Genomic DNA, 225,688 nt, shown 5'->3' with positions numbered 1-225,688 from the left:
GATGCAGGAATTGAAATTCTGTTGAATGCCACTAGGACTCGGTAAAGTGACCACAAACATCGGTCTTCAAAATGGTTTATTCAAGACATATATTGAAAATGGGGAAAAAATATATTAGAACCCTTGTAATTTTTTAAAGATTTTTTTTATCTGAAAACTAAGAGAGACATATCTAGCTTTACTCAGAACTCTGGCTCTCACAATGAATCCTAGAGAGTCACGAGTCACCTGCTGCTGGAGGGAAGGTAGGCCTTTAATGGGGGTGGGCGGCACCGATAGCAATACTCCGTCTGGTTCGTGTATCATCACAACACAGAGCAGTTCATTGGGACTCATTTAGGTGGACTTATGGATTTTTCCCCCTGGTTTTCACTGACCTAAGCCTTCAGAAAATGAACTCGTGGCTTAAAAAGAATTGCAATTGATTGAAGACATTACAAACTAATGCAACCACAAGTAAGCCACCTGAAATGGCACAACTCACACATTTCCTGCTCTTATGGCAAGCTGTTTCCTAACCTAATTAAGAAGAATAATCTAAGATCCAAGAAGTTGATCAATGAAAAGAAAATAACTCTTCTGAAAGAAATGCAGGCTGTGGACAGAGCATATGGGAAATAAACATTTCCATCAGTATATAAGGTCATTGCTAAAAATTTGCACACTTAAAAACATGGAACTGGAATGTTCTACTCTGATTCAAAATCTTCAAAAAGGAGGAGCTCCTGGCTGGCTCAATCAGTAGAACATGTGACTCTTGATCTTGAGGTTGTAAGTTCAAGCCCCACATTAGGTATAGAGATTACTTTTAAAAAAAGAGCTTACTTTTAAAAAAATCTTCAAAAGGATTTCAGTAGGTTTTGAACCATGGTTTAAAGATATAATTAACAAGACAAAAGAAAGCTGTAATTAACACTTGATTAGTTTACAAGGAAAACTGGTAGAATTGGGGGAAGATTAGAATTTGCTTGAATTTCAACAGAAATCTTTAGTGGACAGCATAGAGTAGGATGATTTGGCAAGCAAAATCGAAAAACAGACATGGTTTTTCCACTTGGATCTGCATCTTTCTTTTTTTGTCAGCTAAGATGGACATCTAAACCCAAATATTTAAGTAAACTGAAGTTAAACCCAGACCTTCAAATTTCTGCTTTATAAAGTGTTAGACCAGAATGTTTTTATAAATACTGAGGCATGTTAAATATTAATGCTATCCCCTGTAAAATAATGTACATTTATTTTTAGCAAAAAAACGGTTTTGTTCCTTTTCAAATTAAAATAGCTCTTAAGGGATCCCTGGGTGGTGCAGCAGTTTAGCGCCTGCCTTTGGCCCAGGGCGCGATCCTGGAGACCCGGGATCTAATCCCACGTTGGGCTCCCGGTGCATGGAGCCTGCTTCTCCCTCTGCCTGTGTCTCTGCCTCTCTGTCTGTGTGTGACAATCATAAATAAATAAAAATTTAAAAAAATAGCTCTTAATATAATGTTTACATTATCCTCAGTTCATTTTTTTAAATTCTATTCTTCCCTTATAATGATTTATTTATTTATTTATTTATTTATTTATTTATTTGAGAGAGAGAGAGAGATTGGACGAGAGGAGGAAGGGAGAGAGGGCAAAGGTGACAAGCAGACTCCCCACTGAGCGGGAACCAGACGTGGGGCTCAATCCCAGGACCCTGAGATCATGACCTGAGCAGAAATCAAGAGCCGGACGCTTAATCAGCTGAGCCGGTAACTGACACTTATCATCCCTTTTGTGAGTAAATAGTGTCTAGAGACAGAAAAGGTTATGGCATTATAGTTGAGAGCATGTTAATCAGAATCTTGAAGTGGAAAGTCACAGAAATAAATATTTTAGCTAACCCCTATTAACCATATCTGGGGAATCAGTGAAAGATTCACCGATTTAAAAAAATATAATTTGCTTTCTTCTATCATACGCTGTATAGACTTGGAGGAACATACAGTAGAAGTACTTTTTAAATGGCCACAAAAAAATATAAAACAATGCTCCCCTCTCAGGGAATGTGCAATCTAGTTGGAAACATAAGACAAAATTTTATGTATGCATTTTTATACTTTTTTTTTAAAGATTTTATTTATTTATTCATGAGAGACACAGAGAGAGAGAGAGAGAGAGAGAGAGAGAGAGAGGCAGAGACACAGGCAGAGGGAGAAGCAGCCTCCATGCAGGGAGCCCAATATGGGATTCAATCCGAGGACTCCAGGATCACGCCCTGGGCAGAATGCAGGCACTAAACCACTGAGCCACCCAGGGATCCCTGCATTTTTATACTTGATGGGAAAGAATATCTTTCTAGATCTTTGATAGTTTCCTCTCCAGAGGGTGATGCTTAGTGTGTGTGTGTGTGTGTGTGTGTGTGTGTGTGTGTGTAGTGGGGGGACTTCTCACCACTGCAAACAGACAACTAGCCCTGGTGGTGAAGAAATGCTTGTTGAGAGTGTATGTCATAATTAGCAGAATGGAACTTCAGCACCTCCTTTGTATGGGCTTATTAGTTTTTCATTGCTATGTAACAAATTGCCACAGATTTAGCAGCTTAAAACAATATCCATTTATTATCTCAGGTTTTGCAGGTCCCAAGCTCATTACTCTATTCTCTGTGCGGGGCCTGCAGGGCTGCAATCAAGGAGTCAGCCGGGGCCAGAGTCTTATCTGAGCCTCACAAATGGAATCTCCTCTTTCAAGCTTCTGTGGGTTTTGATAGAATTCATTTCCTTGCAGGTGTAGAACTCAGGGTGGCTCATTTTTTATGACCAGCAGGAAGACGGCTCAGACTTCACACACACCCTCTTTTCCCCCCTAGATTTATTTATTTGAGAGAGAGAGAGAGAGAGAGAGAGGGGAAAAAAAGCACACCGGTGCAGGAGGGTCAGAGGGAGAAGGAGAGAGACTCTCAAGCAGACACCACGCTAAGCACAGAGCCCAATGTGGGGCTTGATCTCAAGATCCTGAGATCATAACCTGCGCCGAAACCAAGAGCCGAGTACTTACTAGACTGCCACACCCAGGAGCCTCAGACTTCACCTGCTTTTAAAGGCCTCCCCTTGAGGGGCACGCAGGTGGCTCAGCGGTTGAGCATCTGCCTTTGGCTCAGTGGTTGAGCATCTGCCTTTGGCTCACCTACATCAAGCTTCCCACAAGGAGCCTGCTTCTCCCTCTGCCTGTGGCTCTGCCTCTCTCTCTGTGTCTCTCATGAATAAATAAATAAAGAGTCTTAAAAAAATAAATAAAGGCCTCCCCTTGATTAGATCAGATCCAGACATGATAATATTCATTTGTAGTAACTCCGTGTCAACGGATCAGTGCCCTAGTTGCTGGAGGGCTATCCCATCATATTCATCAGTCCTGCGCACACTTAATGGGAGGGGACTGTTTTGGGTGTGCAACCAGGAGACAGTAATAGTGGAGAGCATCTTAGAGTTTTGCCTGCCACACACTCTTTGAGTCATACTCAGTATTATTCCTTCATCTCTGCACTGCATTCAAGGGATTGTTTCTTGTTTATAGCCAACAATTTGGTTTAAAGTAACCTTGGTGTGTAAGAGTTTCAGTTAGTTTTCAATTTAAAAAAATTGTATACTTCTTGGCAGAGAAGCTTTAATGGAAATTGAGTCATAGAACTGATATTTTCGAAAGGCCTGAGGAAGACTTACCCGTGGCTGTCTGGTGGAATGGGCTAACGTCTAACATGAACCTCAGAGGGTCAGGGAGGTACAACGTACACCCTTGGAGTTCTAGCCCCTCTCTCCACCCTCAGCAGCTGGTGACCACTGCTCTGCTGTCATTATAATTTTGCCTTTTAGAGAATTTTCTATAAATAAAGCCATATAGTAGATAGTGCTTCTGTCTCTGGCCTCCTTTACTTAGCATAATGATGGTGACATCCAGCCATATCGTTGGCCCCTTAGTGGTCTATTCTTTTATTGCTGAGTAACTGTTCATGCCAAGGGGGTGTGTGTGTCCATTCACCATCATGGAAATTTGAGTTGTTTTCCCTCTTGGGCTGTCAAGAGAAAAGCTTCAACAAATGTTCACAGATAATGTTCGAAAATATGGAATGGAATCTGGGTTATATGGTAAGTGTCTATTTAACCTCATAAGAAATTCCTACACTGCTTCCAAAGTGGCTGTACCATCTTGCATACCCAGACGCAACAGTGCATGAGGACGCCTCGTTGTCCTCACCAACACTTGGTGTTGTCAGTCTTTCTAATCATTCTAGGTTTAAATCTACTATCTGCTACTATTGTTTTGTTTGTTTGTTTGTTTGTTCAGTGTATTTTCTTTTATTCCTCATTTTCTTCCTTCTTTCAGGTTGAATATTTTTATAATTCTGTTTTATCTCCATTATTGGCTTCATAGTAATATCTTATTATTTTATATTTAAAAGGTGCTAGGCACCTGGGTGGCTCAGGAGGGTTGAGCATCTACCTTTGGATCAGGGCATGATCCCGGATCCACGGGATCAAGTTCCCCATTGGGCTCCCCACAGGGAGTCTGCCTCTCCCTCTGCCTGTGTCTCTGCCTCTCTCTGTGTGTCTCTCATGAATAAAGAAATAAAAATCTTAAAAAAAAAAGATTTTAGGGATAAATTATACTTCTTGGATGATGTATGTTCTATAAGTAATATTATACCATTTTATATTTAGCACAAAAATGTTAGTATATATCCATTTCTCTGTGCCATTTTTATAAAATATTTTAGTTCTATCTATGCTTATACCTTTCAGTATATTATTATTTCATTAAACAATTATCTTTTAGAGAACTTAAAAATGAGAAAATACATTTTTTAAAAGATTTTATTTATTTACCCATGAGAGGCACAGAGAGAGGCAGAGACACAGGCAGAGGCTCCATGCAGGGACCGGATGGGGGACTCGATCTCCAGCCCCAGGATCACACCCTGAGCCAAAGACAGATGTTCAACCACTGAGACACACCCAGGTGTTCTGAGAAAATACATTTTTATATTTACTCAGATAGTCACCATTTCTGGTGCTCCCCTTTTTTGTGTGAGGCTTTATATTTCTCTCTGACATACTTTTCTTCCTGCTTAACTAACTTCCCTCAATGATTTCTTGTAATGAAGGTTTACTGGGGACAAATTCTCTAAGCATCTGTGTATCTAAGTTTATATTTCATCCTTATTTTTCGAAAAGTTTTGCTGAATACACCATTCTAGAACAAAATATTTTCCCTTCTTTTTTTTTTTAAGTATTTAAAGATCTTGTTCTATTGTGCTTCCAACCAGTCTGCTATTTTGTTGTTGTTGTTGTTGTTGTTGTTGTTGTTGTTGTTGTTTTGTGGTCCTTGGTATTGTTTGCCTTTTTTCTCTGGCTATTTTTCAAGATTATCTTCTTATGACTTGATTTTCAACAATTTGATTAGGTTATGCCTTCTACAGTTTACTTTTACTCTGCTTGGGGTTATTAAGCTTCTTTGAACTATTAATTTATAAATTCATTAAACTTGGAAATTTTCAGCCATTATCTCCGTAAGTAGTTTTTCCGTTCCTCCCACTTTCCTTCCAGGACAAAAATTACACATAAATATGGCCAATTGGTGTTGTCCTACAGGTCACTGCACTGATTCTCTGTTTACCCCCTTTTTTTTTTTTTTTTTTTGTCAATCTCTGTTCTCTTCACCTGTGATCAGAGCTCCAGGCAGCCACTCCTTGGCACCATGTAAACATTATTAGCTTTGACTTGGCTGCTTTTGCCAACCATGTTGACAGAGTGGCGGATAAAACTTCTCTGGGGGAAAAATAATAAGACCTGTTCACAGAGAGAAATAAGATTGAGGGACGGAGAAAGCATGCTCTCTGAACTCTTGTTTTTATTCACGTCCTGGATCCAGTTCTGTCTGAGGCTTTATGAATTCTTGTCTTTGGAGGAACAGGCTCGATTCTTGCCCACATTTTTGTTCTTGGTTTCTGAGAAATGCCCAACTTCTTTATAATCATCTTTATTTTCCTTAAGCTAGCTAAATTTAGTTTTTAACAATAGTTCTAAGACAATTTTTCCCCGTTTGTTTCAGTGTAGGAAACTTTATTCGAAATGAATTTTATGTGAAACCCCAAGATGTAAAGAAACAAAAATGGGAGTGCTCCAGTTTTATAGGTGTTGAAGGGCTCTGTGAAGATCCAAAAACTTGCATCCCTTCCCCTCTACCGTGGCACCTAATTCACTCCACACAACTCTAGGACTTCCCAGAACACAGTTTGACAACCACTGTCCTACAAGATTATTTTTGCTATTCACACTTTCTGTACATAATTCTTGTTTTCTCATATCTGCGTTTTAGCCCATTCTGTTCCTTGGTTCTGGAATGTTCTTTTCCTTAACCTTTTCCTTATACTTTGGCTATTCCTCAGGGTCTATGTGGCTTACATGGCAAATTATTCTGAAAGCTTTCCTTAATTATTCTTATAAGGAGAGAAGTGAGGGCAAGCTGAGATTTGATGCTGCTTAAATATATTGCTCCTTCTTTAATTTCTTTTAAAAAGTTTGAAAAACACTTAATTCTTCAGACAGAAATGAATCAAAATAAGCCAAGATAGATGAAACCTAATGTTTACCATCCTTTCTGAACAAAAGGAAAAAAATCACATGTTTATTTAAGTACTGGGAGAGAAAACTTAACAGAGAACAATGTTAATTTTGTGTATTTACAAAGACCATACAGCTGTTGTTCAAAGATACTGTCTGACTTTTTGCTCAGAAAACTTTGCCTGAAGTCCTTACTCCATCACATTGATAAGGGAAGAAGGATGGAACTAATATTGAGCAAACACTATATACCAGCCAATTCATTAGATTTAATTTTCCAAACTCTCTGTGATGCTCAGCTTTTCAAATTGGCTCAGTTGCTACATTGTGAAGTCAGGATTCAATTGATTTTACTTATTAAATGAGACACCATGAGTAAGAATAATCCAGCACACTAGAGTGTTTACGTTAATTTTTCTTGGAATTCAAAGATTTTTTATATTGACTAAATCTGTTATTTTTAAACAACAAAGGTGCCTCATGCTGGGATTTACTAAAAGAAGGAATGAAACAAAGTCTTGATTTATAGTAAGAACTGCTTCTTCCTAGAGGATGTTTAATAAATCACACACATCTAATATAAATCATTTCTATCAATACAGCTCTTCAAGTAAGAGTATCTTGTATGTGATGACAACTCTGTGGCTGTTAGGTCACATGTACCTGTTTTTATTGCAGCCACTTCCTCTCAATCAGCTCTCAGAAATGCTGACATGGGCGGCACAGAATCCTGCACAACAATGGTTAGAGAGGTGGTCTCTGCAATCATGTAGAAATGTGCACAAATAAGATAAAATATGCACGGACTTAGCATAATTAAGCATAACTGCCAAATGGTAAGCTCTGTATTCAAATAGTAGTAACTGAATTAATATGAATGTCCCATTGTTTAAAAAATATATTTAATTATGACCTTTGTGTTGTGCTGCATATCAACTTTCCAACATAGATGCAACTTTCAGATACACTTGTCAAATATTAAGGATTAGGAGTACAGTAGTAGTAGTAGTAGTAGTAGTAGTAGTACCAGGTATGGAATTATGCTTTGCACTGGGAGAGAAGTACAACAGGCATCGTCTTTTCCCTGAGAATTTGCCACATAAAACATTCAACTTGAGGAGGAAAAAATAACAAAAGTGCTGAGATCCAAGACAATTTCACCATTACACTAACACAATATAGTAGTTATTCAAAAGCTCAGTTTTTAAACATAAATTGTTTAGTTTTTATCATGTTAAGTACTTAGGAAAAAGAAATCTAAAAATGGGCTTTAGGAAACCTATAAATAACTTGAGATTGCTTGCAAAATATTTTGGGGGAGAGGTGTAGAGTGTACATTTTGCTGGAGAGAAGGTATATGGCTTTCATCCGATTCTCTACTGGTCTATAATCTCCAAAAATTGTAGAGCTATTAACAGAAAAGTTCAGTTTGATTATTATTTTGTGGTTAATGGGAATTATGCTGGTTTTGTATAATGTGGACATAACAAACTCTGCTGAAATCAAAAGTAATGATACGGATTTATATGCAGCTCTCTGTGTAGTATCATATTATTCAGAATTTGGCAGACATCTCACAGTTATCGTCACCAATCTGATTAAAATCAAGTGACACTTGCCCAACTGTCTTCAGGGGCCAGAAAGTTATTAAAAATATGTCAAATAAATGATATAAACGTGGAAGACACTAGAGAGTAGTAGGAATGATGTAAAACCAGAGTGTTTGTGTCTCCTACAGGTATTCACATTCACTGTGTTTCTTTTTAGTATCACGGGGTTGAAGAAAACACTAGTTTATGACCCCTGAATGGTTAAAGAATCGATAAATGTAAATGCACCATTGATGTCTGCAACATTATTACACTTCATATGGCTTTACTGATTATGCAGAGTGAATTCATCTCCTATTTGCCAAATTTTTATAGAATAAATAGGTGCATAATGTTTAAATCATACTAATTCTGGTCTGGGTATGTCCACCACTTTAATACTAACTTAGATTGCTTCAGCAAGCCAAAAAACTTTACCCTGTTATGATTTGTGTTTGAAGGCCTCTAATTAAGCTGACAAATGACAGATTAGCAAGAAAAAAAAACAGATTTAATTATATATGTACTTGGGAGTTCACAAAGAAAGGTGAGTCAGCGAGATGGTTGAATTTGGGGCTTATATCCCATCTTAACTGGGGATGGGTAAGGGCAGGGGGACACTTGAAGGAACAACAAAAATGACTTGTTGGGCGAGGGAGAAAGAGACACTTATGGAAAAACAAGTGACTTTTGAAATGGGTCTTTAGGAACATAGATGTAAAATATGAGTTTTGTGGCAGTGTCTGCGTGGGTGCGTGGGTGGAGACTTCTGGTCTCCAAGAAGAGATGATTGGAGTTGCCCTTGGGTGGGGGCGGGGAGGGGATTTATGACAGTTGGGTTCTCTTGGGAGGCTTTGCTTTTAGGCAGATAAGGGATTTCAGGAATTCAAATGTCTTTGGCTCAAAATACTTTTTATGCACAGTGACTTATTCTGGACCTGTTCAATATGAAGCAACATGCTATGAATACATGAAAAAGAAAAAAAAAAGACTATTTCCGTTGTGAAAAGTCAGCATTCTGAGGCTTCTTAGATCATTTGTACTAGACTCTTATTGAAGGTCATATTTTTGCTAAGAGTAGTGAGTCAGAACCGCAAAGTCACCAGCTGAAGAAGCATCGGAAAAAAACACCTTTAAAAAACAAAACAAAACAAAACACTTCTGAGTTGCTAAATCACAGACCACAAACAATGAGCTGAAATCAGACAATTTTGGTAAATCGATGGTTTATCCTTTTACTCTTTAAAGATAGAGGCTTTAATGTTTTTCTGAACTCACAGGACTTTATCACCAACAGCAATTTAGTAGTTTCATTTTAATTAATACTATTGCTTAAAAGCTGAATCTGAGCAAAGTAATCTGGATTCTAATAGGTTAAGCAACTTTTTTCAAGAGCATGCACTTAAAAAATAAGATTTGTCCTACTTTTCACTCACAATACAACACACTTCCAGATGTTCCAGAACCAACCACTCACACCTTCTATATGCATCTTCCCACTGGGATTTATATTTTCACATCCTTCCCAGGACCCCTATCCTCTTAACTATCCTTTTTTGTTTTCTTTTTCCAGGGATTGTTTTCCTTTTGAGGAATATCTCTGTTACCCAGTGGCAGAAGTTTAGAGTTACGAAGCCCTCACAGATCAGAGGAGACATGGGAGCAGCTGCTCGGAAGACCTCCCAAAATGAGAGAGACCGATGGATGTGATTTTTAAGAAGTGAGACCACTGCTTTTCAATCTTAATGAACGAGTTTACAAATCTCTTGGAGACTTTGTAAAAATGTCTATTTTGGGGGTGAGACCTGAGGTTTTTGCATTTCTGACAAGCCCTCAGTGATGCTAATGTTGCTGGTCCGTGGACCACACTTTGCTTGGTGGCAAGGATTCGGACCGTTCACTCTATGAAAGCACTCTTCCTCAAAGGTTCTGAAAAAAACTCAAGAATTAAACTGCTTTTCATGATTTTTTTCCTTGCTACTTTATGATTCTTTGCCAGGAGTGACTGATTCATTCATTCATTTGTAGGCTTCTTGCCAGTGTGGAGCCTAATGTGAGGTTTGAACTCATGACCCTGAGATCAAAACCTGAGCTGAGATCGAGGCGGATGCTTAACTGACTGAGCCACCCAGGCGCCCCAAGGTTGCCAGGATTTACACAGCATTTGTGAAACCTACAGTTACCCTTGGGTGATAATGTTGTACCAGGACCTGTATCCTATACAGACCTGTGTCTGTATGATAATCAGAAGATAAAACAGCTTTGTCTGATTTTGGAAACAGTATAACAATATTGCATTAAAAAAAAAAAAAAACAAACCCATGATCCCAAAGACCATTTGTTAAACATCCACTCTGTTCCAAACACTCTACCAGGTCCTGGGGATTCAAAGTTGAAAATTACGTCACCCCTACTGGCAAAGATCTGAATTCCATGGAGTTGGGTGCTATGGTAGGGTATGCATAAATGACAGGGGAAACAGATGGAAAACCAACCTGCATATGGGGAAGAGTAAAAGGCCACTGAGAAGAGTTAAGCCTTGAATGATAGGTAAAGCTGACCTGTCAGGAAAGGGGGAGAGAACATTCTCTGCAGTAAAACTGGCAGGTGCCAAGATGTGGAGGCAGTTGCCTTTGCAGCAGACTTCTGATGGTGGGTGTTTTGCTCTTTACCTGACAAATTCACTACCAACCAAATAAAATTAGCATTGTACTGAGAAATAGTATTATGTTATTTACAGTGACAAATAATTGAAATGAGAAACAGGTATTTCTTCTAAGAAAATACTTGAAAAAGCAAGTGGATATTAAATTTTCTATAATTACTGTCTGCACTGTCTTTTAAATGAAGCTTTGTAAAAGAAATAAAAAGAAAAGAATGTGTTTTGCATCAGGGCCCAGTTCCCTGACGAGGAAGCTACGAGAACATGCATCAGAAGCAGCCCCTACTGCTTTCAGGCACAAGACTAGTTTCCCTGTGAAATTAGAGACAGTCGCTTTTGACTGTGATTTTTAGGATATCTCTACATACAGGGTCAGCCTTTCAAGAAACCAGCTCTATATGGTCTGTCTTCTTGTTTTGTTTCTTCCCATCACCCAAACTAACTGATAGACTTTTTTTTTTTTTTTTTTTACTGATAGACATTTTTAAGGGCTACGCTGTACGGCACAAGCTTCAACTATAGCTAATGTTAAATTCATTTGTTTGCTATACACCTATTCATTTTTCAGTATTTTATGCTGAGCACTGTCCTAGGCTTTGAAAGTAAAATGACAAAGCAGACAGGGGGGAATCCCTAACCCCAAGAAGCTTACATTCTACTGGAAGCACCACCAAGCAATATGGAACTCGATTTCATAAGCGGTTCTCAAAGTGTGGTCCATGGAACTTCAGGGCTCCCCAAGACCCTTGTTGTAGGCCCATGGGGTCATAAAACTTTTCCTAATAACACTAAGATGTTTGCTCCCTCTCCCTGCTTGTGACAATTGCACAGATGGTGCAGAAACAATGACGGGTCGAACTGCAGGTGCCTTCGCACAGGTGTCGGCAGCAGCACCGACTCTCCTGCATCGCTAGTCACTGTATTCGGACGGTACACACTGGCAGCAGAAGAGTGGAAAAAGCCAGTTTCGCTTCAGAATGCATGTAAGGGAGCAGTGAAAATCAATTTTAGTAAATCTCGATCCTCGAGTAAACATCTTTTGACTATTAAAAGTAGGACTTCAGCCAGATGGCAGAGCTTTCTTTCACCCTCCCATTTAAAAGAAAAAAAAAAAAAAGGAAAAGAAAAAGAAAATTCAGTTAGCTACACATGAAGGAAAATAGCCCTAGACGGGATCAAGATTTAAATTAACCTGTGGAAATCCAGTGGAGCAAAAACAAGGAGAGCAACCACTCAGGACTCCTGGGTGATGGTGGGGCGAGGGCAGCCCTAGAAGGGTGGACACGAAGAGCAGGAGCTTTGGGCTCTAGGGTCAGGGTCAGGACAGGCCATTGCCTCCCCGGGAAGGAGCTACAGTTGTGTCACCCTGGGACCAGGGCCACCAGGCCCCGCACCCCCGATCTCCCCTAGGCCTGGACCCCAGAGCTCCAGCCACTGAGCACGTACGTGCCTGCGCTCCAGACCTCCGCTTCCCCGAGGCTCCACACACCCCCGTGGTCCGGCCCGAGCCCTGCAGCTGCTCCTCGAGCCCGTGCAAACTGCCTCGAGGCTCCGCAACCCCCGTGGTCCACCTGGAGCCCTGCAGCTGCCCCTCGAGCCTGTGCAAGCTGCCCCGAGGCTCCACACACCCCCGTGGTCCACCTGGAGCCCTGCAGCTGCCCCTCGAGCCCGTGCAAGCTGCCCCGAGGCTCCGCAACCCCCGTGGTCCACCTGGAGCCCTGTAGCTGCCCCTCGAGCCTGTGCAAGCTGCCCCGAGGCTCCACACACCCCCGTGGTCCGGGCCCGAGGCCTGCAGCTGCTCCTCGAGCCCGTGCAAGCTGCCCCGAGGCTCCGCAATCCCCGTGGTCCACCTGGAGCCCTGCAGCTGCCCCTCGAGCCTGTGCAAGCTGCCCTGAGGCTGCACACACCCCCTTGGTCCACCTGGAGCCCTGCAGCTGCCCCTCGAGCCCGTGCAAGCTGCCCCGAGGTTCCACACGCCCCCGTGGCCCGGGCCCGAGCCCTGCAGCTGCCCCTCGAGCCGGTGCAAGCGTCCTTCGCACAGAGCCCCTGCCCGGGGGAGCCGCGCCCGACGCCCGCGCTGCTGCTCCCTGTGCCCCCTCCCTGGCTGCTCCTCAGCTCCCAGCTTGTCCGGCTCCAGCTACCGTGACCGCGGGGCCCCGCAAGCCAGACCCGGTGCTCCCAGGCCGCTGTCGGCCAGTGTCCCCGTGGGGGAGAGGAGGTCGGGAGGTCCCCGGCAGCCTCCGCCATCAGAGGACCCCACAGCTCTCGCCTCCCTGCAGACCAGACGTCCTGGGCCCTTGAGAACCCCTGAACCTTCCCCGACCCCGCTCCCCGGGGGGGCCACAGGGAAACCACACTGCTGGGCCTTTCCCGGAGCCGGAGCTGCCACCTCCACGCAGCGGTAACCTCTTGACCCGCAGGTAAATCTCTTGCCCAAACAAAACCAGTCGGTGAAGTCTGGGACAGGTGAGCGCTCCGTCAAATGTGCAGGTATCAATGGGAGATTACAAGAAAGAGTACAAGACACCAACCGTTAGTGAGCGGAATTCTTAGATATTGTATCAGTAATCAAAAATATCAGTAATCAAAAATTTCCCCCAAAAGAAAAGCCCAGGACCAGAAGGCTTCACTGGTGAATTCTACTAAACATTTAAAGGACCAGTACCAACTGGCTTCTCAAACTCTCCCAAAAATTGACGAGAGGAAACACTTCCAAACTCATTTTAGGAGGCCAGGGTGTTCCCGATACCAGATATGGACACTATCAGAAAACAAAACTACAGACCAGTATCCCTGATGAACACAGATAGAGTCCTCAAGGGCACATGGGCAAGCCAAATTCAACAGCCCATTAAAAGGACCACATACTACTATCAAGGGGGGTCTATCCCTGGGATTCAAGGATTCTCAACACGCACGAAGCAATAAAGATGATAAACCACATTGGCATGTGAAGGATAAATATATGATCACCTCAATAGGGGCAGGAAAAAACGTTTCACACAATTCAACATTCTTTCATGACAGAAATTCTCAACAAATGAAGAAATGCACGTCAACATAATAAGGGCCGTATTGACAAGCCCCCAGCTAAGATCGTACTCAACAATGAAAACCTGAAAGTGTTTCCCTCTGAGATCAAGAACCAGACAAAGGCAGCCCAGGTGGCTCAGCGGTTTAGCGCCGCCTTCAGCCCAGGGCCTGATCCTGGAGACCTGGGATCGAGTCCCGCGTCAGGCTCCCTGCATGGAGCCTGCTTCTCCCTCTGCCTGTGTCTCTGCTGCGTTCTCTCTCCCCCTCTCTCTCTGTGTGTGTCTCATTAATCAATAAATAAAATCTTAAAAAAAAAAAAAAAGAACAAGACAAGTACGTCCACTCCCACCACTCTTATTCAACATAGTGCTGGAAGTCCTAGCCAGAGAATTAGGTGAGAGAAAGAATTAAAAGGCATCCAAATCGGAAAGGAAGAAGTAAAAATGTCCCCATTTCCAGAAGACATGATCTCATATATAGACAACCCTAGCGATGCCACAGACACACACACACACACACACAAAACTGTTGGATCTAATAAAAATGGTCTGTAAGTTAGCAGGATACAAAATCAATATACAAAAATCAGCTTTTTTTTTTTTTAAAGATTTTATTTGTTTATTCATGAGAGGAACAGAGAGAGAGAGAGAGGCAGAGACCCAGGCAGAGGGAGAAGCAGGCTCCACGCAGGGAGCCCGAAGCAGGACTCAATCCCAGGTCTCCAGGATCACACCCTGGGCTGAAGGCGGCGCTAAACCACTGAGCCACCTGGGCTGCCCCAGTTATGTTCTTATACACTAGCAATGAACTACCTACAAGGGAAATTAAGAAAGTAATCCCCTTTATAATAACATCAAAAACAGTAAAATACTTGGGAATGAATTTAGTTAAAGAGGTTGTAGGTCTGTATACTTCAAACTATAAGACATCGGTAGAGAAATTGAAGAAGATACAAAGAAATGGAAAACCATCACGTGTTCTTGGACTGGAATAATTCATAATGTTAAAATATCCTTACGACCCAAAACAATCTCCAGGTTCGATGAGATCTCTACTAAAATTGCAATGGCATTTTCCACAGAAACATTGTTTATGTTAAAATTTGTATGGAGCCACCGAAGTCTCCGAGCCGCCAGAGCAATCTTGAGGAAGACGACCAAAGCTGGGGGCCCTACACTTAGTGATTTCAAACTATATTACAAACCTGTAATAATTGAAACCATGTGGTGGCATAAACGCAGATGCAGGAAGCCCAGGCCTGGAAGGGTGAGCAACATCTCTTTAGTTTAGTGGTACTCTGACGTTAAGGTGCCTCAGAACCACTGGGTGGGCTTGTTAAACTACAGCTTGCTGGGCTCCACTTTCTGCTCTTGGACTTAGTAGATCTAAGGTGAACCAGGATATTTGCATTTCTAACAAGTTCCCAGGAAATGCTGATACTACACGTTGCAGGGACCACACTTTGAGTCAATATTTGACTTCACAGGTCTGACTGCCTATTTAGCTCCATCCCTTGATGCTAGAGATCTGGTTTTGGTCTCTGCTCGTTTCCATTTTGTTTCCTGACTCAGTATGTTTTTCCTCTAGGATTCCAGATGTCTGGCTCCTCCCTGAAATATTTTTTTTGTGTCTTAACTATATGTTACCGCCCGCAATTCCGTCATAGACAGCTGCTTATCCATGAGGCCGTGCTGGGACCAGAAACCACCAGCCCTTTAGCCTTGCAGCATGTTGCTGGGATGCTTGCCCTTTTTTTTTTTTTTTTTTAAGATTTTATTTATTTATTCATGAGAGAGACACAGAGAGAGGCAGAGACACAGGCAGAGGGAGAAGCAGGCTCCATGCCGGGAGCCTGATGTGGGACTCGATCCCGGGACTCCAGGATCATGCCGTGGGCCGAAGGCAGGCGCTAAATCACTGAGCCACCCAGGGATCCCCAGATGCTTGCCTTTTTCTCGTGTGAGTGCCCTTTCCACTCCAATCCTGCTCTCGGCTCTCGGTTACATGGTGGGACTTCTGTCCTGGCACCCTGCTTGGCTGTGGCACAGTTCATTGTGTAGGATGGGCACACTGAGTCCGCCACAATACCCCCACACCTACTACTTCTGCAGAAGTAATTGACTGTTATAAATGACTTACCCCTTTCCAAAAAACATGGATCATTGTGATTCTGGTACACAATTAAAAAAAAATTGTATCTGGTCTGGCTAACAAGAGATTCTCAATATGGTTAAATGTTAGGTGCTAAGTGAGAGATGTGAACAAGTGAAAGGACCTCTGACCTCGTAAAGCTAACAGTCAGCTGGATAGGTTATAACTTTTTTGAATATAACCACTTCTAGTTTTTAAACATGTTCCTAATTATATATATAGATCTCCTTATAATTACAAATTTATTAATGTTACAGCATATTGTACGTGTTATAAAATATATGTAAACTAGAAAATCAGGAGGTTATATTACATAATATTTTTATGGACTTCTTGGTAATGTTTAATGTCTTTGGCCAACTTCTTACTGGATACAATTTCCTTATGAGATACATTTTTCATTGCTCTTACCGGATTGCGTGGCTGAAGGAGAGGTCTAACTACTAATGGTAAGAGTGTCATTTTCTGGTTGTTATGCACATTTCACAGTTCCTTACAGGGATCTTTTTTAAGCTATTTAGGCAAAGAATCCAGAATATTTTTCTCATTTTAGCTTAAAAACTTAAAGAGATTGGCCCCCAACCTACGGTAAGTAAGTTCTATTTTCTTAATTCCTTTATGTACGCAAGTAAGTACCTATCTCAAGACAACCAGCCAGAGAGGGCTGGCATGATTCCTTCCAAGGCCGATGCGTACTTAGACCTCCCAGATGCCCTGTCTGGAACTGAAGTAGGAGACAGAGAACCCGCAGGCACAGACTGTATGAGAAGAAGCCGAGATGATATCCAGGACGTCACAGAGTGGCAAAGGCCACAAGGGCCACAGGTGAGGTGGAGACAGGCTGCACAAGAGGGAACGAGCTGGTTGGCGGCAAGCAGGAGCAGAGACACGTCTCCGCGTGGCCCTAGGATGCTGTGCTCAGTAATGAACCCAACGCAGTGCAGGTAAATCTACCTGACTGTGCTTCATTCCACTGGGCCTCAGCCTTCAGCTAGCCCTGAGTTCCCGTGGGCTTCTTGCTTCCCTTCTTGCCACAAATAATCCTTTTACTAAACTCGTGCAGCCTGGGGTAGTCTAAATGAGTTTCTGTTCCTGACCAACAGACAACAGCACCCCTGCCCCTACAGGTGCTGTGTCTCCTCCAGGTCACCCTTGCGGGAACCATGGTCCCTGCGATGTCCTCACAGAACCAGAGTCAGGTGAGAGTGAAGCGACGGAACGTCTGGGAAGCATCCGTACAGGGGACATACAGCACACCAGAGGAATCCTAAAGCACTCTTTCCTATATCAGCATTTCACAGACGTTAGAGAATTTTGATTTTAATTTACAATTTGCTCTTCCCTAGAACACAAACGGGTTCAGGGGACTCCACCCAGTGTACACTCGAGGAGAGCCACTGCGATGCAGGCAAAATCTCTTCTTCCCTTGGAGGCTTTACTGTTGGGTCTGAGGCTTTATTGCAGGGTCCAGTCAGTCCTACCAGCTGTCATTCCATAGCTGCCCTTGAGGAGCTGTCTCCCATTGCTTGCAGTTAGATTACAGGGGACGAGCTCAGTTAGTGTGCGGTCACGGCCAGGAGCACACGGCCTCCTGCGGAGAAACGGCTCCAATTCCAGGACTTGCACAAATAGACTTCTCTTGGGACTGCTGGCATCATGACATGTTGAAACATCTTGTACCCTTTTCACTGGCTGCCTGTAGGAATCGGATATTCTTCTCCCCTTGGTGTTATGTACCATTTAAATATTCTCAATTCCATAGCTTGTAACTTCTTGTGTTCAGGTTCTTATGTGGCTATATGTTTTAGACTTGACACACCACTTTTAAGAGAGAGTCTTCAAGAAGCATGCTGGGTTTAGGGCAGACAGGCCCAAATAAAGGAGCAGCTGGTTTACTGGTGATCCTCAGTCCCTAAGATATAAAACAAAGTGCTCGATCAAATATTTGTTGAATGAATCGGTGAATCCAAAAGCAAGGCCCTGATGTTACATTTTTTGAACCCTCCTTGTTCCCAACTACTCAGAACTTCAAACAGTTATAAAGACACTTGATGCAACATTTTTTTTTCCTCTACGATAGTTTATCCTGAAGGAGGATGTTGGCTGTTAACGTTGTTGGACATGGAAAAGCTTTAGAAGTGCTTTGACCTGTCTGGTGGATGGAGCCACTGAGTTAAGAAGCTGTTTGGATATAAAAGGGGGTTGAGTCAAGCGCATATATGCTGCATATCTCAGTGAGTAAGAGCTTGGGTCACACTGCACAGGCTCAAATACTGGCTCTACTATTCAGCTTTGTGATTTTAGGCAAGTTACACAGTGTCATTGGGTCTCAGGTCCTCCATTGGACGTTATACACACACACACACACACACACACACACACTTTGATGAGAGAAGTCAATGAGACAATTTATGTAAGTAACTGGGAAGAGTGTCTGATACATAGTGAGGCTTAATTAAGATTAGCAATAATAATTATAATAGTAAATATAACCAAAGTATTATATTATTATGGATAATAATAATGCTGTTATTGTTATTGCCATAATTCCTGCTAGGTAAGGGGCGCGTTTGGTTATGAAAGAAAAGCCTCAAGGAATATGGTAGAGAGATACCTCATAGGAAAATTTTCTGTGGGAGTTAACAAAGTGACTAGAAGTTATCAGGAAGACAAAAGAAGATGATAAACCAGTATTCAAGCTTCTTCCCCTTTCATGGTTAAAGACACTCTATATTTGTCTTCTCTAATATTTTATCTCTCACCAGCTTTGAGCCATTGCCCATCACAAATCAGCCTCTTTTTCTCTTTTACTCTGTTTTTAACCTACAGATATGTAGGGCCTACAGAATTTCCCCTGATCTTCTCAGTGGAATGTATATGCATTAGGGGATCATGTGGGCTCAAAATCCTGAACCACAGGAGGGCTGACTCACAGAGAGGCATAATGCTAGGTGGTCAAGGAGTGGACGGACACCTGATTGGTATTCTGGGAAATGAGACACCAGGAAGGCCCCTAAAGGGGCCATCAGACCTAGTGTTTAGGGAACAGTTTATTTCCCATCATGTTTTGCGTTACCTAATTGGAAGAGCTACCCTCACCTATTCACAGCAGGAAGTCAAGCTTCCTTCATGGAATTTGGCCTATTTACCCTTCCAGCTGCTGAGTGAGCATCTTTGGTATATCCAGATGGTTACCCAGTGGTGATAAGCTCTGACTCTGAAGTTTGGGCTCTTGTCCATTGATACGTGTAAATGTACATCCAGCTGCCTTTCGCATGGAGTTTGGCGTGAGGGATGATGACCACAGGAGATTTGAGTCAATCCTCTGTGCTGAGCTAAAGCATGGTCAGAAAAAGAGTTGTAGAGTGAGACTGGGCAAGAACCACAGGGAGTGCTGCTACCAGTGAGGGCAAAGAAGAAACTGAGGCAGACAGACCCATGGAGCCCATGGCAGTATGGCAGGTTGGGGAGGCATGCGCTTCTGTGATATTAGTAATTGCTATTCCAATGACTACTAGATACAGTAATAACTTCAAAATACCAATCTATAAAATTTTTAGTTTTTAATCATTCTCTGTAGGCCTATTTGAGCTTACTTTTTAAAAAAAATTTAAAAGATTTTATTTATTCATAAGAGACAGAGAGAGGTAGGCAGAGGGAGAAGCAGGTTCCTCACAAGGAGCCCGATGCGGGACTCGATCCCAGGACTCTGGGATCACATCCTGAGCCGAAGGCAGACGTTCAACTGCTGAGCCACCCAGGTGCCCCTGAACTTAGCATTTCTTAGCAAAGAAGAGTAAGAATCAGCAATATGTTATCAAATTGTATACTCTCTAAAACAGATGAGTTTCATCATACGGTATATTTTAAATACATGAATTTTATAAAATATTTTAAGCATATTGAAAAGCATAGTAAAAATATCCAAGAAAAAAAGAAGTAAAACCAACTTATATTTTTAAAAAGTTATAGAAATTTTAAAATAATGCTATTCATTAAGAGGTTTTATACATAATATCTTGTAACCCTTTGTTCTTCATGGTTCTCAGAGGTCTATGATTGTGAAAAATCAACATAAGATACAAACTTATACTTTATTAAATCTGTACATGTTCATTAATATTATATGTATCATGAAACAAACTAGAGTCAGACAATTTATAAACTTGGCTTATAAGTAGAAAACCTCTACCAAATGCTCAACAAGCGTGTTCAATGCTACAGTGTTCAATGCTTTCTTCGTGTCCTTTATGACATATCTGTCACTTTCTTTATGTTAAACTATTTTTAGTGAGAATTATAAAATTATATCCCTCTCCTCCCCTTGAAGCTCAGGAGCTATTGGTGTTGATACAAAAATATTTTCCAGAAAATGCATTTAATGGAGTTTAAACCTGCTGTAGAAGGGTTTGTAATGTGAGGATGGAGAGCAAAAACTATTATATGTTCTTAGAAGTTTGTTTAATAATTTTCATGCTTGAGAGAGAAAAATGTAGAAATAAGGTAATTCATCCAAAGATGTCTCATGTGACCTTCATTGGCCTCTGGCACATTTCAAAAGCCCACTGGTAGTCTTACTTAAGACATCTTATGTTGAAAGTAATATAATCTTCAAAGTAAATAAAAATAAATGAATAGAAAGGTGATGTATTGAAGACATTTCATAGAATGCAAAGAGATGATAAAAAAAAATCCTCAGAAAGAGAGTCTTCCTACCTCCACCATTAAAGAGTTCAACTTTCAAATGCCAATCTCCATGTCCTCAGTTCAAATTTGTAAAGAGAATGTGATCCAGCTGGATCTTCATCCTTCATCTACTGTCCCCAGAAAGGTAAGGCGGCAAGCTGGACGAATGCCTGGCAAATGCTCAGTCTATGGGGATATGGGGTACGGAGTGAGGGCAGTTCTTCTGGGGAAGACGGCTACAAAATCCAAATTGTCTTGAACCCTTCAGAAAGGTCATATACAGATTGTCATTCATTCAATTGCACAGCAATATTTAATAAACATTAAATATTTTTGTTTTTTTTTCTGTTATGCCTCTGCATACCTCCTGGTATTATTGTCTATATGGGGTGTGGATGGTAATACCCTGGCACTTTCCTTAATTTTGACACGAATGACTGATTAATCTCGAGCAACTGACATCAAAGACTTCCAAAGGTGCCAAGATGCATTAATGGTCTTTATGGTTAGTAACCATCCTGAAAGTAGCCCCCTGGATTCCTAGATATTCCTCTGCTTGTATAAAGACAAAACACGAGTACTGACCTGTAACAACATTCCACGACAAGTCATTATGTCATGGGATATCTAAATGATGACAGCTTTGTTTGGTGACAAGACTGCCTCAACATCCTGACCCCTTCTTTACTAGATCCAGATTCTTATCAATCTCAAGTCTGGCACAAAGCCTAGCCCTGCACTGGGCATGTGACAGGCCTTAAGTACACACTTACTCATTGATTGACTTGATTGCTTTACTCTTTCTAGCAATTAATTTAATCAGGACTTACAAATGGTCCTCAAGTAAGAGATTTTCAGTTTCAGATAATTGTTCCAAATGCCAGAAATCACTCCTGGGACTAACAAATTATTCAGGATCATGCAGACAGGATTGCAGGATTGTTACCTCTGCAAACTTCCTCCAATGTGTATTTTTCCAAGGTCTTTACTGCTGTCACAGAAACTCTTCAAGCTCAGCATTTTTTACTTAGTATTCTTTTACTTGTTACTTTTCTCTATTTCTTTATAGCTGAGGTTTAAGAGACCTTTTTTGTTTTTCTTTTGTTTTTTTTTGCTCCCTGAGGTTCTGATTTTTTAGGCCAAGTTTTGTAGACTAGCCACTACTTTTCATTAATGCCGTAGCCAATATCTGGATGTGAGATCATTTCAGTATCATCTGGAAATAGTCATGTGCAAGGCTAGGTGATATGAGAATGAATCGTTATGCATTTTAAAAAATAGGAAAAAAGTCAATAAATGTCCCCAGGGATTTCTTATGTACTGAGAAAGTTAGAAATCATGACTGGGTAAATTCTCCTATGAGAGAATAAGGTCTACTTGACCTTTCTTCGAGTTACTGGTAGAGATTTAATTACATTAAAAAATCAGTCTGTGTTATTTTAAAGTTTCCTCTGGACAGGGAAAAACAATTGGAAAAGTTAGGTCATTGTCTAATAGGGAAAGATAGTTTATTTGGAGTGCAAATGAATGAATATACCTGGATGAAGAGTGATGGATGCTTGTAATCGTTGCTTGTGTGATATATGCACCCACACAGAAATCAACCTTGTTTTTCTACAATGATAAGAGGGTTGCAGAAGAAGGTGTTTTCCTCCTGGCTTGTCCTCTGTGAGCAATATAACTTTTGTTAGGATAGTCAGGTTTCATTTAGTTCAGCTATCCCTGCATGTGGCAAACACATCTAGAGTGACCTCCTTTCCCTATGAGCTATGCCACCTAATATAATTCCCTTTATCTGAATGTGGGCAGAATCTGTGACTTGATTTTAACCATTGAAATATGGCAAAGGTAAAGGAATTTTGCATATGTAATAAAGTTACCCAACTGATTTAATTTTACTTTAAAACTTTATTTATTTATTTATTTATTTATTTATTTATTTATTTATTTATTTTTAGAGCAGTTTTAGGTTCACAGCAAAATTGAGAGGAAGGTACAGGGATTTTCCATATACCCCTTGCCCCTATGCATGCATCATCTCTCCTATTAACAGTATCCCCCACCAGAGTGGTACATTTATTACACCTGATGACTCTATATTGACACATCATAATCACCCAAGTCCATAATTCACATTACAGTTCACTCTTGGTGTTTAGCGTTCTATGGATTTGGACAAATATATAATGATATGAATCTGCCATTACAGTGAACTTAGAGACAACAAAGACTCCTGCTGGCCTTGAAAAAGCAAGCCACCATGGGTTCTCTAATAGTAAGGAAATGAAATCTACCAACAACCACATGAGCTTTGAAGAGGACCCCAGGCATCGAATGAGACCCCACTACTGGCCAGTACTTTGACTACAGTCTTGTGAGATCCTGAACAGAGGACCCAGGTAAACTGACCCAGACCCCTGACCCAGGAAGCTGTAAGATAACAAATATGTATTGTTTGAGTTACCATATTTGTGGTTGTTACTCAGCAATTGAAAAACAATGCACTAAACAAAACAAAACAATGCATTATAAGAATATATAAAGTGGTTCCATGGAGAGGACAAAAAGATAATTCATTTGTTGGGTTTTAGAATGACTGAATTGAAGCATCTTAGGAAAATCTATATATGCTTTATATATTGACAATAGATTAGGTTCTGGTATATTTCCTGATCTAAGTAAAGATTTATCATTATGCTCATGTTTCTGAAGTTTTAGATTCTTTTGCCAAGCCCCACATTGAGTTTTGTCCCAACGTGTCTATCCTGGAATGCCTGTTTCTCATTTCACATAGGACTTAGTAGCAAGACCATTCTGATTTTGCTCAGAATAAGGTCTTTATAGTCTTTATCAACTGATTCTTGAGGAAGGCTTTGCTTCCTGTTAGTATACCTTGGAAAATTCTGACTTTACAAATTAACCCAAGAATAGCTGTACAATGCTATGACTATGTGGTACTAATTTGAATGCTTTGGATCAGATTTACTTTGGTGACTATATTTCTTAGGGTAATTTTTCTCTACTACAGCTGGGATTTGTTGTTAGCAGTAACAGGAGGACAGTCTCTTTGTAGGAGAGTAACTTATGTGTGGGTTGAAGCTGAAAGTAAATATTTCACACATATGAAAGCATGACCCTTCCTGTGTGACTTTATTAAAACCCCTGGCCACAGTAGCTCAGGAAAATTATAATCTAATTCTTTTTTCCTGATACTACTTCAAAAATATAGCTTTATTAATGAACAAATGATGAGTTATTTTATAAATTAGAGAAAGAATTTAAGACATGAGCTGAGTTAGACAACTAGATTTTATTGTGCTCATGAAAATATGGATAAACACTTCAAGACCCTCTCAAGTACTTACAGTAATAATGAAAAGTTATTTGAGACTCTGTACTTGAACATTTTGTTCATTCAGTTTTATGTGAATCTCTGAAATGCTTTCCATTCACCATTTCTTTGGTTTCATAATTTATTTGTGTTGGTTTGGTTTTTCAACTATGAGGTCTTCAATGTTCAAGGAAAGTAATCTTTTCTTAATAAAGATGCTTCACAAACGGCTTTTTCCTGAAGAGATACATTCAAATGTAAAACACTGTTTTCCAGAAATGTTTCCAAAAGGTACAGTTGCTTCTTTTTTTTTTCACATCTAAAATAGATGCAAAATAAGAACAAGATGTATTTGCAAAGGTAACCCCTAGTCCGCCAAAGAAAATGCTAGTCATGTTTCTTAGTGGAAGTAGCGCCCCCTAGTGGGTAGCGTTGCAATAATATTAACTAATTTTTTTCATATAAATTTTCATCGAAGTGAAATTCACATAATTATATTAAAGTGTGCAATTCAATGGCATTTAGTGTCCTCACAATGTTGTGCAACCACCAGCTATCTCTAGTTTCAAGACCTTTACATCGTCTCAGAAAACATCTCATTACTAGTAAGTAATCAATCACTCCCTATTCTGCTTTCAGCATCCCCTAGTAATCTCTAACCTGCTTTGTGTCTCTGGATTTGCTTATTCTGGATATGTCTGATGAAGAAATTATGCAATACCTTTTATTCTGGCCTCTTACATTTAGCATGATGTTATTGAGGTCAATCCAAGTTATAATATGTATCAGTACTTCACTCCTTTTTATTGTTGAATAATATTTCATTGTATGTATACTCTACAGCTTGTTTATCTATTCATCCAATGACGGGCACTTGAGTTGTTTCCACCCTTTTGCTGTAATGAGTAATTCTAAGAATTTATGTACAAATTTCTGTGTATGCTTATTTTTTCACTTCTCTCGGTTGTATACCTTAAGAGTGGAATTGCTGGGTCATACGTTAGTTCTGTGTTTAACTTTTTGAGAAACTACCAAAAAAAGCCAACCAAGACACATCAGAATACGGCTTCCAAAAATATTGGCTGGTATTATAAGAGAATGGTTTTTAGTATTGGAAAAAAATGGCAATAGTTATAAACTCACTCAGTTCCTTCTAATAATGCAATCTTTTATAGGAAGCCTTTTGAGAACTTAGCATGGGGTGATTATTCCTCTTATCCCCTAAAGATTGGCTTCAATAACATACTATAAGATTTATCAATTAAAAATGTGTGATGTATATACGCAGAAAAAACAGACAAAATAAATCAATGAAGATGTATTTTGAATGACATGATCAATAAATTTGATCTATTAAACATATATAAAACATTATAATAACTTAATAATACATTTTATTTTCAACTACGTATGAAACTTAGGTTTGTGGAGCTGCTGAACTACAAAATAGTTCCCTCCCCTAAAATTAAAGGGTTAAAATTATGCAGAGTATATTAACTGAACAGAGGGAAAATAAATTAGAAGTGAAACAAAAATATCTAGAAAATTCCTTTAAAAAACCCCTCAAGGGCAGCCCCGGTGGCGCAGCGGTTTAGCGCCGCCTGCAGCCCAGGGTGTGATCCTGGAGACCCTGGATCAAGTCCTACCTCAGGCTCCCTGAATGGAGCCTGCTTCTCTCTCTGCCTGTGTCTCTGCCTCCCTCTCTCAATGTGTCTCTATGAATACATAAATAAAATCTTTAAAAAAAAACCCTCAAATGTTTGGGAATTAAGCAGTACTTTCCTAAATTTCTAATAAAATAAGAAGAAATAAATAGAAACCTGAAAACATTTTTTTAACTGAATGGTAACAAAATAAAAAATAACAAAATTTATGGAATGTTATTAAAGCCATGCTTAGAGAGAAATTTATAGCCTAGCCTAAGTGCATTTACTAAAGAAAGGGTAAAGGCTGAAACATTTTTATAATAATGTACAAAATAATTGTTAATTAGAACCAACGAAATAGAAGGAAAGAAATGATAAATATAGAAGCAACCAAAATTAATAATGAAATAGGGAAGGACATACTATAGAGAAGATTAAAAAAGCCAATAGTTGGTTCTTAATATATAATAATTAATATAATATATTATTAATATAATTACTATCAGGGAAAATGGTCTTAACTACAGCCCTTTTAAAAATAATATAAAGCAATAACTTTAAAAAATAATATAAAGTTATAAGTAACTTCATGTGAATAATATATAATATATATTTTTAAATAATGTAATATAAATATATTATAAAGTTATAAGTAACTTTATGTGAATAAAATAATATAAAGTCATAAGTAACTTTATGTGAATATATAATATAAATAAAGATATATATTTTATGTGAATAAACTTGAAATCTTATGTGAAATGTTAAATCATTAGAAAAAATAGATTTATGGCAAGTGAAATGAGAAGAAACAGCAAAGCGAACAGTCCTCTACTTATTAAGGATAAATGATAAAAAATTGAAACAAAAAGCAAACCAGACTCAGAAGTCTTCATAAGTCATCTAAATAATTAAGGACAAATTAACAGCAGTCTTATTTAATCTCTAACAGAACAAAATAAAAGAAAACAGAGACCCTTTCCCAACTTGTTTTAAGAGCATACCATAACCTTATGATCCAAATCTAGCAGGCACATTAAAAGAAAGGAATATTGTGAGCCAAGCTGTTTCACAGATGTAGATGTGAGAACATGAAACAAAATATTGGAGAATTAAATATTGCAATATAATGAAATTGCTAGTGAAAATGACCGAATTGGATTCAATTCCAGGAGAATAATTAGGGTTGACATTCTAAAAGTAATCAATACTATTTACCGTAACACCAAAATAAAGAATCATAATGATATTATTATCTAAATAAGGCACAATAAAAATTTAATAAGTTCAGTGTGCATGAATGATTTTGAAAAAACTTAGATTAGGGATTGCCATAATTCTCTTTAAGATGATAATGAGTATCTATTTTAGAAACCTACACCAAACATCATTCTTTATCATAGTAGGATTGGAAAAGAAGAAATCAATGAATAGAAAACTGAAAAACTGTAGACAAAAATCAATAAACCAAAAGTTGGTGTTTTGAATACATTAACAAAATTGAAGAACCCCTAGATAAACTAATCAATAAAAAGATAAATTACAAATTTTCAATACCAGAAGGGAAAAACAGATATGAATAGAGATGCCACAGATATTGAAAGCATAATAATGGAATGACATGAACCATTTATGGTGTAAATTCAGTAATTTGGGTGAACAAATTCTCTAGACAAATGCAACTTACCAAAACAAAAAAAAAGGAAAAATCATAATAGCCCTATATCTATTAAAGGAACAAATCTCTTTAATTAAAAACTTCCCCACAAAGAAGAATCAAGTTCCTTACAGTTTTACTCATGAATTCTATAAATATATTGGGGAGAAAATAATTCCACTATTACAGAAATTCTTTCAGGAATAGACCATTTCTAACTTGTTTTATGAAGCCAGCATTATCCTGATACCAAAAGCTGACAAATTACCCAGGGGGAAAAAAAAACATTAAAAATAGAAAGAAACAGTAAAACACGAGAGAAAGATTCAGAAATTTCAACACATAACCCTCAGGAATTCTAGATGGAGAAAATAGAAGAATATAGGATGAGGAAATACTTGTTTGCTGAAAGCTGAGAGCTTTCTTGAAATTTTCTTAATTACAGATATTAATAAATATGTCAATCCTCCAATTACATTAGCATACATTCTGAGGCTGATTAATAAAAGCAATTTCATAACTAGTCTCAAAAAAATTGAAAAACACCAGAATAATTATAATCTAAAGTATTCCGTTAAAAATACAGCTGCAGGCACCTGGATGGTTCAGTAAATTAACGTTAGACTCAGATTTTGGCTCAGATCATGGTCTCAGGGTCATGATCATCAGGCTCTGCACTCAGTGGGGAATCTGCTTGGGATTCTCTCCCTCTGCCCCTCCCCCCCGTCTCTCTTCACTCTCTAAAATAAATAAATCTTTTTTTAAAAATATGGTTGAAATAAAGCCATCTTCAGAAAGAGAGGAGTAGAGTCAGTTTGCTAACCACAGACTTTCCTAATAGAATTCCTCATATATTTCAAGAAGGAAATAGGGAGCGCTTGGGTGCTGCAGTCCGTTAAGCGACCTACTCTTGGTTTCGGCTCAGTTCTGATCTCAGGGTGGTGAGACTAAGCCCCACATTGGCCTCTGCACTCAGGCTGGAGTCTGCTTTCAACTCTCTCTCTCTTCCTGTGCCCCACCCCCTCTTAAATAAATAAATCTTTTTTAAAAAGAAAAGGAAATAGAACACAAAATGAAGAAGTAGACAGAAGAAACATATTTTAGATTAATTAACACGTGAGTAGGTCTAAGCACTGACTATACAAATGCACAAGAATACTATTTTTAAATTCTACTCTGTCTGACATCCAATGAATTAAGTAATATTAGACAAAAATCACATAAAAGTGGGCAGTAATATGTGTCAAATCTAGGAACTTCATTGTTCCAGATAAGAGTACAACTGCTGATTTTATTTCACTAATTAAGTATGTATGTTAAAATTTAAAAGCAATCACTTATTGAAAAAAAGAGAAAAGGAAGGGAAGAAGGAGGAAGATGTGTAGCTTCTGAACCAGTACAGATGTGGAAGAGTAGAAAAAACATGACAAAATTAATTTGAAAGAGGACAAAAAAGGGAAGGAAGAAAAGAGAAAAACTTGACAAATAAAAAGCACAGAATAGATAATAAAAATAAAATCAAATATATCTCTGTATAAAATAAATACAAGTAGATTAGCATAGGCTATTAACAGAAAATTTAGATTGGTCTTTTTATCTATGCATATTCTTTTTAAAAATATATACCAAAAGATAAGAACACAGACATCTTTAAAAATAAAGAGATGGGGAAACAAGGTCTCTGTGAAATACCAGCAAAAAAAAAAAAAAAATCAGTGTAGTCCTCTTACTATTAAATTAAGTAGGGACAGATGTATCTAATTTCACTGCCATTCTACTGCTTAGGAGCAATCAATCATTCCTCATTGCCAACAGAATAAATCTCAGGCTGTTTAGCATGACATACAAGGTTCTCACCTCTGGCTATAACCTTCTTTTGGACAGCTAATTTCATCTTTGATGTCTCAGAGCCTATCACAAAGTTAATGTGTAGTAGACACTTAAATATTTATTTAGTTCAGATGACACGAAAAATAAAACCATTATCGATGCAATCATTGTAACATTTACTTGCATGATGTCCTCTTCACCTTTCTCATAGGTATTTTTTCTTAAAAAGAAAAGAAGAGAGGAGAAACATATCTAACATATTGACAACTAAGCAAAATTTCTTTTCTTATGCCTTTTCCTTCCCCCTCCCTTCACTCTTGCTGTAGATATTAACAGCAAGACCTTTTTTCAGAGGATGGTTTATAAAACATTCCATTTTTATACTCCCCTTGCTTCCTCTACTTCCTCCAGTTGTTCTTCCCTCGCTTTCCTTCCCCTTTGCCTTTTCATCCCCCCTCATAATCTCTCCCCACTGCTCTTTGTAAATTGATCTGTATTATACAGAACTCGGGAGAACATGTGATTATGAGAGATGCCCCAGAACAGAGAAGTAGAGAATGGAAGCCTCTCCGGTTTAGATTTGTGACTTGATCATGACAACTTGAATGTGTGTTTATGTGGAATATCATATTGGAAGCCTTACTTTATATGCGATGCATTATATAATGAAACTCTGAAACGGGAAAGGGTCATTCTCTCTTCTCTGTAGAATATTTTTTCCCATTGGGTGAAGAGACCCTAATGCAATGACTTTCAACCCTTAGTATGAATCAGCATCAACGGTAAGCCTTTAAAAAGAAATTATATGCTTAAGTCTCTAAGAGAGATGAGTTCAATTGGTCTGGTCTTGGTCCATGCACTGGCATTTTTAATAAAGCTTCTCAGGTAATTCTAAAATGCAATCAGAATTGAGAAACATTGCACAAACTACTCATAATTAAGTAGAAAAACCAGATCTTTCTCATTTGGGAATTTTGTTAATGTGGTACCAAGAGCTGAAATCTAAGCTCACTTAGAATTTTTGCCAAAGAAATTGTAGGAATGAATATAGTGATACTCTATGGATTTTTTTATAGTGATAGCAAATTATTAGGAGTTTAAGTGCACAGAGCCATTGTCTACAGAACGTAATTAACAAGAGATTGGGTGAACAGAAAAGAAACAAGAAAATTATCTTGAATGAAAAACAAGAGCCCAAGGAAGGAATGGAAAAATATATAGAAAAGTAGATCAAAGATACATAGGGAAGAAACTGAAGCGAAAAGAAGAACAAAACAGTAGGTAGACGAGAAGGAGAAAGGATGCACAACTTAAAATGTTAGTCAATTTTTTTATTAATTTTTGTAACTTTCCAGTACTCTACCCAATACCATATCTAGATTTTTGGCCAATATTAAAACTAGATATCCAATACACTCTTCTTGATTGATTTCCATTCCATGAAAAAATTTAAAGATGAATTATTATATTTAATGTGTATTCTTTACATTTATATTGTCTGATAGATCATTTTTACATGATAGAAATTTACCTTTAAGTGGCAATTCAAAGATAGAAACAAAGACAGAACAATAAATACAAAACAAAAGCAAAACCTTTATTCTTTTGGCTTGATTGTAATGTGGCTTACCGTTCTTTATGGTAATAGCATTTTCCTGCATGCATTTCACCAACACACTACAAGTCAATAGCTTTAGTATAAAGAATCTACATTTAATGTTGCTTGTGAAAGAAAAACAAAATGTTTTGCTGTAACTGGTAATATAATTTCACTACCTGGCTTTGTGAGAGAGAAAAAAAAAAACACAACCACTTGGGTCCCCTATCATAACTGATACAGTTCTAATGCCGTACGGGTCAGTAAGAGTAAGATCTATCTGGGTAAACAAACACTGGAAAAGACTGACGATTTACTGAATCAAAAGACTAGGTGGAAACATCTGATCCAAGCAATGCCAAGAATATCAACTGATCTTTCCTTAAGCCTCTCTCGATGATAAGGCATTACTATTTGAAAGCAAATAAACGCTGGACTCAGTCTGAGATTTGTTTTCACATTGAGATGTGTGCAAAGGTTACAGTACTAATAAAAAAGCAGAAACCTACACTGCATCTTAGTCTTTGTTTCTTATTTTGTGAAGTGCTGTAATTTAAAAGTGCTAGGAACAGAAACTAACAATAGTGACTGTGACATCAACCTGAAGATACTTTTTAATTTCTCATTTTATGTACAAAAGGCTGAAAAATAAAATAAAATGAACTTTTTACAGTATTTATATTTTCTTAGAAAACTCTAACCATATAGTTTCAACAGATTTAAGCAGCTTGCAACATGTTCGTACAGTCGGGCTTTTTACCACAGAGTGTTCAGTTAAGATTGGAAGAATAAAAAGCAAGAAGCTCTTCATTGTTTGCTGCAACCTATTGCTTAATGACACGAAGAATGAGGTCTTGGTCGAACAATTTGCTTCACTTTACCACTGACATATGGCTTCCCATATTTGACTTCTGAACAGTGGAAGGAATAAGGTACAGCAGCATAGGCAAGATAAACATGCAGCAGTGACAGCTTCAAACTATAATGGAACCAATTACATCATATTACCTGTTGAAAGCTTGCAAACTATACTTACTGTGGTACATATTTGATGCAATAAATACTGTGCTTAAGTCATCATTTTTGTTTGCTCAAACATGCACCACTGGGTAAAATTACTATTTACAAAGCAGACTTTTATTGTTTAAATTGACATATACTATGTCAACCTTACCAAGAGCAGAAGATGGCTAAACAATACTGCAGGAAAAAAGCAGAATCAACTTTATAAAGTGGTGGGGGGTGCTTTTTGGTCAATTCAGGTTCTTAAAAGGATCGATAGGATATTTTTAGTTTATGCCAAAGGACACTTATCAAAAATGGTATAGTCATGCTGCCAGGACTCGAGTGACTATGTGATGGTGTGTGTGTGTGTCTTTCTGTGTGTATACATATATATGTATATACACGCACATATACATATATACATATGTACATGTACATATAATGGATCATGTAAAAATAAAACAAGTCTTCAACGCTTGTGAATTCCATGGAACATTTACAGGCACATTAAAATTTTTCTGGATGAGATACCTTAAAAACATGAATAGCTATTTAAGCACCTCAAAAATCTAAAAACATCCTGAAACAAGAAGTAAACTCTTTCCTTTTGTGATGTGATTTTTTTTCACGTGTGAATGAGAAGTGCAGCATGCCTTCATTTAAAATATATCCAGTTATACAATAGAGAAATGTAGAATCCCCTACCTTTAATCCCTCTCCCCAAACATAAACCCATTTACAAAAATAGTCACATATAATAGTAAACAACCTGTGAATTAAAAAAAAAAAAAGGTGATAAATTCACAGCATACGTTTTGTAAAAATGTGGCAGGTGTGGCAGTTAAATCATAAACAGTGGTGACAATTACTATCATCAAGTGTCACGTGTTGAATTTACATAAAAATTTAACTTCCCTCCCCCCTTTAAAGTGGTTCCTATAGTCTGAGTAGCCATTACATCTCTGCTCTTCAGCAGTGTCAGCTGGTTGTGAACACAGAAACCTCCTGTCAATGCTGTTTTTCTGGTTTATAGGGTCCCAGTTGGCTGACCAGAGGTCTCTGTCTTGTTATAGGCACTGACCTTAAGTATACATTTGTAAAAGCAGTTTGGCATAGACCTCCTGTGGGAGTCCTGTTGACACCAATCCATCACCATCACAGGCTGTAAACAATTGATCACAAAATGGAATATTCTTTGTCCCTTTTTACTTTTTACTTTCCCTGATATCTTTCCCTTTGTCTTCCTTTTCTGATTTGTCTTTTTCAAATTTTTCTTTTTCTGGTTTGGTCACACTATCATACGAAGGTGGAGAAGTGGTGGAAGGTGTCACATCGGTTTTCTCTGGCGTCGAATTCTCATTCAGTTTGTCAATGAGGATATCTTCTTTGATAGGTGTTCCATCCCCTTCTTTGCCTTTGTCTTTCTTATAGATACATGAAACCTTTTTAACTTTCTGCTTCAAGAGGTAGCGTCTATAAGCCCTCTGGATAACGATAGCAGACACCTCCTCTTGTTTGCGTTTCAGAGTGGTTGTGATGGGTTCATAGGAGACTTTGGAGGGGTTCGATGCCATGAATCGCTCCTCCATCTGTATTCTAAGGGCATCCATCTCTCCACTCTCACCCAAAACACGCTTTGTAAAGGCAAATAAAATGTCGAGGCAGTGGATCCGGTCCCCACTGACCATGGGCAGGTCCATGGCAATGAGCTGGACTTTGTTTGGTTTCGCTATGAGAAGAGGAGGATCCAGGGCAGCTGCAAAATCAGAGAGCTTGGAGAACTCTATAAACTGGGTGGCATCAGGATCAAACTTCTCCCAGACTTCATAGAACATCTCAAAGTCATCCTCGCTCAGGGGCTCTGCACTCTCCTCAGTGGCAACACTGAAGTTCTCCAGGATGACAGCGATGTACATGTTCACCACAACCAGAAAGGAGATGATGATGTAACTGACAAAAAAGAAAATCCCCACAGATGGGTTCCCACAGTCTCCCTTAACTGAGCTTCCAGGGTGATCTTTTTCAGGATCACAGTCTGGAGGTCCACTATTAAGAATAGGTGCTAGCAATCCAGTCCCAGCCAGCCGAGGTGGTAATTTGGAACAAGCAGATCATGCTGTTGCCAAAGGTCTCAAAGTTGAACATGTCATCAATTCCAACTTCCCTCTTGACATAGGCAAAGTTGGACATTCCAAAGATGGCGTAGATGAACATGACCAGGAAGAGCAGGAGGCCGATGTTAAACAAGGCAGGGAGGGACATCATCAGAGCAAAGAGCAGTGTGCGGATCCCCTTCGCCCCTTTGATCAGACGCAAGATTCGACCGATCCTGGCGAGCCGGATCACTCGGAACAGGGTGGGGGACACAAAGTATTTTTCTATCAGCTCAGCCAGAAACATGCCTATGGAAAAGCAAGAAACAAAAACAAAAATAGTGTTATATGTAATAGCAGTGAATGAAAATTTGCATGGATTAGATGGTAATTAGTTTTACAAACTATGTACATAAGAATTAAGTACACACACACACACACACACAGTCTGCAGTATTCGTTTAGTAAAATGAAACTGGTATGTTTGGTGTTATAACATTAACCTCGCTACACTAACTGAAGATTTTAATGGTCATTTCTCCTAGTTCAAGACAACCATCCGTTGAAAGAAAGACTCAACCACTGAAGGCCTAAAGATGTCACAAAGTATATGGCAGCCAAGCAAAGGAGTGGATTTGTAGTTCCAAAATACTAGATCTAGTATTGGCATAAGAACAAATGGACAAGGTTTGTGATTTTGGATCAGAATATAAGAATTCTTATCCTGAGATGGTTGTGATCCATTTTATTTGGAAGGTGGCAAGACTGATGGACAGGAGAGAATCCAGGCTTTGGAGACAGACATACTTGGGACTGAATCCTCTCTCTTTTTTTCACATCCCAAAATGGTGATAGTAACTACATTTGTCGTTGTTTTTGTTAAACTTAGCACTTACTAAGCCTTTTCTTTGTTGTAGGCATGCTGCTAACTGCATCTACGTACATAATCTCATTTAATTCTTGCAGTAACACTTTACAGAAATATTCCCTGGAAAGCTAAGGATGGGAGAGGTAACTTGGCATAGGTCACAGAACTGGTAAGTAATGAAAATAGGAAATGTCTGTGTGACTCCCGAGTCTCACCTCTTAATCAGTTTATGGCCACCTCATAGCACTGTTGTGAGGCTCAGACAGAAAGGCTTATGGTCTTAGTGTTCTAGTCCACCAGAGAACGAGTATAAATAGTGGAATACTATTTTTCCCTCTGTGTATGTTCTCTTTTCTCAAATAGGCAGACCTTTGTCTTAAATCTCTTATATTTATTGCCGGCACCTACATCTAACCACTTAATATGTATTAATGATAATGGGTCTATTTTAGTTCTTTGAACAAAATGTCTACTCTTGGAAAAAGAACATTACAAACCATCTGAATCCAAAGGTAAGATGAAGCTTACATGTGTGTGAATATATGTAAACACACATATAAACTATTCCAACTATCAGTAGCTTACTTATGGACTATTTGATTACTTCTAATAATTTTTATGTATATGTGTATGTGAATTATTGATTCAAAGCAGTACTTGTCTACACCACAGGAGTGTAAGTGTAAGAGTATTATGCCAAACTGCAGTTACTGTCTTCTGAAATGAGACAAGATGATAAATGAAAGCTGAAAAGTATAAATTCTTTTTTACACAGCATTTCTTGCACAGCATGCAACAAGAAAAATGACAAACTGAAGAATGGACTATTAGACTTTTATCTGACAATTTGGGATGAAAGAGAAAGGTTAGTAAGAAACACTGGCCAAGTTTTAAACAAAGTTTTACTATCTTCCTTAACTGAGTAAAAGCACCTCTTCTTACCTACGATAGAGAGAATGACCACCACAAAATCAAAAATATTCCATCCAATGGTGAAATAGTAATAACGAAGGGAGATTAATTTCAGCACACATTCTCCAGTGAACAGAACAATAAACACCAGATTAATCCAGTACAGAATGTTTGTCATCTCCTGACTCTGGTCATCAGTTTCCACCATCATGGTGACCATGTTGAGGCAGATGAGGATCATGATACTGATATCAAAGACTTGTTTGGTTACAAAATCAAAGACCATTCCTTGGAATTTATTCTGGAACAAAGAATATGTAAAATTTACTTAGAAACATTAAAAAATAAAATTTGACTTATCTGGTTATAACATAGCAATATGAAAATGTAGCTTTTATAAAAACACACGTTTATTTTAATACTTGGAAGAACATTTTGCATACTGGCATATGCAACTTTTAAAAAATGAATTATGTATAAACTGTTCACGATATCAGATTTTATAACCTGGCTTTAAGAACCACTTATTGTGTTCCCAGTGCCAATAATATCAGCACATGTATGATGGACAGTCAGCCAATATTTGCCACTATCACAAATCTTTGTTATCCTATGAATTGGAGGTGGGTATCAAAGTAAACTTCGAAGAACTAATAAATACTTCTCCAGCTTTTTCTCTCATGTTTATTTTTTTCTGGTTTCTGCTTTTATAGTCTTTCCCCAAAAGCAGAGCACCTTAAGTTTCATCTGGGAAGATGTTTTTAAAAAAATGTAGTTCAAGGAAAAGGACATATGTGGAACACCTGATGAAATCCAATTTGGCCCTGTATTTTATTTAAATGCTCTTGTACCAAAGGTTAATTTCCTAGCTTTGATTACTGATCTATGGTGATGCCAGATTTTGAAATAAGGAAGTACTGGGTGAAATTATATGGGGTAACTCTTCTCTAAGAATATAATAATCTTTAAAAAAAGTTACAGTCCACAATCAGACTTTCAACCTTTGCCCTATTCAGTTTGGACCTTATTTCCAAGCATTAATAGGTTTAATGCATCATTTATGAAATTAAGTCCTCACCTTACCAGTTCTGCTCATTTGGACCCTGTTTTATATCGTTTTGCTTATACCTGCTTGGTATTTCAGGCTTTCTAGGGCTCAAGGCTTGACTTAACTTCCACTAGACTGTTCTCTACTGTCTTACTATGATCTGTTACCAATACACTTCATAGCCTGCTTTCCCAGATCCTGACATGTTTATCCATCTGGATTCTCTGTACTAATGTTCTGATCTCTGCCGGTTGAGAGACATCCATTACTTCCTATGGGAAATTCTTGGACATCAAACACCACTTGTTTATTTTATTTTTCTCTTTTCTCCGAGTAGGTATCTGGCTTGCTGAACTGGACTTCTATTGCTTCAGCTGAGTCTGTCCTTTCAGAGCCCTCTTCAACTTGATAAATGTGTCTAATTCCAGTTCCAAACCCTTCTTCCTTAGTTCTTATTTACTGTGGCTTACCTTTCCAAGTTTGGTTATATTTCTTCTTTTCCCACCCTTCTGATATTTCCTATCCCTCTTAATAAAGTTTGCAGATTCTACTATATCATCTTATCTTGTCTCCTTGTACTAAAACAGTGTGTTTAGTCACTCCTTCTCTGGTGACTTTGAATTCAATTTTAAGTTTTAAGCACTCTGTGTCCTCAGAAAACTTTATGCTTATATTTGTCATAAAATTGATGACACCATATTGCAAATGGTTTGCTCTTATTTATTTGATTTTAGTTTTTTTCTCCTAGTCATTTGGAGGCTCTTCAAGGACAGAGAAGTGTCATTTTTTCCCATAGATATAGCACCTAGAGTGTAGTAGTTTCAAAATTGCTTAAAATTAGAAGCTTTTAAAAAATATATTTTATTTATTTATTCATGAGAGACACACACACACACAGAGAGAGAGGCAGAGACAGGCAGAGGGAGCCCGTGGGGAGCCTGATCTAGGACTCCATCCCAGGACCCTGGGACCATGACCTGAGCAAAAGGCAGATGCTCAACCACTGAGCCACCCAGGCGACCCTAAAATCAGAAGCTTTTATCAATAAAAAGCTTTTTATATTTTCTGCCCATGTAGTTTTCCAGTGGGTCACTTTGATGTGTAACTCCAATCCCCAGTCACTAAGTGCTATCATCCAATTTAAATCCCAGGATGTAGTATATACTGGAGGAAGCTATAAAACCCTAGCAGCCTTGTTCACCAAAGATATTTATGTTCTCTCATTTAATCTTGGCCCTTGATGATGAGGAGGAATCCTTTATCCCTCCCTTACTCCAGGATAGTTTCAAACTTCTCAGATATATTATATCCTTTTCTCTCTATTCTCTTTTGAGAGCATCAAAATCAGTGTAAAGAAACTCTTCTACTTCCTTTTGCATTTCATATTATCTTGACTTTTCATACATATCCTTTTATATATTACTCCATCTTCATTAGAGGATTCAGTCCCTCTTACTTCTAAATCTAACCTAGACCATTCTATTCTTGAGCCACATCCTATGTGACTTTATTCTATAATTCCTTCTCTTCACATTCTTCTCCAGAACTCCAACTTTGCTTCACACCTGACCTCTCTTAATCTTAAGAAACTTAATTTTGCTACTTCTAAATATTCATTCTTCCCCTGTCTCCTTTTGATTGCCAGATTCTGCAACCTAGCATCTCCAATTTTTTTCTCCATGCATGTCCCTTCTTCATACCCTGCATGACACTAGTCATCCAGTGTGTGTATGGCAGAAACTCATAAGTTCTCTTTGTTGGTTCCTTCTTTGTTTCCCATATTCAATTAAGAGACAAACTTTAACTTCACTCCAGTAACAGCTCACAAACCCATACACTTTAATTCATCTCCACGCCACTCTGGTTCAGACTACCTCTCATCTCTGAAACAGCTCCAACACCAGTCTACAAAGCATACACATCGCCCCTATCAATACTGGTTGAGTGATTTTTACAAAACTGAAAATGACCAGGTCCCCTTCAATGGTTTCCCATTGCTCTAAGAATAAAGACAACTTTTGAACATGGTCTACAAAGCTGAGAAAAACCTGGCCCATCCTAACGTCTTCATTCTCAACACATCCCAATGAGTCCCCACTCTCTGTACTTCAGCCTCACTGGCCTTTCTACCTCAGGGCCTTCACATGTGCACTGCCCTTCTCCTAAAGGGTTCTACTCTTCCTGCCAACAATTCCCTGAAGCAACCAAGCAGCTATTGTCAAATATACAACTGAAATAGCCATAAAACTTCATGAAGAGAATGAGGTTATCAGATTTAGAAGCAAAATGTTAGGGGATAATAGGAAATATTTTTAAACCAGAAAAAAAAAAAAAACCTGTGACTTGTTTCATTAAAGATTCCACTTAGTCAGCAGAGCTGGATAGAAAATGGGGCATATCTGAGATGTACCGATTATTCCAACTGGTTCCCACTGCACTCTGTGAACATTCAATATTTCCATACAGTCTATATATGGGTATGTTTTCTTCTCTACATTATTAGAAGCTCCTCAATGACATCAATCCTATGTAATACTATTGACATATAAGTCTGAAATTTTTTATTTACATATATTTTATATGTTTATATATAATACCTTTAATATATATTTTGTGCATATTATATATATGTGACACATATACTTAGGCTAAGATAAAAATTCTGTTTTGTAGATTCATAAAAATACTAGTATCTGGCCATTTGGACTGTGCAAATGATAAATAACATAGATCTTTCTGGGAATTGAAAACAGGTTATTCTTACAGCAGGTCGAGGTATGGGTTTTTGTGGTTTCTTTGAACCCAGTTTTTTCATTGCATTGTAGTATTTCTTCTGCTCTTCTGTCATAAAAATGTCTTGACCTCCAAAGTAAAAAAATAAAAGCAAAACTTGTTAAAATTATGTTCTTTTCTAACTATAAAATCCACCTCAGTATTTGTGTGGAAATTGGCTTCCATGTGCTATTCTAATATTGTCAATATCTGTATTTACAGAAATAGATGGATATATTCAATCCATAAATTATTCTGTATTAATAAATCATATTTCTATACTAAAATATCCATACATGCTATCTGAACTAGCAATTGCTTAAAAATGTATAATAGATTAAATAAATCAGAATTCTCAAAATAATTCAGAATTTTATATTCCCTTTTTTTGCTGATTACATTTTGGAAACAAAAGAACCAGTGTGAGGTGCTTAGTTCACATTTTAGAATAAAGATAAAGTTTTAGTATACTTATCTTCTTTTTCTGTTGGTTGAAGTTATCTATGATGACACCAATGAAAAGATTCAGGGTAAAGAATGAACCAAAAATAATAAAGATGACAAAATAAAGGTACATGTACAGATTGTCTTCATACTTGGGTTGTAATTCTACCTATAAAATATTAAAGAATGATAACTATTAGAACTACTACTTGTTTTATAAAGAGGACATCAGATAATTTTCAATTCTCAAAGCATGTCTCAATTGCTGGGAATGAAAAAAAGATCAAGCATTAGACAGAGTTTATGAGACATCAAATCTAACATGCTCACTTTAGAGTACTGCAAGACAGTTCACTGACTAAGTGAAACAACTCATAGAAAAGTCTAGATAACGAATTAATTTCACCCCATAAATCTCCACATTATGAATGCACTTTCCCTTATAGGCAGTCTCCCAATCTGGCATGAAAGTGAAGATTTCCCCTTCTTGCCAAAGAGATGTTTGAGTTACACTATTTTGTGTTAAAATCTTTAAGATGTATTCTCTCTGATTCAGTTTTTTCATCTGTAAAACGGAAATAAGAGAACCTTAACCTCATAGGGTTGTTGAAAAGGTTAAATATATTGATATATGAGAAATGCTTAAAGAAACAATGCCTGACCCATCATAATTGAGTATAAATGTTTGATTTCTATTATACATTTTTTTCATAGGCTAGAATTCTCATTGTAGGTGTGGATATGGGTACATCTGTAGGATCATGCCTTTCTGAAAACGAATCCACAGATTCATCTTACTCAGGAGGCTTTAGGCACAGTTTCTACAACAATGATGCCCTGTCCTGTCCTGTCCAGCACACTTTTGGTCAAAAAAAAAAAAAAAAGAGTGACGGTGTGAGCTTTGGCCGTTATGTATAGCTTAGGTCTCACAGGATATTGTTCTAACCAACTCAGTTAACCAGTCACAGGAGATAATGGATACAGGTAATGACCCATTGTGTCATAAAATCGATTTAGAGAGTAATTGCCAACATGATATTTTTTTCTAATGAAACAGTAAAATGGAAAATATTACAAATATTGTAAAAGTACCTACTCTTTGATGAGATTTTTATTTCATTTATGTGTATGTATAGTGAACAGTGATATAAAATATTTTTAAACATTTTAAATTAAATACAATACATACAGAAAAGTGCATAATATGTAAGTGTAAAATGTATTCAACTGAAACATTCAATTATTTGTCCATTTCTACAACTTTTGAGTTGTTTCCAGTATTTTACTAGTTCAAAAAGTTACATTCATTCTTGTACATTAGATTCTGCTATGCATGTGCACAAGTTTTTATAGGATATATTGTTAAAAATGAAATTGTAGGGTAAAAGAATATCATGAATTTTATTGAATAATGTGATAATGCCCAACTTTTTAAAAGAAATATTTATCCATATTTTCCTGTCAGCATTGCATAAGAGTTCTTATTGCTTTTTATCCTTGACAATACTTAGTATTGTCATGCTTTTTAATATTGCCAAAGAGGCAAATGTATAGTTAATATCACATTTTGGTTTAAATTTGCACTTCTCTGATAATTACTGAGAGTAAGAGCAAGCATTACTTTTTGTAATTTTTAGTGTCTACTTGTATTTCATCATTTGTAAAGTGCTTGAACACTGGGGAGTCACATAACAGATACTGTCCACTAAGTTACTAAGGAGGATACTGAAAGAAAGTTGCATATCAGGTTGTTGCTAAGGAAAGTAGGAAGAATTCTAAATGAATTCATCAAGACAGGTAGGAAACCTGTAAAAACAGAAGAAAGTGGTTATGAGCCCATTGCTTGTGGTGAGTTCAAAAATGGGTACTACCACTTAACACATTGATCCTCTTTGCTTCAGTAGTGAAATGCAGTTAATATCAACTACACAATAACACTGTTATTTAAGGTTAAGTGGGATATAATAAAGCCCTTTGCAGAGTGATTAGTAATATGTAGAAAGTTATTATTATTGCTCAAAAAAGCATATAACTGGGATTCCTGATAGTACTCACAAGAGATACAGTGCAGGGCTTTTAGTTTTCATGCTCTCTCTCTATTTAACAAAGTAAAAACAACAACAACAACAACAACTCAGGAATTTTTTCTCAGTTACCACCCAGTTATTGGTGCTAGGAAAACAACAATTTAAATTTAATTACTATGCTCTGACAAATTACCAGAATCCAATCTCCTTTTTACCAAAATGTGATTTCCTCCCCCATTGTTAAATATTAGTGAAAATTGTACAAAATTTTCGAAAGTGCTGAGGTGTGTAAGGCAGACTGTGAAGGTCCCTTCCTTCTATCACAAAATCTCACTCCTCAGAGAGAAACACTGTAAAGTTTTTGTTTGCTTTCTGTTTGTTTTTCTGTCATTAGTCGGATTCTTACTATTAAAGGGAAGATAAAAAGATGGAAGAAATCTGTGACAGATGAAGAAAGTGCATGTTGAGGGCTTGTAACACACAAATGGCAAAAATTATCAGAGCCAAAAATAAAACGCTTCATTTTGCAAAATCAACAATTTTTAAGTGGCAGGTGCCATGCTAGATATCAGAAAAGTTGTGTTAGAAGATTTACAGTGAGTAGAGAAAAATACTCAAGTCAAATTTTGGAAGAAATAATGCAAGGTAGAGTATTTTATTTTGGTAATATGGATGTTTTCTATAAATTGGCCCATTGTTTTATTTATTAGTAAATTACAACACTGTGGAAATAGTCATTGGATCAAATCAATCTTCCCTCTAAACAACTTACATTTCGTGAATCAACAGCTGCATACATGATGTCCATCCATCCCTTAAATGTGGCCTGTAAAAAAGGCATACCATTTAATTTTCCCCCCACAAATTATAATCTTAGAAAAGACATTAAGTATCAGATGACCAATTCAATCATTCAAAAACACGTATATAAAAGTTTGGAGTTAGTATTTAAAGTCTGGGCAAAGTTTTTCAATGCATGGAAAATATTTCAATTTTATATTCTTCTATAAATCTATAATTAAATTATGATAGATTATAACAATAAGCTATGATAAAAACAGTTATCAACAATTTTTGACTGATATACCCATAGGAATATAACATGAAATTTGATAAAATAGCTCCATGTATATAGTACTAGCATCAGCCAAATTGAAAAATATGCTGCATTGTTTGATCTTAATGCTTTCCATTCTACTTATTCTTTTTAAATGGTATTATCACCAATCACTAATCATGATGATTTGTTCTTGAAAAATCTCCATATTGTTGATTATACTATTTTGAGGCAACTATTCCATAAGATGAAGTAGTTGCATAATCTGAAAACAAACATATTCAACTGCAACTTACTCTTAAATATTTGTGGTTTTTATGCAGACACAGCACACCTAAAAACAAGTTTTACACATTTGTTTTCAGTTCCTTAGGGCCACAGGATCTTTCCCCCCTATATCCATGCAGTATTGGGTATCATGTAGGTGGATCATCTCAGGGAGTGGTTAGTTGAGAAGTTGAATGGATTTTTATGAATTTTTAACAGACATAATAGACTTGATAGAAGATTTTTATTTCCAGGAGAGCAATCTCCCTATCTGAAGGGGTCAAGCAGTTGGCAGGAATGGCGGGAATCAGAATAAGTGTCTGTGCAACAGATGTAAAGGTGGGGAGTTTGGTTATGGTGGTGGTGAAAGTTGGGTGGATGAAGATTTGATGAGGGTTCGATGCTATCTGGTAGCTGAGGAGTGCAGAAATTGATTCCTCCTCCTACCCACACACTTCTCCAACCCCACCCTAGTGCCAGTGCCTCTATGTTGTTCAGAATAGGGATGGGGTAAGAGAGTGGGAACCTATACAGGAATCTCAGTAACAAAGGACTGGTGCTGGGGTAGCTAATGCATAGTGTGAAGAACCATGAACTTTGTAGACCTGTCCAGTTACCAGCATGATGCAGAAAAGGCAGTCCAGCAATGATGAGAAAGAGAGAAAGAGTCTAGGCAGGTGGACTTGAGGAAGTATGTACTTGAAAATACTAAGAGAGAAGATTTCAGATTCATGTTAATAATACATCACAGAGAATAATAAAGTGGTTACTTACTACTTGAAGCAGAGAAAGATATCCAAGTCCTACATTATCAAAGTTTACTTTCACATTTTTCCACCTGGCAGTTTGATTGCTCTCTATGAGGGCTTTACATTCGCTGTAGTTGTTGACCACACTTACATCAAACATTTCTCCAGTGGTGTAGTTAATACAATGGTAAAACTTGCCAGCGAAAAGATTTACTCCCATGATGCTGAATATTAGCCAAAAGATAAGACAAACCAGGAGCACATTCATTATGGATGGAATGGCTCCTAGAAGAGCATTGACAACAACCTGGCATAGAAGTGACAAGGGAAAAAGAACAATAGTCAAACAATAGAAATATATCTGTCCCTAAAGTTAAATATTGGGCAGAAGCTAGTATCCGGTAGCTCCAATAAAAAATTTTACAATTACAAGTTCAGAATGGTATAAAATATATTTTATATTGTAGAACACTTTCTCAAGAAGTAAGAACATACACAGCACATTTTCATCAAAGAATGGAACTAATTATAAATGCACGTCGTGACATGGCAATAGAAGCAGTGTCAGCATGTGAATATCACAGTTTCTAAGAATTTGCAAACCATTAAAATTTATTATGCAAAACCTGAAGGTAAAAGAGAATAATACTTCAGGGTCAATTTCCAGGGCAAAAGAGAACACTATTAATAATTATTCTGAGAAAGCAAGTATCAGCCAGGACCATCCTAAGCAGTGTGGTCTAGGGTCACCTTAAGCATGATAAGTCGGGAGCAGAGAGATCAGAGCATGGAATTTGAACATGTAACAAGGAGAGAATGGTTTGGAAGTCAGGAACTCCATGTTCCAGTTTCCATCACAAATTAGCTGTGCGCCTTTGGGCAAGTTATTTCATTCTTCTGATCCTCCTTTGGGGAATCCCTTTCAGAAGAATATTTTCATAAAGCATTGCAATTTGAGCCCAAGGTTTTGACTTAATGGATTTGTTACTTGCAGCTTTCTCAATTAACTAGGGCTTTCAGAAAACATTTTTCAGCACTTTTTAAAATTACCCCTCAAGGAAATATTTAGCTAAAAATCTTGTTCTGTGAAGTGCACCTAACCTACAATCAGAAATAAACTATTAATGAACAGGCATGTAAAATATAAGAAATACATGCATCAATCTTCCTCAAATCCTTTATGGGATAAAAAGTACATACAAACACATACGTACATACACACATATAAACATATGAGTAACGATATCTTACAACAACAATACCAAAGGGTACTAGGCAAAAGGTACAACTCATTTACAAATTGGCACCTGGAAGATAATATTTTTAAGTATTTTTAAATGAAAGTAACTTTTAAAGAACTTATTACACTGTTACTATGAGAACTTCAACTCTGATAATTCAGAGGTACTTGTAGACTTGAAAGTTTATTTTTAAGTTCCCTACAAAGAATGCTCTGCCAATGAGAGGAGATTCTGGTTAACAGAGTTAAAAACAAAAACAAAAACAAAAACTGGATAGCAAAGAATAAAACATGTGTTTTCTAAGATTGCGAGATGTATGGAAGGAATTCTAGGAATTTAGGTTCCTAGTCCTTATCTATGCAAATCTGATACAGAAAATATGAGAATTATTCTATTGTGAAAGTTTCATTGCCCTTTTAAAATTAAAACTACTACCGCAAAAACAGCTATTTAAATTGGCAAAGTGAAAAGAATTTAACCGCTAATGATCCCTTTCTTTGTAGCCATGAGCACACACACCTACACGCATCATTGATTTCTGGTTTCTGTTTGCACCATTCAGAGAAGGTCCTCAAGTAACTATTTTCCAATTATCAGAAAAAGCACAATTTTCTAAAAGTTTCTTTTAGAATAGCTAAATCCACAGAGACAGGATGTCATCATTTCCTCTGTGCTGAGGTTGTGTGGTTTTGTGCCCCAGGGGATGACAAACAGCAGCACAAATTCCTCCTGGTTCCTTTGCACCACCTTCTGAGTATTAGATTTCCACAGCTGACCTACTTTTTAGCCACCTCAGCCTGTGTTTGAAAGCTAAAGGGCCAGATTCCGGTTTAAAAGTCTCAAACACATCATATGGAGCAATGAAGAAATGATGAGGAGTTCTTCAGGGTTTTAAATTACAGTGGGTGGAATTTCCCGCACATTTACAAATGGAATGAACATAACTAATTTTGACTCACATCGGAAGTCTATGCAACATGATAGAGATTTCCCACAGAGTGAAAAATCTACTTAGAAGCAATCTAATTGTTTCTAATTAGAAGCAATCACTTAGGCACTCTATTCTGAGTGTCTCCAACCGTGTGTCACCTTTACGGATGTCTGACAAATATTGATTGATCGGTTATGTCAGTATGAATGTATAAGATATAAATTCTCCATGGATTTCGAATTTCTGAGGTACAAAATGTCAATCTGTTCTGTTCTAATTCCAGTAAATTCTAAGGCATGCAGTCTTACCCTCATTCCTTCAAACCGGGATAGGGCTCTCAATGGCCTCAGAGCTCTGAGTGTCCTGAGGGATTTGATGGCGCCAAGTTCTGAGTAACCCAAGGCGTTTGCAGTCAAGCTAACCAATGAGACCTATACAGAGAAAGCAACACAATTTTCTCATTTACAGACAAAAATGCTTACCCTGTTCAACCTCGCTCTGTGCAATAAACCAGTAGTTCTCAACCTTTAGTGAGTATCAAAATCACCTGGGGGGTTTGTTGAAAACCCAGATTACTGGCAGAGTCTGGTTCAGATTTGGAGCAGGGCCTGAGAATCTGCATTTTGTCAAGTTCCCAGGTAAGGCTAAAGGTACTGGTCTGTGAACCAATTTGAGAACCACTACCATAAACCTAGGAGGAGGAAGCTATACATGTTTTCTTTTCAAGATTCTTGACAAGAACAGGTTTGTTTGTTGTTGTTGTTGTTTTTATAAATTAAATGTAAAACAAGAAAAGGAATGCCATTGGAATGCAATCTTCATCTACAGATCTGTAAACCTTTATCGTCTCTCATATTATTTAGCAGACCTGAAAGGGAGATGATTAAAACTTAGTGCACAGGTGAACTAAGCAAACCACTGGCAAATCTGAACACAAACACATCTAGAAAGATCTAGGCCTCTGACTAGTGGCTTTGTCTTTCTGTCAGCTTTAGTATGAGGGCATCAAACCATGAACTAGGTCAAATAGGTCAAAACCTCCCACTCCCCCCCAAAAAAGAAAAATTGCGATTTTAGTATGACTAATTAGAAATTGCCAGAACAATGTTTTCAGTCATTTCTACAGAGGACTAATATAGTTAATAGAAGCTCTAAAACCTCAACTGTAAAGGAAAAGCACTGTCATAGGTAGCACAGTAATGTCTGATTTCCTCTGAAAATACATAGAAAACTCTTTAAAACTACATAATCTAAGAAAAAGTATTTTGTCCTTGAGGACATTTGAATTTCAAAAGCAATAAATAAAAGTAGATGTGTAACATAGCTTTTATGAGAATGGTGTTAATGGATATTGAAAAATATTTTTAAGAAAAATAAAGCACAGAAAATTTTTACAACAAAACTTATTCAAACTAATCTTGCACATGTAATGTGAAATAGAAAAAAAAAAACCCTAAATTTGGCAGAAAAAAAAAATGAGCTACAAAAATTTATCTTAAGTGGTTTATATTTTTTTCCTAAAATCTAAACTTTTAATTTTAGGCCTTGTGAGCTCTCTCTTCAATGACAATTGAAAAATAAAGTTCCTGGATTATCATTTGTTGTGAAGATTTTCTGTATATAAGATATGAGGACCTGGGCCCTTTATATTCCCTGAAGACAGAATCAAAAAGAAATAGGCATACATTAAAGGATGAAGGATACGAGTAGGACATAAGAAAAAAAAATTCTGAACAGGGGCAGTATTTATTGGCTAACTAAAAGAAGTAGCAAAACTCCCAATTTGATGTGACTTGAGTAGCTAAATGTGAGAAGGAGATACATTTATGCTTTCTCTTTTTCCTGCAGCCATCACCTAATTGGTCTTTGGTCTCTAAAAAAAAATCCCCTTTCTATTCCATCATTTACAACTGCACCAAATTTCTCTCCCTAAAAGAGTGAGCTTTTCTTGTCACTTTCCATAGATAATGCTTCAGTGGCTTCTTTAACCAGAATAGAGGCTTACCTCTTTTCGGATGGCATCATGGGTTCTTACAACTCTTCTCCAACTCATCTTTCTTAGCTTGTCATCCAATCAGAAAACACTTTCACTCGCCCGGTGACACTGTTCTTACCTTCTAGGATTATTTGTTTCTTGAACAGGCCCTGCTTGGCATGCATTGGTGTATTCATGCTTTGGTGTCCCTCCCCAGATGTGTACTTACTGACATTCTCATCTCTCAAACTCCAGCTCACACAGTGCTTCCTCACAAAGCCTTGCCTCCTTCCTTACCGAAGTGAGTGGCACTTCTAATACAGATGTCATCTCCTTATATACATATCTATCCTCACTAGTCTACTGTAAGCTCCCACTAGCCAGGAAAATGACATTCATATTTGTATCTTCCACAACAAAATAGATGATCAAGAATATGTTTGATATAAAGCAAAGTATTGATGAGTTTAATACTGTCATAATAATTTTCTTAAGTCTAAGAAAGTAAATATCAGGAGAGGCTCAGTAATATGAGCATCAGCTACAGGGCAACTAGATTTCTCCTAAGAATTTCTTTATATTCAGGTCATATTGATTTACTAGCCTTTAATTTTACACAGATACATTATACATCAGATATTTTTATTATAAATTTACCAATGTATTATAACCACATATAGAAAGTAAAGAAAATTATCATCCGTAATCCAATTATACAAATAAAAGAATGGGGGCAGCCTCGGTGGCTCAGTGGTTCAGCACCACCTTCGGCCCAGGGTGTGATCCTGGAGTCCCGGGATTGAGTCACACATCGGGCTCCCTGCATGTAGCCTGCTTCTCCCTTTGCCTGTGCCTCTGTCTCTCTCTCTGTGTCTCTCAAGAGCAAATAAATAAATCTTTTAAAAAATTATAAAAAATAAAATAAAAGAATGGTTATAGTCTTGGTATATTTTTCCATTGTGTAATATCCAATCACGTGCAGTCTTAAGTATTTATTTATTTATTGTCTTCTTTTATTGCCAGAAAACTTTTAATGTAATTCTGCATGTAGCCTTTATATATTATATTTAATAGTATATTTGCTATAGGCAGATTAGGAAAAAATATAACAAAGATATTATTCTCTCTTAAATTCAAAGAACTCCCTTTTCCTCATAATTTGTTTCTTTGGTTTGGTGATCAGAAAGTTCATATTGGATTAAAAGTTGATATTTTTTCATTTGAAACTGTAAAAAGTAACTTTCTCCATGAAAGAGTCCATTTTTTTTTATTTTGCTAGCATGATATGCAAATTTTACATATCAAAATATTTCAAGTTAAAAGTATGCAATTTCCAAGGAATTACAATCAACAGAATATTATCTTAAAATGCACTACTTAGCACATTGTGCTTTCTTGCAGATTCCAGCATCTTCCCCCTCCTTTGTTGGCTGTGAACATTATCCTGTCACCTCCCCCATGTGCCTGTCCCCTGTCCCCACTGGTTTACCTAGTCTTTTCTAGACACATCTTTAAGTTTCTTTTTATTCCATGTCAATGGAATACTAATTTAAAAGGTATTTAAGAAGTAAATCTCCAGAACTAAATGAAGTGATTTTTAATTTTTTTGTTAAGATTTTTTTTTAATTTATTTTTTATTGGTGTTCAATTTACTAACATACAGAATAACCCCCAGTGCCCGTCACCCATTCACTCCCACCCCCCGCCCTCCTCCCCTTCTACCACCCCTAGTTCGTTTCCCAGAGTTAGCAGTCTTTACGTTCTGTCTCCCTTTCTGATATTTCCCACACATTTCTTCCCCCTTCCCTTATATTCCCTTTCACTATTATTTATATTCCCCAAATGAATGAGAACATATAATGTTTGTCCTTCTCCGACTGTTAAGATTTTATATTTGTGAATAGTGCTCGCTTTGGCAGCACATATACTAAAATTGGAACAATACAGAGAAGATTAGCATGGCCCCTGCGCAAGGATGACACGCAAATTATATTTGTGAATAAAAGGTGAGATCTTTCTCAAAATTGTCCATCAGAAATCAGACAGAAATCTTGTATTCTATTTTTTAAAGATTTACATTCGGGTACTCTATCTTACTTTCTTTTCACCACCAGTACAGTTTAATAAAACCTTTAAATAACTGGCCCAGGACAATCTATTTCAGTCATAGAACCATCATACAATTAAGAAGTGTGTCTCCTGCTTTTTTGACTTTCAAGTTTCTTTTTAATTAGTAATCCATCTGTGGGACAAACACTTCTCAATAGGCTCTGGTGATGACAAAAATACTAACGTCAAAGATAACCGTAACGAATTTAAATATAGTTATTGTGTCAAAGGTAAGGATGAAAACAGTAAAACTTCTACATTAATATATTATTCTATATAATTTGGTATTTAAATATTAATTTGAAATGAAATCAGTAAGTACAGTAAGGCAGCACTTGGTTGTTTCACCTATTAAAGTATATGAATTTAAATCAGTAAAAACATTTTGGAGTATCTTAGGAAAATGGGAATCATCATTTATATTTACATGAAGCATTTACTGAGTGCCTACTATGTGCAAGGCACCATTGCTAGAACTATCATCAGATGCCAATGGAAGGAAACACAAAAGTGCAGAACACTCACGTCAACAATCAGGAAATCCAGCCAGCACCAGGCATTGGTGAAATACATTTGAAAACCATATGCGACCCACTTGAGAAGCATTTCCAGAATGAATATGTAAGTGAAAACTTTGTCGGCATATTCTAACATGGTCTTAATGGTTTTTCGCTGCTCAATATATATATCTTCAAAGGCCTGTAAGGGAGAAAATTCCATGGAATTTCATTGTTATAAACTATCTCTCATTGATGTCTTAATAGAGGAAACTCGCTGCAAGCCTCTCCTCAGGTGCCTGTGTCTGGAAGGCTTCGTGTTCCCATGGTGGCATCGTGTTTGTGGTTACCTGCATGCACACTTCAGTCAACTAACACATTCAAATAATGTTTAAATTAGGGTGTCAGGTTATCCCAAAGAGCTTAAAAATCTTGAGAGACTGTCAGGTGCTTCTCTCTACAGCAGGAGGCAGAAAGTCTTGCGTGAGTAGATCTGCTTTATTCATTATGCTAGAATGTTTTCTCTCAGTAATGCAGATGTAAGGCAAAGAGACAACACCCCACCCCTACTTCCCTAGTCTGAGAGGAAAGAGGAACAGAGGATTATCACTTTCTCCTCTTTATTTCTCCCACTCAACCTGGGCACGTGTGTGGTGCATGTCTGGAAGCTCCCTCTGCATCATTTTGCAGAGTTCTTGGGACAGTTTGGGGAATTCATTTTCAGGAGCCTCTGGGTGTTCTGGAATGAAAAGATCATTTCTCTAATTCAGTCCTCTTATAGACAAAAAATATTAGGATAACTTGGTGGTCTGGATTAAGAACAAAAGAAAAATTTCTTTTTTGGAGAAAAGGAGGATCTGGGCTTGTGATCAGGGCACAAGGGCCTCAAGTTTTTTTAGCTTAATTTATAGCTGAAGCTGAAGCTCCTCAGAAGCCAGGCACTGCACCAGCATGTTGATGCACTTTGGTGAGCTTTCACTGGGTAAAACTGAGAAGCAAGAGCTAAAACAGCAAAGGCATTAGTTACTGGTGGGACTGCAGAGTTCCCTCTCTTTTGGCATTAAAAACAAAGGGCTGCCTTCTTTGTTCAAGTATATGGCAAGATGCAGGATTCTTAGTCAATCAGAGACAGGTTTAGAGACCTTCAGATGCGAGGCTAGAATCCAAATGAAATCAAGTCACCAAACCCTGTAGTGACTAATTGAAAAACATAAAAGAAATACAGCCGTATTTGTATCACCAAATAGGAAAATGGGTCATATTACTTTCATATGTTAATTCATATTTTGACCAAACTGACCCTTCATTGAATGAAATTGGACATAAGTTTTAATGCTTTCACTTTGCTACTAGTCAGTAATTAAGTCAGTCTACTATTTGCCACTCACTGTGATTGGCATTAGTGAATCAGCATGAACAAGACAAGTGAATTCCCTGCAAAATGAAGCTTATGTTAAGCAGTTTGATATTTAGCTGATAATCTCATGTCTGCATAATGACTCTTAGAAGAACTCCTCTGATGACTCAAAGTCAGAAAAATCTTTCTTTCAATATTATAAGAAACCACACTTACCTGAGTTTGATTCACCTACTCCATAGCAACAATAATTGCTATTTACTGAGGCTCACCCTGTGCTAAGAATATCACATGTCTCTTACTTCACAAGCACCATATTAAAGAAACATTTAATGAGAGGTTAATTGAGGCAAAAGATAAAGAGTTTCAGTAAAGAAGCAGATCATACATCACCTACCAGTGCCCCACTGCTGAGAAGAATCATGAAGACAATGAAAGTTTCAAACCAGTTGTGCTCCACTATCTTATAGCAAGTTTTTCTCAAGTTCCACCAGAGCTTCCCTTTGCCTTCTTCTATGCTTATCTGACAACACTTGAACTTCCGTACACAGTCTACAATAAGTCAAAGTAAATGAAGAAAAAATAATTACTCTTTGATTATATACATTTGTATTGGTAGGGGACTCATCTACGTTATTATCTGATACATTGTAAATAACTTTTTAAAGATGCTTCCACTTACACAAATAGAAATCATCTGTAAGTTTTTTAAATCGTTCATTCAACAAATATTTTTTATGTATATGTGATTATTGTAATGGATTATATTACATCAGAAAAACACACAGAAAAACAAAAAGAAAAATAAAATCTCCAAAGGTTGATATTTTTATCAACCTTGTCCTATGATTCCATTTTTTTTTTTTTTTTTAATGATAGTCACAGAGAGAGAGAGAGGCAGAGACACAGGCAGAGGGAGAAGCAGGCCCCATGCACCGGGAGCCCGACGTGGGATTCGATCCCAGGGTCTCCAGGATCGCGCCCTGGGCCAAAGGCAGGCGCCAAACCACTGCGCCACCCAGGGATCCCCTATGATTCCATTTATATATGGACATTTGAATCTAAATAGCTCACTTAATAGTATAATATATACATTTCCCTTTTACTGTAAGTAAATTGAACTGTGAAAAGTTGCACAATATTTTCTAAATAAGATTACCAGACTTAACCAGAATTTATATAATTATTCCACTATTATTGAATATGTTGCTTTAATTCTGGCTTTTTTCAACAACAATATCATAAACACCTTTGTGTAATTTGTAGGATTACTAGCCCAAAGGCATATCAACAAATATCTATTGAATATCTGTTGCATTCAAGGAATTGTACTGGACAAATAATAATATTAGAATGAGTAAACATAATCTTTCTATTAAAAAGTGTGCATTTTAGGGGTGTTTGGTGGGGGGTTCCTGGGTGACTCAGTTGATTAAGCATCTGTCTTTGGTTCAGGTCGTGATCCCAAGGTTCTGGGATCAAGCCCTATGTTGGGCTCCCTGCTCAGAGGGGAGTCTGCTTCTCCCTCTGCCCTTCCCCCTGCTGGTACTCTCTTTCTCTTTCTCTCTCAAATAAATAAATAAAATCTTTTTAAAAAGAGGGGGGCGCCTGGGTGGCTCAGTCCGTCAAGCATCTGCCTTCAGCTTAGGTCATGATCCCAGGGCCCTGGGATGAGCCCCCTGTCAGGTTCCCTGCTCAGCGGGAGTTTGCTTCTCTCTCTCTCTCTCTCTCTCTCTCTCTCTCTGCCTCTTCCTCGTCCCCTTTTGCTCTCTGTAAATAAAATCTTTAAAAAAGGAGTGTGCATTTTAAGTAGGAGAATTTTGCTCACAAATTCTATAGTTATAGAAAGCAAAAAAAATCATAAATTAAACAAGGTGCTTGAAGAGTTGATTGGTATAGATTAATTTCTGATATTGAGCTTTATAGAAGAAATGAATTTAAGGTTAGGCAGTGAGGGATATGTAAGAACAGGTCTGGAGAAATAATGACATCAGTAAAACTTAATGATAGGTCTAGAAGTTGCATGAGGAGAGAATTAGCAGTCAAGATTAGAAAAAAACAGAGCCTATCTGAAAAAAGGACCTGAGTGAGTCAACTGGAAAATTTAGATTTTATATGCTGTCCGATGAGTAAAACACTGAAGGATTTATTTGAGAGTTGTGGAGATATACCTGATAAGAACACTGATTGAGAATGATTCCTGCCTATTCAAGGCACTGGATGGATAGAAAAAAAAGAAGTAGAAAAATAAGTTAAGGGTCCATGAGACTCAATCAATTGAACACTAAGAAAGTAAAAACAAGGGTAATAGAGGTGACAGTGGTCAGGAATCAGAAGATATTACAGCTGATAGGACCTGGCAGCACACAGAATAGGGGGAGGCTGGGAGGTGGGAAAGAGATGAGTCATGAGATAGGGTTTTAATCATGAAGAGGGCTCTGTTCAATGAATGGAAAAATAGAAAACTCATCTTGAAAAGAGTATAGTATTTTACTGTATAAATATTTATCAGGGCAGCCCGGGTGGCTCAGCGGTTTGGCGCCACCTTCAGCCCAGGGCCTGATCCTGGAGACCCGGGACTGAGTCCCATGTCAGGCTCCCTGCATGGAGCCTACTTCTCCCTCTGCCTGTGTCTCTGCCTCTCTCTCTCTGTGTCTCTCATGAGTAAATAAATGAAATCTTTAAAAAAAAATATTTATCAGATGCTACTTTATAATGCCACTCAGCCAGATCATATCCTTTGTTTCATGAAAATTAATGATGTGTTATAAAATGTTATTAGCTTCTCAACTAATAAATAAATAGTATTGTATTTGTTGTTTCTTTGAGGGCAAGATATTTTTTCATATTCCCAAGAGATCAAGACTTACATGCCCTGAAAATATTCATTGTATTAAATTAAATGGAATAAAATTCAGTTTTTTTTTTTCTCTAAAGAGGATATGAGATGAAAAGAACAGTTTAACAGGAAAAGATCAATTTTAGCAGGAATGATGAATGCCAAATTTGAGGCACTGGTTTATTTCTGAGAAGAAAGGAAGAAAATGAGATAAGGAAGGGGAACAAAATGGGCCTAATCTGTATTTGTTTTATTCTTAAATAAAAAATCTGAAGCAAATACGACAAAAGTATTCAAAGTGTTAAAGTTGGTTGGCAGACATCTATGTATTATTCATTATTATTTTTTACAATGTTATATTTTTCTATATCCTATATAGAATATATTCTATAGTATTTCATACTTAATTTTTTAAACTTTACAAATGACAAATGTTGATAATACCATAATTATTATTACATAATTACTTATTATTATAGTATATATGCATATATTATCACCCTAAAAATGAGCTGGTAAGAAATTGTCTGGTAAAAAGTAAAAGATAATACCACAAAGATTATTTTTGTGATATACCATTAGAATGTTCGTGAAGTCATTTATTCTTTTTTTTATTTTTATTTTTTATTATTATTTTTTTTATTTATGATAGTCACACACAGAGAGAGAGAGAGGCAGAAACATAGGCAGAGGGAGAAGCAGGCTCCATGCACCGGGAGCCCGATGTGGGATTCGATCCCGGGTCTTCAGGATCGTGCCCTGGGCCAAAGGCAGGCGCTAAACCACTGCGCCACCCAGGGATCCCAATTTATTTTCCCATAATCAAGTAACTGCATTGGAATGTATGCAGACTTTTTGAAGAAAATAGTAGAGTGACTTCCCTCATTAATTAAGCTGAACATATAGCTCTCCCTCTGAAATTATTTAAAAATTGACAATTAATATTTAGGTATTTATTTGCATTAAATGTATTAAAGTCCAAAATCAATAGGTATATGCAGCATCACCTTCTGTAACAACCTTGAAAGAATCCATTGACATCAACTGTGATCTCTAACATCTGTGCAATTATATATTCTAAAATTTGCTTAAAGTTTAAAACAGCTTTAGTGTTCTTAATGTAAACATGCATAACCCAAGTGAAACACTTCTAGAATTAGTTGTATTAAAATTGCATTATTAGTAACAATTTGAGGTGGTCACTATTTTTATTTTTATTTATTTATTTTAAGATTTATTTATTCATTTTGGAGGTGGGGAGGGGCAGAGGGAGACAGAGAATTCCAAGCAGACTCCATATTGAGTGCGGAGCCTGAAGCAGGGATTGATCTCACAACCCTGAGATCACGACCTGAACCAAAATCAAGAGTTGGACACCTAACTGACTGAGCCACCCAGGCGTCCCTGAAGCAGTCACTATTTGTAAAATAAACTTGTACTTAAGCAACTGCTATATGGTATTGAGTCTAAGACATGATATGCATTATTAAATAGCTGTTAACTAAAAAATGAATTAAATGTGAAGTGATATCCAGAGTTTTAGAGAAATGCTTCTATACCTACAACAGGGATTTATATAAGAAATGAAAAGAATTGCATATCTTGTGCTATTGTACTAAATTTTTCTGCCTCTTCAATCATTAATGGTACATTCCCACACAGTGTGGATTGGCCAAGTGACTTTGCTTTGGTGAACAGGACAGAAGCAACACTGACATAAGAAGAGACTTGGTGGTTAGGTTTCCTCTCTCGCTACTGTGCCTTCACCCCCAAGAACATGCCTGGCCACTGTGTGGAGGACAGGATAAGAGTGGAGTGGAGCTGAGTCAGCCCAACAGTCCTCAGGCTCGGAAGAGAGCCCATCCAAGATCAGCAAAACCATCTAACTGGCCATGGACTTGTAAGCAAAAATACATGGTTTTTTTTTGCTATATGCTAAGAAGTTTTGGGTTGTTGGATATACAGCATTATTGTTCAAGAGATAACTGATCCATATGTCAAATTACACAATTTTAGCTTTCTTTAGAAAATCCTCGATATTATTGCCCCAATGGCATGGTGTCCCATATTATAAAACAATATCATGTTCTGGCATTTCATTATCTATTATCTACTATCATTCAGAACTAGTAAAAATGTTAATTCTGACAGATACAAGTAACCATTACTCACGGACAGTTTTAAATGCACACTTAACCAATTACTCCCCATTGTAAACTGACAACACAGGAAACAACATATTACTTCTTTAACCTTAAATTTTTTTCTTTCTTTTTTTTTTTTTTAAGGCTAAAGATATGTTTGAGTCAGCATTCTCTGATTAGATATTCTAGAAGGCCACCAAAACCCCCATATAGTTAGCGGCATTTCTTAATTGAACAGGATGCACAAAAATAGGAATGTCTGATTATATAACTTAAATCCTATATTTTACAAGATAATAGATATAGATGATTAGAGGATGAGGAAAGAGGTAAGAGAGGTCCAGTGAGCTCGATGCATCCACTTACCTTCCGTGAAACAGGCTTCAGGTTCAAGAGATTCCTCGGGTTCTACCTCAGGTTGCTCTCCCTCAGCGGGAGCTCCTATATCAACTGTGCTGCCTTCAGATGAACTAGTTGCATTTAGCTTCTGAAAATCAATTCCACAGAAAAGCTTTTAAAATATTTTCTTTAATCGATAATATAAAAATTCAAAAGGCGTGCCCTCAAGTCTTCCGTACTCATTTCCTTGATCTGTAATTCAAGAATATCTTAAACATAATGCCAGTCCGCTTTAGTAGAGGTGGGGGTCACAAGATTAGATGTAGTGCCACAGCATATATCTTTTTTTCTTTAAAAATATGGTGCTAACAACTTAAATAATTTTTGGTTAAGCCCATGTATGGAGATTCTAAATAAAATCCTGAGGAGAGCTTATGTAAGCTGCCAGAGTCATATGGTCATCTGTAATCTTGCTTTTGTAAATTAGCTTACAAACGGTATGGTTTGTTTTATTCTAAAATTGTGACCCAACCAACGAAAGCTGCACAAGTGTATTTTCATGTCAAATGCAGAAAAGATTGATCCAATGCACATAAACAGCAACGATCTAAATTTATCCACTTTTCATTGACATGAAAACATATACCACTAGTTGTTATTAAATGTATTCTATAGTTTTCTAATTCAAAAAAGAGCAGCACATTGTTAGCTTTATAGCAAGAGCTGGTATTTTGCATTCTCTTTGGCCAATGCACTCCTGTGCTTCATTGTGCATTTGGAAACTACTTGTTACTCTGGCACTCTTACCTGTCCTGTTGATACAGGGAGAAATGAATCTTTGGCAGTCGTTTTGGTTTCCTTTAGGCTACATCAAATACCACCAAAAGAAAAATGTAATAGAAAGAAGTTGGTTTAAATCCTGACATGCAACAAACTTTAGCCAGGTCAGGGTGTTAAAGGGATCAGCTACTGATAAAGGGGTAACCAGTCTTTAGCCTGGTCTTATAATGCTGCAGGAATGACACAGGGCCAGGTATGAGTGCCACATGGAATCAGAGTAGTTTGGGCCACAGCATTCTCAGACCTGTTACAATGTTATTACCATTAGTGCATAACATCAGGAAATGGCTGAGCTGATAAGAGCTACGTTATAAAGGGGGATGAGGTAAGCACATGATAAAATGCACACTGAAGTATGTTGAACTACTACAAGATGGATATTGTAGTCAGTACTAGAGACACTCTACTCATATTTGAGCTAAGAATTATGTGGATCTGCTCCAGGAAGATAGTTCCCTTATTTTATGAAAATCATTTTCTTGAAATAAACTATATACGTATGATAAATATGAGCTTGAAAATGCTTTTGTCTTGTGTAATTTAACGTTATTGGTGATAGAAGCCTAAATATTAGATATGTCTATCTTCTTAGAACTAGTTTCAGGGCTATTTTTTAATTTTACTGAAAAACAGTTAAATCAAGGATCATACATTATAAAATACTTGAGGTTTGTTGAATTCTTTTTCTGCTCACCAGGTGTATCACAATACTAGACAGATAATTATGATATCTTTGTCCTTAAAATTTGCATAAATTTTGTTTTAAGATGAAATGTCAAAGTAGGAATATTTATTACCTATGTTTTAATTTTTTACACTTTTAATTTCCTATCCTTTGTCTTTTGGTTAGATCCTTTGATAATATAGCTGTGTTCACATACATGTAATTGATAAAGAAATGACCAAATTATCCTCAGTCCAATTCATCTGAAACACATAAAATTGTTACATATTCAGGACCTGAAGATACTGATCTTATCTGCAGGATGTTGAAACATGGTAATCGGAATAATTGAAGCTTAGTCATACCTAATCTAACCGCAAATAGTCCACAATAAGAAGTGAAAACATTCGTTTTAGGAAAAAGGATAGCACTGTAAATACAGATTGGGAGAAGACCTGGGTGTGAACCAAGGAAAAAAATGATGCTCCATATTCAGAGTACTTCATATGCTCAGGCTGGCATTAGTGAATGACTGTGTTACAGCATATCAGTGCTGGGCATGTCACAGTTACTCAATAAATATTATTTTAAAGATGAATAAATGAATAGACTTCTCCATAACAAAATGAAGGTTAGCTCTTTACAGTAATTGGAAGGTCATCAGATGACAAATTTCAGTGAATGTTGGTTTGATATGTTCCAGGAGGATCCCTGTAACGTCAACTATCATACCTTCCATTTAGTACAGTTCCACACTACTAATATAGAAATAATGTCTTTTTATTGAAGTCAAATATTTGTCTATTTAAAGGTCAGGTTACCAGAAACTATTTTGTCTCCAGAAGTCTTAACACCAGACTCAATTTTCTGAAGCAAAGATACTACTTTTGCCATTTCTGTGTGCCTGGTACCTATCACCAATGTTTGTGTTTAATAGATGTTTGTTGAGTAAATGAATAAATGACCAGTGCATGGACTCCTTTTTTTTCCTCCCAGTAACTACCTCTGACACCTCCTATTGGATACTTTCACATTCAAGGGAATACAAATAATATTTCCACTTAGGTGCAGAGTAACATAAATCCTTTAAGATTCTGAATTGTGTAAATAATGGCCAGTAACTTTTAGAATTAGGAGTGCTGTCTCGGATCCCTGGGTGGCGCAGCGGTTTGGCGCCTGCCTTTGGCCCAGGGCGCGATCCTGGAGACCCGGGATCGAATCCCACGTCAGGCTCCCGGGGCATGGAGCCTGCTTCTCCCTCTGCCTGTGTCTCTGCCTCTCTCTCTCTCTCTGTGACTATCATAAATAAATAAAAATTAAAAAAAAAAAAGGAGTGCTGTCTCAATACTCAATATCAGGCTCTCTCTCTCTCTCTTTTTTTTTCCCCCAACATCAGGCTCTCAATTATTCAGACCTAAAATGAGTCTACAAAGAAAACTGCAGTTTAACTCCGGAGTTAATAAACTCTGAATCACTCTGAATATATGAATATATATATATATATATATATATATATATATATATATATATATATACTGAATCATTCTGACAAGGTTTTCTTTCTTTTAACTCCTTAAAGGTGAATTTGTAGTTCCCTTGTTGAATGGAATCTTTTTAAGGAGAGGTAATCTTCTCCTTCTCCATCTTCCCTCTGATGTGGAACAGCAACCAATCCAGCGTCTATTTAGAGAAGGAAATGTGGCTTTAATTATCTTGTCATAAGTTATAGTGAGTCAGTAGCTGGACTCTAGATTTTCTGTACCCAATTTAGCAGAATTTCCTAGAGAATTTTTTGATGATTCATAAGTAAAACCAACCTTTATCAATATAAAATATTTAGTAGACGTGATATGTAGTTAAATTCTGTAGGTTCAAGATAGTGCTTGTGATATTATTGGTTCCCATGTTTGTGACCATGAACTTAGTATTAGTTAATTTATATTCATATTCTTATATGTATTAATGTAAAGTAGAACTAAATATTCATTGGAATAGTAAATGAACAAAGAGTTAACTTTAAACAATACTGAGATGTAGGTAAGAAGCTGACTTATAAAATCTTTCTTGAAAACATCAATTCAGTGGCTTTCTTAAAATTACATAAGAGGCAAATATTATGATATAAAATATGTAGGTTAAAAGTTATAATGTGTAAAGAATCCATAAAAACCAAAGGAATCAAATTAAAACTTTAAAACTCCAGCTTCAGATATGGTCATAATTACAATAAATTATAACTATGGTACAAATTCATCAAATAGAACTGCCAAATATACATCATTATGTGGAACTAGTAGAACTCATGTACTTGAAGAAGAATTTTCAAGTAACAGTTGCTTGCAAATGCTCTAAACCAGGCATCATCCACTGCAAAATGCCACATGAGTAGGAGACCAAAATATGAATTGGCTAGAAATAGAACCAGTTCTATACTTTCAAGTTTTACACTTGGCAAATTTTATATTTCCCTTTGGTAAAATTTAGATGTTTAGTTCTCTTTTTATTTTTTTGTGCTTATTTATCAGGAAATAAATGAGCTAAATGATATTGTTAGAATACCCTTGCCGCGTTAAATTTTAACAAAATATGATGTATTCTAATATTAGGATAGCAAATCAAACAGGAATACTCAATTGTTTCTTGGTATGAATAGCATTGGCAATAATTTACTTTCAAGTGGAAATATTTACATGAACATTTGTTTTTATGAAAACCACATATTACAGTGCTCTTCCAATGAAAATCTGCTGGATTCCTATAGGAGTTAAGCCAGACAGAATAATATTTTGCTAAATGATCTAATAAATAAATATCAAGGCACATAATATTTCATTTTGTATTTTTAAACATTCTATCTCTTTTACTTTCCATATCATTGATATATTACGATTAAACATCGACATGCCAAACTAATAGTCTTTCAAAAAGTAACAGAATTTTTTAAAATAATTAATCACAGCCGAAAAAGGGAGAGAAAACATCATTTGCTATTTTTTCATAGGCACACTTGTTTCTCATTATAAAATTGAGATATATTTTTAAGGAAATATAATAAGTAAAGATTTTATATAATTTAGAAAAAAAGAGGTATATTCTACTCTGATTCAATAAAAGGAATTGGGATTTTAAAGAACGAAATAGCTTCAAATATAGATTAGATCAAATATTTGTATATAAAGATTCTGACCCCCAAGAATGGCAATCCTTTGTTTCACATGGATTCTAATTCAAATTTATATTTAAGGAGTTCTGGGTTATTTTCTATGAAAAATCTTATCACTAGAACAATGAAAGTTATAATCTTGCTTGCTTTGGGATAAGCTTAAGGCCAAGGTGACACATTAATTGCAGAAAGGGATTGTTGGTGTTGCCATCTTAACAGGGAAGATGGCAAAATCAAAAGTATCATTAGTATTATGCTATATTAACCAGAAATCATTTTTCTCTTTATAATGGGTATATTACACAATTTTCTAAGCCATAAATTGGATTCAAAGTATCTTGGTGTGGCAAAAGTAACAGTTATACCATATCGGCCCATCCCGCAGCAGATAGTGCCACAAAGATACACGTGTTCAGCCCACTTAGTTCTTACATGAAGGGTAGTAAGAGCCTTTTTCTCCCTTGATCACTAACCTACTGGAAAAATTTCCCTTGAGGACTAATCATTCTCTGGGATAAAATCATAAGTGCATTCTTATTGAATCCATCCCACTAAACCTTCTCTCACATCTTTTTCCCTCTTCCTACCCCTTGTATTGCAATTTAGTATACTCTTTTAGGGAGCAGACAATGTTTCCTAAGCAACATATTCAAGGAAATTGAAAACTGTAATAATATGAGAGTTAAGAATAAATGAAGTCAATTTAAACCAGTTTCTGCTTAGTTTGTGTTTCATCACATGTACTCCAGGTAAATCTCCTAAATAAACTGGTAGATAAAATATCTGATTATCACTTTCCTTGTATACCTCTTTATACCAGAACTTGGAAAATGGGGTACTCAGAAAATAAGGAAACTAGCCTTCCCTTTATCAAGGAACCTGGGAAAAACAAGCCGTTATCCTAAGGAGTCAAATCCCAAACTTTACTGAAGAATTAATATATTATAGGAAAAAAATTCTTTCTAGTCCCTGTGTATATGCATATCTGTGTTTCGTTGTGAACAATTATATATCTAGGGTCTCACTTTATGTCATTCTTGAAAAATATAAAGCATTATCTTTCATGAGTCTAGAGTGCCAGAGACTGAATATTTTGTTCTAAAGTATTAAAAAATGCTATGAGAATGACACAATCATTGCTCCTTTCCAGAGAGACCAATATGCTTATGTTAGGGTTGTTTTATAGTTTTAATGGCAAGAAGAAAAGGAAACTGCACCTAAGTGACAAAGTATTTAATTAACATTCCTTAAGAAAATAATTAAATTGCATTGACCAATTTGGTTAACATATTTGAGTACAAAACTATGACTTCAACATTAGGAAATGCAAAAGTCCACCAAATGGATCCCAAAGAGGGTTACACTCATTGCCATGGTCACATGACAAGAGAAGTCCTTTCATTTAAAAACACTAAAGGAGCTCACAATGATTCTCTTCCTCCATAGGAGTTTGTAGTGCATGAAATATTTAAATAATATTTTTCAGGAGAAAGTTTCCCAGCGGGTCTGGATGAAACGAGGAAAAACAAAATCACAAAGGACAGAGGAGCAACAGAGTAAAGAAGGTAGATTCCAGATCTATTTTCAGAATGAACATACCATCTAAAAGACCATTCTCTCATTTTTTGGGGGTACAAAAGGCATTTTTTCCTTGCAGTTAGAGGTTTTAGGGGTAAATACCAACAGAATTCCTAAGGGAATCATGTTCTAAGTGTAAAATATTTTGGTCAATTGCTAAATGAAGCAATTCCATTTTCTCTATAATGAAGGAGATAAAAATTGTACCCATGCTACTAGCAGCCAAAACATAAACATTCCAATTCATTTACATTATTATCACATTAAAATACTCTTTAGGCAGTTTGAACATGAATAAGGAATTGCTTTGGTTTGCAGATTACCCTTCAGAAAAACTTAATATGACACTTAAAAAATTACCAACAAAGTACACCACTGGAGCTATATTAAAAAAATAAAACAAAACAGGGAAGTAAAAGCTTTTCTGCAAGTTTTTCAAAGAGCACCATTTCTCCTTTAAGCCCTTAACATGTTCAAAATTCTGTAGCATTAAATGGAAATTAAATAATCCATAAAGGCATGCACTTTTATTTTTCAGTGAATATAATTTCTATTAAAATCTATGTAAGAAGATTAGCAACTAAATCATTTTTTTAAAAAAGTTAGGGTTGTCAGACTTGCCTGACCATGCTTTATATGACTCAGCATAAGAGCAGCTGTGCATATTTTTATTTTACTGCCAATGGATGGGCAAGGAATGTAGCTGAGTAACATGCAGGCCAGTCAAAATTCATTTAGAAACTGATTATATTTATATATGTACAACTTGCTTGGGTAACCTGGGTAAAAGTGGTGGCACGAGCCTCTGGCTGGTTAAAAAACACCAGAGCGGCACTCTTGATGGCTCCAGCTTGATTTTACCCCTGTGAGAAGTAAGAATGGTAAGCAGTGAAGGTCACTATATTGCACTATAAATCTCACTTTGAAAAATAATCATTCAAGCATGGTTTCAACATTATTAAAACTCTAAAAGAGAAATTAATCATTCAAAATTGCAAACTATGAAAGGAATTACATTATATATGTCAAATAACGTTGAGTTAAAGCATACATGATTATAATATGTATACTCTAAAGAATCTACAGAAACACTCAACTTTATCAAAGACAAAGAGGATTTAGTTCAAACACCCAAACAACCTCTGAGTCCACTGGGTTAGTCTGTCCTTTTATAAAGGGATTTTTTTTTTTAAATTCCAAAGTTTTCCAAAGTGTCTCATTTTTCCCTTTAATTAAAAAAAATTATTTAGGTTGGAATATCAATAACCTTCATAGCATTTCTTACTACTCTACATGTGATATTTAATGGCATGACCCCATCCCATCAATTTAAAAAATGAACAAAATGACTAGAACAAAATAACAAAACTAACTAGAAGACAGAACACTATACAGATGCTTCAGGTAGGAATATTTGGAATTCTTGGATAATTCTCTCAAATCTCTTTGGTTTTCTAGTATAGAGCTATGAGGTAAAATATCAAAAGATTAAAACCTGCACATTTCTCTTAGACTATTTCTCCAATCTTTTATTAGTTTATGAGTATATATTTAGGGAGTCTGACATTAAGACATAATTTAAAATTTCTCTAAATTGTAAATTTTAACAACCGTAACAATCTCTATGGGGGGAAGGAATCAAAAGGACTCTACAGCTAAAGCAATAAGATAATTCTATTTCCAACTGGCAGATCAGTTCTCTGCCTCCAATTCCAAAGTACTGAGTTCACATCTATTATTTTAGAGTACTTAATTCAAATAGAAAACAAATGAAAAAGCTTAATAGTAATTGGAAAAAGAGTTGGATTTTCCTGTCCACTTGACTGGACATTCCTCCTGTGTCAAACACAATGGTTTGAGGTGAGGCAAAAATACGTGTAGTTTTGGAGAAGTGTGTCTGAGGCTTTAAGATTTCTGAAAATTAGGACTGGATGTCAAGTTGACTACACCTCAAAAGACACTCGAACTCAGCCAAAAGTTTAAATTGACTGATGGCTGTAACATTTAATTCTTCATAATTTATTCTTAGTTTATATAAGACATTCTAAAATTAAACATTAAAAAGAAAAATTGACTTCCCTTACAGTAAGGGAAACATTTACTATTTGGTATAATGTCAGGATAACAAGAGGGGAATATATAATAACATTTAATGACCCAGTTCTATTTTCTAAATGCTTGCTTCAATTCCTATGCACAATATGAGCAATTAGGCCCCACCCTTTCCTTGGCATAGCTCATCCAACTATGCTTATCCAAAATTTTATTGACCATATATTAAGATATTATTAAATCTTAAAATAATGGCCTTATTAGCAAACATTTTGAGTTCAACTAGTTACAGCTATTTGTTGCCTCAGGCTATAAAGTTTCATAATTTTCTCCTTGAATCGTATAACTTATTTTGTGAAACTAATAGCCATGACCTTGTCACTTCATGTTAATTCTAGTACTTCTATTTGAACTTTCTCTGGATTTCATGTTTAACAAATTAGCAATATCTATCTTAAGACAAGAAAGAATTAAATACAGCATACTCAGTAATTTTATGTAATCAATACAGGAATACTGACTGAAATCGCTAGGGTTTCCTTCATAGAAATATATTTTGTTCAATATTTTATTAACTAATGTCCAGTTTTTGTGACTCTTAGATTACTTAAATTGTATCCTTTAGTGCCTCAAGCTCCTCAGTCATCCATCTTTCTTAGAATGAAAATAGTGTTGGAGATTTTTCTCTTCTCTGTCAATCAATTCAAATGACAAGAAAGGATGAATCTTTGTTTTGGCTGTTATTATTTGTTTATGCAAGCTTTAATCACCGAGAATTCTGTTTTCATTTTTTTGTATGGCTAAACAATTAAACACTAAGGGTTTTAAATTCTTTCTTCTCTTATACCCAACTCTGTACTTATTAACCTAGAAATAAACCGAAAGCATACTCTGGTACTCATACTTTTCTGGTAAATCAAAAAATACTTTAAACTGTCAAGACCCAAAAAATAAATAAATAAAATAAACTGTCAAGACTCGTACTATAGTTGATAAACTCAGAATTTCACACTCTCTAATGTAACATGGATTGTTGTTTGTGTAGACAAACACATGCACACACTTGGCTCAGTAGGGATAAATATTTTCAGCTTGATTCATCACTACTTTCATTTCCTTAAATTATTTACCTCAGAAACATGAAACTATATGTAAATATCAAGCCAAGATCCCAATCAGACTTTCCATGAATAAAAATGCCTGTGCAAACTAAATAAGATCCCATTTTATGAAATATTTCATAAAAGCCAAGTGAGACTTGGAACTGCCCTCTCACCACGTATTTTTCTAGTACATATGCAAAAAAACCCCACCACTGCGGAGAATTACAGGGAATAAATTGCAAGGAATGAACTGAGGCATTTTCACAAATGTCAAATTATTTTTAAATAATGAGAGAAATTCATATCAATCTGAAGATTAATATTATCAAGAACTCAAAATGGTGAATATTTGAAAAAATGAAGTCAGCTTATAATTTGTCTGGCTACATTTTAATCTGTCATCAATTTATCTATCACCAATTTTGCCACAGAAAGTGTGTCAACAGATACTTCCTATTTTCTTAATGAGATAAAACGTAACTTCAACATAGTCTCATAGCTTAAAGTATATATTACGTCAAAATATCTTATTTTAAAATTCCTACCTCTTTGCTTTCCTCCATATCTGACTCGCTGCTAAATTCTTCAGTATTTAAATTTTCAAAGTCAGATTCCCCGACAGCAATTGGTACAGTCACAGTGAGGCTGGGATTGTTTATAAATGACATGTAATCACTTTCATCCACAACATATTTTTCCACACTGCTGCCTATGCCACTGGTAGTTCCATTTCCATCTTTGAGATAATTGAGATCTTTTCCTATTTCTATAGTTGTATGGTTGGAAATACAGCTGTCTTTTTTGTTATTTAGATCTTCAAGAGGTTTAATTTCATCTAAGGCTTTCTGCTTTCTAACAAAGGCTTTCTGAATAAATTCACGTAGTTTTCTTTTAACATAATCGATTCCTTTCTGCATCCTTCCCACAGCAATCTGGAGATTGTTCATTTCATTATCATCGTCAGTGGCTGCAAGGTTGTCAGAACTGAATGAACTCAAGAGCAAGGCCAGAAAGAGATTCAGAACCTAAACACAATAGGAAAATAGGTGATCAAAACATTGTGTTGTTTCATTGCTCTTAACTATAAATTTTTCAAAAGTGTTCTTATATTTAATTTTTTACTAATAGGTATTCCTTTTAGTTTATGATAAACTATCCTGAAAAAAAGTGAATGAAATAAATACCTGGCCAATATCAAGTAATACTATTAACACTATTTCCTTTTTAGTCATTGCAAAATTACTGAAACTATTAGTTGACATTTCTAAGTTAAGTTCAATTCCAAAAGATAAAACTTAGTTATCTAAGTTGTAACCATACAATGAATAAAGAAAAAAAAGTTTTATTTGGGATGCTAAGGATTTTCTCCATATAACCTGGATTTTCCAGGACACTGATAATTTATTATTATTTTATTCCTAAAACCAAGATAATTCTAATGCATTTAAATATAATTTTATTGTTATGTATTGTACCAATTTTTACACTAGATAACTTACCAAATTAGAAAAAAAAATACTTATTGCTAGATCAAAAGTCACAGTTTTTGTTTGAGAAAATCATGGCCACGAGATCTATACAGTGCCTAAAAATAAAGGGAACCATCTTACATTGTTGGTGGGAATGTGAACTGGTGCAGCCACTCTGGGAAACTGTGTGGAGGTTCCTCAAAGAGGTAAAAATAGACCTGCCCTACGACCCAGCAATTGCACTGTTGGGGATTTACCCCAAAGATACAGATGCAATGAAATGCCGGGACACCTGCACCTCGATGTTTATAGCAGCAATGGCCACAATAGCCAAACTGTGGAAGGAGCCTCAGTGTCCATCGAAAGACGAATGGATAAAGAAGATGTGGTTTATGTATACAATGGAATATTACTCAGCCATTAGAAATGACAAATACCCACCATTTGCTTCAATGTGGATGGAACTGGAGGGTATTATGCTGAGTGAAATAAGTCAATCGGAGAAGAACAAACATATGTTCTCATTCATTTGGGGAATATAAATAATAGTGAAAGGGAATAGAAGGGAAGGGAGAAGAAATGGGTAGGAAATATCAGAAAGGGAGACAGAACATAAAGACTCCTAACTCTGGGAAATGAACTAGGGGTGCTGGAAGGGGAGGAGGGCGGGGGGTGGGGGTGACTGGGTGACGGGCACTGAGGGGGGCACGTGATGGGATGAGCACTGGGTGTTATTCTGTATGTTGGCAAATTGAACACCAATAAAAATAAATTTATTATTAAAAAATGGTTATTATACAATAATAATGATGTTAATATTGAGTTAAAGATTGTGGAATCAAGACATTGCCATGGGCAAACATCTACTAATTAGCCTGTATCTTGAGTCTCCAAAAATAGGCCCCACAGATATGAGTGAGTGAAAATATTAGTGACTATAAACCCACTGTATATACTCAAAAAATGTAATTTACTAATGAATCGGGTACTCAGATGGGCACAAGACCAAGCTGTATAATTTTTTTTCAGGATTTGATTGATAATGTTTATGAGTCTCCAATTATTCAAGCATATAGAATAAGAGAAGGATATAGTAGTAAAGGGAGCCAAAGACAAAATGTAAATAATAAAGAAGAATCCTCAGAAAGACTTAGAGTAGAACTCTAATGAAAAGGATGCTGAAATCTTGCTACATTCCTATCTTTTCAATAAGTTAATAAGGCCTATAGCTCCTTTATTTAACCAATTACAAAATAGTATAACCAATCGTAATAAGAAATGTTAAAATGTATAAGATTAAGGACTTCACATAATCTGTGAGTCTATACTGACATTTCTCAACCGCTATACCATGGCTGCTGGGATTCATACTAAGGCCTGCTCCTTTACCAATAAATTCATATTTTATTATGATTTGCCTTTAAATTTATTATTTGGATGAAAAAATAGATGAAAGAAAAAATTAAATGCTACATTTTAGGTTTATCCATAATGCAACTGAGTTTTGGTGCCATAATGGTTTTCTAGATTTGATTTCTGAAGGTTTATTAATGAACTGTCTTTTTTTCTATCAGGAAATTTTCCTTGATATGTATCAATCGACCCTCCCAGAGTGAGAGCCAACTTCCATTTCCTCCTCAAAGCACTGAGGCAAGTACTCTGTTTGCAAGCATGTCGTACACTGTTAGAGCTGTATGGCTTGCTCCCTTTTCTTGTTAGATTTAAGCATGGGGCAGTTCGCAGGCCCCACCTGTCCCGCCTGTGGACCGCTCATGGCAGTGATTACTGACACTTCTTGTGTGGAGCACGATAAGAAGTTTATGTGAGTTCAAAGGAGGTTATGCCAGCTTGCCTTTGGAGGACCTTTCTCTCTTCGGTGAGGATGAAAAAGAAGAATTATAGGAGGCAGCGCATCAAGTTCATTCTGCCTTGTTTAAGCAAATGTAATATGAATACATTTCCTTACTGGTGGTAAATGTGAGAGACCTTAGCCACTCCAGAAATATATCTGGGTTATAACAAAAGGGGGAACTGTTCTTTATTTCTTTTTTTTTTAATTTTATTTAAGTTAAATCTGCCAACATATAGTATAACAGCCAGTGCTCATTCCATCAAATGCCCCCCTTAGTGGGAACTTTTCAACCTGATAGTCAACAAAGAAAGGAGAGCCTTTATTTTTTTTCCTTAAAGGTGCGGAATTTAAAAGAATGCATGTGGGACGCCTGGGTGGCTCAGTGGTTGAGCGTCTGTCTTCCACTCAGGGTGTGATCCCAGTTTAGGGATCGAGTCCCACATCAGGATCCTTGTGAGGAGCCTGTTTCTGCCTCTGCCTGTGTCTCTGCCTCTCTATGTCTCTCATGAATAAATAAATCATTTAAAAAAATAAAATAAATGTATGCATGTATATAGAAATGATTATTTTACAGACTATATCTCTCTCTTTTTTTAAGATTTTATTTATTTATTCATGAGAGACACAGAAAGAGAGGCAGAGACACAGGCAGATGGAGAAGCAGGCTCCATGCAGGGAGCCCGACGCAGGAACCATCCCGGGACTCCAGGATCACACCCTGGGGCAAAAGCAAGTGCCAAACAGCTGAGCTACCCAGGGTGTCCACAGACTATATCTCTTTGTTCATATATAGTAATCCAAAAATTTTTTAAAGATTTTATTCTATTTATTTATTTGAGGGAAAGAAAGAGAGCACTAGCAGGGGGAGGGGCGGAAATGGAAGGAGAAGCAGGCTCCCCACTGAGCAGGGAGCCTGAGGTGGGGCTCAAGCCAGGACCCTCGGATCATGACCTGAGCCAAAGACAGACACTTAACTGACTGAGCCACCCAGGCGCCCCTATGGTAATTCAAATTTATATTAAATGTCATCCATAGATATAGAGGCTTCTGAAATTCCATTTTCAATTTGAATCTTCTGTACAATTACATATTAGATTTGTCTTATTTCTGTAAATTAGTAGATAATATGGGATACGTTGAATTTCTTTCTCTTTAAATCCACTCTGCATTTTCCTGCTACATAAATTGTACCAAAATACCACTTGCTCATTGTTAGTTTCCTAATAAAAAAGCCATCTGTAGCTCTGAATTGCCTACAAAAAAAAAGTCCAATTTTGTTATGCACAATTGGCCTTTTCAGAAATTAAAAGTCTACACAGTCTAGCTCTACACTTACTTTCTACCACTCCTACTATGGATTCCCTGCTGTAGTCTGATCTGTTCATTCAGTGTTGCCATAAAGGATTCTGTTCTTTGCCTTTTCTTCTTTTCTTTTAATATATGCCAAATATATATAGGAAATCACACCAAATCTATGATATGATACAAGCCTATGACCTTTTGTTTCTGTTCTATGTAACCCCAGGACTATCGCTCCCTGTTCTACGCAATCCTGTACTTCTCTGGAAGTGAGCAAATTGTATTGGGAATTGCAGTGGTTATAAAATATATCTACAAATTATTTGCTACTCTTCCATTCAAAAGTTAAAGCCTAATTCCTTCTTAAGCGTGTTTTTCTTAGTGACTAGCTCTGATGAATACAACATTGCAGAAGGGACAGTATAGGATCTCAAGATCAGAATACAAAGAAAACCTTCTCCTTGCCTTCTCTCTCATGTCACTTGCTCTGGAGAAACCAGCTGCATGTCCTAGAGATAGTTAACAATTCTATCTATGGAGAGGTCCATGTGGAGAAGGACTGAGGCCTTGTGCCAACAGCCAACAGGTAACTGGGGCTTCCTGTCAAAAGCTACAAGAGGCTGGCTTCTTGGAAGCTGATCGTACAGCTTCAGTCAAGATAACTGGAGCTCTAGCCAACATCTTGACAACAACCTTATGATAGACCCTGAGCCGGAACTACCCAGTTAAGCTGCTCCTGAATTTATGAGCCACATAAACTAGAGATAATAAATATTTATTGTTTTAAGTCACCATTCATATTTCTAGATTGCACAGTGCTCATGTTTCTCGTTACTACAAGAATTGGTCTGAATTATCTAAGCTAATATTGAGGAGGCCGAAATCTGAAAATTAACAGTAATAAATGATAACCTTTTGCCTTTTTTCTCTTCCTTTGGGAAATTGGAGGTAACTTCTATGTGAAAGGAAAATAAGTCTATAAATTACATACTTTAAAATATGTAAGCATAAATACTTATCACCTTTTTTATGCCTCCAGGACTTAGTAATGTTGTATTGGGAATGGTTCATGATATGATATGACATGAAAATAAGTGATTCTTGAGTCAATGTTACTTGCTGATACTGTGGTTTCTAGGCACCAAATAACTCATGTGCTTTTAATGGTTTGAGATGATCATTATTTTTTTTTAACTCCAATTTGCAGGAAATCCAAATCTGAAACATCTTCAAGTGATACTATTGTTGATACTTAAAAATAAAATGAGTGACTATTCTTAGTGACACATCCATGCTTTAATACAAAAAGTAAAAGATAAAAGCCAGAAATAGCCCTCTGTATAAAAAATATAGTGATGAAGAACAACTTTGGTTCCAGAGGCATTCTTAAGAGTTTTTCTACACTATACATTATATGTTGTATGTCAATTATGCAAAACTGGAAAAAATGACAATAAATAATAAACAAATATTTAAAATTGAGTTGATATAGGTCTCAATAGACTAAACACCTGGCTCCTGCAATAATGAATAATTTAGCATTGATTTTAAAAAGCCAAAAACATATAAAACATTTCTCAGTTGAACATACTTTTGTTATGGTTACATTTCTTTTACCGAAAATAAGGAAAATGTTTTTACTACATACCACCAGGTTTCCAATCACCATGACCATCATGAAGACAGTAAGGCACATGGTTTGGCCAGCGACCTCCATACAGTCCCACATGGTTTCTATCCACTCTCCACACAGCACACGGAATACAATCAGGAAGGAGTGGAAGAAGTCATGCATGTGCCACCGTGGGAGCTCACAATCATTGGAGATCTTGCAGACACATTCTTTGTAGCTCTTACCAAAGAGCTGCATGCCAACCACGGCAAAAATGAAGACGATGATGGCCAACACCAAGGTGAGGTTGCCCAGAGCCCCCACTGAGTTGCCGATGATCTTTATCAGCATATTCAGGGTGGGCCAGGATTTTGCCAATTTGAAAACTCGGAGCTGGAAAAAAGAGTATGAAGGTCATTACTGCCCTGCCTTCTAAAGAATCTGTACATTTATTTACAGGGAAAAATCTCTAGCACAATTGTCTCAATTTTAGGGTGATGGATTATCTGCATGTCAAACTCTTATCTAGCAAATGTACCAGTTAATTTAATGCCATGAGTTATTTTTCATTCTAAAATAGTCTACTTTATAAATAAAACAATTACAGTGCCAGTTTTTATTGCCATTTTAATTAGATACATCAAAATTTCCAGAATCTTACATAAGCATATGTAAGATTTTTTGTTTTTGTTTTTCTATAGGGAACTGATATATCTAAGATTAATGGTGATTAATTAGCAGAGGCTGATTCACAGAAGTAGAGGCTCATTATTTAAAAGCCCAAAGAGAATATATTTTTAAGTGTACTTGGGATGCACAAGTACAGATAAAATTAACACAAATTATAGAAGGTACAATAAAAAAAACAACTAATTTCTTTAAATCTTTAGATTGCTTTATCTTGCTATATCTGTAGTTTGTTGTAATATCAAACTGTATCTTAAAAGTGATTTATTACCCTGTTGTCCTTCCGGCCTTATTTGCATTTTCACTTTCTGTGAACCATGGTCAACTGTGGTCTGAAAGCAGATGATCCTTCATCCTCCTTCTTAATAATGGCCTAATACTATGTCACAATACCTACATCATTTTCCTCACTTCATCTCATCACATAGGCATTTTATCATCTCAGAAGGATGAGTACAATACAATAACATATTTTGAAAAAGAGACCACATTCATATAACTTCTATTAAGAGTATATTGTTGTAATTGTTCTATATTATTATTGCTTGTTATTGTTAATCTCTTTCTGTGCTTAATTTATAAATTAAATTTATCACAGGTGCGTATGTATATGGAAAAACAGTATATATAGGGTTTGGTACTATCTAGTTTCAGGCATTCACCGGGAGTCTTGAAACATATCCCTGCAGATAAGGGGGCACTACTAGGACTACTGTATTCAAATAGGAAATACTTGGACTTAATATTGTCAATGCTTATGTCTTCAGTGACTTAATCAATCAATTCATTATAGTGTGTAAATGGCTTGTCATCACTGTACTTGATATGTTGGTTGCATTAGCTCATGGAGTCCTCTAAGGTGCCATTTACAGTTCAACTACAGCAGCATTTTATTTGATGCTTCAGTAAATGTCAGGCCAACAGTAGTGCATTATTTAATGGATATCTGACAGACCCAAAGGAATGAATATAAGCACCAAAATGTTTAATTTCTTCCCAGAGAATAATTAATGCAAAGGAGCCCACACACTAAGCAAAACACTAATGATAATTTGTTTCCTATTTCCCCAAGTTGCATCATATCATCACAAAGATTTACTAAACATTTTTTTTACAGATTTTATTTATTTATTTGTGTGTGAGAGAGAGTAGGAGCAAAGGGGAGAGAAAGAAGTAGGCTCCCCACTGAGCAGGGAGCCTAATGTGGGGATAAATCCCAGGACTTGGGAATCATGACCTGAGCTGAAGGCAGATGCTTAACCGACTGAGTCACCCAGGCACCCCTACTGAACACTTTTTTTTAAGTAGTTGTCCATATTATTTGTTATATAATCATTTCTAATTTTTCTCTATTTTTTTTTTTTTTTTGCATCTTCCTACCTTCAAATTAGATCCATAGCCATCCATGACAACTAGGGAAGGAAACCACAGCTCCAAGGATCTCACCTCTTTCATCTTTGGTGGTGGTAAGGAAAATTCTAAATAAACTTCATAGCAAAGTATTGAATCTAATCACCATTAATATGTTCCTGATAAGAAACTGTCTTTAGTAACTATATGCAACCTCTGTTTTTGAAAATAATTCACAAAAAGAGCAAACTCAAAGTAACAGCATGATAAAATATATCACACTTTAGATGAAAATGTTTCAGGTGATATTCTGTTTCTTAATTTTAAAAGATGCATGAGCTGATGAATATTAAAATCAAATAAAAGACTTTAAAATTGACAAAACGTAATTTAGACAACTCTTCTCAGAATTTGGGTCTGGTGACCTCCTGGCTGGCTAAAGGGGCAAATGTGTGGGGAGCTCCATCTTTTCCCCTTGTATACTCTACACAGTCTCAAGTCTTGACTTCTATGGGAGCAAAGTGGGCAACTCCATAATTCCTGAGCCTCTGAGAGAAAGTCGAGCGCATCCTAAGTCTCAACCAAGCCTCATGCACAGTTAAACAAACTTCATGTAACTGAAAGATGAATATTGTGTCAATTGTGATTTGGATTTATATATGAATCCTTTTTTCTCCCTCCCTATTAGCCCTGCCATTCACTTACTATAGACAGAACTATTGGTTGTTCATCTGAATAAACCTCATCTATCTTTTAAAATTATAATGAAGAATAAATTACCATTTGGTTGTAGAGGAATCTGATTTGTTTTTAAATGTACTCAAAAAATATTGTAACTATAGGAAACCTTATAATTCTTCCTAGGTAAGAGTTAATTATAAATTATAAATCATAAATTATGTAGAGGGGCAGCCAGGGTGACTCAGTGGTTTAGCATCACCTTCCGCCCAGGGGTGATCCTGCAGTCCTGAGATCGAGTCCCATGTCAGGCTCCCTGCATGGAGCCTGCTTCTCCCTCTGCCTGTGTCTCTGCCTCTCTCTCTCTCTCTCTGTGTCTCTCATGAATAAATAAAATCTTAAACAAACAAACAAAAAAACAACATTATGGGTACTCTCAGTTAATTTACCAGTCGAAATGATCGGAGAACTGACAATCCTTCAACGTTTGCCAAACCAAGTTCCATTAAACTAAGGCTTACGATTAAACCATCAAAAATATTCCAGCCCTCTTGAAAGTAATAATATGGATCCATGGCTATTATCTTGAGGAACATTTCTGCTGTGAAGATCCCAGTGAAGACCTAAATGAGAAACGTTATTACATAAGTGAATACTCTTGAAAACATAATGATTATTGAACAATTTAATTTACTCCCAACAAATCACAATTAAATTTCAAATTTTAAGAATTGGTTTAGGTCCAGAAAATCAGTAATCTCAAATGGTTTGTACTCAAACCAATATTTAATTGTTTACTATATTTAAGGTTTATTAAGTGATAAGGAATTTGTGAATTAAGATCATAAAATTAATATTGTAATTTTTATTTTCTTATATTAAAGGTTCAGTTAGATCTTTGTGGTCTACTGCTTGGCAGTCTCTAATCTCTCTAGACCTCCAAAATTGACCAAATGATTACATAATAGTTGGTCCCCTCCCATGGCCCTACAGGCAAGGTTGGTGCTAAGAACACTTTATATTAGCTGTAATAAACATAGTCACCACCAGCCCTACAGATGGTAAGAATGCTAAAAATAAAAATCATTTTCCTGGCCAAAAAGAAGCAGTATTCTCCATTCTCCATTTTGTTACTCTGCAACTATTTCAAACTTTTTCTCTCCTTCATATATCTAACCACTTTTCCTTATCTTTCACTCTCAGTACTTCTGTGTCTCAGAGGGAAAAGAAGTCAGTCAACCTCAACTTTCTCAGTGTTCTACCAACCTAACTACTTCCATCCAAACCCACACTTTGCTTTTTTTTCCTTCTTGTTAAAAATGAAAAAAAAAGTGTCCCTGCTTTGCTCTCATTTCTCTACCTGTGTCACGTGTCCTTTGGCCTTCTCAAAGAATTCACTTTCTCAATTAACCTGTAGTTTCAACCTCTACCTGCTACTGACTGCTTCCAATTTTATAGGGAGCAAGGGACATTCAGTCCTCCTCTACCTTAAAACCACCTTGAAACCACCAGCATCATCAAAGAAACTCTCCTTACATTCCACTTCCCATGTTAGCTACCCCCATCTATTGTCTCTTCACAGCCCAACTTCTTTAAGAGATTGGGTATTTGTCTCTACTCACTAGTTCCTTTACTTCAACTCACTTTGCAACCTATCAGTCAACACAAACTGCTTTAATCAATTTCATCAACATAGCCAATATCACCATTGCTAAACTCAATTGAAATTTTTGTAGTTATCTTGCTTACCTCTTTGGGAGTTTTTTCACATTGTTTTTTCTTCCTTGTTCCTGAAAATATTTTGTTTCTGGCTTCAGTGATCCACACCTCCCTGGATACTTCTCAGTTGCTTTCCTTCCTCTAACAAATTATTCGGTATTGGATTTCTTCAGAGGTCTCTCTGTCCTGGAACTTCTTACTCTAATTTTCCTTTTACAATAAGTTTACACTTTGAGATTTATTTTTCCATTCAAGCACATCTCTTGAGCTCCAGAACTACACACCTACCTGCCTATTCAACACTTCCATTGGATGGCTATCTCATAGGAATCTCAAATTCAACAAGTCCAAAATTCACCTAAACACTTTCTCTGTACAACCTTTCTTCTCTTTTTGATACTCACTAATTCAGTAAATGAAATCATTCTCAAACATGGTGGCCATCTCAGAAACCTGAGACTCTTACTGACTTTTCCAAATACCTCTCGAATACTCTAGGTTAAAATTCACTAGGTATTACTAGTTTAATCTCCCTTTATTGTTGAGTAGAAATCCATTGTTTGAGTATTATACAGATATTTAGATATTATATAACACTGTTTATTTTCTTTCCAACAAATCTTTGCCACTCGAATCACATGTGCTGATCTTTTAATATATTTTATGCTTACATATGCTATAAACTCTTGTTTTAAACAATAAGTTGTCTTTTAAAGAAATTAAGATAAGGAAAAAGACAGTCTTTTCTATTTACCCACATTTATTAATTTTGAATGACTGTCAGTCATTCCCAGCTTCACATATCATGCAATTTTTTATGTGATGTGATGTGTTGTAGAGAATTTTGATTCAGTTATTTTCTTCTGAAGAACACTAATTTTTGTTCTAGCAGGCAATTAGGTTATAGTTTGGCCACCTGGAACTTATGGTGGCTATGTTTTACACTTAATTAGGATAGAGCTATTTTGGTTTGTTCTTTGTTTTGGTTGAATTCTGGTTCTTTGACATACTCTTTACTCCCAAATTGTAGCCCATTTGCAGTTTTAAAGAAATGCTCAAGGTGTTGGTCCAATTTTTCTATCTTGGTTGGCTTCGAATTTTTAACCCTGTTGGGAAGTATCCCTTTCTAACCTATATTTTGGAACTTTTTGTAAAGGATTGGTGTTAATTCTTTAACTATTTGATAAAGTTCACCAGTGAAACTATATGGGCTAGGCTCTCCTTTGTGAGAATATTTTTTGATTACCAATCCAATTTTTACTATTTTTTTTTCAGATTTTCTATTAGTTCTTGACTCAGTGTATTTCAGTAGTTTGTTACTTCTAGGAATTTTTCCATTTCATCTAGCTTATCTAATTTGTTGGTGTACAATTATTGATAGCATTACTTATACTCTTCTATTTATGTATGATCTATAGTGATGTCCATTTTTCATTTTCATAATTTGAGTTGTCTCTATTTTTTTTAATGGTAAGTCTAGCTAAAGATTTGTCATTTCTGTTGATCTTTTTAAAGAATCATCTTTTGGGTTGATTTCTCTAACGTTTTCCTGTTCTCTATTTCATTTATTTCCACACAATGTTTTGTTATGTCCTTTCTTCTGCTAGCTAGGTGTTTAGCTTCCCCTTCTTTTGCTAGTTTCTTAAGGGAGAAGGTACTTGAGTTTTTTTGAAACTAAGGCATTTACAACATAAATTTAGCTCTAAGCACTTTGTAGCTGCTGCACTTCATAAGTGTCAATTTAGTGAGTTTTCATTTTCATTTATTTCAAAGTATTTTCTAATCTTTCTTGTAATTTTTTCTTTGATCCATTGTTATTTAGGAGTTTTTAAATTTTCACATATTTGTAAGCTTTCCAAGTTTATTTGTTATTGATTTCTAATTTCATTTCATTTCTGTCCATAAAGCACTTTGTATGATTTCAATCTTTTTAAGTTTATTGAGGCTTGTTTTAATAACCTGACATATAGCTTATCCTTGGAATATTTCATATGCACTTGAGAAGAATGTGCATCCTGTCTGTATATTTTCTACTATTCCATGATTCACTTCAAATGCAAATCTTCTCTTCCTTAACACATTAGACAGGTCTCACTTTCAATTACCTATTTGTTGTTTTTTTATTTCCAGCATCTATTCTCTCTTCTAGAAATGACAGACCTGATTTTTTTCTTTATAATTCCATTTATTTACTCTGTCTCCAGTGATAAGAAATGGTTCTGGTTTAGCCAAATAGGGCATTCTAACTTTAGAACCAGAGTAACTGACTGCCTTAGAAATGGTCCTATAACTCCGACCAGGCCAATAATCTTCAATTCTTAGAACTTTGTTAAAGTAACTAGTTAGGAAGCATAATCCTTTGGCTCAGGGAACTTACGTTGGTAAGATAAAAGTTGGTGGAATGTTGCCATCAATAGAATACCCAGCAAGAGACAAAGGAAAAATATTGGGAAGAAGTAGGGTCAGAAAATGACTCCCAGTGACAGTCCTTGAGAACCAGAATCTAGACAGGTTAAAACCTGGAGCTATGTCCAAATGGATGTTAACTACTTGAGGTAATGAATTCTCTTTACTTTTGCTTAGGCCATTTGAGTTGCTTCTTAATACCAGCCTCCATAAAGTTCTCTTTCGCCCCTTATTAACTTTTTTAGAGATAATGATGAAGAGGTTCCTATATAGGTGAAAATTTGGAATAGGTAATATTATTCTTTGCTACCCTACAGTTCTATGATTTCTGATCATAGTTTATAATAGTCTCTGCAAGAGTCTCTAATATAGTGTTCAGACTTTCCATTCCTCTGTCAATTTCTTATGGGCAGTTTCCCCAGTTGTAAAATACAATCATAGTATCTACTTTAGGACTCAATTTATGGCAACCTAGAGAGAGGGAACTCACATAAATTCCATTTCTCAAGTTGGGAGGTACATGAGAACTTAAGCCTCTTACATTGGTACCAATATATTTTTGTTGCCTGAATTTATTCATTTTGTTTCTCTGTATAAGATCACTTTCCTTTCTATCACTCTATCATATAACCAGTGAATGTCAATACAAATTTTTAAGTGAAAATGTATGCAAAAATTCATTATAAATTACTAAATTTACAGGAGAAAATGAAACAGAAATGATAATCTCTATGTGATGTTTCCTCCCCCAAAGAATCCATCTTCAATGTTTATAAATGATATTTCAAAATGATCAAAACTGGCATATTTTGATAAAATTGGCATATTTTATAATTTGACAAATGTGGTCATGTCATTAATAATCTATTCTAAACACCTGAGAAATACATCAGAGTCTTGGTACCTTAGACTAATGTCCTCTATAACTCATAATAATCTTTCTAATCAAATTTAATTCTAAATTAAATTATACATAAAATCTTTCACTCTTTTGCACTGCTTAACTGCAGCGATATATTTTTGTTATTAAAAAAAAGGGATGCTAAACTTTTGCTGTCCAGGTACACATGACCAATTAACTCATATTTAACTTGAAGGTGATATAAAATTCATTAAGGCAATGAGGAACTCTATCAAGGGGGAAGAGGAATCCTCAGTGTGTCTTACCAGGTTCCCAACTGACAGCACACTGCTGAACTGCTCTGTCATAGGATAGTGCTCCATGGCCATAAACAGTGTATTTAGGACAATGCAGATGGTGATGGCCAGGTCAACAAACGGGTCCATTACAACCAGGTTGACGAGATGTTTCACCTTTAACCATGGTTTACAGCAGTCCCAAATCAAACACATGTTAGCAAATTTATACCAACAGGGTGGGCATTTCTGTCTGGATTCTTCAAGTTCTGGAAGAAAAAGGTTAGAATATTCATGAAAACTGCTTACTTTCTATTAAGTAGCATTTGGTTTAAATTGAAAGTGATATTTTTTTTTTAGAAATCTAAAGTTGTCAAAAGGCATTATTGGGTTAATCTGATGGTAGAACAGGAAAACACCTATTATGGGTTAGCTTTCATGGGAAACATGGACACAGAAAGGCTAGTAAATTTCCCAAACCTATTTTGGCTAAATATAGTTTCCAAGATTCTATCTGCAATATTAAACTGTCTGAAAATTATCTTCAAGAATATCTGAAGCTAATGGGTAGAACTTGGGTTAAGCTCATCCGTGTTCCAGATAGACCAGATGCAAATAAATCATCAAAGAACCCCTTCCCAGGAGATGTCCTTAAACTTTTATCAGTCATGCTAAATCTGTTCTTTGATTAGATATGTGCTTTGAGTCTTTTAACAAGATAGCTGGTCAGTGTCACCAGTTTTAGTCAAAAAGTTTCCAATTAAGGTTTTTTAAATATAGGCTTGTATATTAAACTCAACAAGATTCCTTTCCTCTAAATTTCTTTATTTAGCTAGAGGGCAAAAAAGAAGAGAAAATATGCACCTTAAGAAACCAGGATACTCACTGTTAGCATAAATCTATGTTTCAATTGAGACTTATGTACTACTGGTAAAATATAAGAGGATTTTAGGTGGAGCATATGTAGAATTCATAAATTTTCATGGTAAGAATTTATTTTAATGCATTAAAATGTACATCTATAATACTGAAACTTTGATATAAAATTTCATATCATAATACATTTATTTAAGAAATAAATACAATGATTTCAAGAAGCATTTTAACTAAATAATAGGAGAAAGAAGACAATTGCATAGCTCTTTAAGGTGGTACTCAAAATCCTGAAACTTGGCAATACTAGCAAAAATTTTTTAAAAATTAGGAAGTGGGAAATTACTATCGTCTTTGGTAAGATGATCTTTTAATCAACTCTTGAGTGGGAAAAGAATGCAGAATTGTTTTCTGCCTATATCATTGTTTCACACCTGATTACCTGCCCTGCCAAGTATGAGAACATCACTTCTTAGCACTAGAATAAACAGAAAGATTCTTTTCTTATTCATAGTATATTGGACTCTAGTCAGTTACCTTAGTATTACTAACGTAGCAACTGAAATATCCTTCCAAATCTGGTACAGTTCCCTAGAAGCTAAACTTTGTGGGAGAGAAAACAGCATATGGAATGGATAAGCACAAGAATAACTAATGATTTTGTGTTTTGCTGGTAAACATTCACTATCAACTAATGCTGTGCGTTCACCACTTCCCTGAAAGAAATCCATTAGAGATAGATTCTTCAATTGTCTCTTTAGATATTAAAATTCTTCCAGTGCACAGTTTCTTTTTTCTTTTTTTTATCTCTTTTTCTTATTATGTAATTTTGTAAATAATAAAGAATAGTTGAAGAGTAAATCAGATGAAAAATATAATATCAATCAATAGTTTTACAGCTCCTAAATTATGTCATGTTTATACTGAAGATAAAAAGATATCACTTACAGTAAATAATGAAAGAGAAATGAAATAATAACTCTTGGTCTGTGTACAGTCAGAATGAGTATTTTTAAAATGTGACCTGTCATTCAGCAGATAAAGAGAAGCAAACAGGAATTTAATAGAAAAAAAAAGAAAGAAAAAACAAACAAAAGTTCAAAAGGGAAAATTCAGCCAGTGTTGCTCATCTTGACACCAGGAAAAAGTGGAGCAAAGTTGTTTTAGTTCTAAAATAAAATCATTAAATTATTCATGCCAGAGAGAAAGGAAAAAGAGTCTTACATTTTTAAAACAAAACAAAGCACTCAGGAAAGAACGACAGCCATCTCTCCATTATTCCTGTGTGGATTATCTGCACTGAGATTCACTTACATCGTAGTTTAGACATTTTGCTGGGTCTCCTCAATTCCTCAGGTGTTTGTAACTTACCCTCCCACTATCCTTCCCAAGGATGTGACCAGGAAACATTTCTATATGGTTTTGCATTTAAACTGGAAAAGCAAACAATTCATTTTTGCTCATCTCCTATAGTTTCATTAAGTAGGAGGTTATTCATTATCCTGGACAATGGAGACTTGACTGTAGTTCAAAAGAAGGAAAACAAAAGATGCCAGCCAGCTGGATCAACAAGCCTGGTTCAAAAAGAAAAAGGGAAGGTAAACTAAACCATGATTAGACTTAGAAGAAAGGATCCTCAAATAAACAAATTATGTCAACCTAAAATCTTTCCACTGTTAGCAGGAACAAAAAAGGGAAGGATTATATTAAAGACAGCTCTAATATGCAAGTGCATGTGAATGAAATATTGCTAACAACCAACCCAGATGCCACGTTCAAAATTTTTATATATAATTGAACAAAGAAAAGTAAGGTTTGCATTTCATACAACCAATAAAAAACAGGATGAAAATGTTGCCATTGTCTCTCACAAAAGTATAAAGTCAAAAAGCTCTTCAGGTATTAAAACAAACACTCAGCCTCCTGCTTCCTAAGTCATACATATTTCTAGGACATCCTAGGCAACTCCCTTGAGACACATTTCAATGGAGAGCCAGGTGGGTACACTCATTCTGAACTCCATATCTTAATTAGTGGACAAGTCCAATCTTGTGGTGGATTGATGTTTTACAAGTAATTTCTCATGTTAGCTCAAACTTAATGGTATCATAAGTGCAAAGTAGGACTGTTGATTTAGACTTACCCTGTCTCCTTCTCTACTTCTTGCTTTAGGGAGCAGACATGCTGCTGACATCGGTAGCAGAACCACTGGCAGCTTCCTCTCAGTGGTTTTGCTATGGCAAGGAGCAGAAGACCAGAGAATCTTCAAAAGATTTACCTGGAGGGACAGGGAGGAGCAAGCTACTGGCAGCTGGGGGAGAAGAGGGAGTGCAAGCTAACGCAGGCGAGGTTGGGGAAGAACGTACTGAGTTTAATATTCCATAGAAATCAGGGAAAAGATTTCTGATACTGCATTAGGATATTATGAAAATTGGGTCTTATAATATTGACATGGCTGCAATAAATATTCAGCCATCTCCACTGTGGGTTTTTTCTGGATGTGACTTTTAGGCTTTTGGTACTAGTATTAGTATCAAAGAATCTTTGCATTCAGACAGGAAAAGAATTGTTCCAAGAATCCATCCAATGCTAAGAGAAACTATAACAATAAGAAAGGCATGTGCCCAATGCCTTCTCTTTCATTTGCCATCTTTCTTTTTCCTTTGACACATCTACACACACACACACACAACATACACACACACACAATCTGGGAGGGGGCAGAAAGAGGGGGGTTATAAAAGAGAAAAGGAGAGAAGGAAGAAGGAGGGCAAGGGGGGGAGGATAGAATATATTTTATATGAAAGTATTTTCCAAGTAGTTGAAGTTGATAGTTTACATTTATATTCACTTACAGTGTGGAAAGACACAAATGTGAATTAACAAAAACAAAGTAAAATGATAATAATGATAATATTTACTAACTGCCTTCTATGTTCCAGATTCATAAGATGTTTTATATATGATGTCTCAATTCTTACAACAACCTGATGCCTAGACCTCATTAGCATGAAAAAACCTGAAGTTTAGAGTCATAAACTAACACATTTAACATGTAGCAGAACCAAGAATTAATCACAGATCAAGCTGTCTCCAAAGTCTTTATTTTGGCATTATAAGATCCAGACTGCTAACCAATATGTTAACTACTCAGATAATACAATCTGCAACTAAAGAAAAGGCTGATATATTGTAAAACTCTGGTCAAAGAGAGGCAAGAATAGTTCGACAAAATTTTGAAAAATTTGCTTCAAAGAGGTTAATATCAAACCCTAATCCACATTTCCATTTATATTTCTGGTTAAATCAAAGGACTTTATAACTTATGTCTCAGGTAGTTAATACAATTCAAATGGGTTAGCATCATCATGAAAATAAACATTTACCATTACACTCCTTTCACTGTCATGCACACAACAAGCTTCAATAGTTTAGAATTTAATCTGTAAAAGCAGTATTCCAAGTATATCTTGAATTTGCAGTAGCTTCCTGGAGCCTATATAAAAATCTGAATGAGACAGTAGAATCTATGTTTTGTACGTGGACTTTACCTTTATCTGGTAAAAGACATAGTGCTGATGTGATATAAAGTCAGGAAGAAGTTTTTTGGAATTTATGAAAGTATTTTTTTCATCATTACCAAAGCACCACCAAGTAGCTCTGCTGTAAGACTTTTGACGTACCTTCCATGGTGTTGGTCAAAATACTGGCTAGACTCATTGCTCTTTGCCTTGTGGTAGGATCTTCCAGCAAATCCATGGAAACATGGTAAGAACTGGACCGTCTCTTTCTTAGTTCTGTTTCAGTAGTTGTGCCCTGAAAATAAAATTTCAGATAAAATAACTATCATTCTTAAGGGTAGCCAACCCCAAAGTGTTCCTATAACAGGTATTACTTAACTAAATGTCCACCAGATGAGAATAGCTCATTAAGGTATTGCTGGAATCAGCATGGAAGTGTTTGAAAGCCCATCAGATTCTCAGCCTTCACTGATGCCTGGGTTTGCAGTTAGGATGGACTTCAATTCCTCCATGGTGGAGCTTTTGGCTGGAGGGATCATGTCTACCATTGCATGGATACTCTTTTAGCATTTCAACCAATCCTACCTAGGACCTCAGACTGAAACCCATCATTCCTTGATTTTCTCTCAGGTTGAGTTATTAGATTGTTATAGACACTTATTCATGGTTTCATGTATGGAAAGAATTTTTAAGGCTTCCCTAATATGCATTAGTTAACAGTTCTCCTAAAATGTGAATTCAACTTGTAAAACGCTTTTGTTCATTACATATAGGTCACATTTCCTAAAATCCTTAATAATAAAAGCAAATATTAGTACTAATTTAAACTGTCTTACATTTACAAACTGACTCCACAAAACATCGACAAAACAAAACATCCTTGGTGCTGAAACTCTAATTTAAGGCAATAACACCGATTTGGGGAACTTTGATTTTTAACCATGATAAAGTGATTTGATAGTTTTCTATTCCAAAATAAACTCACCAAGATTTCAACATGGGCAGAAATTTACTCCTACTTTAGGAGATCAAACAAAGAAATTAATTATCACAGGAAGAAAGGGCAAAACTCAAGCATTTCAAATGCAGATCTGAGTGCTAATAACAAAAAAGAAATCATTTTTAGTTCTATGAGGATTCTCCCTATTTCTAAAAAGCAATGAGTCCTGTTCATCTACACTGACTTTATTGTGGAATGTGTAATTGACATTATTTTATCAACCTGCATACTTCTAATGCAGACATATTCAAAAGCAAAGTTTCCACTCAGTTGATATGATTGCCATTAATGGTGATAAACATCCATATAAATGCTATTTTCTGAGATACTCCTTATATGTATGCAAAGAAGTTGTGGATTTGTTTTTGTTTGTTCAACTAACACTCATCAAGATCAGCGATGCTCATATTTCATCACGTGTAAGTTTCATCACGGGAGGAATTTCCCTGACTTTGTTCTCTTCAGTCTTTTGGTCTAAGTAAGTCTTGCTTGTACTAGAAATCTCTTTTTTTTTTAACCATTTTATTGAAGAATGACTGACATGTAAAAAGCTGTGTATACTTAATGTACAAAATTAGTGTACATTAAGTACACTAATTAAGGCCACAAATATCTCTATCACCTTCCAAAGTTTCCTCCCATCCCCTTTATTTTTGTTGCTGTTATGATTTGTGATGAGAACATTTAACATAAAATCTACCATCTTAGCAAATTTTAAGTATATAATGCAGTATTGTCAACTATAGGCACTATGCTATGCAAATCTCCAGAACCTATTTATCTTGCTTAACAGAAACTTTGTACTCTTTGGCCATCAAACTCACAGAAGCAGAGAGCAGAATGGTGGTCACTAAGGGTTGGGGAGAGGGAAAATTTTTTAAGAAGCATCTCAGGGAATTCTGATGTAAGTAGTCTGAGGGTGAAGTATACTTTGAGAAACACTGGGTTAAAATGAAAATGTTTGCTTCCTTATCCATTTCTTACTCTCCATTTAAGAAAGTTAAAAAAAAATTCAATGGAAGGCAATATTGCAGTATGCATAGAATGTAGGTTTAATACCCAGCATACTTGTGGTCAAATCTTAGTTCCACCATGCATGGGCCTCAGTTTCTTCCTCTGTAAAATAAGGATAATATCAGTAACTATGATAAAGGGTTGTAGTGAAGACTTACTGAACTAACACATGTAAAGTGTTCTGGGCAGGGTCTGGTACATAGTTAGCTATGGTTATTATAACAGAGAAGTTGACATCCCCTCACTACAAAATTATACTTTTTTTCACTATTTTATCTGACTCCAGGTACTTGGACTTTGGGAAAGTAGTGAAGAGAGGCCATGGGAAAAAAGTGATTAATGGTTATTTTTGTAACCTAGGAAAGAGGTAAGAAGCTCCTCTATTAGGTGAGAGAAAGCTGACTCTGTATGATTTTAATGTGGCTGAAAGAGCTTATCCAACTATAATAAATGGGATTGTATTTAAAAAATCATACAAAGAAGATTTCAATATGATTCGGCAGACTATAAAATACAACCAAATGGCACTGCTAGAATGTTTTTATGTTAGCCAATAAAATCTTATTTAATACCAAAGTTTAAAAGAACTTTATGTTTTACAAAGGAAAATGTCAAAATATATACCCCTGTAAGTATCTGCTATTTAGTTGAAACTCTTTCTTATATGCTTGATTTAGAGCCTGTTTACAAAAAGAAATCATGACTGTAATATGAAAACTGAAATCTGCTCTAAAAATTGCAATACATGACCCTACCAGGCACTTTGAGTGACTTCTTTACCACACAAACATATGATGGATGGGGTCGTTTGAGTGGGTGCTAAACATGTCACAACACTCTGACCGACAAAGAAAAAGAATGTGGCATCGAAGGATTTAGATGTCTTTAGTAATAGTATGTAACTTCAAGAGGAAGTATCAAATCCTCCTTTCAAAGAAACAGTGGTGATAAGATCCTTAACTTGTGTATTTAAATTTCTTGCATTTCATTTGGTTATCTTAATTAAACATTATGTTTGATAAATTGTTGCTGTGCTTTTGGACAAGTTTCATACCCTGAGGCCTTTAAGGATATTTTTTTCTTCTTCCTGTATAATGATTCTAATTAGATTCTATGAGAGCCAATCTAAATTTTTAAATAATTTGTAGAAGCATCTAAATAGAACAATTTGACAACGTAAGCTCCTGGACTGAGCCAACCCCAGCAAAAGATTTAGCCAACGTAAGCTCCTGGACTGAGCCAACCCCAGCAAAAGATTTAACCCCAGCAAAAGATTTAATTCCTGGATATGGAAATCAAAAAACACCACCTCCTGTGCCAGCCACAGGTCCCTTCCCAACAGTGACAGTTTTCAATGGCCTCACCTCCGGAAGGAGCTGTCCAGCTGGAGACGTGAGGGCAGAAGGGCCCCCAACCAGCGAGACGACCCCGTTGCAATCCACTGCACTGTGCATCTTTCCATTCACCGGCAGGATGGGGATCACCCTGGAGGCCCGGCTGGCCTGGCTGACATTGCTATGACGCCGCTCTCCATGTCTGTGTGGCACAAACAGAGAGTCTCTCCGGCTGTCATTGTCTTCAAAGGTGCTGTGCTCATCATCAGCAAAGTCGTTCTCAGAGCCAATATCCTTTGTTCGGCCTCTGAAACTGAAAAGGCTCGCCCTACTGTTGCGTCTTGGAGAGAAAAGGGAGCCACGGATGCTCAATAAAGACTGAATAATAAGAAAGCAAACAAAACACAGATGAACAGAATTAAGAGCAGTTATCTTCAAAAATATGAGACTTGACTCATTGTTTCAGATTTGTTGACTTACCTAAAGATAAGTCATGGGACAAGTTGGAACTTGGGGCAACTGCTGGCGGTATTCAGGCACTCTCTACCAGCTTCCCCTTTTCTGTTCTGCTTTCCCTTTTTCTCCCTTCCTTCATTTTTTTTTTTTGTAATTTTCTGTCCTTTTCTTACATTTTACACATGCTAGATAGTCACAAGCACCCTTCAACATTATTTTGTCCCAATGTTGGCACCTAGAACAGAATTTTTTGCTAGACACTATTCTAGAAGCTAATCTCATTTAAAGTGCCAATGGAAAGCATCTAAACACACACCTACATTTAGATCCTTTGAAGCCAAAAATATACCCAGTAAGAGCTCACTGGTGACCACACCCTAATGCAAATCTTAACACAGAGGACAATAAAATCAATCTTGCTAGTAGGCCTGTTTAATTATAGTACAAGGAGCAGCTTCTCCCCCTTCCCTTTGCATATTTTATAATGTCTTCATGAATAAATTAAATAAATCAAGCTGAGAGAACTGTATGATTCATTCCCTGATTTTCACTTTTTCAGATTTCTTTCAAGAAATCTGAAAAGCACCATATTCACAAAAGTCTGGTTTTCACTAAGTATTTGGTCACAATCATGACACAGATTTCTAAATGGCCACATTGTCACTGCCACCATGTAGTTTTCCTTGATTCTTAAGCACAGCAGCATTGAACACAGTGAATCACTTCCTGTTTATACTGATTTACTTTTCTATCTTCACTGTAGTAAACACTTTCTTGCTTGTCTGATACCCATTTCTCTTTCATCTTTCAACAGTAACCTGACTATCCTTTACAAATGATCCTCAGTCAAGACTATGACCCAGGCCTAGCCAGCAAGTGCATTCCATACCCTAGGCCGTAGAGAATCATTTAAAGATGGGCAGGGGACCCTGCTTGGTCCATTGGCAGCCACCGTTGTCTTTTACAATCGTTGAGAAAGAGGTGCATTTTTAATTGGCGTTGCTGAGAATATTGAATATAACTTTGAAGTTGCAGTGGCACCTTGCCACTCCTTTGGAGGAACCTGGGCTTGAAATATGGAGAAACACTTGGCCATAATAACATGTTTTGAGCCTTTAAATCCAACCATACCTAAAGCTACTCACAGAGGTTATTTATCTGACCTAATCAGTTCTCTCTCTCTCTTTTTTTTTTTTTACATAAGTTGGCTGGAGTTGGATTTCTATGATTATTAATAGAAAGAACAGTAATTTTATCACTTAAATGTTATTAGTTTGATCTTTTTCTTGCCAAAAGATTTAAAGCTAACTAAAATTATTTTGTACCTACATATGTTTTATATTTACTGAACAACAAGTATGCTTTCAATTTTCTTTTTGGCTAAAGAATATTTTTCCTCAATAATTCATATAAACATCTATAAAACATTTGTAAGCTTTAAACACTATCTTATGTTATGGGATCTTATTCATTATTTAAAGAAAGAGGGACATTTAAAGAGACTGATCTACTCTCCTAAGAGAAGTTCCTTCTTTTCCTGTTCCCATTTTTTTTTTATCTTATTACCAACTTCACTAGTAAGATTCCTTTTTTTCTTTTATTGTTTTCCATATAAGTAATTATTTTTATGTCTCTCTTAGACTACCCAATTTCTTTCATCTCATTGTTCTTCACATGGGACTTTGAATAAGCTATAAAACATAAGAGTTACAAGATTTGTGACTTACTGGCTATCATTAGCTCAAAAAGGCAGGCAATAAATGCTTGGTAATAAGAAATAAGGTAAGAAACTATATGTATGCACTACATATAGTGGATACATATAGTTAACTACAAGTACTCCACTTAATTAGAGCCAGTAGAAGGCTTGGAGGGAAATAAATTATAAAACTGCACACAAGGTTTCTCTAGTTCAAAGGTGAATTATGCCATACAAGAGCACAGTTTACATGAGACAACTGAATGAAAAATGATTGTGCCCCATCTGTTAACATCAACTTCTATTGCTTACATTAATTATATAAATCCATAACAATGAAATCCTGCACCATATATAAAAGATGGTCAATAAGAAAAATCTGCCACAACAAATGAATCTCTAAAAAGCAAAACTCCTGCTTTATTATAAATAGGGAGTGAACTAATAACTTAAGGAGCTTGACTTATAAAAGTTTCAAAATAAAATATCCAGGGACACCTAGATGACTCAGTTAGTTGAGTGTCCATCCTTGGTTTTGGCTCAAGTCATGATCTCAGGGTCATGGGATTGAGCCCTGCATCAGGCTCTGCACTCAGCATGGAGTCTGCTTGAGATTCTCTCTCCCTCTCCCTCTACCCCTCCCCGACCCCTCCCCCTGCTTGCATGTGCTCTTTCTCTCTATCTAAAGTAAATTTAAAAAATCTTCTTAAAAATAAAATATCCAGATTTTCTTGAGACTTGATTAGACTGTGCTCTTGACTTCCTTCTCTCCCATCTCCCACACTAAGAAGTCAAATTGAAGTCTAAGAAATATTTCATACAATCTACCTACTCTACTGAGAAAATTATAATTTTGCAATAAAACTTCCATTATATATATATATATTTTTTTTTAAATAGAAATGGTTACCAACACAATTAATTGCCTTTCCATCATGTCTCCACAAAACAATAGTTTTTAATACTTTGTGGTCTTGGACTTTAAAAAAACCTAACAATGAACCCTTTCATCGCTATACCTTAAAAACCTCTACCTTCCTTGATATTTTCCCTATAACTTCCAGGGACTTGGAAAGTGGAATTAGTATAAACTTAGGGTTCTCTCCCTCCCCTCTCCCTGCCTTTCTCTTTCTCTCCCTCTTCCTCTTTCTCTCTCCTTCTCCATCTTCTTAGCAATTTATCTATTTACCAGACAAAAGGAGAGTTTTTCGCTTCTTTAAAATACAGATACCACTTAAGAAACTAATATCAATCTGAGCCAGATGTTGCATGCTGTATAAGTCAGTAATCACTTATCAAGCCCCAGTAGCCAGCAAATAAAGTTGCAAAGATGACAGTACTGGGGAAATGTTATATCTGTGAGAAAATTTGCAGAAAGAAGTAGGTCAGAACTTAACCTTTTCAGGCTTCACTATTTCCTCTGGAATTAGTTCTATTGGATTTGAACTGAAGCAAATTGAAGAGACTCTTTGTGGCACCTGGTGATCTGCAGTTTCAAATTTAGGCCATTTTACCTTTAGTAACCTACCTTCCTTCTCCCCCCCCCCTTCCACCCCTCCTCCCTTCTTCCTTTCCTTCCTTTTCAACATGACCAATGCTGTAAAAAGGGGATTTGATTTTTAAGGAATTCACGTTTATTAAGATTAATGTCTCCACTAATTAAATCATAATGATTGTGACAAAAACGTGAATAAGTATAAAATGTGGAATTAAAAACAAAATTCTATTTTAAATATAAAATCAACCCCACTAATCCTTTAATGTATTGTATCTCATAATGTTATTTGGACTTTGAATGAATCGAATTTACCTATAAAAATTTGACACATATTAAATATAAGATTTTGTGAGATGGTATATACTACAAAATGTATGAAGAGCAAGTACAATCCTAAATATATGTATCTTTTTAGTGAAATTAAATTGTAAGTTGCTTTATCAGTTTTTAAAAATATTCTTTCTAGTTAGGCTGATAAAGAGGAGCTTCAGTGTCATTATCAATTTTGAATACCGCTTCAGCCCTTAATAACTATATGACAATAGGGCAGCCCGGGTGGCTTAGTGGGTTAGTGCCACCTTCAGCCCAGGGCCTGATCCTGGAGACCTGGGATCGAGTCCCACGTCAGGCTCCCTGCATGGAGCCTGCTTCTCTCTCTCTCTCTCTCTCTCTCTCTCTCTGTCTCTCTCTCTCTGTCTCTGTGTCTCTCATGAATAAATAAATAAAAATCTTAAAAAATCTACATGCCATTGGGCAATTAGGTAATTATTCAACCTCACTGGACCTAATAAATAGTGAAAATAATACTAATGTTAGCATTAATTATGACAGTGTAAAAAAGAATACCAAGGATAAAACAAGCACTTGATAAAGAATACAGCCCTCCCCTTCTCTTCACATCTGTAGACTGGGGACAACAATTATAGTACCTACTCAGGGCTGTAGTGAGGGGCTTAAATTGAGTTTAGATTGAAAGCTGCAATGTATTAGGTAAGTGTTAGCTATTATCACTGCTATCAATGTTGTTCTAATTGTTATGGTTACTAAATAATACTAAGGTTTCACTACTGGTGAAATTGTCTTTTTGAGAAACTCTGTATTTCTGGTAATTCTCTTGGTGATTTCAAAAATTAAGGATCCTAAATTTCAAAGTTTCAACAGCTCGTGTTGGTACAAAAGCCACAGGCACCCAGTGAACATTTACTGCAATATATAATCAGGGTTTTTAGTGCAAATCTTACATTAAACATGAGAGAGATAATCAAGTGCAATTGAACACCACTGTTTATTTAGTGTCATAAATATTCCTCAGCAACCCACCTAAGAATTTTGGCTACACTTCTAGAAAAATTTTGCTTCAGTTCTCCTTGAAACAAGAGTTTGAAGAATGATTCTTCCGATGAAGTTTTGTATGTGAATGGGAACAACTACACAGATGGTCTGAAAGAACACATGGTTCATTTCTAGGAACCTGCCACTCAGAAGACCCATAGTCACTGGGTCCAGGCACAGTAGTGTAGCTAAGAAGGGATGGGGACCATCTGCTGATAATTTCTCCTGTAGAAAATTGTCCCAAGATGTTTGAGTCTTCAGCAAAACCTCAAAACCATAAATTTCCCAAGCTCAGTGGGATATACACTCTAAAAATGCTTTCTTGGGATTTTAGAAAGTTGTAAAACTCACAAAGTCTCGGAGGTGACAAACACAACACTTGATCATTACAATTCTGAAAGTACCGCACCATCCAAGGAGAAGGTGGTTTTATTTCTACCAAACTCTGGCATATCTTAAAAAAAATGGTCTGTTACGAAAACACAATTTCTGCTAATATATCATTGGCTAATGATATATTTACCTGATGTGGAGAAGAGAACCTTTTTTCATATGTCAGCCTGCTTCCTTCTAAGGAAAAACGGAAACCTTTTCTTCTTATACTGTCTTCGGATTCGGATTTGCGAACCCCATCTTCCTTCTCTTCTTCTCCAGACTGCTCTTTCTGCTTCTTTTTCTTCCTTCTGTTTTTCAGCTCTTTTTCACTCTTGGAGCTCAACTTTGATGCTACTGAAGAACTCTCTGAGAAAACTCCTATCCCACCAGCACCACTGAACTCTCTTGATTCTGCAGATGCGGCTGCAGCTGCTGCCTGGAAGCACATATGTGAAATGGTAGTTGCATACAAACCTTAAAAACTTTATCCCCATTTACTGCTTAATCTGTCTTCAATATCATGAATACAATCTTGAAAGACAATTCTCCATTATGGTCCATATTTTGGAAAACCATGCATTGTCATTAGACCAATTAAAGAATTAAACTTTAAAGACACATGGAAGATGATACGTGTGACTTTGATGGAAACTTTAAAGATCTGGCCTCTTACTATGCTCTCTAATTATTCAATAATATTAGTAAGACATTCAAATATCATAACAATTTTTTATGACTTAACCACTCTATTAAGAAGGAAACAATTTAAGAACGATTTCCTGTTTTAACCTGATTTATCACACTTCCACTTGACAATAACTTTTAGCACCAGTCTAAATCATTGAACTTAATTCAGCCAACTATTTTAATAAATGTTTTGTCTGTCTTTCACATAAGTGGAGCATTTCACTAAGAAATGTACAAGAAAGGGATCCCTGGGTGGCCCAGCAGTTTAGCTAGTGCCTGCCTTTGGCCCAGGGCGTGATCTTGGGGTCCTGGGATCGAGTCCCACATCGGGCTCCCTGCATGGAGCCTACTTCTCCCTCTGCCTGTGTCTCTGACTGTCTCTGTCTGTGTCTCTCATGAATAAATAAATAAAATCTTTAAAAAAAGAAAAAGAAATGTACAAGAAAAACATATTACAGAATATATATATATATACATATATATATATATATATATATGAATCTCAGATCAATGGCTTCTGACTGAATTTCTAAATTATAATAGTACAGCTTTGGGAAAGACATAGTATTCTAGGTTGTTGCTGTTACCTCAGTATATTTTATCTACCTGACCTTTATTAAATATTTAGGATACTTAGTATTAAAGGAGAACTGTAGTCAAGATCCAAGGGAAGCCAAAAATAGGCATTGGAATAGTTAATGCCATTAAGTCAAAGAAATACAATTAGAGCAATCTTTGCCTCATTTCGAAGTCTTATCAAGCCCAAATTAAATTATTTTAACCGAATAGGAGGCAAAGAATGTAGTCATTTACTATATTTACATACCAGGGCTTTTTTCTTATGCAATCCATAAACTTGCGTTTAAACACCCTTCAGGGGCACTTGATGGGATGAGCACTGTGTGTTATTATATATGTTGGCAAATTGAACACCAATAAAAAATAAATTTATTTAAAAAATGCCAAAATAACAAAATAGATTAATAAGTTTTTCTGGGTAAAGTAAGTAAATAAAGAGAATTTGTTCATTTTTTCAAAAATAAATAAATAAACACCCTTCAAATAAAAAAATAAATATTATATATGTCTTTGTTTTTCCAGATTCTAGGAAATAATCTCGGTTTGACTCTGTTTTCTGACCTTTCCCCTCTCTACTGACACTAACAAAGAAGCAACTATAACAAATTCATCTTCCCCAGGAAATCAAGAAAATACTTCGATTGAGGGCATGTAGGCCTAAATATTTTGTGAGTCTGAGTAAATGAGGAGTCACAAGGGAGAAAAAAGTGTCATTAAAGCAATTATAGTTCTTGATGTTTTGATGCCATCAGCACTGACAGTAATCAACATAAAATAATAATCTCCTAAAAATCAAACAGGTTTCTAAAACCAAACAAACACATATGACATGTTTCAAATGCTACTTTTATCCATTGCTGATTTTGTGTAGTAAATGCTACTGACCTCATCAGTGTGGTCACGGGATTGAAATCAACAAACACAAAAGAGTTCTATGTTTGCTAACTATACCTGAGCTTCTTCTTGTTGTTTTTTTAGTTGTTCGAGCATCTGCTGAAATTCAGCTTCTTTCTGTTCAGCTTCCTCAAGAGTTGCCTGATTCTGTTCCTCGTAGGCCATAGCCACCACAGCCAGGATTAAATTTATAAGGTAGAATGAGCCCAAGAAAATGACCAGCACAAAAAATATCATATATGTTTTCCCAGCAGCACGTAGCGTCTGCAAAAATGTAAGAGATGTTTTATTAAATTTTATATAGATATTACAAGTTCACACTCCCAAGTAATAAAGTATTTTGTAGCAGTTCCCTTGATCTCAGTATTTCATGCTTCCCAGAGGAATCATTTTATCTGTTCTCACCAGTTGGTAAAGGTTTTCCCAGAAGTCTTGAGTCATGAGACGAAATAATGACAAGAAGGCCCAACTAAAGGTATCAAAGCTTGTATAGCCATAGTTGGGGTTTCTACCAGCCTTCACACAGATATATCCTTCCGGACACTGGCTGTAATTAGATTAAAAGAAAGAGAAAGTCAGTACTGCAAGTCTGCTGGGTGACTTCCCTGTTTTTATAGATGCCATAGTCTATTTTATACGACAGTAGGGAAAACAGATTTCTCTCACCTTACCCAGCACTTAACTCAGCACTATGTGGACTGATTTACATAATAACAGAATGTATTAAGTCTATTTGTGTGTTCCTCTGTGATTCATAATTGTCATTATATTTATCATGTCTCCATATAAAAGCAATCATATCATGATGAGTATCTTCTGGGACTTGTAGACATGAACAGAAGAATAGTCTACCCAGAAAAAAAACAATTTTCACTGAAGGTATCTAGAGGCAAAGTGTGCGTGTGAGTGTGGCAGTAGGGAAGTGGGATGAAGGAACAATGGATGGGGACACATGGAGATGAGGGAGTGACTCTGCACACTGACAGTTTCCTAGTTATGACCGTAATGATCAAGCCAAACCTGGCCTCAATATTGTGCCTGACATTTCTGGGCTACATGATCTTGGGTAAGTCTCCCAACTTTCCTAATCTTCAAGTACCTCATATGTAAGAAAGGGCTAATGACAGAACTAATGTCCACAATATCATCTTCCATTGAAGAACATCAGACTTATTCTATGGTTCTAAATTCTTACCAAACAGGGAAAGGTAATTGTTTCTCTGAATTTTCCTAGGCTTTAGCTCCAGGTGCAATACTTCTTAATAACAAAGTTCAGATGTCAATCATAATAATCAAAAGCACTTATTGAATGCTGTAATAGCTACATACTCACTAATCCATTTAATCCTCACAGCAACTCTCTTATTTTTTTTTTTTTTTTTTTTTTTTTTTTTTTTTTTTTTTTTTTTTTTTAAGAGAGAGAGAGAGAGGCAGAGACACAGGCAGAGGGAGAAGCAGGCTCCATGCAGGGAGCCCGACGTGGGACTCGATCCCGGGTCTCCAGGGTCATGCCCTGGGCTGAAGGCAGCGCCAAACCGCTGAGCCACCCGGGCTGCCCCAACTCTCTTATTATACCCATTTATCACATGAGGAAACTAAGGCCAGGGCAGGGGGTATTATTTGTTAGAGTCAGGCTTGAATCTATGCAAACTTTCCAGCCTGCGCTCTTAACCACTTTGCTAAAATATGCTCGACACACACTCACCATGACTCAGATACTGACATTATCTTCAGAGATCTTACATTTGAAGCCATGGAGACCACATTAGCATATATAAAATATCACACTTACAAAAGTACATGCTTATGAATTCCATTAACTTAATCTTCTAATACATATGTACTGCTTTTCTGTTTTCCAATGAACTAATTTGGAAGATTAGCTGTGACCTAGTATGGAAAAATAATTGCCGCATATAAGTGTGTGAAGGAGGTGAGAATCCACACTTATTTCAGCTATTTTGAGAATCAGTGTGAAGTGGAATTTATGGAGGGCTCTGAATGAGGAGCCAGCGAGGGCTGGGTGGGTGGGAGGTGGCAATGGACTTGGGCCGATGGAGCAGTGTGGACTGTAATTCAATACGAAACATCACTTACCCTGCATCTGAGCTGTTGCCACAAAGCAGAGCATCATTTTGCCCTTCCAAAAAATAAAAGTGACCTATTTAAAGAGTAAGGAACAGAAAGAATCATTTAAAAAAAAAGCCCTCAAAACACTTGAGCCATTGTGTTTAGGTAATACACTTCACAAATTTTTTCAACCAATATGAAATGGACAAAATAAAAAGATGTACATGGCTAAGTGAAAATATTTTAATAATAACTGAATACTAAACAAATACCAAAATATAAAATTTTTAATTAAACAAATGTTTGGAAAATCTTTTTTAAAAAAGAATTTTTAAAAGGAAGGAATAACTATTATAGCATTCTCATGTCAGCATTTATTGCAAATGTAAACTCAAATTGCTGGGGATAGTTAAAAAAAAAAGAATTGCCAAATTAAGTCTGTTTGGCACAAAAAGTGAGAGAAAGGGAAGCCTTGTTGCTTCAAATTGCTTCCATGCAAGTAAAATTTTACTTTATAAGTACTTTTTTGCCTGGACTCAAAATAGATTCAGACATTTTTTTCCTACCAGTTTTAACTTAATTTCCTGTGAAAAGTGGGGTTCAGTTTTTTTTTCTTTCTATGATGCTCTAAATAAGTATTGTGTTTGGGAGTTTGGCTTGATTACTGTCTTTTAAAGGAACAGGATAAACTTGTTTTTTTGAAGATATATAATTTTCTAAGTATATCTAATTTCTATTCTTAGGAAATACCTTATATATAACTTTAATAAGTTGCAAAGATGGTCTCAAAAAACATACACGTACATAAATGTACAAATTCACATACAAAAACACATAAACACTAAAACACATACATATACTCCACAAAAAATTATTATAATTGTTTTTAGGACTACTTAAAGCCTATATCGAAGGAACACCCTAATGTACTATGCAGGGAAATATGGGCCATAGGTTTGCAAAAAGTTTTAGATCCTTACCTCACAATATATACCAAAACATATTTCTAGATTATTAAAAATTGGAGATTTAAAAACAAATCTATTAATATAATACAAAGAATATGTGTTTTCTGTATAGAAGCATTTTCTAAACTTAGAGAAAAATGAAAACAAATTTGATGACTGTGTTGCCTAAAAAATAAAATCACTTAAGCATCACAAACAAGCAGTAAGATGAAAAACAAGCTAAATATATTTGCCCAAAAAAGACAAAATGTTAACATGCTTTATAAATTAAAGAATTCATATGAATTTCTCCAAAATTTACTATCACTTGATGAAGTAATGGGTAAAAAAATCAACAGATAATTCACATTTTATGAAATATAAAACTTGCTAATGATACTAATAAACATAGTTTAACAGTTCTACTGCAATAATTCTTAAGGAACAAGAGGAGCACTTTTCTTTCTACCAAAAGATTTTAAAATACAGTAATAGTCAATATTAGGGAGAGTTCAGTAAGATGATCAGTGACGTAGGGAGTATATAGTGGTATGATCTCTCTTTAGAGCAATCTGACACTCTATCTCCATAGCTTTAATCTTGTTATATCCTTTGATACCCACTCCCATCAACCAAACTCTATCAATAGAAATTTATCTGAAGGAAATAATCAGAAATAGAGAAAAGATTAATGTGCAAATATTGTTACTGTGCTGCTATTTTAACATTGATAATTAAGAAACCTCATAAATAATGAAATTTTAAAAAACTATCCAATGAATCTTAATCTCTGCTATAGAAATCTTTATAAGAATACTAACTCTTAAAACAATTTGAAACGGGATGAAACTTCAGATGGTTCTAAAAACTAGGAAGGATGCCTTAGAATCAGTATCCCAGTGGAATACTGATAATCAGCAGACCAATGGGAGTTTGTTAGCTAATTGCACATGGAGAAGGAGGGACTTAGACATCCAAATGACAGAGAGGCTGGCTTCAACGATAAGAAATCATACTGATGTATATGGCCTCATAAGTCTATGTCCATTCCTAAATAAAACCAAACTATACTGATAAACGACTCTAATACAATGATTGACATTGAAAAGATAAATTACAATAACAGTTTGAGTTCACACTTTCCCATCATCAATAAGTGAATGGATAATTTGGGACTGCTTAACTTTCTGATAAGTACACAAATGCCTATTTCCATCTTGGTGAATGATTTCTCTATTTCCAGTGCATTTCATATGCACTCAATACATATAGTGAGTCAACCAAATAAGGCCAAGTTATTTTTCTCCAGTGTTCCTAACCATGCATTTCAGCGTAATACACCATTCAAACTGCTGATTTATTTACTAATGACTGAGAATTCCTTCCTGACCAATGCTTACCAAGTTTTTTTTGTTTGTTTATACAGCATAAAATGGTATTGCTTTCAATGCTGGTTTAGGAAAAAGATAACGCATTTCCAAATGATAACTTCTATCATACGACTGATAGGTAAGGAAAAAGGAGCAAAATATCATTATCATAAGGATCATTTGATTTCCATATCACATGTATTATCTTAAATTGGTTAAGTCATTTAGTTCACATTAAAATTGAGACAACTTCCTGCTATATGTATTTGTCTAATTAAAGGACTAAACAACTTAATGGTTAAAAAAGTATATCTTACTTTTATCCTCAATATATTCATCCCAGTTAAACATGCTCACTGTCCTATTGAACATGGTACCGTTCCCATCCAATGAATTATTAAAGAAGGAAGTGATGTTTATTTCAAAGGAAGAATTATCTGGGGGCCATTGCAAGCATTTATTCCGCAGGTTGCCCATAAACAGCTGCAGTCCTATGAGTGCAAACACACTCAGACAGAACACAGTCAGAATCATTACATCAGAGAGCTTCTTCACCGACTGGATCAGGGCCCCCACAATGGTCTTCAGGCCTATGAATAAAATCAGAGGGAGGAATGTCAATATACTATTCAACAGCTACTTTGTTGACAAAAACATCATGAGCTTGTCCTGGAAAATAAAGATGTCATGCAGAATGCCAACAATATTAGTTTAATGTTTGTGACTAAATAACATTTTCATGAAAAGCCTGTAGCTGGTGAAAATGAATGAAAGCAGAACTTGTATGTTCGTTAGAAAACCGTGAATGGAAATGAACCGAAAGTGTTCCAAATACCCCTCAGAGCAAAAGAAATGATTTTGTTATTCATGCTTAAACATCAACCTTGTGTAAATATTTTGCTTGTATTTGCAGATGTCTTACTCCCTAACCTCTTATTGATTTTAGAAAAATCTATATGAATAAAGCAGTAAGAAATCTTGAAGTCAATGGATTATGAAGTTAAATACTTGTGAATTCTGCAAGTTTGAATATGGGTTAAAAAAGGAAGACATCTGAAAACTGAGCCCCATGCAGCACTCATGCTATCTCTTGCTCTTTCATTTATCTGCAGATAAGAAAATCACCAGTTTTCAACCTAGATGGTCAAATTTGCATCATTCTGAACGCCTCACAGTTTAGCTTCTATGCGGAAAGCTTGATGTAACAGGATGCAAACCATGTAGCCTGTTGCTGCAAATGCCTCATGCAAAACTCGTTAAACTCAAAGGCTGATTTAGAACAGTTTTAAAGAAAGCAAGAAGTAAAAGCAAAGAATCAAATCCATCCAAAATATGATGTCCTGATTCTTGCTTTTTTTTTTTTTTTTTTTACATATTTCTTTGCAACGTGTGACAAGCAAAAAGCTTATGCACAAAAAGCTGAGATTGTAGCACCAATGCAGTAAAGTCAGCCTCGGTGTTTAACCTAGCTCTCACCTGGAATGACTGAAATTGTTTTCAGTGCTCGGAGAACTCTGAATGTTCTCAGCGCTGAGACATTGCCCAGATCCACAAACTCTGTCACGTATCTGTAATAGGGAGTTCACACACAACACAATAACAAAACACAAGAAACAGTTGGAGATATAAGGGGCCTACCACCTTATACCAGTTTCTTCTTACCTGGAATTACAGAAATAGTTTTCAAAGCTCTCAAGACTCTGAAAGTTCGAAGAGCTGAAACATTGCCTAGGTTTACAAATTCTGTTACATACCTGTAGAATTAAATCAGAGTTATTCAGAATTTCGGGAAATCTAAGTCTACGTTGGTCTTTCATCAAGACCTTTTCAACTTCAATGAGTGTTGCCATGAGATTTCCCAATTAAGAGAAAAATGGAATTGTCTTTAATCATTATCTATGTTACTTGGGTACTTTATTTTACAACTTTACAGTCCTAATTGAATCCAAAGTTATACAATTTACTACTAGATTCTTAATTTCTCCAAAGTGCATCATTTGATTAGATGAAAAATATTCTAAGTTCCCATGAAAACTAAGAAAAATGCTTGATCTGTCAAGGGAAGCCACCAAGGAGAAATATAGTGTAGGCCCCCACCAATGATCTATTATTCCAGGATGGAAAATGTATGAAGATACTTACGCAAAAGTAATGACTGTGAAATCCAACCAATTCCATGGATCCCGGAGAAATGTGAAATCTTCTAAACAAAAGCCCCTTGCAAGTATTTTTATAAGTGATTCAAATGTATAAATTCCTGTAAAGGTGTACCTGAGAGGAAATAGCCAAGCCCACATTAAAGATCTAGTAGGCAATTGACATGTACATGTGTTAAAGGAAATCTAACAAGCAAAAATTAGAAGCTTCCATATGGGTATGTACTATCTTCCTATGATGTAAGCTTAGATAGAGTTTAAGGCAAAAGAAACATCATATTCTAAAAGACATTCTCATTGAGTATGAGTAAACAAGTATTGTATTTGCTACATTAACTAATTTGAAATATACATAGCTTATAATATCTATATGATGATATTACCTGAAATACACTGGCTATTGGTCTGATTTAAGCAAATAGGTATTAACCTCTAAATTAATGAAGCATTGTGTTTAATAAAATATGTATCATTAAGTGCCATGAAATATATACTAATAAAAGATAGGTGATAGCTGAGACGCTTGGGTGGCTCAGTTGGTTAAAAGTTGCTCTCTTGATTTCAGCTCAGGGTATGATCTCAAGGTTGTGGGATCAAGCCCCTCATCAGGCTCTGCACCCAGTGGGAAGTTTGCTTGAGGATTCTCTTTCTCTCTGCCCCTCTCCTTGGAGGTGCTCTCTTTCTCTCTCTCTTTCTCTATCTCCCTCTCTCTAAAATAAATAAATCATAAAAAAAGAATAGAAAAGAAAAGAAAAAAGAAAGAAAGAAAGAAAGAAAGAAAGAAAGAAAGAAAGAAAGAAAGAAAGAAAGGTGATAGCCATGAGAAAAGAACAGATAAACTAAGCATAACTTTTATCATTGGATATTAGTAATCACTGAAGATATTCAAAAGAATATGAGACTCACAAAGAAGATAAAGGGCTACAAACATTGGCAAACAAGTACAGTAGTTTGAGCTAATGAATGAGCCACTGCAAGCTTTGTCCTATGGAAAATTAGTGGTTGAAATGATCTTGAATCATTGTTTAAACTTGTCTGGTGTAGAGGACCTAGTATGATTTGCTAAAGAAAGTGATGGAGTTTCAAGATAGTAAATTTGAAAAATAAGGGATTACAGTATTGAAAAATATTTTTTTATTTTCTACTTACTCCACATTCTTTGTCCAGTCTGGAGGGTTACTCATGGTCATAAATACACAGTTGGTGAGAATAGTGCACATAATGAGCACATTGAATAAAGTAGAAGAGTATTGTCAAGGAAGACAAAATTCAATGGAAAAATCTTACTTTTTACCCCACCATGCCTTTTACATCATGAAGCTTAGAACTTTTATGCCCTTATTATTTTATTCTTGAGTCCAACTTTTCCATTTCTGTAATTCAACAACCACATATTTAGGCAATGTCAGGCCAAGCCCTCAACTATTTTGAGGCCATTTTTTAGGGGTTTCTTAGTAATTAAAGAGATGGGTTCATTGATAAATAATTTATCAATTTAAGTTTTTTAAATGACAGATTCTACTTAACTACTGAGCTGCAAGTTTAGTGTGTCTGTAAATCATGACAAAAATTCAACAAAAGAATTTAAGTGATCACTTAAATTCATTATAATTCCATTATAAGGATCATTCTGGTAGGATGTATTTAATATGATCCTTTTTAAGTTGAGTGTATAATACATGGTAATTGCTGATAAAATTTGAAATAGTAAGAAAAGATGGCTGATATTAGTGATGGCATGTCTTGGTTTTGTAACTGTGGCCAAATTACTTGTAATGTACCTAAAACTCGGTTCAATTCACTATAAAAGTGAGAAAAAATTCCCATTTCACAGAATTGCTATGAGGATCAAATGAGTTAAAATACACAAAAACTCCTATGCTTAAGGTGCCTGGTAAAGAAAAGATGCTCAATAAATTGCTTTCCTAACTTCCTGAATCATAAAGAACATAACTTTTAACAAACATCTGGTTTGTGTCACTGTACCCACTTTGCCTTTGCAGACAGAGCTGATGTCCTTCCCTTTCCTTTATACCGAAAAACAATGAAAACTCAGAGAAAATATATTCAGCTGTAAGATAATTAAAATAACTTTCAGGGTTAAGAAAAAGCATAAGAAAGATTCTGTTGCAATTATGTAAAACCACAACCTTTATCAATGTAAATTCAGACGCAATAATAAAAATCCCAGAAATTGAATAGATGCTATTTATAATCCTTCTTACTCTTAATTTTTATTATAAATTTTCACATTACTGGCACATAACAAAATAGTAACATGATTTTAAGTGCAGTAAAATAGGACAGTGAGTAGCCAATGCTGCATTAATCTACAATGGAAATTTCTTTGCATCTACAACTGCCTTTAGTCAAAGTAACTCATTTTTCATTTTTACTAACAGTGACAGAAGGTACTTGCTTACTTCTCAGCTTGTTCCAATGCGTCTACATAAAAACAGTCCTAACTGAATGATGTGGATCAGCCACGTGAGGGCACTAGAACCTAGAGAACACTTTAGAAAAAAAAAAAACAAAACACCATTTGGAAGAAGAAACATCTACTTTTTCTTAATTGCTAGAAATAAAAGTAAAAAAAATCAAGATGATTTGCTATTAGTATATAAAACTAGAAGATCTTCTCCGTCTGCTGGCCTGCTAGGTCCTACGGGAGAAAACAACTCCCTTTGGCAGTTGGCACCATCCTAAAAATACATGGTTCTGAACCCCCACAGTCCTCTACACAGTCCTGTATTTCTCCACTTAGCTCCATCTCCTACCCTCTGCAAACACAATTCCAATTTTCTAATCCTCTCTGATCTCCAACCCTTCCCCCAACCCCACCTTTCCACCTGAAGCTGATGTCCTTATTTCCTACTCACTGAAAGAAAAGATAGCATCAGACTGCCAGGTCTCTATTTCCCATCCCCAAGCTAATAAACTTCTCTGGAAGCTTCAGGACCTATTCTTTATTCCCACCTGTTTCAATGGGGAAAGTTTTCAATGCCTCCACTCATACTCTGGACACCTTCTTCCTTTCCAGAATACTTCAGAAATCTCATCACTTTTTTTCTCTTAGGTTCAGTATCTCCCACACTATTGGGAACTTCCTATCAATATAAGCTTGCTTAAGCCTCTCTTATCTTATCCCTCTTATTGGGAGGGCAGACTTTCTCCCAACATTGAATCTTCTGTAAGTACTTATAGCCCTAATTTTCCTCCTTTTCACAGCCAAACTTCTTGAAAGAGCCATTTATCTTTTCTTGCCCTCATGTACCCAGTACATCTTCAGCCTACTAGCTTTTCTATCTAAAGATGGTAGAGTCTTTATATTTTTTCACTAAAGGAAAGGTCAATTTTGAGTTCTTATTTGACTTGCTCTCTCAGCAGTATTCAGCAAGGAAGATTCTTCCCTTTTTCATTATGTTTTCTTCCCTTCCCTTTATTGAAGTCCTAATTCCCTGGTTTCCTCATGCCTCGTGGGCAACAATTTCTTTGCATCCTTTGAAATGTTGCAATTCCCTTTAAAAAAGGAGATATGATATCTCAGCCATTTCCCCCCTCTCCTGCTATATTCATCCTAGCAGAGTTCATCAACAGAGTCAAGTACCATTTATGTAGCCACCATCTCAACAACTTCTCTCAAGGTTAGACCTCTCTGCTCAACTCTCCACAATCAAGTGTTCAAAAGGCATCTGTACTATATATCTCATTGATACTTTAATCATTTAGAAGAATTTGAGTTCTAAAACTAAGGTAAAAATCTTTTCATCTCATCCTTCCCCCCGACCCTCCATACTGCTCTTTGAATTCCTGTATCTTATAAAATATTCCATGATCCAGCCAGGAACCTAGAAGAAATCCCAGATTTTTCTCTCTCCCTAAACCTCTGCATCCAATTTAGCACCAAAATCTGTCAATTCTATCTGTTATCACTGGATTCAGTGCACTTTTGCATCCTCCTATCACTAAAAAATCCAGTGCCACCAAGTATAACTTAGATTATTGCAGTTTCCTCCAAACTGGTCTTTCTGAATCCATGTTTAGTTCTTTTTGATCCATTCTGCATCTTGTGCCAAAATGACCCGTGTAAATGCAATTTGGATGATTTCAATAGCTTTCCACTATTCTGAGGATGATGATCTAACACAGTCTAGACTGTAGAAGGTGTGACCCCTGTCTACTCCTCTAGTTTTGTATTTTTTACTTGTTTTTTTTTTGTATTCTTTACTCTTAATTGCATTCTTCTATGTTACTGTAATTGTTTTACAGCATCTAATGAAATACTCACTTTCTCAAATAAGAGTCTTTGCAAATGCCACCTCCTCTCCCTACAAATGCTCTCTACTGCACTATAGCCAACTTATACTTATTTTTTAGTACTCATTTTGAAAAATATTTCTCATAGAAAGTTATTCACCACAATACCTCACCTTTTTAGGTCTACCAGTTATACATCCCCATAGCATCTTATACTATTCTTCCAATGACTAATTTTAATGCTGATCTTTTCTTCTACTAGACAGCTTTGTGGGCAGACACCATGTCTATAGTATTCCCCCACTAAATCCTTGCCATTTTGCACAGTTGACTACTGAATGAAATAAAATTTGCAACTCATTTACTACTAAATGGAATGACATTTTTCCTTTTTAATGATTTTTGAGGATTGATTGATATGGGATAAAAATACAGCATGAAATTTGTCTTCATGTATATTGAATACTCAAGTTTCTGCACTTCATTTTTTGAAAGAGAACAGAAGGCAAACATAGGTGGAAATTAATAACCTCATGGGATTTATGTCATATAATGATCTGAGTCATGGTTTTATGACCCTTAAAAAAGATTTACTCTTTATATTGGTAGAATTTAATAATATATAATGAAGTTAATATATAAATTTCAATATTATTAAGCAATAGAGTGATTATTGTCCTGTAAGTCACAATTAATGAAGTATTTATGCTCAAATAGGAATTTTCCATATTGCATGACTATCCTTTTAATAATAAAAATATACTTAAGTTAAAGATCCTGACAGACATTCAGGAAAGGAAAGCAAATAAAACTATTTTGTTTTTAAAAGAAAATAAGTGACAACTACAGTTATCTTTTTTTATAAATAGCTTTTTATTTAATAGGTATCTCTAAATAGGTTGTGTATTAGAATTCATCAACTTTTGAAAATCACTGTGGATTAATTTTATCAGTTACATACTTTTAAAATTCCTGGAATTTGGTTAATGACTTTTTGTAGACTTTTGTAGGGTTTTAGATAATCATAATGAATATACAGGTACCAAAAAGATGTGGGTATGGATTTTGTATTGGTGATACCACAGGTTGAAAAAGCACAGAAACCCCACATCAAGACAGATTTCAAGAGGCAAGAACTAGTAATAAAATATGTAAATCCTACATTATTTTCTAAATATATAGGCCAAGACATTAACAAAGTATATATATATAGAGAGAGAATATATGTATATATAGTATTATATAATATACATATTTTATATGTATAAAATAAAATATATTTTATACATATAAAATTTTTATTTTATTTATTTATGAGAGACACAGATTGAGAAGCAGAGACATAGGCAGAGGGAGAAGCAGTCTCTACGCAGGAAGCCTGATGCAGGACTCCATCCCGGGAATTCCGGGATCACGCCCTGAGTCAAAGGCAGATGCTCAACCGCTGAGCAACCCAGGTGTCGCAACAAAGTCTATTTTTTCAAAATAATGTATCCCCGAACAATATTTCCTGAAGAGCTTGGGAATATAAAATAAAATAGAGGAAGACTAACCTTAAATAATTTCAGGAAAAAAGGCTCTTTTAATCTATTAATTTATTTATGCCAGGTATTAATAAAAATGTGTTAACCTTTGATCGGTACTGTCATTTGGCAAATATAAAATATTTTCTGCATGTATATGATGAAAAAAACTTCCAGTTCATACCAAATATGGTTTATGTAACCTTTGACATGAAACCCAATATTTAAAATATTTTAAAGCACTGAAGGAGGGCACCTGGGTGGCTCAGTCAGTTAAGCGTCTCCTTCCTCTCAGGTCATGATCCCAGCATCCTGGACTGAGGGGGGAGCCTGCTTCTCCCTCTCCTGGCTCATGTTCTCTCTCACTATTTCTGTCTCTCTGTCTCAAATAAATAAATAAAATCTTAAAAAAACAATAAAGCACTTGAAGGACAGGCCAGATGCATCTTTTACCAACTATTTTAGCAAGTTGCTTAATTCTAGGATGTTCAGTTTTCTTATGTAAATATAGGACTAATGCTTCCCTTAGAGGATACAGTTCTTTTTATTATCATTAATCATTTGTTTATTGAATATAACATGGAGGGCATTTCTTTATTATTCTTAAAGAAGGGTCAGTCATTGTTTGGGAGTCTGTCCAGGGACTTTGTAATGTTTTATAATATCCTGAGGATGTTGCTGAGGTATTCTTTAAACTAAAGGGAGAAAGCAATTTAACATTAGAGTTTTGTTTTTGTCAACATAAAAATGGAAAATTCAAAGCAGAGTAGGCTAGACCTGTTTCCACCTATCAGTACATATTTCCAAGCTAGCAGAAATATTAAATAAATGTTATATACATCCTTTTAACTCTTGAGCTGTTTAATTCTATGCCTAACCATCTTCCTAACTGTGTGATATCACATGAGGACTTTTGAGCATTAAGAGCAGGGGAAATGGATATTGTAGGTTGTTCCCTCTCCTCTCCTACAAGCCTACACAGTTCTTTGTAGGGAAAACCAGAACTTTTTTTATTTCTACATGGACACCATATCATTTTGGAATGACTAAAAAGCCTACTTCTTATTTAATGAATTAGTAAGTTGAAGCCACTGAAAATAACCTTTGGAATGCATACGGACAGCAATAGTGGCAATGCACCTAGGACATTATACCTGAGAGTTTTCTTCTGTTGGGTGGAAAATGCAAAGAGCACTGGGCTGAGGATGAGAAGACTTGGTCTGAAGTATCAGCTCTGCCACTGACATAAAATGTAGCCTTAGAAAGGGAGTAAACAGGCCTGGGACTCAGTTAAATTGTCTGCGAAATGAGAAGGTTGTACAATCACATTGTGTTTTGGTCACTGACAGCTCCAAACCCTGGTGTCATATAAACATTTTTAAAGTAGTGAAAGTAGTGATTTATACAGAATTCTTTGTGGAATTCCTTGGCAATGTGAGAGTTTTCCTTTACAAATCTTACAGCAGTTGCTGTTAAAATTGTCTACTACAACAAACAACAGCTATCATAGCAACAATTTATCAAGTACCTACTAGGTGCTAGTCATGATGCCAGGTACTTATCATACATTTTATTATTATTAATGTATAAATTTTAATCCAAATTTTATAGATGGATAAACTGAGATTCAAAACAGTTGTAATACCCTGGTCCGAGGTCATGGAGCAACGGGTAAATCTCAGAGGTGGAGTCTGTATCCAGGTTTTCTGACAACAAAAGCTGTTTTTCATTTTCCTATTCTGTGTGAATGACAGGCAGTCTGCACTAGTTGTGTGATTTGGAGTGTCACAGATCTTTGTTATGACTTTAAATGCCATCTAAATACTGATGTCTCCCAAAGTTTTATCTCCAGCCCAACCCTTTCCTGAACTCCAGACTTGCATTTCTGTCGAAGTACTCAGCCCTCCCACTGAATATCTAACAGCCATCTCAAAAACACATTCAAATCTAATCCTATTGCTCAGAAAATCTCGTCAGCTCTTCTGCAAAACACATCTAAGTTCCATGCCATTTTGCCATCCTCATTGTTTCTACCATAGTCCAAGCCACCAGCATCCCTCCCCTTCATAATGTCAGAAGGTCCCCAATCAATCTTCTTGCTCCTAACCTTTCCCTCCGTGCAGTCTGTTCTCCTTGCAGCAGCCAGAGCAATATTTATAAAATGTGAGTCGGGTCATGATATCCTTCTGCTGGAAATCCTTCAACCATCACTCTGCATCTCATTCAGAGTGACTTTGTTGTCCCCATCACGGTCTACACCTGCAGCCCCTGCCCTCCACTCTCACTGACCTCAGATCCTACTATACCCTGCCTTTCCCACTTCACCCCAGGCACTCTGAACTCCTTGCTAAACATACCAGTTGTACTTCTATCTTTATATTTTGCTTTCACATTTGCTATTCTCTTTACACTTACCTTTTCCCTAGACTTCCATGTCTCACTCTCTCCCAACCTTTAGCTCTCTACTCAGATGGCATCTTTCTAGAGAGGACTTCTCTGATCTAAAATAATACCTTGCACCTTCTTCTCTTTTTACAAAGTTTTATTTTTCTTAATAGCTCTTATCACTAGCTGACATATGACTTTATTTTTCTCATCTTTCTACTCTCTCACACACACAATATACATGAATGTAACTATATGAAAGCAGAAACTTTATTTCGTTCTGTGCTGTATCCCAGTGCTTAGAAGAACACCTACCATATGTTAGGTACTTAATAAATCTTTGCAAATGAACAAATGAGTAACAAATGCAAAATAAAGGGGAATATGCATGTTAAGCTAAAATAACAAAAATGACATGAAACACATTTAAAACTCTGGTAAGGAATGTGGATAATTTTTAAATTGTTTACTATCTAGAAAATATAGCCATATTTTATTTAACTAGCAAAACAAGATATTAGGCATATCAAAAGCATTTTCAGTTTTCAAAACACACCCTGGCACAAATATAGTAAGCATAAGTATAACTTCTCATTCTGCCAAAGTCATGAAACAAAGCTAATTTGATATTCAACAGCTCCTAATGAAGATAACAGCTCTTTAAGAAACAAAACAGGATTTTCTTTGGAAATAGAGACATTAATCTAAGCCTAAAATACAAATTTACTTATTGCAAATAGGAATTTTCTGGTTTATAAATTAATGGTAATAAATGTACAATGACCTCTTAACTGTGGCCAAGCCTGCCATCACCATCTCCAAACATTTTTACCTTACAGCAAAAGGCATGTGCTTGAAGTCAGAAAACCAGGATTTGAGCATAGGGCTTGTGTTGGGAAGAATAAAAGACAAAATCACTAGCAGAATCACTTGCAAACCTACAATATTGAACACATCAAAGTTAACTAGACTTTCCCATTAGGTATGCCACTATCGCCAAAAGTTTGAAGAATTTATCTTAGACTTTTAGTCCGTGTGCTTTTTCTTTTCTATATCTTTACTCCAAGATGAAATACCTGAAATATAATATTTTAATTAAGGAAATTAGAGATTTTTAAACATCTGCTTTTTCTACATTGGAAGAAATTTTGTGGCTTATCAGCCGTTTGTTAAGTGTCGTATGGTTCACTTTAGCAAATCTTAATAGGTCTGCAACTCACATCACTACAGGCCTCCAAACAACTCTGCCCCATGAAGATTTTCTTTCTTCTGGGAAGCAAGTACAAACCCTCAAATTCAAGTTGTGTCTCGATTCTCAGAGAGCCCCACATCATAAACTATGTATGTCCTTAATGCCCAGATCCTCTGATCAAAACTTGTAAAGCTGCCTCTTCCACCAGGAGTCTCTTTTTTTTTAAAGGGTATTGAGTTAGGACTCCTGGGTTCCCTAACTCCCTAGGATTTTTTGGAGTGAGATGATGGCTTTCATGACATTTTTAAAAAATACATGATCTCCACATAGAAGGTTTAAAACAAAAATTCTTTAATATTAGGCTGTCTTAATTCTATCCCATCACTCAGACTCAGGACAAAATAGTTTTTTTCTGATCTATTCAAACCTCTTTTATTAATTGTTTTGCATCTAATTTTCTAACTTCTGACTCATAAGTCACTTATTTATTCAATACATACTCTCCCAGTATCTACTCTGAACAGAGAATTGCACATATGTTTGAGTTTTCACATAATTCATATAAAAATAATGTTTACACAAAGGGTATACAGTTATCTAAAAATAGAATAAATAATTCATGGAAAGATTTATTTAGTGCAAAGATTACAAATACTCAAAACATAATAACAGACCATAATTTATAATTCAGGAGACTCAAATCTAAATCTCAACTTTATTATTCATTCTAATGTTAACTTAAAGACTTTTACGCCTCATACAATTGGGTTCTCTTTCTTAAAAAAGAGAAGTAAGGAAATATTATTGTTTTAGATAATTCACAAAAAAATTAATAAATGTTAAAGCATAAAGCAAATAATCCAATTAAAATATGTTGATGTCTATGTAAAGGACATAGGGTAGGAAGGGGAATGAACTAGAATATTAAAGGGAGACTGAATTCTAGAATGCCATGCTTCTGAAAATGTCATTTACCATACTGCCTGGCAAGTCTGGGAACATGATTTACAGCCCCTCCACCCACAACTGAAATGAGATCCCTGTACCAAGCTTATCCCACATCTTGAATTCTTCACTTTATTTAATTCAAACATTTTCTTGAACTTTTGGAGGAAGTGGGCTTTTACACCAAAAGTCTTACCATGTCATGGAATCCCTGGCCTGATCATGTCTCAGAATTCCAGACAATGACTCTTTCTAAAGATGAAACAATGTTAAAAGTTGCTCTGAGACTCTGCTTAGATTTGTTTCCCCTTCAAGAACCTTACCTCTGGTTCCTGATGCATATCAATCCTCATCCCAAGATTTAAGCATTCTTCCTGTAAATGCCCCGGCCTAGCATATCCCCAGTCTTCTAAATCTTTGCTTCCTTGGTTTTCCCAGGCCTGGCTGTCAGTCAAACTACTGCCCTTCACACCAAAATAAAACCTCTCATTCACAACTACTCTATTTAACTTTTAGGAGTAAATAAAATTACCATCTTCCACTAACACGTCATCAACCTCATTTCTAGGAAGTGGCTACTTCAATAAGGAGAATGAAGAATAAAACAAGGATGTATATGGTTTGACAGACAATAAGCCTTTGGAGAGAGACAGTTGTAGCAGAACCTGTGACTTGAATAAAATGCAGGAACAAGTGAGAAAGAAAGAGAGAGAGAAGGAGAAAGGGAGGGAGGAAAGAAGGAAAAGGAAAGGCAAGAAAAGAAAAGAAAGAAAAAGAAAATAGAAAATCAGTGGGATGCTGTTGGGGAAAAAATTTGGAGAAATATCTGAAAGGCTAGTATGTATACAATCACAACTGTAAGCATTTACTAATTCAAAGCTTTCAAATTCTGAAATAAAAAGCAGAAATTAGTACAACTCTGATCAAAAAGATATAAAATTGTGCAATTCAGATCATGTACATATTTTCCAAATGTTAAAGCAGTAAGGAAAATTAGCTCATGGATTTCACCCATTGCAAAACATTGTAAAATATGAAGACTTGTAAAAGGAGACCCTGGTAACATGATTAACATGAATGAAGAAGTCTTAGATGTAGCAAGCAATTCAGAAGGAAGCAGAAGAGGACAGAAAAACGATGCAGTAAGTCAGGAAAAGGAGATTTACTAGAAGATGAGGAAAAGAGGTTCACTTACCTATGATCCCATTTGCAATATGCTAACTGTTGAGTAAGAGGAAAGAAAAAAAAAAGAGCACATAACATTGCCAACCACACATACACATATTTTATATATATATTATATATATTTAAATTCCCAGCTCAATAATTCAGTCAAAGAACAAAATCATAATGAATAACTATTTGAAAAAAGGATATGAATGTACCAAAATCTTAATAGCTAATTTTCTAATAGGGTTGAAGGGAGTTAAAATGTACAGGGCAGGGGTGGCACTGAATCGAGAGATTGCTTTCCCTTTATTCAATACTATAAATGTCTGAAAAAGAAAACACAACACATAAAACAGAATTTAGGATCTTAATATTAAAATTAAGAACATTTTAAGAAAAGGTGGAGATCATCATTTAAAATTTTGCCTTATAAAATACTATAGAAATACACTAATTACCAACATACAACATGATGATAGGTGCTTTTTCTCCCTGTGTGCTATTAACTTTCCTAAATTTGGTAAGTGATGTGAGGATTTAAAGGAGAAAAAAAAACTTGTAGTCAATAACATATGAATTCATAGCACCTTTTATCAAGTTTTGATATCAGTATTTAAAACTATATTTATAATTCACAAAAAGCTTTAAAAGTGAGGTTTTGATTACTTTTTCATTTTGATTAAAATTTTTCATGAGAACTTCAGAGTTTTCCAGGTGTACTTTGGGATGAGCTTCTTTGGGGTTACTTAAGTCACCTGCTATTATTTTCTTCTGCAGAGAGCTGTGGAAAAGGCAAAGTCTATGGTATAAACACATAATCCTGCTGCCAATCAAAGTAACTTATATAGTGCTTGAGATCATAAAAAGGAATTTAAATACAACTCCTGGAAAGAGACTATAACTCTTGTTTTACTTTTTGCTTCATCACACTGTAACGTAAATAGACTGTTGCCCTTACTCCGTTCCTCAACTGCATGATGCCTCTTCAGTTCTTTTTGTCCTGGGAATGTAGGTTCAAATGAGTGCTTCCAAAAGACTTGTAGGATAATGGGTCCATTACATCCTCAAGCCCACCCAGCATCCTAGTGATGCTTCAGACAAATGGGAGGAGGCACATCATTCTTCACCAGACATCCGTGGGTCTAACCCAGAACCAATTAGGAAGTAGGGGAAGAAAAGACACTTGACTAAAAACTCACTTTCTTATTGATATAGTACGGGTCCAGGTCCTCCAAGGGCTCTGACACCATCTCTGGAGGAATGTCTCCATAAATAAATGGAAGAGATTTCCCTGCTTCCAAGTCACTGTTTGGCTTTGGGCCATTTTCATCATCCTCATCCTTACGCTCCTGTTTGGGTCTCTTAGCTTTCTCTTCTGCAATGCGTTGTTCAATAGCAGCAAGGGATTCCCTGGTAAAGAAGCGGAAGCTGTCAGGTCCTGGTGGTACCAGCACTGACTGTGCCATCTTTTCATCCTGCTCCTTTAATCACTGTTTAGCTCCTTGCATAAGAAAGTGCTATGGAAACAAGAGAAAGAGAGAGGGAGAGAGGGAGAGAGAGAAAGAGAGAAGCAACAGTCATTAGGATAAAAGGTTAGCTGTGGTAATTACATGATATTGAGATAAAACATATAAACCAAGCTGTCTGCAATATTTTACTAAGGAAGCTGTATTTAGGGAATTCTCATGCATGCATTCATCTGCTTGCATGGAGATCTGTCTTTCACATTCAGTAGATGCCTATGAGGTAATCTGGTCTCCCACTCCCAAAATGTTTTAAGTGAAAATATCCAATTCAGAGCTCGGAAATGGAGGATACTGGTTTGTGCTTGCTGTTTCACTTGTGTGACTATTTTGGCAGCCATCTTTTTCAGCATCCCTTCTGAAAAAATATCAGAGATCCAAAACAAGAGATGAATAATCACCCAAAATTATAGAACCTGGGCTATGCAAGGATCTTGCATGTACTTCTCCATTTTTTTTCCATTCTTTTTGGCCTACTTTTATACCTTTAATAGCTTATTCAAAATCAACGCACCTGGGGAAAGAGCTCTGGAAATCCTGAAATGCCAGGCTCTGGAAACATAGGTAGATACTGCTTGAAAGCAAAGGAGCAGGAAGGAGTGGGGGATGCCCGATTACATTTGGAACTGCTCGGAAGCTGCACAGGGAGGGATCCAGCTCCTGCCAAACTGGGCAGGAAGTCATCCACGTCAGAGGTCTGGATCTTGGACCCCCCTGGCTTAGCAACCTGCTGCTACCTAGTATAATTGCTTCTTAAATTAACAAATTTGCAGTACTTAGGAAATACTGTAGAAATAGTTCATTTTCTCGAATAGTGCCCATTTCGTAAAAATCTAAATAGCATATTTAGACTTGAAAAAATACCAAGTTTAAGACAGTTTATCTTTTAAACAAACTCTTATTTTGTTGGTCTTTGTCATAATATAAATGGAGGTTCACTGTATTCTAATCATATCTCACTGGACTAGCATATATAACTTAACAGAGCACACCAATCATTCCAAATGTTATCTCTGAACCAGTGGCAAGAGTTTCTATGATTTTTGAAATCATACAACCAAAACCTTAACTCCTGAATGTCATCTGTATTCAATCACTTATCTATTTTCCCTTCTTTTTAAAATATCAATCCACTGTAAGCCCCATCCTACAGGAATGAGAATTTCCATTTAATTATATGAAGTGCCTTTTTGAAGAGTAAATGCATTAATATCCGGATCATTTCTGTAGCATATGCTAGATCAAACAGGGAAATTTAAAATAACATAAGGTACTCTACCGTTTCTACATTTTTTTTTAAGTAGACTAGGACCTTTCAGCCACTAGCTAGCAGACTGCCCTCTCAGTACCACACTGCCTCCAACACATCCCTCATTTACCTCACCCATCCCTAGAGACCCTCATGCCTTGACAGACGTAGGCACGAAGAAGGTCTATGCATACTCCAGGGAGGAAACTGCCATGCCTGGATGCTTTAATAGAAGAGACATGCTAAAACATGCAGCCAGCAGCTCCAAAATGAAAGTGGTCCTCTGCAGATTCCCCCAAGGATTCTACTGTAAAGGTAGAGAAGCATCACAGAGAATAAGCATAATAAGAATATTAAAACATTACCCCTGCAGGATCTTTTATACCCAGAGTTTGGGATTGATAAGCTGGCACCAAGAAGACTGCAGCTAAAATTCCATCATTCTTTTTTTCATTTTTTCTTTTTTTTTTTTAAATTCTCCTTCAAAGACCACACCTAACTTCCTGTAAAAGGATTCTGGTAACTGAAGTAAGAACAGGCATTTCCTGTTTGGGGACTACAAAATGGCATTATTATAACTACCACTAGAGGGCGGGGGACTGTGAAGAGAAACCCTCACAGTGTGTGTACGCAGAGCCCTGTGCTTCAGGCAGCCCAAGGCTTTCACTGATGGAACTCTGATTTCTCACAGGCTTTTCTCAGAACAAAATGCTAAGACTGCTGATTTCAATCATTAACTTTGCTAACAGGTTAAGCTTCTGTTCATGCTCTTTATTTGCTAAACCAGCAATCATTCAATCAATACAGATAATTCAAATTAAAAGTAGAAAAAGGAGAGTAAATACTGAAAGTTAAAAATTAAAATTCATAAAAAAGCAATTATATTAATGAAAGTCTTACATACAGGGGAATTTAAGATTAGCCTCAGCCCCAGAGTGTCTGAAATCCAATAAGTGCTTTGCTAATTCAACAAAGAGATGGTCTTTGTGCCACACAAATAAACTTTCTCTAGAAATAAAATTACCCTGATGGGATATCAGTATTTTAACTTAGTGGCTGACAAGGCAACCAGAAGAAAACTGAAAAGCCAGTGAAATCCTGAGTGCCAGTCTTTCGATTAATGACATAGTGATGATCTGAGGACTTACTATGTGCCAGTCACTGACTGAGCTAACATGTCTGTATGCATCATATCGTTTCATCCTCGCCACAGTCCTATCAAATAAACACTTTCACGATCCTGATTTGAAAACTGAAGAAAGGAAATACACAAGCGATAGAGTCGCCTAAGATCATACACACAGGATTCAAACTGAAAGTCTGACACCAAAAATCTGTGAAATGAAAATTAAATAAAAATCAGGCAGTGGTACCAATTATAACCAGAAAAAATCCTAAGTATTAAATCATTATATTTTGCATATTTTCTAGTTTCATAATTTTCAATAGACAATGTATTTGTTAGCATTGAGCATAGAGAAGATAGAGCCAAAAATGATTTTTTAATCACTCTTGCAGGTCTCTTTTTTGTTTTTTGTTTTTAAAGATTTTATTTATTTATCCATGAGAGACACAGAGAGAGAGGCAGAGACACAGGCAGAGAGGGAAGCAGTCTCCATGCAGGGAGCCTGATGTAGGACTCAATCCTGGGACTCCAGGATCACACCCTGAGCCAAAGGCAGACACTTAACCCTTGAGCCACCCAGGCGTCCCATAGCAGGTCTCTTTTGGTTATAAGAGACAAAAGAATGACTCACACTGGCTTGAGAAAGAAAAAAGAAAGAAAGAGAGAGAGAAAGGGAAGAGGGGAGGGAGGGAGGAAGGGAGAGAGGAAAGGATGGAAGGAAAAGGAAATTCATTAGTTGAAGGTTTATTGTCTAGAGGTAGCTTTGGGTATGGAATGATTCTGGTGCACAGCTGACATTACCAGCACTTAGTTATGCTGTATCCTTTGGCTTTGACTTTCATGGTGATAGCTTTTCTAGATATTCATCCCTTATTATAGTAAGGTGCTATAGCAGCTCCAGCCTACCAACCTCCCAGACTTAAGTCCCATAGGAATAAAGACCCAGAAAAACTCTCATTGCACCTCACTGGCTCCAGCTGGGTCACACACCCATCCCTGAAGTAATCACTCAGTCCAAGGTAATGTTGTGCTTTATGCTTTGATTGGTCTACCCCAAAGCAAATGCCTTACCCTAGGAACTGTGGTAGAGGTGTAAGATTGTGGTAGTGGTATAAGAATATTTCTCAAAAGTGGAGTTGGAATACTATCACAGGATATGGGGTAGATGGATGCTTATCAACAAAAACAAGTAAGTGTGTACTATAGTCACATACTGGTCATATCAGCAGTGCTTCAATACTTGGTAATATTATAAATGTCAGAAGATATATATATCGTTATTTCTAATGATAATGGTAAAGTTAGCAAATATGCTATATATTTACATACTATATATATATACATACAAGATATTTTCTAGCATATATATAGCATATTTGCTAACTTTACCTTTTTCATTAGGAAAAATATATGTTCTGCGTACACCACCTTAAAGACTTAGAAGCCAGGCAAGAAAGTTAGAAGATTCTTTCCCCAAAATAAGTTGTCCTACTGTAATCATATAGTCCACAAATCTCTGTAATGAGCATTAGCTACCTTTATCAAATGAATACATGAGTATTCTGGTCTCACTTTACAAATGTGCTTAATAATAGGCTTTTGTGTAACAAGATTCTAATTTAAAAAAATAAATTAAGGGGCAAAACACTTAGCAGTGATTTGCCAAATGTATTTTTTGGGGGAGATTAACCATAATAATAACACATACTGCACTATTTTTGTCAGGCACTATCTTAAGAACTATAAAACCATTTAATTCTTATAACAACCTAATGAAATAGATGCTATGATTATCCCTATTTAAAACATGGGGAAACTGATGTATCAAGAGGATAAATAATTCACAGCATGCATAAGTTCTCACAGTTGAAAGTAGTAGTGGCAGAATTTGAACTCATGCTCTGTGGTCACAGAATCCATGTGCCTAACCATTATGCAATGCTTCTCCAGCCTCTTCCAGGAGCTTGCTATCAGGAACACCAAGGTAATGTGCAGTTTATTTGATATTGTGTTACTTGTAGGGTCACTCATTCCTGTCTCATTGATCCTAGCTAGTGAATGTGTCTTAGGATATTTAAAAGGGGGAACACAGGATGTTCTACCAAAATATCCAAGATATATGATGAGCAACACCTGAAAAGTTTTTCAATTTCAAAAGTACTTCTATGCAATATAGATTTGAAATAAAAATCATCGTCTCTTTTTTCTGATTTCCCAGGATTAAGTTTTCAGAGAGCTTTCACATTAGTTTTTCTTCCATTTGTTCTTGTTAATACCAAACTGACATTTTATGAGAATGCTAAATGGCATGTTATATGAAGTTTTTGAACTTCACTCAGTTGTATTACTTTGCAAGCAGGTGATTTTATATTACAACTTTTAAGGCCAGACATTATATTTAGAAGACCCATAAGTAATTGGAAAGGCAAACAATATTATTTTAAGTAGTTAAAATGGAACGGATATTAAGAATTAGATTTCTAAATTCTGATTACATTTGTTTGCCTTTCAATGCCTTCTTTTAAAAATTTTTCTCACTTATAAAAGAGGAACATTAATTTTCTAAAATAAAATATAAAAGAAGACATGTTATTATGCATGTTGACGCTTACAAGAATAAGAGAGTTATATGAAAGATAGAGTAATAATAAAACAAAGACATGTAGTAAAAATAACATATGACTCTAATTTCTTTCCACTAAGAATCACTTTATAATAATAAGTACTCTCAGGTTCAACTTATACTGAAAAAAAAATTGGATTACTTAATCTCACAGACAAGAAAATAATTATATAATAATTTATATTATAATTAATGATTGTGGATAAGTGCTCAAAAACTTTAGAGGATTTTTACCCAAGAAAGCTGAGAAAGACTAAAAAATGTCTTTCTGAAAGTTATCTTTTAATCCAATTTTACAACTAAGTTCTGGTCTTCTTCAGTACATTAGAATAATGCTGGAAACATAAACTAAGAAAAGATTTGCTGACTGTTATCTAAAGATTTATTTTTGGACTTTCTAGTTTCCTTGATCCGTAGATTTCAATCTATTTTTTCAGGAACTTTTTGATGGTCACTTACTGCGTTTTTACATATATTTCTCTCTTTAACCTCAATCCACTCACTCATTTCTGTAACTAACAATTTCCATAAAAGGGAAAAAGTTCTGAATAACCAGACTTATGTGTTTTCCACTGTAGATTAGGAACAGAACATAATAGAAAGTGAAAGATCTAGGCTCAGTATGTACTATTCAGATAAACCGTCATTTTTCTTTCAATGCCAGGGTTAGTTCCAATATGAAAAAACTTATTTGCAGTGTTTTATATTCATATATTCATTCACTTTATAAAAGTATAGGCATTCCTTTAAATGACTGTTATATTTTTAAATATTATTTTTTTTCCTTAACAGATATGCACACCAATATTATCATGATCATGATAATCCCTGGGAAATAATATTCAGTGTAGAAAATAATCACTTTACATCCAGTTTTCCTGGGAAAAAAATTATATATAACGAGATATGCCTATATTTTTATGCAAGTATTTTTATTCTATTGCAGATAGCCTGGCAACTCATTTCTACATCCTTTTTAGATCTTTATATATGTTAAATGCATGTTAGTAGACATCTATGAACTACCTCAACACTTCCTAAATGATTTGTTAGCTGGAAAGCCACCTCTATGCTGATTACATATTTGTTTATTTTTGATGACTAGATAATACTAGAATCACAGAATTCAGTTCTGGATTTAATACGTAAGGAAGAAAATTTCCCAAGGTATGGTCCTCCTCATAATAATGAGACATTTCCATTTGTTCCAAATGCCTGAATATTTCCAGCTTCAGTTTTCATCAAGGACTTCTACCTTATAATTTTCCCCCTCAGCCCTCATCCTCTTCAATGAGGGAGAAAAAAAGCAGCCTCTAAACCCCCAGTGGGGTAGTGGATGTGAATGTCCAGGCATCCTCCCCAGGAGACAACAAGCGGGCAGAGCCAGGAACAGAAGGTCTTTGAAATGAAAAACAATGCTCAAAAAATAGCTACATTCCAAAATGTCCTAGATATAAAATGTGTACATTCATGTGTGTATGTACATGTGTGTGCCTCAGACAGACAGAGAGAGAACTCACTGTGAGAGAATGAGACCATACGAGACTATGGATTTGTGTCTTCATGTCATGTTGACATGATCTAAATTCTGGCACTCTACTTGGTTCTTGATATTGTTATCTCATTTAATCCTTGTGCTATTTTGTAAAGGAAGTAGTGTTGTTGACACTTTTCTAATGTGGTGGTGATCTGGGCTTACAGAGGCTGTAAGTAGGCATTGCCACACAGAGCCAGCATTTAAACTCACATGTAAAAAAAAAAAAAAAAAAAAAAAAAACATAAACTCACATGTGTCTGACTGCAAATTCTAAATACGCTTCATCATCCCATTTTCTGAGAAATGTACCATTGATTCACCAATTGAGAAGGATAACATGAAATATGTCTGATTTTATAAGTCACTGGATCTCTATCTACACCTGAGAATACCATAAGCCCACTGCTATTAAACAAACTGGTGACCCACAAGGAATAACTTAGTTTCCCCTTATAATCATGTTATTGTGGGGTTAGCTTGACTTCTGCTGGAATAAGACTTAAACTCTCTGAACTTTGGTTTTCTCATCAGTAGAAATGTAAGCTCAGTAAGTTTTATGAAATAAATTTATAAGAAAAAAAGTAAGTACTATGCCTAGGACATAGTAGATGCTAAATAAATGCTTGTCAGAGACACCTTAGTGATGTTCATCAGTAGAACTTTTTATTAAAGTTATCCATGTAAAGCCTTTATTTCCTATTATCTCATCTTTCTTATCTTCATCCATCTTTCTTTGTGGCTTTTCTGCAATGCTCAGGCTAGTACGTCACCTGAGATAAACTGTACAGTAAATCATTAATGAGTTAACAGCTGTAGCCCTATATTATTCAGAAGCTTTCTTGTTCTTTTCACTCAGTACACTTTCTTTTCTCACCAGTTTATAATTTATGGGTCAAGACACCAGCCTAATTCCAGATTTGGGGTTTGTTTCTCTCTTTCAGTTTTACAGGACAGTGTAAGTGACCCTATACATTCACGGCCCCTCCACTGTTAGAGCTTACTTTACCTTTCTTAAAGTCAGACTACTTAACAAAAGTCAGACAATTCTCTCTGTTGCCTCCCCTCTCCACTACACAAACACACCTTATGTGCATAAACATGCATACGCTTGTTTCTGCCTTTGTAGCTTGTTTCAGCAGCCCAGAAAGTTCTTTGCCTTTCCCATATTTCACTTGTTCAGGTGCAATTGCTCTCACAAACTTTAAGAAACATCTCCTTCTGGGCACCTGGGTGGCTCAGTGGGTTCAGTGGCTACCTCCATCTCAGGTCCTAATCTCAAGAGTCCTAGGATGGAGCCCCGCTGCCCCTAGGCTCCTTGCTCAGAGGGGAGCCTGCTTCTCCCTCTGCCTCTCCCCACTGCTCATGCTCTCTCAAGCACACTCTCTCTCAAATAAATAAATAAATAAATAAATAAATAAATAAATAAATAAATAAAATATTTAAAAAAAACAAAATCTCTTCTTCTGAATTATTTCCATTTTATGTGGTATAGTAGAGACACAGTGCCATTTTTCTTAATGCATCCCTATACATACATTTTTTTTTGTTTCAATTCACTCCCCAAACTACTGCTAAGTCAACTTAATGAAAGTATAACTTTATATTTGTCACCTTCATGCAAAAATCTTCAACCATTCTCTATTAACCATTCCTATAAATTCCTATAAATTTCTACAAATTCCACTCCCTGACTTTTAAAGAACACTCTAAATTTCCTTTCCAGTCTTATTACCTGTCACCTCTTACTAGCACTTTATGGTAAAGAAGAAATAATTTGCTCAAATTTTCCTAAACTTGCACCCTGATCTCTGTGTTTTTACTTCCAAGTTATTGCTTATGTTGCTTTCACAACCTGAAATTCACTACAATTCAACCTGACAAGACAATAGCAGTTTTAAATCTCAAATGTTACATTTCCCATGAATATTTCTACATCCTTTCAGCTAGGTATGGCCTTTCACAAAGTGTTCAATAGCACTTGTTTTTCATACACTATTTGTCGTATTTATGTAAATGCCTTGAGGTAAGGCTATAATATACTCCGTTTGTGACTCTTAAACTACATAAAGCAATACCCTGCACAAAATAGATACTCATAAAAAGAACGGGATACCAGACAATTTCAAAGAGACATGGTTTTAAGCAAACTGTCATGTTGAACAGGGCCTAGATGTGCGAAAGGCTCTTATGACAGATCAACAATGAATATGAGTGCTATAGGAAAAATTTGGTTTGATTTAATATAAATAACAATGTTTGAATTCTTACACTTGCCTTAAACAAAACGACTATTCCTTAATAAGAAATAATTCTCAATTATCTGAGATACTCAAGCAGACACAGTAGAAAGGATGCGTGTCTGGGCTAATAACTGAAACGTATAATAGCAACAGTGGGGGATCCCTGGGTGGCTCAGTGGTTTAGCGCCTGCCTTTGGTCCAGGGTGCGATCCTGGAGTCCCGGGATCGAGTCCCACGTTAGGCTTCCAGCATGGAGCCTGCTTCTCCCTCCTCCTGTGTCTCTGCCTCTCTCTCTATCTCTATCTATCATAAATAAATAAATATATCTTTTTAAAAAAATAGCAACAGTATTTCCAGCCTCTCCCAGGGCATCAGATTATCTTTTACCAAGAGAAGAAAAACAAAGACAGAATTAAATTAATTATTAAGGTTTTTTAAAATAAATTCTGGAATAGAGATAACTCCACATCCAGAAGATGTTCACAGAACATGTTATTTCCCTGATGAGTGGCTTGGCTCTGGGCCCCATGAGGGCAGGGAGCTTGTCTGGGCTTGCTGACCACCTCCCAGCCTCCAGTGCTCATTGCATCATTGGGTTTTTCCATACATACATGGTACTGAATTAAAAATGAGAGCTAACTTGTATCTCTATCACTAGATCAAAAGAGGCCAAAGAGAAGACACATTAAAAAGGGATCATACCGATAAAATCTGGCTTGTTTAAAAAATACAGTTAATTATGGTTTCCTGGACTGCAGGAAAAAAAGACACTGAAGAGCAGTTCTTCTTGCCTTTTTAAAATCAAGAAGGAATCTTTGTTAGTTTCACATTGTATGCAATATATGTTCATAAAATATGTCAAAATATGTGTCCAGAAACATGTTTTCCTTTTTTTTTTAAATATTGTATTTATTTATTCATGAGAAACAGAGAGAAAGAGAGAAGGAAAGAGGCAGAGACACAGGAAGAGGGAGAAGCAGGCTCCATGCAGAGAGCCCGATGTGGGACTCCATTCTGGGATCCCAGGATCACACTCTGAGCCGAAGGCAGACGCTTAACCGCTGAGCCACCCAGGCGTCCCTTTTTTTTTTTTTTTTTTAAAGATTTTATTTCATGTTTTCCTTTTTAAGTTTGTTACCTCAGAGGTCTAGGCACTTAAGCCAAGAGTGCTGTTGCTTTCAGTGGTTTTGGATTTCTTTTTTTGGGGCATTGTCACGTATCTTTTTAGGGAGCTAATTTACAGTTCTTTTTTTTTTTTAACCAATCAGTTTTGGCACTCAGTTTGTAGTTACACCTGATTAATGCAACATCATCAATTTTGAGGGGCTCTTGTTGACTCACTATTATTTGGTGGGCTTCTGAAGAAAAGACAGTAACTGAGGCCAGACGAAACTAGTGTGCATACTTACTCTGCTACTTTCTCCTTGTCTTTCATTAGGCAAAGGGTTTGGTTACAGTGAGAATTAAACAAAGTAAGTAAAATACCCAGTACACATAGCAGATGCTACTTATTCAATTTTTCCCATATCCTTAAAGCTCTTACACATAGCACTGTACTGAGCTGAATGAATAAGATCAAATATAAAGCTAGAAGCCTGCTGTTTCAAAATTCGCAATGCAATTTATCATTTAACAACAAAAAAGACAACTTTTTTAAAGTGCTAAGAGCCAGCATTCTTCCATATGCTTAGAATACAAAGTAACCAAACAGATCTGCCTTCATGAAGTTTATATTTTATATATCCTAATGATACAGATTATGTGCATGTATGTTTAACATGGAATAGAGCAGGTGGTGCTAATTGCTATGGAAAAAGATAATGCAGGACAGGGAAGGAAAAAATATCAGGGTAGGGGGTGGGGAAGAAGAGTGCGTTGTAAATTTAAATAGGGTGCTTAAGAAAGTCTTGCTGAGGAAGTGACACGTAAGCAAAAGCCCCCCAAGTACCCAAGGTAGGCAGCCAAGTCATGAGTCTTCCTGGAAAATGGGGCTCCAAGCAGAGAAAATGCATGAAAAGAACTACAGAAAGGAATTCATATTTGGTGAGGCCTGTAGAAAGGGAAATAGCATTGAACAAATGAAACGACAACGGAAGACAATAACACATCAACAGGAAGAATAAAGTAGAGCAAGTAGCAGGGACAATGAGCACAACAGCAGATGCTGCCAACCTCACTTAGGCCTGCCATCTGGTTTCCCAGCAGTTTCACCGGTGACACCTGTGACAAATGTCAAGATCAGAGCCCAAGCCAGACCCTGAGAAGCCACAGTAATACCAGAAATAAAGGAAAGCTCACTTCCACCCAATGCCCTGAGCCTGAGCACAGAAGAGAATGGGGGTGTTGAGAGTGGGATGGCCATTCCCGGCTACTCGGAAAAGTCTAAACCTGGATGGCTATTTGCAGGGTGGACCCAGGAACAGCCTTACAGATAAGAAAAGTACAGCCGCCAAATTTAGCATCTAGAAACAGCTCGATATCAGAGAAGCAGATGAGGCAAAATGTCGCTTATCCTTAATGCCTAGAAATATTTGTTGAAATTTTAAAAGATTAGAAAAGATAATCTCACTGACCATGGCACAGTTTTTAAAGTAGACCAATACAAATATAGCACTGATTAAGACATATAGCTACAAAACAAATATTGTTACAAAACTTTTTGTTTGCTTTCATCTGTGGAAAGCATTTTGGTAATGCATCTGTCTATTCAACATGTTGGCAGTTACCTTCACTGGCAAGTTCCCTTACTTCGATTCACTCCTACATTTTAGCAAGAAAAAATAGAAAATTAGCCATTCTGTTCATCAGCTCACTTAATCTCTTGACCTGTAGGGCTTTTCCTCTCTTTTTTTTCCTTCTTGTTTCCTCTCTTTAACCTGGTGAAATCCATAATATTGCTGCTGGAGCGAATTCAAATCATTTGAGATAAAATATTTTTTGAACAGCAAAGCATTATGACATTGCTCATTTGTTTTCTTCTTTTTAAGAATATTATTAATATACCAATTTTTGCCTGCAAGAATGAATGAAAAAAGAGTATTTAAAATGAAATTATCTCTTTCATTCTATATTTGAAAGTTGCTCTATAAAACTTCATGTATGTGAATTATAAAAGTATGCTTAGAACTCAGATGGTTAGATTCTGAATTGTCTCTATCCATGCACATAGATGGATAAACCACATATCTCAGATGTTGTGAATGCCACCCCACCACATTGCTGTACCACTTTCATCTGTAAATGGAAACAGGAGAAATTGTAGGCTTGAGAAAGGGAAAGGGCAAAAAGCTCAGGAAAACATACTGTGTCCCCCAAATAAAGTAATCACTTGCCTTCTACATATTCATTTGCAAACTCATACTCACGAATGACATTTCTCATTTATTTTTCTCACTCCCAACCAAACAAAATATACTGAAATCATTAAAAGCAGGGACTGATCTGCAAAAGTAGCTTTGCCACTTGGAAATTATCAAAGGGCAAGACATGACTCACACATTTTTTGAAAAGCTCAATTCATGATTACAAGTTTCAAACTAAATATTCTTTGATTTCTCATAAAAGACACACAGTGAGAGAGAGCAAGAGGGGAAGCAAGAAGAAAGAAGGAGAAGAAGGAGGAGGAAGAGGAATGCTTGGAGTTCTATAAAGAAAATATTCTTCCAAATAAAAGAATTTGTAAATTAGAAGATATGACTGAGATTTAGAATTAAACCCCTACTCTTCTTTATGGCAATGAGCAAATTTTCCCCCTGTGCTGGCACCATAACCAACACTAATTAAAATCATAGGTTTTGTGTTTGGAAGGGGGCCTCCCAGTAGATCATTTAGTCAGACTGGTTATATTCATTAAGGACTGAACTAAAATTAGAGACAGATGGTTTTGTCTCAGATCTCAGAACAAAGATTTCACAACCTTTCTTGGTTATATATTCAACTTTTTAGTCACTGATTAACTTATTCTTTAGCTATAATCTTTGTCAATATTAACACTATCCAGACTACTTCTGCTACTGTTCCATTGGATGAAAGGAAGCTTCATACATGCCCCTATGTGGGACTCATCAGGGAAAAATAGCCAAAATATTGATTTAGCATTCTGTTTATTGACACTGAAGGGATATGTGCCTATTAGTTTAACCAATATCCAGTGACTTCATTATAATCACAGAATAAAAACAGTGGCTGATGGTAGGCATGATCCTTATGATTTTCAACCTTCAGTCTGTTCCTCTGCCTATTCCCTTTCGTGTTATATTGATTGTTAATGTTGATTTGATTAATCAGTTTCTGAGACAAAACAATGATTAAAAGGCACAAACACACAGATTTTCAACATGTTATATATTCTATTATCATTCAATATAGAACATTTTCTAAGTTTCTTTAGGATTTCTTCTTTGACCCATGGATTGACTAGAAATGTGTTGAGTCATTTCCAAAATAATTGACTTTTTATCAATACCTATAGTTATTGGCTTCTAATTTAATTCTACTGTACTCAAAAACTCTGAAATAAATTCAGGCTTATTTCATGCCCTTGCATTTGGTCTTTGATGAATGTTTCATGTATACTTGAAAAGAATCTATATTCTGCAGTTGCATGTATTATCCCACAAATGTCAATTAGGTCTTCATGTTTGATAATTGATACTATTATCCAAAGTCTACTATTTTTTTTATTTGTTTTATCAACTACTCAGAGAAGATTTTAAAAATCTCTATCATAATTGTGATTTCTCACTTTATTTCTGTCCATTTTTTCTTCTTTTATTTTGGAACTCTATGATTTTTGTAACACACATTTAAGATTGTTGTGTCCTGTTACAAATCAGCCCTTTTATTCCTATGAAATGACATTTTTTAAGAGTAGGCTCCATGCCCAATGTGGGGTTTGAACTCACAAGCCTGAGATCAAGGGTCGCATGCTTTATGAGTCAACCAGGTACCCCAGAAATGACCATTTTAAAAAATCTATGTTAATATCCCTTGCCTTGAAGTCTACCTTATATGCTATTAATATAGTCATGTCAGCTTTTTTTTTTTTTTGCTTAGTGCTTGCAACTATATCTTTTGCTCTTCTTTTATTTTCAACCTATCTGTATTACTATACTTAAAATATGTCTCTTGAAAACAGCATATCTTTGGATCTTGCTTTATTCCAATCTGTTGACAATCTCAAGAGTAGTGAAAATATGTACCCACAAAAGACCTATGCCAGAATGTTCATAGAAACCTTTTTCATAATTGCTAAAACCCAGAAACAACTCGAATGACCATCAATAGGTGAATGAATAATACATTTATATATATCCATCCAATGAACTATTTCTCAACAACAAAATGTTATGATCTACTTATGCATGCAACAAAATGCTTGAATCCCAAAACGGGTGTTGGGTGAAAGAAGCTAAAAAAAATGGTGCATATTTTATGGTTTCATTTATGTGAAGTTTTTGAGCAAAACTAAGCTATAGTGATAGAAATCAGGAAAGTGGTTGTCTCTGGGAGCAGGAGAGATTGACTGGGAAAAGGCACTGTGGGGGTAGAGATGTTCTCCATCTTGACTAGGGTGGTGGGTAACAGTGGAAGAATACATTTGTCAAAACTCAAATGAATATGCATTTTATTTTATGCAAATTGTACTTCAACTAAAAAAGATGGCATAAGCCCAAGCTATACTGCCTTTCTTTGACTGCTTATTTCCCAGAATGTCTAGTGACGACAACAAGTCAGATCTGGGTAAGCTGAAACAAATCAACAATCTTTGTTCCCACCCTTTATTCAACTCTTTCAGTTGAAGAGTATTCCTGCCAGGTATCTTCAATTCACTGTCTGCAGGTGGCTAGGATGAGAATATAAGCTTCTCTGGTATGAATTTATACTTTAATAGGAGATGCAAGCTCAGTAATGCCTCTAAGATAATTAGTTCTAAGATAATTGGGAGTTTGGATCTTTGATCTTAATAGCATCAATATTCCCTGTCCCCAAAGAATTAAAAACCTAATTAGGTAGTCAAATGTGTAGAAATTTAAATAACTGTACTAAGCCTAGTAACAGCATAAGAGAATAATGTACAAAAACAATACAAGGCAACTAACAAGGCAGTATATGATTTGCTTGTGATAACAATGACAAACTTGAATAGATATTTTAAAGATTTTACAAAATGTTTTTACATACATTATTTTATTTTTAATATTTTTAAATTGAAGTATAATTGAAAATGCCCTAAGCAGGACCTGGCTCTGACTCACAAGAGAAAATAAGGCAGTTCGGGGCAACAGTAAGTGAAGAGATCAGTTGGACTGGATTAGATCATGTTGTAGATCTAATCAGGACTAAGTGATACAAGCCAAAATGGAGAAGATGTCAGAATAGAAACTCAAAGGTCAATGGCAACTTGCTGAAGCTTTTAATAAGAAAAGTGAACTATCAAGAAGAAAAGTGTATATTACAAAGTATCTTAAGTATTATAAAATGTTAATATGAAAATAATACATACATACTTAAGATTACAGTTTTATATACTATTGCAAATAGATATGCAATAAGTGAGTTATCAAGAAATAAAGGAATTAGGAGCACACACTTATTTAAGAAATATTAAGTATGGTGAAAAGTCAGAGTAAATGGGTGAAAATACTTAAATTAAGGTTAACAGAAAGACCAAATTCACCTAATCACCTCAATCTTTTGAGCAAACACTGTGCCAGATATTGCCCCAAAAAAGTTAGGAAACAGTGGAAAGAATAAGACCATTTGAATCATCACTGATTAGAAATGGATTCTGTTGGTTATTTACTGAAAATGGGATATTATAATAATAAAAATTTAGACATTGTAAAGATTATTTTTAAAAAATATAAATTTGGGTAATGATTCATACATATATAGGATTTCTATGTGAGGTCAACTTTGTCTTAAACTTAGAAAAAATTTTCTATCGGGATATTCCATAAATGTAACACAATAGAGCATCATAATAACTAACATTTTGGTATTGTTAGTCAACAAAAGCTAGTGTTTGTTGAAATCTTACTAAGGCCAAGTACTGTTCTAAATGTTTTACATATACATTGTATTATTTAATTTAATTTCTGGGGTAGCAACAATTATTAACCTTATTTTATACAAGGAGGACCAAAGAGGTATTTTCTTGCCCAAGGACAGATTAGTAAGTAGAAAGCCGAAATGTGGACTTGGGCAACTTGATGTCTGAGTCCATGTTCTTGATAGTGACTAAAATCACCTATGTAAATTATAAAATGTTTGTCATGGCTCTACTTCCTGTTCAGTGTTAAGATTTCAAATTTTATATTAGATCTCCTATTACCAGGTCAGATTGTGATTAATGGCATCTCTCTAGGCTTTATATTCAGTAGAACCTCATATGGAGTATGAAGCCCATGGGTGAGTTGCCTCATGTACAAGTTAAATAATCTGGATATTATACTAAGGACATGGGGAACACTGGGGAACACTGTTCAGAAAAACAATACAATCAGATATATTTCTTAAATATTACTCTGATAGTCTAGAAGAGGTCTGGAATGTAAAACTCTTTTGGGCCGAAGGTAAGCTGCCTAAAATTAAAAAGCTATTGTAAAAGCCCAGACAAGAGGCAATGTATACCAAAATAAGGCAGAGCAATGGGATGAAAAGGAAATGAAAAGTAAAAAATAACCATCTTCCTTTATTTAAATTGTGTTAGTCTGGCTGAACAGGAAAATAGTATTAAGAAAAAAATCTTAATATTTTAAACCGCCAATGAATATAAAAAGTTAATCGAATTTTTGTTCAAAGGAAAGCTGAATTATAGCTTCACTAAAGAGGCCAGCAATATTTAAAGATTCAACAAAAGGCAGCTTCATTGGTAAGTAATAGGGTGGAAGAGCATGTTAAAAAGTCCCAGTCATTGATAGGGACAGGCATGAAATACACAAACACAATAGATCAAAATGTCCAGACCTTGGTATTTTATGAACTATAGTCTGTATCTTTCCACCATTTCCAGGCAGGACAGACATCTGGATAAAGTACTGGTTGGCTTTAAGGCTTTGTATTGCAACTTTGTTTTCCATTAATTATTTTTTCTTTTCTTTTCTTTTCTTTTTTTTTTTTAAGAGTCCATTCCATTGGAGAGATAACCAAAACACTCAAAAGCTGCTTTTCAATGTATGGATTAAGAAATACCTAGAGAGGGATGCCTTGGTGGCTCAGCCGTTGAGCGCCTGCCTTCGGCCCAGGGCATGATCCTGGAGTCCCGGGATCGAGTCCCACAGCGGGCTCCCTGCACGGAGCCTGCTTCTTTCTCTGCCTGTGTCTCTGCCCCTCTCTCTGTGTGTCTCATGAATAAATAAATAAAATCTTAAAAAAAAAAACAACGGAAAAACAGTAACAGTAACGGTAAATTACCATTTATTACAAATCAACACTTAAATAAGACTGAAAGAAAATACCTTTTCTCTTTTTCAAATATCAAAACCACATTCAGCATCATATGCAGGGATACATCATGACTAGCGTGGTCGAAATGCTCAGGCAAGGTGTATGGAAAGGTAACAGAACTGGAGCAATACTCTCTGCGAGAGACCATCTACTGCAGAAAAGATCCCTATGGTGCATTTCCCAAATCACCCTCACAAGTGCAGCTTTCACTTGAGGTAATACATTTTATTTCTGTAAATAATATATGGTAAAAAGGACAGAGAAAGTTAATGGGGTAAAGCCAAAAATAACCCATTGAATAGCACACCGGTTAGCTGGTCTATAATTTCTCTGTTTTACTAGTAGCCTAGAACCAGTGTGCTGAGTCACCTCTTGTCTTTTAAACAAGGAATTAACTTAATCTCTTCTTGTTGATCTACTCTATATAAATTTTAAGTGTGAATTCAGCCTAACAATGGTTCCACTAACGTGGACTTGAAGAATTATAGACTGAAGGCACTTCAGAGAAAATGTAGTCTATTACTTTCATTTTAAGGGTGATAAAATTGAAGTTTATGGAATTTCAGAGTATAGATAGTTAGCATTGGATCTGGGACCAGAGCTCTGTTTTTCTGGCTCTTAGTTCAGTTCTCTTTTCACTGGTAATAATTTTTGTTATCTCTAAAGAAAAGGAAAAGCAAGGAGTTTTTTTTTTTTAAAGAAAGATAACATAGAAAACAATTTTTGAGAATTATTTGAGAATTGTTTTCTATTAAGTAAATTAAAATATTTATTAGAGTCAGTGAATATTTCTGTTATATCTCTTTACTCATAAATAATCTTAGGATTTGAAGGCATTTAGTTTTGGGTAAGAGTCTGTCAAACACAGACATCTAATCACTTTCCTTCCAACTCACCATCCTCTCATTTGCCAGATACAAGCAAAAAGAGCATTGCACCCTCTGAAATGAGTTGAGGAAGGAAAACATGGGTCACTGCTGGAAACCAGAAAGAAAGTGTCTTTTTCTAGAATGGTCCACAAGAGCTGACTGAAGGAAAAACAAATATATTCAGGATTGTGGGCATAAGGAAGATCAGTTTAATTAAAAAATAAATGAAAAATGTGTCCATACAGCATTGTGATCACAACTGGCTCCCACTGCAAGGGCTGGAGCAAGAGTAAATTTTGCAGCAGCAGTAGGGCATTGAGAATATCACCAATACTTCTGAGTTGTTTGCCAGATGGCAAAGTGTATGCCCAGCTTACAACAGGTGCAGACAGCAATGCCAGACAAAGAACAGGAATACTGCTCCCCATGAAGGCAACTGAATTCAGGAAATAATGCATCATTTCCCAAGACTAGTCCTGGTTGCCAAATCTACACAGTCCCTGCTATGATTAGTTCCTATTTTCCTTAGGCCCCTGGACCTTTGAACTGGCAAAGTTAAAACAACTAGGAATTTAAAGCTTTCTCTTTTGCCTGAAAGATTTTTAGATGTTTATAGAAAACCAATACTTGATAGAACCATCTCAAATCCCAGTGTTATATAGCATAGAATATCATCTGTAAGGATGAGTAAATAGAAAAAAATAAGATATGTAAAAGGAAGTCATTTTCAAAATAATGGGCATAATCTTAATAATCTTGCAGATAACTCCTTGTGAAACAGAATTGCTACAAAAAGGAGAAGAGGAAATTTTAATATTGAAATATACTCTGATTAAGATTAAGAGGACACTTTATTTTTTTATTCATTCATTCATTCATTCATTCACTCATTTATTTTTAGGCAGGAGGTGCTGATGGAAAGGCAGAGAGAGAATCTCAGGCAGGCTCCATGCCCAGTACATAAGCCCAGATCGGAGCTCCATCTCATGACCCTGAGATCACGATCTGAGCCAAAACCAAAAGTTGGATGCTTAACTGACTGAGCCATCCAGGTGCCCCAAGAGGACATTTAAATATGAATGTAAATCTAACAGTTAGCAATAGATTGGACTGCATGGGTAAATTCATAGTACAATATAAACAGTAAACAGCAGATTTGAAATTGTAGAAAATTAAATCAGTTAAATAGAGGAGAAACTCAAGCAGCTTCCACAGATTTAAGAGGGAAAATATAAGAATGACTAATATATATACACACACATATATATATTATATATAGCAAGAGACCAGAAGATGCTAAAATTAAAGATAGCAATTTCAGAAGGAGAAACTAAAGCCAACATAGTTGCAAAAATGTCTAATCTCAAGAAAGAATACAGTCTTTATATCAAGAGTCTGTAAGTCAAAAAGGGCCATTGAATACAAGAAAATTAATGAAAATAACTCCAAATCTAGAAATATCCTACTAAGACAAGAAGGTTAAAAGATAAATAAAAATTCAAATCCTTCAAGTTTCAGGTAAGGAAAAATGGTTATTTTCCAAGGAAGGGGAAAAAAAAAAAAAAAAACAAGTAAAACTGGCTATATATTATCTTCCACCTGAAATTGCCATTCCTATATAATGGCACTTGAGAAACATTCTTATACAGCAAGAGGTTAAGAAATATATCATCAATATATCCTTTATAAAAAGATGATTTTAAAGTATACTTCAGCTACCAGAAGATAATGGAAAAAATGGGGAAATTATAATATAAAACTCTTAGGACATGGAGTTAAACCATAGGGCTATATTTATTTATTTATTTATTTTATTTTTTATTTTTATTTTTATTTTTATTTTTAAGATCTTATTTATTTATCCATGAGAGACACACACACAGAGAGAGGCAAAGACACAGGCAGAGGGAGAAGCAGGCTCCATGCAGGGAGCCTGATGTGGGACTCGATCCTGGAACTCCAGGATCGCACCATCATACCATGGGCCGAAGGCAGATGCTTAACTGCTGAGCCACCCAGGGATCCCCCCGCCCCCACCTTTTTTTTCTTAAGATTTTATTTATTTATTTATTCATGAGAGAGAGAGAGAGATTGAGAGAGAGAGAGAGAGAGAGAGGCAGAGACACAGGCAGAGGGAGAAGCAGGCTCCATGCCGGGAGCCCGACGTGGACTGGATCCCGTATCTCCAGGATCACAACCTGGGCCAAAGGCGGAGTTAAGCCTCTGAGCCACCCGGGCTCCCCATAGGGCTAAATTTAAATCACTGTTGCAAGCATGGTAACTGAACAATACACTTATAAAAAATATTTTTTTAAGTATTATGACATACCAAATAATTTTTTTAAACTAGGAAATAGTTGGACAAGGAAGGAAAAATTAATATTTTTATCTTACATGGCAAGAGTTAATATAATAGTTTTTTTTTTATGCTGCTGACAACTTCTTTTAAAATAATGCAGTGAGGGGTGCCTGGGTCGCTCAGTTGGTTAAATGTCTGCTTTCGGCTCAGGTCATGATCCCAGAGTCCTGGGATCAGGCCCCAGGTTGGGCTCCCCGCTCAGCATGGAGCCTGCTTCTCCCTCTTGCTCTCCCTGCTGCTTCACTTGCTTGTGCTCTCTCTCTCTGTCAAATAAATAAATACAATCTTTTAAAAAATAAATAAATAAAAATAAAATAATGCAATAAAAAAACAACAAGGCTTTCCATATATTCCAAATAACTAGGGAAAAAGAAAGGGAAAAAAGGAAAAAAAATATAGTTTATGTAGTCCATAAGCAAATCAGGAAAAAGAAAAAAGGATAAAACTAGAAACCACAAAACAAGTTGTCAGAAGAAAGACCAAATATACCTAACATTTATGATAACAAATTGTGAATTGGCATTTTCACATTAAATAACAAAAAGAACCAAATTAGATCACAAAGCAAAAGTTGAACAGATGCTGTTTATTTAAAAGAAGCATAGAACAAATTGCCAAAATTAAAAATAAAAAATGGGCAAAAATATATCAGGCAAATACAAACAAAAATGTAGAGTTTGCAATGTTATTAGACACAAAATATATTTCAAGGCAAATATGACTTAAATGGATAAATAAGGTAACTGTATACTTACACAGATAAATCTTTCAATAAAGTACTGGTCATAAATTTATAAAACTAATAATAGTAAAATATTATATAAAACTGTTAGAAGCTCAACATAAATGGAGAAAACAAATTCATTTGTCTCAGTTTTTGAAAAATGAAGTATGAAAACAAAGTAAAGGCATAAAAGATTTTAATAAAATTATTATTACTGTAATTTTAATAATTATATGCCAGACTTTGTTCTGTACAAAGAAAATCTTCTTTTATAATTTATAAAACAAATAAATTGCATAGCAACAAAGCAAACAAGCAATTAAATTAAAAAAAGAAATCCTACCTCGCTAAGTCCTAGAAGATATAATTTATAGACCTAACCTACATTTTTTTGACCACAATACATTAAACTTATAAAACATATTTTGAAATTTATAAATCTTAACAATTCTCTGTGAAATGGTAAACATATGAAAATGAAATTGTCAAAATGGCATAAGAAGAAACTGACCAGTCAAATTATAAGAAAATAAATTGAAAAAATGTAAAACTACTTTATTCAAATGTTTTAAATTTTAATATTTTAAAACTACTTTAAAATAATAATGTGTTGTTTTATAGATGAGTTATTCATATCTTCTAGAAAAGAAATACTGACATTATCTAGAAATATTTCATTTCTGCATTTTAAAAACTGACTCCGCATATTGTACGGATTTGTCCAATTCCTATGTTGTACATCTGAAACTACATCAAATGTATTTCATTTATAATAAAAACTTCAAAAAGACTAATTCAAAGCATAGAAAAATAGAAAGTCATCCAAAGTTTTTTCAGAAAAAATATAAATTTGCTAGTAAAACTTTACCAAAAAGTAATCTACAACCAATGCAATTAATGAATACAAACATAAAAATCTTTCTTTTTTAAGATTTTTATTTATTTATAAATAATAGAGAGATACAGAGAGACGCAGAAACATAGGCAGAGGGAGAAGCAGACTCCCAGAGGGAGGGGGACTTGATCCTAGGACCCCAGGATCATGACCTGAGCCAAAGGCAGATGCTCAACTACTGAGCCATCCAGGTGCTTCAACATAAAAACCTTAAATAAAATTCATCAACTACTTATTAAAATAACACACCAAAAAAAAAAAAAAAACCCACAATAGGAATTGTAAAATGATGCAATATTAGAAAATATATTCATGAAATTGTTTATGCCAATGATCAATAAAGAATATGAACTATATCCAGATGTGAACAAGCATTTAATAAGTCTTATATTTATTTGCAAATTATTATAAATGCTCTTTCTAGAGAGAAATGAAAGAAACTTCCTCACATAAAAACTCTGTCTTAAATAAAATTTACTTTGATAAAATTATATCACTATGGGTATTGATTAAATATATTTTAATAATGAAACATTATAAACATTTATATTGAGGTTAGGAAAAGCTAGACATTTTTCCAAGAAAATCTGCCAAAGTAATTAGGAGAAAACTTTGATTAGAAATAGCTAATCAGGAAACCTGATTAACAGAAGTGTTGAAAAACAGGGGAGAGGAAGATGGTGGCATAGTAGAAAGATCCTAGTCTCACTTTGTCTCATGAAAACAACTAGATAAATATCCAATCATCCTAAATACTCCAGAAATCACCCTGAAGACTGACAGAACAAACTCCACAACTACAACTAGAAAAGAGGTCACATCGAAGAAGGTGGGAAGTGTGGAGACTCAGCTTGGGAGAGAAATGGATGGTGGCCGATGTAGTAGGAGGGAGCCCTGGCTCAGAAGGGCTAGACACAGACTAACACACAGGGGGGCGCATAGGGAAAATAAATCTCCAGAGCAGGGGACTTGGAAAGTGAGGGCCAGAACATTTAATTGAAGAGATAATAGCTGAAAACTTCCCTAATCTGGGAAAGGAAACAGATATCCAGATCCAGGAGGTGCAGAGAACCCCCAACAAAATCAAGAAAAGCAGATCCATACCAAAACATATTATAAGTAGCAAAATATAGTGATACAGAAAAAATTTTAAAGCAGCAAAATAAAAGAAGATAGTTACATACAAGGGCACCTACAGCCATAAAGCTATCAGGATTTTTCAGCAGAAAATTTCTAAGCCAGAAGGAAGTGCCATGATATATTCAAAGTGCTGAATAGGAAAAATCTGCAGCCAAGAATACTCTATCCAGTGAGGCTATCATTCAGAAAAAGAGAGATAAAAGAGTTTCCCAGACAAACAAAGACTAAAGGAGTTCATTACCGCTAAACCAGCCCTGCAAGAAATAAGAAGGGGACTCCTGGAGTGGAAAGGAAAGATCAAAAGTGAAGGTAGGGAACCTACCTATGAAAGGAAACAAATGCAGTAAAAATGAATATTTTTGTAAAGTATCAGTGAAGGAATTCACAAAATATGGTCATATGGTCTCTACTGCAGCTATACAACTCTGTCCTAGTAGCATGAAAACCGCCATGGACAGACAGTACATAAACAAATAAACATGAGTGCTTCAATAAAACTTTCTGGACACTAAGCTTCAAATTTCCTGTTATTTTTACATGTCACAAAATAGTTTTCCTTGTTTCCCAACTATTTTAAGCAAGAGAGACTACAAAAGCCCATAGGTTGCTGACCCTTGCTATATGCTCTAAGTGGCCTCTTAGTGATGTTATCACAAATCAATCTGCAAGGTATATTATGCAGATCAAAATGGCAGTGCCAAAGTCTATGTTATGTCAGGAAGAATTTCATAAACTTCAGGAAAGAAAGAGTTTTTACTACTATATAGGGGGGAAGAATATTTTTAATATAAAGGTTAGGAATGACAGTAGGAGACAATGAGGGGTTTAAAAAATTAGTTGTCATCTTCTCTTCTACTGTCCATAGAAAGAATAATAATAAATTCTGATGTCACTTTGTCATACTCCTGTGTGAGATCAGCAAAAATTTCTCAGTACATATTTTTTTCATCTTTTTGTTTTAATTACATGATGCTTTTTTTTAATTAAAAAAGCCAATTAAAAAAGACAATGTGAATTTTTCAGGAAGATAATAAGTGAAATGCATTTATTGATTTTACAGTAACAAATCCTTAGAAATTTACTATTTTTATTTTAATTTAATTTATCTGTTTCTGGTCACTGACAAATTATCATAAACAGCAAGTAGATTATCTATTTCAATTAACTTATATGACATATTTGTATTAATAAAAGGCTTCCTTTGTATCTGGAAAAAAATGCTGTCCCTCTAATTTCCATTTTCATAAGAATTATGATACTAAATAACATCCTGAAGCATTCAGATATGAAAAATGCATGTTATAGACCATTTCCAAATCCAGATCTTTGTCTTCTTATTTTAATTACCTATGACTAAATTTTCCTGACATGTTTTCATTTATTCTATTTTCTTCTGTACTTAAGTCTTGTCTATGAGATTTATATAGATACTAAAAATACGAGATTATCTTTAAAAGCATATTAATTGGGACGTTTGGGTGGCTCAGCAGTTAAGCGTCTGCCTTTCGCCGAGGGCATGATCCCAGGGTCCCGGGATTGAGTCCTGAATCGGGCTCCCTGCATGGAGCCTGCTTCTCCCTCTGCCTGTGTCTCTGCCTCTTTTTCTGTGTCTCTCATGAATAAATAAAATCTTTTTAAAAATCATATTAATGAATTTACTACCACATCTAAGATCAGCTCTGCAGTCAAACTCACTGGACTCCATTCTGGCTTAGACAGTTCTTAGCTATGTGACCATCAAGTTATTCAAACTTTATGTTTTTCAGTATTCTCATATTTTAAATTTGGTTAGAATAGTACCCAACTCACAGGGTCATTGTAAAAATCAAATAATCTGATGCATATCAATTGTTTCACTAGTATTAGAATGATTTTTTTTTTGGTGGAAAATAGATAACAAAAAAGAATTTAATTGAAGAGATGAAATCACACATGCAAAAATACTGTTCACAATGCCTGTTAGGGTTAAGGGAAACCAACAAGGTGGTAGTAAGGTTATACTACCTCAGGGCTAGCAGCAGTAAGAAGCAAGAGGAAGAAATGATTTTTGTAATCAGGAGGGAGTAGGGGTTGTTTGGTAGGAACCATGGCCTTCACATTCTACCATGGCAATCTGGAAGGGAGCAATGTGAGGAATAAATACACTAACTTCATTCCCTTCCAACTTTCCCGTCACTGCTGGTGCCTATCTTTGGCCATCTCAGCCAGAAGCTACAGGTTAAGGATGACTCTTGCTATGGATCCAGCAAGGAACATCCCAGGTCTCCGAGTATGGTATAGCAGAGGAGAACAAATTATATGTATCTAGCCCAGCTACAAAGCAACCATCGTTTCTCAAACCATCTTTTTAGTTTAAAAGTACAACTATAACCTTTCATTATATGCTACTATTTGCTACTATTTGGAGTCTATTTGCAACTCCAAACCACAAATTCCCCAAATATATTTCTTGATAATGATAGGAAATATGAGTTTAATATAATTCAACCTATGCTTCAGTTCACCAGGTAGATATTAATAAAGTTGAACATTAGTCTTCTCCATTTGACTATAAAGTTGACAACAAACTTCTCAAATTAGCTTTTAAAGAACAAATAACAGATGCTCATTGGTAATATTTGATGCAGTTCCTTCCTTTAAATCATCAACAATTGATTCACATAGAAAAAATACAGGTTATTGGCATTAAGGATTCTAATTTGCTGAATGCCCTAGTCATTTCATACTTAATAACCAATTATGCTAGTTTCCTATAGCTGCTATAACAAATCAACACAAATTTGGTGGCTTAAATAACAAATTTATTCCTTTACAGTTTTTGAGGTCAGAAGTCAGAAATGAGCTTTACTGGGCTGACACCGAAGTGTTAGGAGAGGCTCTAAAGTAAAATATATTTCCATTTTTTCCTAGCTCCTAGAGGTCAGTTACATTCTTTGGTCTGTGAATCCTCCCTTGCATTATTCCAATTGCTTCTGCTATCATGTCTTATGCTTGTTCTGTACTTAAATATCCCTCTACCTTCCTTAAAAGAGTTCTTGTAATTGTATTTAGTGCCCATCCAAATAATCCAGGATAATCTCCCTATCTCAAGATCCCTAACTTAATCACATTTGTAGCCTCTTTTGCCATACAGAGTAACATCTACAGGGTCCAGGGCATGAACATCTATGGGGCCATTATACAGCTTACTATAAAAGGCCATGAAAGTTCTTAGTTTACAAATTGAAAATTACCCTCAAAAATCCATATCTTTAAATTCCCTCCTTCCTTCCCTCCCTCCCTCCTTCTCTCTCTCTTTCTCTCTCTCTCTCTCTCTCTCTGTGTCTCTCTCTTTCCACATTTTTAATCTGTCCCTTTACTCCCAGGAACCACTAAATGTAAAGTTAATACATATTAATTTACATTATAATTCCAAAAAAAATGCAGTAAAAGTTCTTTCTATTCAATCTGACATACTTATCAGTGACTAGTCCAAAGGAATTAAGTCTTCTCTAATCAATTCTCATTTGCTAAACTATCACAGAGAACTTTATGCCATGCAGGTAAAGGAATCACTGGGCTAGAAGATACCTAACATATCAACATATGTAGCACTTTACATTAAATCCCTGAGATGAAAGTGTTATCATGCTTTCTTTGAAGGTTTAAATGTAAAAATATGCCACCCATTGATTTTTTTTCTTTTATTATTATTGTTGTAGCTTGTAGTGTTTGTCTTCTGACACCATCCTTTGGAATCACTAATGTTCTTATTACCATCTATATATTGGAACATCTGCATACATGTTCTTTCTGATACCATGTCTATGAGCTGCCCTATACCCCGATATCTGTTAAATGACCTTTTCCTTAGTCTGTTTCTGTTACTTGCTGTAAATAACATTAACTTATGAAATATCACTGCCCTTCATTTGCTAGAAACATTGTCGCAAAAACTAAAATATTATATACTGAAATATAGTTCAAATCAACTCACATTTTAGAATGTTTTGAATTATGGAATGTATTATATTGACTTATTAAATCATATTTTGTTTCATTCATAACTGTTTCTGGTCTTTAATAATGAGCAGAAGTTTTTTGAAGAGTTAGTCAAGGTCAGGAATCTGAGAGACCAGCAACCGAGGAGAAAATGATACTTTACATGGAATCACAGATTAAACATAACACCTGAGTAAGGTGTTATCTTAAATAATTCTGCAAGTAAGGATTTTAAATATCCTATAAAATACACATTCCCTGCCATCATAATGTCAGAAGAGTATTATAATCTATATTTCACTAACTTCTATAGAAGCTAGGTCATTTTATTTACTATGTTGCACATTTGAAGATAAATAATGATGACTGGAAGGAATAGACCGTGGGTATTTTTGTGTTGATGTGCACATGTGTATGTGACTAATTGGTTGATTAATTATCTTATTAGTTATAAAAATTAACTAGTCATGGAGTAATAGAATTCATTATGAATGAGATTTGGAGATTGAGATTGTGTGAGACACAGAGACTCCTTCCCACAATTATATTTATTATTTAAGTTTTCTCTGGAAATTTAATATGTGCTTAATCTATACCCTTTTACAAATCACTATGTAGTCTACAAACCACTAAATCTAAAAGCTATTTAAAGTAGTTATAATGAAGAAAATGCAGAAAGCTATTTTAAAAGTCACTTACAATAGAATATAGTTATGCTGTGAAAGTAAGAAATTTCAAGAAGTATCCCAATTGAAGCTTTAAATGACTAGAGCTTAGCAGACATATTGACCACCTCCTAATAGAAAGCAATATGTGTAGATACTGGGTAGCTCAGGAGAACTATAAGACACAATGTCTGTCTTTATACAGTGCACAATTTCATATGAGAGATGATCCAGGTATGTGTATATCTGACTAGTCCACATTATGACAAGTAAGAGACAGCTGCAGGATGCAATGGAAGCACAGAAGATGTGACATTGCATATGAAAATATCAGAGACAACATTACAAAAAAAAAGTGATATTTGAGTTAAATCTAATTAGGACAAAAGTTCACATATATTTAAAAAAATTTTTCACTGAAACCTTGGACTCTATTGAAGACAGAAAAATAATGTAGCTATTTTTAGTATATGATCAATTGGAAAGTGATACATTTTCTAATAACTAGCTGGCAGATTTATGTTAGAGGAAACTTTCTATAAATAAAGTAATGAAGACATCTAGGTGTTTAACAAAAACAAATATCTAAGACTTAGATATTAGTCTGAGACTAAGAAGAAGACATGCATGAATATTCTTTAGGACAGGTAAACTAAGTAATTTCAATTATATATCCTAATGGTTTAGTGAAGTGATGTCAATATCATAAGACATCCTTCATGTTTCCCTCTCCAACTTCCACAACGAAAATTTGGTATCAATCTTTGAACAAAAGTACTTCCTTGGGAGTTGTGGGATCTAGTACCATATGTTAAGGGACTCAGAGTCTTGCCAATGTGTGCATCAAGTAATAGGCAGAGAGACTTTAGTAGCACTTGTGGTCCCTGCAAGCTTGTGAACTGGTCCTGGTCACTCTGAGCCATACTCCAGGGTCCCTGAAGAACACAACATAGGCAGTCACCCATGGACAAGAAAACCCACGTGTGAAAGTCCAGATTTCCAGAAGAGAATTTCTAACACTCCAAAGGAGAAGGAAAAAAAAAATGGAATGTACTGGAGTAGATAAGAGGATTAGACTAAATTTGCCTGCACCACCCTTCCCCCAAGGTGGCACAGTTTAGGGCTGAGAAATTCTCAACTATTTCTCCCATGGGGAAAGGGGAGAACTGGTGAGTGTTTGTTTGACTTCCTCAACTGTGTGGGATACTGCCAGAGACTCCTTTCTGTCTTGAAGAATATAGACTACTGAATTTAAAGTTCCAGGACTGGGGGAGGGATGAGATTAGGAGTAGCAGACAAAATTGTCAGAGGTCTTTAAGGTATAGCTCCTGATGGTTACATTGTGGACTCTATCAGGAAGTCACTCATGAGTTGCTGCGAAAGCTTCACCTATGTATCTCTGCAACTGGCCTGAATGCCTTACACATATTCCCCTACCCCCTACTCTGCAAATGACTCCCTGTGTGAACTTCCAAGGGCACCAGTAAGAGAGAACTTCAGTATATGACCAGAGAGTATGTAAAAAAGAATCAAACAGAAATTCTGGAGCTGAAGAATTCAATGAAATAAAACGGAAAATGTAATAAAGGGCATTAACAGCCAACGAGGCCAAACAAAAGAATGAATGTATGAATTAGAAGATAGGAAACTTTAAATTACCCAGTTAGAGGAGAATAAAGAAAAGAGAATGAGAGAATAAAGAAAGCCTACATTATCTAGGAGATACCATAAAAAGAGACAACATGTGAATTATTGGAGTTCCAAAAGAAGAGAGGTTCTTAAGGGGACAGAAAGTTTATTTAACAGAATAATGGCTGAGAATTCCTCAACCTGGGGAGAGATTTGGACATCCAAGTCCACGAGTATAATACGTCACCTCATAATTTCAATCTAAAATGATCTCCAAGAAATATCATAATAAAACTATCAGAATCAGAGACAAGGACAAAATCCTAAAAGCAGAAAGAAAAAAATATATATATATAACTCATAAAAGAACCCCCATTACTCAACCAGCAGATTTTTTAGCAAAAAACTTTTGGCAAAAAAAGAGTGGAAAGATATATTCAAAGTGCTGAAAGAAAAAAAAATGTCAACCAAGAATATTCAGCAAAATTATACATTAGTAATGAAGGGGAAATAAAGATGTTCCCAGACAAATAAAAGTGAATAGTTCATTACCACCAGGCCTGCCTTACAGGAAATACTGAAAGGAGTTCTTTAATCTGAAAAGAAAGAATGCTTAATAGTAACATGAAAACATATGAAAATACACAAAACTTTGTAAAGGTAAATGTATAGTCGAATTTGGAATACTCTAATACTGTAATGTGGTGATGTGTTAACTACTTTACTATAATATAAAATTTAAAGGACAAGAGTATTAAAAATAATGATAGCTACTATAATTTGTTAATGAATACTCATTATAAAAAGAAATAGATTGTGACATTAAAATCATAAAAGGGGGGGGGGGCAGCCCAGGTGGCTCAGTGGTTTAGCACCGACTTCAGCCCAGGGTGTGATCCTAGAGACCCCAGATCCAGTCCCACGTCGGGCTCCTTGCATGGAGCCTGCTTTTCCCTCTGCCTGTGTCTGTTTCTCTCTCTGTCTCTCTCTCTCTTTCTCTCTGTCTCTCATTAATAAATAAATAAAATCTTTTTAAAAAAATCATAAAAGGGGGGAGGAAAAGGGTAGAGTTTTTGTATGCATTTGAAGTTAAATTGTTATCAGATCAAAATAGACTGTTACAAAGATTATATTTTAGGGAAGCCTCATGGTACCCAAAAAGCAAAAACCTATAGTAGATTCATAAAAGTTAAATGGAAGCACAGCATATCATAGGGATAATTACCAATTCACAAAGGAAGGCAGCAAGAGAGGAAGAAAGAAACAAGGGAACTACAGAAGAGTCAGGAAACAACTAATGGCATGAGTAGGTCCTACCTACCTATAATTTCTCTAAATCTAAATGGATTAAGTTCCCTAATCAAAAAATGTACAGTGGCTGGATGAATTAAAAAACAAAAATCAGGACCCAACAATATGCTGCCTTCAAGAGACTTACTAAGCTTTAAGGACACACATGGACTCAAAGTGAAGGGATGGAAAATGTTATGCCATGCAAGTAGAAATCAGAAGCAGAGCTAGCACTGAATTTACATCAGACAAAATAGACTTTAAGCCAAAATCAGTAACAAGAATCAAAGAAAGTCATTATATAATGATAAAGGGGTCAATTCATTGAGAAGATATAGCAATTATAATATATACACACCCAATATCAGAGCACTTGAACATATTAAACAAATTCTAACAGATCCAAAGGGAGAACTAGGCAATATAATAATTGTGGAAGATTTGAATACCAAACTTCAATGACAGATAGAGCACCCAGACAAAAATCAACAAGAAAATATTGCATTTGAACTATACTTTAGACCAAATGGACCTAACAGACATATAAAACATTCTCTCAAACAGCAATAGAATACACATTCCTCTTAAGTGTACACAAAACATTCTCTAGGATGGATTGTATATTAGGCCACAAAACATATCTTAGCAAATTTAAGATTATTGAAGTCATACCAAATATCTTTTTCACCCATATTGGTATGACACTAGAAATCAATAACAGGATAAAAGCTGGAAAATTTTCAAATATGTGGAAATTAAACAATAGACTTTTGAACTGATGAGTCAAAAAATATCTTGAAACAAATTAAAATGGAAACCAAAACTCAGGGAATACAGCAAAAGTAGTCCTAAGAAGGAAGCTTTTACTGATAAATACTGATATTTTTTAAAATCTTGAATAAACAACCTACTTCATACATCAAGAAATTAGATTTTTTAAAAAGTGTACACTAAGTCCAAAGGTAGCAGAAGGGAGGAAATAACAAAGATGAGAGCAGAAATAAATAAAATAGAAACCAAAAAAGGTAATAGAGAAGGTCAATGAAACTAAGAACTACTTTTTAGAAAAGATAAACAAAATTAGTAAGCCTTTTACTAAACTAAGGATAAGGAGGGAAGACTCAAAAAATAAAATAAAAGATGAAAGAAGAGACATCACAAATGATACTACAGAAATACATAAAATCATAAAAGACTACTATGAAGATGTCAACAAATTAGGTAACCTAGAATAAATTGATAAATTTCCAGAAACATATAACTACTGAGATTCAATCATGAAGAAATAGAAAATATGAACAAACTAATAACAAGTAAGGAGATTGAATCCATAATCAAAGATTTCCCAACAAAGAGAAGCCCAGGATCAGATGGTTAAAGATGAATTAATGACAATCTTTCTGAAACTTTTCCAAAAAATTGAAGAGGAGATAAAACTCTCAAATTCATTTGGCAAGGCTAGCATTATCCTGACACCAAAGCCAGAAAGACACTTCAAGAAAACCACAGACCAATATTATTGAAGAATATATATGCAAAAATTCTTAACAAAACATTAGCAAGCTGAATTCAGAAGTACACACACAAAAAAAGATCATATGTTATGATCAAGCAGGATTTATCTCTGGGAAGCAAGAATGGTTCAGGATATGCAAATCAGTAATGTGATATGCCACATTAATAGAATGAAAAGTGAAAAACATATGATCACCTCAATAGATGCAGAAAAAGCATTTGGCACAATACAACATTCTTTCATATTAAAATTCTCCACAAATTGGGTCTAGAAGGAACATACTTCAACATAACAAAGGTCATATACAACAAACCCACAGCCAACATCATAGTCAATGGTAACAGATTAAAAAGTTTTTCTTTCATCAGGAGTGAGACAAGGATGCCCACTCTTACCACTCCTATTCAATATAGCACTGGAAGTCCTAGCCAGAGCAATCAGGCAATATATAGAATTTAAAGGCATCTAAATCAAACAGAGAAAGTAACATTGTCTTTGTTCGCAAATTATATGATCTTATATAGAGAAAATCCTAAAGACAACCAAAAAATGTTGGAAGTAATCTGCAAATTCAGTAAGGTTGGAGAGTACAAAATCAACATACACAAATCAGCTACAATTCTATATTCAAACAATGAACTATCTGATGAGGAAAACAATCCCATTTACATTAGCATAGAAAACAATAAAATATATAGGAACAAGTTTAACCAAGGAGGTAAAAGATCTGTACACTAAAAACACAAGGCTTTAATGAAAGAAATTGAAGGAGACATAAACAAATGGAAAGATATTCCATGTTCATGGACTTGATGAATTAATACTTAAAATGTCCATACTACCTAAAGCCATCTACAGATTAAATGCAATTCCTACCAAAACTCCAATGGCATTTTTCACAGAAATAGAGTAAACAATTCTAAAATTTGTATGGAACCACAGAAAACCCCAAATATCCAAAGCAATCCTGAGAAGGAATAACAAAGCTCATGGAATCACATCTCTTGATTTCAAATTATACTATAAAGCTATAGTGATCAAGACAGTATGGCACAGGCATAAAAAGAGACACATAGATTACTAGAACAGAATTGAGAGCCTAGAAATAAGCCTGCATGTATATAGTCAATTAATATTTGATGAGGAAGCCAAGAATACTGAATAGGGGGGAAATAGTCTCTTCAATAAATAGTGTTGAAAAAACTGGATAATCACACACAGAAGAGTGAAATTAGACCCCTATCTACACCATACACAAAAATTAACTTGAAATGGATTAAAGATTTAAACATAAGACCTGAAATGGTAAAACTCCTAGAAGAAAACATAGGGGAGAATCTTCTTAACATTGGTTTTGGCAAGATATTTTTGGCTATGACACCAAAACCACAAACAAGAAAAGCAAAAATTATTAAATAGAACTACATCAACTGAAAAGCTTCTGTGCAGCAAATGAAGAAATCAACAAAATAAAAAGGGAATCTACAGAATGAGAGAAAATATTTGTAAATTATATATTGAATAAGGGGTTAACATCCAAAATATGGAAAGAACTTCTACAACTCAATAACAACATCAGAAAGCAATCTGATCTTAAAATGGGCAAAAACATGAATAGCAACTTTTCCAAAGAAGTCATCCAACTGGACAAGTATATGAAAAAGTGCTCAACCTCACTAATTATCAAAGGAATACAAAGCAAAACAACAATGAGATATGATCCCACATCTGTTAGAATGGCAATCGTTAAAAAGACAAAGCATAACAAACACAGGTGAAAATATGAAAAAAGATATTGGATACTAACCCTTTATCTGATATGTCATTTGCAAATATCTTCTCCCATGACATATCAGATAAAGGGCTAGTATCCAAGATCTATAAAGAATGTATTAAACTCAACAGCAAAGAAACACACAATCCAATCATGAAATGGGTAAAAGACATGAAGAGAAATCTCACAGAGGAAGACATAGACATGGCCAACAAGCACATGAGAAAATGCTCCGCATCACTGGCCATCAGGGAAATACAAATCAAAACCACAATGAGATCCCACCTCACACCAGTGAGAATGGCAAAAATTAACAAGACAGGAAACAACAACTGTTGGAGAGGATGTGGAAAAAGGGGAACCCTCTTGCACTGTTGGTGGGAATGTGAACTGGTGCAGCCACTCTGGAAAACTGTGTGGAGGTTCCTCAAAGAGTTAAAAATAGAACTACCCTACGACCCAGCAATTCCACTACTGGGGATTTACCCCAAAGATACAGATGCAGTGAAATGCTGGGACACCTGCACCCCAATGTTTATAGTAGCAATGTCTACAATAGCCAAACTGTGGAAGGAGCCTTGGTGTCCATCGAAAGATGAACGGATAAAGAAGCTGTGGTCTATATACAGTGAAATTCCACTATATACAGTGGAATATATGAGTGGAATATTACTCAGCCATCAGAAACGACAAATAACCACCATTTGCTTCAACGTGGATGGAATTGGAGGGTATTATTCTGAATGAAGTAAGTCAGTCGGAGAAGGACAAACATTATATGGTTTCATTCATTTGGGGAATACAAAAAATAGTGAAAGGGAATAAAGGGGAAAGGAGAAAAAATGAGTGGGAAATATCAAAGAGGGAGACAGAATATGAGAGACTCCTAACTCTGGGAAACGAACAAGGGGTGGTGGAAAGGGAGGTGGGTAGGGGGTTGGGGTGACTGGATGACGGGCACTGAGGGGGGCACTGATGGGATGAGCAATGGATGTTATGCTATTTGTTGGCAAATTGAACTCCAATAAAAATATACAAAATAAAATAAAGATAAAATAAATAAATTTTTTTAAAAAATAAAATACAGAAAAAGGTAGCCCTTGTGTGCTGTTGGTGGGAATGTGCATTAGTACAGATACTATGAAAAAACATTATGGAAGTTCCTCAAATAATTAAAAAAAATAGAACTATCATACAATCTAGCAATTCCACTTCTAGGCATTTAATCCAGAAGACATGAAAAAGAATATTGTAAAGGTGTTTATATTCCCTCGCTTATTGTAGCATTATTCACAATATCCAAGACATGGAAACAACCTATGTGTCCATCAATGGATGAATGGAAAAAGAAGACGTGGTATACACACACACACACACACACACAGGAATATTACTCAGTGAAATTATTCAGAGAAAGAAGGGAATCCTGCAATTTGCAACAACATGGATGGTTCAGGGATTATGATAAGTAAAATAAGTCAAACAAGGACAAACATTATATGACATAACTTACATGTAGAATCTAAAAGAGAAAACTCAAAAATGAAGACTAGACTGGTAGTTACTAGAGCCTGGGGGGTAGAGGAAATGTGGAGATTTTGGTCAAAAGATATGAACTTCCATTTAGAAAATGCATAAGATCTGGGTATCTAATATATAACATTGTGATTTTAATTAACAATAAAGTATTATATGGTTGGGAGTCATTAAGAGAATATATTTTCAATGTTCATACTACAAAAAAATAATGATAATTATGTGACATGATTGAGATGTTAGTTAATACTATAATAGCAATCATTCTGCAATGTATATCAGATCAATACATCATACATCTTAAACTTATACAGTATTATAGGTCAATTATATCTTAATAAAGCTGGACAAAAATCCTGGCAGTTTTTAAAAATTTAGTAAATGATATTTAACAGCTATGGAATTAAAAACACAAAATATAAGATCAATTTTCCCAACTTAACAGCAAAATAAACAGCACATAGTTCCATATTATTCACAAAGCTAAAGATTTGCGTCCAACTATAAACAAAAACAAAACATTCCTCCAGAAACTTGCATTGTAAACATTCCTTCTAGTCATATCTAAACAAGGAAGTGTATCTATGATATAATCACTACAGAGTAGACAGTAAGATACTGCAATGGTTGAAATAGAATGGAATCTTGGATCAAACACCAGCCTTATCACACTTGTGAAAATGAGACCTATACTTTCTTCAGGTTTGTTGTAAGAATTAAAGGAATCTACTTAGAGAAAGCTCAAAACACAGGGCATATGCTGGATCGATATTAAATTTTGTGTATTTTTATTCTATGATTAAACTAGAAACATAAAAACTACCAAAATTGAAATAGGAAGAAACAGAAAACTTGAACAGACTAATTATAAGCAAATAAATTTAATGGGTAATCAAAAAACTCCCAACAAACAAAAAGTCCAGAGCAGATGGCTTCACAGGTGAATTCTACCAAATGTTTAAAGAAGAGTTAATATCTAGTCTTATCAAACTATTCCAAAAAAAAAAAAGGCAAAACAAAACAGAAAAGGAAGGACCACATCCAAACTCATTCTATGAGGCCAGCATTGGACAATATCAAAACCAGGTAAAGCCTCCACTACAAAAGAGAACTATAGGTAAATTAGTACTTAAAAAAACAAAAAAACAAAAACAAAAACAAAAAAAAACCTTCTTATGTGCCAGCATTGGGGTAGATGCTTAAAAGAGAGATATGAAGATCAAGTTCCTGACTTTGAGGGGTTCCCAATCCAGAAAAATGACAAATAAGCAAACAAAGCCCCATGAGAAACATACTAAACTTTATATAAACTAAAAATAGGCCACTAACCAGTAATAATTATATGTTTACCCTACTGGAAGACCAGATTTTATAATATTAATACACATTTCACTGTTATTGGCAGAAATACTGAGTGAAAAATCAGGCAGACTTTTCTGGGCATTTATAAATGTGAATCAGCTCAATAATAGTGAAAAGAGAAAATATGGTACTTCTTAGCATGCTTAAAGGTATATCTTTAAGTTTCTAAGATTCATTCATTTATTAAACAAAGATTATCTTAGTCTTTTTATATGTCAAAAGACATTCTAAGCTCTTGTGATACAGCAGATACTAATTTCTGCCCATTTGTAGGTAACATTACTGACAGAGGAAATAGAAATTATATAGTATGCTATATAGAAGGTGCTGAGAGTTATAAGATGGGAGGGAGGGAAGGAAAGGAAATGAAAGAATGAAGAGTAAATAGGAAACAAAAAAGAAAAGAAAGTACAGCACAGTATAGAGGATCAGAAGAAAAAAATAGGAAAGGGGGGTGAGATTTTAAATAGGATAGTCAGAGTGGCATCATTTAGAAGTGACATTTGAGCACAGACTTGAAGCAGGTGAGGGAGTTAGTCATGCAAATATCTGAGGCAAAAGCCTTCCAGGAGGACGAACCATCTTTAAAGATGTAGCATTCTTGGAATATTCAAACAACAGTGAAAGTGAAAACGGGAAAGAGAAACTGGAGATGAGGTCAGGGAACTAATGAAATAGAGACCAGATTCAACAAGGAAATTATAAGATAGTCTTTGCTGTGATAAAATTTAACTTTGAGTATTTCACGCAGAGATCTGCTGTTGAGAATAGATTGAGAGAAGTAGAAGTCCACTTATGAAATTAAGCTAGAAATCCAGGAGACACTTGATGGCTGAGACCAGCCTAGCAACAATAGGGGTGGCAGAATATAATCTGATTCTGGATATATCCTGAAGATGAAATAAATAAGAATTCCTAAGGGGTAGGACATGGGGTATAAGAGAAAGAGAATACTCAAAGATGACCCTAGCAGTTTTTAGCCTGAGGAACAGGAAGACTGTTACTTCCCTAACAAGTAAGATGGGGGAAGGCTAGGGGTGGAGCAGGCTGGCCAGGGAGACGAAAAGTTCAGAAAATTAGATTAAGGCATGTTAAATTTGAGATGTCTACTAAATATCCAAATCAACAAGCTAAATAAGCAGTTGGACACACAATATTTAGCATAGCAGAAAACTTGAGGTAAACATATTTGGAAGTCATCATTATTTGTATGAGATTTAAAGCCTGGAGACTCACTGGGATCACAAAAAAGTGATAAAGACATAGGGACTAAATCAGGGATACCCCCAAATATCAATGTTTGAGAAGACAGAGTAAAAAGTAAAATGATTGTGAAGAAGTGAACAGTGAGACAAAAGAAGAATCAGGATCGTGGGCTGTCCTGGAATCCAAGCGAAAGGAGTCTATCAAGGGAATTCAGTGATGCGTTATGTCCAATACTGAAGAATGATCGAATAAGACAAAGACTGAGAATGGACCACTGAATTTTATAGTGTGGTGATCATTGGATTCCTACTAAGAACTGTCTTGGTAAGTGGTCGAAATGAAAACCTGACTAATGTGGATTTGAGATGGAATGGAGGAGTAGGGAGAACAAGGGAGAGAGAATACAGTGACCACTTATGGTAAGTATTTTTGCAAAGAGGAGGAAAGAAATCAGAAGTAGTTGATAAAGGAAAAAATTAGTGTAATATAGAAGTAATAATAAAATGCTTGCATGATGATACACTAAAGAGCTAAAATTGCTAAAGTAGGAGAGAGAGAAAACTGCTAAAGCAATGCCCCTGTGTAAGTAAGAAGAAATAGAGATCTGGTGCGCAGACACAAGGATTATTTTAGGTAGAAGCAGGGATAGTCGACTTAAGGTAATAGGTGGGAAGTCAGATTATGTGGGTGGAGAACTTGGTATGGAGGTACATATTGTGATAAAAATCTGAAGAGAAAAATCTCTTCTGATTGTTTCAATTTTCTTAGTGATGTAAGAAACAAAGTTGTCAACTGAGAGTGCAGATGAGGTAGGAGGTAATGGTGACTTGAAGAGAAAAGAGAGGGTGTGGAATCCAAGTCCAGGAAACTGGATTAATGAGATGTCTAGGGAACTGTGGTCTAATTCCTGGGCAGTATCAAAGGCCCACTTGAGGTTTGTGCTTGTGTCAGCTGCATGGATGCAGGCAGGCATGGAGTAGGGGAGAGCTCGATATGACTAGGATGGAGATTTTGCCAGATAATTTTTAAAAGGGGTGGGTAATTAAGTGTGCATGTGTATGTAAGGAGTGATTATTATGGATGGCCATGGAATTTAATCTATTTAATAAAGTAAAGGGAACAATAATAAAGTAAGTGAGGGACAATGAAAATATGGTAATGTCAATGCACAGGAGTTCTGATTGGGTTACAGGATTGTTTGAGTTGGGGTTCAAGATCAAATGAGCTAGAAAGATACATGGTGCAGAATGCATGAACTAGAGATCATGGTCCGGTCACAGTTACTGACAAAGAAGATGTCTAAGATACAACCATGGGAGTGAACACCTGAGGAAGGGTAAAGACTACAACCATTGGAGGAAAAGATTTTAAGAAACTTAGCTAAGTTGGTAATGTAGGTTTACATATAGACAGTATGTTGAAAGGCCATCTATATACAAACTGAAATTACCCAGATTTTGGGTAGAGGAAGTCAGGCTGGAGATTGTGAGTTTAAAGCCAACTTCCTATTTTCAAATAACCATATATTTGTGTAAATTCCTAAGAAAATGCATATCCAAATGCACAGATATTCTGAATCAATATTTTATCCTGGTTTTGCTTTTAGGTTTGAATAATTTTGATGATAAAAAAAAGAGAGAGAAAGAATAAAGCCCACACAAAATTAGATCCCTGCAGAAAAATTTCGTTTAGGCTAAATATTTTCCTTAATTTTATTTATTTATTCATGATAGACACAGACAGAGAGAGGCAAGACACAGGCAAAGGGAGAAGCAGGCTCCATGCAGGGAGCCCGACACAGGACTCGATCCTGGGTCTCCAGGATCATGCCCTGGGCTGAAGGCAGGCGCTAAACTACTGAGCCGCCCAGGCTGCCCAATTTAAGCTAAAATTATTAAACTATATACAAGCTGCATGGATCTACATTAAAAAAATACTTTGATATAAATTATAACATTTAAACTATAAAAAGAAAAATATTATCTGATGGTAAATAATAGATAACATCTTATTTGTATTTTTAGTGTACAGAAGATATGCATGATTACTATTAAAAATGTAAACTGAATAAAGGAAAATAAAGTAAAAATAAATTAAATATCCTACATACCAATCTCCCTATACAAATTCAGAGTTCCAAAATAACCCTTGTTAAAGACTCTGTATATTCCAAAATGTTTCTAAACATATGTAAATACATATCAATATATGTAACTATAACAGCTTTCCTTTCCTTTTTTTCCCCACAAATGAGATAACACCATATATAGTGGCATGAAACCTGCTTTTTTTCACTTCACAATGTTTCTTGATCATTTTTCCATATCAACATATACAGGCCTAAAATTATTTTTAACACCCATATAATATCTGTTATAAAGATGCATCACAATTGCTTAAACCTGTCCCCATTATTGGATATTTGAGTCATTCCCAGATGTTTTCTATTAACAATGTAATGAATGTCATGTGTGAGCATATTTATAAGACTAATTCCTAGAAATGAAATGTTGCATCAAAAGATAAGCATCTTTTAAATGTTGATAGATACCATCAAGTTGTCTTCCCAAAAAATGCATAACATGAACACTAAGAACTTTCTGTTTACTTTTCTCCAAAATTTTAGAATGGGTTTGCCTTCTGTAAAAGAAAGCAGATTACAAATATTATAATGTGGGTGGTGGAAATTTGGACGATTGACTAATCATTTGAACTACAGTCAAAAGAGTAAAACTGTCGGGGCATCTGAGTGGCTCAGTCAATTAAGCATCTGACTCTTGGGTTGTGAGTTCAAGCTCCACGTTGGAGCTCCACCCCCAGTGTGAAGCCTACTTAAAAAAAAAAAAAAAGAGTAATTTCTGGCCCTTCTGCTGCTGCTCTTTAGTTGCTCTCTGTTGTCTATGGGGCTCAACTGTTGATACATTCTTATCTTATACCATTGGCTTCCTTTACTGGATCCCAAGTAACATTTCCTAATTTATACATTTTTAAATAATATATATATTATATATACACATACAAGTTTTAATTATTTATATGTTTTAATTCTTTCTAAAGATTTTTTTTTTCTGAAAGACAGAGACAAGTTTCTTTGAAGTCCTGACTCAATAGATTACATTTTCTAATTCTCATTTCAGTGAGAGTACAACTTTTTGATGCTCTACTCAGGGGTTCTCAATTTCAATTCCTATGTTACAAGTCTAGACTTTCTCAGCCTTATACTTGCACAGACTTTAAAACCAAACCCTCTGGAAATTTGGACTTTTTCTAGCTATTATGTACCTTCTTCTACTCCACAGATTCATGGCTCAGCTTTCATGTTTATTACTTAGGTTTTTAGTTATCACTCTATTTCTGATTACTGAGGGCTTCTTCTTATTTATTTGGAGTTTACCCATGTATTTTAAGGGCATTTTTAAATCTTGTTTTATCTAGAGTTTCTGGATGTTGGCAAATGAGATCTATGTTCATTTAACCCACCGAGTTGCCAGAATTGAACATTCTCCTAGGTTTTATGCAAATTATTACTTTTATTTTAGTAGCTCTCATTTCACCTTGAAATTCCTGGGGATTGAGGCAGCTCTGATTCTGAAGATAAAGGACTTGTGCTGGAAGCCATCGATACAGATCTTTTCCTGAATGCCTGTGAATAAGCCATTTCAAGTGCAAAAGGGTTTCCTATACTCTGCTTCTTTCAGCTGAGTCTTGGTTGGTAATAACAGCATGTACTTCTAACACAGTTGTTCTTAAAACAGTTGACATTCTAGGAAGACAGGTTCATAAAATTCATAAATTATGAATTTCATGAATTTACAATTCATAAAATTATGTCATTCCTGGTGATACAACTAAGGATGCAATAAGAGTCATTAGAGATTTCAGTTGGTAGATTTAGCAAGGCCAATAACCGAGCAGCTCATCTTCATGCTCTTTTTTCTAAATTGATTGGTCATTTTACATTTTAACTTTCTGACACCTGAGCACCTAAATCATAGACCATTAATTTAGGTAGACTGATCAAATATAAAACATGGAATAGTACTTTCTTTTTTTACTTTCCTCTCTTTCAACTGTTAGAAAAGTGATGATCATATTTGTCTGATATAGTCTTGATATACACATGTTGTTCTGAAGAAATTATTAACAAACAACATCCTAGTTTAGATGACACACTATGGTCACCCTGTCTAAATAACCAGGCTCCCTAGTCTTCTGGGACTGTGACACAGGAAATAGCAAGTGTATGTCTGGGTACTTCTCTGGTATTATCCTAGCTGCCTGACAATTTCTGGGCCACAACAGTTCTCAAATCCAGCTGAGACACAAAAGGAGGAAAACATCCCGGCTCATAATGCTGGATTGACAGAGATACTATCCAACCGGCCTCTAGCTGGCTTGCTTCATGCCTTACCTATTTCACCTTTTAATATCAGTTATTCAGAGAAGGGAGATAGTGTCAGTCTTCTCTTACCATAATCTTGTCAGAAACTCTTTTTTTTATGATATTCCAAACAATTCACTATTCTTTTTACAAAGCCTAATAGGAACTTTCTTGTTTCATTGTCAGTCTCCATACAAATCAACCAACACAAGATGTAACAGGGCATAATTATGCAATCACATAATTGCATACTTATTTGCTAATACCACCAAGACATGCTCATGCTGAAAGTGAATTCTAATCCCAACTGATCCTAGATAACAAGATTTAATCATTACAAACTTTAATAATAATAAGCAATTCAAAGTACTTCTTGGGGATGGCTGCTTCCTAAGATCATTTTACTCCAGTAAAAAAATTATATTTTAGCAAGAACAAACAGAAAGTTAACTAAAATTATATTCTTACCCTCAAAAAATCTTTTAGCACATTCTAATAAATAAGAGATATTTAAATACCCTTGATTCTTAAACCAGTTCTCCAGAATTTTCACAAATAACAAAAGCTCCTCACATGTTAGAAAAGTTTTGTCATCATTGGTGTAGTTAGTAATGATATTTTCTTCCAAATAAAGGTCTTGACTTAGAAGTTTTATGGAATATTACTGGGAAAAATCTATATCTTTGATTTACAAAGTCCACTTTTACCTCTGCTTCAAACTACCTCCAATTTCTCTAAACCCAAATGTAATAAGGAAGAGACGACCTTACTATATGAATATTATAGGGAAACAAGTGAATAGCTTTTGAGATTCAGCATAATTTCATTTTATGTTCTTGATGCTGGTCATCTTTTCCTACATAGAAATAATATTTTAGTGGGCACTACTATATTACTAATGGTATTCATCATTATCATCAAAATATATATAAAATTTAAGTGCTCCTTAAAATCAATATAATATGAAACTACATTTTGATAATTAAAGATCTTATTTGCCTTCATTGGCATTATGGCATTTCTTTTTTGAGGCCTAAAGCAAGATCTTTCGCCAACATAAGCAAACCATATTTTTCACAAATCTTACTTTTATTATAAACAAAATTAGAAACAATCATATTAAACTTGTATTCTATAAGTAACACACATGTGAAGTACTGTTGGAAAAATCCAAACTCACATTATTTTAAAATGCGAAATCTGTATTAAATCTCTTGAATTTTTTTTCCAAATTGGTTTCCCCTTGATATAAACTTGTTTAGAACTATCATCAGTATTTAAAGAATACTGAATAAGATGCACTGAAAATTTATAAAGCAAAAAGTGATAAAATCAGGGAAAGTAGTGGGGATTTTTTTTTTTTTTTCTGTAACGGCAACATCTTATAGTGGTTTAGAGTTGATACTGAAAATATTTGGTGATCTTTGTTAGAAAAATTTTTCAGTAGAAATTTTAGAAGACCTTGATGTATACCTTCTATGATGTTTGCTTAGAGCAGAAATCTGAAAAATATTATTCCAAGACCTGCTTTATATTTTGTGTGATCTATTACAAAATTATAACACTATAAAATAAATAACTTTCAAAGGAAATAACATCAAATCCAAATATAGAATCTGTGGAAGTCGGGGTGGCCCCGGGTGGCTCAGTGGTTTAGTGCCACCTTCAGCACAGGGTGTGATCCTGGAGACCTGAGATGGAGTCCCATGTCTGGCTCCCTGCATGGGGCCTGCTTCTCCCTCAGCCTGTGTCTCTGCCTCTCTCTCTCTCTCTCTCTCTTTCTCTCTCTCTCTTTCTCTCTCTCTCATGAATAAATAAAGAAAATTTTAAAAGAAAGAAAGAGAAAGAAAGAAAGAAAGAAAGAAAGAAAGAAAGAAAGAAAGAAAGAAAGAAAGAAAAAGGAATCTGTGGAAGTAGTCTGAGTTGAGAAGTGATAACCTAGGTTTGCTGTTTGGTTAGCATTGCCCATGACAATCCTTGTGGGTGTACAACAGTTTTTAATGGAATTAAACTTTACTTAAGGTTTCTATTTCAAATCAGCAGCTATTCCATCCATACCCCAAAAAGTGTCTACACTGCTAGTGAAGAAAAGATGGAGAAAATAAATAGTAGGTTCTAAAATGGATAAGGATCAAGAGTTGTCAATAAAACCCCAATCTCTTAATGACGAGATAAAAATGAAGACAAAGCTAAATTCTCTTAATATTTTAATGCCTGGGAATTGAAGCCAGATAAAGATACAATCATTTATTAAGCTTAGAAGCTGAATGAGGTAGTTATGAGGATATCTAGAGATGATCTCCACAAAAGAAGGCTGGAAGGCAAAAAACCCTGGCAGGTGTTGGGGGGGAGACTGCCTTTACAATCTTGCCCAAAGTCAGCCCTGAAGGAAGAGAAGTCATCTATGTCTCCGTATTGCCACCTAAGCACCTGCTTCTGCTCTTCACACTGACCTGCCAGGCTCCCCATACAGTGGGATACAGTCAGGTCTAGAAACAAGAAGGTGATATTTCTGTCCCACCAATTCTAAAGTGAACTACATTAATCTGAACTGAGAAAGCAGCTATTTCAAAGGCTCCTATCTGTGTGAAAGATAGGATTTTTCATCATACCTGTGCCTTTTGTTGCCTTTCCATGGCATATAAGTGCAAGGGATTACCTAGAGGAGCTCTAGGAAAGATTCTGGAACTGTCCGTAGAAAGGGAGAAAGAACTTATGGTAGGAAGCTTCATAAAGGAGGTTAGTTTGTCTAAAGGAAGAAACTTTGTAATTAAACTGACTTTCTTTTCTTTCTCTTCACACGTATCCTTGTAAAAACACTAATGACACAGAGAAGAAAAGGTCCGAGCTTGAATAATTAATTAAGCTACTAGCAAACCAGCCCATAATAATCAAATTAGAAAAAAGAAGAAGTGAAGTTGGAATCAGAGGCCAGAGTGATTTGGTCAAGAGGAAAGTGGGCCACTTCTACAAGCTGGAAAAGGCACAGTTAAGTACAGCATGGAGAATATAGTCAGTGATATTATAATAACATTGTATAGTGACAGATGGTGGCTATACTTATCCTGATGAGCACTGAGTAATGCATAGAATTGTTGAATCAATATGTTGTATACCTGGAATGAATATTACATTGCATGTTAATTATACCTAAAAAAACCAAATTAGATACGTATAATAGATATGCATTGGTCTAATCCTATGAAAGTTTAAAATAGAAGCTGTTTTCAAAAAGGTTATTCTGTGAGAAATAGGTAACTGAAGTATGTACAATAAGCCTAATGTGAAAGAGTGTTATTAGTTTCCAATTCAAGGATTAATGAAACTAAAAAAATACTCTATTGGAAAGTGTTTTGCTGCTGAGAATTCATTATTTCTTCCAGAGAGTCCACATACCACAAAAACCTTTCTGAAGAACCAACTGATTTAAATAGAAGAGATATTTTATCTTACAGACAGGTTTTAATTTCCAAATACAGAGCACCTAAAGCGAGTTACATCAGCTTTCCTTTTTATCGCCTCCTACCCCTTCTTCCTATCTCAAAGAAAAAAACATTCTTGAATCTTCCCTCTCTCGTCTCCTGTAGGACTTCAATTTATTTTTTGTTTCTTCTTTCTTCGATTTCTGTCTACTGACTTCATTCATACCCTTATTTTATGAAAGGGCTGAGGTTTTTCTAATCCTGACCAAAATAAAATTTCACTCAACAGTACCTTCCCCTTCAAGATAAAAAAAAATATATCTATCTTTCTCTTCACTGGTAAATGTCTTAATATTTAAAATTACTCTTTGGCTTTCTCATTTCCCATTTAGTCCTCGGTCTGAGCCCCTTTCTCTGCAAATCTACTAAACTTCTCCTCTTAAAACCCATCCATGATCTAATAATAATGATGAAGTCTATCAGCTCCGACCCCATTCTCTTACTAATCAACCACTTTATGGGTTTACTATTGTTTCTGATCCCTATTTTAGTAGTCAGTTTACTTGCTTTGTTATTCCCTCATCCTTTGATTGTTATTCCCCCAATCTCTTCCATTACTTTCCCTCAATTAATATTCTTTCTAGGCTCTTTTCACTCTACCTAATCTTAAAGTTAAACTGAATTCACCTTTACGTCACTTTTATTCCCCACTGATGTTCATTTATGTATGATCTAACTTCAAGCACACCCATATATTCAGCTTTTCTTTCTAATCTAATAACTGGAAATAAAATTGTCACACTGTTAATAAAATTGTTTTCACCCTCTTACAGAACATCTTTATGTGAGAGTATGTGTTAGTATGTCAAATACATAACATCAAAAGCCAAATTCATCATCTCAACTTTTGCTGCCCTAGAAAAAAACAAAAAACAAACAAATGAAAAACAAACCACAACACTCTCAGGCTTCACTCAGATTGAATTATTTACCATTTTCTGTAATTTCCCTGTATAATGTCCTATAGTCTCCATTGTCTTGTATTTGTTTACCTCACCATTTTGTGCCTGGAATGAGAAACTCTATTTATTATTATAACTAACTCACCAATAAATATCTCATTTAACTATCCTATCCTCTTAAAATTGTTTTCTCTGGGTTCTGAGTTCCTCAAGGACAGAAAAATTGTGACTATTGGCTTATTTTGAATCTCAGGAGGTAACACAGTGCATCTGGTGCTGGTGCTCATATACCTGTTCCATTCACCTTCTCACCCTTCCTCATCCTTATTTTGATGTTCACAATATTTTGAGGTATAGTACTATTTGTACATACACATTTCCATGAGGATAACTCCGTGCCTTTGTTTATGTCTCATGGACAGTTCTTGACAGATGCGTGGTACTCCATAAATATTGTTTGTGTAAGTGACACATTTTATTTAATCTCTTTCCTTTCTCAAGATATAGCAGGAGTAGGGCACTCCCTGTGCCCAGTAAGTGAAAAAAAAGAAAGAAAGGCCAGAGCATGGGATGATGTTTTTGTATGGGCCGATAGACTAATCTATGTGTACAGTCTACCCTTATTAGGTAAGAGGAATAGAGATATGGGCTAGTATGTGACCATCCATATCATTTGTGGGTATAGAATAGAATAATGTACCTCATCAAATAGGAAAGGAGGGTACTTAGAAACAGTCTCCACAGTTGTTGTTTTCGTTTTCTTAGATGCTTTGTCAAGGGCCTTGAGAAAATTGAGCACTGCATACAATATGCCATTTAAGTAACATAACGTGTACCTTGAAAGAAATTCTATTTCATAGAATTATCAGAGACACGTGCACACACACATAGTCAATATCAGCACACCTGGTATATGCCATTTAGATATGTCCAAACTAGAGGTAAATTGTGTTACTGGTATGAAAGACATTGAAAACTGTCAATCAGGGTTCCAGCCTTGCCTCTGATTCTAATTTAGCATGTGGCTATGGGAAACTGAATCTCTCAGCCACAGTTTTTTTTTTTTTAAATGAAATAAATATATGCTAAAAATCTGTGGTTCTATATATAGAACTATGTGGAACCTAAAACTCCTTATAGGCCTCACATGTCAAAAGAATGAATGTTTTTTCTTTAGTAGTTCAAACCATTCTATAAAATAATTCCCCAGAACCTTCACAACCTCTGACACAGCACAACTACCTTTATAGAAAAATGATGAGTAAGATAGAAACATACTGATGCACCCCCATACCTGCCATCTCAACCAACACCATCACACACACACACTCAAACACACACACTGCTCTTCCCAAAGAGTCAGAAAATAGATATTTAAAAGCAATCTTACAAAAATAATTTTTAAATACTTTAAAATTTTAGTTTAAATTGATATAAGTAACAATTATGACTTTTAAATGCAGGATTTCTAGACTTCTTTCTTCCTATTAAGTTGATAACAATAAAGAGAGGATTTAGGGGGAAATCATGAGAAGCAGCAGAGAAAAGCAAGGCTGTTGCATGCAATTTCCAGCTCCTGAGTCATTCCATCTTTTAGCACAGCTAATGTTACATGACCAAAAATGATTCAAAATGTGAATACCTTATATGATATCAACTAGTTTAAATGGCCACAGTCCTATTATCACAAAATCAAAGAAAAACCCATTTTCTCAGCAATTAATCTGTTTTCAGTTTACTCCTTATATCCATACTAGAAGAGAGAGAGGGTCGGTACTATCATTCCAAGTCTATTAAACACATTACATAAATCTTTCATGGGAGAAATGATTTTCATGTTTTTTCTAAAATGGAAAAAAAAAACATAAATAATCCATACCATCACTGCAGGCAGGAACTGTTCAGAAGGCCTTTGGGCTCAGAACGTTGGTATATCTCTGAGGCATCTATCACAAGGCTCAGCCCTGGGCTTTGGCAAAGCCACTGCCATGTTAATCTGCTTCATTACATTTCTACAATTTGTTCACTGCATTAAGGAGCAGTATTTCCCTTGTGAGAGAAGACCTATCCTTCACTTTGAAAGCTTTACCTTCAAAAGGTACACAAATATAGTCACAGATGGGCACTAAAGGCCAGAAAGCCAAATAAATATTAAAATACAGCAAGTCAGAGTTGAATCTCATTTCAGTGCAGGGAGATTTAAAGATCTAGGGCAGCTAGAATTGGAGCTATTCAATCTTTTAGATCTAAATCCAAGCTTAAAAAGCACACACCTTATTTTAATTATCACTAACACAGATAAGAATTCAGGGATAGATGAAAGATAGAAGCATATTGCCTTACCTGAAATAAAGGGAATTGTAAATCATAGCACAGAATCCATGTATGTGGTGAATATAATAATCTCTGCAGTTCTTCAGAATATTGACTAAAAGCAGAACGATAAAATTTCACATGTGTTCCATCCTCACTAAAGAAGAAAAAACAAGAAAGGGCGACTGCAGCATCCTCTCTGCTTCTGCTTTAGCTTTCTGTTCTGACGCTCACTCGATGGTACCCACTGTCTGTTAGAAAGCAGCATGCTAAATTGAAAAATAAATAAATAAATAAATGTAAGGCTGCATCTTACATGACAGCTCCATCTCCTGGCCAAAACTGGAACTATTTTCATTCAAGATCCTTTAGCAACGCTGCTCTCAGCAGCAAATCTGATTAAATGGTGTAGAGCACATAATTCCACTGTATGTGAAATCAACTAACTTCATGACTTGTAAGTTAAACATTTAAGAAACATTAGAGTATAAATTTTTAAAATTTGTAATCCTACTTTTGGGTTTTTAATTTATTTATATTATATTTAAATTAAATGCAAGCTTTTCATAGCATTGCAAACTTAATGTTTATCTTCAGATTTACTTAACTTTATTTACTACTTGAAAAAGTAACATATATCTCCTATTAAAAAACTTCAGATGTCAAATTTATTTTTATTGCTATCTCTTCATGGAGAAGTTGTTTACATTTTGTTACTAGAGAAATGCTTTGTTATGTTATTATTTTTGTTATTTGGGGCAATTTTGACAGATTAAAATTAAAAAGGACAATGAAATTGCTAAGAGGCAAATGAAAATCTTTAGCCGACCCAAGTTTTTAAGATAGTTCAAAATACACAAATATAAAATTTCATGTTACATGAAATTTGATAATTGTAGTAAATGTGTAGTTACACCTTCTTAGTGGAATAAGAAAAAATTAAATTATTATAGAATGCATTTGGTAAATAACATCAGTTACACTGAGCATATTATGTGCTCAATATGTATCTGTTTAATTGATTTTTCTGTCAATTGTGAAGATCTGGTTCATTCTTAAATTTCTAAATAAAAAGACAGCCTTCTTTCCACTTTTTCACAATACCATTCAAGTCTCCAGACAGTTATCTGAACTAAAATTCTTCCTGCCAAGGTCTTTTGATATCCCTAAAGCTTTAGTCATTTGAGGCTGTTGCATTAACGCTGTCCGTGGTGCTGAAAAACAATTCCAGAACTCAGAAGATTCTAGGTCTTAAACTGGTCTGAAAGGTTGTCTTTGTAATATTTGATAAAAATTTTATTTTTGAAAGTCTTATATCATCCAGAATAAGTGCTAGTATCTAAGATACAAATATCTAGGTAATATTTTTATCCACAGAATATATAGTATGTATGTTGAGGAGAAGCCAAAATGCTGATGAATCTATTTAATATAACCATGATTATTAGTCACACATTTTTTATTCTTTATATATAATCTTTCATTTTATTCTTGCAGAGCTCATATTATGTAGACTGTGTCAGCACTAGTGTCAAATTGAATAGATGGAATAGACTAGGATACCCAAGCCCACTCTTTAGTAACTTGTCCAGAGTTAGCTAATAAGCAAGTCAGAAGAACAAATATGGTTCTCTAAATTTACTCTTATTTCTACAGTATCATTAAAATACATTTGTATTGTTTTTAAAACTGCCCTAGGCCTCAATTCATTATTAACATTTCACAAAAAAATAGTGACTTAGTAGATAACATTCTTTAAATATGTATACTCAACTATTTCATCTCATAAGTTTTCTGTGAAAACATAGGATACTGTTATAAATTCTCAGGGCACATAAGTCATGATCATTTTTCTCAGATTTTCCAGCAAAGCACTTCTAATGGCCAAGAAGCTTGAACTCATCATATCAGACCTGAGATGCCACAAACATGAAACATCACTGATGTTTCACTTTATCTTTAAAACCATAGGAGTTTTATAATAATTTATATAGCATTTAAATATTTTTCTTAAAATATGAATCATTTTACCATCCTTTATGGGTAAATTTTACCCTTTAGAAAGATGTGTCTAACTTATCCTGGTATCTTGGGTATCTCAGGCATGTCACCACATAGTCCTAGGGATACACTATCTCAATTTGAGGACCATGAAATTATATGATGTAGAATCAACTTATCTCAACAAACAGGTAATTATCTAAAATATTTTTTGTGTATACCTTTCCAGCATATCATTTCAGTTTTCATGAATCACAAAACATAGAGTTCAATATTAATAGGTTATGGTTTTTAAAAAATTATAAGGAGTCACCCTTGACTCTCAGGTCATGACACTCATCGGGTTCCTGCTCAATAGGGAGTCTACTTCTCCCTGCTTGTTCTCCCTCTCTCTCTTTCTCTCTCTCTCTATCTCTGTCTCTTTCTCTCTCTCTCTCTCTCTCTCCCTCCTTCTTCCCACCTCTCTCTGTCTCAAATAAATAAAATCTTTTATTAAAAAGTAAATTTTTTTAAAAATATAAAATATATTTTCATTCTTCATCTTTAGCATGCTCTTGTCAGTGTTACTGTGGTAAACTATAAACAATGCCACAAATATTTCCTTCACTATTCATGTTGTTTTCAATGTGACTACTATTTGGAGATGGAGACTATTTTTCCATCTTTTATCTGGGTTGACCTCATGATTTGGCAAAAGAATATAGTGGAAATGATACTCTTCCAGTTTCAAGTATAGGCTTCAAAATTTCTTAAACACCTTTTTTTAAGATTTCATTTATTTACTTATTTATTTATTTGTTTGTTTGTTTGTTTATTTATTTATTTGATCAAGAGGGAGAGAAAAAGAGTAGGGGGTGAGCAGAGGGAAAGGAACACACAGACTCTGCACTGAGCACAGAGCCTGACATGGGGTCTGATCCCATGACCCTGAGACCATGACCTGAGCCAAAATCGGGAGTCAGATGCTTAACCATCTGAGCCACCCAGGTGCCACTAGGCCTCAAAATTTCTTGCATGCTTCTGCTTATTTTCTTGGAACCCTCTCTGACTACTATATGAAAAAATCTGGGCTGCCTGAGAGAAGACATGAAAGTACATGGAGTAGAGACAGGTTTCCTTGGTGTAAACTTCCAAGAACAACTAGCCCCAAGCTGACCTGGCAGCTGATGCAGGTGAATGAAAAATTCCAGCTAAGATCAGTTAAGTCTAACCAGGATCAGCAAAACCAAAAAACCATGAACTAACTAAATGTTCACTTGGGAATGGTTTGTAATGTGCTAGAACCAATTTCTTCATGCTCAATTCAATGATATATTTTTCAATAATATTTTAAAGCATCTGAAAACTTTGCTTACTTCCTCTTTCTTGAAATGCCTCATTTGCCTTTGCTTGGCACCATTCTATAGTCTCCTTCTCCTTATGGCTGCTTCTTCTCAGTGCTCTTTGCTGGTTTTCCCCTCCATTTCCTACCTTAAACATTGATATGCCCCAGAAAACAGTCTTTGACAACTTCCAAATTATTGTTCTAGCCTGGTCCTCTCCTAAACTATAGACTTACAATCAAATGCCATTTAACATATTCACTCTCTATTAATTTAATATGTCTAAAACAAACTTCTGAATCTCTTGTAATATTCATCATGTTAGATAATAGCAATTCCATCTTTTAATGCTGTTGGGCCAAAACTTTAATGTCACCTTTGACTCTTCTCTTACTTTCAGACTCCAGTTTATGAATACTGTTAACTTCTCTTTTGAAGTGGATCCAGAATCAAACTCACAACTTTACTATCTTATTTTGTCATAAACCAGCATCATTTGTATTTTGTATCTTTGCAGTATCTTATTAACTAGTTTCTTTCCCTCTTTCTTTCCTTGCCTTTTTTACTAGCTATTCTTAACACAGAAACTGAAGTCATCTTATTAAACTACATCATATAATGTACTCTTCTTTTCAAACTTTCTAGTGTTTTTACATCTATCTCCCTCAGAATAAAGCCAAAGCCTGCACAAATGTTCACAATGTTGTGAGCAATCTGGGCCTCTTTACCTCTCTGATTTATTCTCTAATTACTCTTGACCTCACTCACTCTACTCCAACCATTCTAGTGTGTTTATTAGCTACTTAAACTAACAATGGCAGGAATGCTCCTTCTTTAGGAAGTTTCCATCTTTTGATCTCTTTGCCCGGAGCTCCTCTATAGGTTTCTCATGGCTCACTTCCTCTGTCATTCTAATCATTACTCAGAATGACCTCTTCAGTAAAGCTAGCCCTGATCCCTACCACTACACCCTACCTCCTCTGTTTTATTTTTTTTTTCTTGTATTACTTAGCTGCCATACTATATATTTTGTGTACCTCAACTAAGAGAAATGTAAGTTTCATGAAGGCAGAGATGTTTGTTTTGTTCATTGCTATAAACCTGGTTCATAAAACAGTACCTGTAACATCAAAGCTGCCCAAATAATGAATGAATGTGTTAGACATAGAACATGGATATCATTTTTATTACTACATCATGGAAATGTTATTTATTTATAAGTGTGGATTTCCATGTTTTCACTAACATCTCTGTCATAGATGTCATAGAATGTGAAATCAATGTGGTAAATAGCATGCCTTTGATTAAACTATCATCCAAGATTTAAACAGAAGGCTGGACTTACAGTGGGTATTCAATAAATAGGTTGGGTTAATTATAAAAATTTTGAAAGTAGACTACTATGTTCTACAATTATTTTCAATGGTGTTTAAAATAATTTTGGGGATCCCTGGGTGGCGCAGCGGTTTGGTGCCTGCCTTTGGCCCAGAGCACGATCCTGGAGACCCGGGATCGAATCCCACATCAGGCTCCCGGTGCATGGAGCCTGCTTCTCTCTCTGCCTCCCTCTCTCTCTCTCTCTGTGACTATCATAAATAAATAAAAATTTAAAAAAGAAAAATAAATAAAATAAAATAATGTTGGTAAAATATCATTGAACAACTCATTTCATGTTAGCATTTTTGTCACTTTGAAAGAGACTTTGAACAAATTCTGAGGAAATTATTAAAATTTACTTTTATTAAAAATGTTTATTCTAATCTAGAATACACATACATATGAGACAGAATATATATATTCATATATATGTATTCTGAAATCAACTTGACATTCTTTTGGCTAGTAACAATAAACCAATAAAACATAATTTCTTAATGATATCTCTCTGCCACTCTTTTAATCATAAAATCTACAGTTTTATTTTGGCAGCTTGATTTTCAAGATTACTTTAACTTTTAGGGATAAAAACCAGTGTAATCATTAATTTTATGTGTCGATTTTAACTGGTTAAGAGAGCCCAGAGTAAACATTACCTATGGGTGTATCCATCAGAGTATTTCTGGATGAGATGAGCATTTGAATTGGTGGACTCAGTAAAGCAGATTGCCCTCTCCAGTGTGGGTGGGCGTCATCCAATCTGTTGAGGGCCTAAATAGAACAAAAGGTAAAAGAAGAAAGAATTCATCCTTTTTTCTTCTGTGTTCCTGCTTGAGCTGAAACTTCTCTGTTCTTAGACTGGGATTTACATGATTGACTCCATTAGTTCTTAGGCTTTTGGACTCAGACTGAATTACTCCACCAGTTTTCCCGGGTCTCCAGCTGTGTGTGTGTGCATGTGTGTGTATTATAATATATAATATATTTTATATTTATATATTTAAACACACATAAAATTTTTATATATTATTTGTAATTTATATACAAATTTTTATACGTTTATATAATATAGTGCACTTATTATTATTCTATATTTTATGCATTATATATACTAATGATATGATTACAATTTATTTAATAAATTATTATTTATTAAATTATTAATATATTATTAAATTAATAATAATATAATATTGTATTACACATTTATATTATGTTTGATTAAAACTTGATTTTGTCCCATCTTACCACATCTCACTCAACTTTTTTTAACATCTGTACTATTCAAAAAATAGAGAAAGACAGTCTATTTTGTACCTAATATTTGTTTACATTTTTCCTGCATCAATTCTTCCCATATAAAATATCTATATTGAAGGAATACAACCAAGGAAACTGTCGAAAAAAATGATTTAATTTATACAGTTTTAGTCACTTTGAAATATGCCAATCTCTTTTAAATTATTGGTTGTCAACTCCAAGATAGTTTTAAAAAGTTGAACTCCTGTATTTTTCCTGTAGCATTATTATTAGGGCATCACAGACCTTCAAGTTAGAAGAGACAGATTTTTTTTACACCATGGTCAAAGACTTCCAATACTGATGGGAAAAAAAAGGTAGCTTATCACACTAGTTTCAATTAGTACAAATTGACATTTACTAGTATGTTATCAAATGATGGATCAAGAAATAAAGGGGAAGTACAAATTAGGTTGTCAAAAGCATATTATTTTCATAAACAAAATGCTACAAACAGAATATTTGCCATAATCTTGAAAACGTAGGTGTTACAAATAGTTTTAGCAGTAGGTAATGTTTGTTGAGTACTTTTTATGTGCCAACCTGTATGCTAGGCTCTTTGCATAGATTATCTCATTAAATTCCTACAATGGGTATATGAACTAGGTTTCTTTTTTTCTTTCCTCATAAAGATGAAGAAAATAAAGCTAAAAATCCTTCAGCTTACTAGTTGTCTAGTGTCTTGGGTCCTGAACTCCAACTTAGACCTCTATTCTCAATGTTCAGGTTCTATTTCAGTTCTATTTCAGACTCAGGAGATAAAAACACTGGAGAAAATATTTTAGTAAGCTTTGGAATTTATGTGCTTTTTGTTCTCAGCTCCAGGTCCTCACCAGTTATGTGAACCAAAAGGGGCAAGATGGAATAGAAGGCTGATCTCTGGACTGCAGCATTTTGGGGGAATGATGGGTTTGCAACTGATGGAAAGACTAATACAGGAAAACAGAAAGGAAGGCAGGAAGAGAAACAGAAGGAACCAGAGTGATTAAAGTAAATAAACTGTCAAGAGATCAATGGGTGGGAGATGAGGGCAGAGTGATGAAGAAGAGAAGCACAGGACCCCTGAAATTCTGTCAGAGACTCTTTTCTTCCCAGAAGATAGTTCTCTGAAAGACAGTGCAGCTTTCCAGGATCCCCTGAACGAGTTCTCATACATGGTAAAAGTCATATGTGATCCTGTTACTAGCACCAGAAATACATGATGAATGCTGACTGGTGGCTACCTGGTGAGCATAACAAAAGTACAATCAGGTCATCCTGACATCACTAATCAGGGTGCCTTTGTCCTGAAGCAAAAATTCAACCAATATGACGAGCTGCTTAGACACACTGACGCTCTCTGAACCCTATGACAAAGTATGGTCACTTGGTGTCTGCAAAAATCCTCCTAATTTTATGGATCATAAACTCCAAATCATTTTTTATGGTTCCATGGCAGCCATTTCATAAGGCCTCATTTTCCCAAGCTTATTGTTATTATTATTACCAGTAATGGTAATTCTCAGCTAAAAAATTTAGATTAAAAACTGCATTTGGTAAATTCCTAATTTTACTTTTTTACAAATTCATCTCTGTGAGGTAAATAGTAGAAAGTAAAGAACTACAACCACACTTTTTTTTTCTTTTTAGAGAAAGTGAGAGAGTGCACATGAGCAGTGGGGAGAGGGGCAGAGGGCAAAGAAGAGAGAGAATCTTAAGCAGGCTTCACACCCAGCACGAAGCCTAATGCAGGATGGAGAGGTAGAGATGGCTGCATGGGCAGTCATAAAGTATGAAGTATGAAGGCTGAACTAAGTAAGACAGCAAGAGAAGCCTGAAGCACTAGCAATAGCCCCTTCTCTCATTGGATTTATTGCACCATAGCACGTTATAGGGACCTAAGTCACATGAGAACATTATAGCATGGCAAATGAGAAAAATGAACTCAGAATAAAACCCTAGAATGATGGGGCTAGAAAGATGCTAATTGTTTTGTAAATGGAGTGGAGAAAGGAAGATAAAATCTAGAGAAATTTCTAAGCGCCTCCAGGTTCACCTTACAGTGAGGATAAGTACTCTCTGGTCAGTTTCTGAAGATAAGAGGTGGCACTGCACATCTTTTCCCCTAACCCATGCTCAAATCAACCTGCCAGTTACTTAGTTACCTCTATCATCACACTTAACTGGGAAGGTGCTTTCTTGAGCCAGGTAAACCACTAACTCGTGGATAAAAGATGTTAGGAATGGAGGGAACTTCTAGAAAAGAAATACCACAGAATTAATAATTTTGCCATCTGGGACTAAGTAGTGTTCCTCCAGGATTCACTATCATTGGATGATGCAAATAAACCCAGTAGAGAGTCAGCTTGTAGGTATCTCTTTATTCTAAAAATTAACTGGAAACGGAGTCCTCCGGATGGACAAACATAGTTTTAGGCATGTAGCCAGTCACTGAGATGTCAAAGCAGAGAGAAGGATTGAAATCAGAGTAGTAGTTTAAATGTTTCCTTTGAATGAATGATATACCACCAGCAGCATGGTATTATCCAAAATAAATAATGTAAGGACAGTGGTAGGGGAAGCAGAATAGAGGCCCTTGAATAGGCCTGCCAGGTCCTCAAGAGCTGTGTATGTACGTCATAACTGCTCTTGTGATCAGCTAGGGTCAGTTAGTGATACATTCTGAGTTCAAGAAGATAATCTCAAAAGAAAGTGCTCCGGCTTCAAAGGAGATTTCATTAGTTAGTTGATCTTACTATTTGAACAGGACCAGTTACCCAGAAAAACATAAATGGTATAGAGTTTTGCCAGGGAACTAATATCCTCCTGGCATGTTGGAGTCATAATTACTTTTAAGCTTGCAGAGAAGTCAACAGGATCACTGGGTGAGGAAGTATTCAATTCTACCCAAAGAATATATATGAAAATCTTTGCCTTCTTGAAATCAGTAAGTGTGGCAAACAGTGGGGATATTAACAGTGACCCATCGTTAGCAACTACAAAACCCTAGAAATGACAAGATACATTGACCAAACCAGGGTCTCCCAGGGTGAATGCCTCATTTAGCCTTGTCTATACACTTTGTGGTCATATACACAAGAGGGTCCTGTTATACTGCCAGAGGAAGCTTGAAATTTCCATTTTGATTTTTACCTTTCCACCAGTTGAGGTCCATAGAGGACCTGGGGGGAAATTTCTATATGTCTGGAGACATTTAACCTATCCCCTTCTTGGATAAAAGGAGAACAGGGACTGAGCAAGGAGAAGCTTCCACATGTGGCTCTGGAATAAGAAGGGGCAAAATTGTCAGATATAGCATAGTAAACTATGTAACATATGTTTACTATAAACATATAAACTATGTAACTAAATGTTTATATGTTACATAAACATATGTAACATATGTTTACTATTAACATAGTAAATTGTGTTAATAACAGAAATTACAAGAAATTACAAATTCACATTATCAAGAACAGCGTGAGCAGACAAGGATGTAGGTCAAGAATAAAAGATATGAATGTTGGGATACAGAATGAAGCCATACATAAGGATAAAGCTGCCAGAAGATATCAAGTATTTAGCAATGCCTTTTTACGTTCTCCAGGATTGGTGGGCGTACAGACCAAATTGTTGGAGGTACAGACCAAAAGAGGAACAGACACAGATGAGACGACGAAATGATAAGATAATAGTATTCTAGCAATTGCATAAAATTCTAGCGATTTTACGTTTTCTAAGAAGCTACTGTCCTCATTTATTTTTTTAAGATATGAATCAATAAAAATGCAGTCACTAGCAACTTCAGTAAATATACACCAGACTCACTCTCTGGGAAGACAACCCAACTGACAACCACAAAAATTTGTATAATAACAAAATTGAGGGAAAATACTGACATTTGGGCAGATTGAAGAAAGTTCAATCATAAATGAGGATATATCCTCAGACAGAAATATATACATACAAAAGACGCTTCCAGAAAATTAGTCTTTTTGCAAGTATAAAGTATCCTTCCATGTGTTTGCTTTCTTCCTTCAAAACCCCTTACACCCATCTATTCTCACCTATTCCTACCACCATCATCCTTCATTCCTCCTTGCCCAGATTAAAATCAAAGCCCCAACCAATCTCCCAGAAATCTACTCTATCTTATTCAAACCCTACTCTGATACTGAAGACATAATAATTGTTTAAAAAAGTAATACTAAAAAGCTTAACAGATCAGTCATATCCCTACCTAAAAACCTAGTAATGACATATAGTATTTGAATATTTATGAAGAAGATAGGTGGCATGATTCACTGAAGTAGCGCAAAGGACTTGTCAATAGATTCACAGGTAACTCAAGTGAAGAGAAGGCACTAATATCTTGAAGTTCCACCTGCTTTTATCATTATCCTTTGCTCAATAGAAGAAAGAACTTAATAATAGCTATATGACAATGGAAAGAGCTACCCTGCGGAAAGGAATTTCTCCGAGTTCCACCAGAGTTTGAACACCTGTCAGAAGCATTGTCAAATGGATTTTGTACTGAAGATTTCTCACTGATATAGTTAATAGCTGGCTCCTATGATTCACTTTGCCTGCTAAATAACAAGATCCTGGGACCAAAGCAAATATCTAAATATCTCTCTTGTTTTACAAATCAGGAAATTGATTTCATATCTCCTTGAATTTATACATCAGAAAAGGTAGGTGGCTTAAGAGAGATATCAGTTGAAGAGAGAGAACTGGAGGCCCTATCACCTTATCCTCCAACCAGTTTTTTTTCCAGTAAAGCAAACAATCCCTCTCATGGAAAGGAAGGATTTACAGTGTCTCATGGAAATTACAGAAAGAGTGGTTTCATTGCTTTGCTTGTTCTATGCAAAAGCATTTTATGTATTTCTGAAAGAGAATGCAATTAGAAAGTGTTGAATTAAGGAAGCCAGTCTCTGACATTTTTCAAACTCAAGGGTAGCAGAAACAATTCTCTGTGTTCACCAAACCATTACATTTTCCTCTTCAATACACAACTAAGTTACAAATTCTCAGTTCCCTGGCAGTTTATTGGACTATGTGACTAATAATCAAGACAATGCAAGCAAGAGTAATAGTCCTATCTTTCAGGATGGCTCTTCAATCTTTCATGTGATTCTTGATAATCTCTTTTATTCCTTATATTCTGGCCAGGTCCAGTGAAGGATTCTGAAGAGCCATTAGATAAGATGGAATTGGGTCTTGGGTCATCAATTATAGGAATGCCAACCAGGACATAGAAAATGGTAAGGAAAATCATGGAGCAAAGTCATGCTTCAAAGCATGTAATGCTGACTAACAAATCAGAATTAAAGAACCCTTTGACATGGTCCAGTATTGCCTAAAATGTGTTCCCTGAAAGTTAGTTTTTCAAGATGTTAATGGATAGTCTACACAAAGGGGGAAAGCAGTTTCTAAGATCAAAAATAGTTTAAAGAATGTTGAATATAATGAGGCATAAGCTGAGATATTATAACAAAGTTATATATTAGCTCAAAAAGGACAGAAAAATATCTCTCTCATAAGAGTCTAGAGCATAGAGGCAAGCTCAGACATAGGGCCCATTCTGCTGTTCTGCTGTCTCTTAGGGAATTGTCTTCATCCTCATGATTGAGGTTGGTTGACATTCATGTTCACAATCTGGCCCATGGGTAGAAGAAAGAGGTTGAAGAACAAGCAATTTCCTTCTAAGTAAATAATGCAGAAGTGGTACATTTACTCAGTTACAATTGATTGGTGAAAACACAATTGCACTGGCATGCCTAATTTCAAGGGAAGATATTGTGTGGCCATGTTCCCAGGTTAATCTCAATGACTATGGAAAAAGGAGAGAACACACTTTGGGGAAAAACTACCAGTCTACTACATTGGACTTAAAATATTAAACCAATTCTCTTTTTACTGAAGTTTCTTAAGATATTTAAGTCACTAATGCATGTGTTCTATAGAACATACCATCAGGGGATCCCTGGGTGGCTCGGCAGTCTAGTGCCTGCCTTTGGCCCAGGGTGTGATCCTGGAGTCCTGGGATTGAGTCCCACATCGGGATCCCTGCATGGAGCCTGCTTCTCCCTCTGCCTGTGTCTCTGCTTCTCTCTCCCACTCTCTCTCTCTCTCTCTCTCTGTCTCTCATGAATAAATAAATAAAATCTTTTTTTTAAAAGAACATACTATTAGAAACATTAGCCTATCAAGTTCCTCTAGTTATAAAAGTGGGAGCCCATCTACCTCACCTGCCACTGAAAAGATAAGAGTGGTCACTGGAGGAGACAACTACTCCAATCCCTCAGCCTCACTTCTAGAGTTCTACTGGAATAAACTAATGATGTAGAACCTAATATAACACTTTCTAACCATAGACTCCAAAAGGGAAACAACAAAAATAAAAATAACCATAGAGAACTTATCTCGCTGCTCCCAAATTTGTATATGTGCTTGGAAATAAACATAAAAAGCTTTTTTCAATTGAACTTTTTGAAGGAGAAAAACACTTTACCCACACATTAAAATATTATCCACAGATTACAGTCAGTATTTTTAACATTTGTTAGTTAGGAGTCATACAGCCTTGTAAGTTTAGAACAGAGTACCAGCACAGAAGGCTTAAAATATAAGAGTGGGAGTTTTGCTGTTGGGACAAATTTAATGGCAGTTGTGGTTACAGCAACAAAATTCAGGTTTTCTGCCGTGTGCCAATGATTCTAGGTCTCTCTCCTGGCTCTCTATCTCCCTCAGATTGCTCTTTTGTCTTTTTCCTTCTACTATTGTTTCTATATGATCAGATGCAGTATTTTAATTATAAAAAATACTATATTTAGTTTGTTAATGATAATAGGCTCAGAGATGCAAATGATTTTTTTAATTGAAGTATAGTTGACACAAAGTGTTACATTCGTTTCAGGTATACAACATATTGATTCCACAAGTCTCTATGTTATGCTGTGCTTACCACAAGCAGTACCTATCATCCATCACCATACAGCACTATTACAATACCATTGGCTATATTCTTTATGCTGTACCTTTTTAAATTATTAATTTTTAATATAATTTAAAGTGTATCTGAGATTATCCCTATAATACCATGAGTCCCACTCACTGTCATTCAGAGAGACTTTCTTTGGAAGGGAAGAAATTTATATTTTTCAGTTGGCAGGTTGGTGATAGCAGTCTTGGATAGAACTACGAAACTGGATCTCTAGTGTGAAGAGCATGTAATTTGCAGCAGAAAAATGTTACATATCTCTATTTCAATTATGAGCAATTGTGCTTTCTAAAAAACTTCTAGTATGCATAGAATTATGATTCCCTGCTAGAAAACCTTCAATGGCTCACTTGCGTCCAGGGCTGAAGTCTCAGTGCCTTAGGATGGCAAGCAAAATCTTTGTGATGTGACTCCTGCCTGCTTTCCCTTTGCAGGTTTATCTTCACTCCTCTAGCATGTGCAGGTAGCTTTCATATTACTGGATATTCCCAATCACAGCATATATTTTCATGTCTCTGTTACCTCCTTCATATTGTTTTCGCCAATGGGAATCTTCTTTCTTTTCCATCAGCTGCTTGGTAATCTACTAAATCTTATAAATCTCAGGATTTGTGCAGACCCCGCCAACTGTCAAAAGCAGATTTATCACTCCCTTCTCCCTTATCTTTGATGCAGTATTATAGCTCCCGCTATCACCCAAATTCACAGGTTGTTACAAGGATCAATCAAATAAAGTTGTGAAGCTATTTCTGAAACAACTGCTACAAAATCATTTTGAAATTATAAGTAGGCAGTGCTGGATAACAATCCCAAGAGAATCTATGAGCTTCTTTGTTTTTCTTTTTTGGTACTGACGTAAGATGCTGTCACACTGTAATATCATATTTACTTAATTTTTGTCATCGCGTCCCCTCCTTCTTTTAGCCTGTCTCTGGGAACACAAAGAGCAGACTGCTAATCAGAAGAGTCCCAGCTGGAATGAAATTGACAGTGTGGGTGCTGAACAGAGTGTTATTAACACTGTGGGCAGAAGCAAAGGATCAGAGAAATGCTTTCTTCCTAGAAATAGCTCCTGGGCTCTCCTCCACCTCATTTGCACCTCTAGGTGTTAGTCACATGGACTTAAAAAGATAGGACAAAAAAATTCAAGCCTGTCCTGTCTCTTTAAATAAAGGCAATCCCAAACGCCTGAGCATATCCAGACCATTGTGCAGGTCCAGTTAACGGGATAAATGTTTATCAGCAGATCCTGTGTTAGGTATTAGGACCCAAAGATAAACAAAGCAAAATCTCTTCAACAAGTAGTTTACCTTCTACTCGGTAAGGAGGAAAATGAAACCAAGATTAACACAGAGTGAGGTACATTTCATAATGCAGACAAGTATAACAGATGACAAAGCTAACTAATCTGAGGTTGGTAGCAAGGAGAAAATCAAGAAATGTTCCTCAGGTGAAAAAAAAAGTATATTAATAGTGTACTGATACAACATTCCACCTAAACCTATTTTGTTTTTTGGTCCAGCCCTTCAGAGCTTATGTTCTATGAATTTATCACTTGGTCAAATTCTTCTAAATTTGGGAAAATATTATAATCTACATTTGGAATTACCAGTTCAAGTACTTTCCTCTCTTACCTTCCATTCAGCCTGAATTTTAAATAAATTTGATGCTTATTTAAACATTACCTGAGGTTATATATAAGCTATTACTCTGAATATTTCTTTTCTGTTACCAATGAATTTTTTATAGTCAAATACTATAAATTTTATGGCATTAAATGTTACAATCGATTATTTACAAGTTAAATTTCATTTTAAGTTGATTTCAATTTTAAATAACTTCCTATGCCCTTTACTTTCATTTCTGCATTCCTAAAATTATTAACACTTTCTAGTCTTTTGAACAGACCAGAGACCCAGTTATAAACAAAGATGATCATATTAAGTCCCACTAACGTATTCAACAAGGCCATCCCAGAAAAATATTACAAGGTTAAAACCAGAACTAAACCAGTGTCAACTGAGTAAAAGGCTATTTTATGAACAATTTTGACTAGATTTTTAAGCTTCTTATACATTTCAAACAATTTTAAAGTACTCTTCTTCAGAACAGAGTCAATAAAAACAATTTATCTCCACTGAAACACCTTAGTAAATGCAATGGAAATAAACATGCTGCTTGTAAGAATTTTTAGAAAATTTGTACAGAATCCAAGTGGGTTGTACAGAACCCAAGTGGGAACTGAACCTCCCTGGAAAAATCCTCAGCAAGATATAAGATGACCCTTATATTGTTGCTTCCATTTAGGTAGTTGCCTTGTGCATATAAGCTTAGCTGACGACAAATTTTATGAGTAATTTCAATATAAAAACCCTGCTTTTGTTTAAGTCTGGTCATCAGTGAAACAAACAAAACCTCTTCTCTAGCAATGCACTGGCCCAGCTTCAACTAGTAGGAAGTATGAAAAAAAGCAGTAGTAAGGCACTGCTTTTAAAGACCAAAGCAATGAGGCTAAAAACAGAAAGAGAGCCAACAATCACAGTGTGTCTCCTAGGGTGAAGAGCTAATTTAATGCTGCTCTTTCACAAGTAAATAGTTTTCATTCATGCTTTAATTAATCAGATTAATGTAAGCACTATTTGGATGGAATAAATGTTTGTCTTTTCCATTCTTGTGTATTATGATTTGCTTATTGGTATCTCAGCTCCATTTCAGATAGCTTAGAGGAATAATTCTGTTTATTCAAGCATGCTGGCAGAGCTGGTTCCAACAAGAAATATCTCTGCATTCAGAGTATGGCTTAAAGGTATCTGCAGAAAAAAAATACCATTTCTATTCAATCAGGCAAGAACATTTGTCCCAGAGTGATGAATCAAAAAGGCAATCTCTTATAAGGCCCAGATGGCATGCTCTAAGAGACTATTTTCTTATACCATGATATTCTTTAGGATAGAACACCTCCACCATCTCTCTTTATTGCCTTGTAAGAGTTGGCTTGAGAGCCACCCTTTTCTGAACCTCTCCTGACTACCATGGCCCAAATTGGCTTTCTTCTCTAAACAATGCATTTTTTTTTTTGCATTGATTCTGACAGTAATAGGATGAGTATATGGTCAACATGTTGATATGTGCTTAGGCTAAAAAAGAATGCAGGCTTTAGAGCAAGATAATGCTTGAGTGAAATCTCAGTTCAAATATTTACTAGCTCTGTCACCCTGGACACTTTACTTAACCTTTCTAGTATCACTTAATTGCTCTGTGATACTCCTCTGTAAATATCTTATAAGGTTGTGAGTATTAAGTAAAAAAAAAAAAAATGTAGCATACCTAGAACACAACAGATACGACATAAATGCCGTTATAGTTTCTATACAAATGATGTCATAGACTATGATACAGGTTTATTCATGTTAATTATGTATATATGTTCTCACTTAAATTTCAGTTAGATAACATACATTGTAATATTAGTTCAGGTGTACAATATAGTGATTCAACACTTTGTCCATACAGCACCTCATCACAACAAGTGCACTCCTTAATCATCATCACTTATTTAATCCATTCTCTTACCCCATGTTAATTATATTCTTGATTAGAGAAATACATTTTTAGATATAATTCAAAAATCTATTCAACTCCCTAAGTCTTCCAGCAAGACTACCTTAAAATATTCCCAAATGGCCCTTCTAAAATATTAACAGATTCAGGATGCCTGGGTGGCTCAGCAGTTGAGTGTCTGCCTTTGGCCCAGGGCGTGATCCCAGTTGGGGGATTGAGTCCCACATCAAGCTCCCTGTGAGGAGCCCACTTCTCTCTCTGCCTAAGTCTCTGCCTCTCTCTGTGTCTCTCATGAATAAATAAATAAAATCTAATAAAATAAAATAAAATATTAACAGATTCATTTACATGTTCCTTGTTTAAAAGACTAATATTTGAGCCCTAAAACAAAATATAGGAAAATCACATTTTCCATATCCTTACTTTTCTTTGATCCATACAATTTCACTATCATATCCCAGCCTCTCTCTTTCCCTTCAATAGGAGCACTTTCCTCATACGGGCACTCAATCCTTTCCTCATCATTTACTTGCTTCCTATAAAAACAATCAAGAAGATGGTTTCGAAGAACTCAGTCTCACAGTTTGTGATAACTGAAGAACTGCTCTTCAGATGATTTTCTTTTTAAGCATTTAAATCTTTATAGCACAGTCTGTTTCATGAATAAGGAATTTAGACACCACACAAAAAACATGGTGATATTTATAGATGAGATTAAACATCCACATCCACACACACACACACACACACTATATATATAGATCTAAATGTATACCTTATTAGTTCTCATTGTGCCTTAGTCCTAATTAAGGCTGAGGCAACAGAAAGGAAAGAAGAATACAAAAGAGAGATATTAAAAATATATACTGTACATTATTTAAAAAAAAATAAAGACAAGGGTACCAAGAGAATTCACTGATTTTTTTTCAACAAATGGTGCTGGGTCTCTTGACTACCCACATACAAAAGAATGAAGTTGGGCCACTTCCTTACAGTGTGAAGAAAAATTAACTCAAAATATATCATAAACCTAAATTTAAGAACTAAATTATAAAACTCTTAGTAGAAAACACATAAGTAAATTTTCATTACCTTGGGTTAGGCAATGATTTCTTCACTACAACATAAAAGGAATATGTGAAAAAAGGAAAATAAAAATATTAGGCTTCATCAAAATTAAAAAGCTTTGTTTTTCAAAGAATTCATCAAGAAAATGAAAAGGAGGGATGCCTGGGTGGCTCAGCAGTAGAGCATCTGCCTTTGGCTCAGGGCGTGATCCGGGGGTCCCAGATCGAGTCCCACATCAGGTTCCCTGTGTGGAGCCTGCTTCTCCCTCTGCCTGTGTCTCTGCCTCCCCGCTCCTTGTCTCTCATGAATAAATAAATAAAATCTTTTAAAAAAAGAAAATGAAAAGAAAACCCACAGAATGGAAGAAAATGCTCCAAAATCATATATCTGATAAGGAAATTGTATCCATAATATATATGAAGAACTTTAACTTTTTCTTGATAATTAAAAGACAACAAAACAACAATAAAGAATACCTCCACTTCCACAATGGGCAATGGGCAGAGGACTTTTATAGGTATTTCTCCAATGAAAATATATAAATGGTCAATAAGTGCAGGAAAAGATGTTCAACATCATTGATTACTAGGGAAATGCAAATCAAAACCACAATGAAATACCACTCCCACTCATTAGGATAGCTACAATAACAAATTTAAAAAAGAACAAAAAAGACAAGTGTTGGTGAAGATATGGAGAAATTGAAGCCTTCTATGTGCTGATGGTACTGTCAAATGGTTTTGAAAAACAGTTTAGCAGTTCCTAAAAAAGTTCAACATAGAGGTACCATGTGATCCAGCCATTCCATTCCTAAATAACCAGAGAAAATTTTGTACCATTACAAAATCTTGTACATGAATGCTAATTGCAGAATTATTCATAATAGCCAAAAAGTGAAAACAACTTAAAAGTCTATGAACTGATGAAAGGATAGTTAAAATGTGGTATATCTCCATAATGGACTATTATATGACAAAGTGAATGAAATACTAGTACATGTTACACAACGAATGAATCTTGAAATCATTATGCCAAGGGAAAGAAGCCAGTCACAAAAGACTATTTAATGTGTGATTACATTTACATGAAACACCCAGAACAGGTTAATTGATAAAGACAGAAAGTAAGTTGGCTATTGCATAGGGCTGGAGAGCAGGGGTCGAGGATTAGGGAAAAAGGAAAGTGACTGTTTCTGAATACAGTTTCTCATTGGGGTGATAAAGGTGTTCTAAAATTGATTGTGATAGTTGTACACTTCTTTGAATATACTAAAAAACAATACATTGTACATTTTAAGTGAGAGAATTATATGGTATGCAAATTACTTCTCAATAAAGCTGTTTAAAAATAAATCAAATATGTTGGGAAAGGAATATATATGAAGAATATGTTTAAGCAGCCTCTATTTCTGGCTTGGATGACTATAGACCTGATACCAAAAACTACCAAGAAGGAGGAAAGTCATTAAGATAAATGTTTTTACCAAAGATAACAAGGAGTAGAATTATACGGAAAAAGAAGTCAAGAATGCAAAATAAGAGAAATATCAAGTAACATAGGAACAGGACTATGTCCTTACATTTGGTAATTATAAGACAATGGTGACTTCAAGGAAATTGGTTTCTGGGGAGTGGGAGGGCTGAAATCAAATTGTAGTAGTCAAGGATTAAACAAGAACTTGATCAGCTATTTTGTTATCTCTCCTAGACTGAGTCTCCTAGACTGAGACACAGGCTAAACAATGTCTAGATGACAATTTTCTTTCCTTCTCACTCAAACTGAATATCTTTGTTCCTCTTCCTCTGCCACATTGCACCCAGATGTCAAGAAATTAGAGGCCTTTATTTCTATGCCCTTTCCCAATCAATATGCATTCACAATCTTCAACTTAGAGCCAGACTGTAAATCCGGGCTCCAAGAATTCTAGGGAACATGCCACCCAAGTCTGGCTTTAGGGACATGTAGAAGCCCTGAGCAGAGAGGACTATGGCATAAGATGAACAAATCATTGAAGCTTTGTTTTAATCCAAATCATAGAAAATGAGGTGTTAGAGGGATAGGGAGAGGAGAACACAGAGATTATGAGTTTAATACATGATACACTAGACCTCAAAATATCTCAATATACTTGGAAAATAATTTAAACTTTACAAAAACAAAAGAAAACAGAATGGTTTATAGAGGTAAATATACAGTTTTGGTCTTGGATATAATATAGTATAACTTTAACTTCAGAATGAGATGGATCGGGTTTAATTGTATCTGAAAAAGAAAACTGTAGTGTTCTGGCTACCTAGAACAAATCTTCAAACTAAAACAGTATAGTGATCCTTCTCTTCGGCTCTCTGTATATCACTTTGGTATGTATACAAAGCAAATTTAATTTAGTGAATAAAATAAAAAAAAATAAAAATAAAGTAATTTAGTGAATAAAATGGAAAACTCCCAGGGGAATATTTCAGATGAAATGACAAATGCAGAAACACCCTAAGAATTGCAATTTCTACATACAAGTATGTTTTTACTGTTTTTAATCAGAGGTTTAGCAAGACATAGGAAGATATTGCCTAACTGTAATAGAGTTTGGCTAAAAATCTATCTGAATTTGGGCTAGGGAGAGGGACAGTCCACTTATTTGGGAGTTCACCTGCCACGAACATATTCCCTACAAGACAAACTTTCATAGAATTATTTCCATGAAATGTAATTTTAGTGGCTTTTAGATGTCACCACAGACACCCTATCTTTGCTTCACCATCCTCTTCTGAGACTGAACAACAGGAGAAAACTCTGTAAGGGAGACTTGCTGTACTTGACATTCTGCACATATCCCCTTGTCTGTATTCCAAGATTGCGAATCCGAGAAACCACCAAGGAGCCGACACCGATGCAAGTGCACGAGGTTTTATTTACAAGCTCCAGCTTAGGTCCAACTATACCCGACACAGCGGAGCAGGGACTTGGACCCTGAAGTGGGTTACAGCTGGGTTTTTTATAGGTTGGTCTAGGGGATTTTCAGAAGGGATGGAAGAATTTCCCAAGTTCTGTTTACATTTTGATATGGGGTTTTCAAGGGCATTGAGCTCTGTTCTCATTCTAAGATTGGACTTTCTACCACGTGTGTGGGCTCTGTTGTCTTCCTTTAAAAAAAAAATTTTTTTTATTTATTCACAAAAGACACACACAGAGAGAGAGGCAGAGACACAGGCAGAGGAAGAAGCAGGCTCCATGCAGGGGGCCCGATGTGGGACTCGATACTGGGACTCCAGGATCATGCCCTGGGCATGAAGGCAGGCTCTAAACCGCTGAGCCGCCCAGGGATCCCTTCTGTTGTCTTTCTATATGGGATTACCTGCGGAGGACATTGAGGACATTCTGCAGTTTTTCCCGTAAAGTTCAGCTCTTATTCACAGGGACCTAAGAAGGCTGTACTTGTGCTAATGCTAAACTTTAGGTGGGATGGCCTTAATTTTTCTCGGCCTCCACAGTATCCCAATTTTTCTGTGGAGATCTTCCTTTTTTTTCTTTTTTTTTTTTTTAAAGATTTTATTTATTCATGAGAGACAGAGAGAGAGGCAGAGACACAGGCAGAGGAGAAGCAGGCTCCATGCAGAGAGCCCAATGCAGGACTCGATCCCAGGTCTCCAGGATCAGGCCCTGGGCTGAAGGCGGCACTAAACCACTGAGCCACCCTGGCTGCCCTGTAGAGGTCTTTTTTGCCCAAACTTTTGGTACTGTAGTCCATGTAATACTGGCAGTCTTTGGCTTCTGGTATGGGTATTGTAATTTAGGGTTTGTCAAGATCCTGTATTCTTCTGGATACCAAACCTGGCTCAAGATTGGAAATGAATTTCACTCAGAGCCAGTGAACTGAAATATCAAAGTTTTGGAACTGTTTGAAGAGAGGGACACTTCCTTTTTAAGTGGACTAGAGTTATAAGAATGTAAACACAGAGCTCCCAAAGGCCATCTTGGCATAAAAGGGGAGACTATAATCTATTAATAAAGCCAATATTAGAGAAAGAAAGGGAGACAGCTGGAATAGAGATGGAGTCCCGGCAATTCCAGCTGACCCCCTTAAGTCATAGCACCTTTTGGACTTTCCAACTCTCTGAGCCATAGTTTTTTGTTTTTTTTTTTTTTTGCTTAAGCCAATTATGAGTGTTCTATCACTTGAAGTCAAATAATCCTGACTGACTTTTACCTCACTGCTGCTAAAATGGCTGCTTCTTGGCTAGCAAAAGAAAGCTGGACAGTCTTTTTAACAGCCAGCTAAGGACCCTATGTAAAAATAAAGCATAAATTGAAGCTGGCTTACCAAACATCTTTTATTTCCAAATGATATTGATTATTAATGTGATTGACTTACTGTGTAAAATACGTAAATGGAATAGTATAATATTAAAGAAACCTTTTTATTTGCAAGTGCTTAGGGAAAACATTATCAGATATGTGATAGCTCTCAGAAAGTAGTTTCAGTTCTAGCACTTGAAATTCTTGTACTCAATTACAAGTTTGGTTTATTAAATGGCAATCTCATTTTATTTGCTTTTACCAGGCACTGGGCTTTGCTTTTGCTAATGCTTAGGACACACCCTGTGAACTAAGATTTAAGGAAAATGTTCTCTATGCTTCTTTCAATCAACTTCCATATTCAAAATAGAATGAAGATTGTCCAATAGACAGAATGTGTTACCTAAATGCAATGCCTTCAACTTGTCAAAGAGACAGACCAGATAATCTTGCTTTATGATTTATAAAATGATTTATAAAATGAAGTCTTTTAATGCTTTCGTTATTAGCAGTTAGCTTGCTATTGTTTAGTAACACATAGGATTGTAGGGATCCCTGGGTGGCGCAGCGGTTTGGCGCCTGCCGTTGGCCCAGGGCGCGATCCTGGAGACCCGGGATTGAATCCCACATCGGGCTCCCGGTGCATGGAGCCTGCTTCTCCCTCTGCCTATGTCTCTGCCTCTCTCTCACTGTGTGCCTATCATAAATAAATTTAAAAAAAAATTAAAAAAAAACATAGGATTGTAGGACTAAAGTTTCTCAAAGTTATTTAATATTTCTCTCTAGTTAAAATTGTGTGTGTGTAATTGGAGCTTGTCTACAACTTGAATCATTGGTCTTTCTCCATGTCACCACCCCATCATAATCAGAATAGACGTTTTTTTTTCCTGGCAGATCTTTTCTATCTAGCTCATTAGGGGTGACCAAGAACTTAATTGATTTAACTGACCATGTGCTTTTAGTTCTGTCAAACTCTGAGGTTTGGAGGTGGTACTTTTGGAGATGAGAACTCTGCTTTATGATTTTGGCTATCTCCTGTTGGTGAGTTTGTCAACTTTTTGCCTAACACTCTTTACCACTCAATTACTAAAAACTATCAACTAGTTAAAGAAGTAAAATATACTTCCTTTTATTTATTTGTTTTTAAAAGTTATTACTAGAAGTTTGGGAATTTGTAGGACAAATTTCTAACTAATGAAGAAAAATTTCTTATGCTACTAAATCTTTTAAAAAATGAACTACATTATTGGCAGTTATCACTTATGTCATGCTACTTGTCGATAATATAAATAATGCTAGAAGAATTAATTGACAAGAACACTCTGCAAACAGAGGAACACAAGGACAGAATTACTGGAGTGCCTAATCAATTTTGCTAGTGAAAAGATTGATGGATTATGAAGATTCTGGAAAATAAGTGAAACAGTGAGACTTTATATAGATGCCAACAGCTCACTACAAAGGATTTGGATATGAAGTGAGTGTGGATTAAACAGAGTAGGTGAACCAAAATGCTTAAGTCAGAAATTAAAACTGAAGAAATAAATGCAATGATATATTCCAAAAAAGGTTCCAGACATCTATATCTGAATGAAGTCTTAGGACTCTTACAACCTCAAGGAACAAAATTTGGTCTGTGGAAATTACAGGGGATTTTTGAAGAAAATTATCTTTGAAACTCCTACTGATTAGTTATCGAAACACCCTCCGGCAAGAAAGAAGGAAGTAGTGCTATCTTCACCTCAAGCATAGTTATAGGCATTTCAACAGAACTAATCGAGGAGCTTGATACCAGTCCCCAGAACTTAATTAGGCATAATACACAGAAAAATCTAAAATGCTGCTTTGCAAACACTGCTTTTGCAAAGTGTGAGAAATGGTTTCTGCACTGGAATTGGAGCCTATATGCAGAAACTGTTAGGAAATAAATAAATAAATAAATAAATAAATAAATAAATAAATAAGAGTTTCTACATAGTAGAGACAGTTAATGGGGAATCAGTTTTAAACCTTTCAACTGCCCACCTGAAAAGGCAATGAGATATAGACAAATAATCTGCATGAGCTCCAAATAAGCAGGAGCTGAGGAAGCAGCATTTTCCAGGGGGGAAAGCATGCTTTGTCCTTGTGAAGGGAAGGGTAGTCAAATATTCTCAGATATTCCCTTTAAAGAATCACTCTTAAAAGAAGGAATCACCTTTAAACATTTGGTAATTCCTGAGATGATGAGATGTGAAATCACCTTACACCCTACCAGCCAAGAACTTTCCTTCCACTTTCTATCTCTCCCATCTTTATTACAACAGCGGCATGCTGGAGGAGGAGAGGTAGAATTGTAAGGAAAAAGAGGACTGTATTCTTATTTCCACCAGGGAAGGAGAAAATTTAAGTTTAAATCAAGTTCAAAGTTTTATTTTCTAAGTGGGTCTAGATACATATAGTTAGTGAATTGAGAATATGTTTATTACAAAATGAGACTACAAGATTTTAAATTACTTAAGAGTGACCAGAAAAATTATTGAGCATATCTGTTGTGCCCAAGTTTGCGAATCCGAGAAACCACCAAGGAGCCGACACTGATGCAAGCACAGGAGGGTTTATTTGCAAGCTCGAGCTTGGGTCCAGGTATACCCGACACAATGGAACAGGGACTTGGACCCCGAAGTGGGTTACAGCTGGGTTTTTTATGGGCTGGTCTAGGGGATTTTCAGAAGGGGTGGAGGAATTTTTTTTTTTTTTTCCATTCCAATATGGGGGAAAGGATGGGGGAGTTTCTTAAGATTTGATATGGGATTCTCTGCCGAGGGCAATTCTGAGCTCTGTTGTCTTTCTGATAGGGGATTCCCTGCCGAGGACATTCTGCAGTTTTTTCTGTAAAGTTCAGCTCTTATTCACAGGGGCCTAAGATGGCTGTACTTGTGCTAATGCTAAACTTGAGGTGGAATAGCCTTAATTTTTCTCGGCCTCCACAATATCCAAGATTTGAACCATGAACAGAAGACAAAATCCTTCCATTCTGTATCTTTGATGTTTAAACAAATCGATGTTAATTGTTTTAAATCTGAGAAAAATGCTTACCACTTAAAAATACATGGGTCTCTGATTATCTCAATAAAAAATAAAATGTTTAATTAAAAAGAAACCCATGGGGTTTTAGTAGTTGCTTTGCCCAGAAACCATTCTTACTTCTAGTAAGAGCTCCGCAATTTCCTACAGATAATTACCCTTCATCTGCTCTCAGTACACCTATTTAGGTGAGTTCACTTTATCCATTGCTCTAAGGTGGCATGTGATGCAGGTTCAGCAGTTTGGAGCAATCCATCCTCCTGGATCCCTGTAATTAGAGTTGGGCACTCATCAGGGCCAATCCTGAGATTTTTACCAGTGTACTCAGTAATGAAGTCTATTCATTCACACTATTTGTGAATCTGGTTGGTTGTAAGCTAGGGCCTGCAGGAGTATACCATGTGCAGACAGCCTGTCTAAGAAGGAAGGCAGTGTAGAAGAAAACAGACAAAGATGAAGGGAAAGATTCCAGATGCCATCATTTCAGGACATGGAGCCAGATGTGTACAAAGTACCCTTAATTCCTATAATTTTTAGTTCATGACCTTGTTATTGCCCCTTTTGTCTTGAGTTCTTTTAAATCCGGGTTATCTCACAATTCACTTAGCTCTAAAATGCACATGGTGGCAATATAGCCTCAGGACTTCCTTTGACTTGGTTTACTAGAACTGCCCATGAATACACTTCAGAGACCATTCTATGTAGGGTGATTACACTTCAGGACATTTTAAAGTCTGCTCTTCCATTTTTGAAGCCATTTCTATTTAACATAAAAAAAAGAAGGAATAATTTTTCTCTGAAGAGCAGTTTCAGTCAGATGTCCCCCCTCCATCTTCAGATATGTGTCATGTTAAAATTGCCATGCTGTCAGTCTCCCTCCCTTGTCTGCAAGCTCCTTGAGGTCAGGGCCGGGTTTTATTCTTACTTGTGTTCCATTATCAAGCAGAATGAGTGGCATTATCTTAGGCTTTCGATAAATGCTTGTTAAGTAAGCTTCAGTATTTTTAAAACATCAAAATTACTGTTGCAAATAATTCCTTAGCTTTGAAGGTGAGGCTCCCTATTTCAATGTACCCTTTAGCAATGATATTACATATTATATTCTTCACATAAAACACACTGAGCATGCCTCTGATCTATTATAATAATCACACAGCACAGATGAATGGGATTCTTATCTTGATGTTTCCATCCCTACGAGATGGAGATAATCAGTCTTATTTATGTTTATGAACCTACCCACATCAAATGACCCACAGCCTTGCTTTAAAATGCTGCTACTTCTGTTGTGTTCTTAAACCTGCGTAAGTAAGTAAGTAAATAAATAAATAAATAAATAGGCTAGATGGAGTAAATTAGTAGTATCTACCTGAAGGCTGGGAAACTGACACTCTTAAAACAGAATAAATCAACAACTAATATTTATCTAAGTGCTTACAATTGTCCAGCCGAGGCAGAGCACCTGCCTTGGTGTTAACCAGCATTTAACTACTGTGTGAGCGGCTGCCAAGCCCTACTTACTGCCAGGAATTATTTTAGAATCTAAAGCCTGTGTTTGCATTATCAGTCCTTCTATTTGGCTCCCTCCTGAGCCTCTCAGAGCCTGTGCCTGCCCACCCACTCAGCAAGACTGCCTGGCACAGGAGTAAAGCACTGTGCTAAGTCCATTTATGTCCCGCAGGACACCCCACCCTCATCCCACCTGCTTTCCTTGGGGCTGAACAATGGGGTCCAGGTGTGCAGTGACCCATAGCAACAGGGACCAAAGCCAGCACCACCTGTCTTGCTGGTTAACAGAAGGAAAGATTTTTCTAGAAGACTACACATTGCCAACTTGGGTAAAATTAATGTCTCCAGCTTGAGGAACACTTTGCAAGGGAAATAAAGGTACTATTATTTTCCAGATAGAAATAAAAAAAAAACAAAAACAAAAAACTAGTGTTGCTAGAGATAACCTATTGCAAGAATGTTAAATATGCAGTTGTCCTCCAAAAAATTTTAAAAGATACTTAGTGGTAGCTATCAAGGGGAGATGAGAATTGTTTGGATGTATCCATACAATTGAGTAGATCTGTGGTAAATTATAGTTTCTCTCCACAGAACCAAACTTTGTATGCTTAAAGTTACTTCTTTGTCTTTCTGTTCTTCAGGCTTAAACACTATTAACGCAAATAACAGTTCCCTACAGGATTTGTACAATTGTGTGATTGCTACCCTTTTCATTGTGGTCAATTTTGAGAAGCATTATACATAAATTCTGTATCCTCCATTTCTAAAATTACTTGTCTCCACACTTAGCAATTAAAAATTTCTGATATGAGCACTCCTGCTGTCTGTGGTTTTTAATTTTACCACTTTTTTCCCCAAGTTCCTTAATTAGGTCTCAGATGAGAAATGCTACAACATTACAAAATGCATTACCTATTTTGTTGTCAAAGAAGTAATAATTTCTTCAGAGATATCTGATTGTGATTTATTTTATGGTTTTATCCCACTCATTTCCATAATTGCTTAAAATATAAACTGTTGTGTACAGGGGATCGCATTAGAAAATTTAGAGATTACAAGGATAAGTTAGATATTTATGCCTACATGAAACTTACAATCTACTAGGTGATTTAGATATTTAACAATTATAATACATGATTACACATAATAAATGCAAATAAGAGAGTAAACCAGTTCTTCCAAATCCCTTACTGTAAAAATCAAAGCTACCTGGATGGCTCGGCAGGTTGTCTGACTCTTGATTTTGCCTGAGGTCATGACCTCAGGATAGTGAAATCCAGCCCTGCTTTGGGCTCTGAGCTGGGCATAAAGCAAAGCCTGCTTAGGATTCTCTCCTCTCCTCTTCTCCCTCTGCCCTTCCCCTCCCTGCTCATTCTTTATCTCTCCCTCTCTCTTTCTCGGAAAAAAAAATCAAAGTTCAGTAACTGCTGACCTTATCCCAAATTCACCAGCCGTGTAATCTCAGTCAAGTTATTTGATCTCCTGGAGCCTCAATTTCTACATCTTTAAAATTAAAATAAAGGTAACACCAATACTTACCACATAGAGTTATGAGGATTAAATGAAAATAATACATGTGAAGCACTTAACACAGTGCCAGTCACTGTGCCCACTAAAAATTAGCCATTTTACATTTATGGTCATATATTTTTATACCAAAAGTATCAGAGGTTAAAGTTCAGATAGACAAATCAATGAAAACCTAAGGAGCCAAACTGATTAAATAGAAGACTAATGACACTGGGTAAGACCTTGGAGACTTCACTTCTGTGTGATGAGGAAGGGAGACAATAAATCCCAAAAATAACAGTTTGAATTCCTTGTCACTGAAGTGGGATGGGGCACCAACATCAAAATAAAGTATGTTCGTAGGATGTAAGGATATGTGGTATTTCTCGCAGGCCCAGGTTGTGGATACTCAATGCAACTTACTACCTTTGGTCAAGGTTGGTGCCACAGAAAGCTGAGCATCAAGCTGGGTTGCATCATCTAGTCACTCAGCAGCAACTCAGGAAAGTAGGGTCTCCTAACTTGAATATTGTGGGGTTTGTTTCAAACCTGGTTTAGCTAGACATCAAGTAAGAGAAAGAAGGAGAGTTGCAACGGACTCTGAGAAAGTACACAAGGTTTACAGCAAATGCACCCCAAAACTTGTCACAACAACTGAAGCTGGAAAACTAAGTAGAAAATAAAAGCACAGTGTGAAGGAACAAGAAGGAGGCTAGAGTTTGAGGGAATGAAGACAAATTTAGAGAAGCAACTGAAAATGAGAGATTTCAACAGAGATCCCTTGAACTAATGTGTTGATTGAGAGCAGTCAGTATTTGAGAAACAGGAATTTGGGCCCTCTTCTCTAGTAGCAGCCTGGAGAGGGACCCACACTTTAAAGAGGAATGGCTGAATTTTATATCCAGATGTAACCAGGGTTACACCTAGATTTCCAGCTTTGTAAAATATTTTGACAAAATTTTCAGACACAAGACATTGCTTAAATGTTATCATCTTAATAAATCCTTCTATATGATCATCCAATTTAAAATTACAACCTGCTACCCCATGGATTATTCTAATTCCTTTCCCTAAATTTTTATTTTTATTTCTTTACTCAGTACTCATTATCTTCTAATATATTATAGAATTAATTTATTATGATTATTGTCTAAATCTTCTCCACTCCTAAAAACAAACTTTATGAAGGCTAAGATCTTTGTTTTGTTCACTGACAAGAACCAAAAGCAGTTCCCAGCAAACAGCAAACACCCAATAATATTTACTCAATAACTGAATTATTGCAAACTATACAAATATATGGCCAAAGATTGAACCCCTCACCTCCACCTTCATGCCTCAGTCCCACAAAAAACTCTGGAACTTTGCTATGATGAGTTGAAGTGCCAAGTGCCATGGTAATCATTGAAGTTGAAATTATCAGTATTATTTTTCACACACCTGAATATAGATTGAAATTCATATATACAATATAAACTTGGTAATATCGTTCAAATCCAAATTCTTTTGTCTATCTCCACTTTCATCAGCTTATGCATACCATTATCCTTTTCAGGTTTACAACAGTAACATCCTATGTTTCTCTCTGCCTTTCCTCTTGGCCTCCATTTATTAGATGGAGTGGCTTGTTTCTTTTCTAGCTTGTTCTGCATTAGCATCTCCCAATCTCACCACACATCCCCCATCTTCATACTTTTCGTAACAACCATTCTTCCTGCCCACAGCACATTGGAAAGTTGCACTGGTCTATTTACCTTTATAAACTTATAGTAATTTTCTGAAATATGAATATATAGTTTGAATTGTGATTAAACTGATTAAAAAATAATTTCTTTGGTTTCTTTTCTCCACTAATAAAGTGAACATACAAACTATGATGGATTTTTTTTTTTTGGCTCAATTCCTCTTTTAAAATTTATAATCTAAATAAAAATATATCTTCCATAAAATAAAGTTTTTCAAAAAGTTATACTCTCCAGACTTATTTTGTAAAGCATGGTTTCCCATTTTATTGTGGAACCATTAAAAATGTTAAACATTAAAATTTAATGTAAGGTCAAGTAAATATTTTCAAAAATAAAAGAGAGCACATTAAATTAAAATTTTAATTCTTCCTATATTGACTTAATCGTGTAAGATTTGGACATAGTTACTTGCATGCACCAAGTTTTAGAAGACAGAATGCAAGATTGTATAAGTGAATTTTGTAAATGCTTGCTTATAATTAGTACTAGATGCTAAGAGCTCATGGAAAAAGCAACACTGTATTTTTCCATTTAGCATAGCTGATCTGATAATCTGACAGTGTGACACTAACAAAGTTTGTAGGGGGAAAAAAAGCCTGTTGCTTAGTCACACACAAAGCCCGAGTGGAGAGTGTGTGTGCATATGGGTAATTATCCAGTGATCTTTCCTGAGAGAAGCAAAAAAGTATGGCTCCGATACCTGGCCTTATCAGCTTCGTATCTGTCTTTTCCTAATGAAACTCCATGGTAAACAACGGGCACTTGCAAGCATCGAAGAGTAGTTAGTCATTTGGGGATCCCTGGGTGGCGCAGCGGTTTGGCGCCTGCCTTTGGCCCAGGGCGCGATCCTGGAGACCCAGGATCGAATCCCACATCAGGCTCCCGGTGCATGGAGCCTGCTTCTCCCTCTGCCTATGTCTCTGCCTCTCTCTCTCTCTGTGACTATCATAAAAAAAAAAAAAAAAAAAAAACTTAAAAAAAATAAATTAAAATTAAGAGTAGTTAGTCATTTGAATGAATGACACATTGTCACTCCAATGGTTTGTATAATAGTATGAAAGGTAATACTGAAAAGTTATAGTTAAGTCAATAATTTGCACTTAAGTATAGGTTACCAGAGTTGTTACACTATTGGTAAGGTGGAATAAATTTGCCTACTTTTAAAAAGAGTAAAATAAGTAAAATCATATTCTAACTCTGATATTAGATGACGAGGCTTTCCTCATTACTGGCTCTCTGAAAGGAGAAGGCAATAAGTACACCAAGGTATGCACATTCACATAATACCATCCTATGCATAACAGATATTTATTGAGCACTTACTATGTGCCAGATTGTATTAATAAAAAAAAACGATATAAAAAGGTATAATACTTACTATGAAGGAACCCATAGTCTCGTATGAGTGTTGAAGTTGACTGGAAGCAGATAAGACATTTACAATGCAATATGAAAAATACTACTATACAATAACAAAATATAACCAAGGAATATAATCCTACCCATATATTCTAAGGAATGCAGATGAGGATGTGTAAATCATTTATGGAGAGAGCAGTAAAAGATATCAGGTTCATTATCTTAACTGAGTCTTTAAGAAAAAATAGAAGTTGGCCAAGTGCTGTAGTGAAATTGGGATGAGAAGGGCAAGGACAGAAATTTCAAATCTAAAGAATAGCAACTAAAAAGGCATAGTGACCAACATACCTTCTGAAAATTGCAATTATATAGTTGTGTAACAACAACATGGAAGGGAATTTATATTGGAAACCACTTGAAAATGGAATATTTTTTACTGTATTATTCTTTTAAAATAAGGATAAAAATATTTTAGTATTATTGAATCAAAGCATACCTTATAGGTAATATTTTGACAGTTATTGTATCTTAGATATTTGAGTCCTTGATATAAAATCACTTTGTCTGTTGAGTAGACTTTAAATTGATAATTACCTTGTTTTTTAGACTGATTTTTACCACCATGTAATTTTGCTTTTCTGAACCAATTTTTACCACCTTAAAAATGTAGAAAAATATCTATACTTCTCAACTTTTAGAGATGTTATAAAGGAAAAAAGATGTAATGAATGTAAAAGTATTGCATTATCTTTTATCAGAAGACCATTATTCCCTTTTTATAATTTACAACAATTTATATATGAAACACCAGGCAAATATGAGTTAGTATCAGTATTTATAAGCAAGAGATTAAGATCTAAAATGGGCTATAGAGGTGTAAAGGTACAGAGAACATAATATGAAGTGTGCTTACCTTTTTAAAAAATTATTCATGAAAAACACAGAGAGAGAAGCAGAGACAGGCAAAGGGAGAAGCAGGCTCCCTGCAGGAAGCCGGATGCAGGACTCTATCCCAGGGCCCCAGGATTATGACCTGAGCCAAAGGCAGATGCTGAACTGCTGAGCCACACAGGCTTCCCTAAACTGTGCTTACTTAAATTAATAACAATAAAAATAAATGCAAGCACAGCAGTAGGCAGCTTTGCTATGAAGGTGACTAAAGACTAAAGTCAGCATAGGAAGCTGACTATAGGCATGAATGAGGCCTTCTAGAAGAGGTTTCCAGGATCTCTTTAAACAGCAGATGGGATCCATTCTAGACTCAAAGGGGAACCACTGAGGGATAAATAAATGTAAATGGCATGAAAGTACATATTTAGTGTCTTTTTAATATCTTAAATGTTTTAAAATTACACAAGTAATGTGCACGTGTACAAGGTTCAAATGGAATAGAAATATACAGAACAAATCCTGAAATTTTCATACATTTCATTCTTCATTCCCTTCTTCCAATGAAAAGTTACAACTGTTAAATCCTTAATGTTCCTTCAAAAAAATTCAATATAACCCATATGCAAAAAAAGTGCCCCAAACATAAATGTTGGACTCAACTAATGATCATGAAGTGAATCCCTGTGTTACCTCCAAACATATGAAGAAATAAGATCATACCAGCTCCCAGATCAGCCCCAATTCAACCAATTCTTGCCAAAGACTACCTTAACTCAAGACAATTCACTATTTTAACTTCTAATATTAGAAGCCATTTTACCTGTTTTTAAATTTAATAAGAATAATCACAATGTCTTATTTATATGATTTTGCCTTCTTTCTGTTCAGTGCTATATTTGTGAAATTCAGCACGTTTCAGGGAATGATTTTACTTCCTTCATTTTCATCTGAGTACAATATTATGGCTCAAGAATATATAATAATTTTTTGGGGCAGGGCAAGATGGTGGAGGACTAGGGTCCCCAAGTCACCTGTCCCCACCAACTTACCTAGATAACTTTCAAATCATCCTGAAAACCTATGAATTTGACCTGAGATTTAAAGAGAGGACAGCTGGAACACTACAGAGAGAAGAGTTTGCGCTTCTAACAAGTACAACTCGTTTTTAGCCACTCTGCACTGAGCAAAATGACTACAAAGAAGAACTAACCACAAAAGAAAGAATAAAAAACAGTACTCTCTGCCACAGAGTTACAGAATTTGGATTACAATTCGATGTCAGAAAGCCAATTCAGAAGCACAATTATAAAGCTTCTGGTGGCTCTGGAAAAAAAACATAAAGGATTCAAGAGACTTCATGACTGCAGAATTTAGATCTAATCAGGCCAAAATTAAAAATCAATTAAATGAGATGGAATCCAAACTGGAGGTCCTAACGATGAGGATTAATGAGGCAGAAGAAAGAGTGAGTGACATAGAAGACAAGTTGATGGCAAGGAAGGAAGCAGAGGAAAAAAGATAAAAACAAAAGACCGTGAGGAAAGGTTAAGGGAAATAAATAACAGCTCCTGAAGGAAAAATCTACGAATAATACGGGTTCCAGAGGGCGCCGAGACGGACAGAGGCCAGAAAGCATATTTGAACAAATCATAGCTGAGAACTTCTATAATTTGGGGAGGGAAATGGGCATTCAGATCCAGGAGACAGAGAGTTACCCCCTCAATCAGTAAAAGCCATTCAACACCTCAACATTTAATAGCAAAACTTTCAAATTCCAAAGATAGAGAAAACCCTTAAGGCAGCGAGACAAAAGATCCCTAAATTATATGGGGAGAACTATTAGATTAACAGCAGACCTCTCCACAGAGACCTGACAGGCCAGAAAGGGCTGGCAGGATATATTCAGGGTCCTAAATGAGAAGAACAGGCAGCCAGGAATACTCTATCCAGCAAGGCTCTCATTCAAAATGGAAGGAGAGATAAAGAGCTTCCAAGACAGGCAGGAACTGAAAGAATATGTGACCTCCAAACCAGCTCTGCAAGAAATAATAAGGGGGACACTGTAAAAGAAAGAGGAAGCCCATAGAAATAATCCACAAAAACAGGGACTGAATAGATATTATGATGACACTAAATTCATATCTTTCAATACTTTGAACATGAAAGGGCTAAATGATCCCATCAAGAGACACAGGATTTCAGACTGGATAAAAAAGCAAGACCCATCTATTTGCTGTCTACAAAAGACTCATTTTAGACCTGAAAAGGAAAGTTTGGAGAAACATTTACCATACAAATGGTCCTCAAAATAAAGCAGGGGTAGCAATCCTCATATAAGATAAATTAAAGTTTATCCCAAAGACCATAGTAAGAGATGAAGACGGACACTATATCATACTTAAAGGATCTATCCAACAAGAGGACCCAACAATCATGAATGTTTATGCCCCTAATGTGGGAGCTGCCAAGTATATCAATCAATTAATAACCAAAGTTAAGACATACTTAGATAATAATACACTAATAGTGGGAGACTTCAATACGGCACTTTGCAAATGACAGATCTTCTAAGCACAACATCTCTAAAGGAACAAGAGCTTTAAATGATACATTGGAGCAGATGGATTTCATAGATATTTACAGAACTTTGCATCCAAACGCAACTGAATACACATTCTTCTCAAGTGCACATGGAACTTTCTTCGGAATAGACCACATACTGGGTCACAAATCAGGTCTTAACCGATACCAAAAGATTGGGATTGCCCCCTGCATATTTTCAGACCATAATGCTTTGAAAATTGAACTCAACCACAAGAAGAAATTTGGAAAAAAATCAAACATGTGGAGGTTAAAGAGTATCCTGCTAAAAGATGAAAGGGTCAACCAGGAAATTAGAAAAGAATTACAGAGATTCATGGAAACTAATGAAAATGAAGATACAACCGTTCAAAATCTTTGAGATACAAAAAAAGCAGTTCTAAGAGGGAAATACATCACAATACAAGCCTCCCTCAAAAAATGGGAAAAAACTCAAATACACAAGCTAACCTCACACCCAAAGGAACTGGAGAAAGAACAGCAAATAAAACCTACACCCAGCAGAAGAAGAGAGTTAATAAAGATTCGAGCAGAACTCAATGAAATAGAGACCAGAAGAACTGTGGAACAGATCAACAAAACCAGGAGCCGGTTCCTTAAAAGAATTAATAAGATAGATAAACCCTTGGCCAGCCTAATTAAAAAGAAAAAAGACTCAAATTAATAAAATCACAAATGAAAAAGGAGAGATCACAACCAATACCAAGAGAATATAAATGATTTTAAAAACATATTATGAGTGGCTATATGCTAATAAATTAGGCAATCTAGAAGAAACGGACACATTTCTGGAAAACCACAAAATACCAAAACTGGAACAGGAAGAAATAGAAAACCTGAAGAGGCTGAAAAACAGTGAGGAAATCGAAGCAGTCATTAAAAACCTCCCAAGATACAAAAGTCCAGGGCCAGATGGCTTCCCCGGAGAATTCTATCAAACGTTTAAAGAAGAAACAATACCTATTCTATTAAAGCTGTTCCAAAAGATACAAAGGGATGGAATACTTCCAAACTCGTTCTATGAGGCCAGCATCATCTTAATTCCAAAACCAAAGACTCCACCAAAAAGAAGAATTATAGACCAATATCTCTGATGAACACAGATGCAAAAATTCTCAACAAGTTACTAGCCAATAGGGTTCAATAGGACATTAAGAAGACTATTCACCATGACCAAGTGGGATTTATCCCTGGGATGCAAGGCTGGTTCAACACTCGTAAAGGAATCAACATGATAGATCATATCAACAAGACAAAAACCAAGAATGATATGATCCTCTCAATAGATGCAGAGAAAGCATTTGACAAAACACAGCATCCATTCCTGATCAAAACTCTTCAGAGTATAGGGATAGAGGGAACATTCCTCAGCATCCTAAAAGCCATCTACAAAAAGCTCACAGCAAATATCATTCTCAATGGGAAAACACTGGGAGCCTTTCCACTAAGATCTGGAATATGACAGTGCTCATCGGGTGAAGCGCCCTCCTCAGTGCCCGTCACCCAGTCACCCCCACCCCCTGCCCACCTCCCTTCCCCTTATCCCTTGTTCATTTCCCAGAATTAGGAGTCTCTCATGTTCTGTCTCCCTTTCTGATATTTCCCACTCATTTTCTCTCCTTTCCCCTTTATTCCCTTTCACTATTTTTTATATTCCCCAAATGAATGAGAATATACACTGTTTGTCTTTCACCAATTGACTTACTTCACTCAGCATAATACCCTCCAGTTCCATCCACGTCGAAGCAAATGGTGGATATTTGCTGTTTCTAATGGCTGAGTAATATTCCATTGTATACATAGACCACAGCTTCTTTATCCATTCATCTGTCGATGGACACCGAGGCTCCTTCCACAGTGTGGCTATTGTGGACATTGCTGCTATAAACATTGGGGTGCAGGTGTCCTGCCATTTCACTGCATCTGTATCCCCAGCAGTGCAATTGCTGGGTCATAGGGCAGATCTATTTTTAACTCTTTGAGGAACCTCCACACAGTTTTCCAGAGTGGCTGCACCAGTTCACATTCCCACCAACAGTGCAGAGGGTTCCCCTTTCTCCAAATCCTCTCCAACATTTGTGGTTTCCTATCTTGTTAATTTTCCTCATTCTCACTGGTGTGAAGTGGGATCTCATTGTGATCCCCATTTTTTGATTTGTATTTTCCTGATGGCAAGTGATGCGGAACATTTTCCCATGTGCTTCTTGGCCATGTCTGTCTTCTCAGTTCATGCCTTTTGCCCATTTCATGATTGGATTGTCTGTTTCTTTGCTGTTGAGTTTAATAAGTTCTTTATAGATCTTGGATACTAGCCCTTTATCTGATACGTCATTTGCAAATATCTTTTCCCATTCTGCAGGTTGTCTTTTAGTTTTGTTGACTGTATCTTTTGCTGTGCAAAAGCTTCTTATCTTGATGAAGTCTCAATAGTTCATTTTTGCTTTTGTTTCTCTTGCCTTCATGGATGTATCTTGCAAGAAGTTGCTGTGGCTAAGTTCAAAAAGGGTGTTGCCTGTGTTTTCCTCTAGGATTTTGATGGAATCTTGTCTCCCATTTAGATCTTTCATCCATTTTGTGCTTATCTTTGTGTCTGCTGTAAGAGAATGGTCTAGTTTCATTCTTCGGCATGTGGCTGCCCAATTTTCCCAGCACCATTTATTAAAGAGACTGTCCTTTTCCAGTGGATAGTCTTTCCTCCTTTATCGAATATTAGTTGACCATAAAGTTGAGGGTCCACTTCTGGATTCTCTATTCTGTTCCATTGATCTATGTGTCTGTTTTTGTGCCAGTACCACATTGTCTTGATGATCACAGCTTTGTAGTACAACCTGAAATCTGGCATTGTGATGCCCCCAGCTATGGTTTTCTTTTTTAATATTCTCCTGGCTATTTGTGGTCTTTTTTGATTCCACACAAATCTTAAGATGATTTGTTCCAACTCTCTGAAGAAAGTCCATGGTATTTTGATAGGGATTGCAATAAACGTGTAAATTGCACTGGGTAAACATTGACTTTTTCACAATATTAATTCTTCCAATCCATGAGCATGGAAAATTTTCCCATCTCTTTGTGTCTTCCTCAATTTCTTTCAGAAGTGTTCTGTAGGTTTTATGGTATAGAACCTTTACATCTTTGGTTAGGTTTATTCCTAGGTATCTTATGCTTTTGGGTGCAATCGTAAATGGGGTTGACTCCTTCATTTCTCTTTCTTCAGTCTCATTGTTAGTGGATGGGAATGCCACTGATTTTTGGGCATTGATTTTCTATCCTGCCACAATGACGAATTGCTGTATGAGTTCTAGCAATATTGGAGTGGAGTCTTTTGGATTTTCTATGTAGAGTATCATGTCATCAGTGAAGAGGGAAAGTTTGACTTCTTCTTTGCCAATTTGAATGCCTTTTATTTCTTTTTGTTGCCTGATTGCTGAGGCTAGGACTTCTAGTACTATGTTGAATAGCAGTGGTGAGAGTGGACATCCCTGTCTTGTTCCTGATCTTAGGGGAAAGGCTCCCAATGTTTCCCCATTGAGAATGATATTTGCTGTGGGCTTTTTGTAGATGGCTTTTGAGATGTTGAGGAATGTTCTCTCTATCCCTGCACTCTGAAGAGTTTTGATCAGGAATGGATGCTGTGTTTTGTCAAATGCTTTCTCTGCATCTATTGAGAGGATCATATGATTCTTGTTTTTTTGTTTTTTCTCTTGCTGATATGATGAATCACATTGATTGTTTTACGAGTGTTGAACTAGCCTTGCATCCCTGGGGATAAATCCTACTTGGTCATGGTGAATAATCTTCTTAATGTATTATTGTATCCTATTGGCTAGTATCTTGTTGAGAATTTTTGCATCCATGTTCATCAGTGATATTGGTCTATAATTCTCCTTTTTTGTGGGGGTCTTTGTTTTTGGAATTAAGGTGATGCTGGCCTCATAGAACGAGTTTGGAAGTATTCCATCTCTTTCTATCTTTCCAAACAGCTTTAGTAGAATAGGTATGGTTTCATCTTTAAACGTTTGATAGAATTCCCCAGGGAAGCCATCTGGCCTTGGACTCCTGTGTCTTGGGAGGTTTTTGATAACTGCTTCAATTTCCTCCCTGGTTATTGGCCTGTTCAGGTTTTCTATTTCTTCTAGTTCCAGTTTTGGTAGTTTGTGGTTTTCCAGAATTGCGTCCATTTCTTCTAGATTGCCTAATTTTTTGGCGTACAGCTGCTCATAATAGAAAGTGTAAATGTTGTCTATTCTCTGGTAAAATGTATTAATGATTCATTTAATGACCGTGTATGTAGCGCTTACGATGTTCCAAGCTCTGCTCTAAGCATTTTGCAAATAGCACATCATTTAATTCTGTGGGAGATTGCAAACGATAGCGACGATTGCTCCCGTCTATGTGTGCACACCTTTTTGTTATGTGACCTTGCCACATGTCCTAGGCCTCCTCTAAAATGTGTTGCCCTTGTGATTTGTTTTGACAGTAAAACGAGCACAAGTGACATTTTGTGAGCCGGGAGTTTGGGCTGAAAGGCGGCTTTCAGCTTCTGCTCTTGTTTTCCTGCTGCCCTTGGTGGCCAGCTAGAGGGATACACACCAGCCTCCTTGAGGGTCAGTGACCCACCCAATGGAATGACAGGATGGCCAATGACTACTCCCACCTACCACATACCTGTGTCAAGTTCTTTCATCAGATATCCTCGATGAAATCACCAGATGCCTGTACCTGCATGTATGACTCAAGCAAAAGCAGCAGGGAAGCCACCCAGTGGATTCCATCCAGCCACTAGATTTCACTTGTTTTGTAGCAAGGGCTAGCTCATACACACCGCATAATATTACTATGAACTGCATACAGTATTATTCTAATTTTACAAATGAAGAAGCTGAAGCAGGCTAAATAAATTGTTTAGGTTACACAGCCAATGCAAACCCAAGTTTTAAAGCAGAATCTGTGGTCTTAACCATCACACTAATCAGACTTCCTTGAATTCTTATTCCATTTTAGTCTCCAGTTAAAAAAACATTTATGAAGCTTTCTTGTCCTCATTAAAGCCCTCAGCCTCTAGTGACATTCCCATATGTGTTATTTTGTTTGAATCTTGCAGCTCTAAGGTAAGCAGGTCAAATCCAGGTGATAGGTCAGAGACAAAAAATCCTAGAGGTTAAACATTGTGCCCACAATTACACGGGTAGGAAGATGGTAGAGTCCAAAACATAGTCTCTCTTCTACACACATTGCCTAAGATGACAAGTTTCAAGTTTTACCTCGAGGTGCACACATTAAAATATCTTGCATGTAGTGAGTTTCATAAATAAAGGTAATTGGGCATATCATTTAATCTTTGCTTAATTTATCTCTCATTTTTTTTTTTTTGCAAATGAGGTCATTCATATTTCTTATTTATATTTCTTCATCGCAGATTTCACATGCCGCAGAATCTGACAAAGAAATGCCCTCATAGCCCTCAGGAGTGATGACAATAAACCAGTGGTACCCAGAGAGAAATGAATCTCTTCTTGATGTCTCCTTCATGTTTCAGTTCCATATCTAGGGACTTCAGGTGACAATCACCGTAAAATGTGACAACTTGTGCAAGGAGCAGAGAGGCTTGTAAAAGGCATATAGATAGAATGATAGGCTCAGGGACAACAGGTTTTTGGTATAAATATATGGCAGAAAAAGGAGGCTGTCTAGCGGGCAATCACTCTGTAAAATCAGATTTGACCTCTACAGAGCAAAGTTGTGAGTTCTTCATTACATTCCCATAAAAACATATATAAGACATATATATATATAGAGAGAGAGAGAGGAGACAGAGAAATATATATATATATACTGCTTCAATAGCACATATGGTAGCTATTTGATTTAATTGGAGAGAAAACTTTGCATTATACGTGCACCTCAAGAGCTGATAAAAGCCCAGGCACTTTTGATTTATAATTAAATGAATAAAAATTACAAATCTTTGGCATATTAAATATCAGGACTCCTGACCTATTCAGATGCTAATGTCTCATTGAAGTCCTCTGTCCTGTTCATTGCCTTGGGAAAATAGAGCTTATGGAAGAGTCATGAATGCCAGCCCCAGGAGGCTGAACTTTAAGAACCGATTCAAACACCCACCAGGAAGGCAAGATCTAGTTAAACAGAGAGGATGTACTGAATGGAAAATATAAACATGCTGCTCTTCCTTCCTCTTCCCTTTCCTCCCACAGTCGTGTCTTTTGGGAAGATTTTTATCCATATCATAATCTAATGGCTACAGACAGGGTCTACTGTTTAACGTTTTGTTTAGGTGTCATTACTTTTACCAAATCAACTTTTCCTAACCTCATTATGAATGTTACAATACTGTTGGCCCCACTTTTATTAATATAATTGACATAGAGCACTGTGCATGTTGAAGGTAAACAGCATAACGTTTTTACATTCCCATATTGTGACACAATTACCAGAATCGGTTTGGTTAAATACCATCATCTCTTATAGATACAAAAATAAATCAAAAGATTTTCATTGCGATGAGAACTCTCAATATTTACTCTCTTGCCACCTCTCAGATACACTATAAAGCAGTATCACTGGAGTCGTCATGTACTATAAATCGCTATTACTTCTTAACCTTAAAATTCAAAGTTTGTACCTTTTCACCTTTCTCTCACCACCGTTCTGGTTACTTCAATCTCATCTCTTTTTCTGAATTAGTTTTTTCTTCTTTCTTCTGTTTTAGATTCCACATATTAGGGAATATATATATATATATATATATATATATATGTATGTATTTGCCATTCTCTGTCTCACTCATTTCATTGGCGTATTGCCTTCAAAGTCCAGTACCGTTATCACATATAGCAGGATTTCCTTTCCTATGGCTGACTCCTATTCCATTCTACAGTTAACACTGCTTTATCCAGTCACCGTTGATGGGCATGGAAGTTCTCGTGTCTTGGTTGTTGAAAATAGTGCTTCTCAATCATGGAGGTGCAAGCATTTTCTAGACATATTTTGTTTTCTATGGATATGGTCCCAGAAGTGGAAATGCTCAATACTATGGTAGCTCTATTTTTAAATTTTGAGGAACCACCATATGTTTTGCATAGCAACTGTACCACTGTGCGATCCCAACAACAGTGCCCAAGGGTTCCCTTTTCTCCACATTCTCAGCAGCATCTCTTATCTCTTGTCTTTTCTATGATAGCCCTTGCAATGGATATGATGTGATGTCTCATTGTGTTCTTGGCTTACATTTTTCTGATGGTTAGTCATGTTGTCTACCTGTTTATTATGTGTTCACTTTCTCTAGGAAAATGCCAGAGTGTTGTGCACTGCGTCTGGGTTCCAGGAACAAGACCAGTCTCCATAGGACCTTCAAGATACTCATTTAGATAGGCATGGATGGGTGCAGGGTCACTCTTCTGGCTGAGGCACAGTCCCATATTTGTAAAGATGATACTAATGGAGAGGACAGGAAAGGGATGAAAGGGAGGTTTCTGAGGTCCTTTATTCTGTCCTTGGAGCACATAGGTCCTGCTCCTTTGCCCCTGTGATTCTGAAAAGACACTGCCTTGAGGACACCCAAATAAAACTGTTCTTTTCTTTGGTAGTGTACCTGCCTGGGTGTACACAATGCAGGAGGCCTCCTCTGCAATGGTACCTAGGGACTTCTGCTGGAGGAACTGCAGAGGAAAGACTCTTTGCAGAGGCCATTGTGGTCCTCCTCCTGCCCAGAGCCAACTTGAAACTCTTAGTGGCATTTCTCCCTGCAGTCGAGGTAGTTGAAAGGGGAGGTGGCTTCCAAGAATTTCTCATTGATTCATTCTGTAACTAGGCACTAAGCACTCAGGTACCTTGGTGGGCCCAGGGGTGGAGCTGAAAATTACCACGAGCTCCCTGCCTTTAGGAACTTACAGTCTGGAAATGGAAAAAAGCACAAAAACAAAAACACATGAAAGGAAAGAACAAGTGCTGTATGCTACACAAGACTGTATGCTGGGAAGCAAGGCTGGGGAGTCATGGGAGAGAAAGGTAAGAAAGGTCTCAGTGAGGGTGACATTGCTGAGAACAGAATAACAAAAGAGATTTAGATCTGCACATATCTGGGTGCAGCGTGTTGGGAAGAAAGGACCCCTGCTGAAGATACTAACAGAAGCTGGTTTGGCCAGAGGAGGTGAAAAAAGGCAGCCAGCATGGCTGAGGGGAAATGCAGAGAGATCTGAAGAGAGGGAAGAGGGCAGGGAGAGATGCTGAGGCCTGGTGGACTGTTAGTAATGTATTGTTCCTCTGCTACTCTATTGCCCCAGGACCTTGCATCTTACACATTGTATATTTAATTTCTCACCGGTTCTGTGGATGAGGAATCCAGGCACAAATTAGCTTGGTTCCTCCACCTCAAGGTACATCAGAGGCTGTGGCTGTGGCCTCATGGGAGGCTAGCCTGGCAGAGGATTTTCTGCCAAGTGGATTCAGTTCTCTGCCACGTGAGCCTACGTACATGGCAGCTCAAAACATCTCTGGTTGATTTTTGATTCAGGGATAGAGAATAAAATGGGAAAGGGAAAGGGTAAGAAGTGGAACATGAGTTAGTGGGATAGGAGGGGAAACAAATAGGAAGTGAGAGGCTATTTCCAATTGGAACTTAGATGTGACATGCCATCTTGTTGGCTGTACCGTATTGGTCAGAAGCCAGTCACTAAGCACCTTGGGGATACACAGAGATACTTATGCCACAGGACAGGATCCTGGGAGCCATTGTAAAGGCTGCAGCCCTGAGGCCAAAACGAGGCAACCAGGTCTCATTCTAAATATATCAGAAAATAATTGGACAGTTTGACTACAGAAGATGACCATGTCTGCCTCTTGGAGCATTTCCACCCCATCGTGGTGTCCCCATTGAAATGAGGCCAGAGGGAACGTGCTATTGTGGTATTACATCTCTGGAACCCAGGCCACTTTCAAGTGGTACTCCATTGGTTCATCCCACCCCTTCTGGTCAATCTTCCATCCATATATTTGTGCCTCAGATACACAGGATACCAGCCCACACGCATTATAAATATCATCCATAGACCCCTGGTGATGTGCCTAGGAAGTAGATTCTAGGCTGACCCCACAGTGCAGGTTGGGAAACTGTGGACTATTTGAGAGACCCAGTGGGTTAGGTAAGACACAGCACTGGGAAAACACAGAAATAAAGGTCTGAATTCAGCTCCATGTTCTCAAAGGTAGGCCCCACTTGCATGTTCAGAGAGTTGTGTCTATGGCATCTTTTGGCTCATGATGTACAGTTAAGGGGATGGCATGGGGTAAGCAGTCATCTGCCAAGAAGGGGCTCTGGATAGGGCTACCTGAAGGAAGGGGCCCAGGTCCCAGTAGCTTGAAAAAGTGATGTCACTTCCTTGGTGACAGGCCCACAACTGATTTAGAACTCTGGTAACCAGGCACCTGCATTCTACAACTGCTCACTTTACTGGAGATGGTCAAGAGAACAAGATGTCCTCTTGCTGTTGTCCTACTTTGAGGTGCTCTGGGCTCAGGAGAGTCCAGAGCAAGAGATGTTCATGTAGCTGTCGATGTCAGCTCGGCCCTCTTCTCCGAAGCTTCTGGTTATGTGGCGGGAGACCTCAACAGGTACCACAAGGCAACTTGGGGAGGCCACTGGATAGCAGGCACACTGTGATCTCAGCTGAGCGGGCTCACACCTCTTACACCTCATTGTGTGTGTGTGTGTGTGTGTGTTTATGAGTGTGTGAGTGTGTCTGGGTCTGTGTGTGTATGTGTGTGTGCATGTATAGAGGGGACAGAGGAGAGGATCATGCCCTTCCTGGGCACAGACCAGCTGCCAGGTGTTGGAAGCCTGACACATATTTAGTGTTCAGACCCCAGGTCATAGCAGGCAAGATGAGAAGGGGAGTGCTGAGGACCAAGCTCAACTTCCAATATGTTAGTCATGAGCCCAAGAGCCTCTTTCATCTGGCTTCCTCCTTGCCAGATGTCTCCACAGCTGCCCCTCTGGCCTGAACAGGAGAACACGATTTCTAATGGGGGTGTCCCCTTGGGGGTGATGTTGAGGGAGGACCCTAATGTCTCTTGGCCCTGTATATACGGGGCACTGTATTTGCAGAGCTGCACCCAGGAGATCTTGGAGGAGATGGTCTGTGGCTTCAACTACTCCAACTCCCTAGACAATGATCGGGTGCACCCGACAAACAGGGATCGGTGCTGTTCTGAGGTGAGAAAGGGAAGAGGGCTCACCACAGAAATATGGCCCCCACACAAACATGGAGAGAAACCTGGGGCCCTCCCACAGTGTTTCCACATGAGTGTCCCACAGACCCCACCGCAAAGAGATCTGAACCTCAATGCCTAGCCTCCAGCTAAGTATGAAGATGCTCTTCATCTGTGTTAGAATGGTGCAGAATATAGTTCATGTTTTTGAGGAGTTGGTGGGGGGTTGTTTTGTTTTGTTTTTCACAAAGCCATGAGTATCTTTGCGTTTTACTTCTGTTTTTATTATTTCAACTACTCGTCCCAGATATACTGTGTAGAAGCCAGTTCCACTGTCCCTGCAGACCTTCTCCGAGCCCTTCCAAATCATCACACTAAAGAGGGTGATTTAACACAAAAGGAAACGTGGGATGAAGCCATCCTATATGTTTTCATACAGAATGTTTATACAGTTTCTCTCTGTAGATTCTCTCTATATGTTTCTCTATAACATGTCGTCTCTCAGAACACATCAGATCATTGTAGGCCCAAAAGCTATGAGCTGTATCCCTATAGGTCTTCGTAGTCCTCCATCAATGAGGCCGTCTGCCACAGGGATTCAGACTTTCAAGGCCCTTGGCACTTGACCTGATGCCATTCTCTTGCCATCTCTGCAGTGCTGCAAGGAGCACCTTATGTGTCCCCACAGACTGTTTTGGTTGCTAGATCTGCCATAACCTGGAACCCCAGATTAGAAGGAAGGCCTCTGATGCTTCCTGGCACCAGTAGCTGGCTCTTTTTGTAATGATCCACCCAGGAAATCTGGGATGAGTTGCTCCAAGAGTTCAACTCCTCCATTTCCCCTAACAAGCACAGGGCCATCAGGCCACCAACTATATCCATTGAAGGCCTGCGGTGAGAACAGGTCCACATTCATGGTCAAACTCAAGACCCAGAGATGATCAGGGCAAGCCCAGAACCCAGACTAGAAACAACTGATGCCCTTGGGTCCTGCAGGAGAAGGGAGTTTTCCCCTGACCCTTCCTCCCTAGGTCAGGAACAGCCCAAGCCACATCAGCTTAAGGGAAACCCCATGCAGCCCATGCTCTGGTCTCTTCTCAGCCCCAGTGTATGTGATCTTGAGCAGCATTTGAGGGTCTAGGCCTCTGTGTTCTAGTGGTAGTGGGGATGTAACTGAAGACTCCGTGGCATCCTGGTCTTCATAAAAGCTATTAGTTGAGAGGAATGCTGTTGTTGCTCAGCTAACAGAATGTGTTGAAATTACCAATGGTTTACCATGTCTTCCCTAAAGCCAATGCCACTTTGAAGCCTCAAACCTTTTCTGTGTGGGCACTCAAGGCCCTTGTTCTGTACAACTTCCCGAGGGGATGGGAGTCTCTGGTCTGAGCGCCGACCCTGATCTTCCCAGTGGTTCATGGTTTGGAAGCTGACTACTATGCCCCTCCTTGTGTCTCTGGTGTGAAAAGGAATCAACCGTATCCCTGGGTGAGGCCAGGACCATGCTGACGCTCAGAGAAGGGAGAGTGGATGGTTTTCTACAGTCCTTCGTACCATCCTCCCAGAACAGAAGCCTCGCCAACAACCCAGTCATTTCTTGTCTCTACCAATTGTTCACCACAGCCCAACAGGTCCTGGGCCAGCAATTCTCCAGGTGAGTGGAGCTATACACTCCATACACAGCTAGGGGGCGGGGGGCTCGCCTCTACTACCAGTATGTTTTGGGAATGTCACTGCACCTCTCTGAGCTTCCTTTTGCTCCTCTGGAAAAGTGCTGGGGTAAGAGGATGAACCTCATGGGGCTACTGTGGGCAATCCTGGCAGAAAACATGGAACAGACTTCTCTGGTGCCTGGCTCTGTAGAAAGGGCTACTGGGCATCTTCCTGTATAGCAGTTGTCTCTCCCCAGCAGAGAAGCTCTCCTCATCAACCCTCATGGGCCTGTTGCACTTCTGGGTTTACAGAAGCACGTGCAAAGCAAGCAGTTTTCCTGTTTACAAAGGACTTCTGGGATTCCATCTAACTGGTCCTGATACTTGTCCTTTATGTGGCCAGAGTAGAGGTCACTGGGGGAAGGCCGAGCAGCTCAAGGTCCACTCAGTATATGGAAAGTGCTGGTTGGGATTCCTTCATCCCATAATACGTATTAAGCACCGAGTATTGCAGACACATTTCTAGTCACTGAGATAATTGAAGGAATAAAGAAGATATAGTGTCTGGGTCCCAAGACTAATCAGAGTGTCAGAGAGTCAATCACTCTGCATGTCGTAGGCACACATGTCCATAGTTTGTTATATGTGACATCTTCATGGCTGCCTCAAGGGATGAATGGATCCACCCATATCTGGACCATTATCATGGACGATAAGATCAAGTAAGGGCACTGGGTGGCTCGGTCAGGTAGGCCTCTGCCATCAGGTCAAGTCGTTATCCCAGGGTCCTGTGTTTGAGCCCTACATTGGACTCCCGGCTCAGTGGGGAGCCTGCTCACCATGCTTATTCTCTCTCTCTCTCTCTCTCTAATTAAAAAATATCTTTAAAAAATTTTTGGGAAAGATCAAGTAAAACTTTGATTGATCTCTGGATCCAGAAGGAGAACCTTAATTCCTCCACAGAGCACATTGGGAGACTAAGGGTTTTTGGCTGGGGAGTGACTCTCAGAGCCATGGATCCCATAGATCTCTTGATTTCCATTGGGAGGCCTTCATTTGGGGGCTTCCTGTGAAGAGGCAAATGAGTCAAAGAGAGCTGTAGATGGGGTTCCAAGCCCTCTGGGGAGCAGAGCACAGTCTGGGCCAATTCGGTGCCTCAAACATCCATCCCTATAACTGTCCCATCTTGCTCCTCCTGCACCGCTCTCCTACCACCTCTTCTGACCTCCACCACTGGGGCCAAGAACAGAAGCTTTGGTGAACAGACCACTCACCAATCTGCCAAACCTAAGCCCCGATACCAGTGTGCATGGAGGATGGAGTAGACGAGGCCCTGGGCCTTTGAGACAAGAGGATAAGTAGAAAAACCAGACTCATACACGTTTTCTGGATGACCAGGTTGTCCGCTGCAAGGACAGCACCCGAGGGGGTGGGGGGTTGGAAGTTATGCTGGGGACATTCTCGGGGACCCACACAGAAAGAATGGTGCTATGGGAGTACCATGTGGCATGAAAGGCCATGCTCTGATGCTGCTCCGCATATGACTCTCCCCAGCACCCTCTCTCCCATCTTGGGGACCTGGCCTGACCAGAACCTGCAGGACACCTGGCCGTCCCTGCACTGTGCCTGCTTTGAAGTACAGGAGTCCTGGGTGCAGGCAAATCTGTATGACCTGTATTGCCATGCCCCCATTATCGTGATGCCACGGGAACTTCTGCAGCTCACTGAGGCAGATGCAGAGTCAGAGGGTAAGGTGGATTGCAAGCTGGGCAGACTATCCAGGATGGGGTTCGGGGGCTGGGTGTTTCTCTATCGGCCATGGACTCTGCCCTGTTTTTGGAAGGACATGGGGCAAGTCAGTCCCATGGACAAACCTTTCTCTTTATCCTATCCCAGTTCCAGCTCCACGGCTCCTTCCAGCATCTCCTCCGTCAGCTGTTCCAGACCTGGGACAAGAGCTCGTGCCTTCTTCATGTGTGCCAGGTCATGAGCTGCAGTCAGTTCCACCACCAGCCTTCCTGGGGATTGTCGCTCCTTCCCTAAGCACAAAGACAGAGCCACCTCTAGCCCCAGAGGAGACTTGCCCCTGGTGCGGAACCCCTGAGCACCAACAGCATGAGGAGCAGCCCGGGCTCATGGCCTTCCCTCCCAAGCTGGTGGCAGAGCAGTTGACCTCCATAGACGCGGTGAGCGCTGGGCGCCCAGGCCGGGGTCGGGGCTGGGGCAGGCTTGCTTTCTGCCGTCATCTGCCCCAGACCTACCCTTCCCTGAGGTGGGCTTGTATAGTCAGGGTCCAGATCTCAGCTCCATCCCTTACCAACCACATCAACCTGTCCAGTTCCTCAAACCCTTGCTCTCATGGTCCAGCTGCAGACTGTGGAGCTAGACCCTGGGAAGGACTGACGCAGAGCTCCTGTGTCCATTAAATGAGCCAGAACCGATGGGCGAAGGGGCAGGCCCTGGTCCTTGGGGGGGGGCGGGGGGCAACTCACCGTGTGCGGCCGCACCCACGGTTCACCCACGCACCTGCCTTGGAGGCTGAGCACCCCACACATTTTAGGCATCTAATGTGTGCTGAAGTACAGTGAGGCAGACAAATCTGTGGCTGTCCCTCCCTCTGTGATAATGTGCTGCTGAGAGGGGAGGAAGACCAGTGTGAACAGTGGGAGGGGAACAGTGGGAGGGCTCCTCCTCCCCCCTGAGGAGCCCCCTTGAACTGCCACCTGTAACTTGAAGTTACTGGGGATGATCAGGGTACAAATGCCCTCCTCCCACCCTACGGGCAGTATCTGCACCTCGTTCATCCTGTACTGGGCTCCCTCAGGGAAAAGGAATGGAGTGCAGTCAGTCCAGGAACTCTAACTGGGTTCAGGTCACTTTCTGCACTTGCTGGGCCCCAGCTCTGACAGGGGACCCCTATGTAGGACATGAATCTTGCATGTGCAATGGCTGTGTGAGTGAGCATCCCCCTATTCTCTAGGATCTGTTCAAGAAGGTGCAGCCTCAACAGTGCCTGGGCTCCATCTGGTCCAAGAGAAATGAGCCTGGATATGAGCACCTGACATGCACAGTCAGTGCCACCATCAGCCAGTTCAACAACGTGGCCAACTGTGTCATCACCACCTGCCTCGGCAATGCACACATGACAGCCCGGGACAGGGCCGTGGTGGTGGAGCACTGGATCAAGGTGGCCAAGGTAAGCCTACGGGAGGCCCAGCTGACCTGCTCTCCTGAGCCTTGGGAACTGCTCTTCCCTTGATCAGTTCTCAAGCTTGAAGTCTCTGGTCTGAGTTCTTCTTTCTGGGGGCATGCTGACCTTTCCTTGCATGGCCCAATGTTGGGATGCTCAGTTCCCACATGACTCTTTCCTTGGAGGGAAGGAAAATGCCCCCTCTCCCCAGCAGGGCTCCTCGCAGGGTCTTCCACATGCCCTTCTGTAGGTCCCTGGACATCTGTCTCATCCAGGAGAGGAGACTAACACTGAAGCAGAGTGCAGCTCTCCAGGAAATAGGGCTCCTGCTGTCCACCTGACAGCTCATGCTCTTCCTCCCCAGGCCTGCCAAGCCTTACGGAACTACTCCTCCATGCATGCCATCCTCTCTGCTCTGCAGAGTGTCTCAATTCACCGCCTGAAGAACACATGGGCCAAAGTTTCCAGGTGAGGGGTCCTCTCTCCAGAAGGACCATGAAGCATGAGGGATGTCCCATATGCCTATTCTATCTGCCCCCCTCAGTCACCCTGGACTTCCTAGGAGGCAGCAAACCGTGACAACAGGATGTGGGCAGGCAGGCGGGCAGGTTATTTTCTCAGCCTGCCTGGGGAATAGGCCACCATGCCTCCAAATGTCCCCATTTGGGGAGACTGGGCTGAGCTGAATTAAAAGTTTTTGGATGTGAAATTACAGCAACTAGAGTCTCTTCCCAATTGAAACCAAAACTGACCAATGCAGAGCTGTTCAATTAATAGGTGATTGGATGCACCGGATGACCCACAAGAGAGCTCCCTCCCATGTCCTTCAATGACCTGAGTGCTCAGAGGAACCCAAAGAAAACCCTGATCCAGCAGTTGGACTCCTTTGAGGTCTCAGATCAAAGGGACTTGCACTCAACCCTACCATAGTGTTCCAACACCCGTCCTGCCTTCTTTCTCTCTACTCAGGAAGAAGATTCGAACATTTAAAAAACTGTGCAGCAAAGACAATCCCCAGAGCAGGAACCTGCTTCTCAAGGTAGTATGGAAGGTGTTGGGATAGAAAGAGAGGAGGCGTGGGAGCAACGGTGTCCTTCGTGAGTGAATTAGGGACTGGCCCGGAGCATTCCTTCAGCGAGTGAAGCCTTTGGCATGAACACGGATGCAGCCTGGGGTGAAAATCCACAAGGGGTGGAAAAGCAGTTGCTGCTCGACCAGAATCCCTAGGCTGGACACACGCGCTCCCTGTCACCAGCTGGTCCAGATGGGGGCCTCTCCCAAACTTGAACGCCCAGAGGACAGGCCTCTGCTCAGTGAGGGGTTTGCATGGGATGAGGGCCACAACAATGATGGTAGGAATAGGACCCTGGGTCCTCGGGAGACCAAGGGAGGGAGGTGGAATTCTCACCTTTCCCAGTGAGGAACCAGGCTCAGGGAGGCCAGGCTGCAAGCTCAAGGTCACACAGGGAGTGAATGTTGGAGCTGAGGTTGTTCTAGAATCACTCATGGCAGGCTTAAGGATAACGTAGCATTCAACCCTCTGCCTTGGATCAGATGTCCAGGGTCTGAAGTCAAAGATGGTGGGGAGAAGCGGTCGGAGGTGATCATGGTCTTGAGGAACTTGTCCTTGGCCCTGCAGGAACGGCCATCTAAACTTGGAGCCCTGGGGATAAATGTGCAGAGAGCATGGAAGAGGCGGCAGCAGCAGAAGGTGAGCGTGCCCCAGATACGTGGCCTCAAGCCCAGAGGATAGGGGGTCTTCCCTGAAAGCTGGAAGCCCCCAAATCAAGACAGATGGGGCCTTCCAACTCCAGTTCTGCCTCCTGTTGCCACAGCTTCTACAACCCTTCTTTCGAAGTGGCCCAGAGGAGGGTCTGTAAAGCTGGAAACAAATGTGTTTGTAGGGGGGCAGGGGCCCAGGGCCACCTACACACCAATGTTCTACAGCACGCCCTTGACATGCTTAGGACTCTGGTGTTCTTGGAGGGTGAGGGAGGGGAACCCAGGGGAGGCCCCCAAGGGTCCTGGTTGGCACCAGGTGGGGAGCTGGGGTGGGTGGGCTGGGGGGCTGACCTGTCCCAGGGAGGATCCCTATGGACATGAGAGCAGGGCCTCATTCCACCCCCCACTCCCCGACACAGGGTGTTGTCCCCTTCCTGGGCACCTTCCTCACTGACCTGTTCATGCTGGATACTGCCATGGAGGAGTACCTGGAGGTGCGTGAGCCCAGGGCTGGGATGGAGGTGCCGGAGTCCTGATGTGGGGGAGCACAGGGCCCCTGAACCGAGCCGCGAGCTCTCAGTCCTTGGCAAATCTTCCCCTCATGACAGCCTCCCTGCTGCCCTGGGAGCCAAGGTTCCGGGCCCATGTCTGGGAGGAGTGAAGGGAGGCTGCACCTAGTTCACTGGTCCCGAGATCAAGTCTGTGGCCTGAATGCCAAGCAGCACGAGGTCAGGCTGGGTTGGCCTCAGCCTGTCCCTTGAAGTTGCCTGTGGGGGCAGTGTGATGTCAGGATCCCCAGCCTGAGCGGGCACTTAACGAGACTTGCATCTCCTGCCCACCTGAGGCTTTGGCCTCCCCATCCTGTGCTCCAGGATGCCAGAACCCCCCGCCCCCCCCCGCCCAGGTCTTCCTTTCCCTGGCTCCCAGCGCCTGGCCTGGATCGCAGTCCTGTCATCCAGGGAGTCTTGGCCCCTGTGTGCCTGGCCCTAGGGCGGCGTAAGAGGGGTGGGTAGCAGCAGCCAGTAGCACCGGAGGCCTCTCGCTGATGGACTGTGCTTGTCTGCTTTCCAGGGCAATGAGGTCAACCACCGGAAGAAGAATAAGGTGAGGCTCTCTATGACCTGCAGGGAAGGGTAGGGCCGTGGCTGTCAGAGGTGTCCCTGGGAGGACCATTCCTGGCCTCCATCCCCTCATTGTCACATTTTTGGGAATAGTTCTCTAATAAAGGAAAAGTCCCATGCAGTTGGTGAGGATAGAGGCATGGCCATCAAGGACACCTGGCCAGAGCAGGGGTGGTGTATACTCACCTCTGAGAACAAATTGGGACTGGATGAGTTTGCAGGATGGGGGGTCGCCACGTGTCAGAGACCCAGCACCAGTCCCCTGTCCCCGTGAGCAGCCCCCGAAGACCTTGCTGCTTCCCCACCCAGGCTCCTCATGCATCCTGTCCTTCTCTCTCGGCCCAGGAGTACAGAGTCATGACCGAGATCCTGCTGCTCCAGGTGGCTGCAGATCGGTACCACATAGAGCCCGAGTATCCATTTAGGGCCTGGTTCCAGTCTGGGAAGTGGCTCAGTGAAGAGGAGAGGTGAGGCTCATCAGGGCTGAGTGAGGGCAGGGGGAGCCTCCTCAGGTGGCCACTCCAGGGATTCTTCTTCTTTGGCTCCTGGGGCAGCCTGCAGCCCTGCTGCTGGGGCACCAGGCTCCAGCTCCTTGGAAAATACCAGGAAAGACTCCTGAACTGAAGCTCCTGCTCAACTCACACGTGTCACTCTGTCCTTAGCTACATCCTGTCCTGCCAGCTGGAGCCCCGAACCTCCTCACAGACAGGAAGAACTGGCCGCAGTCACCCTCAGGCCTGAGCACGGGGCCTGTCTGCTCGACACCACTTCCTCCCGCCTCTTCACTTATTGGGAGGACCAATATTTCATTGTCTTAACTAGTAAATGGTAGATTTCAATGTTATAATATTAAAGCCTCTTTACAGTCCAAGAGTAGTTTGGGTCTTTTACTTCCTATAGTAATTTATAAGAATTAAAGAGTCTCATATTCATTTTCTATCTTTTTCCCCTAGATATTCTTTCTTTATTCATGACAGACACAGAGAGAGAGGCAGGCTCTCTGTGGGGGGGGGGGAGGCTGTCATGGGCCTCAAACACAGGGCTCCAGGGTCAGGATCTGAGACAAAGGCAGACGCCCAAACACTGAGCCACCCAGGTGACCCTCTTATGCTCATTTTAAATGAGAAATCTTACAGAGTCACCAGCTCCTGTATGTGGGAAAAAGTCGAAGATCCAGCCCTCCTCCCCAGCTACTGAAGGGCATCCCCAAGCCCCCCTTCCTCAGAGGACAGTATCAGGAACTTGGGCAGACAGCAGAGACACCCCTTCAGAGCTGCTGAGATTTAGAGGTTGCAGGGACTTCCACAGGAACAGCAACCACCACTGACCTGGGGGTCTTGAAGGGGACCACCCACCAGAACCAGCTCCTGCCCCAGGACAGGGGCTCCCTTTGTACACTTTAAAGGAAGGAGGACTTTTTCTTGCCACTTTTTCTGATGTGGATTATTTTGGCTTGGGTTTGGGGTTTGACATTCCCATTATTCGGAGTGTGTAGTTATCTAGTTCAACCTCTGCAATTGCATCAACACTAAAGGGGGGACACATATGCAAAGAGACCCTATGCTGCACATGGAAGGCATGAGGCCAGGGGAAGATAATTAGTGGTTGAAATAAGGGCAGGCAGGGCTTTCCATCCTCAGTCTTGCTCTCGGGGTCCCAAGTTCAGCCCTGACCAAGACTGGAATCCTCCTGGGATCCTCGTCAGTGATCTTTGAAGTCCCTTTCCCTCTTGGTGTGCATGAGGGGGAAAGATATTTGTGCACATTGAACGCCACACCTGGGCCAGGTTCCATGAACATCTGTGCTGACTTCTGAGCTAGGATTTCCTGCCTCCCTGTATTTCCCTGGGCATCTCTCTTGAGGGCAGAAATTCCCTGAAGGCCCCAGCTTCTTGGTCCAGGACATAGTGGCTGCTCTGCCCTGGCTGGGACCTGACAGGTCAGACATTGGTTCTCCCTTGCCAGAATAATGGTTTGGCCAGAGAAACCCCCACACTCTCCTTGCTGGACGAGGTGACTTTTAGGTCTTTGTTTTTCTGATGTCCGTGGTCCCAGACATTCACCAGTTTGCACACTCGGTCTCAGTGTACACACCTACACTGTCTTGTCTGAAATCGCTAACTGAGCCTGACCCCTTAGGTCTTGTACTCCAGTTATGTCATGGGGGCGCCTGAACCTTTCCTGTCAGGAGCTGTGAAAGATGACCTGAGGGATCAGATGGCAATAAATATATTCCTATCAATAATCACTACGAATGGGGGAGGGGGCAAGGTGGGGGAAAAGGAGGGTCCCCAGGTCACCTGCACCACCAACTTACCTGGATAACTTTCACATCATCCTGAAAACCTACGAATTCGGCCTGAGATTTAAAGAGAGAGAAGCTGGAAGGCTGCAGCGAGAAGAGTTCGTGCTTCTATCAAGGTAGGAAGACGGGGAAAAAGTAAAGAAATAAAAAAGCCTCCAAAGGGGAGGGGCCTCGAGGAGCCGGGCTAAGGCCCCAGGGTGAGGGCCCCCAGGATAGGAGAGCCCTGCCCAGAGGAGCAGGAGCATCACCAACCTTCCCAGACGGAAAGGCGCTCGCAGGGAGTTGGGACAGGATCCCAGGAGGGTGGGGATGGCCTTAGGCTCCCAGGGGTACTGACAGAGCACCTGCGCCCCGGGGGGAGGCCCTACCCTGCGGCAGAGCTCCCTAAAGGGCTGCAGGGCCCGGGAGCATGATTCCAGCAGCACAGGCCCTGGAGCCCAGGGCACCAGGGGGACACATCCCAGGACCTGGCCTCCCCTGGGACAGGCGGAGGCTGGAGGGCCCAGGACAGCAAGGAGGCTCCTGCCCCGGGGGGCCCTGAGCTGTGCAGGTCAGCACCCCATCCCCAAAGCATCCAGGCCCCTGTGGACCAGGAGCTGCGGTAGCTACTGCGGGAGCTGACTCCTGGGCTGGGGAGCTGGCCGCTGCCACTGTGGCTGTTCCTCCTGGTGTCACCTTGTACCTGGGACGGAGCAGGGGCCTCACAGGATGAACAGGTCTCACTGAGCCAGTGCACCAGGCAGGGGCTGAGCAGCTCCCCCAGGTGCTCACACCTGGTGTGTGCTCACACCAGCACAGCAGGCCTCTCCCCCAGAAGACCCACTAGACCGACAGGGGAAAAGCCAGTTATTGACCAAGCAGCACTGGAAAGTTCCAGGGGAAGTGGAAGAATGTACAGTATACAGAATCAGAGGATACTCCACCTTGCTTTTTGTTTTCTTGTTTGCTTCCCCCCGTTTTTTCTCTTTCTTTTCTTCTTTCTTTTTTCTTTTTCTTTTTTCTCTTCTCTCTTTTTCTCCTTTTCCTAATACAACTTGTTTTTGGCCACTCTGCACTGAGCAAGATGACTAGAAGGAAAAACTAACCTCAAAAGAGAGAAGCAGAAACAGTCCTCTCTCCCACAGAGTTACAGAATTTGGATTACAATTCAATGTCAGAAAGCCAATTCAAAAGCACAATTATAAAGCTACTGGTGTCTCTAGAAAAAAGGGTAAAGGACTCAAGAGACTTCATGACTGCAGAATTTAGATCTAATCAGGCAGAAATTAAAAATCAATTAAATGAGATGCAATCCAAACTAGAGGTCCTAATGACAAGGGTTAACAAGGTACAAGAATGAGTGAGTGATAGAAGACAAGTTGATGGCAAAGAGGGAAACTGAGGAAAAAAGAGAAAAAACAATTAAAAGATCATGAGGATAGGTTAAGGGAAATAAAAGAACGAAAAATCTATGTTTAATTGGGGTTCCTGAGGGCACTGAAAGGAACAGCGGTCCAGAAACTGTATTTGAACAAATCATAGCTGAGAACTTTCCTAACTTGGGAAGGGAAACAGGCATTCCAGATCCAGGAAATAGAGAGATTCCCTCCCCCTGAAATCAATAAAAACCACTCGACACCTCGACATTTAATAGTGAAACTTGCAAATTCCAAAGATAGAAGAGAAGATCCTTAAAGCAGCAAGAGACAAGAAATCTCTGACTTTTATGGGGAGAAATATTAGATCAACAGCAGACCTCTCCACAGAGACCTGGCAGGCCAAAAAGGGCTGGCAGGATATATTCAGGGTCCTAAATAAGAAGAACATGCAGCCAAGAATACTCTATCCAGCAAGGCTCTCATTCAGAATAGAAGGAGAGATAAAGAGCTTTCAAGATAGGCAGAAACTGAAAGATATGTGACCACCAAACCAGTTCTGCAAGAAATATTAAGGGGGACTCTGTAAAAGAAAGAGAAAGACTAAAGAAATAATCCACAAAAACAGGGACTGAATAGGTATTATGATGACACTAAATTCATATCTTTCAAAAGTAACTCTGAACGTGAATGGGCTTAATGATCCCATCAAAAGACACAGCGTTTCAGACTGGATAAAAAAAGCAAGACCCATCTATTTGCCATCTACAAGAGACTCTTTTTAGACCTAAGGATACCTACAGCCTGAAAATGAAAGGTTGGAGAACGATTTACCATTCAAATGGTCCTGAAAAGAAATCAGGGGTAGCAATCCTCATATCAGATAAAGTTTATCCCAAAGACTGTAGTAAGAGATGAAGAGGGACACTTAAAGGCTCTATCCAACAAGAGGACCTAACAATCATGAATATTTATGCCCCTAATGTGGGAGCTGCCAAGCATATCAATCAATTAATAACCAAAGTAAAGACATACTTAGATAATAATACACTTACACTGGGAGACCTCAACACGGTGCTTTCTGCAAATGAGAGATCTAAGCACAACATCTCCAAAGAAACAAGAGCTTTAAATGATACACTGGACCAGATGGATTTCACAGATATTTACAGAACTTTGCCTCTGAACACAACTGAATACACATTCTTCTCAAGTGCACATGAAACTTTCTCCAGAATAGACCACATACTGGGTCACAAATCAGGTCTTAACCGATACCAAAAGATTGGGATTACCCCTGCATATTTTCAGACCATAATGCTTTGAAACTTGAACTCAATCACAAGAAGAAATTTGGAAGAAATTCAAACACGTGGAGGTTAAAGACCATCCTGCTAAAAGATGAAAGGGTCAACCATGAAATTAGAGAAGAGTTAAAAAGATTCATGGAAAAAAATGAGAATGAAGATACAACTGCTCAAAGTCTTTGGGATACAGCAAAAGCAGTCCTAAGAAGGAAATACACCACAATACAAGCATCCCTCAAAAAATTGGAAAAAAAAAAACCTCAAATACACAAGCTAACCTTGCACCTAAAGGAACTGGAGAGAGAACAGCAAATAAAACCTACACCCAGCAGAAGAAGAGAGTTAATAAAGATTCGAGCGGAACTCAATGAAATAGAGACCAGAAGAACTGTGGAACAGATCAACAAAACCAGGAGCTGGTTCTTTGAAAGAATTAATAAAATAGATAAACCCCTATCCAGCCTTATTAAAAGAAAAAAGGCTCAAATTGCTAAAATCACGAATGAAAAAGGAGAGATCACAACCAATACCAAGGAAATACGAACGATTTTAAAACCATATTATGAGAAGAAATGGATGCATTTCTGGAAAACCACAAATTACCAAACCTGGAACAGGAAGAAATAGAAAACCTGAACAGGCCAATAACCAGGAAGTAAACTGAAGCAGTCATCAGAAACCTCCCAAGACACAAAAGTCCAGATGGTTTCCCAGGGGAATTCTATCAAACGTTTAAAGAAGAAACCATACCTATTCTACTAAAGCTGTTCCAAAAGATAGAAAGGGATGGAATACTTCCAAACTCGTTCTATGAGGCCAGCATCACCTTAATTCCAAAAACAGACAAAGACCCCCACCAAAGAAGAGAATTATAGACCAATATCCCTGATGAACACAGGTGCAAAAATTCTAAACAAGATACTAGCCAATAGGGTTCAATAGGACATTAAGAAGATTATTCACCATGACCAAGTAGGATTTATCCCCGGGATGCAAGGCTGGTTCAACACTCGTAAAGGAATCAACATGATAGATCATATCAACAAGACAAAAAACAAGAATGATATGATCCTCTCAATAGATGCAGAGAAAGCATTTGACAAAATACAGCATCCATTCCTGATCAAAACTCTTCAGAGTATAGGGATAAAGGGAACATTCCTCAGCATCTTAAAAGCCAACTACAAAAAGCCCACAGCAAATATCATTCTCAATGGGGAAACACTGGGAGCCTTTCCCCTAAGATCAGGAACAAGACAGGGATGTCCACTCTCACCACTACTATTCAACGTAGTACTAGAAGTCCTAGCCTCAGCAATAAAAGGTATTTAAATTGGCAAAGAAGAAGCCAAACTCTCCCTCTTTGCAGATGACATGTATACTCTACATAGAAAATCCAAAGGACTCCACCCCAAGATTGCTAGAACTCCTACAGCAATTCAGCAATGTGACAGGATACAAAATCAATGCCCAGAAATCAGTGGCATTCCCATCCACTAACAATGAGACTGAAGAAAGAGAAATGAAGAAGTCAATCCCATTTACAATTGCACTCAAAAGCATAAGATACCTAGGAATAAACCTAACCAAAGAGGTAAAGGATCTATACCCTAAAAACTACACAACTCTTCTGAAAGAAATTGAGGAAGACACAAAGAGATGGAAAAATATTCCATGCTTATGGATGGAAGAATTAATATTGTGAAAATGTCAATGCTACCCAGGGCAATTTACACATTTATTGCTATCGCTATCAAAATACCATGAACTTTCTTCAGAGAGTTGGAACAAATCATCTTAAGATTTGTGTGGAATCAGAAAAGACCCCGAATAGTTAGGGGAATATTGAAAAAGAAAACCATACCTGGCAGCATCACAATGCCAGATTTCAGGTTGTACTACAAAGCTGTGGTCATCAAGACAGTGTGGTACTGCACAAAAACAGACACAGAGATCAATGGAACAGAATAAAGAACCCAGAAATGGGCCTTCAACTCTATGGTCAACTAATATTCGACAAAGCAGAAAAGACTATCCACTGGAAAAAGGACAGTCTCTTCAATAAATGATGCTGGGAAAATTGGACAGCCACGTGAAGAAGAATGAAATTAGACTATTCTCTTACACCACACACAAAGATAAACTCAAAATGGATGAAAGATCTAAATTTGAGACAAGATTTCATCAAAATCCTAGAGGAGAACACAGGCAACACCCTTTTTGAACTTGGCCACAGCCACTTCTTGCAAGATACATCTATGAAGGCAAGGGAAACAAAAGTAAAAATGAATTATTGGGACTTTATCAAGAAGCTTCTGCACAGCAAAAGAAACAGTCAACAAAACTAAAAGACAACCTACAGAATTGGAGAAGACATTTGCAAATGACATATCAGATAAAGGGCTAGTATCCAAGATCTATAAAGAATTTATTAAGTTCAACAACAAAGAAACACACAATCCAATCATGAAATGGGCAAAAGACATGAACAGAAATTTCACAGAGGAAGACATAGACATGGCCAACAAGCACATGAGAAAATGCTCTGCATCACTTGCCATCAGGGAAATACAAATCAAAACCACAATGAGATCTCACCTCACACCAGTGAGAATGGGGAAAATTAACAAGGCAGGAAACCACAAATGTTGGAGAGGATGCGGAGAAAAGGGAACCCTCTTACACTGTTGGTGGGAATGTGAACTGGTGCAGCCACTCTGGAAAACTGTTTGGAGGTTCCTCAAAGAGTTAAAAATAGACCTGCCCTACGACCCAGCAATTGCACTGCTGGGGATTTACCCCAAAGATACAGATGCAGTGAAATGCTGGGACACCTGCACCCCAATGTTCACAGAAGCAATGTCCACAGTGGCCAAACTGTGGAAGGAGCCTCGGTGTCCATCGAAAGATGAATGGATAAAGAAGATGTGGTCTGTATATACAATGGATTATTACTCAGCCATCAGAAATGACAAATACCCACCATTTGCTTCAACGTGGATGGAACTGGAGGGTATTAAGCTGAGTGAAGTAAGTCAATTGGAGAAGGACAAACATTATATGTTCTCATTCATGTGGGGAATATAAAAATAGTGAAAGGGAATAAAGGGGAAAGGAGAGAAAATGAGTGGGAA

At 37.0% G+C, this 225,688-nt stretch overlaps 2 protein-coding genes and 1 non-coding gene across 3 annotated transcripts; 2 read left to right on the top strand and 1 right to left on the bottom strand.

Moving 5' to 3' along the window:
- Positions 1-30,479: 30,479 nt before the first annotated feature.
- LOC112674652 (sodium channel protein type 2 subunit alpha) lies at positions 30,480-165,353 on the bottom strand. Its single transcript, XM_049106274.1, is given in 28 exon segments — positions 30,480-33,837; positions 33,839-34,167; positions 35,669-35,939; positions 39,451-39,555; positions 39,934-40,071; positions 42,702-42,755; positions 44,028-44,309; positions 46,483-46,605; positions 50,784-50,957; positions 52,510-52,664; positions 57,462-57,582; positions 67,380-67,859; positions 73,103-73,459; positions 76,231-76,404; positions 81,074-81,312; positions 85,600-85,732; positions 88,816-89,163; positions 94,294-94,581; positions 96,363-96,569; positions 96,711-96,852; positions 98,403-98,466; positions 101,010-101,282; positions 102,169-102,260; positions 102,835-102,963; positions 103,998-104,088; positions 114,529-114,646; positions 115,520-115,837; positions 165,124-165,353. Coding segments are annotated over 27 exon segments (6,021 nt in total). The 5' UTR covers positions 115,787-115,837; positions 165,124-165,353; the 3' UTR covers positions 30,480-32,970.
- Positions 50,053-50,159, top strand: LOC112674761 (U6 spliceosomal RNA). Its single transcript, XR_003145571.1, has one exon. It is a non-coding gene; the product is annotated as a U6 spliceosomal RNA (small nuclear RNA).
- A 43,771-nt stretch (positions 165,354-209,124) lies between the features above and the next one.
- On the top strand, positions 209,125-218,459 carry LOC112674653 (ral guanine nucleotide dissociation stimulator-like). The gene is made up of 12 exons (XM_025471010.3): positions 209,125-209,309; positions 209,803-209,910; positions 211,373-211,557; positions 213,110-213,303; positions 213,452-213,741; positions 214,536-214,751; positions 215,110-215,213; positions 215,715-216,456; positions 216,887-216,961; positions 217,539-217,571; positions 217,934-218,055; positions 218,251-218,459. Exons 1-8 carry the CDS (start codon positions 209,172-209,174, stop codon positions 215,806-215,808), a joined length of 1,329 nt encoding a protein of 442 aa, XP_025326795.1. The 5' UTR covers positions 209,125-209,171; the 3' UTR covers positions 215,809-216,456; positions 216,887-216,961; positions 217,539-217,571; positions 217,934-218,055; positions 218,251-218,459.
- The last annotated feature ends 7,229 nt before the right edge of the window (positions 218,460-225,688 follow it).

Source organism: Canis lupus, chromosome 36 (genome assembly GCF_003254725.2).
Source record: "Canis lupus dingo isolate Sandy chromosome 36, ASM325472v2, whole genome shotgun sequence".
Lineage (NCBI taxonomy): Eukaryota > Metazoa > Chordata > Mammalia > Carnivora > Canidae > Canis > Canis lupus.
Note: the sequence above shows the minus strand (reverse complement) of the source record. Positions and strands in the feature narration are given on the sequence as shown.

What these genes read in the sequence shown, in the direction of transcription:
- LOC112674653 (XM_025471010.3), top strand. Translation starts at nt 209,172, where the DNA reads ATGTCCTCTTGCTGTTGTCCTACTTTGAGGTGCTCTGGGCTCAGGAGA. An exon ending in ACTGGATCAAGGTGGCCAAG is followed by an intron (nt 214,752 to 215,109) that starts GTAAGCCTACGG and finishes CTTCCTCCCCAG; the next exon opens with GCCTGCCAAGCCTTACGGAA. An exon ending in ACATGGGCCAAAGTTTCCAG is followed by an intron (nt 215,214 to 215,714) that starts GTGAGGGGTCCT and finishes CTCTCTACTCAG; the next exon opens with GAAGAAGATTCGAACATTTA.